At 45.2% G+C, this 215,928-nt stretch overlaps 1 protein-coding gene and 1 long non-coding RNA gene across 4 annotated transcripts; one reads left to right on the top strand and one right to left on the bottom strand.

Annotated features, from left to right (window-relative positions):
- Window positions 1–40,647: 40,647 nt before the first annotated feature.
- Window positions 40,648–189,860, top strand: DCST2 (DC-STAMP domain containing 2). 3 transcript variants are annotated; one of them, XM_068253566.1, is made up of 15 exons: window positions 40,648–41,455; window positions 53,692–53,862; window positions 61,061–61,162; window positions 92,275–92,463; window positions 108,797–108,862; window positions 116,046–116,259; window positions 126,085–126,242; window positions 129,432–129,596; window positions 143,985–144,152; window positions 153,749–153,849; window positions 163,931–164,061; window positions 164,150–164,283; window positions 182,957–183,050; window positions 189,335–189,568; window positions 189,665–189,860. In XM_068253566.1, the coding sequence occupies exons 1-15, from the start codon at window positions 40,987–40,989 to the stop codon at window positions 189,744–189,746; spliced, it is 2,478 nt and encodes an 825-aa protein (XP_068109667.1). In that variant the 5' UTR covers window positions 40,648–40,986; the 3' UTR covers window positions 189,747–189,860. The 3 variants fall into 3 exon arrangements, with proteins under 3 accessions (XP_068109667.1, XP_068109669.1, XP_068109668.1); XM_068253568.1 differs by lacking the exon at window positions 189,665–189,860 and adding an exon at window positions 189,047–189,152 and having other exon boundaries at window positions 189,335–189,434; XM_068253567.1 differs by lacking the exon at window positions 143,985–144,152.
- Window positions 93,065–126,480, bottom strand: LOC137532728 (uncharacterized). Its single transcript, XR_011023975.1, has 3 exons — window positions 126,052–126,480; window positions 109,944–109,976; window positions 93,065–93,360 (listed from the first exon to the last, which is right to left on the bottom strand). It is a non-coding gene; the product is annotated as an uncharacterized lncRNA (long non-coding RNA).
- Window positions 189,861–215,928: the final 26,068 nt, after the last annotated feature.

Genomic DNA, 215,928 nt, shown 5'->3' with positions numbered 1-215,928 from the left:
GCTTGACCGCTGTGTTATCAGATCTCCAGCATTGTGTCCTCTCCATGCATTTTGTCTCTACCAGTGCACCATTCATACAAACTGCATCTGGAACCGTTTTTGACATACCAAACCATTGCAGGCTGGAAGATATTGTTTTGTAGCCATACGGATCACACTGAAGTGGTGAGATTACTTTGTGATCAATGTGCCTTGATGCATATTGGCTGCCAGGGCCGTGCAGAGGGTCCTTAAGTGGGGGGTGCTCAAATTTTAAAAAGGGGCCTGGCAATGCCTTCCCCTGCATGCCCCCCCCCCCCCCCCTCCTTGTTTCTGGCTACAGGGGTATTGATTGTCATGCTGCTGAATGCAGATGATGGGTGCCATGTGAGTTCTGGGTGTAAGTACTGAGTGTCATGTGGGTTCTGGCTATGGTTGGGTATTGAGTGCCATGCCGGTGTTGATTGCAAGTACTTAGTGCCATGTGAGTTCTGGGCGTCAGTGCTGAGTGTCATGTGGGTTCTGGCTATGGTTGGGTATCGAGTGTCATGCAGGTTGTTGATTGCAAATACTTAGTGCCATGTAAGATCTGGGTGCATGTACTCGATGTCATGTGGGTGCTGGATACAGGTACTGGATGTGACATGGGTGCGAATACTTGGCACCATGCCTGTACTGGGTGCTGGCTATGGGTGGGCTTTGGGCATCACATGGGCTTTGAATGCGGGTACTTTGGGTGCGGGTACGGGTTAAGTGGGTGCTTGGTGCAGATAGTGAGGGCCATGTGGAAGCTGTGTGCAGATGTGAGTACTGGGTGCAATTTTAAGCCTGGGTACAGATACTTGGTGTCATGTGAGTGTGAGTACTGGGTGCCAGCTATGAGGGGAAAATTTCAGCAAGGCTTGGTGTACAGAGGCGCCAGAGTAGAATAAAAACGTTTAAAAACCGTCTAATAGAGGGGGATGTTCAGGTGGACTTACCTCCCTCAAAAATATAAAACTCAATTGAGTCACAATATATCAATACAAAAATGTTTTATTGAACTCCACTTAGTGCAACACGTTTCGCAGGTGTGGTCCTGCTTCATCAGGCAAACAGGAGTATAACTCAATGGGTCTAGATGCAGAAGTGATCGCCAGAGGTGCTCACTTCTGCATCTAGACCCATTGAGTTATACTCCTGTTTGCCTGATGAAGCAGGACCACACCTGCGAAACGCGTTGCACTAAGTGGAGTTCAATAAAACATTTTTGTATTGATATATTGTGACTCAATTGAGTTTTATATTTTTGAGGGAGGTAAGTCCACCTGAACATCCCCCTCTTTTAGACGGTTTTTAAACGTTTTTATTCTACTCTGGCGCCTCTGTACACCAAGCCTTGCTGAAATCTTGAGTCCACCCTCGGTGGAGGGGTGCTACCCCGTTTCCTATCTACAGAGAGCGACATCTTAATAACCTGAGTGGGGTCAGGTTCTAATACTCCCCACCTGCACTTGAAGTGGTTGCCTATGGGTAACCCATGTTTGTGAGTATATCTAAATATTTTGCTTTTAACCACAACCAACTTAACAATACTACACCATATTGGGCTCTCGATTTCTCTTTGTTTTTCCAAGCACTATGAGGGGAAGGGGTGGCTGATGGGAAAAGTAGAGATCAGTGTGGGTGCTGCAGGAAAGGGAAGGGCCATGCAGAGGATCTTCAAGGGTGTGGTGCTTAAATTTGAAATCGATAAATCGTGCTAAATTGTGTATGTAATACCCCCTCTCCAGAAAGCATAAGGCAGTCTTAACACCCCCCCCCCCCACATACACACACACACACACACACCTTTATAGCAGTATTAGGCAGACTTTGTGCCTCCTTCCAACCAACTCTTTTGGTGCTGCCACCCTCAAATTATTTCAGGCAAATAAGTGGTTACTAATATGCAGTGGTTGCTAAACATTAATAGATGCAAAACTGCAGTAAGTGCCAAGGTGCAGTGGGTGCCCAGATGCAGTAGATGGTAAGACGCAAAGGTTCACTTTGTGCTAAGTTGCAGTGGGTGCCGAGATGCCAAAGTAAAGCCTGTGTCAAGCTGCTTTGGGTACCAAGGTCCAGTGTTTGGGTATTTATTTGCAGTGGGTGCTATGCAGTATTGGGTGCTGAATGATTAGCAGATGGGGATAAACAACAGTGAGTGCCATGTAAGTGCTAATTGGTACAGGGAGCCATGTGAGTGTTGGACATGAGTGAGTAGGGAGTGCCATGTGTGGTCTGGATGTGTGCCATGGGAGAGTACTGAGTCTCATATGGGTTCGGACCAAGGATGGGTACTGGGTGCTATTTGGGTGCTGGTCATGGATGGGTACTAGGTGCATATAATGGCTTTGGAACTTGGTGACGTGTGAGTACTGTGCCATGTGGGTGTTGATTATGGGGGTATGTGGGTCTTAGGTGCAAATACTGAGTGCCAAGTGGGTACTGGGAGTGAGTAATAATTCCTTTTTTTGTACATGGTGACATATGGGTAATGGGTGCTGGCTAGTGGGGTATTTGTTGTCATGTGGGTGCTAAAGGCAGATGCTGGGTGCAATGTGGGTTCTGGGTGCTGGCACAGGGTGTCATGTGGATTCTGGCTGTATGGGTGTGTATCAACCATCATGTAGGTGTTGATTGCAGGTACTCAGTCCCTTGTGAGTTCTGGGTGCAAGTACTGGATGTCATATGTGAATGCTTGGTGTGGGTGCTGGGCACCAAGTGGAGGCTTAGTGCAACTGGAACTACTGCAGATGAAACATGTGGGTGTTGGGTGCAGGTATTGGGTATCACATACAGTAGGTGCAAATACTTGGTGTCATGCCTGCACTGTGTGCTAGCTATGGGTGGGTATTGTGGGTAATGTAGGTTCTGAGTGCAGGTACTTTGGGTGCTAGTACTAATTATGTGAGTGCAGACAGTGGGTGCCATGTGAAGGCGGTGCGCAGATGTGAGTAGTGAGTGCCATGTTGGGGCTGGGTGCAAGTACTGTGCCATGTAGGTGTGAGTACTGGGTTCCAGCTATAGGGTGAAGGGGTGCAGGTATTGGGTGTCATGTGGCTGTTTGATGCAAGTACTAAGTGCCATATTGAGGCCGGATGTGAGTATTGGGTGCAGGGTGCTTGGTGCAAGTACTGGGTGCTTGCTATAGTGGGGGTTACTGGTTGAGTGTAATGTGGGTGCTGAATATTGGTGGGATTGCTGTGGGTGCAGGGGGTGGGAGATCACTGTGGGTACTGCTATGAATGGCATAATTGCTGCTAGGGGAGGTAGAGGTCAGTGTGGTTGCAGGGGGAAGGGTAGGTCACTGTGGGTGCTGGGGGGAGAAGTAACTGTGGATGCTGTGGAAGGTAGAGGTCAGTATGGGTGCTAGAGGAAAGGGAGGTCGCTGTGGGTCCCTTGGGGGAGATCACTGTGGGTCTCGGGAGGTAGAGGTCATTGTGGGTGCAGGGGGTGGGAGGACACTATGGGTGCTGCTATGAATGGCATAGTAGCTACTAAGGGATGTAGGGGTCAGTGTGGGTGCTGGGGGAAGGGTAGGCCACTGTGCTGTGGAAGGAAGAGATCGGTATGGGTGCTGGAGGAAGGGGAGGTCACTGTGGGTGCTGGGAGAAGTCAGTGTGCTTACTGGAGGAGGGAGTGGATGCTGGATGTTGGGAGAGGCCACTGTGGGCACTGGCAATGGGAGAGGTCACTGTAGGTGCTGCTTTTGGGATGGGAGGTCCCTGTGGGTGCTGCAGGAGACAGGGGGGTAGCCACTGGGGGAGGGAAAATCACTGTGGCTGCTGGGGGAGGGATAGGTCAGTGTGGGTGTTGGGGTAGGCAGGATCACTGCTAGAGCTGGGGAGGGAGAGGTCACTGTGGGTGCTAGGTGGAGGGAGAGGTCACTGTGGGTGCTAGATGGAGGGAAAGGTCACTGTGGGTGCTGGGTAAGAGAGAGGTCACTGTGGGTACTAGGTGAAGGGAGATGTCACTGTGGGTACTGGGTAGGGAGAGGTCAGTATGGGTCCTAGGTGGAGGGAGAGGTCACTGTGAGTGCTAGGGGAGGGAGTAGTCACTGGATACTAGGTGGAGGGAGAGGTCACTATGGGTGATGGGGAGGTAGAGGTCAGTATGGGTCCAAGGTGGAGGGAGAGGTCAGTATGCCACACAAGGATTCCTGTCTGGGCCTCTTCACTTGAAAGTGTCCCAGGCGGGGGCGGAGCTTCCCGCGGGTGGGCGGGGCTTGTCGCGATCGGGGCGGGGCTTATTTTCCGCGGCGAAATGGACCTTTTTTTGAGGATTTTAAAAAGGGGGGTGCCAGGGCACCCAAAGCACCCCCCTGTGCACGTGCCTGTTGGCTGCTATAATTGACTATGCTTAGCCTGCTATTTTACTCCTGTAGACAGTTATTTATCCACTGAAGTGACAATTGCATATATGTGCTTTGGACAAATTTAGCTTATGGATTAGGCCTATGTGTAAGGATTGCTATGCTTCCACCCCCTAACTCCATTTGGACGTATCTCCCTAGCTCAGTGTGTTTAGTGGCTGGCCCTGCATGCTTGCTGTTGAGCGGGTGTTTTGGGTGGTGGGATGGACATTACATGTATTTTTTTTTTTTAACCAAGAGAAGTTTATTGTTCAAAAGGGGTTATAAAGTACATGTACCACTAGCACATTTAGCCAGGGGTTACCAATGTCTGGAATATCCCCCTTGAGACTCCTGTACCTTTAAAAAAAATTCCCTGAAATCGCTGAACCGGGCAAGCTGGTAAATATACAGAGGCTTGCCTCCTGCAGGGCCTGTGGGAAAAACTCAGCTCTCTCACCATTGTAAAGTCTGCATGTGGACAGCTACATAAGGTATTTCACAGGTTGAAACGTTTTTGACAGTCCCTAAACTTCAGGAGGGCTGCCTGCAGAGGCTGGCAGGGACAGGAGACGCATTACAGGCAAGTAGCCTCTGTGTGATGTGGGACTGCAATACAGATACGCTCTCTGCTCTATCTCAGTCTCTCCACTCCTCCTCTCTCCCTCATTCACCCTTGTTTCATTCACCCTTTCCCTAGTGCTTGCTGGATGTGTCCGTGCTGCCATCAATTGCACCTTTGTGACAAAAAGCGTGTTTTCTGATATGAACATTAAATGTGGAGATATGTTTGCTTTCTATGCTGTGTTGTAAAGTTAGGTGTTAAAAGGCCCAGCACAACTGCAAGCGTTTGTTTGTCTATTCATTTTCAGATACTATTTAGCTGGCAATTGGTATTGCTTTAGGGCTCATTCACACTATGTGCGGTGAGTCATGACAGACAGCATTCTCTCACCTCACCTAGAACCACCTCCCAATCACCACCACCACCACTCCTCCAGCCATTCCCCCACCACATCTCTAGCTATTTTGTCATCACACCTCTAGTCATTATTCCACCATAACTCCAGCCATTTCTCCACTGCACCTCCAGCCATTCTGCTAGACTAGCCTACTAAACCTCCAGTCATTTGGCCACCCCACCTCTAGTCATTCCCCCACCCCAATTAGACCCATCCCCCACCACTCCACTCCACCAGCCATTCCATCACCCCATCTATAGCTATTCTCCCACCACACCTCCAGCCATTCCCTCACAACACCTCCAGGTGTCCCCACATAACACCTTCAGTCATTGTTTTACCCCACCTCCAGTCATTCTTCCACCAGACCTCCATTCCCCCACCTTAAATTCAGTTATTCCCCCATGACAACTCCAGTTATGTGCACATTATATTGATTTTTTTTATAAAAACTCAAAAAAATACATATTTTCATTTTTCCAATTTAAGCTGACCCTTTCTGTTGTCAGTTGTCACTACTCTTTAAAGAGAACCTGAACTGAAAATAAAAAGACAAAATAAACAGACAGAGGTCATACTTACCTCCCATGCAGTCTGCTCAACAATCACTTTCTCCTCTCCTGCGTCCTGTTTGTTCACTGTGATCGATGGAATTCTCTGTCCTCCATTTTGAAAATGGCCATTACCACATAACAGCTTCCTGGTCAGCACACCGTTAATCTGTTATATCGCCCACTTGAGCCATAGGGAAACATGGACATTACCTTGCACAGTCAGTTGTAACTGACAGCAGCTGATATATAACTGACAGCAACTGGTATATTTCAGTGCTGACAAAATGTTGTCAGAACTGGAAGGGATCACTGTAAGAAGAAAATGGTGAGCTTCTGAGAGGAACTGATGGCAAGGTAAGTATGTAATACTCATTTGCAGCTACATTATGTGTTTATATTAAATAATTTTACTCAGTTCAGGTTCCCTTTACTTTAGCATATCATATTAAAGAAAACCAGAAGTGAAAATAAATTACATTTTAACACTTGCTGTACAGGAAAATAGAAAAGGACTTCAGATCATTTCTTATTAGCACTATATGTACCTATGTTTATCTCATCATGTCATGTCAGTTCAAGTCAAAGGGGTTAAGTTGAAAGCAACAGCTCTCGTCATGCCTGGGTACTACCATAGGCTGCAATGTAATATTGCGGCTATGTGGTGCCACAATGTTTAAATTCCATGCAAAGGCAAGGACAATCAGCAAGTGGCGGCGCAACAACAATGGTGATCAGCAATGGGTAAGCAGTGTGATTGTAGCAGTAGGAAGATTACTATTAGATTTAGCAGAAAAAGGTTAGTGTTAGGCACAGCGGTAGTAGGCATTGCAGTAGGAAAGTTAGTGTTAGGTGTAGTGGACTAGTGGTAGGAAGGCTTGTGTTAGGTATTGTGATAATATGAGGGATAGGCCTCAATTCACTAAGCTTATCTCCTGTCTTTAATAACTCTTCTAGAGTTGTTACCATGGTGATAAGGCATGTAGTATTCAGGAAACATTTTACCTCAGGCAAGCCTAAAGTTAACTCTTCTGTCTTTAAATTAACTCTTCAATCCTTAAAATTACTCCAGAGTTAAAGACAGGCTGTTAATTAACTGCATGTGAAAATAACTACAGAGGAGGTAAATTAACTACAGAGGAGGTAACTTAAGGAATGAAGAGGTAAGATAACTCTCTCACGTGTGGAGGTAAGTTTTCTCTTGCTTTATTATCTCTAGCATGATCTTAGTGAATTGAGGCCATAGTGTTAAGTGTAGCAGTAATAGGAGGGTTTGTGTTAGGTATAGCAGTATTTGGAAGGTAATAGCAGCATAGGGGGCGATATACAGGCTGGGAACGCGAACAATCACTCGCGTTCCCATGCCTGTCGGCCGGTGACGGCCAAACCGGAAGTGCTCGCCGGCGGGTCCTGGGACATCGGAGCGGAGCTGCGAGGGCACCGATCGGCTGCTGGGGGCTGAGGGAAGCCCCAGGTGAGTAAATCTCATTTTTTTTACTTGACTTAAGGTTCGCTTTAAGTACACTTATCATTTAAAGGGGTTCTTTCGCGAAAATAGTAGGCAGTTAAAAAATGTGACAGATGACAGGTTTGGGGCCAGTCCATCTTTTTAAGGGGGTTTCTCAGGGCTTTCTTTGTTTTCAACAACATTTCCTGAACAACAGTTGCAAAATCTAACTGACATAATAGCGTGCAAGTGATTAGGGAGGCCGGCTGGTATCTTGCTATTTTGGCAGTTAAACTGCTGTTCAGGAAATGCTGTTGAAAACAAAGAAAGCCCTGAGAATCCCCCTTAAAAAGATGACTGGCCCAAAACCTGTCATCTGTCACATTTTTTAACTGCCTACTTTTTTCGCGAAAGAACCCCTTTAAGTGCTGTCTTAAGGGCTATGCCACGCAGGAGGATTTCTCAGGCCCTGCTGGGCCGATTTGCATAATTTTTTTTTTTTTTTGCAACACGCAGCTAGCACTTTTGCACTCCGATCGCCGATTAGCCGCCCTCCCCCCCCCCACAGACCCGTGTGCTGCCTGGCCAATCAGTGCCAGGCAGCGCTGAGGGGTGGATCGGGACTCCCTTTGACGTCACAACGTCGATGACGTCGATGACGGGGGAAGCCTTCCAGGAAATTCCTGATCGCAGATCGCCGGAACTTTTGAAGCTATTTTATGTCACAATTTTATTTTAGAAATAAGTGTTTAAAGTGTACCTGAGGCATGATTAATGGGTGTATTTATACTTACCTGGGGCTTCCTCCAGCTTCATGAGGTGCATGGGCACTTTCGCTGTCCTCTCCGTCAGCTCTGTTCATTTGATATCTCCCCCAGTAATCTGGCCATTCGCGGGAGCCCATGCAGGCGCAGAACACTCCCGGCAATGGGAGCACAATGGGGTGCATGCACATACAGATTGTGCATGCGTAGAAGAGTGTGGCCGGCCAGATAACTGGGAGGCATATTAATTGAACAGAGCGGCTGAAGAGGACGGCAAGGGAGTCCATGCGCCTTATGGAACTGGAGGAAGCCCCAGGTAAGTATAAATACACCCAATAATCACATCTCAGGGTTCTTTAACCCTTTAACTGCCAAGCACATACTAGGTACATTTTGGCAGGCAAGTGCTTTAACTTATTTGGCATTTTGTCCCCCAGGAAGCAGAGGGGAGAGGGGCCGACATCATTCCTCCCTCCACATGGGCCCCCCTCCTCTGCCTCCCTGCGCAGCTGGAGCAACAGTTGGTGTGTAATTACTCACCTGATCGCTCGCTCCATGCGGTGCTCCGCTGCCAACCATCTCCTCTCTACTTCCTGTATGACACATGATTACTATGCATCATACACAAATCGGGAGAGGAGAGAGGAGCCTGCTGCTGAAATTGACACTGCATGGAGCCAGTGATCGGTTAAGTAATTACACACCGCACCACTGTGCTCCAGCTCTGCAGGGGGCCACAGGAGGGGAGTCTATTTTGTGGGAGGAAGGATGATGTCACTACCCCTCCCCGCAGTGGCACCTATACCTGCTATCTATACTGGGGGCTCTTATACCTACTACTTATACTGGGGCAACTATACCTGCTACCATGGGAGTCCACAGATAATTTTCCGGGGGGGGGGGGGCAAAATTGGGGCCGCGCCGAAAAATGGGTGTGGCCGTGAACCACGATGCGAACCAGGTGGAGCCAAATTTACATGAACTTAGCAATGGTGGGACATTAGCAGGGCCGGGCCGAGGCATAGGCTGGAGAGGCTCCAGCCTCAGGGCGCAGTGTAAGAGGGGGCGCAGAATTCATTCAGCTGTCATTCCTAATTGTGTTTGAGGCAGAAAGAAATAAGAAAAGGGAATACATGGCAGTGACTGCAAGCCAGATAACTACATATTAAGGTGTTGGGGAGGTTGTGGGCCCTGTGGTGCCTCTTAGTCTAATAGCAATCCGTGTGTGATGGCTGGGGTGGCAGAATTGGAGGGGCGCACTTTGGGGTCTCAGCCTTGGGTGCTGGAGGACCTTGTCCCAGCTCTGGACATTAGACTAGGGCTATGGTAGGGATTAGATTGCGAGTGCCTCCAACACAGGTGCCCCCCAGTTTAGGTAGTGACAGGGAAACTTAAGCCATGCCCCCTGTGTGGCATTAAGCCACATCCCAGATTTTGCAGGAGGGTGCCAGTGGGTGGGAGAGGGTGACAACGGGCAGGAAGGGGGTGCCAGTGGGTAGGAGGAGGGTGCCAGTGTGTGGGGAGGGCAGTAGAAAGGCAGAGAGAGAGAGAGACTGAAATGAGACACAGCCGAGAGGGAGAGTGACAGCTAAGAGGCAGAGAGAAAGACAGCAAAGAGAGAGAGAGAGCAGAAAGGCAGAGAGGGACAGCAGGGAGGCAGAGAGAGAGAGAGAGAGAGAGAGACAGCAGAAAGGCAGAAAGAGAGAGACAGCAGAAAGACAGAGAGAGACAGCAGAAAGGCAGAGAGAGAGAGAGAGAGTGCGAGCAGAAAGGCAGAAAGAGAGAGCAGAAAGGTAGAGAGAGAGAGAGACAGCAGAAAGGCAGAGAGAGAGAGAAAGAGTGCGAGCAGAAAGGCAGAGAGAGAGAGAGCAGAAAGCCAGAGAGAGAGAGAGAGAGAGCAGAAAGGCAGAAAAAGAGAGAGACAGCAGAAAGACAGAGAGAGAGAGAGAGATCAGAAAGGCAGAGAGAGAGCAGAAAGGCAGAGAGAGAGAGACAGCAGAAAGGGAGAGAGAGACGGCAGAAAGGCAGAGAGAGAGAGACAGCAGAAAGGCAGAGAGAGAGAGAGAGAGCAGAAAGGTAGAGAAAGAGAGAGCAGAAAGGTAGAGAGAGAAAGAGACAGCAGAAAGGCAGAGAGAGAGAGTGAGAGCAGAAAGGCAGAGAGAGAGAGAGAGACAGCAGAAATGCAGGGAGAGAGGCAGCAGAAAGGCACAGAGAGAGAGAGACAGCATAGAAGCAGAGAGAGAGAGAGCACAGAAAGGGAGAGAAAAAGACAGCAGAAAGGCAGAGAGAAAAAGAGAGCAGAAAGGCAGAGAGGGAGACAGCATAGACACAGAGAGAGGGAGAGCGGAGAGAGAGAGAGAGACAGCAGAAAAGCAGAGAGAGCGCAGAAAGGAAGAGAGAGAGAGACAGCAGAAAGGCAGAGAGAAAGCGAGAGAGCGAGCAGAAAGGCAGAGAGAGAGAGAAAGAGAGAGAGAAAGCAGAAAGGCAGAGAGAGAGAGAAAGCAGAGAGAGAGTGAGTTGAGAGGCAGAGAAAGAGAGCCAGCAGAAAGAGACAGCAGAAAGAAAGAGAGAGCAGAAAGGCAGAGAGAGAGAGAGAGTGCCAGCAGAAAGGCCGAGAGGCAGAGAGAGAGAGAAAGAGTGCGAGCAGAAAGGCAGAGAGAGAGAGAGCAGAAAGGCAGAGAGAGAGAGAGACAGCAGAAAGGCAGAGAGAGAGAGTGCAGAAAAGCAGAGAGAGAGAGAGAGAGACAGCAGAAAGGCAGAGAGAAAGAGAGAGAGCAGAAAGGCAGAAAAAGAGAGAGACAGCAGAAAGACAGATAGAGAGAGAGAGAGAGAGATCAGAAAGGCAGAGAGAGCAGAAAGGCAGAGAGAGAGAGACAGCAGAAAGGGAGAGAGAGAGAGAGACAGCAGAAAGGCAGAGAGAGAGAGACAGCAGAAAGGCAGAGAGAGAGAGAGAGAGAGAGAGAGAGAGAGAGAGAGAGCAGAAATGTAGAGAAAGAGAGAGCAGAAAGGTAGAGAGAGAAATAGGCAGCAGAAAGGCAGAGAGAGAGTGAGAGCAGAAAGGCAGAGAGAGAGAGAGAGAGAGACAGCAGAAATGCAGGAAGAGAGACAGCAGAAAGGCACAGAGAGAGAGAGACAGCATAAAAGCAGAGAGAGAGAGCACAGAAAGGGAGAGAAAAAGACAGCAGAAAGGCAGAGAGAAAGAGAGAGCAGAAAGGCAGAGAGGGAGACAGCATAGACGCAGAGAGAGGGAGAGCAGAGAGAGAGAGAGACAGCAGAAAAGCAGAGAGAGTGCAGAAAGGAAGAGAGAGAGAGAGAGAGACAGCAGAAAGGCAGAGAGAAAGCGAGAGAGCGAGCAGAAAGGCAGAGAGAGAGAGAAAGAGAGAGAGAAAGCAGAAAGGCAGAGAGAGAGAGAGACAGCAGAGAGAGAGCGAGTTGAGAGGCAGAGAAAGAGAGACAGCAGAAAGAGACAGCAGAAAGAAAGAGAGAGCAGAAAGGCAGAGAGAGAGAGTGCCAGCAGAAAGGTACATCAGAAAGGCAGAGAGAGTATAGTTGCCCCAAGTATAGCTAGTATGGTTGCCCCCCCGTATAGTTGTAGGTAGTGTAGTTGCCCCAGTATTAGTATAGTCACCCCCAGTATAGCTAGTATAGTTGCCCCGTATTAGTATAGTTGCCCCCAGTGTAGGTAGTATAGTCGCCCCTAGTATATCTAGTATAGTCGCCCCCAGTATGGTGGAAGCTTGGAAGGAGGGACAGCGGCAGGGAGGGGGGCCAGACCCCCCACCTCCCTCACCTGGGTCCCCTCCTTCTGGCACTTACCCTTCCAAATTAGCAGCGGCAAACAGAATTGAGCATCAGCGGGCGGAGAGGAACTGCCCACCTTCTTCCTGTATTCCAGGCGATGGCGCACAGCATCATCGTCACGTGACACTGGTCTCCGACTTCTCTGCCGCTCACTGTGCTTCCGCTAATCAGGAAGCACAGAGCGGTGGAGAAGGAGGAAGGCGGTGACCAGTGTCACGTGACGATGTCACTGCGTACCATCACCTGGAGTAATTCCTCTCTGCCCGCTGATGCCCGCTTCTGTTTGCCGCTGCTAATTTAGAGGGGGGAAGCGCCAGAAGGAGGAGACCCAGGTGAGGGAAGTGGTGGGTCTTGCCCCCTCCAAGCCGCTGCCTCCGCTGCCCCTCCTTTTACATTGCTTCCTCCTCCTGCGGGTTCGGGTGGCTAGCAGGGGGCAGCAGCTGGCTAGGGGGGGCGCATGCCCCATTTTGCCCAACGTGCGGTTGCCCATGCCTGCTACCTATACTGAGGCACCTTTATCTGCTACCTATACTGGGGCACCTACAGGGGCGTAGCTAGAAATGACTGGGCCCCATAGCAATAATTTTTTATGGGCCCCCCACGACCTTCCAACCCCCTGGACCTCGAACCTTCCACCCAAACATTCCTCCAGGACCCTCCACCCCAACATTCCCACACCCCTCTAAGTACAGTATAAGTAGACAGGTCTATAGGTGTCCCCAGTTTAGGTAGTAGTCAGGGCAGGGCATAACTAGAAATCACTGGGCCCCCTTGTGGCAACAGCAATTTAAACTAAATACTGTACAAACGTTTTAACTCATACATGAACATTATGGAAAATCCAAGTTGAAAATAAACTGTGAAGATAAACAATTTCATCCTTCCTACTCCTGAAAAATATATTCATTTTTTTTTTAGAACCTCCCTGTTGTATTTTCTGTTTTAAAAAGCTAAACAAGTAGGTTTAATGCTATTGTCTCATATGATGATGATTCAGCTTTTCCCATAGTCTCGCAGTTAGCAATCGTGACCCCCAACAAGACAAATTCAGCAATCATGAGGCCCCTATCATGACAAATTCAGCAGTCATCAGGCCCCCAACAAGACAAATTCAGCAATCATGAGGCCCCCAACAAGACAAATTCAGCAATCATGAGGCCCCCAACAAATCATAAGGCCCCCCAGACAAATTCAGCAATCATGAGGCCCCCAACAATACAAATTCAGCAGTCATGAGGCACATAAATAGACAGCATTTCACATAAATAGGCAGAATGCCCCCTTAATATGGTAGACACCTCTCACCTGGCTTCTGAATTCTCCTCTACTGGCTGCTGTGCCTGGCTGGCCTGGGAATACTGTTCTTGGCTGGATTGAGGATGATGTGTGGGCTGAAAGGCCTGGCAGTGATGCTGTGGCCTTTATGGCGGTGATGTTGTGGCCGGGTTGGCTGGCGGTGATGCTGTGGCTGGGTTGGCTGGCGGTGATGCGGTGGCCGGGCTGGCGGTGGTGCTGGGCTGTGCTTGGCTGGTTGCCTAACCTGGAGAGCTTGGTGGCACATCGGTGGGGAGGGGGGAAGGGCCCCCCCTCACCTTGGGCTCTCCCCTCTGCGCTCCCCTCCAGCACTGATTATGCAGGCAGCAGGCAGCGGCGGCAGATACATACCTTCCGTGCGCTCCACGGATGCTCCTGTCTCTAGCCTCTGACGTGACTTCCTGTTTATACCGGAAGTCACGTCACAGGCTAGAGAGAAGAGCATCGGTGAAGCGCACGGAAGGTATGTATCTCCCGCTGCTGCCCGCCGCTGCCTGCCGCCTACATAATCAGTGCTGGAGGGGAGCGCAGAGGGGAGAGCCCAAGGTGAGGGGGGGGCCCTTCCCCCCTCCCCACCGATGTGCCACCAAGTTTTCCAGGTTAGGCAACCAGCCAAGCACAGCCCAGTTTCACCGCCAGCCAGCCCCCCCTGGGCCCGTCCCACCTCCCCACCGATGTGCCACCAAGCTCTCCCCTCATGCTGCCACCCCTCCAGGTCCTTGCGGGCACCCTGTGACGTAGGGCTCGGGCGGGCCCCATAGCAACGCTATGGTTGCTATGGTGATTGCTACGCCCCTGAGAACCTATACCCTGCTACCTATACTGGCTGCACCTATACCTGGCTCCCGGCACTGGGGGCCTCTATTCCTGGCGACCACTACTGGCTGCACCTACTGTACATCTGGCTACCTGTACTGGTGGCACCTATTCCAGGCTACATATACTGTGGCTGCATCTATATCTAGCCACCTGTGCTGGCGGCACCTATTCCAGGACAGAAAAGTGGGATACCAATACATATCTGGTATCTTTGGATTAAGCAGAAACAGGGTTTTTACAAACAGTACTATTTTTGTCAGTAAATGTAATTCTTCTTTAAAAAAAAACACAACAGAAATACATTTTTTTCACCTTTTTTTCTCATCTCACTAATATTATAAATGTGAACGTTTTGATGTTTTGATGTTTGTTACTCAATCACGCAACAATGGCTGAACGGATTTGAATGAAATTTGGCAGACACATAGTACATTAACTGGAATAACATACAGGATACTATTTATCCCCCTAACCAAAAAGTGAGTGGAGACAAATACAAATTTCACTGGGAAAATGTAAACTGCAATCATTTTTACACTGTAAATGGTAGGGTTTTCAAACTTTGTACAGTTGGTCACGGGTGACTGGGATTAATATTACAAAAAGTGGGTGGAGCCTACAAAAGTCAATCAAAATTCACCATTGATTTTCAAGGGGAATATTTAATTCCTGCCATTTTTGCACTGTTAATGGCACAAGCCTCAAACCTGGTACAGTTGATCATTGGGTGACCGGGGTTCAAATTCAAAAAAGGGGGTGGAGCCACAGCCAATCAGATTTGTTTCATTTCAATGCAAATTATTGATACCAAAGACTGCAAAGCTCACAAACTAGGTCATTGAGTAATTGTGTGTTAGGGTTAGAAAAAGTGGGCAGTGTTAACACCAGCCAAATATATACCCGGGCAACGCCGGGCCACCAGCTAGTATATAATATGTCCTATTGCATGTAGGTTTTCTTGTCAAAAATCCTAAGTAAACATAATGTTCGTGTTTAGGACAAATCGGCTGGCAGGGAAAGGGTTAAATCAGAGCGCAGTCATATTGCTAAGTCTGAAAAGTCTCATGGATTTTCACAAACAAATCAGATTAACTTTTTTTTTTAAACACCAGAACTCAAGGACAGAATCCTGCATCTTTGCTTGGCCATAGTATTTATTTGTCTGCCCTGTCAATGATTCTAAAATCACAGCAGCCATAAAGTGTCTTTCATTGTTTTCAGTTGGGTTTAAAGTTCTTTCTTGCTTCTATAAAATATACATAGGTTATCATCCTTATTTACTTAATAAAAATCTATTTTTTGCTCTTAGATCTGGGTGTGGATTTAAAAGGTACTTTTAAACTGGTAAAAGGGGCCATGAGGGAGGGCAGGATAAACTGCCTGGCCATCTGCTTTAAGAAAGCCTATGATTTGTTTACTACTGACATTCACCTTTGAAGTGACAGTTCTATGAATGCAGCAAGCTATATTTAACCTTCCCCTTCACCTATGCCTAACTTTACATTTAAATTCTATCCAAGCTTAACACTAAAACTAGGTTGACACTATGGCATTGTGCTGCGTATCCCTTGAAGACAGGATCGCAACACAACAGAGGGAAAAAGTTGCATTGTGTAACAGGTGCAATGCATACAGTTAATGAAAAGGATGCTTCGTGGCAAACGTGCATGCCCACATTGTCTGGTACCACAAATTAGGGGTCACATTCTACCTATGGATCAATCGCATCACACTGCTAATGCACAGATGATACAAACATACCATTCCAATATAATTGCATCTCGGTAACAATGCAACTATATTGTCCAGCACAACGCCCAAGTGTGAACCTAGCCTAACTTTATCTCCAACTTATCCCCTCCATTCCTAATAGTCCTTCTGTCTGACTGTTGCAGCAAATCACTATCCCTCAAAGCCTAACTGGGAACCTGACCTTTCATTTAATGCCAACCATATTGTTTACCCTTTTGTGCTTCTGAATATATTCAAAATGGGTGACTGTTAGCAGTGGGGTCCCACAGGGGTCAGTACTGGGTCCAGTGCTCTTCAATTTATTTATTAATGATCTAGTAAAGTTAGTATAATACAATGTTGCTATTTTTGCAGATGATACAAAATTGTGCAGAAACATAAACTCTCAGGACAATAGGGCTTGATTCATTATTGTTAACACGCTGAAACAGCAAACAGCACAAGTTATATCTTTTTCCACATGTAAATTAAATTAGTAAACTTAATTATACCATGTGCACACTACGCACACTACTGGTAGCATAGGGTGCGTTCCTTAGCAACGGCCAAGCCTTTCAAATGCCGCATCAGGGGCAAATCCAGGATTTTCAAGGGGGGGATTCCTGAAAGCGGCGTGTGGGCGTGTCCAAAACATGGTGTGGGTGGAGCCAAATACTAGCAGTTTCTAGGCTAAATTGCACCCAGGGTGAGGGCGTAAAATGCGCCCCCAACGTGGAGACAGGTATAGGTGCCTGCAGTATAGGTAGCCAGCTATAGATCCCCCCCCCAGTATAGGTAGCCCATATAGTTGCCCCCAGTATAGGTTAGATAGGTATATGCCCCCAGTATAGCTTAAATGGGTATATGTCCGCATTATAGATTAGATAGGTATATGTCCCCCAGTATAGATTAGACAAGTATATGCCCCCCCAGTATAGATTAGATGGTTATATGCCCAATATAGATTAGATAGGTATATGCCCCCCAGTATAGATTAGATAGGTATATGTCCCCCAATATAGATTAGATAAGTATATGCCTAGTATAGATTAGATAGGTATATGTCCCCAGTATAGATTAGATAGGTATATGCCCCCCAGTATAGATTAGATAGGTATATGTCCCCCAATATAGATTAGATAAGTATATGCCTAGTATAGATTAGATAGGTATATGTCCCCAGTATAGATTAGATAGGTATATGTCCCCAGTATAGATTAGATAGGTATATGCCCCCCAGTATAGATTAGATAGGTATATGTCCCCCAATATAGATTAGATAAGTATATGCCTAGTATAGATTAGATAGGTATATGTCCCCAGTATAGATTAGATAGGAAAATGTCCCCCAGTATAGATTAGATAGGTATATGTCCCCCAATATAGATTAGATAAGTATATGCCCAGTATAGATTAGATAGGTATATGCCCCCAGTATAGATTAGATAGGTAAATGTCCCCCAGTATAAATTATATAGGTATATGCCCAGTATAGATTAGATAGGTAGGCGGAGGGAGCAGGGAGAGAGGAGTTTCCACTTACCTGTCTTCATCCTGCACGCAGCTTCTATCTTCATCCTCTCCCGGCGCGCGTCGCATCGGTAAGAGCTCCCCCTGTGATGACATGCGGTTACGTCATCACAGGGGGCGCTGTTACCATAACGACAGACGCCGGCCGGGACAGGATGTAAATAGAAGCTGGCAGGATCGAGGAAGGGGAGCAGCGCAGAGAAGAGGGAGAGCGGTGGAGAAGGGGGGCCATCTCCCCCCTCCTTCCCTCACCTTAGGTGGCTCTCCCTCCCTCGCTGTCCCCTCCGGAACTAAGTGCAGTGGCTGGCAGAGGGGCGGAACTTACCTTCCGTGTCTCCGTCTGGTCTCGTCGCAGGCGCGGGATGATTTGCCGCTACTCTGGTCTGATCCAGACCAGAGCAGCGGCTGTGGCACCAGAACTTCCGACCCTTGGAGCGACACAGAAGGTAAGTCCCGCCCACTGCCAAACGTTGCCACACTTAGTTTCGGAGGAGAGAGCGAGGGAGGGAGAGCACCCTAAGGTGAGGGAAGGGGGGAGATGCCCCCCTTCTCCGCCGCTGCCCACCACTCTCCCTCTTCTCTGCGCTGCTATCTCCCTGCTTCGGGCGGCTGTCAATACTGACAGCCGCCCGGGACTTGGGGGGCTCATACTGGGATAGCGGGAGAGCTCCCCAAAATCGGGGGAATCCCGACGAAAACGGGACGGTTGGGGACTATGGACTACCACTCTTCCAACGCACATAAAATTAAAAAAAAACATATACTGGTGCTGTACTGTATGTGGTACCCAGTATATAACAGTATATAGGCGATTGACTGGTTGGATTGGTCAACTCTCCCTGTCCCTAAGTGGATTGGTCAGCTGTCCTTGTCTCCCTGTTTAGCAGAACGGTATGGAAGAATAGATTGCGCTGTGCCCATAAAACACGCCTTTTTCACCCTTCTGGCTCACCCTTGTATCCTATTTACCTCCTTCTCTGCCTCTCAGATCTCGCATATGCGCGCCTGCTCCGCTTTACTACAGTCCTCAGCAGCGAGATCTGAGAGTCGGTAACAGGATAGGGCGCATCACCCGGTATCAGTGACACCCGGCCAATAAGATGACCCCTGACCGTTCAGATGATTTTCAATGGTTAAAAAGTAGTCTTATACGCCAGAATATACAGTAAATGTGGATTTTTTTCTGTCAAGAATGCATACTTTTGGTCATAGAAGAAGAAGTAATCCCTTGAAAATAAGCTATATATCTTTTGGAGCAAAAATTAATTGAAGACCGTATCTTATTTTCGGGAAAACACAGGTAGCAAGCAACAGGCATGTCACTATTTAGAGGAAATACTGTATATGTTTAGGAGAATGCTGCCACCTTCTGGGCAGTTTTTGGATATCAATTGTTTCAAGTTTGTTGATAGAAACAGGTAGAAATCGTAGCAATTTATCATCAAAATGTGATTTCACAAAATTTTCATTAGCTCTTATATCTTTTCCTTCCCCGTGCACATAAAATAATCTAAAAAATAAATAAATGAAGAGCCTTCACATACATATATCTGGGAAAAGGTTGAACGCATGTGACGCGACGTCCTGCGCTATACTATTGCATACATGCCCCCCTTAACCTCCATCCTGGCCCGGATGGCATACATCTTCTGGTCCTAAGGTAATTAAGTATTGAGGATAAGTGAGTGCATGGAGGGAAGGCACGCCCCGCCCCTCAACCCCCCCCCCCCCCCCCCCCCGAGGAAGCCGGAAGCTGGCGAAACAGTCGGGAGCGCTCTCCCTTACACATGGGACGCCGCACCGCCTCGGCCACCTAGCAGCATCTAGCAGCACATCCACCCGGTGACATCCATCCGCCCCGCACGCTGCTCAGCCTAGCTAACTGGGTATAGGTGCTTGGACCTGCAGCTGCTGCCCGATCCGGTTCATCTGATCTGCTTCACCTACACATTCATGGCCACCATTTCATCATGATGTGCGATCCAGCACTAGCCATTACCACTCCAGCCTGGACCAATCAGCATTCCACAAGGACCCGGTGTGGTGAGATTATTGTATATGGACAGTGACTTTGGAACTGTTGACCTTTAGCGGTTGTGATGATGTCAGCTCGTGAGACACGAGCCTGCACTGTTTGATTCTTTCCTGCTACAGTGACATTGATCTGCTTATGACTGCTCAGAACCCACTAACCGAACCTGCTGAACTAACAATACACTTGGCTGTGGAGGTGTCAATCTATAGAATTATTTTGAGATCGGTGTCTCGTATATATCTGTTCACTATACACCAAAAGATCCCTCTGGCGTGCTTGATATACGGCCGTAGTGTGCCTGTGTGTGGGTGTATGTGGAAGGATTGTGTTTGGCTGTGGCGGGGTGGCCATCCCATGTTGTTTTTAAAGCACTCTTTTTTGTAATTTTTTGATTAATAAAGTATTAGTATTGTTTTATATAGATATCTGGTGTAATTTTTGTGATTATATAGCAGCTGATTCCAGAAAAATATACACGTATGTCCCTCTGTTTTTGACCACTTTCACCGAGTAATTGTCCTAAGGTAATTAAGTTCAGTTATCGATAAACCCCTTTATCTTATGTGATTCTCTTTCAGCTGGCAGAGTTCCAATAGATTGGCGTACAGCCCATGTTTTCCTATTATTTAAGAAGGGCAAAAAATCAGATCCAGGAAATTATAGACCTGTAAGTTTAATGTCAGATGTGTGCAAACTATTTGAGGGGTTACTAAGAGATACTATACAAGACTTCATAGTAGAAAATAATCTTATTTCTCAGCATCAGCATGGGTTTACTAAAGACAGGTTCTGTTTGACTAACATGCTCAGCTTTTATGAAGTAGTGAATGCTAATGTGGATATTGGGAATGCTGTAGATGTGATATACTTGGACTTTGCAAAGGCCTTCGACACTGTTCCCCAGAAAAGTCTGGTGCAAAAGTTGAGGATGCAAGGACTGGTGCATGGATAGGGAACTGGCTAATGGACAGAAAACAAAAAGTTGTGGTCAATGGATCTTATTCAAAATGGGTTACTGTTAGCAGTGGGGTCCCACAGGGGTCAGTACTGAGTCCAGTGCTCTTTAACCCTCCTGGCGGTATAAAAAAATACGCCAGGAGGCAGCGCGGCAGTTTTTTTAAAAAAAAATTTTTTTCTATATCATGTAGCGAGCCCAGGGCTCGCTACATGATAGCCGCTGCTCAGCGGCATCCCCCCTCCCTCTTCGATCAGGAAATCCCGTTCAAAGAACGGGATTTCCTGGAGGGCTTCCCCCGTCGCCATGGCGACGGGCGGGATGACGTCACCGACGTCACTGACGTCGGGACGTCATTGGGAGTCCCGGGCCACCCCTCGGCGCTGCCTGGCACTGATTGGCCAGGCAGCACACAGGGTCTGGGGGGGGGGGCCGCGCGCCGCACCGTATAGCGGCGATCGGGCACGCGGCAGCGGCGATCGGGGTGCTGGCGCAGCTAGCAAAGTGCTAGCTGCGTCCAGCAAAAAAAAAAATTAAACAAATCGGCCCAGCAGGGCCTGAGCGGCACCCTCCGGCGGCTTACCCCGAACTACGTTCGGGGTTACCGCCAAGAAGGTTAATGTATTGATTAATGACCTAGTAGATGCAGTAGAAAGCAATGTTGCTATTTGTGCAGATTATACGAAATTGAGCAGAATCATCAACTCTCAGGAAGATAGTGACATATTGCAACAGGATCTGGATAGGATGGCAATATGGGCACATAAATGGTAGATGAAATTCAATGTTGAAAAATGTAAAGTCCTGCATTTTGGTCATACCAATGGTCTAGCACCATACAAAATAAACGGGATACAGATGGGGACATCAAACTTGGAGAAGGACTTAGGAGTACTCCTCGACAACAAGTTAAATAATCTTATTCAATGCCAGCTAAAGCTAATAAAATTTTGGGATGCATTAAAAGGGAAATAAAAACTCGAGATGCTAGCATAATATTGCCCCTGTTAAACTCTCTAGTAAGGCCACAGCTGGAATATGGAATTCAGTTCTGGGCACCACATTACAGGAAAGATATTGCAGGTGCAGAGACGACCAACAAAATTGATACGAAGGATGGAAGGTCTCACTTACTAAGACAGGTTAGATAAACTGGGTTTATTTAGTCTGGGGAAAAGACGCCTTAGAGAGGATATAATTAACATGTATAAAAATGTCAGAGGGCAATATAAAAGCTTCGCGGATGAGCTTTTTGTCCCTAGGCTCTTACAAAGGACTAGGGGACATGATCTGCGCATGGAGGAAAACTGTTTTAGCCATTTATTTAGGAAAGTGTTCTTTATAGTAAGAGTGATTAAGATGTGGAATGCACTGCCACAGGAAGTAGTGAAGGCAAATTCTATATCTGCATTTAAAGGGGGCTTATATGCTTTCCTTGCGGTGAAAGACATCCATGGCTACAATTACTAGGTAATGCTTAGTGGTGTTGATCCAGGGATTTTATCTGATTGTCATCTGGAGTCAGGAAGGACTTTTTTTTCCTTTTGGGGCTATTTGGACCATGCCTTGTAAGGGTTTTTCGCCTTCTGGATCAACAGGGATATGTAAGAGAGCAGGCTGGTGTTGTACTTTATTTTCTGGTTGAACTCAATGGACATATGTATTTTTTAAACCCAAATAACTATGCAACTACAGTGGGGTGCGAAAGTTTGAGCAACCTTGTTAATCGTCATGATTTTCCTGTATAAATCATTGGTTGTTATGATAAAAAATGTCAGTTAAATATATGATATAGGAGAAACACATAGTTATATTTGAGAAGTGAAATTAAGTTTATTGGATTTACAGAAAGTGTGCGATAATTGTTTAAATAAAATTAGGCAGGTGCATAAATTTGGCATTTTATTGATTCTAAAACCTTTAGAACTAATTATTGGAACTAAAATTGGTTTGGTAAGCTCAGTGACCCCTGACCTACATACACAGGTGAATCCAATTATGAGAAAGAGTATTTAAGTGGGTCAATTGTAAGTTTCCCTCCTCTTTTAATTTTCTCTGAAGAGTAGCAACATGGGGGTTTCAAAACAACTCTCAAATGACCAGAAGACAAAGATTGTTCACCATCATGGTTTGTGGGAAGGATACAGAAAGCTGTCTCAGAGATTTCAGCTCTCTGTTTCCACAGTTAGGAACATATTGAGGAAATGGAAGACCACAGGCTCAGTTCAAGATAAGGCTCGAAGTGGCAGACCAAGAAAAATCTGGGATAAACAGACGTGACAAATGGTGAGAACAGTCAGAGTCAACCCACAGACCAGCACCAAAGACCTACAACATCATCTTTCTGCAAATGGAGTCACTGTGCATAGTTCAACCATTCAGCACACTTCACACAAGGAGATGCTGTATGTGAGAGTGATGCAGTGGAAGCCTTTTCTTCACCCACAGCACAAACAGAGCCGCTTGAGGTATGCTAAAGCACATTTGGACAAGCCAGCTTCATTTTGGAATAAGGTGCTGTGGACTGATGAAAGTAAAATTGAGTTATTTGGGCATAACAAGGGGTGTTATGCATGGAGGAAAAACAGCACAGCATTCCAAGAAAAACACCTGCTACCTACAGTAAAATATGGTGGTGGTTCCATCATGCTGTGGGGCTGTGTGGCCAGTGCAGGGACTGGGAATCTTATCAAAGTTGAGGGACGCATGGATTCCACCCAGTGTCAGCAGATTCTGGAGACCAATGTCCAGGTATCAGTGACAAAGCTGGATCTTTCAACAAGACAACAACCCTAAACACTACTCAAAATCCACTAAGGCATTCATGCAGAGGAACAAGTACAACATTCTGGAATGGCTGTCTCAGTCCCCAGATCTGAATATAAATAAAAATCTGTGGTGTGAGTTATAGAGAGCTGTCCATGCTCGGAAGCCATCAAACCTGAATGAACTAGAGATGTTTTGTAAAAAGCAATGGTCCAAAATACCTTCAACCAGAATCCAGACCCTCATTGGAACCTACAGTAAGCGTTTAGAGGCTGTAATTTCTAAATTGAAAAAGGAGGCTCTACTTAATATTGATTTCATTTATTTTTTGTGGTGCCTAAATTTATGCACCTGCCTAATTTTGTTTAAACAATTATTGTAAACTTTTTGTAAATCCAATAAACTTCATTTCACTTCTCAAATATCACTGAATTTGTCTCCTATATGATATATTTAACTGACATTTTTTACCGTAACAACCAACGATTTATACAGGAAAATCATGACGATTAACAAGGTTGCCCTAACTTTCGCACCCCACTGTATGTAATTATTTTTCATTATAATGCATGCGTTATGCAACTGACCACTGTGGACCTAGCCTTAAAGAGAAAATCAATCTCTTCAGTGCAGTTTTCTATATTACTAGGGTTAAAGTGTTAGTAAAAAAAATATATGTAGCACACAGTATAACTATGCAAGTCTTGTTACAGTGCTAGATTCCCAGGTTAAAATCTCAGACATGATACTATCTGCATGAAGTTTGTATGTTATTCTCGTGTCTGTATGGGCTTCCTGCCATATCCAAAAAATACAGTGACAATTTAATTGAAACTTGGCCCAGACTGTAGCATGGACATAAGTTTATAACTATTTTAGGTACTAGATTGTGAGCTCCTCTGTGGGAAATGGCTATAGACTCTAAAGAACTACAGTATATATACTGTAATTGCTATATATACTGTATATTGTAAGTTATGGGTAGGTAGCGGGTGCTGAGCTCCCTTGGGTGAGCAGTCTTTTTAGGTACAGAGACTGGTTCAGTAAAGGAATTCACCTAGATACTAATTGCTGACAGAATCAGGTGGATTCCTTGCGTAGACCACAATTTTTAATTGAGAAAAGCATGGGTGATAAATATGTTTGAAACTGGAAATTTGGGTGCCAGAGGTGCTGCGTAAGTTTGGGCACCATATACAGTAGGCACCCGCTATTTTATCATGTGCCTCCAGTGACAAAATTTCCATTTGTAGCTGCAATTTACATGGGCGCCTATGGGGGGGCGAAGCTGATGCTGGTACCAGCGGATTTGGGGCGGGGCTGGGATATTTAGGGTTAGGCATGAGTGCAGGGTTGGTTAGAGTTAGGCATCATTTGGGAAGGGGGACAGATTCAATTTAATAAATATAACGAATGCAGTAACGGTTCCCGTGCAATGCACACAACTTTCTGCATTGCAATTTATGATATATTCCACACAATATGTATTTAAAGTGTACTTGAAGATGATAGGAATATAAGCATTTATACTTACCTGGGGTTATATACCTGCGCCCTGTAGGCCATGGGCTCCCTTGCTGTCCTCCTGTAAGGCCATAGTGAGAGTATGAAACGCAGGCCTCTTTGTAATTTGGTGGTGGGACAGTTTAGGGTGATTATTCTCCTTATAATAGTCTCATTATACTATTCATGCATAAGATCAGTGGGTACACTTAGTATTGGGATACTTGAAATACAGGGGTATATGTATTGTAATAGGTTTTAATGTCATGCATCTTTTCCTTTTGATTCTGTTGTCTTTTCCTCTCTTTCAGATGCTGTGCGGTCCCTAGGAGTCTGTGAGGAGATTTGGGTTGCTGAGTGGAGGTGAGAGTTTTCTCTCAGATGATTGGCAGCTGTCTGTTGGAGCCAATTTCAGCTGGCCAATCACAGAAGGGTTCACCTCAAACATGTGATGCTCTCCCCTTTTCTCCTCAGTCTCCAGTCAAGCAAGCTGGAAGCATCCACCCTCCCATCCCTTTTCTTCAAGTTACTGTCAAAGGCGGATTGACTTTATTGGCGGTTAAAGTCGCCCACGATTGTGGATGGGCTAGCTATTTTGGACTATTTGATGAACAATTTATACTGGTCTAAAGACTCTATGGTTCTTGATTAAGTATCAACTGATACCTTTGGTTCTGAGTTGTTTATTTTATTATTGTTGATGTTTGTTTCACCAGTTAATAAACAATTAACTTTTAATTAATTATTTAAACCGCAATAAATAGTGCCACGGCCATTTAAATCCAAGCTAGTTGTCAGTGTTTTATTAATCATGTTCTTTATCACTTATGTCCGTGCCACTTAAATTACCATGGGTCACTCTGTTCTCTTGCAGACTTCTCCGGTAAATTCCCCAGTCTCGCTTCACTGCACATGCGCAGCCCAGGAGCTTTCTGCACATGCACAATTTCCTAAGACTGTAACTGTGCAGGTACAGAACGCTCCTGGTCATAGCAGCTGACCAAGGATGCACACAGCCAGGGCCATGCATGCGTACTGTTCAGCATTTACTGGAGCTGATTATGGAAGAATGGAACAGCCCAGGAAAACAGCAAGGGAGCCCATGACCTACAGGGGGCTGGAGGAAGCCCCAAGTAAGTATAAATGCTTGTGCTTCAATAATCTCAGGTTTCCTTTAGGAACTAGGATGATGATGATTGATAATGATGAGAAACACAAATACTGTATGTTTTAATTTTACATGTTAGTGGCTGAAGTTTGTGCTTCACCTCTAACATCTCTATTGCATTTTGAAGCAAAGATTGTAAATTAAAATACATTTAAGCATTTGGTTGCAAATACCTATTGAACTTATTATATTTAGGGATGGTCAGAATTGCAGAATTCCAAATCTGTTGAAATTCTGAACGGAGTAATTTATGTATATATTATATTGGTAGAAAAAATGTTTTGTAAAAAATAATACCTTTTTGCGGCTGCCGGAGAGATACGTAGAGGGCATATTTTGCCACCATAGAGATACGTAGAGGGCGCATTTCTTTTGTGCAGACTGGCCGCAACTGGCTGAAGTTACGGGGCCTGGAAACTGAGGAGGGAGAAGACTGAGGGCGGCAGCGTGGGAGTGATCTGTGCGCAAGAGGCTGGAGAAAGCCCTAGGTATGTATGAAACTTTTATATTTTCTCAGTTCTGGTTTCCTTTAGGGCTCATTCACATCTAAGCGGGAATCGCGTGATTCCAGCTAAGTGCAAAAGCTAGCGGTTTTTAAAACCGCTTAGCCCATGTCATCCTATGGCAGTGTTCTCACTGCCGCGATCGCAGGCGTTTTGCAATTAGCAATAATCGCAAATGCATTACCTGCAGCATTTTGGCAGCGATTGTTGAGCGATCGCGATTAGCATGTATAGAACCGCTAGTCGCAATCGCTCTCAAAATGCTACTTTGTAATAGCTAGCGTTTTGCAAATTTAGATGTGAACAGGGGCCTAAAGCATGCTCAGTAGACATTTTGCACCAATTGTGCAAAAAAAAAAAAGTGTATTATGCTGTTACAATATTACATGCAATGACTATTATGTGTAATTCTTAATGACTGACACTTATCTTTGTAAAACCTTAATGAAAACTATTGAAACTTTTATGCATTACACCAATGTAATTTCACATAACCTTTGGAATTTAGATGTCAGAATTTCATGAAATTCTTGAAATTGCTAAATCCTAATTTAAAAGTAGGAAGTCCTTGAAATCCGAGAGCCAGATTAAATAAATAGAATGATTATGTTGCCATCTCATGGTTGTAAGTGGTAATGCCATTCTTATAGACATTTTTGGGCTATTATAGAAAAGAGTGATTGTCAGATCTAGCTTACTGCAGCACCTATCGCTCGCTACCTATACTGAGGCGCAACCTGTACCTGGTTACCTATACTGGGGCACCTATAGCTCGCTACCTATACTGTGGTACCTGTACCTGGCTAGCACCTATAGCTCACTACCTATACTGGGGGACCTACACCTGGCTAGGACGGGGAGGAACAAAAGCTAACACAGAAGGAGACAAGAGGTGACACAGGGGACATAGAGGGGGAGAAAAGAGGCACGGGGAAACAGTGGGGGAGAAAAGAGGCAAATGGGTAACAGAGGTGACACAGATGGGGACAAAAAAGGCACAGAGAGAACAGAGCTGAGAGGAGGACATGAGGTGACACAGAGAGGGACTGTAACGATCGGTGAAGCACAGAGAGGATCTGATTACCAGTGATCTGCAGAATCACTGGGAATACAGATGTATACCAGATTATACGTGATCTGCAGTATCACTGATAATCCGATATACTAGCTAACCTCTGTTCACCTGAGTAGAGTGTAGTGTTAGGTGCAACAATAACACTTAGAGGACTAGGCCTCAGTGCAGCAAGGAGTACTGCACAGATTCCTTCCGCAGACCTGAGCTCTCCAAGACGGGAGGAGTCAGACTGACAATAGGAAGGACAGACTGAAAGTAACCTTCAGGAGGAAGGATCACTAACAGAGCGAGGAACCGCCTCTAACAGTAAGGTCGGTTCTCGAGGTCAGACAAGCCAGGTCGTACACACACGGACAGATAAAGTACAAGATCAGGAGGCAAAGGCGGAGTCAAAGTACAGGCAGGGTTCAGCAACGGGGTATCAGATATATCGGGGTACAAAATCAGGAGGCAGAAGCAGAGTCAAGGAACAAGCCGGGGTTCGGCAACAGAGTATCAGAAATATCGAGGTACAAGATCAGAGTTCAGGAGGATAGTCAAGGCAGGCAAAAGTCATAACAGATAATCACAATCAAACTAGTACTTTAGCTATCAACAGAATCTAGCTAAGTGTAGGATTACAGCTCCAGCTGGTCCCGGCACACTTGCGGATCTGACTACGGATCTGGGTGCTCCCACATATGTGATCGCGCGCGTGTAAGTCTGAATCTTGGTGGACTATCAGTCCCAGCCACACCAGTACTGTCATGCAATGTATCTAGTGCGGGGGCCGCCTCTGATGCCGATTCCGCCGTTACCAATGCGGATTCTGCCGTTACCAATGCGGATTCCGCCGCACTGCCTATGCGGCATGCGGCGTTTTTTCCGCGTTGTGACGCCATGCTGGACGCGGAAACAGCCGCCTCACCTCGAGAGACGGCGGCCTTTCCGCGTTTCCTTACAGTACCCCCCCCCCCCCCAGGAGTGGACTCCGGACAACTCCTACCAGGTTTCTCGGGGTGTAAGGCATGAAACTCCCTTACCAACTCATCCGCATGCATACGGTTCCCAGGTACCCATTGCCTCTCCTCGATGCCATACCCTTTCCAATGTACGAGGTACTGTACCGAGTTTTGTACCTTGCGAGAATCTAATATTTTTTCCACTTCATACTCAGGTTGGGCATCTACCAACACAGGAGGAGGAGAAGTGGGACCCACCTGGACTGCTGTTTTAAGAAGGGACACGTGGAAGGACCTTACCCCCCGCATGCTGGTGGGAAGGTCGACGGTATACGTAACATTATTAATCTTTTTTACTACCGGAAATGGACTGACAAACCTCTGAGGGCTGTTTCAGGGCCAAATGACGTGTGGACACCCAAACCAAGTCTCCTGACTGGAAGCTCCACTCTACTGAACGTTTCTTGTCAGCTTGACCCTCTGAGTAAGAAACGCCTTTTATAAACTATTTCTCACCGTACGCCAAATGTCCTTAAAAGACCTCTGCCAGGCCTCCAGAGCTGAAAACGGGGTGGAGGCCACTGGCAACGGTGAGAACTTGGGCAATCTACCAGACACAACCTGGAATGGAGAGAATCCGGTGGAGGAGCTTTTCAAATTGTTTTGTGCGAACTCCGCGAAGGGCAGAAACTTGACCCAGTCGCTCTGCGTCTCCGCAACATAGCACCTCAAAAATTGCTCCAATGACTGGTTGATTCTCTCCGTCTGCCCATTGGTCTGTGGGTGGTAGCCCGATGAGAATGACAGCTTCATGCCCATTTGTTGGCAGAATGCCCTCCAGAATCTAGAAATGAACTGGACTCCCCGATCCGACACTATGTTTTCCGGAATGCCGTGCAGCCGGAACACATGTGTAATAAACAGGTCAGCTAACTCCTGGGCCGAGGGGAGTCCTTTCAAGGGCACAAAATGGGCCATTTTGCTGAAGTGGTCGACTACCACCCAAATGACCGACATACCTTCTGACTTAGGAAGTTCACCCACAAAATCCATGGACAAATGAGTCCATGGCTCACTCGGGGTGGGTAAAGGCTGCAAGGTACCCACAGGTGCCAGCCGGGAGGGTTTACTCTTGGCACAAATCGCACATTCCCTCACGTATTCCTTGCAATCTGCTGCCAAGGACGGCCACCAGGCGCATCTGGCTACCAGATCCTGTGTTCTAGATGCCCCAGGATGCCCAGCATTTTTATGTGCATGGAACATCTCTAGAACCTGGAGACGGAACGGTAGCGGAATGAACAGCACCCCTGCGGGCTTCCCTTCCAGGATGTCTTGTTGAAAGGGAATTAACGTCCCCTTCCAATCCTCCCAAGTCTCAGTTGCGGCTAGTACCAACCTCTGGGGAATAATAGTCTCTGGAATAGAGGGCTGTGCTGTCTCTGACTCGAAGCACCGGGATAAAGCATCCGCCTTGACATTTTTGCTACCCGGGGTGTACGTAATAATGAAAGAGAACCTAGAGAAAAATAATGACCAACGAGCCTGACGAGGGCTCAACCTCTTAGCCCCCTCAATGTACTCTAGGTTCTTGTGGTCAGTGTAGACCGTGACCGTATGCTCCGCTCCCTCTAACCAATGTCGCCATTCCTCGAAAGCTAACTTAATGGCTAAAAGCTCTCTGTTGCCAATATCGTAGTTCCTTTCCGCAGGGGAGAACCTACGGGAGAAGTAAGCACAGGGGTGCATTCTACCCTGCAAGCCAGATCGCTGAGACAGCACAGCCCCCACCCCGACCTCTGAGGCATCCACCTCAACAATAAATGGAAAAGATGTATCTACATGTCTGAGGATGGGTGCAGAACAAAATAGGCCCTTCAGGGTGGCAAAAGCCTGTAACGCCTCAAGAGACCAGTGAGTGGTATCTGCCCCTTTCTTGGTGAGACTGGTAAGTGGCGAAATGACCGTAGAGTAACCCTTTATGAACCTCCTATAATAGTTGGCGAAGCCAAGAAACCGCTGAAGAGATTTCAAGCCTACCGGCTGAGGCCATTCCAGAACAGCGGAGACCTTGGCAGGATCCATAGACAGGCCTGTGGTGGAAATTATGTATCCCAGAAAAGCGACAGATGTTACTTCGAAGATACACTTTTCTATTTTTGCGTACAATAGGTTCTGCCTTAGCTTGTTCAAAACGAACCTCACATGGGTCCTATGTTCAGAGAGATTGTTGGAGAAAATAAGAATATCGTCTAGGTAGACTAGAACAAATCTCCCCAACACCTCTCTGAAGACCTCGTTGATGAGTTCCTGGAAAACGGCCGGGGCATTACATAACCCGAAGGGCATCACCAGGTACTCGTAATGCCCATCCGGTGTATTAAAGGCCGTTTTCCACTCATCGGCCTTTCTTATGCGTACCAGGTTGTACGCACCCCGTAAATCCAGCTTAGAAAAGATCTGGGCGCCTGTGATCTGAGTGAATAAATCGTCTATCAGGGGTAGCGGATAGCGATTCTTTACTGTAATTTTGTTGAGACCGCGGTAATCGATGCAAGGCCGCAGGCCTCCGTCTTTCTTTTTTACGAAAAAGAAGCCTGCCCCAGCAGGTGACCGGGACGGGCAAATGAAACCTTTGGCCAGATTCTCCCTGATGTATTCTTGCATAGCCACTTTTTCGGGTCCCGACAAATTGTACAAATGACACCGGGGGGGGGGGGGGGGGGGGGGTACACAACCAGAACGGAGATCAATGGGACAATCGAAAGGGCGATGTGGAGGTAATTTATCGGCTGCTTTGGGGCAGAATACATCCGAATATTCAGCATACTGGTCTGGTACACCTTCCACCTGAACTCTGGTTTGCCCCAATGTTAACTTCCCCAAACACTGCTGAAAACAATGGGGAGACCAGGAGGTTAACTGGCCCGTGGCCCAGTCTATTTGTGGTGAATGGATCTGCAACCACGGCATGCCTAGGATAATAGTGGAGGTTGACATGTGTAACACAAAAAATTGTAACTGTTCCCCATGCAATACCCCTATGGTGAGCTTCACCACCGGAGTCTGCGACAGAGCACGATTCCGTTGCAGAGGGGAATCGTCCACTGCTGTGACCTGAATGGGGGGTCTCACGGGAGTGAGCGGAAGACCCAACTCCTGAGCAAATTCGAAATTCATAAAATTAGCCGCTGAGCCAGAGTCAATAAAAGCTTCAGTGGATACAGATTTATCCTCCCATGTAACTGTACAAGGTAGAAGCAATTTTTTCTCTTTAAGGGGTGAAATTTGTGTGCCCAGGGTGTCACCCCCCACTACTCCTAGGCAAACTCGTTTCCCGACCTGTTAGGGCAGTTTCGCACCCTATGCCCTGCTGCTGCACAATATAGGCACAGCTGTTCCGTCATCCTCCGCCTTCGCTCCACCTGGGTCAATTTCGATCGACCAATCTGCATTGGTTCGGGTGGAGGCAAGGCCGGAGGGGATGAGACAGAGGGAGACGGTGTTACTAAGGGTGCAGCAGAAGGTGCCGCATAGGATGTCGCCCTTACACGGTGACTGCCTCGAATTTGCCTCTGATGGCGTAATCGACGGTCGACTCGGATGGCCGATGTGATGGCCTCATCGACTGTCCTGGGTTCGGGCAAAGTTAACATTAAATCGGAGACCTCCTCCGACAACCCAGACAAGAAGTAATCCATCAGGGCAAAATTATCAAATCTGGCAGTGACTGACCATCTGCGGAATTCTGCCGCGTAATCCTCGACTGAGCCTCTACCTTGCCGCAAAAGTTTGAGCTTGCGCTCAGAGGTAGCCGCAAGGTCAGGGTCGTCGTATATTACGGCCATGGCCTTAAAAAATTCCTCTACCGAAGTTAGAGCAGTATCAGTGGGAGGCAGATTGTATGCCCAGGTCTGGGAATCACCATTTAACAATGTTTTAATAAAAATGACCCGTTGGGTCTCAGTCCCCGAGGATCGGGGTCTCAGCTCGAAGTATGACAACACTCTACTCCTAAAATTCCGGAAGTCAGACTTGTGGCCGGAAAATTTATCAGGTACTGGCATACGTATGTCAGCACTAGGAGAGGATCGCACTGAATCAACTGACGTCTGGAGGGTTTGCACAGAGCCTGATAGGACATCAATCATAGTCTTGTGGCTACCCAGCACTTGGTTGATGCTTTCCACCGAAGTGGCAAGTGCGCCCAGACGGTCAGTGTGTGCGTCCATTTGCATTTTTTGGTCTGGCGTTCTGTAACGATCGGTGAAGCACAGAGAGGATCTGATTACCAGTGATCTGCAGAATCACTGGGAATACAGATGTATACCAGATTATACGTGATCTGCAGTATCACTGATAATCCGATATACTAGCTAACCTTTGTTCACCTGAGTAGAGTGTAGTGTTAGGTGCAACAATAACACTTAGAGGACTAGGCCTCAGTGCAGCAAGGAGTACTGCACAGATTCCTTCCGCAGACCTGAGCTCTCCAAGACGGGAGGAGTCAGACTGACAATAGGAAGGACAGACTGAAAGTAACCTTCAGGAGGAAGGATCACTAACAGAGCGAGGAACCGCCTCTAACAGTAAGGTCGGTTCTCGAGGTCAGACAAGCCAGGTCGTACACACACGGACAGATAAAGTACAAGATCAGGAGGCAAAGGCGGAGTCAAAGTACAGGCAGGGTTCAGCAACGGGGTATCAGATATATCGGGGTACAAAATCAGGAGGCAGAAGCAGAGTCAAGGAACAAGCCGGGGTTCGGCAACAGAGTATCAGAAATATCGAGGTACAAGATCAGAGTTCAGGAGGATAGTCAAGGCAGGCAAAAGTCATAACAGATAATCACAATCAAACTAGTACTTTAGCTATCAACAGAATCTAGCTAAGTGTAGGATTACAGCTCCAGCTGGTCCCGGCACACTTGCGGATCTGACTACGGATCTGGGTGCTCCCACATATGTGATCGCGCGCGTGTAAGTCTGAATCTTGGTGGACTATCAGTCCCAGCCACACCAGTACTGTCATGCAATGTATCTAGTGCGAGGGCCGCCTCTGATGCCGATTCCGCCGTTACCAATGCGGATTCTGCCGTTACCAATGCGGATTCCGCCGCACTGCCTATGCAGCATGCTGCGTTTTTTCCGCGTTGTGACGCCATGCTGGACGCGGAAACATCCGCCTCACCTCGAGAGACGGCGGCCTTTCCGCGTTTCCTTACAGGGACAAAAGAGGCACAGGGAGAACAAAGGGTGACAAAAGATAACAGATTCAGGTTAAGAGTGGACATACAGTCCCTATCTCATTTGTTAACTGGGGACTACATGTATTTTGCTAGTATTTGGCCCCACCCACATCATGTCATTGCCTTGCCCACTTTTCCACCATGGCTACCAAAATGCGCTGCTTTCCTTGGTGGTGGGGCCACGCCCATTTTTCATCAGAGCTTAAGTTATGGGCTGCTTGAGGCCACCAAAACCTTAGCTGCACCACTGGTGGATAGAAGGCATTTTATTGATAAAATGTGAAAATATCAGCTGGGAGAAAACTAAAAAAAGATCTGCTGACCTGTGGCAGAAGCTTGAACCAGAGATAGGAGATTCCTGGATGGAATCTGTCCTGTCTGGTCTCTTTACCCCTGTTATTTAACTTAGGGGCATTGGATGGAACTAAGCTTAAGTTTGTATGTTAATGTGCATTAAGCAGATTAGTCTTAAGGTGGACATACACAAATCAATTTCTTGTTTTTTTTTCGACTAGCGAAATCAATTTTTCCACTTAGTTGAATAATTTTGAAAATATTATTGAATAAAACATTATTTTCTATCTGATTTTTCTAACACATCCAATCAAATTGTTATTTTGAAAAGAACAGAATTAGACCCAGGGACAGGTGTGGCATTCGGCATGGGCGGATCTAGCAGGAAGCATAGTCAGCAGCAAATTGCTAAAGGTAGCAGCACAAGTTCTCAAACAGGTGTGTGTGGCGTACCAGTAGGTTGGTACATGTTATTGGAGGTCGGAATAAGATTAGAGATGGCTCGAACATACGATTTTAAGTTAGTGAACCTCGAACGCGAACTTCCGCAAAAGTTCGGGTGCGCGTGAACTTTGCGAACCGCAATAGACTTCAATGGGGAGGCGAACTCTGAAAATTACAAACATTTATGCTGGCCACAAAAGTGATGGAAAAGATGTTTCAAGGGGTCTAACACCTGGAGGGGGCATGGCGGAGTGGGATACACGCCAAAAGTCCCAGGGAAAAATCCGGATTTTACGTACAGCAGGGTTTAAGGGCAGAAATCCCATTGTATTGCTAAATTGGAGGCCTAAAGTGCTTTAAAACATCTTGCATGTGTATACATCAATCAAGTAGTGTGATTAGTGTACTGCTTCACACTGACAGACTAAACTCACTGTGTAATGCACCAGAAACAGCTGTTTGTGCAGTGACGGCCGTGCTGGACTGGTGTGCACCATGGCGAGAGTGCAGGCGATGGCGGTTTTCAAGCTCATATGGTCAGGCTGAGGTAGCTGAATGACAGAACAACAGTGACTGGGTGTCCAGCTGATCGAATTTGGTCTGTCCACAATGAAGCAACGACCTTATTATCTATCTTCTTGGGTCAGGTGTGCCCCCCAACTCCAACACACTCATTTAGCCGGTCATTGCTTCATTGTGATATGCAAGCCCCTTCACCGCGGCAAGGTAACGTTCACGAAGGGGAATTGACACATGTACATGCCTTTTGTTTTGTTGTTGCAGCCAGACAAATTAGGCAGACATGTACACGCGGCAAACAATTATGGATAACCAATACTGCTACATGTGCATGAAAAAATACAAAATGTATTTTGTGACAATTTCCACAACATTCACCGGTCAAGATAAGGACAAAAACTTTAAAAAACATGCCTAAAAACATGAACCAGCAAGGTGAGCACATGATGTGATGATTTTCATAGACCTTAGATCGTGTGCAATTACGCCCAAATCGCCTGGCCCAAGCCTATGCGAAAAATGGGCAACGACACTCGGTCCTCGGTCTAGGTAGTACAATGTGTCTATATACATATTACCACAGACCAAAAGATGGTATTTTGCCTGTCCAAATCGCCCAGCTAACAGCCTATGCAAAAAATGGACGACCTACCAATCTTAATTCGTCATATGTGGTCCCACCACCGACGCACACCGAGGCCTCAGAGCATGCCCAATGATTCCTGATTCCAGCTTCTGTGTATACTTAAAGGACTTCCGAGGCCAAAACTAAGAAAATTACACTGTACCTTTTTCTTAGCCGAATCCCTCCGCTCCGTTCTGCCGTCAGTGTCGGCCTTTTCGTACCCCCAGGGCAAGCCCCGACCCCACCGAACGGGTCGCATCGATGCCACCCCTAAGATGGCCACCGCCTTGATCTGCGGCTGCGCAGTACGCTTTGCCGCAATTGCGACTGCGCAGCCTTTAGCCCGCCTCCCGCCGCACGCTTCAGGAGGATGCCGGGACCCATACGCGGCGAGAGGCGGGCTAAAGGCTGCGCAGTCGCAATCGCGGCAAAGCGTACTGCGCAGCCGCGGATCAAGGCGGCGGCCATCTTAGGGGTGGCATCGATGCGACCCGTTCGGTGGGGTCGGGGCTTGCCCTGGGGGAACGAATAGGCCGACACTGACGGCAGAACGGAGCGGAGGATGCGCAGGGCGTCCTCCGTGGATCTGGCTAAGAAAAAGGTACAGTGTAATTTTTAGTTTTGGCCTTGGAAGTCCTTTAATGGTGGAATGTCTCCCAATAGATTCTGTGGGTATCTTCAGTGCAGAACAATGTCCCCTTTAAATCACTTGCTGCAAATATCTAACATGATGATGTCTATGAAAATCATCACATCATGTGCTCACCTTGCTGGTTCATGTTTTAAGGCATGTTTTTAAAGTTTTTGTCCTTATCTTGACCGGTGAATGTTGTGGAAATTGTCACAAAATACATTTTGTATTTTTTCATGCACATGTAGCAGTATTGGTTATCCATAATTGTTTGCCATAGTATATCAGTATTTAACCATTACAGCTCCTCGTATTGAGTAGTTCTATTCATAAACTGGTTTGGACGCTCACATCATTAATTCTTGCGGTTAGACATGTACACGCACCAGAAAAATTATTATAGTAGCCGCTGCTAGCCTTAAAAATTCAAGAATTCACCTGGAGTCCTGTTGGTGGTGGTGGAGAAGGCAGTCAAATGGCCTGCAGGCAGAGATGCTGTGTGGGGACCGACTTAGTCTTTGGGCAGGCAGTCACACGGCGTGCAGACAGAGATGCTGTGTGTGGGGACTGACTTAGTCTTCGAGCATGCCTGACCATGCTTTGCAGTTCAGGCATCCGTGGTCAGATGGACCCTTGACCTAACTCTGTGTGCCAGAGATTACACCACTTGCCTTTCAACATCACGGTACAGTTTCGGTATCGCCTTTTTTGAGAAATAATTGCGTGATGGTATCTTACACTGCGGTGTGTGGCTTTGCTTTTGTGTGCTGCTTTTCCTCAGGTGGTCATCCCATTGTAGTTTGTGCTTTGTAATCATGTGCCTTCATAATGTAGTTGTCCCTACGCGGGTCTTGGTCTTTCCATGGCTCAATTTTCGGTGGCAGAGAGTACAGATGGCATTGCTCTCATCTGAGGCAGACACACACAAAAATTTCCACACCGCTGAGCCCTGGGATTATTATTATTTTATTATTATTTATTGTATTTGTAAAGCGCCAACATATTACGCAGCGCTGGACAATAAATATATACAATGATACAAGGATGACAGACATAACAAGGTTATACAACATAGAACAAGTTATACATGCAAATTGTACAAAATACATGATCATGCAATATGGGCTGGTTAGGTAGGCCCAGTAATACAAGTACAGGCTGTCATAGGACAGGAGTACATGATCTTGTAGATTACACTAGGGAATGGAGGACCCTGCCAGAGGCTTACAATCTAAAGGGTGGGGTGGAAACACTAGGTGGGGCTGTTAAATATTCAGTAGAGGGAGTAGGGATGATGGCACTTTGGTGATGGCTGCCGACAGAGTGTTAAGTGGGGTGCCAGAATCAGAGCAGGAGGAGGAAGATATGTCACTCTTCTGTGCGGAAGCTGAGGAAGATGAGGTGTTCTGTATTAAATAGTCAATTACATCCTGACAATATTGGGGTTGATGGCACGTGCCTTCTTCTGAACACTGTACTTTGGTCGAGGGCCACCCAAAATCACGACAGCGCGACCTCCATCAGACCTGCCAGTTGGCCTGCACTGTCTTGACTAATACAATGTGCGGTTACACAGGTGCAATGAAAAGGTTGCAGTGACTGCTGGTACAACAATGTGCGGTTATACAGGTGCAGTGAACAGGTTGCAGTGACTGCTGGTACAACAATGTGCGGTTACACAGATGCAGTTAACAGGTATACACGGACTGGTATAGAAAACAGCATGCGGTCACACAGGTGCAGTGAACAGGTATGAAGTGACTGGTATTACAAATGTGCAGCTGTCACACACACAGCTAACCTGAACAGGTATGCAGTGACTAGTATTACAAATGTGCAGCTGTCACACACACAGGTACCGTGACCAGGTATGCAGTGACTGGTATATAATATAACACTGCGTGAGGTCACGTAGGTGCACTGAACAGGTATGCAATACACTGTGCAGCTGTCACACACACACAGGTAAAGTGAACAGGTGCAGTGACTGATATATAACACTGCATGCTTCTGTCACGGAGGTGCAGTAAACATGAACAGGTATGCAGTGACTGGTATTACAAATGTGCAGCTGTCACACACACAGGTACCGTGAACAGGTGCAGTGACTGGTATGTAACACTGCGTGCTTCTGTCACGGAGGTGCAGTAAACATGAACAGGTATGCAGTGATTGGTATTACAAATGTGTAGCTGTCACACACACACAGGTACCGTGAACAGATGCAGTGACTGGTATATAACACTGCGTGCGTCTGTCACGTAGGTGCAGTAAACATGAACAGGTATGCAATGATTGGTATTACAAATTTGCAGCTGTCACACACACACAGGTACCGTGAACAGGTGCAGTGACTGGTATATAACACTGCGTGCTTCTGTCACGTAGGTGCAGTAAACATGAACAGGTATGCACTGATTGGTATTACAAATGTGCAGCTGCCTGTCAAACACGTGCAGTGAAAAGGTAGGCACTGAATGTGCTGGGCCTGGCAGTGGCACAGTAGGAATTAGCAAGGGGCCAAGGGCGACTGACTGTCAGGGCTGTATATGCAAGTGTCAGTAGGACACACACACACACACACACACACACACACACACACACACACACACACACACACAAAAATAGATCACAAGAACAACATTAGCTCTCAAAAGAGCTGTTGAGGGGTGCTTTTAAGCAATAAGTATCAGCAAGGAGCAAGCTAACAAGCCTAACAAGAGCCTGACTAAGCTTTCCCTCTGTCTACAGCAGGCTCCTATCCCGTCTCTAATTACTGCAGCCACACGAGTGAGTGACATTGCACTTAAGGGACTCCGAGGAGTGCAGAAACTATGGAAAGATGCATATCATTTTAAAGCTCTCTTTCTCCTCTTTCCAATGATATATAAATCGCCGCCCTACGCCTTTTAGTTGTCGCTATTTTCGCGATTGAAATTGCCGCGGCCGCAATTTCAATCGTGAAAATAGAAAAAACTAAAAGGCGTAGGGTGATGATTTAGGTGTCGCCAGAAAGAGGAGAAAGAGAGCTTTAAAATGATATCCATCTTTCCATAGTTACTTGTATTACACAGGACGACACTTTCCCCAGTGTCAGCAGCTCCATTCAGCAGAATGGAGCTGCTGACTTTAGGAAAAAGTCGCCCTGTGTAATACAATGTAACTATGGAAAGATGATTATCATTTTAAAGCTCTCTTTCTCCTCTTTCTCTACGCCTTTTAGTTTTTTCTATTTTCGCGATTGAAATTGCGGCCGTGGCAATTTTAATCGCGAAAATAGCGAAAACTAAAAGGCGTAGGGCGGCGATTTATATATCATTGGAAAGAGGAGAAAGAGAGCTTTAAAATGATATGCATCTTTCCTTAGTTTCTGCACTGCTCGGAGTCCCTTTAGGCCTATATACAGTATACAGTTAGATAAGATGACAAGACATGACAAGACATTACAAAAAGAGAAAGTCATCAGCCAGAAGTCAGAAGCAGCACTCGCTGATTTGGTGTCCATGCGGACAACAGTACATAGGGCGTACAAAGAGAACATTAAAAGCCAGAATTAATGGGCATGTAAATAATGTCAAAAAGGATATCAAAACCACAGTGTATCCCGCCATTTTGCTGAATATCATGGATATGACCCCCAGTATATGCATTATTGTGGGTTACAAAAGTTGACTGGTAAATGACGAAGGTGCAACAGGGTGAAAGAAATCTCCAAATATGAAACAAAGTGGATCTATGACATGCAAACTCTTGCACCAGGGGGGATGAACATTGAGATAGATCTTAATTGTTTTCTGGCTAACGATTAAAATTGGGGGCCATAGAGGTACCATACATACCAGGGTGGCTCAATAGTTGGCAAAGGGTGTGCAATTCTAATCATTTAGGTTATATGTAGGGCCGACGGTTTCGGGGGGTGGGGGGAGGGACCAACAATCACAGCTTTAGCTTGAACACCCCTAATTAAGTTCCCTGACAGAACTTTTAGAAGTTCTGTATTTTCAATCTTATTTATTTTTTCATGCACGATATATACTGTAAAAGTTTTTTGAGGGGTGGAGTTGACTTTATATCTCTAGCAACCTATTTTTCAGACTCAATATTTTTCAAGTCTGAGTAACTTCTTTTTTTTACAGTTTTTGTTACATTTCATATATTTCTTTGCAGATGCATTCCCATCATTCTTTAGGGCCCTAAGCGCAATATTTTTGCACTTATGAAAACACTTATCTACATACTATATGCATGCACAATACACATACACTAACCCACATGCCATACACACATATGAAGTACACTTATCCATGCAGAGTACATACATGTGCTGTACATTTACCTACCAACTGTACTCCCACATGCTTGATACTAACCCACCCATGGTACACACACATTGCACTTTCCCATGTACTGTACATACACCAAGGTTCTGTGCCAATGTTCTGTGCATTTGCTCAAGTGCTCTACTCAAGCACAGTACATGCTGTACCTATGTGCTGCAAACACAAACGCTTTACAGCTTCTTATGGGCCTGGCGCATGGAAGGCCAGCAATTTTGTCATGCACAGGCAGTGCACAGCAATTTTACCACTCCTAACGCCAGGGGAGCACCAACTGCCACTTTCCATACCTGGTTTGTAGGAAACAATGACAGTTGTAGGCAGTTGGGTGATACCTTTTCATACAAGTGCAGCTGGGACTTTACTGCAATTTCAAATCACATGTATTTATTCTCTAAGCTAGAAAATTGACAGCTGGGCTTTTATTGGTCACTTTGGCTGAGAAGGGCAGAGGCTGTTCATGCATCAGATCACTGCTGACATCGCTCAGACTTTCCAGAGTTCATTTTGGCCTTACCAGACATTGGTGTACAAGTAGGCTCATGGGAATTTACTTATATTGTCATTCCTTGCTGATGCTTGTTCTGTGAAGTCGTGTTTTGCTGTTGACCCTCAAACCTGGGGATTTGGATATTGTTTTAATTAATGTTGGGGCAAGGCCCTTGAAGGCACATGGCCACCATGGGGACCCGAGAAGGTCCCTGGGAATGGCTCTGTGGGTGGTGCCATATAATATGCCAAGGAGCTTTTACATGCTGTCGCCTGGGTTCCTTGTGCCCCCAGTGTGGCTGTGAATGCTGCTCTTGCCGCTGCTGTCCAGCCTGGTGCCCTCGCAAAGCTGACCAGCTGGCTCCTGATGAGGTGACTGCTGATGATTACACGGATCCTATAGAAAACAATTGCCGTCCTCGTATCAATGGCAATGGCAGAATGAAGTCCGCCATAAGAAGCTTTTTTGCCTTTGTTTTTGGACTGCTGCTCATCACTGCATATGCCTACATTGTACTTTTTCAAAAGAATTATAACATGTGGTTTTGCCTTATCTCCACCATCTCAATTGGATTCTTCATCAGCATTGGGATGGCCTTCTCCATCAGATTCAGAATTACCGTCATGCTGATGTTTCCCCATATATTATCAGGTATGTGATGTGGCAATATGAATCTAGTGTTTGTGTGTAAATGGTGGCAATGTAGTGGAAGGGTGGTTGTGTGGAGGTCATATTTCAGTAATCTAGCTGACTGAGGGTAACAAAGTTGTAAAGTGGTGAATGAAAGTAATTGTGGCTTTGTAGTGATAATATAACTAATGACAGTGAGCAGACACATTTATTTTTTCAACTCAAGTAACTATTTGAAAATATGGCTGCATTATGTTTCAAATCTTGTAATATGGCAATGGCAACAGTGCTGCCAAATGGTGGTAATCAGGCAGTGATATGACTGTATTGGAGCAATATGTTTGCAATTTAACTAAATGGGAGTAATATGGTTATACTGTGGCTAAATTCAGGTAATCTGCTGGTAAGGTGGCTAAATGGGCTGAAGTGTAGCTTTGATCCCTAACCTATACATTATCTGAAGGGGGTTCGTGCATTCAATAGGTCAAAAAAAGGTCACTATGGATAAAAGCAATAGCTTCGACATTATTAAATGTGAAAGGAATACATTTTTGGACCCTTAAAGGGGACTGAATCTGCATTTTTTATACTAGTTGGACTCGATGGATGAATTAATTATGTAACTATGGACTGTAAGGAGTGTAAAAAACATAAAAAGGAAATCAGAGTAGCAAAACTGGAAATGGAAAAATGGGTTGATAGTGATATTAAAGTGATATTGAGTTAAATCTGAAAAAGTTTTACAAATATATACATTTTAAAAGATGGGACAGGAAACTTGGTTGTGGAATATCAAGCTAAAGCAATGAGATTATACAAAGGTTGGTTATGGAACATCAAGCTAAAGAGATGAGATTGTACAAAGTTGCCTGAAATTAAACACTGGGACCTAGTCGTGGGCCAACCTCAGTGTCTACTGGCTACCTCCTCCCTTATAAAGTTTCCTGGTGTCTAATGGCTCCCCTCTAATCCCTATACAGTTCCCCGGTGTCTAGTGGTCCTCCTCCCTCCCCTATACAGTTCCCTAGTGTTTAGTGCTTTTACTCCTACCTCCCCCAAATGGCTTCCAAGGTGTTCCAGGGCTTCACCTCCAATAGAGCTTCCCTGGTGGTCTAGAGTGGGCCAAACATAATGCAAAGTGGGGAAGCCACTTGTGGGCCAAATTTAATGGATCTGAGGGCCATATTTGGCCCATGGGCTGGAGTTTGATATGTATAGTCTACCTCTTTAAATAACACCGTGACAGCACCCCGCAAGTCCAAAATAGTTGCAGGTAAACCTCTTATAGGATAATTTTCCCTCCTAGATCTATTCTCCATATCTTCCATTTTGGAGTCCAGAGTCTAAACCTCTACCTAGGGAAATGGCGATTTCCGATTCAGCGGAGATTCCAATTACCGAAAAAAATGCTGATGATTGATTTTGGGGATTTCTGAAATCTGATTACTGAGGAAAGTCTTTTTTTTGTCATGTTGTTAATAAAGTTAGTTAATTATAATACTTACTAGTTGATCTAAGCCCGTTTACAAACGGGCACTAGGTCTCTTCACGCTCCACCGCCACCAGTCAGTGTGCGCACACCCGTCCGCCGCGCACACCCGCACATCCGCCCTTCTCCCTGGCCCGTCCTCCTGTCCCAATGGTTGACTGTACTGCACACATGCACAGTACAAAAAAACACCGACACACAGACAAAGAAAGAGGATGATGCAGGGACAGTTAGGTTTTATTGTATAGGATGAGTATTGGGCCAATCAGAGAATGCAGAATTTTACCAAGGTAATCAGAATACCACAGGAATTTTAGGTCAATACTCGGTAGTATTCAAGTCTTGTAATTGGTCTAAAACTACAGCCGTAATCCAATTTTCTTGGAAAATTCTCTGATTGGTCCAATGCTTCTGAGTTCTGTGATTGGGCTAAAATGACTTACTGTGTTTTTTGGACTATAAGACTCACTTTTTCTCCTCCAAAAATGGGGAAAAAATCACTTCATCTTATAGTTCAAATGCAGGGAGTTCCTGACTTTTGAATGCCTGCCAATAAGAACCTCCAAACCACCGCAATGCCGGGGACTCCCTGTACTGTGCCCATGCAGAGTAGGATACAGGGGGACAAATGGAGGTCACAAGGGGGATGCAAAAGGGCACGAGGAGGACACAAGGTGGACACAAAGGAGCATAGAAGAGGACACAAGGAGGACAGAGGCAGACACATGGGGGACACAGGAAGACACAAGGGAGACAGAGGAGGACACAGAGAGATACAAGAGGCACAAGGGCAGGGGGCATAATCCACAAGATGCCCCTTCACCATGGATGCACCAGGTTTAGTATATATTTTCCCCCTTGTATTTTTCCTCTAAACCTAGGTGCGTCTTATGGTCAGGGGCATCTTATAGTCCAAAAAATATAGTAGTTGTGGTAATGCAACACTACCAGGGCAGTTTCTAGGCTAAATTTCACCCAGTTTGAGAGTTAAAAAAAGGCTTCTTGCAACCAACTCACCATTTTTATTTTATTTTAAAAAAAATTTACTCTGCGTCTGACCACCTGCCCAGGGAAAAAAAGAGTGACCCTCTCCCCTCCTAGCCAGGGAGTCACAGTCAGACCATGGTGGTTTGACCGTCAGACCACCATGGTCTGACTTTGACTCCCTGGCTGTGGGTGGTAGAGGGGTGCTCTTTTTGCCCTGGGCTGGTGGTCAGAGCCCACCATGGTCTGACTGTGACTCCCTGGCTGGGGATGGGGGGGTACTCTTTTTGCCCTGGGCTGGTTGGTGGTCAGACTCTGACCACCAGCCCAGGGCAAAAAGAGTGCCCCCCTACCCCCAGCCAGGGAGTCACACTGTTAGACCATCACCATAGTGGGTTCTGACCATCAGCCCAGGGCAAAAAGAGCGCCCCCCTCCCCCAGCAGCCATGTCAGAAAGAGAGAGGCAGTGCAGTACATAGACTGCCTACCTTACTGCCTACTTACCATGAGGTCCATCTCATGGCAGGTGGAACTGGAAGAAGGCGCCGGGCCAGGATCGGTGGGGGACCAACTGGCCAAAAAGACTCCACCTTCTGGGGCTGGGCTCCGCCGCATACTGCTGCTGCACACAGGGGTGAGCCTGGGGTGCCTGGCACCTGGGTGCAAGATTTTCTCTGGCGCCTATGGGAGTGGTTAAATTAACCGCGCCCAACCACATAACCACACCCATGTCCTGCCTAATCACACCCACACCTTCCACCTCTTTACGCATGCATGTGATACCCCATTCCTACCCCTCTTGCATGGGCTTGCTCCTGGCTGGCTTTGGCTGCCTGCCAGTTTGCTAGTTTCTGGACTGACTCAGGTTGAGAGGCTCTGCGAGTGCGACGCAGTCACACACTGCATATTTATGGCTGCCTGTGGCCACCCTACTCTCGCTCGCTGTCGTCGTCTCCTCCCCCGCCAAGCCCAAGCGTGAGGTGGGCTGCCTGTATCTTTCCCGTTGCGCTGCGCAGCCTGCCAGTGTTGCCAACCTCACGTAATTTTTTACTTACAAATACCTAAAAATTTACTGACAAAAGATTATTTTTACTGAAAAAATTTCCCCACTAAATGCACAGAAGAGACAGCGTTTCACCAGTAAATGCACGTGAAGACAGACAGCTTTTCACCAGTAAATGCACATAATAAGAGACCGCTTTTCACCAGTAAATGCACATAATAAGAGACCGCTTTTCACCAGTAAATGCACTGTAACGATTGTGGAATTCTCTCCGTGATCAGCGCACAGGGCGTGCGCTGACACTGCGGAAATCCTCCACAAGCGTATAATTTGAGGGAACCCAGCAAAAGGTGCAATGCACCTGTAGAGGGAAATTCCTGTCGACAGGTGGAGCTGTGGAGTGCAGAGGAACAGCTCCTCTGCCCTGCCACAGACGCCAGACAGGAATTGTACGAAGGGAAGAAACGCAGGGCAAGATAGCCCTGAAAGAGAGAGATCAAAGCGACAGAGGGTATGTGTGTCCACCAATCTAGTCGCCACCCTGCGACGATGAACACACAACCATGAAGATAAAGTGAGAAGGCAATCGCCAGAGATGGCGATTGCTAACAGCGACACAAGACCGAATAAGCACAGATGAGGAAAGTATGTATGTCCACCAATCTAGCCGCCAACCTGCGACGGTGGACACACAACAGAAGAAACCAAGTGAGAACGCAATCGCAAGAGAAGCGATTGCGGAAGAGAATGAGCACAGGGACAAAATGTATGTATGTGCCCCAATCTAGTCGCCAACCCGCGACGGTGCACATACAACAGCAGATATGAAGTAGGAACGCAATCGCGAGAGAGGCGATTGCCAGAGGTGACACAAGGCTACAGCAAGGCAGAGCACGAGAGTAGCAAAGGCACAGCAAATCATACAATGAGAAGATAAGGAAAATAACAAACGCTAACTAAACACGAACACCGCACTCATTCGCAACAGTGCACGCGTTTTTGCGCATGTTAAGCACAACAGAGACAAGCACGCCTAACTAACCACCGACAGACAAACATGAAACAGAGGACGCGAGCGCTTACTTAACGGTTACCTCACCGAGCCTCCAGCAAGCGTTCGTAACAGACAAGACAGATACACGAAAACAGGAATAAGTGAGAGATACGAACCACTGTTCTTTCCGCCAGAGTGAGTGCGATCCAAGTATAGAAAGAGAGATGGAGATCAGACGGATCCACAGTACTAGCGCAAGGCGAGTGCGATCCAGGCAAGACAGATCAGATGAGATAGCTGGTAGCAACCGCTGCTCCAGCTATACTCCAAGAACAAAGATCAGAACGACTTCCTGTCGACCACCGCTGGGACAGGACAATCACAACAGACAAACAAAACAGATATGCAATCCTAACTGCACTAGGGAACCTGCCTAGTGCAGTCCCAGGAATAACTCTAGGCTAATCTTTAAACAATGAGCAAGGCTGACACTCCAGGAGTGTTTCACAGGGCTAACCCTTATGACCAGCCCAGGTCTGTGATATCACATGGTATTTATAGAGCAAGCCTACAAACGATGTGGCTAGGCAATCTGCATGACAAACGTATGCAAATTCCTCAGCAGCAAGCTGCAAAACTGACAAAAGGTCTCTCTTCCAGAGACCTGCAGAATGCAGACCTGAAAAGTGGTCAAAAAGCTGCCTGCCTGCGCAGGCAGCCAAGCGGATCCTCAAATGCACATAATAAAAGACAGATTTTCACCAGTAAATGCAGCCAGTGTCCCCAGTACATGTAGCCAGCCTGGACCCCCTTTAGGCAGTGAGTGACAGGGAGCCCCTTTAAGCAGTGAGTGACAGGGAGCCCCTTTAGGCAGTGAGTGACAGGGAGCCCCCTTAGGCAGTGAGTGACAGGGAGCCACTTTAGGCAGTGAGTGACAGGGAGCCCCTTTAGGAAGTGAGTGACAGGGAGCCCCTTTAGGCAGTGAGTGACAGGGAGCCCCTTTAGGCAGTGAGTGACAGGGAGTCCCTTTAGGAAGTGAGTGACAGGGAACCCCTTTAGGAAGTGAGTGACAGGGAGACCCTTTAGGCAGTGAGTGACAGGGAGACCCTTTAGGCAGTGAGTGACAGGGAGCCCCTTTAGGCAGTGAGTGACAGGGAGTCCCTTTAGGAAGTGAGTGACAGGGAGCCCCTTTAGGCAGTGAGTGACAGGGAGCCCCATTTAGCCAGTGAGTGACAGGGAGCCCCTTCAGGAAGTGAGTGACAGGGAGCCCCTTTACTTTAGGCAGTGAGTGACAGGGAGTCCCTTTAGGAAGTGAGTGACAGGGAGCCCCTTTACTTTAGGCAGTGAGTGACAGTGAGTCCCTTTAGGAAGTGAGTGACAGGGAGACCCTTTAGGCAGTGAGTGACAGGGAGCCCCTTTAGCTAGTGAGTGACAGGGAGCCCCTTTAGGAAGTGAGTGACAGGGAGCCCCTTTAGGAAGTGAGTGACAGGGAGCCCGTTTGAGCAGTGAGTGACAGGGAGCCCCTTTAGGCAGTGAGTGACAGGGAGCCCCTCAGCCGCCGCTGCCGCTCCCGCTCCCCCCTCACCTTGCAGACCTCAGGATCAGCGGTGACCCGACCAGTACGAGCGTGCACCGGACGCACCCGCTCTATATGCGGAAGTGATGTCACTTCCGCATATCAGTGGGGGCGCTGGGTCCTAGCGCCCGCACAATTGGTCGCCGCCTGATCGAGGTCTGAGTGAGGCGCCAGGAGGGAGGGAGGGAGGAGGGGGGCAGCGGCGGCGGCCACAGGGACGGCCTGGCGCCCCCCAATCTGTCACTCTCATCGGCGCCCCGTTCAGAAGAACCGGCTGAACGGGGCAAGAAACGGCCCTGAACAGTACTACGGAAATACGATTTCCGATTACCGCTGCGGTAACCCCATTTCCAATTAGAAATGCAAAATCCACAGAATCCGAATGAGTAACCCTACCTCTGCTCTCAGACCCACTACCTCTTTTTCATGCTCCTCCACACGGATACAAAAGCCTGATCTCCTTTAGCAAACTGGCACTAAGTTGCTTATTAGCATCAACAACTATCTGTTGAACCACCGATCTAATTTTTTCCAAGCAAACCATCATCCAAATGTGCAGAGCATGTCGGCATGTGACTTTCCTAGCTATCATTGGAGTGGGAGCTGCCAGCAAAGTCTCCAGTTTGGCACATTGAAGAGGTCGCAATCTTAGCTTAGCTGTCTGTGTTGGGCCGCTTGGTGTTTTTTCTCTATGTGAGGTTTACCATTCCTTTCCCAGACTATGTCTCCTCCGGGTACGCGGTACATCCATGGGGGCGGCGTGCGCTCCTGCGTATGCTTGTTTACATCTGGGATTGTGGGAGCAGAGAGATGTATTCCCCAACCCGGACTTTGGGGTGCACGACGCCCTATGGATTCGGTACATAGATGACGTCTTGGTGGCATGGAGTGGTAGTGTAGGCGAACTAGAATCGTTTGTTTCCGTTCTCAACTCTAAAGAACGTAGTATTAAACTCACATACTCATATGGTAGTGAGATATCTTTTCTAGATCTACGTCTTGGAGTTGATGGAAACAAAGTAGTTTCCACATCGTTTCGGAAGCCCACAGCCGGCAACACACTCCTCCATGCCTCCAGTCATCATCCACCTTCTCTGAAAAGAGGTATCCCCTACGGACAGTTTCTCCGGTTACGGAGAAACTGTTCCAATGAGAATGATTTTCGACGCGAGTCCAGGGACATGTATGAACGGTTTCGCGAACGCGGATACACGCATTCAGTTTTGCGGAAGGCGTTGAAGCGGGCATGGAACCTGGACAGAGAGGATCTTTTGGCCGCTCGCGGTGGGAAGTCCGATGTGGAGGGGGGGGGACATATGCGGCTTGTGACCAGCTATGGCACCCACTGGGAGGGCCTGCGAGGACTGCTGTCCACCTTTTGGCCAATTTTGACGGCCTCAGATGAGATAGCGAAGGTGGTAGGCCCCCGTCCACTCCTCACCGCAAAAAGGGCACCCAACTTAAAGGACAAATTAGTCCGAAGTGAGTTTAATGCTAATAGTGACACATGGCTGCAGAGAGGTGTACCCAATGGGTCATATAAATGTAGCAAGTGTAAACTTTGCCCTTTTATTGAGCGGACTGGTGTATTTGAGAACAGTACGGGTGATGTGGAATATGATATACGAGCATTTATTAATTGCAATACGACACGTGTTGTGTACATGATACAGTGCCCGTGCAAACTCAAGTACATTGGTAAAACAAAGAGGGCTATAAAAGAACGGGTGTTGGAACACTTTGGTGAAATTAGAGGGGGGGAAGCCTTTGGAGGTATATATGACCATTATAGAGAATGTCACGGGAATGAATTGACAGGTACTTTGGTTAAGGGTATATATAAATTGAAGGTATCCACCAGGAGAGGAGACTTTGACGAACTACTGTACTGCAAAGAAGCATCCTGGATCTTTAAATTAAAGACTGTAGCACCATTAGGTTTAAACGCGGAATTGGATTTAACTCAATTTTTGCGGATTCGTCGATATGACTGACCGATTGGGATATGTGTGAACCCGCAGTGAATGATAGATGCCATAAGTGCCCTGTAGAAACAGCAAGGGATAGTAGGAGTGTATTGATCCCTCCTTTTTCATTCTCACTGTGGACTATTTGGAAGAAATCCCATGATAAATGGAATCTGGATCCATATAATATGTGGACTTGATGATAGCTATATCGTACCACTATGTGATGTGGAGTTCCGTGTATTTGAACATTTTGCGGTTATATGGCGTTTCTATGGCGTTCAGCAGCCTTTCCCCTTACCACTATGTGAGGTAATGATGTCTTTAGCGATCCCTTCAATGATCTAATATACCTGCATTGTGCAAGCGCCGTTCTTTGACTGACACATGTGTGTATGGCTGGCGGCCCATCCAGCTGCCGTGGATTGCTAGTTATTCTGCGGGTATGGAGATGCCTTCAGACTGTTCTTAAGCGCATAGCAATGAGTCGAGGCCACACCCTGATGAAGCGTCATACATGACGCGAAACGTCGGTGGGCGGAGCTACGCAGCCTGAGTTTCCAGCCACGTTTCCGCGCTCTGGTGAGCCTGGCGTCTCGTGCACCGGCCGGTCTCCCCCGTCACTGGCCTCTCTGGATGAACATAGCTTACCGGTCTTTGTATAGAGCAAGGCGACTTGATTGTCGGGGTGAGCAGACGAGTAAGACGGCCTCATACTCTCCTAAGCTGTCCTATAAAGCACCATAAGAAGCTGCGTGTTACGCATTGGAGAAGTCAGTGAGACGCCAGCATCCACGTTTGGTGAGACCCACCCTTTACTTCCTACATGGATATATGAACTGTTATGGTTTCTCCAGGGAATTGGTCTGTCAGCCCCAGCTACATGGACATTGAGTGGGGTCACGAATTGAGTTCCACTATCTGTGGCTAATATCTGGAGTCCAGCTGGATTGTGGATTTCTTAACCACCCTGGCGTTCTATTAAGATCGCCAGGGCGGCTGCATGAGGGTTTTTTGTAAATAAAAAAAAAAATATTTCATGCAGCCAACTGAAAGTTGGCTGCATGAAAGCCCACTAGATGGCGCTCCGGAGGCGTTCTTCTGATCGCCTCCGGCGGCCAAAATTAACACGGAAGGCCGCAATGAGCAGCCTTCCGTGTTTGGCTTCTCCTGTCGCCATGGCGACGAGCCGCCTCCGATCCAGCCCTTAGCGCTGGCCGGAACTATTTGTTCCGGCTGCGCAGGGCTCAGGCGGCTGGGGGGACCCTCTTTCGCCGCTGCTCGCGGCGGATCGCCGCAGAGCAGCGGCGATCGGGCAGCACACGCGGCTGGCAAAGTGCCGGCTGCGTGTGCTGCTCTTTATTTCAGCAAAATCGGCCCAGCAGGGCCTGAGCGGCAGCCATCGGCGGTGATGGACGAGCTGAGCTCGTCCATACCGCTAAGATGGTTAAGGGGGGCCCCCACCAAAAATCGTGCTGATATACAGGGCACCAGTATGCAAGCGCGGGGTGATTGGAGTATGCGTGTGTGAAATTATCCATGTGCATTATCTAATTGGAAAATACATTATTCAGTGCTGATTTGATAGCTATAAAGCCTTTGCTCATGCAATTTTAATTATTGAATCATAAGTGCTCCATCCACATGTGTATTTTTGGAGATTCTTAATGTTTTCCCCTTTTTTGATTAATAAATTTTGATACTTGGCATATCAAGGTGGCTGGTAACCCATATTTATTCCATATTTGAATTGTGTTATCTGACTTTGGGGTTGGTCCCGCCCATTATCTTTTATACGGGTAAGGTAGACAAGTATCTGGGGATTAATTGCCTTTCTTCTTTATATAGTTATGTCTCCTCCGATGCCAGTTGGTGCTATTTGGAGTGCTGTTTAGGAAAGCTTTTGCACATGAAGTTGCATAGCTCATTTAAAAAACTGCCATGACTGAGCCCTATGCACATGCATCTGCCATGTTCCATAAAAAAATATATATATATTTTGTTTTGGAAAGTATATCCAACATACTCATAGTTCAGATTTTTAATTGATTAAACAACTGTGAAAAGCAGACCTTTACAACATCAGGGATCTTCCGGCAAGTCAAAAAGAATTTGGCAGAACACAAAGTGATAATAAATCTAGACCATTCCCACCCACCTCTGCACCCTCCCTCCTGTTATCTCTGGTACTGCGCAACCTAGCCTCCAAAGCCTAATGATATTTCTAGACCTCCTGAAGGGCCCTGCCAAAGTTCCATGTTATGCTAGGTACACACTATACAATTTTCTGGCAGATTTACCTGCCAGATCGATTATTTCCAAAATGCCCGATCTGAATATCGATCGTTTTTTCGATTTTCCAATCATTTTTTTAATGATTTTTTGCGATCGTTTTTTTCAATCGATTTTCATTCAGTTCTATGAAAATTGATCAAAAAAACTATTGAAAAAACTATTAAAAAACGTTCTGAAAAACAAAATTCGAATCGAAATTCAGATCAGACATGTTGGAAATAATCGATCTGGCAGGTAAATCATCTGCCAGAAAATTGTATTGTGTGCACCTAGCATTATAAAAGCCTGTGTTCCATCAGATCATTGATCTCTCTCCTGGAGAAGCTGGCTGGAATGTTTGAATGAAAGACTTCCATTTCTTGAAAAAAACTTTTTGTTTGTGGTTTTGTTTGTCCAACCTGTCTTGATTAGCCATTTAAGCCTCCTGGATGTAGAAGCTACGTCCAGGAGGCCATATGCGCTCCCGCAGCTATATGCGTCCAGGAATCAATCAATTGGGACATGGTGCCCGACGATTGATTTCTCTCCCCTGCAAAAAAAGTGACGGCTTCTCTCGGAAGCCTCGCTTTTTCTGCCTCTTGCGTCCCCCTTCGTCCCTCTAAGCAGACATGTTACACTTAGAGTGACGTCATATAAACAAGCTCAGGTAAAGCTACATCTAAATGTTAAAAAAAAAAAAAAATACACATATTTACATAAAAAAAATACTATTTACATCCACTCTCCCAAAAATACCCACATAAAATGTTTAATAAAAAAAAAACATTACAATAAAAAAAAAACACGTAAATATTTACGGTACCTAAGGGTCTAAACTTTTTAAATATCAATGTAAAGATGAAATATTTCTATTTTTTTTAAATATAAGCTTGTAAATAGTGATGGATGCAAAACAGAAAAAATGCACTTTTATTTCCAAATAAAATATTGCCGCCATACATTGTGATAGGGACATAATTTAAATGGTGTAATAACCGGGACGAATGGGCAAATACAATACATGGGTTTTAATTATGGAGGCATGTATTATTTTAAAACTATAATGGGTGAAAACTGAGAAATTATGATTTTTTTCAGTTTTTTTCTTATTCTTCCTGTTAAAATGCATTTACAGTAAAGTGGCTCTTAGCAAAATGTACCCCCCAAAGAAAGTCTAATTGGTGGCGGAAAAAACAAGATATAGATCAGTTCATTGTGATAAGTAGTGATAAAGTTATAGGCTAATGAATGGGAGGTGAACATTGCTCGGATGCATAAAGTGAAAACGACTGAGAGCTGAAGTGGTTAAACAGGTCAATTCTTCTCCACCTACTGCAATATGGACATTTATAAATGTCCTATTTGTGCACCTGAAGTGGTTAATACTTTATCTCACACTGGGCCTGATTCACAAAGCGGTGATAACCAGGGTTATAACGCCTAAAAGACTTTAGGCGTGATAACCTTTGCACCGCTGAGTTAGCACCGCTTTGTGCTGGTGATCGCGCGCAAAGTCCCGCACGCAAAGTTTTGCGCGTGCAATCGCGCAATTCTGCGCACAGCGCCCATAGGGTTTAAGTTTTGCGCGCGGGAATTTCGCGCGAGTTTCTTCTTATCACGCCTAAACTGAGTTTAGGCATGATAAAGGGCTTTTCACTGGCGTGCAAACAGTTTGCACCGCTTTTTGAATCAGGCCCACTGACAGCATAGTAGGATAAAGCCATGTTAAATACACCTTTCCTGGAAGCCCGAGCAGCATTGCAGATACATTGTTCGATCAATTTTAGCCCTCAATATTGATCATAATATCAATTGCAAGGGTTTAAATCCACTTTTACCATCGATGAGCCATTTTGTCAAATCAGATGTCTAATTGGTCAAAAAATTGTACAGTGTATTTGACTACCTTAACTGACTGCTGGATTGTGCCATTTTTGCAACAGGATTTATCTTTAATGTCTGTTTTATAGGGCAAGGCAAAGCTGTCATCATGCTCATTATTCTGAGCATGACAGCTAAGGGGCCTTCAGCCAACATGTTGGAGAATTACCACCGAGCCGCTTTATCCATCTCCTGCGAAGTAAACATGGCCATAAACCAGACAATAGAAGTGTTAAAGAGATTCAAAGAACCAATAACAAGTAAGTCATATGTTTGGTAAAAGCAGAAGTTCGCCTTGGGGTATAATGTTTGCAGAGTGAGCTCAACTCATAGCCAGAGTTACAACTGTTCCTTGTTAATATATATACTGTATATATGTATATATATATATATATATATATATATATATATATATATATATATATATATATATATATATATATACACAGTATTTCTTTTTTTTCCTTTTTCTTAGTTATTTTTACCATTCACCTTATACCACATACTGAGTACCATGGAGAAATCATGCTGTATAACTCCACTTTATAGCTTGAATTAAAAACAATAATAATTAAAAAAAAATCCCCACAAAGGGAAATGGGCACAAGCACAGTTATTTTTAAAGTATCGGATACTGGAATTTACATACCCAATCTTTATTATAGCAAGGAAACAGAACAGAGTATACAACGGTTGTATTTAGGCGTTTTATTATTATTTATTGTATTCATAAAGTGCCATTACGCAGTGCAGGACAATAAATATGGATACATACAATGGAAAAAAGGGGTGATAGCAGGAGCATAACTAAACTTAATAGGGCCCCGCTGCAAAAATGACAGCATAGGGTCCCTATGGTCCCTGAACAGCATGAGGGACACATATTTGGGAGCTGGCGAATTGCAGCAGAGATATTTTTCTGCTGTAAAGCAGGGTCTAGAACCAGGAAAAAATTACAGGCACTCCCACTACACACTGGTGGGAGGAGGTGGCAGGGAAGTTTTTGCTAATTGGCTGCACTTGCAGTTGGGGAGAGGGAGGAGGATGGGCCCCCAAAGCCTCTGGGCCCCCCTGCGATGGCAGGGGTCGCAGGGGTGATTGCTACGCCCATGGGTGATAGACAGAGAGGTAGCGCATTGTTATACAACATAGCACAGGATTATACATGCAAACGGTATAAGATGCATGATCATGCGATTTAACAGAGACCCAGCAATTCAAGTCCAAGTTAGTTCATAGGAAGGGTGTGATTGGTGGGGTTGCAAGATCTAGAAGGACATGCTAAGGGAGAAGACCCTTCCAAAGGCTTACAATCTAAAGGAGAGAGACACTTAAGGTAGGGCTGTGGAAAAGGTTCTCAGCTGACAGAGTGTAGTAGATGAGGAGTGGTAGATGGTGGTAGGTGATGTATCCAATGTTCTTGCTAATAAATCCTTTTCATTTGCTGGGCTATTGTAAGGCTTGGTGGTGTATTCTCCACAGTCAGCATGCAACGCATGAGCTGGCGTGGAGGAGGTACACACACCAGCACAAGGAAACAGGCTATCCCTAGTATAGTGGAGGGGAGGACTGACTCCAATAGGAGATTGTGGCGCACAGAGCCGGTGCAGATCTGACAGCCACAAACAATGCTTTCGTTATAACGTCTCAGCGCAAAGTAGCGCTGAGCGCATAAACCAGAACTGAGGAGATCAGGACAGGTAGACAGAATGAACGCTTGCTAGCTAGCGGCTACTTAGCGACAGCAAGCGTCCAAAACAAGACAGACTGGAATGAGGCAGCCAATGCGATTGCAGCGATGGCGTGCCTCACAAAGACAGGACAGGATAGTCAGGAAATAGCAGGATCAAGATAGATGAACGTAACACAGACAAATATACAATAAGTATGTTTTCCTAGCGTATTACAATTACAGCTATCAATGAAACTATTTGTAACGTCTGACTAACATATGTATATATCGGCAATGAACCGATATATGACATAAGCAGGAACGCTGACTAGGACTGGAGTAATACAGGGAACAGGACTCAGAAGGATTCGCTATCTCTTCGCAGAGATGAACGCAATCCACAAACGGTAACAGAACAGGATTCAGAAGGATTCGTTATCTCTTCGCAGAGATGAACGCAATCCACAAACAGTAACAGAACAGGATTCAGAAGGATTCGTTATCTCTTCGCAGAGATGAACGCAATCCACAAACGGTAACAGGACAGGATTCAGAAGGATTCGTTATCTCCTCGCAGAGATGAACGCAATCCACAAACGGTAACAGAACAGGAGCAGGGTAACTACCTCAGCACGGGTGGTCACGGTACGCGCAACCTACCAAAACGTGCTGAAAAGCTGACTAACTGCACACAGGATATAAACAGTTCGTGTACGTATACATCAGCGACACTGATGTATCAACGTAACACAAATACAAGGAAAATAATAAACGTGCTGGTATTCATATATATTGGCAATGAACCAATATATGATGCAAAGACCAGTAAAGTATCTTTAGAACAAGAAACACGATCGAGGGCTGAAGCGACAGCAAGACAGGCTTAAACTGAAGCTATGAAAACCCAAGGAAACCCTGCAGGAAGCAGATCTTTATACTGAGGTCATCCAATGGGAGCAGACATGCAGATTCCCACACAGGTGAATGACAGGCACGTGCACAGGGGGGTGCTCTGGGTGCCCAGGCACCCCCCTTTTTAAAATCTTCAAAAAAGGCCCCTCTCGCCGTGAAAGATAAGCCCCGCCCCTACCGCGATAGACCCCGCCCACCCGTGGGAAGCTCCACCCTCGCCTGGGACACTTTCAAGTGAAGAGGCCCAGACAGGAATCCTAGTGTGGCATACTGACCTCTCCCTCCACCTAGGACCCATACTGATCTCTACCTCCCCCAGCACCCATAGTGACCTCTCCCTCCACCTAGTACCCAGTGACCACTCCCTCCCCTAGCACTCACAGTGACCTCTCCTTCCACCTAGGACCCATACTGACCTCTCCCTACCCAGTACCCACAGTGACCTCTCCCTCCCCCAGCACCCACAGTGACCTCTCCCTCCACCTAGCACCCACAAACACCTCTCCCTCCACCTAGAACCCATACTGACCTCTCCCTACCCAGTACCCACAGTGACCTCTCCCTCCCCCAGCACCCACAGTGACCTCTCCCTCCACCTAGCACCCACAAAGACCTCTCCCTCCACCTAGGACCCACAGTGACCTCTCTCTTACCCAGCACCCACAGTGACCTCTCCCTCCATCTAGCACCCACAGTGACCTCTCCCTCCACCTAGCACCCACAGTGACCTCTCTCTCCACCTGGGACTCATAGTGACCTCTCCCTCCCCAGCACCCACAGTGAACTCTCCCTCCACCTAGCACCCACAGTGATCTCTCCCTCCACCTAGGACCCATAGTGACATCTCCCTCCCCCAGCACTCACAGTGACCTCTCCCTCCACCTAGCACCCACAGTGACCTCTCCCTCCCCAGCTCTAGCAGTGATCCTGCCTACCCCAGCACCCACACTGACCTATCCCTCCCCCAGCAACCACAGTGATTTTTTCCTCCCCCAGTGGCTACCCTCTTGTCCCCTGCAGCACCCACGGGGACCTCCCATCCCAAAAGCAGCACCTACAGTGACATCTCCCATTGCCAGCGCCCACAGTGGCTTCTCCCAACACCCAGCATCCACTCCCTCCTCCAGTAACCACACTGACTTCTCCCAGCACCCACAGTGGCCTACCCTTCCCCCAGAACCCACACTGACCTCTACCTCCTCCCTTAGCAGCAACTATGCCATTCATAGCAGCACCCATAGTGACCTCCCACCCCCTGCACCCACAATGACCTCTACCCCCGAAACCCACAGTGATCTCCCCCTAAGGACCCACAGTGACCTCCCTTTCCTCCAGCACCCATACTGACCTCTACTTTCCACAGCACCCAAAGTTACTTCTCCCCCCAGCACACACAGTGACCTCATCAACCACACTGACCTCGACCTCCCCTAGCAGCAACTATGCCATTCATAGCAGTACCCACAGTGACCTCCCACCCCCAGCACCCACAGCAATCCCACCAATATTCAGCACCCACATTACACTCAACCAGTAACCCCCACTATAGCAAGCACCCAGTACTTGCACCAAGCACCCTGCACCCAACACTCACATCTGGCCTCAATATGGCACTTAGTACTTGCATCAAACAGCCACATGACACCCAATACCTGCACCCCTTCACCCTATAGCTGGCACCCAGTACTCACACCTACATGGCACAGTACTTGCACCCAGCTCTGACATGTCACTCACTACTCACACCTGCACACAGCCTCCACATGGCACCCACTCACATAACCAGTACTAGCACCTGATGTACCTGCACTCAGAACCCACGTGACACACAACACCCACCCAGAGCCAGCACCCAGTGCAGGCATGGCACCAAGTATTTGCACCTATGTGATACCCAGTACCTGCACCCTACACCCACATGTTTCATCTGCAGTAGTTCCAGTTGCACTAAGCATCCACTTGGTGCCCAGCACCCACACAAAGCACTCACATATGACATCCAGTACTTGCACCCAGAACTCAAAAGGGACTGAGTACCTGCAATCAACACCTACATGATGGTTGATACACACCCATACTGCCAGAGTCCACATGACACCCTGTGCCAGCACCCAGAACCCACATGGCACCCAGCATCTGCCTTTAGCACCCACATGACAACAAATATCCCACTAGCCAGCACCCATTCACCCATATGTCACCATGTACTCACTCCCAGTACTCACTTGGCACTCAGCATTTGCACCTAAGACCCACATACCCCCATAAACAACACCCACATGGCACAGTACTCACGCGTCACCAAGTTCCAAAGTCATTATATGCACCTAGTACCCGTCCATGGCCAGCACCCAAATAGCACTATACCCATCCTTGGTCCGAACCCATATGAGACACAGTACTCTCCCATGACACACATCCAGACCACGCATGGCACTCCCTACTCACTCATGTCCAACACTCACATGGCTCCCTGTACCAATTAGCACTCACATGGCACCCACTATTGTTTATCACCATCTGCTACTCATTCAGCACCCAATACTGCATAGCACCCACTGCAAATAAACACCCAATACAAACTGGACCTTGGTATCCAAAGCAGCTTGACACAGACTTTACATTGGCATCTCGGCACCCACTGCAACTTACCACAAAGTGAACCTTTGTGTCTCACCATCCACTGCATCTGGGCACCCACTGCACCTTGGCACCTACTGCAGTATTGCATCTACTAATGCTTAGCAACCACTGCATATTGGTAACCACTTCTTTGCCTGAAAAGAGGCTTGAGTGCTGATCAAGAGGGACAGAGGTCCCAGTAATGAAAGGTGAGTCTGTGCCTCTACAGTGGGCTCCACTGTGCCCACTCTAACCCACTAACAGTGGGCACCTATCACTGCTGAGTTGAGGGTGGTAGCACCAAAAGAGTTGGAAGGAGACACACAGCCTGCCTGATACTGCTATAAAGGTTTGTGTGTGTGTGTGTGTGTGTGGTGGGGGGGGGGGGGGTTAGATAAGACTGCCTTATGCTTTATGGAGAGGGGGTATTACATACACGATTTAGCACGATTTATCGATTTCAAATTTGAGCACCACACCCTTGAGGATCCTCTGCATGGCCCTGCCCCTTCCTGCAGCACCCACACTGACCTCTACTTTTCCCATCAGCCACCCCTTCCCCTCATAGCTGGCACCCAGTACTCACACTCACATGACACCAAGTATCTGCACCCAGGCCTAAAATTGCACCCAGTACTCCCACCTGCGCACAGCTTCCACATGGCACCCACTATCTGCACCAAGTATACACTTAACCCAAAGTACCTGCATTCAAAACCCATGTGATGCCCAAATCCCACCCATAGCCAGCACCCAGTACAGGCATGGCACCAAGTATTTGCACCCATGTCACACCCGGTACCTGCACCCAGCACCCACATGACATCCAGTACATGCACCCAGATCTTACATAGCACTAAGTTCTTGCAATCAACACCCGCATGACACTCGATACCCAACCATAGCCAGAACCCACATGACACTCAGTACTTACACCCAGAACCCACATGGCACCCATCATCTGCACTCAGCAGCATGACAATCAATACCCCCCTAGCCAGAAACGAGGAGGGGGGGCATGCGGGGGAAGACATTGCCAGGCCCCTTTTTTATATTTGAGCACCCCCCACTTAAGGACCCTCTGCACGGCCCTGGTGAATGATAATCAGTCACAAGCTGACAGCAGGGAAAGACAGACAAAGCTATGCAGCTTGCATGGAAAGACATCAGAACTGCCTGAGCTGCAGCACTACTACTTCCAGCAACACCTGCTGCAGCAGCGATCATTACAGCTATCTTTGTGGCAGCAAGATCCTGACAGCTTACATTTTGCAGGGAGCTTTTTTTATTTAACTGCAATCTGTTATTGAGAAGATTGGCCACACACTGGACAAAACAAAATGCACCCACAAAAATAGCCAAATCAGGGCTTTTGATAGGGCCAGATTTCTATCTAGTCCACACAGGCCATGGTCTGGGGCAGTTGGACAGCTAGGGGCAGTCCCTGGCATAATTTTTTTTACTGCATTCACTAACACATACTATGTTCATGCAATTCCTGATTACCTCCTTGTTCTGAACTCATCGACCAGATCCACTGCCCACACCAAAATTACTGCTCACGACTCAGGCTACTCTTCTTTGCATTGCTTGACTCCAAGTTTGTAACTGTCACTGGCAACCCACTGTCAATCACTGCCACCCTGTGTCCACAAAGAGTGATTAATACGATGTTAATAATTATAGGTTAATGCATTTTTTTTCCAAATACATGCAGCCTGATCAAATGTCTGGTGCATAATATTAGCATACAAATTGTATAACCTGGGAAATATTTGTGTCTCATTAACCATTCCTAGTGTCCATGCCAAAGATAAATCTGCTCCCTGGGGGGCAGATTGGGGTGGTGAGGGTCGGATGAGGTTGCAGCTGCAGAGGGTGAAGTAGCCTCATAAAGTAATGGAAGGAGGAAGGTTATGTAGTTTGCTTGGGCTCACAGATGGATGGTCAGACACTCCAGTGTGCATGCATCCAATGTGGCTTTATAGAAGGAAGGGAAGGACAGAAGACAGCAGTCGGCCAGGATTTAGGTGTCTGTGTGGCAGCACAAGTTAACTGTCTTTTATATAATAATTGTAAATGCTTTAAGTTGCTGCAGTTGTTTATCTGTGGTGCCTGGGACTAGCCCCACATCTGTTATTTCTTTTAACAGTGCAGATCCTGGTCATTTTATGCAATATGTTCAGTTTAAATAAATAAATAATAATAATAATCCTTTTATCACTCATTTACCAATTCTGTGGTCCTTCTAGAAGTACTGAACTTCCTCCACAAGATCGGAAATATGGCGAAAACAGTTGCTGGGAAAGCGAAGCTCTTCTTTGCATCAATATGGGAGAAGATGAAGGAAGTCGGTAAGATAAGCCACATTGTTCAGTGGGATTGGATGAATGACAGTGGGGGTGGGGCTTCATCAAGCCATAAGAAGTCTGTAGAGGTGTGTGGATATCTTTTACCAAATGTGTCACAATACACTCTGGGGAAGTTGCACACTAAATCCAATTGTCCCCTATACCAGAGTATAGTGTAGTGAGACCACCGTGAAAAGCAAACACAAATATGCATATTGTGCTTAATACCTGTGACATCACCCTCCAACTCCTGTTTCTTTTGTCACAGCTTGCCATTCAGCACTCAGACACTGAGGCTGGTTTCACACTGTAAACCAGCCAGGGCCGGGCCGAGGCAGAGGCTGGAGAGGCTCCAGCCTCAGGGCGCAGTGTAGGAGGGGGCGCACAATTCATTCAGCTGTCATTCCTAATTGTGTATGAAGCAGAAGGAAATAAGAAAAGGGGATACATAGCAGTGACTGCAAGCCATATAACTAGAGATTTAGGTGTTGGGAAGGTTGTGGGCCCTGTGGCCCTCTTATTCTAATAGCAATCAGTGTGTGACGGCTGGGGTGGGTGGGATGGAGGGGCGCACTTTGGTGTCTCAGCCTTGGGTGCTGGAGGACCTTGTCCCGCCTCTAAAACCAGCGTTAGCAATGCAGTGTATGCTTTCACCGCACCGCAGCGCTCCGCCAGAAACAGGCCTTCAGGGAACACCACGTTCCCTGTCTGGCCACCAGCCAAGTAGGAAGTGACGGGCACTTGCGGTCACCTCCTGCTTTAGGGTATGCGGAAGTGCACAGAAGCATATTGTAAAAGTACACTTCTTCACATGCAAGCCGCAACATCGTGTCATTATTGTTTTAAAATCCACGCGTCGCCATTGACTAACATGACTTCCAGGCCAACGCAAATCGCAAGTGGACGCAGAAGCTGGACGGAAATGTAGTTTTGGACCTGCGTCGGGGATGCGGCGAAGACGTCACTTCCGTCGCTTCACGGTGTAACGTCAAAGTATGAATGTCTCCTTAGACTTTAATTGCACAGTGGTGGGGTGTGCAAAGAAAGTCTAAGTCTATTATAGTCTAATATACCACACCGCACCTCCCCGGTGGGAAAAAGCCCTGAAATTTGTAGTAATGATCCACATAGGACTCAACCCTTCAAGGAGTAATTTCCAGCAAAATATTTATTTGTGCATAGCGGTCATACAGCATACAGGTAAGCACAACGTTTCGGGCAAAGGCCCTTTCTCAAGTGCTCAAATGATCTGGTAAAACCATGTGGAATATAAAACCAACATTAACACACCACACCCAAATCATTGGCGGGGCGGGCACATACTTAAAGGTACATTAACCCTTTTAGGGTCAGAGAACGGCAAAAAATATATTCATAAGAAGCATCTGAGACTGAAATCTTCGTTTAAGCCTGATATATCTGCTACTTGGTTTCCTAGTTCTACTTTTGTAAATAACAGTCTTTTGCTGCAGTAACGCTATTTATTGTTTTTCCAAATTAAAGAAAGTATAACAAAGTAGAATCACAGTTACAAGTTAAGGTTGGTCCTCTAGTCCTATCTACTCTGACTAATTGCGTATCAATGCAGGTACTATATCTTAAGCAAGATGGTTACTTCTTACATCAAAATGGAGGCTTGGTGGAGTCTGATGTCTCTCTATGCTCCTGCTGGTGGAATCTCTATAGCCTTATGGAAGCTTCTTCTGCGAGAGCTCCTAGCCAATCTCTCTTATGGCTTAAATAGCCAAGAAATCCATTCCTCACACACACACACCCATACGACCACCCCCAGCTCAGGTATCATTCCGCCCCCCTGTCCTTGCCAGTTATGTCTTCTTTAGACCTCTAAGTGGCGCTGTAACCTCACCCATGAGGTCCTGTGATGTTGGTTGTCCGACACCAGGGGGCACCCTGATCATACAGGTGTTTAGATCTGAAAGGTGACCCTCCCTTCATTGTCTCAGGCATACAGAAACTGTTGGGGTATTGTCCATCTGCTAACCAACTGTTCCCATGAGAACTTTCATTGTCCCCTTGGTTTTTATGGCTTTATTATCCAAGGGTCCCATTCTTTGAGATAAGATAATACCAGTTTCACTGGCCATTTAATCACTAGACCAGTTCTGATGGTTTCTGTTCCCAAGGGTAATAATAGCAGTTAACTGAACGTCTCTTTGATCTGGTTTCTGTAACACAGCAAGCATTTTGAGATGGTTTCACCATGTGTCCTATGCCAATGTTCTGGATAGAAATCATATCCAACAAAGCCATATGGTGACTGAGTGCCCAGCCTCTCCATCCACCACGCCTCACGTCTAAGCAGGGCGGTCCTGCGGTCCGGGCTTTCATGAAATTGCACTACCGTACCACCAAAAGTATTGCTAGCACCGAAAGTGTGCAGCTGCACACGCGTAGGGATGTCAGAACTGCCTGGTTGCAGTTCAGCTGCAACCAACGACATACCACAGGTAAGATCATGACAGTACATTTTGGATTGGTTGGTTAGTCCACACACAATACAATGTCAATTGTATGTATGTACAATCGACACAATGTGCGATCTCGTTCAGAGTTACTACCACTACTACCACCAAATCTAGCTAATCCTGTAAGCAAAAGGGTTATTTCAACACTGAACTGGGCATAACAATTAGGATAATAATCTCTCCGAAAGGCAGGATTCTTTGTCGAGGATATTCAGAACAAGCGCCTGTAAAAAATTGTCTATTTTATAGCAAAATTAGGCATGCAAGAATACAGAAAAATATTAAAAAGTATCTAACAAAAAAGCTAGATTATATAGTAAAATATTGGGAATTAAAGTAGAAAGGAAAACTGGATAAAGTCTCAGCAGTCTAAGAAATTACCTTGTCCATTGAAACTGTAAGTCCAAGAAGTTGGTAGAAGTTTCTTTGTTAATTGTCCAAATAAAAGAGTGTTGAGCCCAAGGTACAATCCGGGCAGCAGATTGATTCAAGTTGGATGGATCAAGGGTTGAAATCAGCCTAGAAGGACCCTGGACAGCCTGCACCACAGACCTTTTAACCCCCTCTCGTCTGGGGTGGAAATCATAATGAGAGATTGGTAGACTCTGCCATCTGATCCAGTTTCATCCCTCTCATTAGAGGAAGAAATCAGTTTGAAGTTTGAGGAAATATCATAATTCCTTGCCCATACATTAGACCAGTGGTTCCCAACATTTTATGAGGTATCGCCCCATAGGGGAAGACGACTCACCCCTGTCGCCCCCCTTCTCTTAGTACGGTATACCCTTACGCCAGGTGGTGGTGCCAGTGGAGGGGGTAGCGCTGTGACCTTGCCAGCTAAAAATAGCCGGTGACTCAACTACTTTGCGCCAATTCCCTTACCGTTGTAATGTCAGCTATTGCAGCCCCGCATGTTGTGCAGCCCCGCATGCGCAGTAGGAGCCTGCGTCCCATTAAATTGTGCAGCCACGTAAAACTTCCTAAATATCTCCGCTTCCGCACCACGTACACTCCCGAAATTTTCAGGGGAGGTAGGGGACCCCCAGATCTAGCTCTGTGCCGAATTGCAGCCCCCGAGCCCCGCTGGTTTCCGAGACTGATTGCAGCAAACCTATCCTGGGAACTAGCGGGGCTCGGGTGCTGCAATTCGACACAGAGCTAGATCTGGGGGTCCCCTCCCTCCCCTGAACATTTCGGGAGTGTATGTGGTGCGGAAGCGGAGATATTTCAGGTAAATAATATCTAACTTCCCACTGAGCATGCGCGATACTTAGTGAGGAAGGCTGCTTCCGGGCTGCAATATCTGACATTACACCGGCGCGTGACCAACGAGCCCTGAGGAATTACGCAACTCTATCATGCACACTTGCATATTTTATACAGATCATATTTTTTGCCCATAATTTTCTTAAAAACGAGTGACACTGCGACACTTTATTTTTTCTGCCTTTTCATACTGATCGCCCCCCTGTCGCCCCCCACAAATTTACCGCCCCCCTTAGAACCCAAATCGCCCACCTGGGGGCGATCGCCCCCAGGTTGGGAACCACTGCATTAGACCATGAATATGATAACAATTTCTTGATTTGCTATGGTTTTCCAGGTCCATAGCAAATCCACAACAATGGGATCTGTAAAACGTAGCTTTAAATCATAAGCTTAAAAGTAACCAGTGCATATAACAAATATCATGAAAGTCCACTTGTGAACAAAGTCGATATTAGGATTGTGCCTTTCGCGCATTTAGTGGGATTTTAACCAATCGCTTCTTTAGAGGCAGAGCATTTAGGTTTCAATAGTTGTGACAACAGGTTCAAAAGCACAAGGGATCAATTGTACAGTCAGTACCCCAGCCAGCAACGCCAGACACAAGAGATGTCTACCCCCCCCCCCGGCATAGTATGGCTAATGCTACTGCTTTAAGCTTTGGCTAGATGAAAAGGACACTTCATGCATATCTGACTCTGGATTTAATCATGCTGTTTTTAAAACGTTTTGTCACAATATTGAGACCTAAAGGTTCTGCCCAGTGCTGGTTCTAGACTTTTAACTGCCTTGCGAGGATGCGCCTGTTAGTGTAAACACACAGTACAAACATGCTGCTCCTGTAATCTCTGCGCCTGATGCAAATATTTCACCTTGCTTCCTGAGAGAACCAGCCCTGATTCTGCCTCTGAAGAAGCGGTCACCAGTTGTATTGGACAAATAAAATCCTGCATATGTATGTAGCTCAGGGCTTTTTCACACCAGAGCTGATTTGTGGCGTTTTGACGCAAAGTCCATAGACTTTCATTTTACCCTTCACATCCAGTGCTGCGTTTTGGAGTGTTGCGGTTTGACGCACCCGGAGCTTTTAATCATCCGATGCAGGTGTTTTCCCATCAAGTGAATTATAATTACTGCCGCTATTCAGCGTCCCACTGCAACATCCCGACGTCCACGCCGCAGATCATAACGCTTTCAGGAAATCGGCTCCTGCAAGCATCATGTAAATTGAAAGAGCCCTTACAAAGCCAAGCTATGAATGTCCAAAGTTCTGTATGGCTATGAAAACTATTCCACTCATACCTACGAAGGTTTCTTTCATATATTGGTGGCTTTAACCACTTTAACCACTACTGGACCACCAGTAGTATTAAAACGTCCAGTTGCTCCCTGTTATTGGACCAGTGGACGTTTTAAAACGTCCAGTGTTTCTGACGCGTGTGCAAACGTGCATACGCATGTGCACACGCACACCCAAACTAATGTGCACTTTAAAGAGACTCAGAAGCCTTGCTAAAATCATGTGTTTATTTTAAAAACCTCTTAAGCATGTTTGCCCAACATAAAAAGCTGCATCCCCGCGGCTAAAAACGAAATTAATCACCCCAAACTCACTGAGGCTGATTGCGGGGCTCCTTCCGTGAAGAGGAAGAGCTTTACGCTGTAGCTTTGCCTCTACACGCGTCCATAAGCGCGTCTTCCTTCACTGAGAGGGGTGGGGGGAGAGGCGGCTATCAGCGCTGATTGACGCGCATGGAGGTAGAGCTGCAGCTGAAAGCTCTGCCTCCTTAGGGCAGCAAAATCCTTGACCAAGAAAGTCGTGGATTTTGCCCGGGTGTTAGGGGTGATTAATTTAGTTTTCAGCCGCGGGGATGCGGCGTTTTAGGTTGGGTAAACATGGCCTCTTGCACACTGCAAGCGATTCAGATTCAGATTCCGCTTTTTAATCAGTTTTTACATCCGATTCAGATTCCGATTTGCAGTGTGCAGGGAGCAAACTGCAAATCTGAATCTGAATCTGAATCGGAAGTAAAAACTGATTAAAAAGCGGAATCTGAATCTGAATCGCTTGCAGTGTGCAAGAGGCCTAATAGGTTTTTAAAATAAAAACATGATTTTAGCGAGGCTTCAGAGTCTCTTTAAATGAGAGAACCTGGGGCTTCCACCAGCTCGTGGCAGCCTATCTGTCCCTCGCCACAGCTCCGGTGTCCCGGGATCCCCTCTGATGCAGATACTGACCTTGCCAGGTCAGCATCTTCTGTGCCTGTGTGAGAGCGTAGCTGCGCTGCTTGCAATCGCTCATGTGGTCTGGAGTGTTCTGTGCAGCCGCAGTACTTCTGCGCAGGCACAGTACATCTGCACCTACGCAATATGCTCCAGGCCACGTGAGCGTGAGTGCGAGCATCACGACAACTAGCTCACGCAAAGGATGCCGACCCGACGAGGTCGACATCTGCAATGGAGGCAGAACTACGGCAAGGGACAGATAGGCCAGGGGCTGGAGGAAGCCCCAGGTAAGTAGATCTTTCTTTCACCTCGCACCTGTTCTTTAAGGCAGGGTACACACTTGCAGGGCTCTTTTCGCCTTTGATTCCCGGGTGTCTGTCGGCTTTTGCATTCACGCTTTTGCATTTGCGCTTAACATGTGAAAGTTTTTTCCGTGAACGTTTCCATATTTCTGACGGCATGTACATTATGCGAATGTGCACATTGTGTGGAAAAAAAGCAGAAAGTTGTGCAATTTAAAAATGCGTGGAAAAACACATGCAAAGCGTGAACAAACAGTCGTGACACACGTTTCCCATACAAGGCTATTTACTTTAATAGCCTGTAGAACCGTGCGCGTTTTGCCGTCCATGGGAAAATGCGCACTAACACGTTTAGTGTGTTCCCTGCCTAAAGGGAACCTTAACTTCTGTGCGTTTTTTAAATCGCACAGCTTTCTGCTTTTTTTCCACATGATGCTATACAGTACATGCCGCCGCAAATGCAAAAATGCAAAAACATTCATGGAAAATCGTTAAATCAAAATCTTTAATCAAACAAACAAGCCAATGAAGACCCGGAAATTGCAGGGGAAACAGCCCTGCAAGTGTGTTCCCTGCTTCAAAGTGCACGTGCAAATGCACGTAAGTGTGCACTGTAAAATCGTGCGGGTTTTGATGTCCATGGCAAAACGCGCACAAACGCATCTAGTGTGTTCCCTGCCTAAAGGGAACCTTAACTTCCACGCGTTTTTAAATTGCACAGCTTTCTGCTTTTTTCCATACGATGCACACATTTGCATACAATACATGATACAGCATACTCGGAAATGCATAAACGTTCACAGAAAACCGTTTGCGTTAAGCGCGTTTTGAGAGCTGAGGCCTATGTAATTTGATTTTTTTTTTGTGCCAATGTGAAAAAAACTGTAACAAAAACAATTTTCAAACTTATTTAGTAGCGCCGGTGGGTTGTTAACCCCCGATCTGCCACTACAAAGTGTATAATACATTTTGTAATGTATACAAAGTATATTATACAGGCTGCCTCCTGCCCTGGTGGTCCCAGTGATTGAGGGACCACCAGGGCAGGAGGCAGCCCCCCTAGTATGCACAATAGCACACTGATCCTGCCCCCCTGCCCCTGATCGCCCACAGCACACCTCAGACCCCCCCCCATCACCCCCTCAGACCACTGTTTGCACCCAATCACCCCCCTAATCATCCATCAATCACCCCCTGTCACTATCTGCCAACGCTATCCTATAGATTAGGTCCTAAACTGCCCCCTGGTGGCTCCTGATCACCCCCACACACCCTCAGATCCTCCCAGACCCCCCCTACCCCCTCCCCTGTGTACTGTATACATATATTCTCCCCTAGAATCACCCACTGATCACCTGTCAATCACCCATCAATCACCCCCTGTCACCACCTGTCACTGCCACCCATCAAAACAGACCCTAACCTGCCCCTTGTGGGCACCTGATCACCCGCTCACACCCTCAGATCGCTCGCAGACCCACCCTCAGATCACCTCCCAAGTGCATTGTTTACACCTGTTTTCCCCTCTAATCACCCACTGATCACCCATCAATCACCCCCTGTCACCGCTACCCATCAGATCGGACCCTAATCTGCCCCTTGTGGGCACGCACTTACCCACCCAAACCCTCAGATCGCCCTCAGACCCCCCTGATCACCTCGCCAGTGCATTGCTTGCATCTATTCTCCCCTCTAATCACACCCTGATCAGCTATCAATCACCCCGTCACCCCCTGTCACCACCAGTCACTGCTACCCATCACATCAGACCCTAATCTGCTTCTTGCAGGCACCCAAACACTCGCCCACACCCTCAGATTGCCCTCAAACCCCCCCTGATCACAACTCCAGTGCATTATTTATCACCCCCTGTCACCACCTGTCACTGCTACCCATCATACCCATCAGATCAGACCCTAATCTGCTTCTTGCAGGCACCCAAACACTCGCCCACACCCTCAGATTGCCCTCAAATCCCCCCTGATCACAACTCCAGTGCATTATTTATCACCCCCTGTCACCACCAGTCACTGCTACCCATCACATCAGACCCTAATCTGCTTCTTGCAGGCACCCAAACACTCGCCCACACCCTCAGATTGCCCTCAAACCCCCCCCTGATCACAACTCCAGTGCATTATTTATCACCCCCTGTCACCACCTGTTACTGCTACCCATCATACCCATCAGATCAGACCCTCATCTGCCCATTATTGCGGGCACCCAATCACCTGCCCACACCCTCAGATCGCCCTCAGCCCCCCCCCCCCCCCCCCCCCCGATCACCTCCCCAGTGCATTATTTACATCTGTTCTCCCCTCTAATCACCCACTGATCACCCAATCAATCACCCATCAATCACCCCCTGTCATCACCTGTTACTGCTACCCATCAGATCAGACCCTAATCTGCTCCTTGTGGGCACCCAATTACCTGCCCACACCCTCAGATCGCCCTCAGACCCCCCAGATCACCTACCCAGTGCATTGGTTGCATCTAGTCCCCCCACACCCTGAGACACCCATCAATCACCTCCTGTCACCACCTGTCACCCCCTAGCACACCTACCCATCAGATCAGGCCCTAATTTGCCCCGTGTGGGCTCCTGATCACTCGGCCAAACCCTCAGATCCCCCTCAGACCCCCTTCCGATCACCTCCCCAGTGCATCGATTGCATCTATTCTCCCCTCTAATCACCCCGATCTCTATGACGTAATTGTGGCTGAGACCAACCGTTATGCCACACAATACGCAACCGCCAATCCAAGAAGCTACCATGCCCAGCCTTTTCGGTGGAAACCACTCCAAGTTTCTGAATGGAACATTTTTTGGGGCCTTCTCCTTAACATGGGTCTAGTCAAAAAGAATGTTTTGCGGTCTTATTGGTCTGCGCACCCAATACATCACATGCCCATGTTTTCTGCTGCCATGTACAGGTCACGATTTTAGAACATCCTGCGCTTCCTGTACTTCAATGGCCAATACAACCTGTCATGTAAGAGGCCACCCTGCTTTTGACCGGTTCCACAAAATTCGGCCCCTCATAAACCACCTGTCATCAAAATTTGCAGATGCTTATACCCCTGAACAGTCATTTTGAGGCATTTGGTTTCTAGACTACTCCTCACGATTTTGGGCCCCTAAAATGCCAGGGCAGTATAGGAACCCCACAACTGACCCCATTTTAGAAAGAAGACACCCCAAGGTATTCCGATAGGTGTATGGTAAGTTCATGGAAGATTTTTTTTTTATCACAAGTTAGTGGAAAATGACCCTTTATGAAAAAAAACAATAAAAATCAATTTCCGCTAACTTGTGACAAAAATATAAAATCTTCTAGGAACTCACCATACTCCTAACGGAATACCTCGGGGTGTCTTCTTTCTAAAATGGGGTCACTTGTGGGGTTCCTATACTGCCTTGGCATTTTAGGGGCCCTAAACCGTGAGGAGTAGTCTAGAAACCAAATGTCTCAAAATGACCTGTGAAATCCTAAAGGTACTCATAGGACGTTGGGCCCCTTAGTGCACCTAGGCTGCAAAAAAGTGTCACACATGTGGTATCGCCGTACTCAGGAGAAGTAGTATAATGTGTTTTTGGGTGTATTTTTACACATACCCATGCTGGGTGGGAGAAATATCTCTGTAAATGGACAATTGTGTGTAAAAAAAAAATCTCATTTACAGAGATATTTCTCCCACCCAGCATGGGTATGTGTAAAAATACACCCCAAAAATGGACTTCCGGATCCGGCGCCTGGATGGAAGGAGGCTGAGGTCAGAGCTCCGCTAACCGAGACTCCCTCCAGCGATCCGCAGCACATCAAAGGCGCCCCCGCCTGCCGACACTAGCCGCTGGAGCCAGATAGACCCTCTGGACGCCATCCGCCCACCCCATGGACCGGTACCTTACGAGGTCCACAAGGAAACAAACACCCGGCGCAGAGGAGGCAGTATCCAATATGGCCGCCGCACCTTCCTCCACACAATCAATGCAGCCACAGCTTCCAGCGCGCGAGCTCGACCCTCCCTCCTCGCCAGCAAGAGACTTCTCCCAGGACACCCACGCTTCACAACAAGGTGAGGGAGGGAGAGGGGGCATAGACTATCAGATTCTAGCTGCAGCGGTAGTGGAGAAACTTGCTCCTGAGCTGCAGTCAGTAATACAAGCAGCTATAGATCACTCGCTTAAAGAGATTAACTTTAAGGTGCAAGCCCATGGCCAGCGTTTAGACCACGCGGAGGAACGTATTCAAAAGATAGAAGATGATAGGGCTAAGGAAGAGAAAGAGGATAAAAAGCTGAGAGCTGAGCATAAACTGATGCAGGAGAAACTGCAAGATTTGGAGAACAGATCGCGGCGCAATAACTTAAGGGTGGTGGGACTCCCAGAAGCCATGACGGCCCAGGCGCTCCGGGATTTCTGTGCATCCACACTTCCCAAGATGCTGGGTTTCAAGAGAGGCTGCAAAGTAGAACGGGCCCACAGAGTGGGACCCCCGCGCCCTCCTTCTGATAAACGCCCCCCACGGCTGGTACTGGCCAGATATCTGGATTTTGCAGAGAAAAACGAATTGCTGCGGGCATACAGGGATCTAGATCACCTGCTGGAACATCAAAATACACAGATCCGAATCTTCAATGACTACTCAGCTGAGGTATCTAAGAAGCGCCAGGCTTTTAACCCGGCATGTGCATTATGCATTGAGAAGAAATGGAAATTTGCGCTACAGTACCCGGCTGTAATGAGAATTACAGATGACGCAGATGAAACAGATATATTTCACTCAGTAGCCGATGCTCTCACCTTTTTAAGGAAAAACAATTCTGACCCAGACTGAAATAATTAAGCTCTCTGTTCTGCATTGTTTGTTGTTGGCTGGCAGGGGGCGCTGCCATACTGAAGCAAGCTCATTTCCCTGTGTTAACAGTTGAAGCCTGATATATCTTGTTTTTGTTTCATAGTTCTGAGCTTACCGCTTCCACAGTTCTTTCCCACATATTTTTTCGATGGGAGAAGGAGCTTTTCACCAACCATGCACAGCTAAGGATGTGACGCTGGTCGGAGCATCGTTTTGGAGCCACTCTGAGGAGAACGTTCAGGGAAGAAGTGGAGTCAAGTAGCTATGCTTTTGTTTATATTTGTTTTGTTTTAGCCCTATGTTTTTTTCCCCAACTGACTCGATTGTCAACTTTCATGGAGTTTTCTAGGAGCAGTCCAGCTCCACTGTCAAATCTCAAGCCACTTGGGGAAGGGGCTAAGGGGGGTAAAGGGGGGGTTATGGGAGGGTTCTGTCATCTTGAGAGAGTAAACAAGTTTATATGGTATATAGTAAATGTGAAATGTAATAAGCCAGCTGACCTGATCCAGGACACGTTATACCCATGGTACTCAAGATAACATCTTGGAATGTTAAAGGGCTAAGGTCACCGGGAAAGCGCTCAATTGTACTTCGCCATTTAAAAAAGATTAAATTGGACATAGCCATGCTCCAGGAGTGTCATTTATCACAAGATCAATTCAAATATATGTCCAAATCCTGGGTGGGACAAGTTTTTGGCTCCCCGGCTCAAGGGCGCAAAGCTGGGGTGTTAATATTACTCCATAAATCCTTACAGGGGCAGATTCTGGAGCATAAATCCGACGGAGAGGGGCGGTGGTTATGGATCAGGTTACGCTTGGCGGGAGAGGAACTTGTATTGTTTAATGTATACGCTCCCAATGAGGAAGATAAACTGTTCTATGATACGATCAGGAATGAGATATTGATGTTGGGGGATACCAAGATAGTACAAGGAGGAGACTTCAATGCCATTATGAATACATTAGAAGATAGGTCCAAGAGAACACTTGCCAGTAAATCCACTACCACCAAATCCCAAATACTAACTGAATACTTATCATCCTCAATGTTATGTGATAGCTGGAGGGCCTTACACCCAGATAATGAGGAATATACTTTTTATTCTATACCCCACGATGTGTGGTCTCGTCTGGACTACTTCTTGGTTACTCCCTCATTGATGCCTCAAGTAATTCAAACGGAGATTCTGGACCTGGTGATATCAGATCACGCTCCCATACAATTGACATTTTCTACCATAATTCCTAAGGGCACAGACATCATATGGCGGTTTCCTTCTTACTTATATGAAGACGAAGGTTTTGCTCAACTGCTTTTACAATGGTGGTGGGAGTATAAAGATGACAATTCCTCGCACATAAGAGACATATTTTTATTTTGGGAAGCAGCTAAACCGACACTCAGGGGTAGAATTATAAGTTATTTAGCAGGGAAGAGGAGGAAGTCACATGAAGCTTATATGCTATCTATGGAAGAGCTTCGCTCAACCCACAAATTATTTCTTAGCAACCCCACCCCTGAATCACGTTTAACATGGATGACAGCAAAACAAAAGTCAGAGGCAGATTACAAAATTAGAGAGAGATACCTAAAATCGTATAGAGATCTATATTTTTATAAATATGGAAATAAAATGGGGAGCCTTCTATCGAAAATGTCAAAACCTCCACAAATGTGCACTGTGATCACTGGTCTCAGATCTCCGTCGGGTCAGATTCTTAATGATCCCAAATCCATAAATACACTCTTCGGTAAATTCTACAAAAACTTATATGAGCAGCCGGATGCTCAAATTCTAAACTCCTCAACCCCACACTGGCTTGATGATATCACTCTCCCGACCCTAACGGAAGAGGATCTGTCGGCCCTAAACGCACCGATAACCCCAGAAGAGGTAAGCGCCACAATTAAAGCCCTGTCAAATAGAAAGGCCCCGGGACCAGACGGGTTCACCCCCGAATTTTATAAGATCTTGAAACAGGAACTAGCCCCATACCTTGTTTCTTTGTTTAATAAGATCCTCAAGGAAGGACAATATCCTTCATCAGCGAACATGGCTTACATTAAATTGATTCCAAAACATGGCAAGGACCCTTTAGAGCCAGGATCGTATCGCCCTATATCCCTAATAAATCAGGACCTTAAGATCCTTTCAAAAATAATGGCTAACAGACTAGCAGATTTGCTTCCTAGGCTTGTGAGCCCTAATCAAGTGGGATTTGTTCGACACCGATCTGCTATAGCCAACATTCGCAAAGTACTGATAGCCCAAGACCATGTCAGAGCTTACCCCAAATCGGGCAAAACGTACGCTTTATTGCTAATTGATGCCGAAAAGGCCTTTGATAATGTTGGCTGGAGCTGGTTGGAGAAAATATTAGACAAAATGAATATCCAAGGGGGAATTAGAAAATTAATTGGGGCCATGCATATCAATCCTAAAGCTAGAGTCTACACCCCGGGCTTTCTATCAGAAGAATTTATATTACAAAAGGGCACTAGACAAGGGTGTCCTCTGTCTCCCCTACTGTTTAACCTGGCACTGGAACCTCTAACTCGGATATTAGATAGAGAGATAGAGGGGATAAAAATTGGCGAGGAGATGATTTCTCAAGCCATGTTCGCTGATGACATTCTATTATTTTTAAACGATCCAGAAACCCAACTCGACAAAATATTTGAAATTATGAGCGAGGTAGGCTCCCTGAGCGGGTTCAAAGTAAACGTAACTAAATCTGAACTGCTTTATCTATCTCCTTACGCTCCCAGATATACCCTGACACACCTCCCAGTCAAAGTCAGCTCGGTGGTTACATACCTAGGTATAAAAATTCACAAAGACCCAAATATGCTATATTCTCTAAACTATGACACATTAATTAAAGACTTAATACGTCAACTAGCTAGCTGGGAAAATTTACCAATTAACCTTTCGGGGAGGGCGGCATTAATCAAGTCAGTCTCCTTTGGTAGGTTGTTGTATCCCTTACAAACTATACCATTAATGCTGAGACACAAGGATATCCAAAATCTAAATAGAGCCTTCACTAGATTTCTGTGGAGGGGCAAAAAATCGAGAATAGCTCTCTCCAAGCTGTCATTTCCAAGAATGTGGGGGGGCCTTGCGATACCAGACATCCGTCGCTATAATCTGGCTTGCCTGACCAGACATGTGAGGGACTGGATAAATAAAACTAGCTACTATTCAAACTATTCCCTTGAGGCATCCTTTTCTGATCCCTGGTCGCTGACTGGCTTACTACACACCCCTCAAAAATACATGCCCCCCAAACTTAAAAATAGCAGAGTTATCAAAGATACGGTGATGGCCTGGAGAGCCCTCAGGAAATTGCATGTAACATCACAACAAATCTCGAAATACATGCCACTGTGGGGTCTACCAGGCTTTCAAGCAAGTCTTGCTCATGGGGGATTTTTGTCCTGGCTGGATAAGGGGGTAGAAAATCTTGGGCAGCTGTGTGACTTGCGCAGGGGGAGACTTTTATCATTCTTAGAGATCAGAGCAAAATTTGGAATACCAAGGAATCATTTCTTGTACTATGGCCAATTACAGTCGTATGTGCATAGTAAAACCAGAGATATACAATCCATAGCCACTCTAGATTCTTTTGATAAATTTCTCTCCCCCCATCGGCCACATCAATCACTCTCTGAAACACACGCTAAATTGCAGGAAATAAATATGGAGACTAAAGCCCAGCACAATTTCTCTAAATGGAAAAAAGATTTCCCAATTGAAAACATAGAAGGGAAAATTCTTGAGGGGTACAGAGTAGTACATAAATTGGTTCCAGGGGAAAATTGGAGAGAATCACAACTCAAATTAATACATCGGGCAAAATATGCTTTTAACATAAAATACCGGTCACCCCCTGCGCATTATTCACCAAGATGCCCCAAATGTTCTCTGCAAGATGCCGATCTGTTCCATTGCTTGTGGTCTTGTCCATCAATAGTAGTATTCTGGGATAGTGTACTGCTATATATTAAGCGAGTGTGCAATATACAACTTAATCCATGCCCGCTTATGCTCTTGTTCAATTACGTTGAAAGCACTGGGTCTGACCCTGCTGCAGCGACTACACCAGTTGTGAGCAAGATGGCACATCTGATTGTGGTGGCAGCGCGTAAAGCCATTTTTAATAGATGGATTTACCCAAATGTCCCCACTATGTGGGATGTGCAGGAAGAACTTCAACATCTCTTTAACCAGGACAAGTTGGATTCCATTATGCATAAAGACAAGAAAACAGCGGGTTTCTTTAAAAAGTGGAAAAGCTTTATTCTCGCAACTCTTACGGACTCTGAGATCAAAACCTTAATGGAACATTTCAAATATACAAAATGGTTTCTCACAGAACATCTGCAGGGATCCTTGGGTAGACTAGACATAACATAGAAGATCGTTCTTTTATGGACGAATAACTCTCTGAGATGACAGAAGGGGAGGGGGGAGGGAAAAGGGGGAATAGGATATAGGGGGGGATATACGGGAAAGTATGAGCTTGTCATTTGAATCCACCTTGGAATCAAACAAATGTTTGCTATGAGAAGCTTAAAGCAACGCATGTCTTGTAATTGTTCTGTTTGTACAAAGCAATGTGACTTTCTGTATGTTCACCTGTTGGGAGAAAAATAAAAAATATGTTTTAAAAAAAAAAAAAATACACCCCAAAACACATTATACTATTTCTCCTGAGTATGGCGATACCACATGTGTGACACTTTTTTGCAGCCTAGGTGCGCTAAGGGCCCAAAGTCCTATGAGCACCTTTAGGCTTTACAGGGGTGCTTACAATTTAGCACCCCCCAAAATGCTAGGACAGTAAACACACCCCACAAATGACCCCATTTTGGAAAGTAGACAACCCAAAGTATTCAGAGAGGGGCATGGTGAGTCCGTGGCAGATTTCATTTTTTTTTTTTTGTCACAAGTTAGCAGAAATGTAAACTTTTTTTTTTGTTTTTTTTTTCACAAAGTGTCATTTTAAAATAAAATCTTCTATGAACTCACCATGCCTCTTAGTGAATACTTTGGTAGTAGCATTAGGGTATTGTACCGTGACAGGATGTAAGCCCGACGAAGGCTGCAAGGCCGAAAGCTTGCTAATTCTTATTCATTTTTAGTTAGCCAATAAATGGTATCATCCTGATTTAAAACTTCTTGAATACTTTGGGATGTCTTCTTTCCAAAATTTAGTCATTTGGGGGGTATTTATACTATCCTGGAATTGTAGCACCTCATGAAACATGATGCTCAGAAAAGTCAGCGATGCTTCAAAATGGGAAAATTCACTTTTTGCACCATAGTTTGTAAACACTATAACTTTTACCCAAACCAATAAATATACACTTATCGGATTTTTTTTAATCAAAGACATGTAGCACAATAAATGTGGAACAAAAATGTATATAGAAATTTTACTTTATTTGAAAAATGTCAGCACAGAAAGTTAAAAAAAAAATCATTTTTTTGACAAAATTCATGTCTTTTTTGATGAATATAATAAAAACTAAAAATCACAGCAGCAATCAAATAGCACCAAAAGAAAGATGTATTAGTGACAAGAAAAGGAGGTAAAATTAATTTAGGTGGTAGGTTGTATGACCGAGCAATAAACCGTTAAAGCTGCAGTGGTCTGAATGGAAAAAAGTGTCTGGTCCTTAACCACTTGAGGACTGCAGGGCTAAACCCCCCTAGTGACCAGGCAATTTTAAGCTAAATTGGCCACTGCAGATTTAAGGCCAAGCTGCAGGGCCGCACAACTCAGCACACAAGTGATCCCCCCCCCTTTTCTCCCCACCAACAGAGCTCTCTGTTGGTGGGGTCTGATCGCTCCCCCCATGTTTATTTTTTTTAAAATAAATATTATTGTTTTGGTTTTTTTGTTAAAAACCCCTGTTTCTTTAAGTTTATTCCCTCCCTCCCTCCCTCCCCACAGCCAGCCAATTATGGCGATCGGCTGTCATAGGCTTCTGCCTATGAGAGCCGATCGCTCTCTTGTCCCCCATGGGGACAGCCGTGTCATACGGCTGTCCCCAGTGCAGCGCTGCTGCTCATCGCAGCGCTGCACCTAGTAAATAGACGGCGTGATCGCCGTCTAACAGTCTCCCGAGCGGCAATAGCTGCTCGGAGACTGAAGGCGGGGCGGAGCTCCGCCCTCCGAGCATGAGATGCGCGCGCACCATGTGCGCGATCTCATGCAAAACAGAGCCCCAGGACTTTACGTCAATTGGCGTTAGGCGGTCCTGGGGCTGCCGCCGCGGCCACGCCTACTGGCGTGACGCGTGCGGCAGAAGGTTAAGGGGTTTTAAGACTGCAGTCCTTAAGTGGTTAACTATATCTCTGAATTACTGTATTGTCCAAACATTAGAGGGGATGTGACGTACCGGTAAATAATAAAAATGATTGGTTTTGCCCACATATGGTCAGATTGGGAGTACAGTTTAGGTAGAAATGTACGTTTACCTGTCAGACTTACCTTCATATCTGCTCCCCTCTCACTACACAACTTAAATAATGCATAACTGCCAATAAAAATAAAGCTTAAATATATATTTTAACTCTAAGGGCTTGTTCCCACGGACACTTTCCTGGCGTTTACCTGCAACATTTTTTTGGGATCTACCTCTGTCCCATGCAAGTGAATGGGAGCATTCGGGACAAGCTTTTCCGGGCTTTCATGAAAGCCTGGCGGTAGATTCAGGCGTCGCGTCTCGTCTTGAAAGCAACTGTAACGGCTGGCTGGTTATGCAGTGCACGCACTGAAGATAGCGAGAGGTGGTGCACCGGGAAGTACAAGTTTATTCAGGGAAGTGTAGACAATGGTGCTTTTAGACTGTAGCTTAACCTCGAGATACCGACCAGCACTCTACTAGCCAGTACGTGACGAGAGGCCGGGACACAGACAGTCGGTACAGGAACCGAAACGGGTAGATCGGATCAGGCAATTGGATAGTCAGGAGGCAAATCGGGTCGGTACACGGATATCAATACAGGTATATAGGATCAGGCAATCGGATAGTCAGGAGGCAAATCGGGTCGGTACACAGATATCAATACAGGTATATAGGATCAGGCAATCGGATAGTCAGTAGACAAATTAGGTCGGTATACAAATATCAATACAGGTCAATAGGATCAGGCAAACAGATGGTTAGGAATCAGGTTAAGTCGGTACATGGATAAACAAATAGCACAAACCTACTCTAGCTCTCGGACAGCAACCTAGCTAGCCTAGCAGACGCTATAACTGGCGCGGAGGACCTGGTCACCTCCGGAACGCGCGCCGCCCTCTGGCGTACGGCGTGCGCCCTTTGAGATGCACGCTCTGGGCACAGGAAGAAGCCGTGGAGCGCAAGCCGGAAGAAGACGCGTCCCCGCAGGAACAAGGATCAGGCAGTATCATTACAGTGCCCCCCCTGAGGAGTGACCTCTGGGCACTCTAACCTCAGTTTGTCTGGGAATTTAGCATGAAATTCCTGGATTAAATCAGGAGCATGTACTTGTCGGGCCGGAACCCAACACCTCTCCTCTGGCTCGTATCCCTTCCAATCAAGGAGATACTGTAAAGAATTCCTGAATTTTCTGGAATCTAAAATCCTATCCACCTCGTATTCGGTTTCCCCTTCCACTGTTACTGGTGGAGGAGGGGAAGAGGAAAGTTGAGAGGGCTCGGCCAGTTTCAGAAGCGACAAATGGAACGAATTCCTGATTCTCATGAACTCTGGCAACTTCACCTTGTAGGCTACCCTGTTCAGTTTTTTTAGAATAGGGAAGGGACCTATAAACCTGGGGCCCAGTTTTGGCGTTGGTTGTCGCAATGGGATATGTTTTGTCGACACCCAGACCAAGTCCCCTAGTATGAACCCAGGCTCAGGTGACCTGCTCCTGTCAAAGGCGGATTTCTGCTTCTGCACAGCGACTTGTAAATTCCTCTTGGTTTCCTTCCATATGTCCACCATATGCTGCAACCATTCTTCCAAGACAGGTAGGTTGGACGGCAGACCCACAAGAAGAGAAAACTTGGGGTCAAGGCCGGTGACCACTCTGAAAGGGTGCCCGTGGAAGAATTCACCCAGTTGTTATGGGCGAACTCTGCAAATGGGAGGTATTCGGCCCACTGTTCCTGGTTGTTGGAGACAAAGCAACGTAGATACTGCTCTAAGGATTGATTCACTCTTTTGGTCTGGCCATTAGATTCAGGATGGTACCCTGATGAGAACGCCAAATCAATCCCCAGGCGAGAGCAGAACGACTTCCAAAACTTGGACACAAATTGAACACCTCGATCAGAGACCACCCTTTCTGGGATACCATGGAGTCTGAACACATGCGTAATGAAGAGGTCGGCCAACTCTTTGGCTGATGGCAATTTGGTCAAAGGGAGGAAGTGAGAAATTTTGCTGAAGCGGTCAACGACCACCCAAATCACTGTGTATTCCCCAGTGGGGACACATCGGTCCAAGGTTTTGACGGTATGGGCAATGGAAGGAGGAAACCACTGGGAGCTGCTCTAGAAGTCTTGTTGCGGGCGCAGACAGGACATGCTTTGACAAAGGCTCGCGCATCTCGAGTTAAAGAAGGCCACCAGACCAGGCGAGTCAAAAGCTCCAGAGTCTTGGCTTGACCAGGATGACCTGCAATCTTACTTTCATGAAAGTGTTCAGGACCTTAAACCTCAACTGCGGAGGAACATACAGAACACCTGGTGGTTTCCCAGAGGGAACATCATCCTGAAAATGAGACAGACTCTCTACCAGGTCCCCATTAGGGCTAGGAGTTGTTGTGGCGGCGACAAAGCAGTGAGTGGGCAGGATGGGTTCAGGGGCCTGAGAGCAAGGAGGATTCGGACAAAAGTAGCGGGACAGGGCATCTGCCTTAACGTTCTTCGGGCCGGGTTTGTACGTGATTGTAAATTTAAATTTGGTGAAGAACAGAGCCCACCGGGCTTGTCTGGGGTTTTATCTCTTTGCAGACTCAATGTATTCTAGGTTTTTGTGGTCTGTGAAGACAGTAATCGGGAGATGATCCCCCTCGAGCCAGTGCCTCCATTCCTCAAATGCCCATTTTATGCCCAGCAACGCGCGATTGCCAATGTCATAATTTTGCTTCGCTGGGGAGAACTTCCTAGAAAAGAAGGCGCAAGGATGCAGCCTTTCCGGAGAACCTGAATACTGGGAGATGACTGCCCCTACCCCCAGCTCGGAAGCGTCAACCTCTACCACAAAAGGACGCGAGGTATCAGGATGTACCAAAATCGGGGCTGAACAGAAGGCCTCCTTCAAGACTCTGAAGGCCTGACAAGCCCGGGGAGTCCACTGGGTAGGATCTGCCCTTTCTTAGTTAGGTCGGTTAGTGGTGCCACCTGGACTGAAAACCCTTTAATAAATCTCCTATAAAAATTGGCGAAGCCCAGGAATCGTTGCAGAGATTTCAAATCGGTGGGCTGTGGCCAATCTAACACTGCGGAGACTTTGGCTGGATCCATAGTCAGTCCTGCACTGGAAATAATGTATCCCAGAAAAGGGCACTTGATCAGTCTCAAAGGTGCACTTTTCTAATTTGGCATATAAATGATGCTCTCTCAACTTTTGAAGAACTGCCCAGACCTGCTCCCGGTGGACTGACAAGGATGGGGAAAAAATTAAGATATCATCAAGATAGACAATAACGAATTTCCCCAAAAAGTCCCGTATGACGTCATTGACGAATTCCTGGAAGACGGCCGAGGCATTACAGAGCCCGAAGGGCATGACCAAATACTCGTAGTGCCCCTCATGAGTATTAAAGGCCGTCCTTCCACTCATCCCCCTGGCGAATCCGGATGAGGTTGTACACCCCCCTCAGGTCCAATTTGGTGAAAATTCCTGCCCCTGCAATTTGCCCGAACAGATCGTCAATTAACGGCAGGGGGTACCGATTCTTTCCGGTTATTTTGTTCAGTCCTCTGTAGTCAATACAGCGCCTGAGGCCCCCGTCTTTCTTCTCTACGAAGAAGAATCCGGCCCCTGCAGGAGAGTTGGAAGGCCTGATAAATCCCTTCTGCAAGTTCTCCTTGATGTAAGTTCTCATGGCTGTTCTCTCAGGGGCAGAGAGGTTAAACAGGTGGCCACGAGGAGGCATAGTCCCAGGGAGTAGGTCAATGGGGCAATCGTATGAGCGGTGTGGGGGCAGCTCATCAGCCGCACAGGGGGAGAAAACATCAGAAAACATGTTATACGGCTCAGGGATGGAACATGACTGTACCTGAGGGCTGCGGAGAGGCAGAACAGAGATACAGTTATTCTGACAGAAGCCAGACCATTTTACCAGCTGACCCGCCTGCCAATCCAATACCGGGTTGTGTTGTCTCAACCATGGCAACCCTAAAACTAAGGGAGTGGATGGCATACTCAACAGGAAAAAGGTAATCCTCTCTGCGTGCAGTGCTCCAATCTTGAGGTGCAACTCTGGAGTTACTGCCATGGGTTGTCCCAGTTGTAATGGAGAATCGTCAATGGCAGTGACTTGGATCTGCTTTTCTAGCGGGAGGGCAGGAATATTCAGCCATTGGGCTACCGCAAGGTCCAGGAAATTCCCGGGTGCCCCACTATCAAACGCCTGCTCTGCAAATGTCTGCTCCTGCCAATCCAGACAGACATGAACCAGAAAACGTTGGGTATTTGGAGGAATAATCTGCCCGCCCAAGAAAGCTCCCTCTGACTCTCCTAGGCACTGGCGTTTCCCGACTTTTTCTCAGGGCAATTCCGCACAAAGTGTCCCGTTCCCCCACAATATAAGCAAAGCCCCTGCGAACGCCTCCTGGTTCTCTCTGCTACTAAGAGCTTAGAGGACCTGATTTGCATGGGCTCCTCTTCAGTAGCAGCCGCAGCGGGAGGAGATACAGCAAGAGAAGGATTGCCACCCGCTGATCGCTCCTGGCGACGCTGCCGCAGACGACGATCCCCCCTGATAGCAAGGGTTATTGCTTCGTCTAAGCGGGGGGTGGAAAATTGACCAGGAGATCTTTCACTGGTTCTGACAGACCGTTGACGAACTGATCTAATAATGCTGGATCGTTCCAGCGAGTGTCCACGGACCACCGCCTGAATTCTGCGGCATAAACTTCCGCGGTATTCCTACCCTGTTTCAAACCTCGAAGTTTTTGTGAGGCTGTGGAGGTGGCATCGGGGTCAGAATATAAAACTCCCATGGCCTCAAAGAACTCTTCCACAGACGAGAGAGCAGGGTGTCCCTGTGGAAAGCTGAAGGCCCAAGCCTGTGGGTTTCCTTGTAACAAAAAAATCACAAGAGCTACTTTCTGGATTTCTGAGCCAGAGGATCTAGGTCTTACAAAGAAATACATCAAACAGGAGTTTTTGAAGTTGCTGAAAGTGCTACGATTGCCAGAAAACTTCTCTGGGAGAGGAAGTTTTGGTTCAGCTATTGGCCCCACAGGATGAGGGGGTGCCATAGGTTCTACTGGGGGTTCAGGCGCCCCCATGCCCACTGGAGGAGCATCTTCAGGAGCGGCTGTGGCCTGCGCTTGGGCCTGAGCCTGGGCCTGTGCTTGGGGCTGTGCTTGGGCCTGAGCTTGGGCCTGTGCTTGGGCCTGCGCTTGTACCAGTGGAGAGATCATATCAGCGAGGCCTTTCATAGCCTCTGTCAAGGCATCAATGTGACGCTGAAGGTCCTCCATAATAATGTTTTTCTGGCCAGTTATAATGTAACGGCTGGCTGGTTATGCAGTGCACGCACTGAAGATAGCGGGAGGTGGTGCACAGGGAAGTACAAGTTTATTCAGGGAAGTGTAGACAATGGTGCTTTTACACTGTAGCTTCACCCTGAGATACCGACCAGCACTCTACTAGCCAGTATGTGACGAGAGGCCGGGACACAGACAGTCGGTACAGGAACCGAAATGGGTAAATAGGATCAGGCAATCGGATAGTCAGGAGGCAAATCGAGTCGGTACACGGATATCAATACAGGTATATAGGATCAGGCAATCGGATAGTCAGGAGGCAAATCGGGTCGGCATACAGATATCAATACAGGTATACAGGATCTGGCAATCGGATAGTCAGGAGGCAAATCGGGTCGGTACACAGATATCAATACAGGTATATAGGATCAGGCAAACGGATAGTCAGGAGGCAGATCGGGTCGGTACACAGATATCAATACAGGTCAATAGGATCAGGCAAACGGATGGTTAGGAATCAGGTTAGGTCGGTACACGGATAAACAAATAGCACAAACCTACTCTAGCTCTCGGACAGCAATCTAGCTAGCCTAGCAGATGCTATAACTGGCGTGGCACGGCGTTCCCGGAAGGCTTAAGAGGACCTGGTGACGTCACCTTCGGAACGCGCGCCGCCCCCTGGCGTACGGTGTGCGCCCTTTGAGACGCATGCTCTGGGCAGAGGAAGAAGCCGTAGAGCGCAAGCCGGAAGAAGACGCGTCCCCACAGGAACGAGGATAAGGCAGTATCATTACAGCAACATGTTGCTTTCAGAGGCAGTTAATGTCGGGAAACAGGTGTAGGGACCCAAACCGCTAGCCTTAAAGGCTTCCCAAAAACCTTCAAAAGCTAGCGTCTAAATGCCGGCATTTAAACACCGGCATTTGAACGTGGCTTTCGCTCGGCGGAAGCCTGTGTGAACCAGCTCTAAAGTAGTGATCCATGTCAAGCTTTCCAAAAGTAGCATATACAGCTGCTTAGGGAAAATATCTTAACCTTGAGTAGCACAGAGTGATACATTGTATGATATGTCTCCTCTTTTCCGCCAGCTCTCCGCTGCCTTCACCTGTATAATCATGCAACCACTCCAGACTAAACTGCTGCTGTGTCAAGCCTGGTACTACACATCCAATATGAAAACCACAGTATATTGCCCTGTTGGCAATTAACTGGCCAACAGGGACATTGCTGGGATCCTGGAGGATTCAGGGCACCCTGCTCAACTGAACAGTACCTTGTGCCTGTGTACATGGGGCTCAGCCGCACCGCGAAGCGTCCGTCACACCACCGCTTCCGCGGACAAGATTGTGTGCTGCACAGTGTCATTCTCTCATCCCCCCTCGCTTGCTGCATTGCCTGGCGTTAGACCTCAGAGCAACGGTGGCCGAGGCCCAGTGATGTGAGAGCAAGAGGTGCCATGCACAGGGCAGCGCTGTATAGTTTAAATCCAGGTAGTAAGCGGTGATGTCACTTCCTTTATACAACGCTGCCCTGTGCATGGCACCTCTTGCTCTCTTATAACTGAGCCCCTGCCAGAGATCGTCCCCAAATTTATTGCACTGGTGCCCAGAATGTTTTCCTGCCACTTTGCCCACCTGTGTGCCCCTGATGTCATCTTTCTCTCATCTCCCTTGGCCCTCGCACGCTGCACTACCAGGCAGTGCAGCGTGCAAGGGCCAAGGGAGATGAGAGAAAGATGACATCAGGGACACACAGGTGGGCAAAGTGGCAGGAAAACATTCTGGGCACCAGTGCATTAAATTTGGGGACGATCTCTGGTCCTTCCCATTACATTGTCTGTTTCTATTTCCTTGCACTGTTGGTTCAGAAAAGCTTCCTTATATCTGCATTAAATTCTCTGGAACTCTGCATTCAGCTGTGCAAATTTTGTTTAGTTACTAACATGCTCAGCTTTTATGAGGTAGTGAACGCTAATGTAGATATTGGGAATGCTGCAGATGTGATATGCTTGGACTTTGCAAAGGTCTTCGACATTGTTCCCCACAAAAGTCTGGTGCAAAAGTTGAGGATGCAAGGACTGGGGAATAGTCTGTGTGCATGGATAGGGAACTGGCTAATGGACAGAAAACAAAGAGTTGTGGTCTATATGGATCATATTCAAAATGGGTGACTGTTAGCAGTGGGGTCCCACAGGGGTCAGTACTGGGTCCAGTGCTCTTCAATTTATTTATTAATGTAGTAGATGCAGTAAAAAGCAATGCTGTTTTTGCAGATGAAATAAAATTGTGCAGAATCATCAACTCTCAGGAAGATAGTGACATATTTCAACAGGATCTGGATAGGATGGCTATATGGGCACATAAATGGAAGATGAAATTCAATGTTGAAAAATGTTAAGTCATGCATTTTGTTCATACCAATGGTCTAGCACCATACAAAATAAACGGATACAGATGGGGACATCAAACTTGGAGAAGGACTTACAGTAGGAGTACTCATCGACAACAAGTTAAATAATCTTATTCAATGCCAAGCCGCTGCAGCTAAAGCTAACAAAATTTTGGGATGCATTAAAAGCGAAATAAAAACTCGAGATGCTAGCATAATATTGCCCATGTTTAACTCTCTAGTAAGGCCACATCTGGAATAAGGAATTCAGTTCTGGGCACCACATTACAGGAAAGATATTGCAGTTTTAGAGCAGGTGCAGAGACGGGCAACAAATTTGATACGAGGGATGGAAGGTCTCACTTACCAAGAAAGGTTAGATAAACTGGGTTGGTTTAGTCTAGAGAAAAGATGCCTTACAGGGGATCTAATTAACATGTATAAATACATCAGAGGGCAATATAAAAGCTTGGCGGATAAGCTTTTTGTCCCTAGGCCTTCACAAAGGACTAGAGGACATGATCTGCACATGGAGGAAAAAAGTTTTAGCCATTTATTTAGGAAAGGGTTCTTTTTACGGTGAGAGCGATTAAGATGTGGAATGCATTGCCACAGGAAGTTGTTATGGCAAATTCTATATCTGCATTTAAAGGAGGCTTAGATGCTTTCCTTGCGTTGAAAGACATCCATGGCTATAATTATTAGGTAATGCCCAGTGGTGTTGATCCAGGGATTTTATCTGATTGCCATCTGGAGCCGGTAAGGAATTTTTTCCCTTTTGGGGCTAATTGGACCATGCCTTGTAAGGGTTTTTCGCTTTCCTCTGGATCAACAGGGATATATGAGGGAGCAGGCTGGTGTTGTACTTTGTTTTCTGGTTGAACTCGATGGACGTATGTCTTTTTTCAACCCAAATAACTACAGGTAGTCCCTGACTTATGAACGCCCGACTTATGAGCGACCCGAACATTTTTAAATTGGACTTGTAGTTTTTGAGAAAATTGGTTTTAAAAAAATTCAAATAAAGAAATGGCTTTTAAACTTGTATAAACAGGTACAAAGGGCAGAAGTGACACAGAGGGGGATACTGGAAGCACAGGGAGCAGGTACAGGGGACAGAGATGGCACAATGTTCCGACTTAAGAACAGATTCAGGTTAAGAACGAACCTACAGTCCCTATCTGATTCGTTAACCGAGGACTACTTGTATGTAACTATGTAACCATTGGCTTTTGCCTCCTTTCCTCAGCAACTTTTAAAACCGCAGTAGAGAACCATTTTGCCTTCTTAATCTTTCATCATCTTAGTATCTTATTTGTTGCAGCCTCTTGGATAATCTCATGTACATCCGTTTATAGAGCCTCAGGCATTCTGTCTACTAGATAAAATCCTCTGAAAGTTAACTAATGTCAGTTAAATCTGTATTTAAGTAGGAGTCCCCTCATAAACCACATCCTGAAGCATCAATCTCCAGGAGTGCAGCCAAGATGTTTTCAGAGAGCTCTTTCTGTGCCCCGACCCTTTTCTACATCAATTCCCAGCAGATTAAATATCTGTGGTAGTGTAATTCTGGGGGCGGGGGGCATACTTTCTGACCACCCAGCGCAACAAGGCTAAGTAGCTGGATAATGGAAGAGGCTACACAGGTTGCCCAGAGCAACTGCAGCTCTGGGCTTCCAATATCGCTACAAATAAGACACAAAGTGCGATGTTGCGCTGCCTATGGTCTGAGTAACCAGACAAAGAACAAACAGACCAGTCACCAGCAAGCATCCACACAGGCCAGACTACAGGAAGGAGCGTAACTAATAGCAACCGCAGCCTATAGTTACGTTCCCAGAAACTAGAGTAGCAGGAATACTACCAGTCACTAACGTGGTGATGGCAGAATCCAAGCTATCAGGATAGTGGACTTCACTGACCCACCGCAGATGCAGCGAACGTCCATCAGGCATGGAAACAAGACAATAAACAATAATACAGAAAAATAACAAATGGCTCAACTAACGGATAAATATATATTAGCAAGTCTGCATATATATTTATCAAGAAACTAGCTAAAGCACAAGTAATAAGGTCGCATTGAACTACAATAACAGATCTATTACAGAGTGACAAAGTGCCCAGCAGACCAGCGTACTGATTGCTATGTCGGGCCGAGTCTGAAATGGGAGGCAGACTTTTATGTGGACATCAGCCAATGGATGCAGACATGCAAACTCCCACACAGCCAGTGGCGGACATACGGCCGTGCAGGCCGTGCCGCCGCACGAGGGCCCCTGAAGTTCCGTTTTCTTCAGGGGCCCATTAAGTTTTTAGTTTTTTTTTATATATATATATATTTTTTATTATTATTTCCCCCGGGGGGCCCCGACTCCTATCCTCCCTCCCTCCCTCACCTCGGGGGGCCCCCCTCCCGGTATGCGCGGCGAGCGGCAAATCCGGGTCTCCAGGCAGACGCTAGAGGGCTCAGCCGGCAGCCGCTTGGTCTCCAATATGTCGACAGAGTTGGCGACATATTGGAGACCAAGCGGCTGGGCCTCTAGCGTCTGCCTGGAGCCCTGAAGACTTCCTGCATTTGCCGCTCGCTCGCTCTCCCGCCGCGCATATCGGGAGGGGGGCCCTCCGAGGTGAGGAAGGGAGGGAGGGAGGATGGGAGTCGGGCCTCCCACCCGGATACTCAAAGGGCTACCTGCCTACCCACCCGGCTTCCTTCCTGCCTACCCACCCAGCTACCTAACCACCCACCAGGCTTCCTACCTACCTACCCACCCGGCTACCTAACCACCCACCTGGCTTCCTACCTACCCACCCGGCTACCTACCCACCCACCAGGCTTCCTACCTACCTACCTACCCACCCGGCTACCTAACCACCCACCAGGCTTCCTACCTACCTACCCACCCGGCTACCTACCTAACCACCCACCTGGCTACCTACCTACCCACCCGGCTACCTACCTACCCACCCACCTACCTACCCACCCGGCTACCTACCTACCTACCCACCCGGCTACCTAACCACCTACCCACCCGGCTACCTACCCACCCACCAGGCTTCCTACCTACCCACCCGGCTACCTACCCACCCACCAGGCTTCCTACCTACCCACCCACCCGGCTACCTAACCACCCACCAGGCTTCCTACCTACCTACCCACCCGGCTACCTACCTAACCACCCACCTGGCTACCTACCTAACCACCCACCCGGCTACCTACCCACCCACCAGGCTACCTACCCACCCGGCTACCTACCTACCCACCCGGCTACCTAACCACCCACCAGGCTTCCTACCTACCCACCCGGCTACCTACCCACCCGGCTTCCTACCTACCTACCCACCCGGCTACATACCTAACCACTCACCTGGCTACCTACCTACCCACCCGGCTACCTACCTAACCACCCACCCGGCTACCTACCTACCCACCCAGCTACCTACCTAACCACCCACCCGGCTACCTACCGGGCTAGTTACCAACCCACCCACCAGGCTACCTACCCACCCACCAGGCTACCTACCTACCTACCCACCCACCAGGCTACCTACCTACCGGGCTAGTTACCAAGGGCTACCTACCCACCCACCCACTCACCCACCCACCAGGCTACCTATCCACCCAACCACCCATGGGAGCTGCGCGCCGGATGGAGGCTGGGACAGGAGATCTGCTGCTGCAGGTGAGTAAATGTTTTTGTTTTTTTATTTATATTAGCAGGTGTATGTTCTGGGCAGGTCTGCCACATGATTGCATATATTTTCTGCGCAAATCTGCCGACATGATTGCATGTATTTTCTGGGCATATCTGCTGACATGATTGCACGTATTTTCTGGGCATATCTGCCGACTTGATTGCACGTATTTTCTGGGCATATCTGCCGACATGATTGCACGTATTTTCTGGGCATATCTGCCGAAATGATTGCACGTATTTTCTGGGCATATCTGCCGACATGATTGCACGTATTTTCTGGGCATATCTGCCGACAAGATGTGTATTTTATTGAGAAAACCTGCACAATTATGTGAATTTTCTGGGGAAAGGGTCACCAAAACTTGGGCCCACTGTCTTTGCGTTGCACTTTTCAAGGGAACCTGAGGTGAGAATAATCTTGAGGCTGCCATATTTCTCTCCTTTTAAGCAATACCAGTTGCCTGGCTGCCGTGCTGGTCCTCTGCCTCTTATTCTTTCAACCATAGACCCTGAACAAGCATGCAGCAGGTCAGGGGTTTCTGACAATATTGTCAGAACTGAGAAGATTAGCTGCATGCTTGTTGCTGGTGTAATTCAGTTTATTACTGCAGCCAAATAGATCAGCAGGGCCAGCAGGCAACTAGTATTGTTTAAAAGGAAATAAACCCTCACCCCGAGTTCGCTTTAAGTTAGTTAGCTCCGCCCTCATCCAGTCATTGCCACGCCCATTTTCTATCCACACCTATTTTTTGCCGCGGCGCGCGATGTAGGGGGCCCACAATTACAATTTTGCACAGGGGCCCACTGCTGGCTGTGTCCGCCACTGCACACAGCTGAATGGTAATTACTAAATCCTTAGCTGGTCTGATCTGCTAGCTGACTGTGAATGCAAAGGACTTTCATAACAAATACATGCAGTATTATGCAACAACATGCATGCAGGAAATCCAAAGTAATCTGGCTGCAGTTCAGCTGCCGCAAGCAATTGGTGGAATGATGACAGCATCCTGAGCTGCCCTGAACTGCAGAGCGATTGCAAATGACAATGAGACTTATTGCGAATGCACAACTGAATGCAAGCAGATAAGCCAGAACTGCCCGTTTGCAGCTCCACTGCAACGGACAGAACACGTTACAGGAGGGATCCTGACAGGTAGAATATGCTAGAAATTGATGCCCCAACGTACTTGCCAAATAATATATTTTTTTTAATTCCAATCAATTTTTGGCTGAAATCTATTGAAAATGTATTTGTAGTGTGTGGAAGGATTCAATCCTTTTCTGATCTGATTCTGGTCACAAGGGGATTGAGGGATCTGAGAGTGATCTGAAAGGGATCGATCATTTGGCCATATCGGGTGGCCATCTATTTATTTATGGGTACCTTATAGGACACCTGAACAGAGAGAGATATGGAGGCTGCCATATTTATTTTCTTGAAATTTACTGGCAGTCATGTTGATCTCTTTGGCTGCAGTAGTATAGGGATCACATACCTGAAACGAGCATAGGGCTTATCCAGTTAGACATCAGTCAGAAAAATCTAATCTGCATGCTTGTTCAGGGTCTATGGCTAAAAGTAGTAAAGGCAGAGGATCAGTGGGACAATGTTAAGGGCCCATTCACACTTGCTGATCGCAAAACGCTAGCGATTTTGCTAGCGTTTTGCTTTGGCGGTTTTTGGCGATTAACGCCCCAAAAAAATCACCATTCACACCTGGCGATTTTTTATCGATCGCGTTTTGCGCTTCTATAGCATTAAAACGCGATCGACGGGAAATCGCCTGAAAATGGTGCAGGCTACGCGTTTGCGTTTAGCGTTTTTGGGCGATTTGCTGCAAATAGCGCAAATCGCCCAAATGAGAACAGGCCCATAGACTTTTATTACCCTAGCGCTTTGAAAAGCGCAAGTGTTTGAGCGTTTTGCCGAAATCACCAACAAAATGCTCAAGTGTGAATGGGCCCTAAAGGTAGCTATGCTTGCAGTATGCCTATAATGCCTCCACGTTGGAAAGTAAGGTGATAAGCGCTGTGGCTGGGACCTATAACTTATGTATAGTAGTTGTGTCCAGTGGGTAGGAAATGATATGTATTCCAAGTTGTAAACCCTGCCTCTTCCTTCACCCTCCACTTCAGCTTCTCCTAACCATTTCTAATTCTGATCTCTTTCTTTTAGGAAACTTTCTGCAGAAAATCTGGAAATTTATCACAAACATCGGTGAAGTGTGCAACAATGAAATGCTGCGCCCATATAAGAAGTGCATTAAAGACCTGGACGATGCCAAAGAGAACTGCTTTCGATTAAAACTGAGCTTCCTCTGCGAAATAGTGGAAATTGGTAGACCTGCCTGTAACCTCGCCAAAAGTGAGTACAGTAGAGGCATATTTGTTGAATTGCTAGTGCATTCACACTACAAATCAGTTATTACTTAAGTATAAAGAAACTAATTTGCAATCGGTTTGACCTGGCTTTGTCATGGGTTCCTTGCTATGATGAGTGTAGTGAACAGTGTTGCAATCTAGGTGTACTTTATCAATAATTATAGCATAGGTTCTTAAAGGTCCTCTAATAAAAGTTCTTTAAAAAGTTCATCAGAAGAGTGTGTCCTCCTCCACCAGCGTCTGCGCTCTATTTAGGGTTCAGCAGTGGCCCTTTAACAGTCTCTATAGTCTTAATAGTTAGCGCTCCGCTTCTTTATCACTTAAAACAGTAGCCCCCTTAGGGATTGCACGCACCTAGCCGGTGCGAACACTGTGAGATTGGTCAGAGATTTGCTCAAAACGTCTCCATCAGACAGTCATCAGGTCAGTGGCTGAAGTCCAGATCTTCAATCAGTGATGCTGCTTCAGACTGTTTTTCCAGAAACCTCATGAGAGAACAAAGGGTCTCATAGCGTAATTCCGTACGAATAAAAACAACTTTATTATAGAAGCTACTCACAAACACATGGTTATGCACAGCGCTCAGAGTGTTAATGGGCTCTCCCCCGTGCCTCCCGGACCGGCTCGTTGGATATCTCCGCAGCAGGGACCTCCGCGTTTCGTCACACGCGTGACTCATCAGGGGCGTGGTTAGCCTTCGGACGTCAGGTGTATTTAAAGCCATGCGAGGGGCTGTCTTATCCGTTGCCGCCCCTTTACAGGCAGAAATACGTTCGCATTGGACCGAGTTAGGTGTGCATTACTATTGATGGAATTAGTCTCGGATGTTGACATCAGCGTTCCAGCGTGGGAAGCACCCATACGCTGGTTTGGCAAGCCGCTAAAGTAAACATATATTGCACTTGTGAGAAAGCCCATTTTACAGTGGCATAAGTTTTAATTTCTTATAAAACATCATGTTAATTGAAAATTCTTAAAATTATACAGACGCACCCTAGTGGTCTATTACAACTTATCAGTGTATTCATATACAAAAGAATATAGGCCATCTTGTGGTCACTTTAGTAATTACAATCATTCAACAGTAGAATTAAGATAATATAAAAATATATATAAATGTAAAAATAAAAATATATATATTCTATGTAAACTTGTTACAAGTTACAAAATGTAGATCCTATGCCTAATGTACATACAGGTGTTGATCCTCAATTTCTATATATGGCCTAAGAAGGGGGGGAGGGGGTTCAGCTATTAGCAATGTAGCGATTAAGATCTATCTCGATGTTGTTTCCCCTTGGTTGCATGGTTCCCATGTTGTAGATCCATTTTGTTTCTTTTCTTGATATCTCCCTTGTTTTGTTATACCTTCTACATGTGTAGTTTGCTTTTTCAATTCCACAAAATTTTAGTGTACTGAGGTCAGAACTATGTAAGATTCTGTAGTGTTCAGATACACTATGTCCCACGAATCTTCGCCTGATGTTCCCTATGTGGAATTATTTATTTATTAGGCATAATAATTGTATAAATAAATAATTTTTTTTTTTTGTTTTGTTTTCAAAGTTTTATTGAAGTTTTAAGGTTTTAAACAATTTGAACAGTGCATAACATATCAGCACAGAGGGAACAAAAGGAATATCTTGAACAGGTATGCTCATCATATAAACATTACATAACAGGGGGGATGGGGGTAATGATCAGTAGTACAGCTAGATAGTCATTTGTATCATTAAAATCTAAACACTACCATCAGGAAACTTCAAATAGCCCTCAGAGGACATAGTCCAGCTATCTGGGGCTTGCTAAAGAGAATCGAAGGGATGGGGGAGGGCCCAAACAAGTAGCGGGCCATTCAATTACAATCCTGGGTGCCCGTCGTCCTGCGATCGACAAGCAGGCCAGGAAAGGTTATATCAATTAGCTTCATTTGGGGGTCATCTGGGTAAGAAGGGGGAGAGAGAAAGAGAAGAAGAGGAAAGAGGAAGAGAGAAGGAAGAGAAGACAAGAGGAAAGGTCCACCTCACAGCCTTGTGATGAAAGAAGATTCCAGACTTGAATGTTCTAGACGGATCCAGGGATCCCAAATTCTCTCAAACTTCTTGTGGGTATCTCTGAGGATACTGGTTAGCTTCTCGCTGACCATAATTGAGTTAATTCTAGATTTTACTTCGGTAATGGAGACCGAGGGCTTTTTCCAATTTCGTGCAATTGTCATGGTAGCTGCAGAGAGTACTACTGAGGCTAATTTATTTTGCGTTGAGGTAAGGGATCCTATTTTCCCATGTAGTAAAGCTTGCCAGGGGTCTCTAGCTATGGGCTGACGAAAGAGGGAGGAAAGTAACTTATATACTTGGCACCAGAAACGTGTGAGTCGTGGACAGGTCCACCAAGTGTGTAACATGTCACCGGGTACTCTACAGCCTCGGAAGCAATATGGGTTTGCAGATGGGAATACCTTGGCTATGCGTGCGGGGACTAGGTACCAACGGGTCATAATCTTATAGGCAGCTTCAACTATATGTAAGTTACAGGAACAGCTGGAGACTCTGCTCCAGATATCCAGCCAGTCTTCTCTATCTTTAGGGCTGTTGAGGTCGGCTTCCCATCTGGAGGTGTAGAGATGTGTTACAGGGGGGGGATGGGCGGGTCAAAAGTCCATATATTGTAGAAATTAAACCTTTGGTGTTAGGGCGATGGAGACAGATATTTTCATAGGGCGTTACAGTGAATGGAGGTTCTTTGTCCTGAATAAGTGATTTAACCCAATGTCTTATTTGTAGATAACGAAAGAGTTCTCTGGGAGGGGCCTGGAATTTCTCTTGTATATCTGTCCAGGAAAGAATACCCCTGGATGTAAGGAAGTTTGTTGCATTGGAGAGGCCTTTCGAGCTCCACCATGAGAATGCTACTGGGTCGTCACAGCCTGGTGGGAACAGGGGGTTATTGACCATTGGAAGCAATGGTAAGAATGAAGACTGAAGGTTTGATGAATAGCGAATAGAGTCCCATACCTGGAGGCAATGGGTCATGGGAGGGCTAAGTGAGGGGGGTCTTGCTTTCGGGGGGAGCCATAAGAGGGTACTAGGGAGCAAAGGAGCACTGTTCGGTATTTCTAGGAAGACCCAGAGGGGGGTATCTTGTGTTTGGAACAGCCGAGTAAGATGGGCTATAGTTGCTGCCCGATAGTATGACGTGATCTGTGGGACCCCTAAACCTCCGTCGGATTTGTGGGCGAAAAGAGTTGTTTTACGAACTCTAGGGCATTTGCGACCCCATATAAATCCCATAATTCTGTTCTGGAATATGCGTAAATAGTGGCTGGGGACTTGGACTGGGAGGGTACGGAAGTAATAAAGGAGCTTGGGCAGAAAAGACATTTTAATGGCATTAATCTTCCCTAACCATGATAGGGGGGAATGGGACCATCTGTCCGTCAGTGCCGACAGTGACTTTAATAACGGGGGGTAGTTAGCCGCAAAAAGGGAGGCGTAGTTAGGGGTGAGGATAACTCCCAAATAGGGTAGGGATTGGACCCATTGAAAGGGGCAGGATTCCTTCAATCGGTTAAGATCTGAGGCGGACAGGGATACTCCCATGGCCTTCGATTTTTCCACATTGATTTGAAACCAGATATTCGGGCAAAGCGGGCAAAAGCTAAAAGGGCATTTGGGATTGAGATGTGGGGCTGTGTTAAAAAGAGTAAGGTATCGTCTGCAAACATAAGAAGTTTGTGGGATAGTCCAGCGCAGTCTATACCTTTAATCTCAGTATTATTTCTTAGATAACATGCAAAGGGCTCTAAAGCTAAGATGAAAAGCAAGGGAGAAAGTGGACAGCCTTGTCTTGTGCCCCGTTTTATAGCGAAAGTCTGGGAACTATGACCGGAAAATCTTACAGAAGCCGTGGGGCTAGTGTACAGCCCTTGGATCCAGTTCAGGAAGCATGAGTCTAGGCCCCATTTATGAAGGGCAAGTTTCAGGTAGGACCAGGAAAGGGTGTCGAAAGCCTTAAAAATATCTAAAGATAGGGCTACCCCTGGGATTCTGCGTGAGTGGAGATAATGGGTTAAAAGGATGGCCCTCCTGGTGCTATCTTCAGCCTGCCTCCCTGGAACATATCCAACTTGGTCCCGATGAATCAGGGCCGGGAGAACTTTGTTTAACCTCAAAGCTAATATTTTACCTAATAGTTTGAAGTCTACGTTGATAAGGGATATGGGGCGAAATTGATGGACTGCGTGATGTTCCTGCTCCACCTTAGGGACCATTGAGATGTGAGCCGTAAGCATGGAACCTGGAGGGGACTTGCCATCGTGAATTTCGTTATAACATTTCGCTAACTCTGGAGCTAGAAGGTCTGATAGTTTTTTATAGTATTGAGCCGAATATCCATCTGGGCCTGGGGTCTTATTGGGTTTTAGAGTTTTAATAGCTGAAAGAACTTCAGCAGTGGAGATAGGGGCGCTCAAATTAGTTGTAGATTCTAGGTTTAGCTTTGGAAGAGGGATCTGATCTAAGAAGTCCTGAGCATCTTGGTCAGAAGCGTTGGGAGTGTTAGAGTATAAGTCAGATAAAAATTTAGCAAAGATGTCCACGATCTTGCGGGGATTGGCGGTGATCTGTCCCGAACCGTTGCGGAGTTTTAGCATAGTCGGGAATAAGGGTTTGTTTTTTAGGCATTTAGCTAGTAGGGCAAGGGGTTTGTTGGCGTTATAATAGTATAATTGTCTACGCCATCTAAGCTGCTGCTCGACTTTATCTGTTAATAGGAGGTCTAATTCTGTGCTTATGCGATCCTTAATAATTCTATTAATCCGGGAGGGAGTACGTTTCCACTCATGGACTGCTTGATCCAGTTTGAGGGATAATTCTTCGATTTTCTGATTCCGTTGTTTTTTAATAGCACTAGCTATTCCTATTAACATCCCTCTTATGGTAGCTTTGTGCTCTTCCCATAAAATTAGAGATGAAGCTACAGAGCCTGTGTTATCGGCAAAATAATCTTTAACTCTCCCTTTCAGCTGGTCGATGATATCTGCCCTGGATAGCAGGGAGTCATTCAAGCGCCAATGAAAAACTCGGTTAATTGGAAGCAAAGCAGAGCAACAGATGGAAATCGGGGAATGATCAGACCAAGGGGTCGTATGAATTTTAGCAGCTAGGGCGAGGTGTAAATGGTGTTGCTGGACTAATATATGATCAATTCTGCTGAAGCTGTCGTGGGCGTTGGAATAAAAGGTAAAGTCTTTGGTGGAGGGGTGTAGCTCTCTCCATACATCCACATAGCCATATTTATCTAATAGCTCTTTGATTTTGGTACCTTGGGGGTCTTTTGTGTCTGAAGCAGGGTAAGGGCCAGTGGATTTTTGTCTGTCCATTTTAGGGTTGAGAGTGGCGTTTGTGTCACCAGCTATTATGATTTGGCCCTCGCCGTGCTGGGTGAGAACCTGAAGGAAATGTGAGTAGAAATTAGATTGGTGTGCATTAGGGGCATAGTATGTAGCTAAAGTAATCTCTCTGTCATAGATGGTGCCAATTAAAATAAGATACCTGCCAGTAGGGTCGGCAATATGTTTCTTGTAAGTAAAGGGAAAATTCTTTTTAAGAGCTATTAGAACTCCTCGCACTTTTGTACGGGCGCATGCAAAGTAGACAGTGGGATTATGGCGGTTCAAGTATTTGGGGCAGGTGGTTTGGTCCAATCTGGTTTCTTGTAGGCATACTATGTCAGCTTGGCTTGCTTTGTAGTAATTAAATGCTTTGGAGCGTTTATGTGGGGATCCAAAACCCTGGACGTTATGGGAGAAAATTTTAAAAAATGAGGAAGTCATGGAGGATCAGTATATGCGAACGGGCTAATTTGGAGGACTGTGAGGTGGAGATTTCCAAGGTGAAGAGTAGAAAAGGGAAGAGAACAAGAGAGAGATAGTAGAGCAATTGTGGAAAAGAGAAAGTATAGGAAAGTAAGAGAAACCCAGTTCCCTAGTAACAAGGGAACTGTAGCAAGTTGGATGGACGACCCTGGAGGGGTCGGATTCGAGGGGTACTCGAGAGGAGTAGAGTCCCAACAATTGAGGGGCTCCGGCCAAGTCATTGGGGGACATGTATTGGCCGACTGCTATGCTGGCGTATTTCTTGTGTGAAATTTGGGGTATGAATCCTAGCTATTAGGAGCAAGAGGAAGGTGTGTGTGTGTGTGTGTGTGTGTGGGGGGGGGGGGGGTAATTCTCTGTAGAAGTTTAGGATACGGATTAGTGATATTAAGTAGTTTGGTATATATAGAAACCAACCAGAAAGTCAGCTCAAGGCAATATATAGTATTATCCTCCTGCATACATTGGAGTGGATATTCATCACATAGGAATATAAAGGGAGGGGAGTATTTTAATTAACATATTAGAGGTGTTTCGTTGGTCTTTATAATTATTGGATCTAGTTTCGATCATTTGTGCAGAGGGAAAGAACATAGCTAGTCAAATCTATAAATAAAGATGACTAGCCATTTATGTGGAGTTGTCGCCCTCAAGTGGAGAAAGGTAGTATCGTATTAGATAGAATTGTGTGAACAGTTACTGCTCGCTGTAAATTTAGGGTCTAAGTGAAGTCGGAAGACTTAATGATCACTCCGATGGATGCAAGAGGAGGCTAAAGCAAACAGTAATTATCATAGTTTCAATCCATTCGATGGGATATATTATACAGTTTAAGTCAAATAGACAGTAATTAGAATGAGCCAAGTGGGGGAGGATAACAGGGAAAGAAGGAAAGGGAAGGGAGGGGGGGGGGGGCAGCGTAATGTTGAAAGGTGTTCTTAGGTGGTCTTAAGACCTGCACCTGGGAAATTAAGGAAGGGGGGGGGGGGAAGAGACGGGGAGGTGAGAAGAGGGGCAGGGGAAAGAGGGGAGCCTAGAAATATATGTCTGCAATGGGAGAGGAGCAGAATGCAAAGAAAAGACAGAAACAATTTAGTTTGTGAGACAGTGCTACATCATTTGAAGCATAATCTCAGTGTCTTCTAAGCATAATATATTCAAACATGTATTTAACGTGCATATGAACAATAAGTAAACTAAACTTATCTAAGCAAACCAGAGTGCAGTCTCGCTATTGAACCTAGGACTACATATTGAGTGACTAGAGACCTGGTGATTAGTTCAATGAATGTAGGAGAACGTTAGAGTGTGTATGGTAATGACATTCATGCAATCAATCTAGTTGATAAGGTATTCTGTGTAATCTACATCAGTTAGGCCAGGGGCGTCTCTAGCCATTTTGTCACTCCAGGCGAGAAATCCTGTGGCACCCCCCCCCCCCCCCCCGTGATTGCCCCCAGTCCCATACCCCGCACCCCTCATGGTGAACACCACTCCTGTGGTGAACCCCACCCCCAAGACCCCCGAAAATCATAATGCAGCAGCGTTTCACCAGAGAATGTACTTATTGCGGCATGGGTTCACCAGAAAATAGTTGTTATGCAGCAGAGCGTTTCACCATAAAATATACTTATTGCGGCATGCACTCACACACACCACACACAGTACACACACACACACTATACACACACACACAGTGTACACACACACACACAGTACACATACTGCACACAACATACACACTATACACAGTACACACACACACACTATACACACACACAGTGTACACACACACACACACAGTACACACACTGCACACAACATACACACTATACACAGTACACACACACACACTATACACACATACAGTGTACACACACACACACAGTACACACACTGCACACAACATACACACTATACACAGTACACACACACTTTAGACACGCACAGCACAGTACACACACTATACACACACACACACCACACTATACACAGCACACAGTAGACATACACTATACACATACAGAGATAGGAGGAGTGGAGTGAGACTGAGAATAGCCTGAGATGGAGCAGTTTATCTGTATTGCAGTCCCACATTACACAGAGACTAGTTGCTGGTAATAGGACTGCTGTCCCTGCCAGTCTCTTACACAAGTCAGCAAGCAGCCCTCCTGGAGTCTAGGGACTTTCAAAACTTTTCAACCTGTTTAAGACCTTATCTGCACTTGCAGTCATTATAACAATGGGGAGAGACCAGACAGATTTTTTCCCACTGACCCTCCAGACGAGTTCTACATCATGCTGTGTATATTTACCAGCTTGCCTGCCCTCTAATTGCACTTTTATCAGCTAGCCTAGTGTTTTACATTGCCTTACATCAACAAACCTGAATACAGCAGACACAGGACCAACCCTAAATCATTGAATGAAAGGCGGCCTGGGGGGAAGTCAATGCCTGGCTGCTACACAGTCTCTACATCCACGCAGTTACCAGTAGCAGAGAGAGAGGGACTGAATTCTCAGGAGTCGGACTCAGGAGCTGATGATGCTGTACTCCTCAGATCCCTGACTAGGATGAGTGCCTTCTCTCACTGACTCATTCATTACTGTGGTTCTTTGAATCATTGAGCTGAAGTCCAGTCAGCCCCGCTGCTGCTGTGTAAACTGACACCTGAGTCAGCTGAGAGGCATTTCTTCTCTCACTACTCAGTGCAGAAGCGCCCTTGCCTCTTCCTGTCGCCTTAGGCAAAAATTTATAGCTGCCTAATGGCTCGGACGCCTCTGAGTTAGGCAGTAGGTAAGATGAGCCAAATGGGGAAGAGGGGTAGGGAAGAGGAGGAAGGGAGGGGATGGGGAAGACGGCACAGTGACGAGACATATTCTTAGGTAATCCCAATTTATGCACTCGGAGTATTGAGGAGGGGAGGGAGGTAGGGAGAGCGGAAGGGGGGATGGAGGGATAGGGGTACATATCTGCAGTGGGGAACTTACGGATTATAAGGGAGAAACAGATAAGTTTGTCTATGAAAAAATGCAGCGTCATCTTAAGTATAATCAGGGATAGGTACATTTTAGACATGAGATATTCAGTTACAAATCTAACATAGATACAAACATTAATTAAGCTAAACTTATTCACATGTGATAAAGTCCAGTCCTGTTATTGAACGCGGGTCTATAAACAGGGTGGCTGATAGAAAGTTATCCAGGGGTAGTATATCACTCTCGGGGAATGTTCCGAGATACAAAGGGTCTGGGCTGAGGGAGAAGATCTGCATAAGTTCAAAACGTGGAGTGTATATAACAGTTATTCCAAAGTCTGCCATCTGAGGAGTTTGGAGGTCGGGAAGGGCTGTTGAGAGATCACCTCAAATAGGATAGCAAATATCGGAAATCGGTATCTCTTTTAGGGCAAAAAGAATATTTAACATCTTACCCAACCGTGGAAACAGATGGCGGATCAGAGAAGTCCGTTGCCGTAGGGTCTCCCATAAAGTGTAAAGTTCTCTGGGAGCAAACAGAGGAAGTAGACAAGAACTGGATGTCTAAGCTGAAACGAAACAAGTTATAGCTGTAGACTTATGAACGGTATTATAGTTGGTCCCGGGTAAAACTGAACATGGGACAGAGGGGATCTGCAGATGAAATCAGTGTTTTCAATAAGGCACGCATTCATTGTCGTGAAAGTGAGCTCAGGAAGGCTCTGTGCTAAGCGGTCAGGAGAACGGCTGTGAGTAGTCCTCAGGTCGGGGAGACATCTCGGATAGCCGGTGCTGACTGGGTAGATTTCCTGGAGGGAGAGATAGGCTGCCATGTGTTCTGGGAGGTCGGGGGGTGCTGCGAAGAGGTTCCAGCAGATGCATTAGCATTGTCAGAGGGCAGGATCAGATGCAGGCGCTCAAACAGCTCTTGTGCCTCTTCAGGAGAGGTGACGGAGTAGGTTCTCCCAGACATTAGGAAAATCAGTTTAAACGGGAACCCCCATTTGTATTTAATGTTTTTGGCCCGTAGTGCGGTAGTATAGGGCTTCATGGTTCTGCGCTTCTGTATGGTTGCAGGGGCGAGATCTGCAAAGATCTGGTACGGGTGATCCTGGAAGCTTAACGGCTCCTTTTCCCTTGCAGCCTGTAGGATCGTCTCTTTTGTGCGGTAGAATGTAAATTTGATGATAACATCCCGGGGGGAGATATCTGCCCTCTTTGGGCCCAAGGCACGATGGATTCTGTCGAATTCTAGACGATCCACAGGAGTGTTAGGAGTAAGCTCCTGGAACATGGCTGTGGCAGTGAGTTCAGATCTAAGATGGTTTCCGGCAGCCCACGGATTCTTAAGTTGCCGCGGCGGGAGCGGTTCTCTGAGTCCTCTAGCCTCAGTTTTGTGTCAGCTAATTCAGATTTGACTTCTGCCAGTTCCTTGTCGTGTGCATCGACAACCGTCGCAGTCTTCTCATATCTGTCTTCAAACTCCGCCATGTGGGAGGTAAGATCCTTGATGTCGTTTTTAAGTTGGCGGGCTAATTTACTGGCTACAGTGTCTAGTTCCTTATGGAGGAGTGCTTTAAATTTATCTAGGAGAAGAGCATCCTTCGGGGTCCAGGATAATGTGGGATCCGATGATGAATGTTCTGACCTTCTTCCTCTAGTGTGAGGTCGGGAGGCCACGGTCGCGTCTGAACGCGAGGAGGAGGCTGAGGAAGCCATGCTTGACTGGCCTCGGCGGCGCCGGGGTGAAGAAGCCTGAAAATGAGGTGAGCTCTCTCGGGATCCCTTAGATGTTCGGCCCATTATTGCTCTGGTGTCTCGGGAGGTCGTAGAGGGTGAAAAGGGTTAGCAGCAATTGCTGAGTTAGCTGGGACAGTTAGCTGTAGCAGTCGGCCACGCTGAGCGGGTCTAGAAAGCAGCCATCTCTCTAGCGCGCCAGCCACGCCCCCCAATAATTATTTATTTTATAGGATTGACCTTTCAAGGTTGATGTTACTTCTCTCCATCTTACTGGTATTGCTTCCCTGCAGCCGACACATCCCCTGCATGGAAAAAATCCATTCTGTTGCCAGAATGGTGTAACTTCCCTTTGTGGATTGACACACCTTGGAGCTATATAGTTCCTTAGGTTTTTAGCTCTGCGGTATATGAATTTCAGATGTTCAGGCAGGATCCTCCTCAGTGATGTATCCTCTTTGAGTATTGGCCAGTGCTTTATAATAATGTGCTCTACCTGTCTAAACTGAGTAGAGAAGTCTGTCAGGAATGGTACATTTTCTGTCTGTTGTGGCTGTTGCTGTCTTCTAGGGCCCTCTCTGAGTAACTCATCTCTGCTGATCCTTCCCACCTCCATAATTTCTCTCTGAATCTCAATTTCATTATATCCCTTATCAATAAATCGTTCAGCCAATATTTGAGATTGAGCCAAGTAGTCTTCCATTTGGCTACAATATCTGCGTAATCTAATCAGCTGACCCTTGGGGATTGCCTTTCTCCACCTTGGGTGATGACAACTTTTCATAGAGAGGTATCCATTTCGGTCTGTTGGTTTGAAGTAGGTAATCATACTCAAAGTTGTCCCTCTCTTTTCAATGTTTAAATCTAAAAAGTGAATGGAGTTTTTACCATTGTCAATTCAATGTTCATTGTATTTTGGTTCAAGGCCTCAAAAAAGCCTGGATGTTCCTCCTTTTTTCCCCTCCATAACAGGAACAAGTCATCAATGAATCTTCGCCAAGTTTGTATTCTGTTGTCACCTCCATTTTCCAGTACTGTTTTTACAAGCCTGAACGGAGAAACCGGGATTGATCACAGTTTGCAGCAACACAGACACTGAGGCAGGGAAGTACTGTGCAAAATGTTTATTGACAAATCGTGCTTCAGACAATATAATGCAAATTCCATGCAATTGCATGCACAACAAACAATCACGAATGCAAAGACAAATATACACAATGATGCAATCACCACATGCATATACACCATACAAAGTGCAAATCCCCAAAACCCTATCTATCTAACTAAATATATACAGGATATACACACATATACACAGGACAAATATATACAATATATACACAATCGCAGTACAAGGAGACAGGCAGAAATCGCGTTCAGAACAAGCATAAAGTTGGCAACAATCGGGCAATCAAGGTACAAAGGAGCAGACAGAAATCAAGGTCAGACAGGAAATAGGTTCAGTAACAGGGTAGCAGACAAAGGAATACAAAATACCAGGAAACTAAGGTTGTCCAGATACTCCAGCTTGTGAGCGCAAAGTTCTGGCAAAGGTTGTTCCTTGCAGGGCTCTTATACAAGGAGGACACACCTGCAACATGATCGACAAGCAAAGTCCATAGAGAACAACCCTTGCAGTGGCAGAGCGGTCTCCAGCCAGCATAGAGCCACCTATTGGTGGAACAATGAAAGTTCAGGTCATGCAAAGTTCCCAGAGCCACCTGCTGGTGGAATAACGGAAGTTCATGAAAGTTCAACACAATGCTGCCACCAGCAGGCAGGAAGTCGCATGACCAGATTCCTAACAACTGTCTCCTCCCATCTGCCCATAAACAGATTAGTGAGCGAGAGTGCGAACCCCACCCCCATCGCACATCCCTTTGTTTGTAAAAAGTAGCTTCCCTTATGCCAGAAGTAGTTACGTGTAAAAGTAAATTCCAGTAGATGCATAATAAATTTCCGTTGTTTAGCTTGTATTTGTGGTTCTTTACCCAGGTAATATTGTACTGCTTCCATCCCTGCCTGGTGTGGTATGTTCGTATACAGCAATGTAACGTCAGCTGTTACCAGTATATCATTATCTTCTGTGTTAATATTCTCCAGGATTTGCAACATGTGCTTAGTGTCCATAACTACTTGTGGTAGGCCCCTCACCAGCGGTTGCAAAAAATGGTCCAAGTATTGTCCCAATCTATGCATTAGGGATCCCAGGCCGCTTATGATGGGCCTTCCTGGAGGCTCCTCCACACTTTTGTGTATCTTAAGGACTTGGTATATTATCGTGGTTATTTGGAAACTCAAATTCTTTGTCATCCAGAATGCCTTCATCCAGTCCTTCCCTTAATATATCTCTTAGTTCTTTCACAAAGGTGACACACGGGTTTCCTCTTAATTTTTTATATGTGGTAGTGTCGTTGACTATCTGGTCCAGTTCAGCTCCATATTGGTCTTGGCTCAGGACAACCACCCCCCCCCCCCCTTTTCAGTCGGTCTGACAACCAGCTGTTTTTCTTCTAACATTTCCTTTGCTATCTTGGTTACCCCTCTGATCCTTTGTGGTTGTATTTTTTCTAGATCATTTTCCACCGTCCTTTTAAACACTTATACAAAATTATTGTTAGTTGTATCCTGGGGGTTAAACAATCTATTCTTCATACCAGTGTGTTGATACTGACTAACAGGAATAACTCTAGTGGTTGGGCCCTCTCGATTCAAAAAGTACTTTTTTATGTTTAAAGAGACTCGGTAACAAAAATTTCATCCTGTTTTCTACCATCCTACAAGTTCCAAAACCTATTCTAATGTGCTATGGCTTACTGCAGCACTTTTATACTATCACCATCTCTGTAATAAATCAGCTTATCTTTCCCCTGTCGGACTTGTCGCCCTGTGTCTGGAAGGCTGCCAAGTTCTTCAGTGTTGTGGTTCTGTGATGCACGCCCCCTCCAGGCCCCCTCTATGCACACTGACTGTGTGTTATTTAGATTAAGGCAGCTTCTCTCTGCTCTCTTATTATCTTTTACATGCTGGATAAATCGTCATCTGAGCTGGCTGGGCTTTCACATACTGAGGAATTACAAACACAGGCAGAGCTGTTTGCTGGAAGAATCAGCCTGACACTTCAGTGCATGAGAGCTGCAGGGGGAAAGAAACACACAAAGGATCTCTTGAGATTCAAAAGGAATGCTGTATACAGGTCAATATAGGTGGTAAACGTATTTAGGGGTTGCTTAGGGGCATGTTTGAGACCCTGGTCAAGCAGTTTTATTTCCTGTTGGCTCAGATCTACTCCAGATATATTATATACTCCTTTGCCTATTTCTCTCTTCTTCTTTTGAATGCGCCTCCCCCCTCGTATCCCCCTTCTGGCCTTCGTTTGTTTCCTCCCGGAGTTGGCTGTTGCATTGGCTTGTATTCTGGTCTCATATATAGGTTCCATTCTGGTCTCATCTGTGGATTCCATGGATGCTTGTGGTACCCTCAGTTGTCGCCTAAAAAAGGCTGGAAGTTCTGTTCCTGCCTCAGTGAATCATATCTGTTCCTCGTTGACACAACTGTCTCTTATCATATTCGTTTGTTCGCTCATACTGATGCGAGTGCCGGTTATCATGTTGAATTCCATTAGGTATGTTAGGAGGATATCTTTTTTGTTTATATCTCCTTACACCGGGTGTTTGTGGTCGATTTTGATGTGGTTTAGGTGTTGAATTATGGGAATAGTTCCCCCATTTTGATGTGAGGTCTGTTCTATAGGAGTTGGAATGGTGGGAGTGGGTATTTTACTTTTGCTCTGCCATTTGTAAGCTTTCTTCAGTCTATATGCATTCCAGTCCAATTGAAATGTCTTCTTCTTTTTCATGATCTTTCCTGTTTAATCAGTACCTCGCATGTTCGTTCTGATAGAGTTTTATACAGGGCCTCTTCCTTGTATGTGTCTGGGTTTATTTTAATTTGATTCACTTCTCTCCCTAGGCGCTCTAGCCGTGCCGTTTTTCTTTTTATTAAGAGTTCCATCAATCCTATACCGCATCCATCAAAGTATTCCCCCCATTCTTTATCATTATCTTCGCTTTCCTCTCCATCATCAGGAGTAAAGTCCCACCTCAATTTTTGTGGCACTACTCCTTTAGATTTATACTCATTAAGGGTGGTCACATCCCACCATGTGGTTTGTTCCTTCAACAACGTGTGTTCTAGCCTTCTAAATTTTTATTCAATGTCCTTTTTCCCATCTTTACGTTCTTCCTGATGAACATTGAAAATTACCTTTGTGTCTACATTGTGTTTTTCTCTATAGTCAAATACATCCATATTGCTATGCAGCTTTTCAAATGCTAGTGTACAAATGAAGAGTGTAGTGAACAGCGCTGCAATCTAGGTGTACTTTATCAATAATTATAGCATAGGTTCCTAAAAGTCCTCTAATAAAAGTTCTTTAAAAAGTTCATCAGAACAGTGTGTCCTCCTCCACCTGCGTCTGCGCTCCATTTAGGGTTCAGCAGTGGCCCTTTAACAGTCTCTATAGTCTTAATAGTTAGCGCTCCGCTTCTTTATCACTTAAAACAGTAGCCCCCTTAGGGATTGCACGCACCCAGCCGGAGTGACCACTGTGAGATTGGTCAGAGATTCGCTCAAAACGTCTCCATCAGACAGTCATCAGGTCAGTGGCTGAAGTCCAGATCTTCAATCAGTGATGCTGCTTCAGACTGTTTAATGTTTTGTTTAGTTTGGCAAGCTGCTAAAGTAAACATATATTGCACTTGGGAGTAAGCCCATTTTACAGTGCTATATTACAAAAGGGAAAGGAAAAAACCCAAACGAAAAACATAGAGTATGTAGAGAATGGGCATCAGCCACATCTATATATGCCAACTGTGCGAGATATCCTGTCTAGCCAAAGTGCATTCACTTCATACCAGATGTACCCGCAAATTAGTATTACATACTTACCTTGCTTTCAGTTCGTTTCAGAAGGTCACCATTTTCTGTTAACTGTGATTCCTTCCAATTCTGACTTCATTTAGTGCAACTTGTCTCCACAGAAGCAGAAAGCCTTAGTGCCCTTTTCCATTATATCAGTTGCTATCAGTTATAACTAAAAGTACAACTGATGTGCAAGGTAATGTCCATGTTTCCCTAAGGCTCAAGTGGGTGATATTACAGGTTAATGCTGTGCTGACCCAGATGCTGTTACTGGTTCATTACCTTTTTAAAAAAAAAAAGACAGAGAATTCCATCGATCGCAGTGGACAAACAGGACGCCAGAGAGGAGAAAGAAAATGATGAGCAGACTTTGCGGGAGGTAAGTATGAAGCATATAGGTTTATTTTGAATTTTATTTTTCAGTTCAGATTTAAAGTTTCTAGCCCTTCTGTATGTCAAACTGTTGCAAATTGTTCCATCGTATTCTTAGGAACTAACCAGTCAGGGACCTCTCTGAGCCAGGTACAGAGGATCATGACTCTTGCTGATGTATCAATTCTGCTTTACACACAACAGATTCTTGGCTGCCTAGACCATCTAGCTAGTGTGTTCAAAGCTATAGAAAACATGGCATGGGATAGGCTTTGCTATCTTGTGAGAAGTGCTTTAATTCATGTAATATGATTTCTCATGAAATGTTATTTGAGGTTGTAAGAATAACTATACTGTTCTAAAGGCTTTATTTTTTATAGATTCTGTATACATAGCTGTATCTTCATACTTTTCATTTTATATTGCAGTTGCCACCTGGATTTGTGTAATTCCACATTATGTAGGAAAGTTTATCAAAGTGACAGCCCAGAAACGTGAGTTCATCTTCCTGTTTTCGTGGGTTTTGTTGTGCCAGTAGTCATGCCTGTTGATAGCTCGATTTTATCGGAGGTAGCTACAAGATGAATTAGCAGATCCCAGATCTGCAACCCAGGACAAAGTCTCGCTACATGATAGCCGCTGCTCAGCGGCATCCCCCCAGCCCCTCCGATCGCCGCCGGCGATCGGAGATCCGGAGATCCCGTTCAAAGAACGGGATCTCCCGGAGGGCTTCCCCCGTCGCCATGGCGACGGGGCGGGATGACGTCACCGACGTCATCGACGTCGTGACGTCAAAGGGGATTCCGATCCACCCCATAGAGCTGCCTGGCACTGATTGGCCAGGCAGCGCACGGGGTCTGGGGGGGGGGGGCGGCTGCGGCGCGACGGATAGCGGCGGATCGGCGGGTAGCGGCGGCGATCGGGCACTGCACGCAGCTAGCAAAGTGCTAGCTGCGTGCAGCAAAAAAACAATTATGCAAATCGGCCCAGCGGGGCCTGAGCGGTGCCTTCCGGCGGCATAGCCCGAACTCAGTTCGGGCTTACCGCCAGGAAGGTTAAGGGACTCATCACCACTAATTTCGTACAAGTACCCAAACATTCACACAATTGTTTGCATTATTCTTGACCATATGAACGGAAAACCTAGAATGAGCATAACTTCTAGTAATTTCAGCAAGATGATTCTGGACACAATCTCTCTACATTCATACCGGCATGAGTGCAAGCTCAAGCTAAAATTATTACATTTCATTCAAAGCAACTTAATTCCTACTTGAAAATTTACAAACCTAATTAACTCATTGAAAGCAAAACTGTTGTGTGCTTTGAATTCTCAGGTATATGCAAAATACCCGGCAACCAAAAACACAAACTCCAGATTGAACATGCCTTATCATCTGTTAATTTGACATTACTGACCTTACATTACAAATGTTAAGGCATTTTAAATCTGATTTCCCTTAAATAAATTGTTGCCTTTTCAAAAACTAAAATTGAAAAACATTGTAATGGCCAGCAACTTTGTGCATGGGTAATTAATTATGAGGTGAAAACCAATTACAAATTCAATCTCACCTGCCATGCCTCAAGCCATTCACAAACCTTCTCCTAGAGTAAACAAAGAAAGGCAACACATAAAAATGTGCATAACCACAGTCAGAATACCTTAGACTACAACAATAATTTAGCTTTTGACTTTTCTGACTGTAGAAAAAAAAACAATCAATTAAATTAAGAGGCTTATTCCTAATCCTAACTCAAAAAAAAAGTTTGGATACTCTCTATGCACAGACATATATACAGACAAACAATAAATGGCTGGGATCTTCTTTTGTTTCTCAGTTTCCTGCCACACTCCTCATTGGCCCCAGTCTTTTCAGGGAAGAGGAAAGAGAAAAAACAAAAGCATTAAAACAAGTATCTCCCAATACATGGAGGGAGGGGGAAGAAACCTGCAACAACTCTGAGCAGATGTCCAGAGATGCATATTCAAAGTACACTCTAGCTGAAAAAGTGCAACCAATCATATACAAGCAATTTATATCACAGTTCCACAGAAACTACAGTGAGAGGAGATAGACAAACACATTTACAGTAATCAGAAGAAAAGGTTCAGAAACATCAGAAAATTTTGGAGGGACTGATAAAAAATGTTATCCTGCGGCCGCAATACCCATTCAAAATGTCCTGGTCCAGAGATACACCTGCAACTGCTGCATGTTTCAGAAAAAAATTAAACCCCTAAATAGAGTTATTCAGAAATAAGATTCAAAGCATATTTTGGAACATTATTCTTTCTAAAACGTACAAATCTGTATATCCGCATTAAACAACATCACAGAATATGATAAATCATAAATGAAAAATAACCCTTGGGTTTTGTCTTACCTTGAACATTGCCCATTTTGTCAAGCTAGAATATAGAGTGAGATTAGCGGAGTTTGAAGGTTTATCTAGGGATGGTGACGTGCTCTGTTATGCATACTCACTTTACAGACCTTGTGTCTGTAATTTATTTGTTTGATACTATGCTTATAATTCAGGCTCATTTACCTGTCTCCTGAATTGATGGTTTGATTTTTAACTATTCTCAGTGGACAAGTTTATACCTTCAATCTCAGCTTAACCTCACATACAATCTACACACAAATCTATACAGTGACATGCAACCTTATATAACAGCTAAAATATGCTTAAGCAATATACAATGTTTAGAGAGAATATTCACTTAGACACACAGTACTGCTTTCTTAATTGGGGCATCAGACCCGCTATTTACTTTAGGAATATCAGATTCCTGGAGAGGCGCTAGTGGGTTCTATTAATCCGCTCTGACAGTATAGGGTGGTAATAAAAATAGAATTACTCACCTGATACTGTATATGGCGGATCCCTCTTCCTGACACCAAACTGATAGCTCGATTTTATCGGAGGTAGCTACAAGATGATCCCCCCTTCTAAGTGAGTACTCTCTCTCCAGCTGGGAGATACAGAGCCACACAACACTGAAGTTGATGGAACAGCATCTGAAGTCTTTATTTCAAAATGAACCTTATATACATACTGATGATGGGGAAAAAACAAAAAAACAGATTGAACTGGAGTGGACATGTGAGTTATTTTTAAGAATAGGACAGACAGAAAAGACAATACGGTATGTTTACTATAAAAACTAGTAGAGGTAGAATTGGTTACATGTGTTAATTTTCATTACAACAGGTTCTTAACAACAATGCATGAAAAGGTCTTCAAATCTCTGTTAAATTGGCTTTTATGGTAATACACCAAGTGGTTATGCAAATACAGGTGTGTATCCTGTCTGGCAGGGATGCCTTGAACCAATTAATTTTCTTCTAAAGTGTAAATGTAATTTACCTGTAAAGCACAAGAACGTGTTTCTGACTAGTTGGAGACAGAATGTCATTTTAAGCCATTTTAATGTGCTGTATATCTTTTAATATCAGGGTGAGTCAAGCAGCACATTAATAAAACCTTTCACCTGTTCATAGGTTTTTTACTGTGCAGCCTCCAGTACAGAAAGCCATTACCTCTGTATCAGGTTACCTTCTCTAAGCGCTGCATTTTTTTTAATTTTCTTTTTTTTCTTTTTGTTTTCTATTTTTCTTTGTGTTTTATTATTTTTGCAGTTGCTACTTTTTTCTTGCCTTATGTAAGTTTTTTTTACATGCTTATATCTTGACTACTGAGGCTTTTTAGCTATCATTTTTTGTTTGTCCATTATAAGTACAGTTTTGTCTTGTCATAAAATGTATACTTTAAAGGACCACTATCGCGAAAATGCTAAAGTGTAAAATACATTGAAACACATACAAATGAGAAGTACATTTTTCCTTAGTAAAATGAACCATAAATTACTTTTTTCCTATGCTGTCGTCACTTACAGTTGGTAGTAGAAATCTGGCATTGCCAACAGGTTTTGGACTAGTCCATTTCCTCATGGGGGATTCTCAGCATGACCTTTATTATTTATTAAAAAAAAAACTCTCTGCAAAGGATTTATACAAAGATGCTGCCCAGCCTCCCTGATAACTGCACACTTTTTTGGCAGTTGGACGGAGCAACTGCCATTTACTAAGTGCTTTTGAAAATATAGAAAACCCTGTTAAGTAGATTTGGGTGCTGAGGGGTAGCACAGTGAGTGTTAAGTTAAGGGTTAACAAGAGACATAAAGATAGTATTTACCTCTGTCCAGTTGAGATAAGGCTCTCTGCCTCTGTGGCGTTCAGACGCCTTGAAATGGAATAAATAAGCAGCATGGAGCGGGGGAAAAGCAGAGCCTCCTAGTGTGCACGTGTGCGCCATGTGCATAGCACAAGCGGCCATGATAGTAGAGGGCAAGATTGCCATAGAGTTTGTGCATCATGCCCTTGCACATTTGCACTGTGTGAAAGAATTAAGTGACTGCAAGGGTAGGTATCAAACGCTTAACAGTTGAACAAAGTTTAAATGAAAACTATTAAGGGGAAAATACGTTGAGGCGAAGAAGGACGGAGTGAGATTTAAAATGAGGGCTAAAAGACTTGTTAAAACAATACTGGGTGTTGCTGCTGGAGAAAGAAAGTGGGGTGATTGTTTTTTAAGGAAGCTGTAACTGTAAAAAAAATGTCTAGTTACGTTCCTGGGGCTTCTTCCAGAACCAACAGCCTGTGTGGTCCCTTGCCGCAGTTACACTGTGCTGTGGTGCAACACTAGCTCCTCTGTAATGATCGTCGTCATGACTGAAAGAGGTCTGCACAGGGGCAATAGCCTGGGTCGGGTCTGCGTTCATTACAGTGGGGCTAGCGTTGCACTTCTGCATACCGGAAGTGTGGTGGGGACCACACAGACTGTTGGGGCTGGAAGAAGCCCCAGGTAAGTAAAGCATAGCCATTCTGTCACCTCTTATGTTCTTTAAAGGATATCCAAGGTGGTATAAAAAGTTCAGATTTACTTACCTGGGGCTTCTTTCAGCCCTAGAAGTCAGTTCCAGCGCTGCAGCCTGGCCGCCTTCCATGGTGCTTCTGTACGTCCGTAAAATCGCTGACCCAAGCTAGGTCACTGGCTTCTGCCTTCTGCACATGCGTGTCCACACTGGCTTCTGCACATGCGTGTCCACACATCTCGTGATCACGCTCCTGTTGCTATAAGCATTCTGCGCTTGGGCTGGCAATTTTACAGATGCAACAACAGCACTGTGGTAGGCGGTGGAACGGCAGCGCTAAAACTGATAGACTATCGAAGGGCTGGAAGAAGCCCCAGGTAAGTAAATCTGAACTTTTTTATGTCACTTCGGATATCCTATAAATAAGCAGTGTGTTCATTATGATTTCTGGATGTGAACTGCGTCCTCCCCCTTCCCCCGCATGGCTCTGTTCCGCTCCAATCTGGCCCAGACTAGGCCCCGACCACCTTTGGTGAGAGCCTGTGAATTGGAAGAAGTCTTTGCCGTGCACGCACAGTTTGGCTTCTCATGCACTGCTGCCAGTAGCCCGTGGGGGCGAGGCCACAGCATCCTAAACAATCAAACTGCACATGCACATTATGCAAATGGACCAAACTGTGTATGCGTGGTAAAGACTACTTCTTTTTTTCCTGCAGATTGTTATGGCGGGGAGGGGGGCCAGTTGGCTTGCCCAGTATGGACCCCAGAAATTCCTGAAGCAGTTCTGTTTGCATGGTACAGGGCCAGCATTAGGACACCTACGAACAGTTGGGCCCCTCTGCATATAGTAGGTGACTACGCAAGAGAATGGATTATTTTGAAGACCCCAGTTTTTAACTTAGCTATAGGGATAGCAGTGGTTCCTGGATGATTGATCTCTGTGAATGCATTTGTATGAACATTTCATGTGAGTGTGCGAAGGGTTACTGACTTTGCCATTTTGCTAGACACATCCCCTTTAGCACCTGCCTAATAACTTATTATGTATATAATAACTTATTATGAAAAATTCTGCCAGGAGGCAGCACGGCAGTTTTTTTTTTTTTGTTAAATCATGTAGCGAGCCCAGGGCTCGCTACATGATAGCCGCTGCTCAGTGGCATCCCCCCGCCCGCTTCGATCGCCTTCGGCGATCTCCGATCAGGAAATCCCGTTCAAAGAACGGGATTTCCTGGAGGGCTTCCCCCGTCGCCATGGCGACGGGGCGGGATGACGTCACCAACGTCATTGGGAGTCCCGATCCACCCCTCGGCGCTGCCTGGCACTGATTGGCCAGGCAGCGCTCGGGGTCTGGGGAGGGGGGGGCGCGCGCCGTAACGGATAGCGGCGATCGGGCGCGGGGCGGCGGCGATCGGTGTGCTGGCGCAGTTAGCAAAGTGCTAGCTGCATCCAGAAAAAAACTACGTTCGGGGTTACCGCCAGGAAGGTTAAGAGAGTAATCATAGAGAACGCATATCATCACTTTTTCATATAGTTCTAGCAATAGCTAGAATCCTATATAATAATTTGCCTGTGTCTCTGCGTCCCATGTCCCTGTGTCAGTGCTTTTGCGCTACTGCGTATGTGCTGCACTGACAGCTGTTGAGACAGGACGAGGACAGCCAAGCTTTGTGCGTGTGGGTGTGTGTGAACGCACCTGTGGCGGGCGTGCATGCCCGCTGACATACAGCGGTGACAGACCTTTTGCACTGATTGTAGAAGTGAGTTCCATAGGGTAGGGGCTGCATAGGAAAAGGCCGAGCACCAAATTTTTTAAGTGAATCCTGGGAATAACCAAATTCATCTTACTGGCAGAGTGGAGGGTGTGTGGAGGGACATAAAGTTCCAATAGATACGCTATGTACTTGGGTCCCATGGGGTGTAGAGCCTTGAATGTCAGCAGGCAGATCTTAAAATGGATTCTCTATTTTACTGGCAACCATGGAGCGCAGACCTCTCTCCTTCCTCACCGTTCCCCTAGTGCTCGGCTCCTGCTGATAACGTGACCAGCGAGGATGATTGGCTGTTTTTAAAACTGTATTTCACTGTGATTGATGGAATATGTTTCATAGAGTTATATAAGACAGGAAGTTTGGATATGATGTGTTCACTTGTTTCTTGGCTTTTGGATACCCGAAAAGGCATTAGTCCTATGTCTGTCGCCTACCTTATGGGCATGGACAGATCTATGCTGACAAGATAGCATTCATGCTGCATCTTTAACATTTGCCCTGACGTATACGGCCTTGGAAAAGGACTTTATTCTCGTCATAAACTGGGAACTTTTGGCTGATGTGGTACTACGGGCTGCCACTGTCAACTTATCCTGTATTCCTGAATAAAATGTACTAATTTCGTGCATATATTTCAAGTGCTGGTCGTTTATGGAATTACTGAAAGTGTGCCTGTCGTTGCTCTAGCAGGCTGACCGTTGCACTCACCAGTGATCTCCTGGGTGTGCATTTACATCCCTGTATATAAATTTGTATGTTGTTATGGCATGAAGTATGACAGTAGTAATGATTTATTTCTTGATCTTAGTCCCAGGGTTATGCTAATGCTCTGAGTGTCAGCATCTACTTTGACACATATAATAGTATATATGCATGCAAGGTAATGATTTATTTGTAGATTATTTTTAGTTTTAGGCCTAAGATAAGGCAAATGTTCACTACAAAAGAGCTTGCTGAGAATTCAGATAAGGTAACAGCAAGCACAGTTTTACTCTCTCTCTAACCTCTTTTCTCTTCCTGCAGCTGTCCTATTTTTAACAAGGAGCTTGAATCGAATATTTGACTTTAATGTGACCATCCACCGATCATTTGGTATTACTGTGAACTCCAGTAAAAGTTTAGCAACCATTTTTCAAGAAATCAGAGAGGATGTGGATCAAGGCCTTGAACCTTACCGGGAGTTCTTTCAGATGTTCTCATACTCTGTACTATTCATCTGTCTGTACACCTATGTCCAGTAAGAAACATTTTCTGTTTTATGTATGTACCAGTAGTGTGTCCTACAATTTCCAGCAGAAAAAAATGGGGTAGTGCTCCCTGTGACATACAACTAAGTAAATTGAGAGCAAGGTATTAAAATCAAGAATCAGTTCACCTTTTCTTAGGGCTGGGATACTAGCTGAGTACGAGCTAGAAGACATATGGCAAGTGCCATTAGATTACCCTGGTCCATTTACACCATCAATACTTGACATTTGGTAGTGTTATCAGAAGAAGAAAATGCACATCAACAAGCTGGAGTCAGTTACAGCCTAGGAGTAGTTGCAGGGAGACTAATGCACAATTTTCCATAGCTGGGGCAGTAGACAGTAGCAGCATGGAGTTACACTGACCAATAGGTAGGTAAACATTACATTCGTTATTTGACAGAATCTATAAGTTGGGGCATGTATCAGAATCATTGATATAATACAAGCTCAAATGATAAATATTTAAGCAACATCATAGAGAATGTTGAACAATTAATCGCTATGAATAAAATGAGATGGAACTTATACAGTTACCTGTAAATTAATACTAATAAGTACCGTTACCTAGGGTGGAAAATCCCTTAAAATATACAGTAACACAGAAATTGAATATCATGTAGCATATTGAGAAAATAAATTAGTAAATGTGAGATTTAAACACTAGATAGACAATTGTGTATATCATTTATGTCACAACTCGGCTCTGAGTGCTTATTTTGGTCACACATATATTTTCCATATATGTTTGATTAGAGATATATCCATTAAGCTACAGTGCTGCCCATAATTATTCATACCCCTGTCAAATTTTGACTTAAAGGGAACCTGAAGCAAGTAAAATTATTTAAAATAAAGACATGAGGTAACTGCAAATGAATATTACATACTAACCTCAATGTCAGTTCCTCTCAGAAGCTCACCATTTTCTTCTTACAGTGATCCCTTCCAGTTCTGCCAATATTTTGTCAGAACTGAAATACACCAGTTGCTGTCAGTTATATATCAGCAGCTGTCAGTAACAACTGAATGTGCAAGGTAATGTCCATGTTTCCCTATGGCTCAAGTGGGTCATATTACAGTTTAACAGTGTGCCGACCAGGAAGCTGTTATGGGGTAATGGCCATTTTTAAAATAGAGAATGGAGAATTCCATTGATCACAGTGGACAAATGGGACGCAGGAGACGAGAAACAGATTGAGGAGTAAACTACACAGGAGGTAAGTATTGCTATTATGTACAAAAGGCTGCATCTGCACTGCTGCGCGCTGCTGCGTGCTCCCGTGCTGCCGCTCATTAGCCCGGTGATCAATGAATTCATTGATCAAAGTCCCCGTTAGAAAGACCAACGGGCTTCTTTTAGAAGTCCCGATCTTTCTAAAGAAAAAAGTTTCCCGTCCTCCCTTCACTCAGCTCTCTCGCTTACAGGACCAAAAACATTTTTTTTACTGTGGCCAAATAGTAAAACTACATCTACATACATTTTTTTTAAATAAATAGAATGTATTACATTTAAAATTAACTGTTTACCCCCCACACTCCAAAAAATACCCAAATATTTTTTTTTTATTAAACAAAAATTACAATAAAAGCCAATAATTACACTTACCGGTAATTGGTTTTCTGTGTAGCCTCCACAACAGGTTAACAAGGAGACTGCCCCGCCTGCCAATGGGACAGGAAGCGCAAGATGCAATATAAGTACCATCTCCTCCTACCTATCCTCAATGCATTGCCTATAACCTTGAATCAGTAGGAGGTTTATCGTTTAATTTGGGTGGGTATATTTACCTGTTGTGAAGGCTATGCGGAAAACCAATTACTGGTAAGTGTAATTATTGGCTTCCGCTTGCCTCCACAACAGGTTAACAAGGAGAGTTAGAATATTACCTCTTCTCAGGGCAGGACCACCCCATAGCTTGATTACTTGGTAAATCCAAAACGATAGAGCTTTATGAATGTGCCATAGGAGGCCCATGTGGTAGCTTCACAATTGTGAAACAACATGGCAGAATTCCTTTATGCCCAGGAATAGGAGACAGCCCTAATGGAATGTACGTTCATGTTCTCTGGAGCTGTTTTCCCTACTATATCATATGCATTGTTATGCATAATTTTAACCAATTACTGAGTGTTCTCAGATATATATATGTCCTTTCGGTATATCAAAACCGAACAAATTATCTTCCTTCTTCTACACAGAAGTTCTGTTTAGATAAACCATAATTATCTTCCTCACATCCAGTGAGCTTAATTTTTCCTCTTTTTTTAGTCGAGAAATTAGAACATAAGGAAGGGATAAAAATTTCCTGATCCTTGTGGAAATCAGATCTAACCTTTGGAGAAAATAAGTGTGGTAACCTGAAATCAATCCTATTCTTCAGGATAGACATTGATCGTGGTTAAATGTATAGGGTCTGTATTTCTCCAATACACCTGGCCACCGTTGTCACCACCAAAAATTTTTTAAGGATTAAGGCCTTAATGGAAATTTCATGCAAAGGTTCAATAATTAATCTGAATAACACAATTTTGAACTAAATTCAGATACCACGGTGGTACAGTAGGTTTCTTCACCACTGACTTCCTTTTTACTGCCTTTATAAAACTTTTGATCAATAAATCTGAAGAAAAAGGGAACATCCAATACGCACCCAAAGCTGCAACTGCACTTTCAGGGTGTTCAATTTTAAACCCATATCCAGACCTCTCTGGAAGAATCTGGAATATTTAATATGGAAAAATTTAGGATTTCAGAAGAATCCTTGTTAAATTTCCATAGTATGAAGTAGTTTGTTGAGGTGACAGTTTCGCTAGCATGCAGTGAAGTGGAAATAACTCGTTCTTATGGACCCTTGGTTAGTAACAAGCTCCACTCAAAAGCCACATCGTGAGAAGGGGATCAGTACCTACAAACTATGTAAAAATGTTCCAGATCTCTTTATTTCATCATATGAAGTCATAAAAGAGGCTTCTGTATAGCGATAGCCTTGCTGTTTCAGACAAATGAAAGCCTCACTCCAGGATGAGCAGACCACGCCTGCAAATACAGAGAGGCCACTGTGGAATGGCCTGACCCTGCTTTACAAAGATCATCCAAGATCTGCAGGAACAATGGCACCTCTACAAAACGTAGGACTATAGCAGATACCACACCTGTTTTGGCCAGTCTGGTACAAAAAGAATATTTGTGGTCTGATCCTTCACTCCTTTTTGAAGTACAATCCTTATTATGTTCAGGGGGGGAAAAGTATGCTCACCCAGTGCAGCAGAAAAGTGGGTGCGGACATTGTAGTGCATGTCGGTCGATGAGGAAGGGGGAAGTGGTCCAGATTAGTCAAATTATCTGGAAAATCAGAGAATTCATTAACTGTTGTACCAAATATGTCGTTTACTGCGCATGGTGCCCGTGCAGTCGCTACTCTATTGGTAAGACTGTCCAGCCACTAAAGGAAGGTTTCCTCCAACACAAGAGATCTATCGGGAATGGGGTAGGTGCTACCCGTCTGATAGAGCATGTGAATGAGGTTCATTCTGGGAATGCGGAGTGTCTTTCCCTTGCTGGTCTAGAGGTTGTACAAGGTGACTATAGGGGAGGTTGGAGGGATGATAAGCTCTCCAAAAGGGAAGCATGGATGATATTGTGATATCGCGTACTGAGGCTCTGGGGAATCCGGGTTTTAATGAGAGGGATGAGGTTAATGCTTTTTTTTAAATGAGGGTTCTAGGAAGGAATTTAGAATATACTACACTGTCACCCATGCACCTTATCTAATGTATACCCTCCCCCGCCCCCCCCCCCCCCCTGTGAGAGAGAGGTTAGGTGGTGGGCTGAGTTACCTGTATATAGGTGGGGTAGGAGGAAAGGGTGTCAGGTCCCACGTGTCCTGAAGAGGCGTGACATTCACGTGAAACAGCTGTAGACTGAGGGGCGTTCTTTGTACCTGTACTATGTGGCGTGAATAAAGAGAAGATTCTGTTGGAGTGCCGGGGTCTGCATGTTTTCTTCTAGTGAGATAGTTTGTTGAGGTGACTGTTTCGCTAGCATGCAGCGAAGTGGAAATAACTAGTTCTGATGGACCCTTGGTTGGTAACAAGCTCCACTCAAAGGCCACATCATGAGAAGGGGATCAGTACCTCCAAACTATGTAAACATGTTCCAGATCTTTTTATTTCATCATATGAAGACATAAAAGAGGCTTCTGTATAGCGATAGCCTTGCTGTTTCAGATAAATGAAAGCCTCACTTCAGGATGAGCAGACCACGTCTTCAGATACAGAGAGGCCACTGTGGAATGGCCTGACCCTGCTCCACAAAGATCATCCAAGATCTGCAGGAACAATGGCACCTCTACAGAAGGTAGGACTATAGTAGATACCAAACCTGTTTTGGTCAGTCTGGTACAAAAAGAATATTTGTGGTCTGATCCTTCACCCCTTTTTGAAGTACAATCCTTATTATCTTCAGGGGGGGGGGGGGGGAATGTATGCTCATCCAGTCCAGCAGAAAAGTGTTCGCATTCTCTTAAAAAAAGAACAATATTGATCCAAGCAGAAACCAGGTAGCTGCAAATTGTCAAAAATATTTGTTCAGACGCTAGTTCTGAGATAGTTGTTTGCAACTCAACCAATGTGCTAGAACATTATCCTTTCCTTTAAGATAAGCCGATCTCAAGTAAGCACCTTGTTCACTGCCCAGCAGAATGTCTGGGGATAGGAAGTTCGAGAGAGCTCAGGGTGGACTATAAGTCCTATTTTTTAGTTTAAAATGAGTCTCAGAAGTGTAATTTCTAGTGTGAACATTCACGTTTCTGTTTTCCAACAGATTCTCTCATTTCTGAAGAGTACTCCAGACTGCAAGTAGTTCAAAGAGAATATTTTCTCCAGTGAAACCCACTTGTCACATATGTAATTGAGATCCAGCTATTGCATCCTGTCTGTCCAGGGGACAGGAAAGCACTGAGGATGGGTAGGAGGAGGTGGTCTTACAGTGGGTTGCAAAAGTATTCGGTCCCCTTGAAATTTTCCACATTTTGTCACATTACTGCCACAAACATGCATCAATTTTATTGGAATTCCACGTGAAAGACCAATACAAAGTGGTGTACACAGGAGAAGTGGAGCGAAAACCGTACATGATTCTAAACATTTTTTACAAATCAATAACTGCAAAGTGGGGTGTGTGTAATTATTCGGCCCCGAGTCAAGAACCACCTTTTGCTGCAATTACAACTGCCAGTCTTTTAGGGTATGTCTCTACCAGCTTTGCACATCTAGAGACTGAAATCCTTGCCCATTCTTCTTTGCAAAACAGCTCCAGCTCAGTCAGATTAGATGGACAGCGTTTGTGAACAGCAGTTTTTAGATCTTGCCACAGATTCTCGATTGGATTTAGATCTGGACTTTGACTGGGCCATTTTAACACATAGATATGTTTTGTTTTAAACCATTCCATTGTTGCCCTGGCTTTATGTTTAGGGTCATTGTCCTGCTGGATGGTGAACCTCCGCCCCAGTCTCAAGTCTTTTGCAGTCTCCAAGAGGTTTTCTTCCAAGTTTGCCCTGTATTTGGCTCCATCCATCTTCCCATCAACTCTGACCAGCTTCCCTGTCCCTGCTGAAAAGATGCACCCCCCGAGCATAATGCTGCCACCACCATATTTGACAGTGGGGATGGTGTGTTCAGAGTGATGTGCAGTGTTAGTTTTCTGCCACACATAGCGTTTTGCATTTTGGCCAAAAAGTTCCATTTTGGTCTCATCTGACCAGAGCTCCTTCTTCCACATGGTTGCTGTGTCCCCCCACATGGCTTGTGTCAAACTGCAAACGGGACTTCTTATGCTTTCAGTTAACAATGCCTTTCTTCGTGCCACTCTTCCATAAAGGCCAACTTTGTACAGTGCATGACTAATAGTTGTCCTATGGACAGAGTCTCCCACCTGAGCTGTAGCTCTCTGCAGCTCGTCCAGAGTCACCATGGGCCTCTTGACTGCATTGCTGATCAGCGCTCTCCTTGTTCGGCCTGTGAGTTTAGGTGGATGGCCTTGTCTTGGTAGGTTTACAGACGTGCCATACTCCTTCCATATTTGAATGATCGCTTGAACAGTGCTCTGTGGGATGTTCAAGGCTTTGGAAATCTTTTTGTAGCCTAAGCCTGCTTTAAATTTCTCAATAACTTGATCCCTGACCTGTCATGTGTGTTCTTTGGACTTCACGGTGTTGTTGCTCCCAATATTCTCTTAGACAACCTCTGAGGCCCTCACAGAGCAGCTGTATTTATACTGACATTAGATTACACACAAGTGCACTCTATTTAGTCATTAGCACTCATCAGGCAATGTCTATAGGCAACTGACTGCACTCAGATCAAAGGGGGCCGAATAATTATGCACACACCACTTTGCAGTTATTTATTTGTAAAAAAAATTTGGAATCATGTATGATTTTCGTTCCGCTTCTCATGTGTACACCACTTTGTGTTGGTCTTTCATGTGGAATTCCAATAAAATTGATTCATGTTTGTGGCAGTAATATGACAAAATGTGGAAAACTTCAAGGGGGCCGAATACTTTTGCAACCCACTGCATATTGCATCTTGTGCTTCCTGTCCCATTGGCAGACAGGGCAGTCTCCTTGTTAACCTGTTGTGGAGGCAAGCGGAAAACAAAACATAAATAGTTACCTAAGGGTCTGAACTTTTTAAATATGCATGTAAGGAGGGAATATTACTATTATTTCTTAAATTATAAGCTTGTAAATAGTGATGGATGCAAAACTGTAAAAATGCACCTTTATTTCCAAATAAAATATTGGCGCCATACATTGTGGTAGGGACATAATTTAAATTGTGTAATAACTGGGATAAATGGGCAAATAAGATATGTGGCTTTTAATTATGGTAGCATGTATTGTTTTAAAGCTATAATGGCCGAAAACTGATAAATAATTATTCTTTTCCATTTGTTTCTTAATATTCCCATTATAATGCATTTAGAAAAAAATAATTCTTAGCAAAATGTACCACCCAAAGAAAGTCTAATTAGTGGCGGAAAAAACAAGATATAGTTCAATATATTTTGATAAGTAGTTATAAAGTTATTGGCGAATGAATGGGAGGTGAACATTTCTCAGATGCATAAGGTAAAAAATGACTGAAGACTGAAGTGGTTAAAGTTACTTTTATTCAACCAGCAAGTAATTTTTTGATGGGAAATGACATGGATATCTCCCAAAAGATAATACAACGATGTACAAGAGGTATTATTGCAGGAAAAAAAAAATTCTCAGCTTTTATTTACATTTGAGCAAAAAGTGTCCTGTCCAAAATTATTCATACCCTTCACAAATGGTCACCGTCTGTGGGAAAATCCAAAGTTCTATACCATTCCAAATAGTCCAAGCTGTTCTAAAGCATCCTAATTACCCTGATTAATTGGGAACAGCTGTTTTAATCAATTCAACAGGTGAAAAAAGCAGCTCTCTGCAGTTGGTTTTTGGACAGTCATGGCAAAGACAAATGAGCTCAGTGAGGACCTGCGGCTGCGCATTGTGGCTGCTCACAAGTCAGGAAAGGGCTACAAGGCCATTTCTAAATGTTTTCAAGTTCCTGTGGCCACAGTGCAAAGTATTATTAAAAATACAAGATATTCTGCACTGTGGAAAATCTCAGAGGACGTGGTCGGAAGCCAAACGTGACACCTGTGCTGGCCAGGAGGATAGTGAGAGAGGTGAAAAAGAACCCAATGATCACCACCAAGGCCATCCTAGTGAATCTGGTCTCTGCTGGTGGCAATGTCTCAAGACAGACAATCCAAAGGACACTGCACACTGCTGGGTTCCACGGATGCAGACCAAGGAGGATGCCACTTCTCCAGATAAGGCACACAAAAGCTCACTTGGCTTTTGCAAATGCTCATCTGGACAAAGAAGTAGACTTCTAGCCTTTGTTATGGTCAGATGAAACAAAAATGTTATTGTTTGGTCACAATGATGTTTCCTTCATTTGGCATAAAAAAGGAGAAGCCTTCAACCCAAAGAACACCATCCCTACCGTCAAACATGGTAGTGGGAACCTAATGCTTTGGGGGGGGGGGTTCAACTAATGGACCAGGAAACCTAATCACAGTAAACGGCACCATAAAAAAAGGGTGATACATGAGGAATCTCAAACGACAACATCAGGCAGTCTGCAGAGAAACTTGGCCTTGGGCACCAGTGGACATTTCAGCATGACAATGACCCAAAACACATAGCACAAGTGGTGAGGAAATGGTTAGTAGACAACAACAATAGTTTTGGAGTGGCCCAGCCAGAGTCCTGACTTGAATTCAATTGAGAATCCGTGGAAGGAGCTAAAGATCAGGGTGATGGCAAAAAGTCTCCAACCTGAAAGATTTGGAGCTCATTGCTAAAGATAAATGGACAAAAGTACCTGTGGAGACATGCGAAAAGCTGGTCTGCAATTACAGGAAGCGTTTGATTGCTGTAATAGCCAATAAAGACTTTCGATTGATTATTGAGAAGGGTATGAATCATTTTGGACTGGACACTTTTTGCTCAAATAAATAAAAGCTGAGAAATGTTTTTCTTCCACAATAATGACTCTTGTACGTCGTCTTATTATCTTTTGGGAGACACCTATGTCATTTCCCGTCAAAAAATTACTTGCTGGTTGAATAAAAGTAACTTTAAATCAAAATTTGGCAGGGGTATGAATAATTATGGGCAGAACTGTATATACTAGTTACCCCAACCCAGATGTGTATTTAATCATAAATGATTGTTCCCATAGATAATCATTTATTATCAGTTTGTATGCATTCTGCGCGGTTTTAGCCATATCCCTTTTTGACAGGTGATTTTTTTTGTACCAGTGATGCTGCATGATGATGTTTACATATTTGTTAAATAATTGATCTATAACGTAATTGAACCTGATTAAAGGGACTCAGAGCACCTCTCATGGGTATACCTTTAAGCCAGACGACTTCCAACAAACTTGTGCTATGACCCCTCAGGGGGAGCCTCTTGCAATGGCCATGCGTATCCCTTCCTCTTCCTGCTTCATTCAGTGATGCACTTCTCTAACAGAGAAGACATGGGTGACCTGGAAGTTATAACACAGCCAAGAATGCAGCCACGATTTTTAAATTGAAATCAAACAAAAAACTATTTGGTGTAGAACAGCGATTCAGGCATCAAATGAAAGAGGAGAGCTACAGAAAGGTATGCATATTTAAGTACTTTGCAGTACTGGTTGGAGTCTCTTTAAAGGCATACCCATGAGAGGTGCTCGGAGTTCCTTTAATTGGGGGAAGTAAGCCCATAAAATGCATTGATACTGAGCTGACAAATAAAAAAGTGTATACTACATACTGGCCATAAAATTATAGGTTGCCACTCTTCAACTTGCCAGCCCCGGGAATTGGAGTGACTGTCTTGTTGTGTTGGTGTGCTTGGCACTACTAAATAGTCAAATATTGATGGATACAGACCAGGAGGTTCTGCTGGCACATACCATGTGCCTTTTAGCTAGTGCTCTACACTAAGGTACACATTTTCTTTTCTTGATTTCCTTTTTTAGCTGTGCTTAACAAGAAGTGCTTCTTTTTGTCTCTTTCCTGTGCAGTAACACAAGACATTTTAGTTAGAAACTGCATATTATAAAGTCTACCGATTCTTTGCTGGACATATATCCTGCAGGACCCATCATTGCTTGAAAAGAGCATTCCTTTCTTATTCAGGGCCACAGGCAACATATGTATTATGTTAATATCCTCTTACTCTTATGTCCCGTTCTGTGCTGTTTTTCTGCAGAGCTCTTCGATATCACCATAGTTACATCTTTGATGATAATTTTGATAACATCTATATCACCCGAGCATTTGTTGATCTGGACAACATGAGACTACATCTGAACAGGAAGCCCCTTTTGCCACTTTCCATTCAAGAGGCCTATGACTTCATCCGTCCTGGTGAGGAGCCTTCATTTTCTGTTTCGCCTTTGTGGTCCATAGAAGGCAGTAGGAAGAGCATCACTGTAAAGATTAAATTCTGCTAATATTTAATAATTAAGGATGAAGATAATAGTTGGATTTAAAATCTACTCTTCCCCAATAATTCATATGGCTGATCAGATAACCATATTACTCTACTCTACTGCTATAGCAGTTAGTAAGTTTCCATCATAGCTAAGTCTGCTGCCATGTTTAGTCTAACAGTAGCCAGTACATGTACACCAGCAGCTTGTCTGACAGTTTCCTCCGTCGCTTTCAACTGTATGAAAACCCTCCTCTGCTGCTCATGGCTGTGTTACAAGATTTTTTGTTCACATATCTATAATCTGGTTATCATGCTTATAGTGTAACTATTAGAGATGGTCAATAAGAAAATAATAATTCTAGCAGGCATACACATGTATTGCTTGTAAATAATACAATCAAAATTAACAGGAAATTTGTTTCATTGGCTCGAGTTTGGGCTGTAATAACAATAAATCTCAGCACAGACAGGAAGAGAATAGAATAAAATAGCATTAAAGCAAACCTGAAGCGAAAATAAACTTATGATATAATGAATTGTTACGTAGTCTTGGCATGCAGAGAACTCTCACCACACATTCTATGCCATAGACGGCAGAGAGACATTTACAGGAAGAATTAGGCCCCGTTCACACTTGCGTTTTGCCATGCAAATGGACCGGATTCCGATCCGGATCCGATCCGTTTGCATCAGGCATGCATCAGGCTGCCATCCGGATCCGTGGGCAAAAAATAGCGAAATTTAAATAAAAAAATGTTGGGGTCAGCAGAAGGTGCACCTGGTGCACCTGTAGAATCAGGTTCCTCCGCTGTAGGCCTCACCTCCACCTCCGACATTCTGCCAAACAGCTCCAGCACGTCTGTCACTGCTGCTCCACTCCAGACATGCTTGGCCCATGTGTCCTCATCCGAAATGGCCGCTTGGATACGCATTGGAAGTGGGGTAGAACGTCAGGTGTTTGTAGGCAGTGTGTTCTGTGCCTTCCGTTTCCCATTGGTTTCTGTGTTCCGGGTGGTTCTGTCAGGCTCAGGTCCGGCTCTGGTCCGGGTGTGTGGGCCGGAGATCCGGACCCAAAAAATAACGCATGTTGGAAAAATGTCCGGAGTCCGGATCCGGTCCGGCTCCGTACTGTACGGAACGTACGTATGTGAACGTCCGCATAGCCTTTGCATTGCTATGCGGAACGTACGTTCCGTTTGTACAGTATACGGTCCGGATCCGAACAGGCGGATCCGGACAGGGAACGCTAATGTGAACCGGGCCTAAGTGAAAGCTGAAAGTCCAATAGGCAAACCACATTAAAGAGAAACTCCAGCCTAAACAAACATATTGTCTTTAAGTTACATTAGTTATGTTAATTAAAATAGATAGGTAATATAATCTCTTACCCACCTTGTTTTAAAAGAACAGGCAAATGTTTGATTTCATGAGGGCAGCCATCTTTTTGGTTGAAAGGAGGTGACAGGGAGCATGAGACACAGTTCCAACTGTCCTGTGTCCTGAGCACCTCTCCCAGTTGCTAGGCAACGTAAACAACAACATAGGAAATCTCATCATGCTCTGCACAGCATTAGGGAAAAAAAGCCAAGGCTTTTTTTCTTTGATGGGTGGAGCTTAGATAAAAATGCAGCTAAAAATGATGCTTTGGTAAGAAAAACAAAGTTCTGATGCTGTGAAACTGTTAAAGAAACACCAAGCCTTTTCAGTTCTGCTGAGTAGATTTTTAGTCCGGAGGTTCACTTTAAGGATAGTGTGCAATATTAAAACATCTTTCCAAGATTTTTGTTATATTAGGGGTTTGAAAATAAGGGGGTGAGAGAGGATGCTATCTATGTCCTAAATTGAGAAATTTGCTCTCACTTCCTGTTCCCAGGATTTTTTTGGCTTAAAGAGAGCCCGAGGTGAGCTCATAAAAGAAGACTACCTGATCTGGGGGGCTGAGCGCATCAGGTAGCCGCAAAAAACGCCGCTCCCCGACGCTTCTGTGGGCCGCTCTGGCCCACTTTCACTTTCGTGACCTCTGGGTTAATACGCTGGAAAGAGAGATTAATTCTCTCATCCAGCATGCAGGGAGGCAGGGGAGCGGCAGGGGGTGCAGCCAAGGAGAGAGAGAGCTGCCGAATGGCAGCTCTAGAAACCCTGCAGGAAAGCCCCTGGTGGGTGTTTTGAACAGGGAATCCCTCTCCCCTGTGTTTACCTCCGAGATGGCGACAAATAATGTTGCTAATCTATAGCGCGGTGGCGGGGAGGGGGGGAGGGCAGAGGCATGTCGTAAAGCAGAGAGAGCTTGCCTCTGTGCCCCATCTACCCCACCAAGAACCACCTCGGGTTCTCTTTAAATGTTAAAATTAGTATTATTTGGTACAGGAAATAAGGGACAGCAATACAATCTAACCAGGGATTCTAAATCTTCTCCACTCTACAAAATGTATTATTTCTTGCTGACTCTGTCACTCTTGGAGACACTTCCCTATTTATCGCCTGGACAGAAAGTGAAGAAAATAAAAAACATGGAAGTACAGGTCAGCAATAAAAAATCCAAAAGTGGGTCTAACCCCTTACCTTTTCTTGAATTGAGCCTTGGTTTAAAAATGTGACTTGAATTGACTTACTTCATCTATGTAATAAGTACATGTATGCTTTAAAGTGAACCGGAGGTGAGAGCGATATAGAGGCTGCCCTATTTGTTTCCTTTTAAACAATACCAGTTGCCTGGCAGCACACCTGATCTATTTGACTGCAGTAGTGTCCGCAATATACCAGAAACAAGCATGCAGCTAAACTGGTCAGTTCTGACAATATTTTCAGAAACACCTGATTTGTATATGGTCTGTGGCTTAATGTATTAGAGGCAGAAGATCAGCAGGGTAGCCAGGCAGCTGGTATTGCTTCAAAGGAAATAAATATGGCAGCCTCTCACTTCGGGCTCACTTCAATGAGAAAAATACAGATCACAGAGCATCACAGAATGAGGTGATGTGCAGGCTGACAGAAAGATTGGCATTCTTTGTTCTACAAGGATTCAGCAAGATCTGGAGCTGCAGGACCTCTTTAAATAATTTATAATAAGAATAATAATTTTGGGCCACACATTCTTCAATATATTCTCCAAACAATTCCAGGTGCCCTCCGACTGACGAATCGAGAGAGAAAAGGATACAAGTTTGAACTGATCAATGTGTTCAGAAGCATGCTTTCTGTCGCCTTGATCATACTATGCGACTACATGTCCTTCTGGATTTTGGATACAATTGCCAGCTTCATGATGGGAGATATAGCTTTCCGCTGTAAGTGGACTAACGTTGTGATCTACTGCAACAAATCTTGAGCCTTAAAGCAAATGTTTAAAAAATGTACTTTGCAACTTAAATGCATATATAGATATAAGACTTGCCTGCTGTCTATTTTCCTTGTTTGTTCTTTAGGATTTCCGATTTGTGTTGGAACTTTGTCTGGAGTGGAAAGAATTACCTCCAAGATCAGTGTATGTGAGAATGTTCTTTCTTTTTCCAGCCTATTGTTGGTCTTTCTGGAAGTAAATCATAAATTGGTGTTAAAGTTAATTTGAGCATCCAAACGGTGAATGCAGCTGGGACTCACTTATTTTATTATAATTTAGTATTTACAGTATATAGTGCTGGCATCTTCCTCAGCGCTGTACAGAGTCTTGTCACAACCTAATCCCTACTAATCCTATGCCGATTGTAATCTAGGCCAATTTTTAGAGGGAAGCCAATTAACTTATCTGTATGTTTTTGGGATGTAGGAGGAAACGGGGGTGCCTAAAGGAAACCCACGCAAGCATAATGCCCTGGCTGGGATTTGAACTGGAGTAAATACTAAAGGGAAGAAAACACTTCCAAAGGTCTGAAAGCAGTAAGCCATTTTTACATACACTGATGGCTTCAGATGCACCAAAGGAATTTCCTCTCTCCACACATAAATGTCACACATGTACACAGTGTGTTATGTACCATATATACTGGCATATAAGCCGACTCGCATATAAACCGACCCCACAACTTTTACCTTAAAAAACCGGGAAAAACGATTGACTCGCATATAAGCCGGTATGGTGGGTAATGCAGTGGGTCCTGAGTTTTAATAACCAAAGTACAGTAAATGCTAATGAAATGTCCACATTTACTGGTATCTTACATAATAATACTGGTAATATAGTGAATATAGTAATATAGTGAATATGAATCTGTGGCAGTGCACTATACTGGGCAGATGGCAGGCATCTCTTGTTAGGCATGGTAAATCTCCAGGACAATCTGCAAGTTGGCTGTATGCAGGTACATAGGCTCATTGTTAATATAAGCAGATTGTCCCGGAGATTAAAGAAAACCTGAACTGAAAATTAAAAGTCAAAATAAACATACACAAGTCATACTTACCTACTGTGTAGTCTATTCCTCAATCTCTTTTTCCTCTCCTGCGTCCTGTTTGTCCACTGTGATCAATGGAATTTTCCATCCTCCATTTTGAAAATGGCCATTACACCATAACAGCTTTCTGGTCAGCACACTGTTAAACTGTAACATCACCCACTTGAGCCATAGGGAAACATGGACACATCAGTTCTCCTCTCAGCTGTAACTGACAGCAACTGATATATAACTGAAAGCAACTGATATATTTCAGTTCTGACAAAATGTTGTCAGAACTGGAAGGGATCATTGTCGGAAGAAAATGGTGAGCTTCTGAGAGGAACTGATGGCAAGGTAACTATGTAATGTTTATTTGAAGTTACCTCCTGTGTTTATTTTAAATAATTTTACTCAGTACAGGTTCCTTTCAACTTTTCCTAACAAGATCTGCCTGCCATCAGCCCAGTACAGTAATCTCAAGTGCCAGCATTTTTTTGTTTCTTACCGGGTTGTTTGCAGAAGCCCTTTTTAGCTTTCACTGCTTCTCTCTCACTGTCTCAAGACGCCACTAGAGGGCGTCATAGGGATGAGACAGTGAGAGCTGACATCACACAGGTTTCTCTCTCTTTACGGCCGCCGATCAGCGCTGCACATGGTCTGTGTCCTGGCGTGCTGCTCTATGCACGCTCTTCTCGCCACCAAAACCGGAGCTCTGTGCAGCTGGAAGCCTGAATCAGCTCTCCTGCCTGACATTGTCATGCTCATCCCCGCCAGAAGCATGCTCTTCTCGCCTCCTCAGGAAAACCGGAGTTCTGTGCCGGAAGCCTGTCATCCTCCGATAACGGCCACTCGTACTCCAAAGCCTGCTCTGCCGCATGACATGCGTCCCGACCCCGCCGGACGTCTAAAGGAAGCGCGATATGTCCTCGCTTGTCCCCGCCGCATCAGCTCTGTGCCTGACACCTAAGGACTGCTAAAGAAAGAGCCGTATGTCCTTGCACATCCCCCGCTTGATCAGATCTGCTAGGACGCCGGCAATGACCCAGGTATGCACTCGGAGGCCCCACAGCAGTCAGTCTGCACACCCAAATTGTATATGACTCGCATATAAACCGAAGGGGGGACTTTTGAGCACATTTTTGGGGGTCAAAAATTCGGTTTATATGCGAGTATATACGGTAATTTGTGGACGTTATTATTATTTAGTATTTATATAGTACTAACATCTTCCGCATCGCTTTATAGAGTGTGTGTGTGTGTGTGTGTGTGTGTGTGTGTGTGTGTGTGTGTGTGTGTGTGTGTGTGTGTATCACGCGAAAACGCCTTGACCAATTTGAACTAAACTTGGTATACAGATCCCTTACTACCTGGGATATGTTCTGGGGGTCTCGCGTCCACCCTGCACACGTGGGCCGAGCTACAAACAGCCAATCAGATTTCACCCATTCAATTCAATGGAAAAAATGTAAAAGGCTGCCATTCTCACAGTAATCAAGCTAGAGTTCCCAACAGCCAATCAAATTTCAGCCATTAATTTTAAATGGGAAAATGTAAACTGCAGCCATTCTTATGCTGGATACACACCATGCGTTTCCGCGTCGAATGCGTCCGTCGATACGCATCGATTCGATTATTTCCGAGCATTTCTGAACGAATTTCGATGATTTTTAGGTCGATTGCCATGTAAAGTATGGCAAATTGACCTATCGATCCATCGAAGCTTGAATCGGACATGTCGGAAATAATCGAATCGATGCGTATCGACGGACGCATCGAATGCGGAAACGCATGGTGTGTATCCACCATTAGACTGTTAATCGCAGGGTTCTCAAACTTGCCACAGTTGGTCACTGGGTGAATGCGAATAAGATTCAAGAAAGTGGGTGGAGCCTACAACAGCCAATCAAAATTCACCTATTGATTTTCAAGGGGAATATTTAAACTGCTGCCATTCTTACACTGTTAATGGCAGAGGCTTCAAACTTGCTACAGTTGGTCTTTGGGTGACTGGGGTCCAAATTCACAAAAGGGGTGGGGCCACAAACAGCCAATCAGATTTCCTTGATGGATAAACTGCTTCCATTCACACATTTTTGATGCCAGGAACCTGAAAGCTCACAAACTTGGTCATTGAGTGACTGTGTATCCAGGTTACAAAAAGTGGGCGGAACCAAACAATTTTTTACTAGGAAAATATAAACTGTAGCCATTCTTACACTGTTAATGGCAGTGTTTTCAAACTTTGCACAGTTGGTGTGATGATTTGCTCAGCTGCCTGTGCAGGCAGGCAGCTTTTTGACCATTGTTTTGATTTGCATGCTGCAGGACTCTGGAAAGAAGAGCTTCTGTCAGTTTTGCAGCTTGTGCTTGCAGAGGAATTTGCATACGTTGTCATGCAAATTGCCTGGCCACATTCATTGGAGGCGTGCACTATAAGTACTATGTCTTTCCCACAATGCTTCGCTGTTCATAAGGATTTTGTCCTATGTAACACTCCCGGTGGGGTGTCAGCCTTGCTCTCTGTTTGAACATCAGCTTAGAGTAATTCCTGAATCTGCGCTAGGCAGATTTCCCTAGTGCAGTTAGGATTGTATTATCTGTATTGCCTGTTCTGTCTTGTCTTGCCTGTTGCCATTGTCCTGTCCCTATGGTGGTCGACAGGAAATGGTTCTGATCTCTGTTCTTGGAGTATAGCTGGTGCAGCGGTTGCTACCAGCTATCTCTTCTGTTCTGTCTCCTGGGATCGCGCTAGCTACTTTTCGCTAGCGCTGGGGATCCTTCTGTTCTGTCTCCTGGGATCGCGCTAGCTACTTTTCGCTAGCGCTGGGGATCCTTCTGTTCTGTCTTCTGGGATCGCGCTAGCCACTTTTCGCTAGCGCTGGGGATCCTTCTGTTCTGCTACTCTGTACCTGGATCGCACTCGCTTCTCGCTAGTGCTGTGGATCCTATCTCTCGCTTGTCCCTGTTTTCGTGTGTCTGTCTTGTCTGCTACGCTTGCTGGAGGCTCGGTGAGGTAACCGTTAAGCAAGCGCTCGCGTCCTCTGTTTCATGTTTGTCTGTTAATGGTTAGTTAGGCGTGCTTGTCTCTATTGTGCTTATCACGTGGAGACCGCGCATAACCGCGTGCACTGTTGCGAATGAGTGCGGTGTTCGCGGTTAGCTAGCGTTTGTTATTTTCCGTATCTCCTCATTGTATTATTTGCTGTGCCTTTGCTACCCTCGTATTCTATTCTGTTCTGCCTTGTGTCACGTCTGGCGATCGCACCTCTCGCGATCGCGTTCCTATGTCATATCTGCTGTTGTGTGTGCACGGTCGCGGGGGTGGCGACTAGATTGGCGCACACACATACAATCTGTCCCTTTGCTCGTTCTCATTCGCAATCGCCTCTCTTGCGATTGCGTTCTGCGCTTCGTACAAATTCCTGTCTGGCATTTGTGGAGGTACAGAGGATTGGTTCCTCTGCACTCCCCAGCGCCATCTGCCGACAGGAATTTTCCCTCTACGGGTGCGTAGCACCTTTTGCTGGGTTCCTGCAATTATACGCTTGTGGAGGATTTCTGCCGTATCAGCGCACGCGTTGTGCGCTGATCACGGAGAAAGTTCCACAATCGTTACAGTATGAACAGCCCAACCAAAATTCCCAGTGTAGAGGGAATTTCTGATTTGTACGATTTTGTCGAATATGGCTCTTGTACCTTTAAGAGATTTAAAAAACTTGAACCTGAATCAGCAGACGAATTTTTGTCTGAGTGTACAAAACTGTGAGCGAACCCTGAATTCCAATGCACCCAAGTGTCTACCTGGGCCCCCCAAATGGTTTACATTCTGTTGGGGGGCGAAATGTCAATGTGGGCTTATGATGTGTTAGATCATACCACCCTGAGTCAAAGACCACTGGAATTCTTGGCCTTTTTAATTCACAATTGGCTGAGATTACCTCAATTACCATACCCCCTTAACGAGTTGTTGTCAGCAGCTCAATCAGCTGTTCCATCTACTCTTACATCCATAAAGCAGCCATCCAAAGCCTCTAAGTCTAAACGTAAAAGATCTAGGAAGGCTTCCCAGCGGAAAGATCTGTTGCCCCTAGCAACCACAAATAAAGAGGTTATTTCTGTCAAGTCTGAAATGGGCAAAACCATGCAGTATGATAATGATGTTTATAATGCATCTGCTGATCAGTTTCCAGGTTTTTTGCCCCAATCCAAAGCTTATGTGGATCCTGCTATAGGTAGGATCGCACACTACATTAAAGCAGTTAAAAAATCTGTTCTTGTTCCTGAACTCCACCCCTATGGAGATTATTTGGATACTGGCCTGTTTGAACCCCCATTTGCTTCCTGGGATATTGGGGCCTTGCTGGAAGAATTCGATTTTGATTGGAAAGCCTTTTGCGATTTTTACATCGCAAAAAGCGAAGATGTCTTGAATGCTTGTCTCGATTCTATGTACCTTCTGATTGATTCAGATAAATGTGACAAGGATGATGTGGATCTGGTGATCTATGTATGGCAAACGATTTTGGATGAGTTGCACACACGCCAACCAATTGATTCCAATAAAGAGACATCGTTGTCAGATGATTGTTCCTGCCTTTCTGGGGTAAAGCATGAGAGTCTTGACTTTGTGCAATCTGAAATGAATGAGTGTGCTGCTGTGGTTGGTTCCTGTGCGAATCCCGAAGGATTCTCTCCTGACAGTGTGCAGTTTGAATCTGTGCGATCTGATGCCTGTTTCTCGGATGTTCCTGCAGATTGTGATCGGCATGAGTCTGCCGGTTTCCTCAAGGATGTGTGGGATCCTTTGTCAGTTAGAAACAGATCTTTGGATCTTCCATCTGTGACCCTGCTATGGGGAAAATTTCTCGACTATGTAGCGTCAAAAGTAAAATTTTTATGCCTAATAAAGTTTATCCTGTTGATGTCGCCATTTCTTATGCAAATGAGTCTCTGTCTCACCCTGTTCACACCTGTAAGGGCCCGTTGCCTGGGGACAGTTGCTCCAGCGTTTCGGTCCTAGATGCCTTGCAGTCTGCTCCGCAGATCGTGGAGGTTTGCGCTATAGAAGCGTCAGTTTCACAACCTAAAGTGAATTTTGATTCGCAGGTTTTGCGTTCTGATTCCTCAGATTCGACATTGTTAGCCGAATCTAAGAGTGAGACAGCGCTTCGGTTTTGCGAATCTGATGCTGAACCTTCTTTGCCTTGTTCAGAGACGCTTTCACTGAATCTGCCCTGTACCATGAAAAAAACATGATCTCCACTTGCACTGACATTTGTGAGTCCCTTTCTTGCTTTGAAGAAAGTTCTGACTCTCCACCCTGTACTCTGGATGAGTCAATATTGCCTTGTACAATATCTCCTGCCCTGCCCCTAGAGGCTCGTCTAGGTATTGCTGCTATTTTTACCTGTCTTTCTGCAGTTTTGGAGTTGCAAGCTAGTTTTACTGCTACGCAGAATTCTGGGTGCAGCGAGATTAAAGTTAGGGAGTCAGTGTGTGGTCCAGTGAATATTCCTGTATGTTCCACTCATGATGATGAGATCCAGTCTCAGTTTATAGTGGAACCTTCCCTGGGACATTTGCCCTGTCCACAAAATAAAGTTCTAATTTTGCCCTGTAACATGGATAGTTCAGTATCCTTCTCAGAAAACTTGAAAAATTATGTTCCTGAAGTTTTGTCTGATGTTCTGGAGGTCTCCGAGTTCCTCCCAAAGGGAGCAGAACTTGTAGGAGATGTCTCCTGCCCCCAAGTCCTTCTGAGGTGTTGCCCACTTCAGTAGGCATTGCTGTTGTGCTGACTACCTTTGCAGCTCTGGTGGAGCTTCATTCATATGTAGTCAATGATGATATTGCAGTCACAGAAATTTCTGAATTTGAGTCCGAGTCTTCTTTTGAAAGTCCAGTGCTTGAGACCATTGCTCGTGATGATTCTCTGCCCGGTCCTGGTTTTGGTTTCCTCGTGTCGGACTCTGAGGTTGGCAGTTCCCCGACATGTCCTGAGGTTTCTCCTGTGCTGGTGTACCCCAGTATGCTCTGTGACCCAGAAAGCCCAAGTGTGCCTCGGTTACCAGCGTACTCAGATGCTTCCTCGGTGGAGACATGCTCTGATATGGCCTGCCTGCTTGCATGCCCAGAAGTGGTCCCTGAAAGTCTTGATCTTGATGGGGGTCCTCGTAATTCTGAATCCGGAATTGTCATTGGTTCCATGGGGGTTCTTGGTAATTCTCCATGTGAGCCTGGTGATTGTTCTGCCCTCTTGGGATCTCTGTGGAGCTTCAAAAGGTTCTGGGAGATTTCGGGAGAAATTTTGCTTGGTACCCTGGATAAGACCAACGGTGGCTTTTGTGTTGTAAGGGACACTTCGAACAGGTATTGTGGCAGGTTTGGTATTTTCGGACGCTCCTTGGAAGGTGGTGGGTATTGTCTGGAGGGTGTCGATGGCTTCTTCTCTGGCGTTCACAGTCCTGATGGGTGTTACACTGAGACTGGTAGTACTGATGGGCATGTTTCGGTGGCTTCTGCTTCCGATGAGGTCGGTTTCGGGTGGACTGACTCTGGAATTGGACCTTGTCGGGCTGTCCTGACCTTCATGAGTCTTCAGTTTGAGTCTGTTGCTAATAGCAGTTTTGAGGGTCGTCTGGAATTCGACCCTGGGGGGGGGGGGGGGGGTACTGTGATGATTTGCTCAGCTGCCTGTGCAGGCAGGCAGCTTTTTGACCATTGTTTTGATTTGCATGCTGCAGGACTCTGGAAAGAAGAGCTTCTGTCAGTTTTGCAGCTTGTGCTTGCAGAGTAATTTGCATACGTTGTCATGCAAATTGCCTGGCCACATTCATTGGAGGCGTGCACTATAAGTACTATGTCTTTCCCACAATGCTTCGCTGTTCATAAGGATTTTGTCCTATGTAACACTCCCGGTGGGGTGTCAGCCTTGCTCTCTGTTTGAACATCAGCTTAGAGTAATTCCTGAATCTGCGCTAGGCAGATTTCCCTAGTGCAGTTAGGATTATATTATCTGTATTGCCTGTTCTGTCTTGTCTTGCCTGTTGCCATTGTCCTGTCCCTATGGTGGTCGACAGGAAATGGTTCTGATCTCTGTTCTTGGAGTATAGCTGGTGCAGCGGTTGCTACCAGCTATCTCTTCTGTTCTGTCTCCTGGGATCGCGCTAGCTACTTTTCGCTAGCGCTGGGGATCCTTCTGTTCTGTCTCCTGGGATCGCGCTAGCTACTTTTCGCTAGCGCTGGGGATCCTTCTGTTCTGTCTTCTGGGATCACGCTAGCCAGTTTTCGCTAGCGCTGGGGATCCTTCTGTTCTGCTACTCTGTACCTGGATCGCACTCGCTTCTCGCTAGTGCTGTGGATCCTATCTCTCGCTTGTCCCTGTTTTCGTGTGTCTGTCTTGTCCGCTACGCTTGCTGGAGGCTCGGTGAGGTAACCGTTAAGCAAGCGCTCGCGTCCTCTGTTTCATGTTTGTCTGTTAATGGTTAGTTAGGCGTGCTTGTCTCTATTGTGCTTATCACGTGGAGACCGCGCATAACCGCGTGCACTGTTGCGAATGAGTGCGGTGTTCGCGGTTAGCTAGCGTTTGTTATTTTCCGTATCTCCTCGTATTATTTGCTGTGCCTTTGCTACCCTTGTATTCTATTCTGTTCTGCCTTGTGTCACGTCTGGCGATCGCACCTCTCGCGATCGCGTTCCTATTTCATATCTGCTGTTGTGTGTGCGCGGTCGCGGGGTGGCGACTAGACTGGCGCACACACATACGATCTGTCCCTTTGCTCGTTCTCATTCGCAATCGCCTCTCTTGCGATTGCGTTCTGCGCTTCGTACAAATTCCTGTCTGGCATTTTTGGAGGTACAGAGGATTGGTTCCTCTGCACTCCCCAGCGCCATCTGCCGACAGGAATTTTCCCTCTACGGGTGCGTAGCACCTTTTGCAGGGTTCCTGCAATTATACGCTTGTGGAGGATTTCCGCCGTATCAGCGCACGCGTTATGCGCTGATCACGAAGAAAGTTCCACAATCGTTACAGTTGGTCACTGGGTGAATGAGATTAAGAATTTGGAAGGTAGGTGGAGCCTACAACAGCCAATAAAAATTCACCTTTCGATTTTTAAAGGGAATATTTAAGCTGCTACCATTCTTATACTGTTAATAGCAGATGCCTCAAACCTGGTACAGTTGGTCACTGAGTGATTAGGGTTCAAATTCAGAAAGGGGGCGGAGCCACAAACAGCCAATCAGATTTGTTTATTTTTCAATGGGAATATTATTTATTTATTGTATTTTTAAAGCGCCAACATATTACGCAGCGCTGGACAATAAATAGAGATACATACAATATTTAGGGGTGACATACAGCAAAATGACAATACCTGAATACAAGAAAGACCAGATCATGCCGCACAGTATGAGTACAAGGTAATGCTTAGTCACTGGAGGGGAGCATGGAGATTAGGCAAGTTAGGTTCATTCAGATGCATAGCATGGGTTCACAGTAATGGAGGTGCATGATCAGGTAGGACACAAAAGGAGGAGGACCCTGCCGAAAGGCTTACAATCTAGAGGGAGAGGTAAGGACACGGAAGGTAGGGGACCAGAGTTCAGCTGTGGGTTTAGAGCACTTGTGAGGGGTAGTAGGCCAGAGTGAAAAGGTGAGTTTTGAGGGCTTTCTTGAAGATGTTGAAGGAGGGGGCTGCCCTAATGGGTAGAGGTAGGGAGTTCCATAGTGTTGGAGCAGCTCTTGAGAAGTCCTGGAGGCGTGCATGGGACTGGGTGATGCGGGGGGCGGTTAGGCGAAGTTCATTGGAAGAGCGGAGTGAGCGGCTAGGTGTGTACCTCTGAGTAAGATCGGAAATGTAGGTTGGACAGATTTGTAGGTCAGACACAGTATCTTGAATCTGATTCTGGACTGGATAGGAAGCCAGTGGAGGGATTCAAGGAGAGGATCCGCTGTGGTGGAGCGATGGGAGCAGTGGATAATTCTGGCTGCCGCATTCATGATGGACTGCAGTGGGGCTGTTCGGGTCATAGGGAGACCAGGCTGCAGGGCATTGCAGTAGCCAAGGCAGGAAATTATGAGGGCATGGATGAGGAGTTTGGTGGTGGCAGAGGTCAGGAAAGGGCGAATCTTACAGATGTTACGAAGGTGGAAGTTGCAGGACTTTGTGAGGTTTTGGATGTGGGGAGTGAAGGAGAGTGCGGAGTCCAGGGTGACACCCAGACAGCGGGCTTGAGAGGTAGGGTGAATGGTAGTGTAGTTAACAGTGACATGCACATCTGGGCTGTTTATGGATGTCCGGGGTGGGAAGATCATAAATTCCGTTTTGTCTAGGTTTAGTTTCAGGAACCTAGCGGACATCCAGGAGGAGATGGCTGATAGACAGGAGGAGACCTTGTCCATGGTAGTGGTGGATATGTCAGGGTTGTGGAGGTAGATCTGGGTGTCATCTGCATACAGATGATAGTTAAAACCCATGGAGGAGATAACCTTGCCAATGGAGGATGTGTATAGGGTGAACAGTAGGGGGCCAAGGACTGAACCTTGGGGACTCCCACCGAGAGGTGGTTGGGGGTGGACGAGGACTCATTAAAGGCGGTCGTGAAGGAGCGGTTGGAGAGATAGGATGAAAGCCAGGACAGGGCAAGATCGTGAATGCCCATGGACTGGAGGAGTAGGGGATGATCTACTGTGTCAAACGCTGCTGAAAGGTCAAGGAGGAGGAGAATGGAGTATTTACCTTCAGCTTTAGCTAAAACTAGGTCATTGACCACTTTGGTGAGAGCTGTTTCGGTTGAGTGGGCAGGCCGAAATCCAGATTGCAGTGGGTCTAACAGTGAGTTGGCATTGAGGAACTGGGTCAGGCGTTTGTGAACCAGAGGTTCAAGGAGTTTTGAGGCAAAGGGGAGGAGGGAGATAGGACGGTAGTTGGAGGGTAGCGAGGGGTCAAGGGAGGGTTTCTTAAGCAGGGGTAGTACAGTGGCCTGCTTTAAGTCTGAAGGGAAGGTGCCTGTGGATAGGGAGAGGTTGAACAGGGTAGTGAGGACTGAGGCCAATTCCGTGAAGTGAGGCTGGAGTAAATCAGAAGGGATGGGGTCAAGGGGGGGGAAGTAGTGGTATGGGAAGTCTGCAGTAGGTGGATGACTTCCTCGGTGGTAGTAGGAGTGAAGGATGTGAGGGGAGGATAGGGTGGAAGAGGAGCTGGTTGGGAGGGGGTGGGAGGTGAAGATTTGAGATTGGATATTTCCTGGCGGATTGGAGACAATTTTGTTGGTGAAGTGGGTGGCTAAATCTGTGGCAGAGAGGGAGGAAACGGAGGGTGGGGGAGTTGAAAGTGGCAAAAAGACGCCGGGGGTTGGAATATACAAAGTATTGATACCAAGGACCCCAAAGCTGATAAACTTGATAATTGAGTGACTGTATGTCAAGGTTAGAAAAAGTGGGCGGTGCCAACAACTAAATTTTTTACATGGCAGGGTTCCCAAACTTTACACAATTGGCCACTGGGTGACTGGGATGAATATTCAGAAAGTGGGTGGAGCCTACAAGAGCCAATCAAAATTCACCTATTGATTTTCAAGGGGAATATTTACATTGCTACCATTCTTACACTGTTAATGGCAAAGGCCTTAAACTTGATACAGTCAGTCATTGGATGACTGGGGTCCAAATTCACTAAAGGGGTGGAGACACAAACAGCCAATCAGATTTGTTGGAATGATTTCAACCATTCTGTTATTGGCAGGGTTCTCAAACTTGACACAGTTGGTCACTGGGTGACTGGGACTTATATTCAGGAAAGTGGGTGGAGCCTACAGCAGCCAATCAAAATTCACCTGTTTATTTTCAAGGGGAATATTTACATTGCTGCCATTCATGCACTCTTAATGGCAGAGGCCTTAAATCTGGTACAGTCAGTCACTGGGAGACTGGGGTTTAAATTCTGAAGGGGGCGGGCCAAAAGAGCCAATCAGATTTGTTTAATAACAATGGTAAAATGCAACTTATTGATGCCAAAGACCCCAGAGCTCATAAACTTGGTCATTGAGTGACTATATGTCAAGGTTAGCAATAGTGGGCGGAGCCAAAAACACTTTTTACATGGGAAAATATCAACTGCAGCTATTCTTACACTGTTAATGGCAGGGTTCTCAAACTTGACACAGTTGGTCACTGGGGGACTAGGATTAATATTCGGAAAAGTAGGTGGAGCCTACAAGAGCCAATCAAAATTCACCTATTGATTTTCAAGGGGAATATTGAAACTGCAGCCATTCTTACACTGTTAATGGCAGAGGCCTCCACCCTGCTACGGTTGGTCGTTAAGTGACTGGAGTTCAAATTCAGTAAAGGGGTGGAGCCAAAAACAGCCAGATTTCTTTGCTGAATAAACTGCTTCCATTAGCACAATTTTGATGCCAGGAACCCAAAAGCTCACAAACTTGGTCATTGAGTGTGTCAAGGTTACAAAAAGTGGGTGGAGTCAAAAACAGATTTTTCTGGGAAATTGTAAACTGCAGCCTTTCTTCACTGTTAATGGCAGGGTTCTCAAACTTTGCACAGTGGGTTACTGGGTGACAGGGATTAATATTCAGAAAAGTGGGTGGAGCCTAAAAAGCCAATCAAAAATCACATGTCGCTTTTCAAGGGGAATATTAAAATTGCTGCCATTCTTGCACTGTTAATGGCACAAGCCTCAAACCTGGTACAGTTGGTCACTGGGTCACTGGGGTTCAAATTCAGAAAAGGGGACAGAGCCACAAACCGTGAATCAGATGTGTTTCATTTAATGGGAAAATACAAATTTTTGATGCCAAGGACCCCAAAGCTCACAAACTTGGTCATTGAGTGACTGTGTGTCTAGGTTACAAAAAGTAGACGGAGCCAAAAACAAATTTCACTGGGAAAATGTAAACTGCAGCCCTTCTTACACTGTTAATGGCAGGGTTCCCAAACTTTGCCCATATGGTCACTGGGTGACTGAGATTAATATTCAGGGAAGTGGGTGGAGCCTATAAAAGACAATCAAAATTCACCTGTTGATTTTCAAGGGGAATATTTAAATTGCTGCCAATTTTACACTGTTAATAACAGATGCCTCAAACCTGCTACAGTTGGTCATTGGGTGACTGGAGTTCAAATGCTGGAGAGAGGTGGAGTCATAAACAGCCTATCTGATTTGTTTAATTTATATGGGAATATACAAATGATTGATGCCAAGGACCCCAAAGCTCACAAACTTTGTCATTGAGTGTTTGTGCGTTAGGGTTAGAAAAAGTGGGCTGAGTCAACACCAGTCAAATGCATACACGGGCAATGCCGGGTCATCAGTGGGTGGAGAAAAATACAAATTTCACTGGGAAATAAAAATTATTGATGCCAAGGACCCCAAAGCTCACAAAATTGGCCATTGAGTAGTGACTGTGTGTCCAGGTTACGAAAATTGGGTGGAGCCAAAAACAAATTTCACTGGGAAAATGTAAACTGCAGCCATTCTTACACTGCTAATGGTAGGGTTCTTAAACTTTGCACAATTGGTCACTGGGTGACTGGGATTAATATTCAGAAAAGTGGTTGGAGCCTACAAAAGTGAATCAAATTTCACCTATTGCTTTTCAAGGGGAATATTTAACTGCTACCATTCTTGCACTGTTGTGTGTTAGGGTTAGAAAAAGTGGGCGGAACCAACACCAGCCAAATACATACTCGAGCAACGCCGGGCAATCAGCTAGTATATATATATATATATATATATATATATATATATATATATATATATAGATAGATAGATAGATAGATAGACAGTTTTGTCACTAACTGTCCCTCGGAGAAGCTTACACTCTAATCCCTACCATAGTCATATGTCTATTGTAGTCTAGGGTCAATTTAGGGGAAGCCAATTTACTTATTTGTATGTTTTTGGGATGTGGGAGGAAACCAGAATGTCCAGAGGAAACCCACGTAGACACGGAGAACATACAAACTCCTTGCAGATGTTGACCTGGCTGGGATTTGAACCAGGGACCCAGCGCTGCAAGGGAAGAGCGCTAACCACTAAGCCACCGTGCTGCACCGTGTTGCTAAATAAATTGTGTAAATGCGGTGATGTTAACGTGTGCCATGTGCACATGTTAAGATTAACTTTCTTTAGTGAATCAACCCTTTATATCTGCACACATGTATAACTTTCAAAACATATTTTATACAAGTGCATTTCAAGACTTTCTGAGAACTGTAATAATAGCATCAATGCTGAACTGAAGTCCATATTGATGCGTATGTGCTTAATCCTCTCCTACCAGTACCAGCGAACATCTATCTAAGTGTAAATGGAACAGGTTTCCTCGATCAGCTCTACTCCAAGCTGGCAGCTGCTGTCAACGTCCTTGACAGAGTGAACATCACTGTCTTGTCCAGAAAATGTGCCCCTCAAGCCTCCGAACCGGATTATTATGGTTACATCATGATTGGTATGTTACTGCCAAATAATTATGACTATTAGCAAGAGAGAAGACATGACTGCTGAGGCCAGGGGTGTAATCTAGCAACTGTCAGACACTTATAAAAAGCCAGAGAACCTGTGTTCCAATCACCAGTAGTGAAGAGAGTTTAACAACAAATTGGAGCGTTGTGTGACCCTTAATGATAAGTCTACTTATGATTTAACTATACTAAATTAATCTGAAACGTGTCCCTGTAAAGCAAAGCCATTATAGTGAATAAATGATTTTTCTAATCAGGAAAGATCTGAAAAATCCCTGATTGACAATTACTAGTGCTTCCCCTTTACAAGACGTCTACAAGAACGCCAAACACAGCTTTGATACTGACTGCTGGCCTGGCACTTTCCTCAGTATTTCTGCTATTACTCCTCTTTCCCCGACTCCCATGCCTACCAATTACCGGGCCTTACTGTGCGTGATCAGGGTGTAAAAGTAGCCCCTGTGATTCCCTCAACATCATGAGGGGGCTTGGGGATTTAAAGGGAAGGTTCAAGCAAAATAAAAAAATGAGTTTCACTTACCTGGGGCTTCTACCAGCCCCATGCAGCCATCCTGTGCTCTCGTAGTCACTCACTGCTGCTCCAGTCCCCCGCTGGCAGCTTTCTGACCTCGGAGGTCGGCGGGACGCATTGCGTACATTTTTACGCATTCCCGCTAGTGCAGGAACATTAGCACATACATTTTTACGCATTACTGGTTTAATGCGTAAAAATTTACGCATTAAACCAGTAATGCGTAAAAATGTATGTGTTAATGTTCCTGCACTAGCGGGAATGCGTAAAAATGTACGCAATGCGTCCCGCCGACCTCCGAGGTCAGAAAGCTGCCAGCGGGGGACTGGAGCAGCAGTGAGTGACTATGAGGGCACAGGATGGCTGCATGGGGCTGGTAGAAGACCCAGGTAAGTGAAACTCATTTTTTTATTTTGCTTGGACCTTCCCTTTAAGGGGGCTTGGTTCTGTCTGTGGCAAGCGCAGAGCATCATACATTACCTTCATCTACCGGTGCATCATGTCCAGTGTTCTCCCCAGGACCTAATTTTGGTGGGCACCAGCGTGTCATCGGCTCGCCTCCTCATCCTCTTCCTATGCTGTAAGCAGGGTTGCACTTGTACTGCATTCCCCCTTTATGCCCCATTCGGCTATTTTTCTCATGCCACCCGGTAGGAAATCGTTTCTTGGGAGAACACTGATGTCCTCACTTCTCTCTTCTTCACTGTAATCGCTGTTTTAGCTGCGCTTGTATCTTCATGTAGGGGGTGGGATGCAAGGCAAATTAAACTGCAATGGGGGGGGGGGGGGTTGTGGAGTACACTCCTGTGTGTGATAGCATTATCTGATCTGTTATATGCACAGCAAGTCTGATCAGTAGGTGGGGTATTTTGCAGGTTGCAGAAGTACAGAATAATCAGACCTATAGACATATCTATGTATATTGGGGAAATCAGTAGTGCATTACCATTTATTAATCGGGGCAATATGGCAACTTGGATTTTGAATATTTATGTCCTAAAGTAATAGATCGCTTACTTTGCACTCTCCTCCTGGTTCCAGCAATGTGTCTAAAGCACTTGGAAACAACGGGAGAAAAAAAGAGATAAAAACTAGTGAGGAATGTTAGCAGGATTTCACAAGTTTTTATTATTTTCCATTTTCATAATCTTTTTATTAATAATAATCATGCGAAAACTATAAGCAATTCATATAATTGTATAAGCAATTCGGTAGAGGTAAGTGACCTCATATCTAGCAGACTGACTGATAGCTCTGTCCTGAGACATGTATTGGCGTTTAAGTACACCTGGAGGTATTTGCTGCGTGCACATCTATGCATGGGCATGGTACAAAATCCATCCAGCAGTTTACAGAATTGCACATTGTGATCCCTTACCTTAGTGCTGCTGCTGTCACCTGACAGGAAGGCAAGTAGAGAGGGCCCAAATGGTTCCCCAGCGAATGGGAACCGGCAAACTTCTGTCGTTCGCGATCGTGGAGAACCGCAAACCTTTTCTGAAGTTCAGTCCGCCCCTATACTATGTCATTAGGGTCAACTTTGACCCTCTACATCACAGTCAGCAGGCACATTGTAGCCAATCAGGCTACACTCCCTCCTGGAGCCCCCCCCCCTTATAAAAGGCAGGCAGCGTCAGGCATTGGACTCACTCGTGTGCCTGCAGTAATTAGAGAAGGGAGAGTTGCTGCAGAGAGAGCTATAGGGAGAGCTTAGTTAGGCTCTTGTAGGCTTGTTAGCTTGCTCCTTGCTGATTCTTATTGCTAAAAAAGCACCCCTCAACAGCTCTTTTGAGAGCTAATCTTGTTCTTGTGATCTATTTTTTTTTTGTGGCCCACTTGCATTATATACAGCCCTGTCATTCAGTCACAGCTGGCCTTCGGCCCCTTGGTGGTAATTCCTACTGTGCCACTGCCAGGCCCAGCACATTCAGTGACTATCTGTGTGTGTGACAGGCAGCTGCACATTTGTAATCCCAATCACTGCACCTGTTCACTGATCAGTGCACCTACCCATCTACCTACGTGTGCGCATGCATTGTTAATACCACCAGTCATTGCACCTGTTCACGATACCTGTGTGCGTGTGTGACAGCTGCACATTTGTAATCCCAATCACTGCACCTGTTCATTGTTCAGTGCACCTACCTACCTACCTACATGAGCGCACGCATTGTTAATACCACCAGTCATTGCACCTGTTCACAGTACCTGTGTGTGTGTGTGACAGCTGCACATTTGTAATCCCAATCACTGCACCTGTTCACTGTCCAGTGCACCTACCTACCTACCTACGTGAGCGCACGCATTGTTAATACCACCAGTCATTGCACCTGTTCACGGTACCTGTGTGTGTGTGTGACAGCTGCACATTTGTAATACCAATCACTGCCCCTGTTCACTGTTCAGTGCACCTACCTACCTACCTACGTGAGCGCACGCATTGTTAATACCACCAGTCATTGCACCTGTTCACGGTACCTGTGTGTGTGTGTGACAGGCAGCTGCACATTTGTAATCCCAATCACTGCACCTGTTCACTGTTCAGTGCACCTACTGACCTACCTACATGAGCGCACGCATTGTTAATACCACCAGTCATTGCACCTGTTCACGATACCTGTGTGTGTGACAGCTGCACATTTGTATTACCAATCATATATCACAATATGCAGTGCATACCTGTAAACTGTTCAGTGCATCTACGTGACCGCAAGCAGTGTAATATACTGCCAGTCACTGCACCTGTTCACGGTACCTGTGTGTGACAGCTGCACATTTGTAATACCAATCCCTGCATACCTGTTCACTGCACCTGTGTGACCGCACACTGTTTAGTATACCAGTCCGTGCATACCTGTTAACTGCACCTGTGTGACAGCTGCACATTTTATTGTGATACCAGTTACTGCATACCTTTCACTGCACCTGTGTGACTGCACATTGTATTAGTCAAGTCAGTGCATACCTATCACTTCATCCCCCTCAATATGGACAAAACAACAGGCAGAGGCAGACCCAGAGACAGGCCACCCGGCAGGTCTGTTCGAGGTCGTGCTGACGTGATTTTGTGCGGCCCTAGACCAAAGTACAGTGCTCAGAAGAAGGCATGTCTCATCAACTCCAAAGATTGTCAGGAGGGGGTTGACTATTTAATACAGAACACCTCATCTTCCGCAGCCACCAGCGCTACTCCAAGTACCACATCCGCTACATTTGACACTTTGCAGGAGTTATTTGGTGGGGAAATCCCTGATTCACAGCCATTATTGTTACAAGATGAAGGCGCTAAGCAAGTTACACCACCTCATATGTCTGAGTTAGGCGACACTATGGACGTAACGTGTGAGGAGGAGGATGATGAAGTACCTGCTGTTGGTGCAGTTTTGGAGGTGTTTGATACAAGCGAAGCTGGGGAGGATGATTATGATGATACGGATGCCACGTGGGTTCCCAATAGAGGAGATGAACAGGGGGACAGTTCAGAGGGGGAGTCAGAGAGGAGTAGGAGGAGACGAGTTTCTGAAAGAAGCAGGGGGAGCTCGTCGTCAGAAACAGCTGGTGGCAGTGTCCGGCGCCATGTATTGCCACCTATGGACAGCCAGCCAACATGCCCTTCAAAGTCAGCTGCTGACGCCACCATAGTGCCCACACCCCAGGGTGGCTCAGCGGTGTGGACATTTTTTAGTGTGTATGCCAAAGATCAGAGCAATGCCATCTGTACTCTCTCTTCCACCAAAAATTGAGCCGTGGAAAGGCCAACACCCACGTAAGGACAACTGCCTTATGAAGGCACATGCAGAAAAGGCACAAACTGCAATGGGAAGACTACCTGAGCAGCACACAGAAGCAAAGCCACCCTCCTTCTACTCTTCCTCCTCCAGGTGTATCATCTTCAGCCGCTTTCTCCCTTGCACCTTCACAATCACAGCCAACCTCCTCCACTCCGCCTCTCACCTGGATCGGCTCCTGCTTCTCTGCCCACAGCAGCAGCCAGGTGTCCGTGAGGGAAATCTTTGAGCGGAAGAAGCCAATGTCTGCCAGTCACCCCTTGCCCGGCGTCTGACAGCTGACTTGGCGGAACTGTTATCCCGCCACCTGTTACCATACCAGCTGGTGGACTCTGAGGCCTTCTGAAAATTTGTGGCCATTGGGACACCGCAGTGGAAGATACCAGGCCGCAATTATTTCTAAAAAATGATGATACCCAAACTCTACCGTGAAGCAGAAAGGCAAGTGGTGTCATCTCTGGCACACAGCGTTGGGTCAAGGGTCCATCTGACCATGGATGCCTGGTCTGCCAAGCATGGTCAGGGCAGGTACATTACTTACACGTATAACAGAGGCGCCAACAAGTATAAAATAATTAAAAAACCGCTTAAAAGGAGGGGTGTAGGTGGACACACCTCTCAGGTACAAAATAGACCAGCCGATACGCTGTTATTTTATAACAGAAACATTTATTGGGGATTCTCCAGGTATGCAACGCATTTCACGGGCAAAGCTCCCGCTTCATCAGGCAATCAGAAAGGAGAAACACAGTAGTAGGTCCAATTCTGGATCAAGCGCCTCTATCGTGATAATGATCCAGAATTGGACCTACTACTGTGTTTCTCCTTTCTGATTGCCTGATGAAGCGGGAGCTTTGTTTGTGAAACGCGTTGCATACCTGGAGAATCCCCAAAAAATGTTTCTGTTATAAAATAACAGCGTATCGGCTGGTCTATTTTGTACCTGAGAGGTGTGTCCACCTACACCCCTCCTTTTAAGCGGTTTTTAATTATTTTATACTTGTTGGCGCCTCTGTTATTCTTGTTTTATTACTATATAGTCCACCCTGGGTGGAGGGGTGTTTCCCCATTTTCTATCTACAGAGAGTGACTTTTTAATGCCTGAGTGGGGTCAGGCTCCAATTGTCCCCACCTGCAGTTACAGTGGTTGCCTTTGCGGTAACCCAGACTTGTGAGTACATCTACCATTTACTTTCATTTCATCTCCATTTGATTACTGACATACTACACCATATTGGGCTCTCGGTCTCTTTGTTTTGTCTTTTCAAAGCTACATTACTTACACGGCCCATTGGGTCAACCTGGTGACCGATGGCAAGCAGGGAGTACGTGGCTGTGCAGCGGACCAACTTGTGACACTTCCACGGCTTGCAGGCAGGCCTGCTGCCACTTCCTCTCCTTCTCCTCCTGCTACATCCTCTTCGCTGTCGTCCTCCTCCTCCTTGGCTGAGTGGCAGTGCAACTCTACTGGTGCTGCGATCTCTCCAGCTACACAGCCCTAGCTCCCCAGGGCCTATGCTGCATGCCAGGTATGACGGTGTCACGCCATCTTAGACATGTCTTGCCTCAAAGAGGAGAGTCACACTGTAGCAGCTCTCCTTGCTGCTCTGAACAAACAGGTGGATCAGTGGCTGACCCCACACCCACTGGAGATCGGCAACGTGGTGTGTGACAACGGCAGCAATCTTATTTCGGCTTTCAATATGGGAAAGTTGACACATGTACCATGCATAGCGCATGTGCTCAATCTCGTAATCCAGAGATTTGTGTCTAAGTACCCAGGCTTACAGGACGTCCTAAAGCAGGCCAGAAAGTTGTGTGGGCATTTCAGGCGGTCTTACACGGCCATGGCACGCTTGGCCGATATTCAGCGGAGAAACATCTTGCCGGTGAGGTGCTTGATTTGCGGTAGCCAGACTCGCTGGAATTCGACCCTCCTGATGTTCGACCGCCTGCTACAACAGGAGAAAGCCGTAAAACAGTATCTCTACAACTACAGCCAAAGGACACAGTCTGGGGAGATGGGGATGTTCTGGCCGAAGTACTGGACACTCATGCGAAATGCAAGCAGGCTCATGTGACTGTTTGAGGAGGTGACAAACATGGTGAGTCGCAGTGAAGGCGCCATCAGCGACTTGATCCCGTATGCCTTCTTCCTGAAGCGTGCCGTGCGTAGAGTGGTGGATCAAGCTGTGGATGAGCGTGAACAGGAAAAGTTACAGAAGGAAGAGTTGTGAGATCAGTTCTCATCAGAACCAGATGTTTCCTCAACACCTGCGGCAGCACAGAGGGGGGAGGAGGAGGAGGAAAAGTCGTGTGGGGAAGATGAGTCAAATGATGAGGGAGGTGGGTTTTTTTAGGAGGAGGCAGCAGAAGAACAACCGCAGCAGGTGTCACAGGGGGCTTGTGCTGCTCAATGCTCCCGTGGTATTGTTCGTGGCTGGGGGGAGGAGGAGAACTTAACTGACATCAATGAGTTAGAGCAAGAGGAGTTGGATAGTACGTCTGGATCCAACTTTGTGCAGATGGCATCTTTGATGCTGTCCAGCCTGTCGAGCGACCCCCATATTAAAAAACTCAACTCAGCGCAGCTCAGCGTGGCGCTACTAGACCCTCGATATAGGCACAAAGTGGCAGACATGTTACCAACTCCCCTAAAGGCAGAAAGGATGCTGCACATGCAGAACAAGCTGGCAACTATGCTTTACAGTGCATTTAAGGGTGATGTCACAGCACAACGTAATAAAAGGTACCACTGACAGTAAACCTCCCATGTCCACGCAGGCAAGGACAGGACCCTCTAGCGATCTCATGGTGATGTCGGACATGCGGACATTCTTTAGTCCAACGCCTCGCCTTAGCACTTCCGGATCCACCCTCCACCAACGCCTCAACCGGAAGGTAGCTGACTACCTGGCCTTAAGTGTGGATGGAGACACTGTGAGCAGCGATGAACCCCTGGACTACTGGGTGCGCAGGCTTGACCTGTGGCCAGAGCTGTCCCAATTTGCCATCCAACTTCTGTCTTGCCCTGCCTCTAGCGTCCTGTCAGAAAGGACCTTCAGCGCAGCTGAGGCATTGTCACTGAGAAGAGAAGTCGCCTAGGTCACAAAAGTGTTCAGTACCTCACCTTTATCAAAATGAGGCATAGATCCCGGAGGGTTACTGCCTGCCCCAAGACTAAGTCAGTCTCCACACACAGCATCTCTGCCTGCAGGCCGCTTGACTGCCACCACCAACAGGGTCCACCAGGACTCCAGTCGGATTCCTGAATTTTTAAGGCCGCAGCTAGCAGCGGCCGCTATAATAATTTTTCTAGTGTGTGTACATGCCTGCCTATTTTTTCTGGCTGCACTGCAGCTGCAACATCAAAACAAAAAGGCATGTACATGTGTCAATTCCCCTTCGTGATCGTTACCTTGCCACGGTGAAGGGGCTTGCATATCAAAATGAAGCAATGACCGCCGGCTATATGAGTGTGTTGGGGTTGGGGGGCACACCTGACCCAAGAAGATAGATTATAAGGTCGTTGCTTCATTGTGGACAGACCAAATTCGATCAGCTGGACACTCAGTCACTGTTGTTCTGTCATTCAGCTACCTCAGCCTGACCATATGTGCTTGAAAACCGCCATCGCCTGCACTCTGGCCATGGTGCGCACCAGTCCAGCACGGCCGTCACTACACAAACAGCTGTTTGCGGTGTGTTACACAGTGAGTTTGGTCTGTCAGTGTGAAGCAGTGCACTAATTACACTCCCTGATTGATGTATACACATGCACATGTATACACATCCAATTTAGCAATAAAATGTGATTTCTGCCCTTAAAACGCTGCTGTGCTTCAAATCCCGATTTTTCCCGGAGACGTTTGGCGTGTATCCCACTTCGCCATGCCCCCCTCCAGGTGTTAGACCCCTTGAAACATCTTTTCCTTCACTTTTGTGGCCAGCATAAATGTTTCTAGTTTTCAAAGTTCGCCTCCCCATTGATGTCGATTGCGGTTCGCGGAGGTTCGCATGTTCACAAACATTTTCAGAAGTTCGCGTTCGCGGCCCGTGATTCGAAAATCGGAGGTTTGGGCCATCTCTATAGGCAAGTGGCAGCTGAAACTGAAAAGTGCTTCTGGAGCTCACAGGCTGTTGCTGCAGCCACACATGGCTGAACTTGAATGAACCAAGAGAGTGCACACATGTATGCATGTTTTCTATAGGTTGCTGGCCATTTACAAATGCTGTAGCCAGGCAATAATAAAGGCAATCATATAGTCAGTGATGCCATATTTGACAGCCCTGTGTACATACTCATGCATAGTGAGGTCAAAAGTGGAACTTTTGCTCTCTAAAATGTGCAACTGCCACCCTCCCTGTCTCTGACTGTCATCTGATGCACACAATCTGCTTTGCATTTCCTTAGGGTCTATTACATTATTTCCTTCATCCAACATTTAGGTAATAGGACAAAAGAGTCACCAGGAAGATTAAAAAAACACACAAAAAACAGTTTGAAAATGGGATGTAGTGATGGATTGTGGACCTCACAATTGAAGAACCAAATTGTCTGATTTGGGTAAAATTTTATATTGTGTATTGTATTGTAAATTGTAGATTTTATATTGTAAATTGTATATGCCACAAAACAATGTGACGCATTTTGCAGGTATTTCACCTGCTTCTTCAGGCAATTAGAAGAAGTGGATGAAATACCTGTGAAATGTGTCGCATTGTTTTGTGGGGAGTACAATATAAAATGTTGTCTGAATCAGACAATTCTAGTCTTCAATGGAGAGGTAAGTCCACCACTACCTCCCATTTTTAAACTGTTTTAGTGTTTTTGTAATCTTCCTAGCACCTCTGTTTTGTCCTATTACCTATACGTTTGTCCACCCTTGGTGGAGGGATGTACCCCCATTCTGCAGAGAGCCACTTCTTAACCTAAATGGGGTCGGGGTTTAATCTCCTCACTTGCCTATACACTGGTTGCCTTAGCAGTAGTCCTTCCTTGAGAGTACTCATTCACATCGATTTTATTCTATTTAATGTGACTTTAACATACTGCACTATTGTGGGTTCCTGATTTTCCTTCTGTTTTTCACAAAAACTTCATCCAACATACCTCTTAAAGAGGCAAAACAATGGGTGTGACTTCTTAAATGGCACTGGCTCCTAGGAAGTGTAATTTCTGGCCTCCCCTCATGTTATTGTCAGCCGATGCAATGCTGCCCATAGCCTCCTTTATTACTGACCCAATTCTTCTTGTTCACAGCTGCTATGTATGGAACGGCATTTGTTGCTTCCGCTGCTGGAGTTTACATTCAAAGACTTAAACGCTTGATATGCGCTTACTACTATCCTTTCCGTGAGCGGGTAAGAATGAAGTTAGGAGGAAGTCACAGATTTGCTATGTATTTGCATCATTTATTGATAATTATTTTACTATAGCAATCTGCATGTGGTTCAGTGTCATTTACCAGACTTTCTCAAAGTTAATATAGCATGTATCCTTTTATTAATTAATCTATTGGCCAAGTACCCACTACTGTTGGTAACTTCATCTCATGTACCCATTTGGACTTGTGAGGAGTACTTCATATTTGTGTAGAAATGGTTTTGTAGCGTTCCTTGATGTTTTTACTAACTAAAAATACTTATCATTGACAACCATAAAATCACATTCCTATTACCCATTGCTCCGTGTTTATTATGTAGTTTACATCCAGACCCTCCCTTGCAAGCATTCCAAAATAATCATAAATGGGTCTGCTGTAATGAATCTTATCTCACTCAGCCTGGTTCTCTTCTCCTACATTGTCGGGGAGAGGGACGTTTGTTATCTTCCCTTCTTCCCCTTCCACATTCCTGCTGCTTGCTGATTGGCTGAGTGCAGTTCAGTGTGACTCAAGGCTGAGAAGGGAAATCGAAGTTAAATCACCTCACCCCTCTGCAAAAGTTGCTGAAATCTGATCTATGTTCTGCTCTCATGTGTTTACAAAGCAAACTAGATATGACGGTGCAGTTCTGCATACATGATTTCAGGCAGAGGAGAAAAAAAAGAGTGGCTTCAGTCAGAGGCAGTAAAGATGAAAAATGCCTGGAACAGTTTTCTCTTTATTTACTATATAAAATTTACTGAAATCAAAATATGGACAGTACAATACATATGTTATGTAAGTAGAACAAGTATCTATCTATCTATTTATCTATCTATCTATCTATCTATGGCTGTGGAGTTGGTACAAAAATCTTCCGACTCCAACACTGGCTCAGACTCCTCAGTTTATGAAGCCACGACTCCGACTCCGGGTACCCAAAATGGCTCATACTCAGACTCCTCGACTCCGACTCCTTAGCCTAATACGTAACAGGGCTGTGGATTTTGTACAAAAATCATCCGACTCCTCAGTTTATGAAATCAACGACTCCGACTCCGGGTACCCAAAATGGCCACCTTCCCCTCAGGTGGTTCTTGGCCGAGCTGCCTATATCTCCCGCTTCTCGGGACATAGCCTACAGTTACACCAAACACTTAGACTTTATTAGGTGTCCAGAGGTTAGTCATACTTGTATTACTGGTGATTCTGCAGATCATCCATAATCAAGTATACATCTGTATTATTGATGATTATGCAGATCATCAATAATCAGATTCTCTCTGTGTGCTGACACCGATCGTTACAGAACGGCAGACCTGAAAAACAAAATGGACGCACTCAACAGCTGTCTTGATGCACTCACCACCTTGGTGGAGAATTTCATCAGGGTGCTGGACGGTCATCAGACCCAGATCACTGCTTTGTCTGGGTCCATAAAGGTCCTTCAGACGACTGTAAATGCAGTGCGATCCCCTCCAGTTACAGACTTGCGTATGTCTGGACCCGAAAGGTTTTCTGGTCATAGATCTGACTTTCAGAATTTTAAGAATCGAGTAATGTCGTATTTTGAGTTAAGACCCAGTTTATCAGGAACTGAGGCACAGAGAATTACATTTATTAAGTCCCTTTTGTCAGGGGATTCTCAAACTTGGGCATATAGCCTTCAGGTAGGGCATGAGGCTTTAACGTCAGTTGAGGAATTTTTTAATTCCATGGCCATAATTTATGATGATCCGGACATTGCCTCCACTGCTGAGCGGAAGCTTAAGACTTTGCGTCAAGGCAAGGATCCGGTAGAAGTCTACGCAGCTAAGTTCAGGAAGTGGTCTGTGTCAGCTAGGTGGGGGACATTTGCGTTGTTAGACTGTTTTTTATCAGGGTTGTCAACGCAGTCTCTGATTTGATGTTGGGACAGCCTCAACCAAAATCTATTGATGAGGCAATCGCTTTAGCAGTACGGGTTGATCGCCGTTTACACTATCAAACTCGGGGTAAGAACACTGTAAGGTATGTCTCCTACGCCTCTCCTCCACCCGTCTCACCTCCGCCAGAGCCAATGCAAATTGGACAGTCAAAATTGACACGGGTGGAAAAGAATTGCAGGAAAACAGAACAACTCTGTTTATACTGTGCAGAGGAGGGTCATAAGGTGCAGAGTTGTCCCAAAAAGTCGGGAAACGCTGCCGCCTAGGTGTAGTCAGAGGTAATACCCTAGGCGCGCAGTCATTACCTCTAAACAATAATCGTTTGCTCCTTCCCTGTTCTGTCACATGGGAGGGCCAGACTGTTACCACTGAAGCTTTCATAGACTCTGGTTCAGCAGCTAACTTTATAGATTACGAGTTTGCAAAAAATTTGGGGGTTCCTATAGTCCCATTAGACCAACAGGTTTTGGTCACTGCAGTAGATGACTTTCCTCTGCAAAGTAGACATCCCCTGTCTCGGACCCCGAAGCTTAGGTTCAGTGTTGGGGTGCTACATAAAGAGAGTCTACAATTTCGGGTCCTGCGTATGGCAACCTCCACCGTTATTCTTGGCATGCTATGGTTACAACTTCACTCCCCTCAGATAGATTGGGTTTCAGGTCAGCTAACGAGCTGGTCTACCCATTGTCATCATCACTATTTAACGAAAGTAACACCAAGATTCAGGTTAAAGGTGTGCCAAACCAATACGCAGAATTCGCTGACGTATTCTGTCCCAAATCAGCAGATAAACTCCCCCCCCCCCCCCTCCGTACCTTCGACTGTCCTTCGACTGTTTAAGATCTGGTTGTATGCCTCCCAGGGGCCACCTCTATAATCTATCTGGGCCTGAGAAATTGGCAATGCAGGAATACATCAAAGAAAATTTGTCTAAGGGTTTCATCCGTCCCTCTCGTTCACCAGCAGGGGCAGAATTCTTTTTTGTAAAAAAAAAAAAAAAGATGGAGGCCTTCGTCCCTGCATTGATTATCGAGGCTTAAACAAGATTACAGTGAAAAATCGTTATCCTTTACCCTTGATTGACGATTTGTTCACTCAGGTTACCAACGCCAAGATTTTCTCGAAACTAGATTTGAGAGGCGCATACAACCTAGTTCGAATTAGGGATGGTGACGAATGGAAGACGGCCTTTGACACACCCGACGGGCACTAAGAGTACCTGGTGATGGCCTTCGGGTTGTTTAACGCCCCTGCCGTGTTCCAGGAGTTGATTAATGAGGTATTCAGGGAGGTGTTGAGGAAGTTCGTCTTGGTATATCTGGACGATATACTGATCTTCTCTTCCAATCTCTCGGAACATCGAAAGCATGTTAACCACTTGCCGACCAGGGGATTTTTCAGTGATCGGTGCTGCGTGGGCTCTGCAGCCCGCAGCACCGATCAGGAGTGCAGCAGGGCGATCAGACTACCCCCCTTTTTTCCCCAGTAGGGGGATGTCCTGCTGGGGGGGTCTGATCGCCGCCGGCTGCATTTGCTTAGCGGGGGGGCTCTTCAAAGCCCCCCTCCGCAGCGTTCTCCGCCGTCTCACCCGCTCCCTCCCCCTGTTAGCTGCGCAGGACGGATTTCCATCCTGCGCATTGAAGGATAGGCTTCAGCCTATCATATGCCGGCGATCCCCGGCCAATCAGAGGCCAGGGATCGCCGATCTGCCTTACGGCACTGCTGCGCAGCAGCGCCGTATGATGTAAACAGCCGGGATTTCTTCCCCGCCTATTTACATTTTGCCGGCGAGCCGCGATCGGCGGCTCTCCGGCTGTTCACGGAGACACCCTCCGTGAACTGACATGGAAAGGCCGCTCGATCGAGCGGCCGTTTCCATGGTAACCCAATCGGCGTTTGCTGGTCATCAAGAGGTTAAGTTTTTTTCTAGGGAAGTTAAGACAGAATCTGCTTTACGCTAAACTAGAGAAATGTATTTTCGAAGTAACCTCTGTTGCCTTCTTGGGGTACATTATCTCTACATCTGGCCTCTCTATGGATCCTGGAAAGGTTTCTGCTGTCTTGGAGTGGCCTCAGCCTGTGGGACTGAAGGCGCTCCAAAGATTTTTGGGCTTTGCCAACTACTACAGGAGGTTTATAAAGGGGTACTCTACAGTGGTCTCGCCCCTCACCAGTCTCACCAAGAAGGGGGCTGATACTTACCACTGGTCAGCAGAGGCACATTCTGCCTTTCCTACACTGAAAAAACTGTTCTGTTCCACACCCATATTAAGACATGTGGATGTCACCTTCCCCTTTATCGTGGAGGTTGATGCTTCAGAGGTGGTGGTGGAGGCTGTATTGTCTCAGCAATCAAGCTAGCTTTTGAGGAATGGCGACATTGGCTAGAAGGTGCAGAACATACTATCACAGTTTATACAGATCATAAAAATCTGGAGTACATAGAGGGCGCCAAGAGACTTAGCCCCCGTCAGGCCCGGTGGTCCCTGTTCTTTTCAAGATTCAGATTTGTAATTACATATACCCCTGGTAGTAAAAACATCAAGGCCGACGCCTTGTCCAGGTGTTTCGAGCCCGAGACAGTACAGCCCTCAGCCCCTGAGACCATTCTACCTCAGAAGGTAGTTTTGGCAGCCACTGAGACCTGGGAGGATTGGACAGTCACTCTGAGTCCTTACCAACAGGATGTTCCAGAGGGGAAGCCTGATGGGGTTATGTTTGTGCCACTACCTTTCCGCCTATGAATCTTACAGCTGTTTCATTCCCACAAGAAGGCTGGTCATCCCAGGGCCACCAGAACCCAGAATTTACTGGCCAGATGTGCTTGGTGGCCTACGTTGGCAACAGATTGTAAGGAGTTTGTAAGAGAGTGTGCAGTGTGTGCTAAGAGTAAATCTTCTCGTCAGGCTCCTGCTGGTACTTTGCAACCCTTACCAGTCCCAAGTGAACCAAGGACCCATTTGTCCATGGATTTTGTGGGAGAACTCCCCAGGTCTGAGGGCAAGACGGTCATTTGGGTGGTAGTAGACAGATTCAGTAAGATGGCTCATTTTGTTCCATTGAAAGGACTCCCCTCGGCCCAGGAATTGGCTGATCACTTCATCCAGCACATTTTCCGGCTGCATGGCATTCCGGAAAATGTAGTGTCAGATCGGGGAGTCCAATTTGTATATAAGTTTTGGAAAGCCTTTTGCCATCAGCTGGATATGGACCTTGCATTCTCATCAGGCTACCACCCACAGACCAATGGCCAGACCGAGAGAGTTAACCAGTCCCTAGAACAATTTCTCAGATGTTATGTTGCAGATGCGCAATCCGATTGGGTAAAATTTTTGCCGTTTGCAGAATTTGCGCACAACAACCTGAAAAGTTCCTCTTCAGGATTTTCCCCATTCCAGGTAGTATCGGGAAGATCACCTAAGTTTGCCCCATTGCCGGTGGCGTCTACACCATTCCCGGCCTTGGAGGATTGGCAGAGGGCTTTGAAGGAGATTTGGGGAATGGTTAATAGGAACCTGGGGAAAGCTTTCCAGACCCAGAAAAGACAGGCAGACAAAAGGCGGTCCGTAGAGTGGAAGTTCTCTCCAGGAGACTTGGTGTGGGTGTCCACTCGGCATTTAGCCCTGAAGCAACTGTCACCCAAACTGGGTCCTAGATTCATAGGACCATTCCCAGTGACCAGAAAAATTAATAATGTCACTTATGCGATTGATCTCCCAGCCAGCATGCGAGGTGTGAGATCATTCCATGTGTCTCTATTGAAGCCAGCAGTGCACGTGGATTCCTCTCCCCCCCCCCCCCCCTGTGTTGGTTGATGACCAACCGGAATATGAGATTGAAAAGATTCTGGACTCTCGGTTAGTGCAGAATTCCGTACAGTATCTGGTCCACTGGAAAGGATATGGTGTGGAGGAAAGAACTTGGGTGCCAGATTGTCGCATGCATGCGGAAGAATTAAAGAAAGAATTTCATGACTCACATCCTGGGAAGCCTGGTGGGAAGTGTCCGTAAACCACTCCTTAGGGGGGGGTACTGTAATGGATTGCGGAGATGCCGCCGTGCGGTCGGCTGTCTCTGCGTTCAGACCGGCGGTTTCCGCACAGCAGCGTGCGTCTGGTTTGTCTGAGCCTTCTAGTGCACACAGATGGAGAGCTACGCACGCGCGCTGGGAAGCAGGACCTTTATGCCAGTAGGCGAGGGATCAGTTGATCAGGACGATCAGCTGATCCCAGCGCAGTGGGTGATTGGCTGAGTGGTGCTGGGCGGCGTTGAGGAGCGCTGCACTATATATAGATCTTGCTGGTCAGTCTCTGGTTGTCTGCCGTTGCGAATACTTATGTGTGAGCACTCAGACCTCAGTCAGATCCCACAGTGTGTTAGAACCAGGAGGACCTGGGAATTCACACAGCCACATTACGCTTGTGTTATACTTTAGACCAGTTCCGGGGTGTTGAGACCAAGGACCTCACACCCAAGCTTAGGAATACTGTGTCATTGCTGTGTTATACTTTAGACTAGTTCCTGGGTGTCGAGACCAAGGACCTCACACCTTAGGCTAGGACTCTGCTCTGTTTCTGTTCTGTCGACCTCTCTATTGCTTTCTGATTCGGTACCTCTGCATATCTGCCTACCTGTTGCCAGACCCTGCCTGTACCCGGTTACCGAATCAGCCTTCTGTCTCTAAACCTCATCTGCTCGTGTGTTGCCGACCTTGCCGACCTGGCCTGCCCAACCTTCCAGGCTGTCACTCACTTTTTGAGTGCTCAGTTTATCTGTACTAGCAGTGACACCATTCCACCAAGTGTCAGCTGCAACTAGGACTCCTGCTCCTCAGAGAGTCCGGCCTGTTAGCAGCCAGTGGCCTCTTCCCCTGGAGTCCCCTGGCTGCAGTACAGTCTATTACCTGATTTTTAGATATCCCTGGTTGCCAGGTTCTCACTATTCTCTCTCTCAAGGAGATAGTCTCTGCACTGCCCAGGGCCACCTGCCCCTCAGGTGGTTCTTGGCCCAGCTGCCTATATCTCCCGCTTCTCGGGAGATAGCCTACAGTTACACCAAACACTTACACTTTATTAGGTGTCCAGAAGTTAGTCATACTTGTATTATTGGTGATTCTGCAGATCATCCATAATCAAGTATACATCTGTATTATTGATGATTCTGCAGATCATCAATAATCAGATTATCTCTGTATGCTTACACCGATCATTACACGGGTGCCCAAAATTGCCCCGACTCCTAGACTCTGACTCCAACTCCACAGCCCTGTATCTATCTATGTGGGTTTTTTTCCTGGGATAATATGAGTGACTCTCGTGCTTCAAAGGAAACCTGAGACTAATGACATGAAAAAATTTAAACATACCTGGGGCTTCCTCCAGCTTCCTTCAGGCCATGGGCTCCCTTGATGCACCCCTGGGCCACCTTGATCCTCTGATAGCCGTCCCGGTAAATCCTTCAGTTGCTGCATACTGCGCATGTGTGGCTCGGCCCCGCTTCTGTCCCTGGGAGCTTATTGCGCCTGCAAAGTAGTAAAGGAGGCTGGAGAAAGCCCCAGGTACATTTACATTCTTTTATGTCTTTAGTCTCAGGTACACTTTAATTCATGATTTATCTTTCTTTTTTTGTTTTGTTTTTTACCTCAAAACTAATTATAATGGATTGATTATGACGAATTTAAGTACTCCTTGACCCCTTCCAAAGTCCCCCATATGTACAATATTTGAGAACGTATGGTCTACCACATGCACAGATGTTCCTTCAGAAGATCACGTTAAGCCAATCTAAGTGTCTAATGTAGAATGATTACTGTTGCAACAAGCAGCAGTAATCATTCCATTGTAAATGGAATTCCCTATACCTATAGCAAGCCTATTAACCCTTTCTAACCCTCCCAGCCTCCATAAAACACACTTGTAAAATAGAAAAATAAGCCAAAGTGATGGCATTTTAAAAAACAATACAGAAATTGTTACCTTAGGGACAGCCAATCAGATTTGTTTGACTTATTTTAATGGGAACATTTCAACTGCTTCAGTTCTCACATTATTAATACTAAGGCACCCAAAGCTCACAAACTTGGTAATTGAGTGATTGTGTGTCAGGGTCAGAAAAAGGGGGCGAACCCAACAACAACCAAATATATAACCAGGCAATGCTAGATCTTCAGCTAGGTATTGATAATGAATATGAATATATATATATATATATATATATATATATATATATATATATATATATATATATATATATAAAACACTTTTTAAAAAAAAAATTTCCTCTTAAAACAATTCTTAGCAAAAAGTACCACTCAAAGAAATACTAATTTGTTGTGAAAAAAGCAATGTATTGATTATTTAGGTGTGATAAGTAGTGATAAAGTAGTGGTAAAGTTATTGCTGAATGAATGGAAGCAGCGATTAAATGTGAAAGTTGCTCTGGATTTTAAAGGGAAAAAACCCCTAAGAGGTTAAGTGGTTAAAACAAATCTGAAGTTAAAGTTTTATACATTCCTATGCAAAGGGAAGGCTCTGGATATCGTAGAACCATCCCCGTTGGAAGCTATTTGTTCTTCTAGTTCTTTGACACTCCTCGTGCTCAGGGACAAGACAAGCGCATACGTACTGCACATACAGGGGAGTAATTACAAAGGCTACTCCAGGAGTGCCAAGGAGCAATTCAACCAAGCTTCAGATTTCCTTTAAACGTTTTGTATGCTCCATCAAGTATGCATTTGTATTGTGTAAAGTTATTTCTCCATTCAAAAGTGCCTACCAAAATAAAATTTTGTATATTTTAAACTCTACATCTTTTTTTTGTAACAGCCCTTGGTGGAAGGAAGCTGAAACCTGAAACCCCAGAATTACCTACTGTTTTGTTTTTTTTTGCCCTGTTAATTTCTCACAACTCAAATTAGTGGCCTGTTTGTTGGCCGAGTTGCTATATTATACTCTATAAAGTATTTATTAGTACCAACACAGAATTGTACCATGTTAGCTATTAGTTAGGGCAGGAAGTTCTGAATCGGGATGATACAATTTACTGGTTTACGTTAACATTTTCAAAGGATATGTTTTCTTTAGTTACAGAAAATGGAGCCTGAAGAAGGTATAAAAAAAGACTGAAAGGTCATGCTTTTAATTTTTTAAAGTATACCTGAGGGAAAAAAAGTGTAAAAACTACGTACTTACCTCAGTAGTGGAAAGCCTCTGAATAGTTCACCATTCCAGCACTAGAACCATCTAAACATATTCAATAACAGCTTACCGAACATGTTTCTTGTGGCCGCGCACCCATCTTGTACGAGCCAATCCAGACTTGGCATTCGTGAGTAAGGTCAACAAAATGCTCGGTAGAATGAAGCCACTAATCCATTGCTTTTTTTCTCTGTGCACAAGAGCTTCACTCTACTGGACATGCATGGACTTAACTTGTGCATGCCCAGAACAGATGAGCTCATCAGGTCTGATTTAAGTGGCATGGGGGCCCTGGAGCAAATGGTAACCTGGAGGCCCCTACTCCCAGCAAAGTCAGCCCCGAACCAGCTACCACACCCTCTCACCTTGGTAGTCTTCCCTCGACTGCTCCTTAGAAGCCCCGGGATGATGTGTGGCTGCATTGTAATAACTCACTTTTAACTGTGCACTGCTTGGCCTCTGTCTTCAGCCCTGCTGCCTGCCTCTTCTCCATGAGGCATATGCTATGTGTAAATAACCCGTGCTGGGTTATGGAGAAGAGGCAGGCAGCACGGATGAATATAGAGCATGGATGGAGCAATGGGCCGGTATAGGTTGGTTAATACAATGCAGCCACACATTGTGCAGGGGCCCAGGAACTCAGGATCAGTCTGGGGAAGACCACCTGGGGTGGTTCGGTGGCACAGGGGCCCTGGGCAATTGCCCCCTTTGCATTAATGGCAATGCCAGCCTTGCTGCTCAAACACCTTCCGGAGCACAACTAGAAGAAGAAGGTCCTTGGGGAGAACAGTGGCCTTGAAAAAAACATCTGGAAAGCCTCTCGGCAATCCTATCATCCTGATTCAAAACTTGCTGCCTATGAATGTCTATAAATTGAAGACCTCCTTATATACAGTATATTTTGTCTGTAACTTATTGGCAGGAGGTCAGTAATTGAAAATGTATATATTTGTAGGAACGAGTCTGCTTCCTATACAACAAACTGGTCACCAAGCGTCAGAATATTTTATGCACTTTATGGAAAACCATGCGGATGAACACCGAAGATGAAGGCCATTCCAGCATCCCCCTCATCCTTGCCACAAAGTAATTTCCACTAATTATTCCTATAGAACTTTATATTTTGTCATTTCACTCAGGGACTAACACATCTCCCTGTCCATTCTGACTACAGGTGCCCAGGATTAAGCTGCATTGTTCGCCTTATGGGTGCCGACGGATATGAGTGTTACTGCATGGCGTGTGCCAAAATGAGCACACCCCACACCAATGAAGACTTTGTGTCTTGTATCACCCCTAACTGTCGCGGTAGGTCACCCACATGTACAGCAATCCCAATATATAACTACTAGCTAAATATCCCAGGCACTTTCCACCTGCCTACAGTAATGCAGAAAACAGTAGATTGTACCAAACATTTTGTCAAACACCAATGTACCAAACTTATTACCGCATTGAAAAGTAACATTACTGCCTAGCGAGGTACGAGGTAAATTACCGGCTCGTGCGGTAAATATCTCAATAAATGTCAATTCAAAAAGATAAGAACATTCAGTAAAGCAAGTATAATGTTCAGCATTATACCTCCAACCAGGAGCTGTCGGTAGCTAACAATCAGCATGAAGTAAAATTGATAACAAGGGAGACATTGAATAGGGAGAGTCTCCTGGCCCTGCTACTCACTGCATCTGATGCACTGCTGGTCAGGAATTCACACATAAAAAAAAAACACACACACACGAGTGCACTAGAAGGAGACTTTTAAAAAGGCTTTTCTGTATCCCTTTTAGGCCCTGTTCACATTACAAACTATAGCAAACTATTAGCAAAATCACAATCGCTGGACATGCAGCATTTTGGGAGCGTTTGTGCTTCAATGTAAAGTATTGAAGCGCTGGCAAATCGCTCATGAATTGCTACAAATAACGATTTGTATGCGATTTTAAATTACTGCAAACTATAAAAAAAAAATTATAATAATCTGAAAGGGCCAATCAGAATTAAAATCGCTAATTGCAAATCGCTATCACAATCGCTGGCAAAAAGCTTACACTTTTTAAAATCGCTACCAAAATTGCCAGAAAACGCTCATGAAATCTCTTAGAAAATGCTAATTAAAAACGCTAGCGATTTGTAGTGGGTTCCAGGCATGAAACAAGCATGTGGAAAATCCGGTCAGACTTCAGTCACAGCAGCTGATCTGCATGCTTGTTTAGAGTCAATGGCTAAAAGTATTTAGAGGCAGAGGATCAGTAGGACAGCAGGCAATTATTGTTTAAAAGGAAATAAATATGGCAGCCTTCATATCCCTCATACTTTAGTTTCCCCTTAACAACCTCCACTCCACTTGAAAAGCTTGTCTGAAGCATGGCTGCAGGGATGTGGTCCCGTTTACACAAAACCGCATCGGTGAAGACAGGCCTTAAAGTGTCCTTGTTATAGAATATAAATAAGTTGGAGTAGATCACATAAAATAAGGTAGACAAATGTCCCTTTCACAGCTTGCCTAACATACTGTTTAAATGCCAGTATGAATATAGGAGGTGCGATGACAATGATGGATCTGGTGATAATTTAATGGTACCCAGTACTCTGTTTTGTTACATTGGCATGTGCTGTAGAATATGTGTGTGCGCATGAGTATGGGTCATTCACTAAGCAAAGTAAAAGTGTCCACACCAGAAACTGACATATGCACTTTTACAAAGCCACATGCATGCTCAGTGAACACTGTATTGAAATTCACTGAGGCCTTGTTTCCATCTATGCACTTCTGTCCGCTTTTCAGCAACATGTATCAATCTGTAACATTGATGTGCTGATAAAAAGCGGACAGAAGCGGATAGAAGCGCACTAAGTGGAAACAAGGCCTAAGGTAAATCCCTGACATCTGCAGTGGTTCAGTGTTCGCCTACTAAATAACAAGTAAAGCTGCATTTATTGTATAGATTTACAGTGAGTCTGGTTGTATTTTAAACATTTTAGTAGTTAGATACTGATTATTTTTACATTTACTTTGAACTTTTCATTTAACACATTCTTATAATGATAGAGGTACATTTACTTGGAAGGGAATAGACATCAGAGGGTCACATTATTAAAAGGGGCTTGCTGATTCTACCATAAGCCCTACAGCCATAGGAGAAGCTACTGCCAGTTTCAAAGCATGAGGTACCACTGCCCTTTTGCAGATAGTAGGGATGATGATCAATGAGATGCAAATAAGTTTATGCAAATGTTTGCAATTTTTTATGCAAATATATACAGTTTGAAAATTGACCAATCAATTTAAATCCAGGTTTAAATTGGTCCACTTTGAAGCTGCATATACAGTGGTTTGCAAAAGCATTTGGCCCTCTTGAAGTTTTCCACATTTTGTCACATTACTGCCACAAACATGAATCAATTTTATTGGAATTCCACGTGAAAGACCAATACAAAGTGGTGTACACGGGAGAAGTGGAACGAAAATCATACATGATTCCAAACATTTTTTACAAATAAATAACTGCAAAGTGGGGTGTGCATAATTATTCAGCCTCTTGAGTCAATATTTTGTAGAACCACCTTTTGCTGCAATTACAGCTGCCAGTCTTTTAGGGTATGTCTCTACCAGCTTTGCACACCTAGAGACTGAAATCCTTGCCCATTCTTCTTTGCAAAACAGCTCCAGCTCAGTCAGATTAGATGGACAGCGTTTGTGAACAGCAGTTTTCAGATCTTGCCACAGATTCTCAATTGGCTTTAGATCTGGACTTTGATTGGGCCATTCTAACACATGGATATATTTTGTTTTAAACCATTCCATTGTTGCCCTGGCTTTATGTTTAGGGTCGTTGTTCTGCTGGAAGGTGAACCTCGATTGCCCTGTATTTGGCTCCATCCATCTTCCCATCAACTCTGACCAGCTTCCCTGTCCCTGCTGAAGAGAAACATCCCCAGAGTATGATGTTGCCACCACCATATTTGACAGTCGGGATGGTGTGTTCAGAGTGATGTGCAGTGTTAGTTTTCTGACACACATAGCGTTTTGCATTTTGGCCAAAAAGTTCCACTTTGGTCTCATCTGACCAGAGCACCTTCTTCCACATGTTTGCTGTGTCCCCCACATGGCTTGTGGCAAACTGCAAACGGGACTTCTTATGCTTTTCTTTTAACAATGGCTTTCTTCTTGCCACTCTTCCATAAAGGCCAACTTTGTGCAGTGCACGACTAATAGTTGTCCTATGGACAAATGGGGAATCTGCAGCTCGTCCAGAGTCACCATGGGCCTCTTGACTGCATTTCTGATCAGCGCTCTCCTTGTTCGGCCTGTGAGTTTAGGTGGACGACCTTGTCTTGGTAAGTTTACAGTTGTGCCATACTCCTTCCATTTCTGAATGATTGCTTGAACAGTGCTCCGTGGGATGTTTTCAAGGCTTTGGAAATCTTTTTGTAGCCTAAGCCTGCTTTAAATTTCTCAATAACTGTATCTCTCACCTGTCTGGTGTGTTCTTTAGACTTCATGGTGTTGTTGCTCCCAATATTCTCTTAGACAACCTCTGAGGCCATCACAGAGAAGCTGTATTTGTAGCAATCATTAGGCAATGTCTATGGGCAACTGACTGCACTCAGACCAAAGGGGGCTGAATTACACACACCCCACTTTACAATTATTTATTTGAAAAAAAATGTTTGGAATCATGTATGATTTTCGTTCCACTTCTCATGTGTACACCACTTTGTATTGGTCTTTCACGTGGAATTCCAATAAAATTGATTCAGGTTAGTGGCAGTAATATGACAAAATGTGGAAAACTTCAAGGGGGCCGAATACCTGAATCGCCAAGTACTTTATCCATGTGCAATGCAGGGTGCCTCTTGTTTCTCCCCCCCTTACCTCTCTATAGGATAGGATAGTACATGCATGTCAGTTGTCCTCAGTGCACAATTGTCACTGGCTGCTGGCAGAATGTCAAATGAGGCAATGATGGATGAGAATTTTGGCAAGCAAAAATGAAATGTCTGTAGGATTTCATTCTATACCTTCCTCTGAGTTCACATGGTATTATTAGCATAACTTTTTTTTTTAAGCTACTCTAATCCTTTAACATTACTTTTTTGCTATCCCACACTTCAATGCAGTTATTTTTGTTTACATTAATTTCCATTTTATGAATAGGGCCCTGTGTACCCTGTAACTCATGGAAAGTAAAAGGGAGATAATACACTGGGAAGGGATGGAGGGGATATATTGTCAGGGATGGAGCGGAAGAGTGTGTGCATGCAAATGTGTATGTGTGTGCATACATGCATTAGCTTGTGTGGCATGTGGTTCAATACTGAAGCACCTTGTACCAGCCCTTTTCCAAAATGAATGTATTCATTGCAATCACATTTAAATAGCCTCTGAGACGAAAGAAAGTACACTTCTGATACTTACCCGGGGCTTCCTCCCGCCCCATAAACACGTCTCAGTCCCACACTGTCCTCCCGCGGTCTGCCTTTCAGCTGCGGTGAGCTCCGTTACCATCCTCAGCTGATGCCAGTCAGGGTCTACTGCGCATGTGCAGACCTCCCACGTATGCGCAGTAGACCCAGACTGACGTCACTGAGCCTGGTAACGAAGCTCACCGCGGCTGAACGGCAGACCGCGGGAGGACGGCGTGGGACTTAGATGTGTTTATGGGGCGGGAGGAAGCCCTGGGTAAGTATCAGAGCTGTACTTTATTTAGTCTCCGAGCCTCTTTAATGCTCACTAATAGCATGAGTTACATTTAAAAGACCTGAAGTGTGCCAAAACAAATACAATTCTGGGATGCATAAAACGGGAAATAAAATCATGAGGAATCCACAAGATGCTTGCATACTACTCTTTCTGTAAAAATCGTAAATAAATTGTAAAGGTCACATCTGGAATATGGGATACAGTTTTGGGCAGCACAATTTAGGAAGGACATTGACGTTCTAGAACAAAGACTCAATTATTCAGATGGAAAGAAGGTTCCACTTACCAAAAAAGGTAGTACAAACTATACCTATTTAAACACAAAAAGAGCTGTTCTCTAAGAATCTCTTAAAGGGAAGGTACGAGCATTAGAAAAAAACGAGATCTACTAACCCGGGGCCTCCTCCAGCCCCTGGCAGCCTATTTGTCCCTCGCTGCAGCTCCGGTGCCTGCCGATCCCCTCCGTTGCAGATGCCGACCTCGCTAGGTCGCGCTACTAGTGATCACGCTCACATGGCCTGGAGCATTCTGCGCAAAGTAATGCGCCTGCACAGAACGATCCAGACCACGTAAGCGCAACCACGAGTGGCGCGGCCGCAACCATGCAGTAGATGCTGACCTGGTGACCTGGTGAGGCACCAGAGCTGCGGTCAAGGGACAGATAGGCCACCCCACAACCCTCCATACTAACCCCCCCCCCGTGACTAGTCTTTTTAATTTTTTTCCAAATTAGGGCTCTGCAGCTTTAATTGCTGGCTGCAGAGACACACATCCTTGCACACAAATGAATCCCCCCACCCTTTTCTGCCCACCAACATAGCTTTCTGTTGGTGAGCTCTGATCACTGCTGCAGGTTATTTACTTATTTTTTTATTTCTCTCTTTTTTTTTAAAATAAAATTGAGTATTTTTTTACCCTTTCCTCCCTTCCACCTCCCGTCAGCCATGCACCGCAATCGGCTGTCATAAGCATCAACCTATGAGAGCCAATCGCTCTTGTGCCTCCCTAGGGGACAGTACAACCCTGCCATAGATCACAGCACTGTACAGTGTAAATAGACTGCGGTTTTGCCGTCTAACAGCCTCCTAGCGATGATCACCACTGGGAGACTAATGACAGATTGGAGCTCCATCATTCAAGCGAGGATACGCGCGCATCGGTGTGTGATCCCCAGCAAAACACGCCCCCAGGGCTTGATGCCAATTGGCGTTATGCGGCCCTGGGGGAGCCACCGAGTTCATGCCGATCGGCATGATACAATCGTAAAGGGCTTAAACTGCGAAAAAAAATTGCATTGCAGATAAACTCCTTAAAGAGGAACTGTAACATGAAAAGATCCCCTGGGGGGTACTCACCTCGGGTGGGGGAAGCCTCCGGATCCTAATGAGGCTTCCCACGCCGTCCTCCATCCGTCAGGGGTCTCGCTGCAGCCCTCCGTGGAGTCCATGCAGCGGTGACGTCAATATTTACCTTCCTGGCTCCTGCGCAGGCGCTCTGACGGCTGTCGGCTCCGAACTACACGGAAATACCCGATCGCCGTCGGGTCCGCTCTACTGCGCAGGCGCAAGTGTCCTGCGCCTGCGCAGTAGAGCAGACCCGAATGAGATTGGGTATTTCCGTGTAGTTCGGAACGGAAAGCCGCCACAGCGCCCCCGCTGGAGCCAGCAAAGGTAAATATTGAACTGACAGTCGGCACAGTCGCCGGCTGTTCGGAGGGCTGCGGCGAGACCCCCGTGGGACAGAGGACGGCGTGGGAAGCCTCATTAGGATCCGGAGGCTTCCCCCACCCGAAGTGAGTACCCCCCAGGGGATCTTTTTAATGTTACAGAGTCTCTTTAAAGAGGAATTCCAGTGAAAATAATTTTTACAATAATTATGTATAAATGATCTAGTCAGTGTTTGCCCATTGTAAAATCTTTCCTCTCCATGATTTACATTCAGACATTTATCACGTGGTGACATTTTTACTGCTGGCAGGTGATGTCACTGGAAGGAGATGCTGCTTGCTTTTTTGGCAGTTGGAAACAGCTGTTATTTCCCACAATGCAACAAGGCTCCCACAGTGTGATGTCAGTACCTCAGTGCTGTGATGCAGAGATGGCCCAAACAGTTCACCCGGTAGGTAGTCCGCACGGATTTCAGCTATCCGTGCCCGCCGGTAACGAACACATGGCGCATTCCCTCCCCCTATACCTCGTCATTGGGCTAAACTTTGACCCTCTGCATCACAGTCAGCAGACACATGGCAGCCAATTAGGCTGCACTCCCTCCTGGACCCCCGCCCCTCCTTTAAAAACGAAGCAGCATCAGTCATTTTCTCAGTCTGCTGCTGCTGTTTTAATAAGAGCAGGGAGAGACATTGCTCGAGATAGGGAAAGCGCTAGTTAGCTTGCTCCTCGCTGAAATTTGTTGCTGAACGCACCCCAAAAAAGTTCTTTTGAGAGCCAATATTCTTCTGATGTGTTTTTTTTTTTTTTATGTGTGTGTAGCACTGACATGCATAGATACAGCCCTGTCGCAGCTGGGCCTTGCTGTACTGTGCCAGGCCCAGCACACTGTATGATACCAGTGCATTTCTTCCCACTGTATTTGGCCTCTTGTACACTGCAAGCGATTCAGATTCATATTCCGCTTTTTAATCAGTTTTTACATCCAATTCCGATTTGCAGTTTGCTCCCTGCACACTGCAAATCGGAATCTGAATCGGATGTAAAAACCGATTAAAAAGCGGAATCTGAATCTGAATCGCTTGCAGTGTGCAAGAGGCCTTTGTGTGATTTAACTTACTAAAACATAGCTCTCTTTGTAGGTGACACTGCATAGATACAGCCCACAGACAGTTGCTGCCTGCTGGTATTTGCAGTCCAACCACTATGTATGCCAGCACACTGTATTATACCAGTGAATTTCTTCCCACTGTATTGATTTAAAGAGAAACTCCGACCAAGAATTGAACTTTATCCCAATCAGTAGCTGATACCCCCTTTTACATGAGAAATCTATTCCTTTTCACAAACAGACCATCAGGGGGTGCTGTATGGCTGATATTGTGGTGAAACCCCTCCCACAAAGAAATTCTGAGTACGTACTCTTAGCAGTTTCCTGTCTGTGAACCCTGTTGCATTGTGGGAAATAGCAGTTTACAGCTGTTTCCAACTGCCAAAACAGCAAGCAGCTACAACACTTGCCAGCAGTAAAAATGTCACCATGTGGTAAATGTCAGAATATAAATGAGGGGCGGAGCCTGGACGCGCCGCTAAGAGGACGCATGTAGGACTTGCTCCGATCATCCAAGCCTTACCGAGCACCCTTGCCTCACGGAAACCTTCTCTTCCTCACTAAATTGGAACTGAGAAACTCCAACGCACCCCCGAGATGGGCCCGAAGAAGGCTGGAGCCGATATCGACCCTGGAATTCCAGAAATGTTTGCCCGTAAGAGCAAGCCGGGGAACTCCCAAGATGGCGCCCGCCCGCCTAGCGATGCAGCTCAGCCTCAGAGCAAGGCCTCTCCCACTGCAGGCACAGCGACCAAAGCAGACCTGAAGCAGCTTTATCAAGACATCGAGAAACTGATAAAAACATCTAACACCAGCGTGGTTAAGGAAATTAGAAGGGAGATTTCAGCACTAGGTGATAGGCTGCATGAGTTAGAGGAGGAGGTGGATGAGGTTAAGGCCTTTTGCACACAGACAGAACAAGATCTAGCTGAGATCCACACTGACGTACAGGCCCTTAAAGATGGTCAGGAGGACCAGGAGAACAGAGATAGGAGGAATAATCTCAGGGTAAGAGGGGTTCCGGAATCGATCTCAGAACTAACTCCTTACCTTGAATCCCTCTTTGCCTCCTTACTGCCCGATCTCCCTCCCGCTGCATTACGGATGGATCGAGCACACAGAGCGCTTAGAGCTAAACCGCGGGATGATGAGCCTCCGCGTGACATAATATTGCGGTTCCACTATTACAGCACTCGTGAAGCAATTCTATATCACTCACGCAACTCGCCTGACCTCACTTTTGGAGATGATTAAATCACCTTTTTCCCTGATCTATCCCAGATCACTTTAAAAAGAAGGAAGGAAATGAAGCCCCTAACCTCTCTCCTAGTACGCAATAAGGTTAAATACAGATGGGGATTTCCGTTCAAACTTATCGTAATACATAACTTCAAATCGTACTACATAACGGCCGGCAGCTTGTGGTCCACGGTCCGCATATGATTCAGGATACGCTTGACAAGCTAGTCATTGAGTCTCCTGAGAGTCAGGCATCACCTGCAACCACTCCCCAAGGTCGGGTGGCTTCTCCTCGGGTCACATGGACAAAGGTGAGATCCAGGAAATCCATGCGTAATGCGAATCAACGTGATCATCCTGTCAGCACTGAATACTGAACTGTGTCTCTCCTTTCAGCCCAATTTTCATCTCCTCATTTTTGCTCGCTTGCGAAAAGAGATGATATTCTGTCTGCCCTGTTTGCTACTTTAATAGGGCCTAAGTCGGACCCAAGGCCTGCGCCACTCGGATTTGGCATCTGAGGCATACCGACCCCCACGGAAGCTGCACATACCACTCACGCAGCTAACTTGAAGTCTATTAGGGTTGTCAAAGAGTTGACTCCCTACCTTGCCAAGTTCCCTATGACAGAATTATTTTTATGTTATCCATTTATGTTTTTTTGTGTTATGTTCACTTGGTTACAGGTTATTATCGTTGCACAAGCGTACAAGCATCAAAATGTATTATATAACTGGTATTCAGTCCTCATTGTTATTATCCCTATGGTGATCTCATTGGTATATACTCCTGTGCTGTCATTGTTATACGAAGGCATGACCACAACACATTCAAAATGAGTCAGCCACCGACGACAGGTGCCCCACCGAATCCCTCTATCAACGCAGTTCTTATTGATCTTAAAATTGTTACTCATAATGTTAAAGGTTTGAATGCACCTCAAAAAAACGAAGAATGGTGAGCAATTTTTATAAAAGTCAGAATGCAGACATACTCTGCCTCCAGGAGACTCATTTTAAAAAAAGGCCCTGAACCAAAATACTGGCATGCTTCAGCCCCATCTAAAAAATGTGGGGTGGCCGTGCTCTTTAAGAAAAACAATACACTAGAGGTGTCTAAAGTAATTAGAGACCTTGAGGGCAGATTTCTCATTGTTATAGCCTCAACATCTAGGTGTACATATATAGTTGTAAGCATATATGCTCCCTCTGAAGGGTTGAAATGTTTCTTAAATGCTCTTGCTTCTAAAATTGCATTGCACAGAGAAAGCAAACTACTTTTAGCCGGAGACTTCAATACAACCTTGGATGCACCTCCTGCTAACTCGACTTTGCCTAGACCTCCTAGTAAAGCTCTTATATCTTTTTTACAGGAGGTTAATGTCTGGGATGCTTGGCAGGCGTCACACCCGGGAGAGAGAGGGCACTCCTTCTATTCGCACCCACACGGCACGTACTCCAGAATAGATTTTAATTTTTATGGATGCAACCCTTTTAGAAAGGTCTGGCACAATAGATATGTCAGAAATCTCTTGGTTTGACCATGCCTCAGTTAGTGCCCTTATATCCATACAGGGGCCCCCTACGCATTTTCAGTGGTGATTAAACGAATCTTTACTAAAAGAACATGAATTACAGGCAGAGGTCTCTGAATCTCTTAAGCAATATCTCTCCCATAACTCTCCGAATGACACTTCTAGGAATATGCACTGGGCAGCTCTGAAGGCTACAGTTAGAAGTACACTGATTAAAATCTCCTCCCTGAAAAAGAAAGCTAATGAGCTTAGAACTAAAAAAATCCAAGCACAAATTAAAAACTTAGAAAAAATACATGCTGACTCTGGGGGGGCAGGATGTCCTGGACCAGCTTCTGGCATTAAGACAAGAGCTACACGCTATCCTCTTTAAGAGGGCAGAACGCTCTTTAAGACTTACAAACCAAAAGATTTATGACAAGGCCAATAAGCCTGACACCCTACTAGCACGCAAATTATCCCAGAGGCTGGCCCAGAACAGAATACACCCCATCAGAGACCAGCAAGGGAAGAAATCCTATGATCCTTCCCATATCATAGACCTCTTCTCTCAATATTATACTAACCTATATGATGGCACTACGACGGATAAATCTAGGGTGACAGCCCGGTCCATCCTCCAATATTTAGACAAAATTCAAATACCATCCTTCTCCCAAGAGGATATATCTAAGCTAAATGCTCCCATTTCTCCCAAAGAGGTTGAGCTTACCATCTCATCACTAAAGAACGGTAAAGCCTCTGGACCAGACGGTTATACAGCCCTTTTTTATAAAACATTTAAACTACAATTAGTACCAGTACTAACCTCTCTTTTCAATAAACTATTATTAGGGGAGGAGGATCTATTACCAGAGTTTCTTCAGGCTTCAGTTGTAGTTATCCCCAAACCAGGAAGAGACTGTGCCGAAATTTCAAATCATCGTCCAATCTCTCTAATAAATTCGGACATTAAAATATTTTCAAAAATACTGGCCGACAGATTAAACAGTTTACTCCCAAAGGTCATCCACCCTGATCAAACAGGATTTGTAATGGGGCGTCAGACTACTGACAACATAAGAAGAATGGTGAGCACAATAGAGGTCATGAATCATGCTAGAGGGCCTTCTCTGCTTCTATCACTGGATGCAGAGAAGGCCTTCGATAGAGTTGATTGGAGATATCTACGTTTAGTATTGCAGAAATTCGGGATTGCTGGGGAATTCCTTAACGGAGTACGAAGCCTGTATACACATCCGTTGGCGTTGGTTTGTAATATGGGGTTGCGATCCAAGTCTTTTCCGATTTTGAACGGCACTAGACAGGGGTGCCCTCTCTCTCCCCTCCCTTTTCGCCCTGTGTATTGAGCCTTTTGCTCTATTGGCTCGGAGTGATGATAATGTTAGGGGTGTGAGGATTGGAGGGGAGGAATTTAAAATTGCATTGTTTGCAGATGACAGAGTGTTCACCCTCTCCAGTCCTCACACCTTATTGCCAGCTTTATTTCAGCTTATAGATGAGTTTTGTTCTGTATCTGGCTTTAAAATTAATCACTCTAAGTCGAAAGCAATGGCATTTGGGCTGACGCAGTTGCAACAAGAAGCTTGGCCACCTCCTTCAAATTTAAGATTCAAAATAAGGGTCTGAAATATCTAGGGGTTACCTTGACGCCCTCTATTGCGCAACTCTATTCAGCCAATTATACTCCCATTATTTCAAAGCTACACACTTTGCTGAATGAGTGGAATCAATATAATATCTCCCTGACCGGTCGCATAAATTCCCTTAAGATGACAGCCTTGCCGAAAATCCTCTACCTTTTTCGAGCTCTCCCCATTAGGATCTCTCTCCCTGATATCAAAAAACTACAGTCACACTTCTTGAGATTTTTATGGGCGGGCAAAGTCCCTAGAATAAGCTATCAATATTTAGCTAGAGGAAAAAACCAGGGTGGTTTGGGAGCACCTATGTTACTTAAATATTTTTATGCCTCTAGGCTAGCTCAATTAGCACAATGGTCAGCACCCAGGGGTTCAATTAGATGGGTCGACCTCGAGGCAGCCCTATTACATCCCTTTCCTCTGTCATCTCTGCTCTGGACTAAACGCCCTTTTTTAAATAAATCAGGACCTATAGCTGTAATCCTGGAATCCTTATCTATCTGGAAAGGACAACAATCCAGACTTGGGCTCCTTTACAAACGCTCCCTAGACGAATTTGTTCTTTTTAATCGTGACTTTCCTCCGGGACTGGAAATCCAACCATGGGTAAATTGGCTGAAGTCGGGTCCCTTTACACTTAAAGATATAGCTCCTGGAGGTATCATAGCCCCTTGGGAGGAAATCTAGACTAAATTTAAGTTACAGGCACAAGATTTTTTAAGATACCTTCAGGTTAGACACTTTGTGCAGGGTTGCGCAGTGGAGGGTCTCGAGATCTAAACACCTCCTATCGCTAGAGAATTCCACTCCTATAAGCATACCCCTGGTATGATATCATTGTTTTATCACGAAATCTGGTACCGGCATCTGGAAGAGATCTCCCCTGCCATGATTAAGTGGCAGGAGAGACTTCAGAAAGTATGGTCCCTGGATGATTGGAAAACTATCTTCCTGGACCTAGCTAAATCCTCTAGGAACAGCCTAGTCAGAGAAAGAGGGTACAAAATTCTCTACGACTGGTATAGATCTCCTGCACTCCTTTTTAGAAGGGGTCTTTCCCCTACTGATATCTGCTTTAGAGGTTGCGCACAGCAGGCAGACCATGCGCACTGTTGGTGGCTCTGCAAGATAGTGCAGGATTTTGGAAACTATGCTTCCAACTGGCTTCTGAAGTCTTGAATGTAGAGATTACCCCAGACCCATGGGTGGCCCTGTTTGGTAACACTGATCCTCTCCTTTCTAACCATAACAATAAATTGTTAGTACACTTCTGTAATGCCACTAAGGCTATTATCGCAAAAGAATGGAAATCTTCTTCCCTGGCAAAAACCGCCCTTAAGCACAAAATTAATGAATACTATTGGATGGAGAAGATAACAGCTTCTTTATATGATGAGGAGGATCGGTTTGACAAAATATGGTCGCCTTGGGCGGACAGATTTTTGTAAGATTGTCTTATCCAGAGGGTTTATGCTACTATTTTCTTTCTCCCCTGGTAACTCTTGTGGACATTTCGGACCATCTGGGCCAAGAGCTATTATATGCTTTTTGTAGATATATGGGACTAATACACCACTGTAATTGCAGTTATGATAATGACATGGATATTGATTTGACATTATCTTGTAGTTAATCATTGACTGATACCAAAATGAAACTTTTGCTTACTGAAACATGCTGTATGTAAAAGAAGTTTTTCAATAAAAGCTTTATTGTTGAAAAAAAAGAATATAAATCAGGGATTTAAAATATTTTACAATGGGCAAACACTGACTAAATCATTTATACATAATTATTGTAAAAATGAAGCGCTTTTTTTTATTACATTATTTTCACTGGAGTTCCTCTTTAACTTACTAAATCATAGCTGAGAGAAATGCCACATGGTACAGCTTCAAGCCATCTATAATATCCTGAAGTAGAAGCTGAGACGCTACTAAGTAGCTGCGCAAACTTCTCTGGCAGCGCATGATTTACCTTGTGGAACTAGTGGAGAGAGATGCCACAAGGTACAGCTTCAAGCCATCCATAATATCTGGATGTAGAAGCTAAAAGGCTACGCAGAAGTAGCAGTGGGTCAGAATGAATTTATGTTGGCCCCCACACAACAAAGCCTGTCACTGAACGGGAACTCCGTCCGGCATCATGGTAGTTACATATAGTTATTTGGGTTGAAAAACAACATACGTCTATCGAGTTCAACCAGAGAACAAAGTACAACACCAGCCTGCTCTCTCACATATGCCTGTTGATCCGGAGAAAGGCGAAAAACCCTTACAAGGCATGGTCCAATTAGCCCCAAAAGGGAAAAAATTCCTTCCCGACTCCCGATGGCAATCAGATAAAATCCCTGGATAAACATCACAATAACCTAGTAATTGTAGCCATGGATGTCTTTCAACGCAAGGAAAGCATCTACGCCCACTTTAAATGCAGGTATAGAATTTGCCATAACTACTTCCTGTGGCAATGCATTCCACATCTTAATTACTCTTACTGTAAAAAACCCTGTCCTAAATAAATGGCTGCAAGGGATTGCGAAGATGCCGCGCGCATCAGAGAGTGGCATGGCGGCCATCTCCGCGTCTCGGCCGGCGGTTTCCGCCGCGCAGATACACGATGGAATTATGCTACGTGTTAGCACTCAGACCCATAGTCAGATCCGAAAGTGTGCCTAGAACCAGCAGGAGTTGGGGATCCACACTTAGACAGATTATGTTGATAGCTTAAAGTACTAATTGAATTGTATTATTTGTTATGACCCTCTGCTAGCCTTGACTACTCTTCTGTCTTGTGATTCTGTGCCTTTGCCTATCTGATCCAGTTGCCGACTTGGCTATCCCTCACTCTGATTCTGTCTTCCGCCTTTGTACCGTATCTGTCCATGTGTTGCCGAACCTGCTTGTCTGACTCTTCTGCCCTCACCAGGGAGCTAGTCCTAGTGAGGGGTTCTCAGTTTAGTAATCACCTGCTCCTCAGGTTGATAGCTGCAGTATAGTCTGAATCACCTGCTCCTCAGGTTGATAGCTGCAGTATAGTCTGAATCACCTGCTCCTCAGGTTGATAGCTGCAATATGGTCTGAATCACCTGCTCCTCAGGTCGATAGCTGCAGTATAGTCTGAATCACCTGCTCCTCAGGTTGATTAGCTATCATTATATGCTGTCTGCGTCTCCTGCCCCCCAGGGGATCACCTGTTGCAGTACAGTCTGAATCACTCGCTCCTCGAGTGATTTCGCTACATTGTCTTACTGTGCATCACCCGCTCCTCGGGTGTACCTATCATTACTCCTCTGAGTCTCCAGCTTACTGGAATACTTATTACTGTGTTGATTAGAGATACCCTCTTCACCAGCTCCTCTGGACAGTGGGTATCTCCATCTACATTTACTGTTGCACCAAACACCATCTTACATCTTTGTATCCTGTGTGTCTTGCTATACTTGTATTATTGGTGATTCTGCAGATCACCACATAATCAGGTATAACATCTGTATTATTGGTGATACTGCAGATCACCAATAATCAGAAAATCTGTTCTGGCTGACACTGATTGTTACAATGGCTAAAACGTTTTTCCTCCATGCGCAGATCATGTCCTCTAGTCCTTTGAGAAGGCCTAGGGACAAAAAGCTCATCTGCCAAGCTTTTATATTGCCCTCTGATGTATTTATACATGTTAATTAGATCCCCTCTAAGGCATCTTTTCTCTAGACGAAATAAACCCAGTTTATCTAACCTTTCTTGGTAAGTGGGACCTTCCATCCCATGTATCAATTTTGTTGCTCGTCTCTGCACCTGCTCTAAAACTGCAATATCTTTCCTGTAATGTGGTGCCCAGAACTGAATTCCATATTCCAGATGTGGCCTTACTACAGAGTTAAAAAGGGGCAATATTATGCTAGCATCTCGAGTTTTTATTTCCCTTTTAATGCATCCCAAAATGTTATTAGCTTTAGCTGCAGCGGCTTGGCATTGAATACGATTATTTAACTTGTTGTCAATGAGTACTCCTAACTAGTCCTTCTCCAAGTTTGATGTCCCCAGCTGTATCCCATTTATTTTGTATGGTGCCGGACCATAGGTACGACCAAAATGCATGACTTTACATTTTTCAACATTGAATTTCATCTGCTATTCATGTGTCCATATAGCCATCCTATCCAGATTCTGTTGCAATATGTCACTCTCTTCCTGCGAGTTTATGATTCTGCACAATTTTGTATCATCTGCAAAAATAGCAACATTGCTTTCTACTGCATCTACTAGGTCATTAATACATACAGGAGCACTGGACCCAGTACAGACCCCTGTGGGACCCCACTGCTAACAGTCACCCATTTTGAGTATGATCCATTGACCACAACTCTTTTTTTCTGTCCATTAGCTAGTTCCCTATCCATTCACACAGACTCTTCCCCAGTCCTTGCATCCTCAAATTTTGCACAAGACTTTTGTGGGGAACAGTGTCGAAGGCCTTTGCAAAGTCCAAGTATATCACATCTACAGCATTCCCAATATCCACATTAGTGTTCACTACCTCATAAAAGCTGAGGATGTTAGTCAAACAGGACCTGTCTTTAGTAAACCCATGTTGATGCTGAGAAATAAGATTATTTTCTACTATGAAGTCATGTATAGTATCTCTTAGTAACCCCTCAAATAGTTTGCATACAACTGATGCTTACAGGTCTATAATTTCCTGGATCTGATTTTTTACCCTAAGGACCCGAGGATGCATGCCATCCGGGCCAGATGCCTTGTCTATTTTTAATTTATTTAGACTTGCCTTCACTTCTTCCTGCGTTAAGTATTTGATATTACAATATTATAATTGGAAGATTGAGACTCTTCTGCATCTGTAATTTGCAACAGTGATGTTTCCCTTGTGAAGACAGAAGCAAAGAAAACATTTAATAACTGACTTACCTTGGTCATCCACCATTAAGTTCCCACCCTCATTCTTTAGGAGTCCAATACAGTCAACCTTTCTTTTTTTAGAGTTGATGTACTTGTAAAACTTCTTCGGGTTAGATTTGATATCCCTAGCGATTTGATTTTCAGCTTCAATCTTTGCCAGCCTAAGATCCATTCCGATCACCATCACATTTTTCCGGGATGAAAAAATAACGTCCATTCCCCACTCCATCTTGGTACACCACAATCTTCTCTGGCAGCACATGATTTACCTTGTAGTACTTGTGGACGGCCATCACTACACAAACATTGCCACCGAGTGGACTGACATTTTATGTCCTGAGAGTGTCAACTAATGACAACCCTTTGCGGCTGTTTGAGCCGGTGCGTTAAAAAAGTGAGTTTGGTCTGTCAGTATGAAGCAGTACACTACTTACACTACCTGATCCATGTATACACAGGCAAGATGTTTTAAAGCACTTTATGCCTCCAATTTAGGAATGCAATGTGATTTCTGCCCTTTAGGGATTATAACCCTAATTTACGTCAAATACGTAATTTTCCCAGGGACTTTTGGCATGTATCCCACTCCGGCATGCCTCCCTCCAGGTGTTAGACCCCTTGAAACAACTTTTCCATCACTTTTGTTGCCATAGTCTTTGTAGGTTTTTTGCACGAACTCAAACTTTTTCGAAAGTTTGCGTCCGTGGACCCAAAATCTGACATTCGAGCCATCTCTATGAGGCGCTGACATCACACTGTGGGAGAGGTTTCACCACAAAATCAGCCATACAGAGCCCCCTGATGATGTTTGAGAAAAGGAATAGATTTCTTGTGGGAAAGGGGATATCAGCTACTCATTGGGATGAAGTTCAATTCTTGGTTATGGTTTATCGAAAGGGTCAAACAGGCTCCATTTATATAAAATATAAAGTTTATTATGAAAACATTAAAATATGCACCATAAGTGTTAATTAAGAACTTGGGCTTATTTAAACCATCCCGAACACCATTTTATTTTTTTGTTTTTAGTAAATGAACCTCCACCCTACCAATTGCGTATCTAGGTACAGTACCAATACTGGGTCCCTAAAAATGTCACTTGCCTAGTTGTGATGTTATTCCTTGCTTCTAATGCTTCATGAGTCTTTGAGCCCCAACAATTATGCAGATCATGTGTTCTGACTCCATTAGCTGCATGTCTGTGACAGGTGAATATACATTCTGTCGTGTGCCTTGACAATGGGAATCCTGCTTGGACCCCAAAATGATTATTGACCCAAAACAATAACCCAAAACACACAGCAAAAGTGGTGCAGAAATGGTTAACAGACAACAACATTAACATTTTGGAGTGGCCCAGCAAGGGTCCTGACTTGAATCCAATTGAGAATCTGTGGAGGGAGCTAAAGATGAGGGTGATGGCATGAAGACCCTCCAACCTGAAAGATTTGGAGCTCATTGCTAAAGATGAATGGATAAAAATACCTGTGGAGACAACCAAATGGCTAGTCTGCAATTATAGGAAGTATTTGATTGCTGTAATCGCCAATAAAGGTTTTTCTACTGATTATTTAAATGTCAATAAAACCTGAGAAATGTTTTTCCCACAATAGTGCCTCTTGTACATCAACTAATTATCTTTTGGGAGACACCTATGTTATTTCCTGTCAAAAATTACTTGCTGGTTGAATAAAAGTAACTTCAAGTGAAAATTTGCCAGTGGTATGAATAATTATGGCAGCACTGTATGAACTCTTCCTGTTATCTAGGGCAGCACTCTCCAACCCTGTCCTTGATGCCCACAAACAGTGCATGTTTTATGAAAATCCACACAGGTAGTTAATCAGCTCTGCTGAGACACTAATTACCTCACCTGTGCATGTTTGTGGTTTTCTGCAAATCATGTACTGTTGGTGGACCTTGAGGATAGGTTTGGGGAACTCTGCTCTAGGGTATATTTTGCTGTACTTGTTTCACTTCAGAGCAAAGTATGCTCAGCAATTGGATTCAGACACTCCGGTGTACCTGTGTCTCCTCCTTCCAGTGCATGCGCAGACACATAAACAACCCTTGCCTTACACACAGAAACACTTCTAGTTGCCTACATTATACTGTACATGCACATCCCCTGCACTGCAACTAACTTTGCCTTTTCTCATAGGTCTGTTCTGCAAGAGCTGCAGTGAGATCCTCAACCGTGTCTGCAACATCTGTATGGGTCCCCTGTCCTATAGTAAGAACCTGGATGAAGAACTGTAAGTTTGTGTCTATGTTGCAATGTAAAGTTCCCTACACCAGAAAGCTGTGCAGGTCCTCTAAAGGGGAAACATGACTTATATGTCTCAACTGTCCCCCTTTAGAGGGACAGTCCCTATTCTTTTAACAAAAATCCCTCAGCTCCACTTTGCTCCTTAGTCTTTACTCTTTCAGGTCTAATCCAAAGTTCATCTGCATACAGGTAGTCCAAGGTTAACGAACGAGATAGGGACTATAGGCTCGTTCTTAACCTGAACCTGTCCTTAAGTCAGGACGCTGTGGCATCGGTGTTCCCTGTGCTTCCAGTGTCCCCCCTGTGTCTCTCGTGCCCCCCTGTGTGTCTCTCGTGCCCCGTAATGTAGAGTATGCGCAGCGGAAGGCGCAACAAGTCTCACCTTCTTCCATGGGGCTCCGGACCAATCAGCGGCGTCCTCTCACCCCTCAATGTTCCTCCCGGCGGCTTCCCTAGCGTCGTGTAATGACGCAATCAGAAGGAGACCCCGCGGCTCCTTCTGATTGTGTCATTACGCGATGCTAGGGAAGCTCCCGGGAGGAACATTGAGGGGTGAGAGGACACCGCTGATTGGTCCGGAGCCACCCTGGAAGCAGGTGAGACTTGTTGCGCCTTCCGCTGTGCATACTCTGCATTAGGAAAGTGGGCACAAGATGTGGTCCCCGGGCTGCGTGACGTCATCCCGGTGGGTCGGCAGGCGTTCGTATCGGCGGGTCGTTTCGTAAGTCGGGCGTTCGTAACCCGGGGACTACCTGTAATTTTATTTTGTAATTTCTAGGAATGTCTATACATCATATGTAACCTCTAAAATATTGAATTGCTTATTTTTTTTTTATTTTAAGGCCGGTTTCACACTGCAAGCTGATGGTGCGGCAGCCTCAGCGCACCGCCAAAACCAGGCATACCGGGAATACCCAGTTACTACGCAGTATTTCCCATCTGGCACTGGGCCAAGCAGGAAGTGACCCGTGCCTGCAGTCACTTCCTTCTTTTAGGGGTATGCGGAAGAACACAAAAGCGTATTATAAAAATACACTTCCTTGCATGCGCGCCGCAACATCATGTTGGTAATTCTTTAAGAATCCCTGCGTTACCATAGATTAACCATTTATGCCGCCTGGATGCGATTCTCATGTCTAGGCGGCTGCTGCAGGGCTGATGCGCGCTTCGGCGGGCTCCCGTGCTGCCCCCTGGTAGCCCATAGAACAATGAGTGGGAACATGGTTCCCACTCATTGATCTAAGTCCCCAGAAGAAAAACTGACGGCTTCTCATCAAAGGCCGCTGTCTTTCTGAAAAAAAAAAAAAAAAAAAGGTTCCCGTCCTCTTAGTGCTTCCAGGACGAAAAAAAAACCTAATACTTATTGTGGTCATCTTGTGGCCAAAACAGTAAAACTACATCTACATACATTTTTTTTAATAAAATAAACCCACATTACTACATTTAAAATTAACTGTTTAACTCCCACACCAAAAATTACCTAAATAAAAATTTTTATGGAAGAAAAAATACAATTGAAAAAAAAACAAAAACAAAACATAAATAGTTACCCCTAAGGGTCTGAACTTTTTGAATATGCATGTGAAGAGGGTATATTACAAACATTTTTTTAAATTATAAGCTTGTAAATAGTGATGGACGCAAAACTGAAAAATGCACCTTTATTTTCAAATAAACTATTGGTGACATAAATTGTGATAGGGACAACATTTAAATGGTGTAATGACTGAGACAAATGGGCAAATAAAATACATAGGTTTTAATTATGGTAGCATGTATAATTTTAACCACTTGAGGACTGCAGTGCTAAACCCCCCTAACGACCAGGCCATTTTTTACAATACAGGGCTGTGCAGCTTGGTCAGGGTGCTGCAGAGCCCTGCAACTCGGCACACAAATCATGTTTTCCTCCTTTTAGTGTCCTCAATAGGACACTATGTTGGAGGTGTCTGATCGCGGCTGTGATTTTTTTTACTGAGGAAATGGAGGATTTTTCCTCCCTCCCTCCTGTGTCGTCCTAATTGCCATTGGATGGAGATCGGCACTGCTCCCCGCCTCTCATAGGCATCAGCCTATGAGAGGCCACACAGATCGAGCCGCTCTGAGGGACAGCCCAGTTTCTCTCGTACAGCCCTGCATGAGATATCAGCACTGTACAACTGTTAACAAAGGGAAGTCCTTTCCCCTGTCAGCTCTATATAGTCTGCTAGTTGCGATCGCGGCTAGCAGGCTAATCACAGAGCGGAGGTCCGTGAACCAGCAGGGAACGATCGCGCATGTGCGCACGTGTTCCCTGCCAAACTGCAGCTCCAGGACTTAAAGCCAATTGGCGTTAGGCAGTCCTGGGGCTGCCGCCACGGTCACGCCCGACGGCGTGATGTGGTCGTTAGGTAGTTAAAGCTATAATGGCCAAAAACTGAGAAATAATGAATTTTTCCATTTTTTTCTTAATATATTTCTGTTAAAATACATTTAGAAAAAGATTCTTAACAAAATGTACCACCCAAACAAAGCCTAATTGGTGGTGGAAAAAACAAGATATAGATCAATTAATTGTGTTAATTAGTGATAAAGTTATTGGCGAATGAATGGGAGGTGAAAATTGCTCTGTTGCATAAGGTGTAAAATCCCTGCGGGCTGAAATGGTTAACAGGACTTCCAGGCCAACACAGATCGCCGCCACTTGACACAGAAGCCACGCGGTAAAGTAGTTCTGGACCTGTGACGGGGACGCCGTGAAAACACTTCCGTTGCGTTGTAACGTGGCAGTATGAAAGTCTCCATAGACTTTCATTGCCTGGCGGTGGGGTGCGGTAAAAATACCGCTCCTGTATGAAAGGGCCCTAAAGTGTAGTGTGCTGGGGCGTAATTACAAATCATGAGGCCCCCCCAGAAAAACTTTAATGGGGCCCCCCAATGTTCACACCCTTTCCCTTGACTACCACTGGTGACTATCACAGCCTGGGGGCCTATCTTGCAAGGGTTATAACATTGTAATCTTCACACCCATACCAAGTGTAGCCACAAAAAACCACCTGATCTGGAGGACAGACCCATTTATCGGGTGAGTGAAGTAGTATTTGGGTCCCCTTACACCTCTATGCCCCCCTGCGGTGGCAGGGGCTGCTCCTTTGTAATTATCCAAGGTAGTGTTTTTTTCTGCAATTCTTTTGTGGCAATTAGAGGACTCTTGAATCTGAAAACTGGAAATTTGTTTGCGATTTTTTTCATGGTCCTCCATAATTGGAGGTGTTGGGAAGAGAGGTGGGAAATAAGTTGCAGTAATGTAACTGCCAGTATTTCAGTTTACACTGTGTTCTTATTTGGGCTACAGTAGAAGTCCAGATATGTAGAGCAACATCATCACTACTGATGATGATGATGATACAGCACGCTTGTTAAGCCATGCATTGATGCCGTCTTTATATAGTGCCCATTGGTGTATCCAAGAGGAGAAAGTGTGGGTATTGTTTATATCTGGAAACAAGCATGTATTAACCACTTCCCAACCACAGATTTTTTTTTCCCCTTAAAAAGCAGAGCAATTTTCACATAACACTCCTCCCATTCATTTGCCAATAACTTTAGGCTAATTTCACACCAGGACGTTGCGTTAGAGGGGGCGTTAAGGTCGCATAACGTCCCCCTAACTCAACGCCTGGTGGTGCTGGATCTGGACGTCAGAGTGAGCCGCGTTGTGCAGCTCACTCTGGCGTCAGTGATGCCGTGATGCGCACTCTTGTGCGCATGCGGCATCACGTGGTCCCGCCGGCCAATCGCCGCAGAGCGGCTGCTCCAGGAAGTAAACACTGCACGTCATAACGTGCAGTGCATATTAATTAGCCATGTGCCTGGCCGCTCTCCGCTCCTCCCCAACATTACTGAGCATGTGCAAGCAGTCTAACGCGGCTCAGCCGCGTCCAAAGTACTGCATGCAGTACGTTGTCTTGTGACGCAGCGTTACAATGTAACGCAACGTCCGCACTGTGAACAGCCCCATTGATTTTTCATTACTGTGCGGTGGGCTGCGTTACAGGCTGCTCTAACGTGCGCCTGTAACGTCCCACTGTGAAACCAGCCTTAATGTAACTTATCACACCAAAATTATATATATATATATATAGCAACAAATTAGGCTTTCTTTGGATGGTACTTTTTGCCAAGAATGATTTTATTTTATATGCATTTTAAAGGGAATAAAACCCACACATTTTATTTGCCAATTTGTCCCGCTTATTACAACATTTAAATTGTGTAGCAGGAATACAGAGGCGCCAGAAGTATAAAAAGGATAAAAGTCTTAAAAACGGGGAGGTGATAGGTGGATTCGCCTCTCCCAGATACCACACAAGCAAAAGTTGATTTTTCAACACAAAAAGAAATTTAATCATACACTCCAATAGTTTGCGTTTCGCGGGTTCAACCCACTTCATCAGGCTATGGAACGGAGTATAACACTTGTATGTAGGATTCATCAGCTTAGCGCCTCTGAAGCTGATGAATCCTACATACAAGTGTTATACTCCGTTCCATAGCCTGATGAAGTGGGTTGAACCCGCAAAACGCGTTGCAAACTATTGGAGTGTATGATTAAATTTCTTTTTGTGCTGAAAAATCAACTTTTGCTTGTGTGGTATCTGGGAGAGGCGAATCCACCTATCACCTCCCCGTTTTTGAGACTTTTATCCTTTTTATACTTCTGGCGCCTCTGTATCCTGCTACATAATATTGTCCACCCCTGGTGGAGGGGAATTGGCCCCTTTTTTCCTAACTACAGAAAGCGACTTCTTATTCCTGAGTGGGGACAGGTCTAATCTCCCCACCTGCCTATACAGTGGTTGCCTGGAGGGCAACCCATGCTTGTGAGTATATATCTCATTATACCACTTTCTTCCCATTTCTTCCCATTTTGCATAACATACTGCACTATATTGGGCTCTCGGTGTCTTTCCCCCCCTATTTATCTTACAAACATTTAAATTGTGTCCCTAGTACAGTGTATGACGATAGTATTTTATCTGGAAATACAGGTGTATTTTTTCCGTTTAGTGATTATTAATAACACTATATCACCTTTATTTGCAAAACTAACAGTAATATTATTATTATTAATTTATAAAGCCCCAACATATTCAGTGGTGCTGTACAAAGTAGGTAAACAAGCAAGTTGTACATACTGATACAGACAATGATACATATCAAATATGGACACTGGTACAAAATACAGAATTGGTGATTACAATGACCGATGTAGCATGATGAATAAAATATATAACAGAGTGCAAGCTATGACATGAACAACAAAATCCGAGACACATAAGGGTGAGTCAGCCCTGCCCTTGCAAGCTTACAAACTAAAGGAATAGGAGGGGGGGGGGGGACAAGAGGTGGGGAAGTATGCGGTATACATACAAGCACAGTGCCTGTTTAGGTTATCTAGTTATGAGTAAAACTTGAGAGGTTGAAGGGGAATGGCCTAAGTTAGAGCATATACTTGTTGGAAAAAGTGAGTTTTGAGGGAGCGTTTAAAGGTTTCAAAAGTTGGAGAGTGAAGGATGTGCTGTGGTAGGGCATTCCAGAGGAGGGGTGAGGCACGTGAGAAGTCATGTTGGGTCTGTAAAAGAAACAAAAAAATGACACCATTTAAAAAAAAGATATACCCTCATGACATACATATTAAAAAGCCCATAAGGTAACTATTTATGTATTTTTTTTTTGTCTTTTTTATTTCTCTTCTTACAAGCGTTTTATTGTGGTAACTATAGAAGAGGGGTGTAAGAGGTTAACATTTAATAAAAATCTATTTGTATACTGTATATAAAAGTTTGTGGGTGTATTTTTACTTTTTGGCCACAAGATGTTGCTACACTTAATTGCTGAATACTGTAAACAGTACATGGAAGTAGTTAGTATAACTGTTTGATTTTACTTTGTTAATGAAATGCCGGTGTCTTACTTACACTGGCTTTTCATTCATTACAGGCACTGTGATCAGGTTTCTGAAAAAGCTGTTCACATTCACCAATCACGGAACGGTGAGATTACGATGGAAATGAATGGCAGTGACGCGGTGATTGGGAACAGCGAGGTAAATAAACAAATCCTAATAAATCTACGGCCCTGGTGCTAAAGTGAAGTACACAGGGGCATAGATATACATAGCAGCAGTGCTAAGTAGTTAATAGTTTATGTACTGTATGTATGTCAATAATTTACAGCAGTATGTCAACCATCCAAGATACCTCATAGCATATTTTTTTCATTACTCAGAGATTCCAGTGATGATGAGAAGATTCATCTTTGGATTGAGGCTATGACAACTCTGAAAGAAGAAAAAACAAAGAGGAAGACAATGCAATCGGCTTTGAAAAACCGTTTAAAAGATATTATAAGGCGGCGGGGCATGAAGACCAAAGTGGTACAGAAATACACAAGTGCGCGAAAGGATCTCAGCGACAGTGATGGAGAAAGCTCTGAGTTCAGTGGTACTCAGTCTGTTGATGGGTAATTTCATTTTTATCAAACATCTGTTCACAAAAAAGTGTCTATTTTTTACACTCATCCTCATCCTATATTACATTTATTATTTTCTCTTCGTAGAAGCACTGATCATGAATATCAGGATAGATCAGAGGACAGTGATTCAGGGCCCGAAGAGTTGTTGCATTACCTGTTGCAGTGAGAGGATGCAGAACTGATGACTTAAAGCCTATTCTTGTACTCCTGGCAGAATTAGGGATCTATCAGCTACTGTTCTCTATTAAGAAATAAAATACAAAATTAATGTCAGAAACTATTTAGTCATGTCAATAAAATCTCTATCAAGGAAAAAATGCAAACTGCTGCAATCCATGTAGCACAATCAAAAAATGCAGAAAGCAACAAAACAAAAAAAAATCTGTCACTAATGCAGTTTATTTCACAATATTTTTATTGGGTTTTACAAAATAAACAGTGCCCACTTTAGGCATAACAGTTGTTTACATCTACATACATAAACTTATGCAATGACTGACAATATAATATATTGTACATTATATGATTGTATACAAGTGGTCAAAACAATATAGATAAGGAATATTTCCTTGATAAAATACTTTAACACATATCTGTATTTATAAGACATTGGCCCATATGCAATCCCCTTTTTCTCCTGAGTTTTCTCCAAGGTGATATTTTCACAACTTGTTATAAAATGCATTTTAAGCCAAGAACAAGCAAGAAAACACTCAAAATAATTTTGATAGTACTTTTTCACTAACTTTTGGATGTTCAATTATAAAATGCTAAAAACTCAGGTGAAAAAGTGAATTGCATACGGCCCATTGTGTGTGTATATATATATATATATATATATATATATATATATATATATATATATATATATATATATATATATATATATATATATATATATATAAATAAAAGTTAGCATTTATCCGGAGCAGGACCTGCTGGGCAGCTGGGGGACCGGTACCACCCTACTAAGCTCCCAGAGGACACTTCCAGCTTACCATATAATGTCTTATTCTTATAAACATACTAAAAATAATTCTTTAGTTATCAAATATTTCTGTGGATAACTTCCCAATATATAAGGTCTTTAAACTAACTCAGTTAAAACTAAACTAAAAAAAAGGGTATACTAAACTAACACTAAACTAGTCTGTTCTACAGTGTACTTGTTTTCTCTGTGTATTTTTGTATTAAGCTGAAAATGCAATACTCTTCTTAGTACTGATATGAAAATTATCAAGTAGAGTAAATCTAACATAAAATAATTGGTCTCTTGTGAGAGAATTTGAACCACAACTTCAATTAAGTTCCCAAGAGCCTAGTATTAGGATAGACTGTAGGCCATAGACTTGCCCTTGCCAGGAAAGAATTAATGTTACCCGACTTAATAGCCCAGGTCTTCTCAGCTTGAAGGTTGAAATCTACCTTTTTTAAGATCTCTTCAAATTTCGGTGAATATTTTGTTTTCCAGTTATCTGCTATTGAAATCCTAATAGCTAAAAAGATATGATTATATATCATTCTCTCCTTTGGGGCAAGTCCATGGTTCCTATATGTAACATGGCCATGTGTGATGGAATATTTGTCAGACTCATCGGCAATGGACTCAAAAAGTTCTCCACCTCTTTCCAGAGATTTCCTAACTTGGGGCATTCCCAAAATATATGTTCTAAGGATCCTGTTTGGCCACATTCTCTCCAACACAGTGAAGAAACCTTGGAATCAAATTTGGCAATTTTTGCTGGTGTCAGGTACCATCTTCAAATCATTTTTATTAAGTTCTCATAATGAGATACGCAATGTGAGAACTTTTTCAATGACTTCATTGTTAATTCCCAATCCTCCTGGTTCAGATCTTTTTTAAAGTACTCCTGCCATGTTTTTAATTGTTTGTTAGGACTTCTTTCATTGCTGGCCAACACATTTTTGTAGAAAATGGATGTTCCCTTCTTAAAACTACCATCAGATGAGAATAATTTTTTAACTTGTGGTGGGAGCAATATTGGAGCTGGAGGATGTTTCTCATTTTTTTTTAATTTTGTTATATTTAGAACTGTCTGCTTGTGGAATATTATATTGTTGTATTAAATCTTCTATAGGTTTAAGGAAGTGTTGTTCTGGGTCTTGAAACAGTTTACTCATATTATCCAGTCCTAATTCTACCCAATGTTCCAAATTTAAGTTTTTTATGTTGCCAGAATGGGTAGTAATGGGAATATGTAGCTTGTTGGACAAAGGATTTCCAATATTAACTTTGATTAGGTGTTCCAAAATTTGTATAGTGTTAGCAGTAATTGGGTTGTTTACCGATTTTTGTTTCATCCAAGTTAATTTATTTTCTAGTAGATTTTTATATGAACTGTAATTGGCTTGCGTTTGCTCTATAGGTATCCATTGTTTGGATAAATCCTCTGTCCAAATATTTCTGGCTTGTTCTAAAACAGCAGAATAATAATATAATTCAATGTCTGGGACACCCCGGCCCAGACATGAAGCATGTTTTGTAAGTATATTTTTTGAAAATCTGGGATGTTTGTTGATTAAGGTGAATGAATTTACTTGTCTTTGTAGTGAGTTAAAAAAGTTTTTGGTAGTTTAATTGGGAGATTTCTGAATATATACAACAATTGTGGAAGGATCATCATTTTAAATGCAGATACCCTGCCAAGCCAAGAAAATTCTAGCTTGGACGGGGCATCTAACTTAGTTTCTAATTTGTTAAACCAGGGTTCAAAATTAGCCTTGTATAGTTGAGAGATAGTTGGAGTTATGTCTATGCCTAAATATTTAATGGACTTATCTGACCAGGAGTAAGGGCAATTTTATTTTAGAGAATTAATTGTATTTGGGTCCAGGTTACATGGGAGAATCACCGTTTTATTTTCATTTAATTTGTAAAAAGATATTTTTGAAAAATTGTTTAATTCATTCTTTAAATTTGGAAGTGATAATTGGGGTTCTTGTAAATATAATAGAATATCATCCGCATAAAGGCCTAATTTTGTTTCTACTTTGCCAAATTTGATCCCATGTATCAACGGGTTGTCCCTAATTTTCTGTGCCAGGGGTTCCAGGGAGAGAATAAAGATTAATGGTGAGAGTGGACACCAATGACGTGTACCATTAGTTATGTCAAAGGAATCAGAAATAGATCCAGATGAAGATACTACAGCAGATGGCTGGGAATATAATGCCATAATAGCCTCATGTATATGACCTACACATCCATATTTCTTTAAAACTGTAGATAAGTAAAGCCAGTTAACCCTGTCGAACGCCTTCTCCGTGTCCAAAGAGACAAACAGAGAAGGCCGACAGAGTCCAATTCTGTGCAATAAAGCCAACACCTTCCTCGTACCATCACAGGTCGTCCTTCCCCTCACAAATCCAACCTGGTCAGGATGGACTAGTTGGGGTATCAGTGGTATTAATCTGTTAGATATTATTTTGGAATATATTTTCAAGTCTATGTTCAAGAGTGATATAGGCCTATAACTACTTGGATCCGATGGGTCCTTGCCCTCTTTAGGCATGGTCGTAATTATGGCAGACAATGATTCTTTTGGAAACTTGCCTGTTTTTGCTACTTCATTATACATATTTATTAATGGTTTGGCAAGAATGTCCATGAATTTGATATAATAATCAGCTATGAAGCCATTCACACCTGGGGCCTTATCTTTTTTTAGGGATTTTACCGCAGTTAACACCTTCTGTAATTGAAAAGGGATGTTCAACTGTTTTTGTTCAAATGTATCTGGGGATGGGAGGGAGACACTCTTTAATTAATTATCTATTTCTTCTTGTGTGGGCTTGTGAATATCAGATTGCTGGTTGAGATTATATAATTGTTTGTAATATTTGGCCAAAGTATTTACTATTTCTTTTGGGTGGTGTGTTTCTTGCTTAGTTTGTGGATCTTTCATTTTTATTATTCTTTGGGCTATTCTTCTTCCCTTAATTTTTTGAGCCATTAATTTTCCCGCCTTATTTTTTTCAGAATACCAGTTTTCCCTAATCATTGTCTGCCATCTATCATATTGATGAAATAGGATCTCTCTTAACTCCTGTCTTAATTCCGTGACCTGGGGGATCAACTCTATCTTTTTTTTCTTTATATATTTTTTGTTCCTGTTGTTTAAAGGGAACCTTAACTGAACGGGGGGTATAGAGTTTTACTTACCTGGGGCTATTGCCAGCCCCCTGCAGCAGTCCTGTGCCCTCGGCGCCGCTCTGGAATCCTCTGGTCCCCCGCTGTCACTTAGTTTCGTTTTTGATGACTCACCAGTCGCCGGCCGCCATGCGTATTATTGGACGCATTCACCAATGCAATTAGCGCTATTGCGGACCGCAACGCGTACAAAAATACGCGTTGCCGCATTCCGCACGCGTAGATATGCGGCAACGCGTATGTTTGTACGCGTTGCGGTCCGCAATAGCGCTAATTGCATTGGTGAATGCGTCCAATAATACGCATGGCGGCCGGCGACTGGTGAGTCGTCAAAAACGAAACTAAGTGACAGTGGGGGACCAGAGGATTCCAGAGCGGCGCCGAGGGCACAGGACTGCTGCAGGGGGCTGGTAATAGCCCCAGGTAAGTAAAACTCTCTACCCCCGTTCAGTTAAGGTTCCCTTTAATTTCTTTCAATAGTGTGTCAATTTTTTCTTTTCACTTTTTCTGGAGAATGGAGCCTTGTTTTATGAACATACCCCTCATAAATGCCTTATGAGCATTCCAGAGGATAGATCTGGATGTTTCTGGGTTGTCATTAAATGAAAAATAATCTAGCAGGTTTTGTTTGATTATATGAGAAGTTTGCTCAGAATGGAGTATAACTTTATTCATTTTCCAACTATAGGACATTGGGGGGGGGGAACCTTTGACTTGAAATTTAATTAACATAGGGGAATGGTCTGACCAAGACCTAGTGTCTATAGACACACCAGAAATATAAGGGAGAGTGAATTTATTAACTAAACAATAGTCTATCCTCGTGAAAGACTTGTGCAGAGCTGAATAAAAAGTTTAATCTATTTCTCCTGGATGAAGGCACCTCCAGGAGTCATAGAGTTCGTGCTTCAGTAATAATGGCTTTATGGTAACAGGAGATGTCTTCCTAATGGCCCATACTCACGGGCAACTTTTTTGCATGTCGCAAGCACACGGGAGCGTGCTTGCGACATGCTGGCGACAGCTAGTAGCCAGGTCCCTCCGCATACACACGGAGGAGGGACCTGGCAACTGATGCGACGGAAGCTGTCGCCGTTGTCCCTCCCCCTGCCGGAAGCGCCGTTTATTTACTATCATGTTGCTGTCGCTAGTCCGCGTACTCACGCGGACTAGCGACAGTTGCGGCGGAGGTGCGGCGGCGACTGTTGCCATGCGATTGAAATTTTCAATCGCATGGCGACATGAGCGACGGGCGACAGTTCGGGGTGCGCGCGCGTGCAACGGCCCATACTCACGGGCGACCTGTCGCCGCAACACACGCGCGCCGCGTGTTGAGGCGACAAAAGTCCCTCGTGAGTATGGGCCATAAGAGATGACGAACAGTCAGTGATGGGGTCTGCAACAGCATTGAAATCACCTGTGATAATGAGGTGTCCTTTAGTAAGGTTTTAAATTTTTTTTTATTTTTTGTTTAAAAAGCAAATTTGACCTTTATTTGGTACATATAAATTGGCAATCGTGATTGTTTGTGAATCAACTTTACCAGATATAACCAGTTGTTCTCCCATCACTGCTGTTAAAAATATCTGAAACTTCAAAGGCAGAAGAGTCTCTCACTGCCACACAAATGTCACATTTCTTTTTCTTATTTAAAGTAGAATGGAATACTGTAGAAAATGTAAAAAGTTTAAACTTAGAAGCACCTTCTTTGTTTAAATGTGTCTCTTGGAGACAAACTATGTCTGCATTTTTTTCTTTAACAAGTTTCTGTAAGAGGTATCTCTTCCTGTGGGAGTTTAACCCCCTCACATTAAGAGACAAGATCCTTAATTCACGTGACATACCTGTAAAGAAAACTGATGTTATATGCGTATAACCATTTCACACATACTCTACCCATCATTCCTAGGAAACAAAGGTGGTCTTTCAAAATCAGATACGTTTGTCCCTCATTCTCAGCACTGTAAAGGAAGGAAGTTGTTAATAGACAAAACACTGGGGAAAACAGCATCATTAGTGGCCATATAAACAAATAAAGAGGTAAAATAACCACAGGTGACATCAACAGGATGACACTGGTCATAAAAACAAAACAAAAACAAAGCAAACCCGGTTGTGACCAAAAAAGGGGTCATATCAGGACAAAGTCCTGAGTCCACAGCCATGGACTTTGAAGGTTGTGAACTGCTCTCCTACTGAAGTATAACAGAGGAGAAGAGTTCAAATGGGGGGAAAGTTTGTGGGTGAAGCACAAAGGTGAATTTTTCAAGAGCCTCCAGATGCTTCATTGGACTTGTTTGCTTCATTTACGTCAGTGTCAGAGTTCCAGTCCATCTTTTTGTATCTGGCAGATGGAGATCTTCTTTCTTTGGGATAAGTAGCTTCCAGATTCCACTGATTAAGTAGGCTGATGCCTTCCTTCACAGTTTTAATAATATGTAAAGTACCTTGCTTGTAAATAAGGAGCCTAGTGAGAAAACCCCACTTGTATGGGGTCTTCTGTGCTCTCAGGGTGGCTGTAATAGGAGTGAGTTCTCTTCTCAGGTGCAGTGTGATCTGTGATAAATCTGAGAACAGAGTCAGATCTTGGTATGGGGATGGTAACTTCTGCCCTCTTCTTGTAGCTGATGTAAGCGCCTCCTTAACATGATAAAAGTGTATCCTTGCTATATCATCTCTGGGCACTTTATCAGGCAGAAAGCTAGGCTTTGGAGGTCTGTGTGCTCTGTCTACTACCAACTCACTGGCAGGCACATGATGCAGAGTTACTTTAATAATCTCTTTCACATGTTCCTTCAGGTCATCAGTCAGCACAGATTCAGCAATACCTCTGATCTTTATATTATTCCTCCGGTTTCTGTCCTCAGAGTCTACCATCTTCTCCTTCATCCATTTTACTTCCTCAATAACCTCTTCATGTGCATCTACTAGCTCATTGTGTGCTATTGTGACGTCTGCCATTTTTTTCTCCAGCTTACTGATTCTATCATCAGTAACCATGGCGAACTGAGCTACATGTGTATACAAGTTTTTCATATCAAATTGCAGTGAATCTCTGAAGGATAACATGAATTCTTTAAAAAAAAAGCTTGAGATATGGGCTGATCTGTTGCTGGGAACTGCGCTAGTGGGTCTGAGGTATTAACAGTAATGGCTGACATGTGAGGGTCTGCGCTTACCTCAGCCTGTTTCTCTGTGCGCTGCTTTGACTTCACTGGGCTTCTTGATGTTGGGGTGTCTGGTGTGGAGTTCCCAGGTTCTTTCTGCAGCGTTTCTCCCTGTCCTGGGCTCAGCTGCCCAAATCCACTGAGAAAAGGAGATCCATGCTGATGGAATGCAGGGATGGCTGCATAGCGCTGTTCACTATGCTCAGAGTGGTGGCCATCTTGGATCTCAGAGCTGAAGAAGTTTGTCAGCTTTCTGGGCTTTGTCTACCCCTCTTAAAAGCCACCCTGCGATAATCCATGGCAGTCAGTGTGTCTTCCCCTGCCAGAATGCTGTATTTTAGGGCTGATTGAAGCGATGTGAGCCGCTGTATTCGGTGCTTCAGTGAGGAGCTGTGGGATCAAGCCACCATCATGCTCCCCGGCTAGCCACGCCCCCCCCCCCCCCCCCCCCACTAATGCAGTTTAATGGGAGTTGTTTAAACAGCAACAACAGTCAATGTTAATGTTAAATAAACAAAGGGTCAAAGTGCTTATCTATCCGGAGTGCATGGCCTGTACTGAGAACAAAGGCGGTGGGCTCCTCTGATGCACAGCCTTTGAACCGTTTTGAGGTGGTATTCCTCGCTTCTTCCGAGGCTTGTGCACAGTGCACTAAATATTCAAGCTATTTGTTTATGAATAATAATAATGCTAACATTTGCATGGTGCTTTTCTCCTGGTGGTATTCCTCATTTCTTCTGAGGCTAGTGCACCATCCTGGCTTCAGCTAGGATTCAAACCCTTGTCTCCCATGTCAAAGGCATTTGTGAAGTACTGTACTCAAAAAAGCTCATGGTGCCCCAGAACTACCGTATATACTCGCATATAAGCCGTCTCGCATATTAGCCGACCCCCCAACATTTGCCTCAGAAATCAGGAAAAAATGATTGACTCTCATATTAGCCGAGGGTATGAAATGCAGCGGCTTCTGAGGTCACATTAGGTTTAGAAAAGATAAATTGCTCAGTGCTTTTGAGGTTAAAAACAAACAAAACATTTATAAAGAATCTTTCTCCAGTTGAACTCAAAGTGCATAAGCTTGTCTTAAATAGTCAACATATCAGTGTACATATATGCATGACATGTGCATATATGCATGGTAGTTACCCACAACGTGCCAGTGCTGCAAGGCAAGCTAAATCAGCTAAAACCAGCAGTGAAAGGGTTACAACCAAGCTGCAGTGAGATGCAGGGCTAATGTAAACAACACTTGGCTTACAGTATGTAAACAGACCTGGCCAGTGTCATCTTACCCAGAAGAATGTCATTGTCTGCTGTCGTCTAATCAGTGTCTGGCTTCATCAATAGGCAGGACTGGAGGCTGGGAGGGGGAACTCAGCACTGGAGGGACCCGGGAGGAAGGCTGCAGACAATAGCAACGCACGCAGGGATGCTTTCTACCATTTCAAATGACGCGCTGGAAGTGCTGTGCTGTCACATCCTCACATTGGATGGCTGGCTGAGCAGGCAGGGCAAATAGCCAATCGGCTCACAAGCTGCAGACACAGCAGGAAGCGTGAGACTATGTACACATAGAAGCGCTCCTGCTGTGATTCTGCTAATCTGTCTCCTGCTCTGCTCTCACCCCGGCATCGGAATCAGCTGTTCTCTCTGTGCGATTCTCTTCAGGCATCTACTGCACAGAAGTGCAGGCACGCTCTGGATCCACAGTGCGCTCCCACTCCTCCTGCTCCAACAATCCACTGCAAGCCCCGCTCAGCATGTCAACCTTCGATCAGCCGCTCTGCACTCAATCTCCTCCAGGCAGGAGCAGGTCAGTCCGGACACCAGTCACCACAGGCTTAGAAAGTTGATGACGCGCATATAGGCCGAGGGGGTAACTTTTCAGCACATTTTTTGTGCTGAAAAATTCGGCCTGTATGCGAGTATATACGGTAGTTGGATATTATAAGGAGCTTAACCACTTCACCACAAGGGTTTTTACCCTAACGGACCAGAGCAATTTTCACTTGTCAACACTCTTCCCTTTCATTTGCCAATAACTTATTCATTCCTTATCACAAAAAAATGATCTATCCCTTGTTTTTTTTCACCACAAATTAGGCTTTTGGGGGTGATATTTGTTTTCAGTAATAACTTTACTTTCTACGTATTTTTTTCTTTTTTTTTCAAACTCAGTTATCCCCACCGGGTTATAGCCTGATTGTCTTAAGGCATAGGCCTTATATAGGTACTCTTTGCATCATTGTTTGAGCAAAAAGAAAAATACAGTACCATTAAAAATTAGTGAATGATTAATCCGCACTCCCCCTTATATCACCACCCCTCTCCACCCTAAACCATTCTAAAAAAAGGAGGCGGCCCGGACTCTTCCAGTTCTTAGCTATTATTTTCCGGATATATAGGGTACCCACTGTTATCAAAAAAGTGCCTTCCTTAGTCTCCTCCTGTGCTGTTATACCAAAAATCGCATTAATTTTGGATAGATTAAAGTTGGTGTGTACCCGTTGTTTACCAAATTCTATAAATTCATTCCACAGGGGAGTGACAAAAGAGCAAATCCACCACATATGAACTTCTGATCCCCTCGTCAACCCGCATCGCCAGCATGTGGACCCCATCCTTGGATTACATTTTTTTGTTAGTTACCATCTATATAACACTTTATACTGCATCCACTGTAAATCAGAGTCCGGGCTATCCCATATAGCAGACCACATAGCCGGCCATTTCTCACCCAGGGGAGTATTTATGATGGTTTCCCATTTTTTACAGTACGAAGGGGGATCACATTGGTCAGTGGTTTTTAAGAAGTCGTATAATAGTGACATTATTTTAGGTGGTCTATTATGAATTAGGAGAAGCTTCTCAAATAGATTCAGATCACTCCTAATAGGTGTATTTTTGTTCATATAACTTTTTATTTGGGTAAGCCACCAGGGAGTAGCCTTTCCTTGTCCCCCCATCATACCAGTAATTCCCAGGGCCATGTTTCCGTAAATATGTACTAAACCGGTATCAATATTTACACCATTTTTGATGAACCACAGTGCTGAGGATGCGGGTGGAAAACCTGGATTATCTCTTAAGGATGTCAGGAGGGAAAGACCACCCTCAGTTTGCCATTGCTTCATTAGGCTATACAAGACTCCCAATGTGGGCTTTACTAAGGGATGTGATGACGTACTTCATAGCCTGTGAATATACATAGGGTGCCATGCAAATATCATATCCATATTTAGTTCATTTTTTTCAAATAATGTCCATAATTTTTTCCCTGAACTCGTAGAGTGTTCTATTTTCCAGTACACTATTCTTGTTAAATGTATAAACTTATAGTAGTAATAATAATAATAATAATGGCAGTATTTGTATAGTGCCTTTCTCCTGTCAGACTCAAAGCGCTTGCGAGGCAGCCACTAGAGCGCACTCAGTAGGCAGTAGCAGTGTGAGTAGTAAGATAAAATATCTGGGGTCGACATCCCACCCCTTGTTTTATCTCTACCAATTATGCTACAGCTAATTCTACGAGATGATCTAGCCTAGATAAAATCCTGGAAGAGTCTGTCCCACCCCCTAAACCATGTGCTGGGACAATCGGAACACACTGCATAAGGAATATTATTTTGGGCAAAATACACATCTTTATTATTGCTATTCTGCCCAGTGGATTAAAGTAAGGCCGATCCCATCCATTTAGTTTTTTTTTTACTCTCTTCTATTAGATTTTTATAATTTTGATTGTATACTTTGTCTACGTTACCGCCCAGCGTAACCCCCAAGTACTTAATTACTTTTCCCCAAGCAAAGTTATTATATTCCTGGATCTTTTTCTTTATTTCTATCGAGTAGCCTAGATCGAGAATTATACTTTTTTCCATATTGATTTTAAAGTTTGAACTTTCCCCAAAGCTGCTTAAAATTTGTTCGCATCTGTATATAGGGACATTACTGGGTCCCTTAGTGTCATCAGGAGGTCATCAGCATAAGCCAGTGCTTTAATCTCTTCAGTACCTACTGTTATACCTTTTATTTTTTCATCGTTTTGAATACTAAGTAGTAGGCGCTCAAGACACAGGTTAAAGAGTCCAGGTGAAAGAGCGCATTCCTGTCGTACCCCAATCAAAATTGCAAAGGCTCTAAAGGCAGAAGAGTTGACTATCAATTGAGCATTTAAGTTGTTGTACAGCTTCTTAATTCTTTCTATAAAGAGGGGTCCTATGCCAAAGTTTTTTATGCAATTGAATATAAATTCATGCGAGATACGGTCGAACGCCTTTTCTACGGCGATCGCTAGGAGGACCGTTTCTTCTCTATTAATTTTACAGTTATGAATAATATTAATTGCTGTATATATATTTTCCTGGAGGCGCCTATTTTTCCTAAAGCCCATTTGCTATTTCCCCAGTAATACCTCCAAGGCCTCCTCTAGTCTATGAGCCAGTATGCTTGAGTATAATTTAACATCGGTATTTATTAGGGATATTGGCCTAAATCTTGCACAACGTTCTGTTTCCTTGCCTTCCTTTGGTATAAGAGTAATAAAAGCATTATTAGTGGAGTCTGAGACGGTACTGTCATTTTCCATGCTATTTACCATTCTGCAAAAAAAGAGGTGCTAATTCTTTAGAGAAGCATTTATAGAATTCTGTGCAAAATCCGTCTGCACCCGTACTCTTTTCCTTTGAGCCCCTATCAGAGGCTTCAGTCAATTCTGCTTCTACAACTGGTTCCTCCAGAACATATCTAAGGTCTGTGCTTACTTTTGAGAGGTTAACCTGATCAAGAAATTCACTCGGTGCCCTTGTTTCTGATAGTTTTAAGTTATATAGATCAGAATAAAATTCGACAAAGGCCTTGCTGATTCCTTCCTGATCATACACCATATCTTCCTTGCTATTTTTAATTTTTTTCTATAAACCTTGCTGCTGATTCTTTTTTTTTAAATTAGGTCTGCTAAAATTTTCCCTGGTTTCTTCTTGTCTTTTTTGAAAGTTTAATTTTGGTTGTGGTAATCCTTTATACAATCGGCATCTAGGATTTGATTTCGTTTTCTGATTGTAAGCATTTGTGCCAAGTGTTTTTGGTTGGGAGTTATCCTTTCTAACCTGGCTAATTCTTCTAGTAGTTTTTTCCTTTGTTCAACTTGGCAATTATGCCAATGAATGCCCCTCTGATAACACATTTCATAGTGTCCCATATGATCCCAGGTGGGAGTTCTGTGGTGTCATTATATTCCAAATATTCTAAAATGTTACTTTTTATTTTTTCTCTTATCTCTTCATCTTCTAACAATTTAGGGTCTAATCTCCACCTTGTCCTGTGAGTAGTCTTATTTGGTAATTTTATTGTTAATTGTACTGGGTCATGATCTGAGAATGTAAATCTACCTATACTAGTATTAATCACTGCGGATATGTAGGCGTGAGATATGAGCCAATAGTCAATTCTAGAGTAGCTTCTATGATACGTAGAGTAATATGTGTAATCCTTATCTGAGGGGTTTTTTATCCGCCAAATATCAATTAATTTATGGGAGTGCATTTCTTCTTTTAATTTACCACCAGGATGGTGAAGGAACGCATCCTGGAACACGCATGCTTGCTTCATAAAAACAAAGGTTGCCCTAGGATCGTTGAACACGTCAACCTTCCATCATAGTAACCCCAATTCTCTGTCTTTTGCTTGTATTGACTTTTGTGACGCCCCTCGTAGAGGAGGCGACAGGAAAAAGTTATTGCTCAGACAAGAAGCGCATTGGATTCTACGTACGGATGCTATGGGCCCTTTGGGTCTCAGTGACTATGTGGATCTAGCCTGTTTTCTCGATCCTTGATCTCTTTCTTGGTGTCTCCTGTGCTTTTATGCTCTTTGCCCCTGGGCCGCCTTTTGTTGCCCGTTCAATCCCATAATGGTCCTATTTTTTCGTCTTTCTTTTTATCCTGTGTTGTGTGTGTGTGTGTGTGTGTGTGTGTGTGTGTATATATATATATATATATATATATATATATATATATATTTATGTGTGTATCAATAATGAACTTTTTCTAGTAATATTAAATTAATACAATACAATTTTCTTCCCTTAATATCATGTGACGAGCCATTCTGGGATTTGTTGCCTCTCCATCTGGAGGCCGTTCTATGGCCCCCACATGCCTCCCTCTCCTTAGTGTACCCATTCACTCTTTTTTCTTTCTTTCACCACTTCACCTCACTCCTTTGGGTTCACTTTATCCTCCTTCCCTCCCCTTCTTTGGTGTATGCCTTTTTTCGCTTCCATCTTTCCCCTACCTTCAGCTGATTTTCGCAGATCTGGGCTAATAGAGCCCCCATATGTGAGAATACCTCCATATATATCCCCTGCCACATAGATGTTTTTGTCTTAAACATCTAACCTATGTTTTAAGTGCTCCCACTATCAGCTGCTTCCCCTCAGTATCCCCATTTCTTATGTTAGACCGGGGAATACTGAGGTTGCCATAGTTACCATTTAATGTGTACGAATAGAGCGCTTAGTTGCGGCTCCGTACATTGAAGGGGTCATTGCGCATAGTGATTGGTCAGCGTGCACTAACGTCATCTTTGACGCGTGCACACGACCTTACATGCGTAATGTTTATGCGTTCCATCAGCTTGGGCCGGGGACTGAACAGCGTGACTACGAATTTCCGGAAGGGGCGGGTCCATCGCGGCGGAACGGAAGTGTATTTTCATACGCTTTAAAACGCTCCGCCGCCTCTCCAGCACTTGATGCACATCCACCTTGGAAAAAGCTTGGCGTAAGCCACGCGAAACGGTCGTCGGGCCGTGCACCCTCTGGCACCCACCACCGCCACCTCCAACAAACACCCAGGTACCACAAACGACACTTATGGTATAACTTTTGTACTGCCACTTTGACATGGTTGTCATTTCCTGCTGATGTCCACTGTGATCTGCATGATTTGTGTCATTTGTTTTGCAACATTAAACACTATAGTGCCAGACTTTTCTTCATGCTTTCTGGTACATGCTGGTGCTCTGCCTGGTCCTTTTATGGCACATAGATCGAGGGCTGCGCGCGCGTGCCAGGCGACAGGACCTTTATGCGAATAGAAGGGGAGTAAGCTGATCTGCCAGGTCAGCTGACTCCAACAGTACGCTGGATTGGCTGAATGACTGGGGCGGCGCTGTGGAGCACTTCTGTATATATAGTACCAGCCTGTCAGTTGCTCCGTGTCTGCTGTTGCGAATGCTAACGTGTTAGCGCTCAGACCTTAGTCAGATCCCAAAGTGTGCTAGAACCAGCTGGAGCTGGGGATCCACACTTAGCCAGATTCTGTTGATAGCTTAAAGTACTAATTGCATTGTATTATCTGTTATGACCTTCTGCTTGCCTTGCCTATTCTCCTGCTTTTCTGATTCTGTACTTTCGCCTATCTGATCCAGTTGCCGACTCTGCCTGAACTTAAACTCTGAGTTAGCCTTCTGTCTTTGTACTGTATCTGTCCGTACGTTGCCGATCCTGCCTGTCTGACTATCCTGTACTCACCAGTGGGTCAGCCACTGGTGAGGGATTCTAGTATTGTATCACAGGCTCCTCAGGTGAAACCCTGACTACAGCACAGTCTTAATCACCTAGGCTAGCTACATGATTGAAAAAAAAAAAAAGTGCTGCGCTGCCCCCTTGCCGCAATAATTGGAATGGCAAGGGGGTTAAAGAGGCACTGTAGTGACATAGTAGAATGCAGTTAATTATTCCATTTTTATGTTAAAGGACAACTATCATGAAAATCATAAAAAAAGGAGGTGTGAATCGCTGCAACCACCAGTGCGGCCAACGGGAGTCTGGGACCCGAAGCATCAGTCAGCAGTGAACAAGAGAAAGGGATGTCCCGCTACACCGTTGTAGGGTAAAAGGATCTCTCTGACAGCACAAACACTTAAAATGACAATATCCAATGTACAAAAAGGATTGTTAAAAGGCTTAAAATTCGAGACTGGACATCAGCTTAACATATGATGCCGGGACCTAATTTCCATTCAATCCTTGTTGCTTCTCTTCTTCCCTTCTTTGCAATTCTCACCATTTCTTCCTCCTTCTGGCTTTGTACCTTCCACACTACATTCTCACATGTGGTCATAAACTCATGATATCAGTTATTTATTTCTGATATTGATATCTACAATATGTGTTTGTGTAGAATGTGCATTTTTGATACTTGATGCGTTTTTTGATAGAGCCACTAGATGGCCTTTTAACAATCCTTTTTGTACATTGGATATTGTCATTTTAAATGTGTTTGTGTTGTCACTTTAAGAAAAGTAGCAACGCCCATTATTGGGTGGGCAATTGACCATATATACACTTGTCTAGTTGCTCTATGTTAGCTATGATTAAGGAGCCATACAGAGCTCCGATACGCGTGAGCTGTTGTCTGTGTTTTTGCTGATGTGTTAAATAAAGTCGGAGAGATCCTTTTACCCTACAACGGTGTAGTGGGACATCCCTTTCTCTTGTTCACAATCATGAAAATCGTAAAATATTAAAAACATATAAACACATACAAATAAAAAGTATGTTTCTTCCAGAGTGTAACGATCGGTGAAGCACAGAGAGGATCCGATTACCGGTGATCTGCAGTATCACTGGGAATACAGAAGTATACCAGATTATAAGTGATCTGCAGTATCACTGATAATCCGATATACAAGCTAACCTCTGTTCACCTGAGTAGAGTGTAGTGTTTGGTGTAACAGTAATACTTAGAGGGCAAGGCCTCAGTGCAGCGAGGAGTACTGCACAGATTCCTTCCGCAGACCTGAGCTCTCCAAGACGGGAGGAGTCAGACTGACAGTAGGAAGGATTGTCTGAAAGTGACACTCAGGAGGAAGGGTCACTAACAGAGCGAGGAACCGCCTCTAACGGTAAGGTCGGTTCTCGAGGTCGGACAAGCCAGGTAGTACACACACGGACAGATACAGTACAATATCAGAAAGCAAAGGCGGAGTCTAAGTACAGGCAGGGTTCGGCAACGGGGAATCAGATATAACGAGGTACAGAATGAGGAGGCAGAAGCGGAGTCTAGGTACAAGCCGGGGGTCGGCAACAGAGTATCAGAAGTATCGAGGTACAAGATCAGAGTTCCAGGGGATAGTCAAGGCAGGCAAAGGTCATAACAGATAATCACAATCAAACTAGTACTTTAGCTATCAACAGAATCTAGCTAAGTGTAGGATTACAGCTCCAGCTGGTCCCGGCACACTTGCGGATCTGACTACGGATCTGGGTGCTCCCACATATGTGATCGCAACGCCAGACAAAGAGCAAGTGAACAGCCAGCAGTATATATACTCAAGGACCTTTCCAGGACCTCCCTAATTGCTGGACCAATGAGAGTTGTGGAAAATGTCAGCTGACCAGCCTGGTCAGCTGACTCACTTCTGGCTGTTATTTAAACTCAGCCTCTGTGCGCGCGCGCGTCACTCTGAATCTTGGTGGACTATCAGTCCCAGCCACACCAGTACTGTCTTGCAATGTATCTTGTGAACCGCTTGCGGGGGCCGCCTCCAATGCGGATTCCGCCGTTCCCAATGCGGATTCCGCCGCTCTGCCTAAGCGGCATGCGGCGGTTTTTCCGCGTTGTGACGTCCTGCTGGACGCGGAAACAGCCGCCTCACTTTGAGAGACAGCGGCTTTTCCGTGTTTCCTCACACAGAGCAAATGAGCCATACTCTTGTGTTGCTGTCATGTACAGTAGGGATTATAAATCGAATATACTCAGAACCAAAATATAAACAGAACCGATTTTGGACTAGCCCATCTCCTCACAGGGGGTTCTCAGGGTTTTCTTTATTTTCAAAAGCACTTAGTGAATGGCAGTTGCTCTGTCCAACTGCCAAAAAAAGTGGGCAGCGAGCACAGAGGCTGGCCAGCGTCTTTGTATAATTCCTTTTCAGGGAGTGTCCTTATAAACAATCAAGGCCATGCTGAGAATCCCCCATGAAGAGATGGACTAGTCCAAAACCTGTTGGTTCTGCCAGATTTCTACTACCTACTATAAGTGACAGCATCATAGGAGAAAAGAAATGTATGGCTCATTTTACTCTAGAAGAAATGTATTCATTTGTATGTGTTTTCATCTATTTTACATTTTACCATTTTATTTTTGCTACAGTTTAAATAGCCTGGTTTTAGCATCACAAACACTTCCTATCCTCTATAATAATTTGCCCGTGTCTCTGCATCCCCTCCTGTCCCTGTGTCTGTGCTTTTGCGGTACTGCGCATGTGCAGCACGGATGGCCGTTGGGACAGAAGGAGGACGGGGGCCAGGGGCTGGGCATGTGCGGTGCGTGCTGACATACGGCCAGCGGCAACGGCTATGGGCGGGAGGAGAGGGTGATTGTGAGGGTGGCCTAGAGCTCCTTTTTAAATGGGCTTAGGTCTGCTAGTAGCTATATATTGCTGTGTATTGGTGTGTAACCACACCCTTCCACTGAGGCTAAAGCTACGTACACACATGCGACAACGATCGTTCATTGTGAATGACGAACAAAATTTTAATTGACGAAAGAACGACCTAAGTAAAGTTAGCGTTTAAATGTGTGTAACGATCTGATCGTTAGAACGAACGTTACATCACGTAAAGCAACTATTGCGCTTGCACATAAAAATGAAAAGTTCCATGTAGAGTTGGGCGAACTGTTAGCACAACTGCAGCCGAACTGTTCGGCTGCCCAACCTGTCATGTGGCTGTGGCTCTTACTACTTCCGTGTCGCAATGACCCGGAGTAGTACGTCTGCGCTGGCCCGGCGGAGCGCGTCCTAGATCGCGCTCCCGTTGCCGGGCACTCTCTGCGCATGTGTGTGACGTCATGAGTGACGTCACACACATGCGCAGAGAGTGCCCGGCAACAGGAGCGCGATCTAGGACGCGCTCCGCCGGGCCACCGCAGACGTACTACTCCGGGTCATTGCGACCCGGAAGTAGTAAGAGCCACAGCCACATGACAGGTTGGGCAGCCGAACAGTTCGGCTGCAGTTGCGCTAACAGTTCGCCCAACTCTAGTTCCATGGAGAAATAGCGAAATGCGCATGTCAAGCCTAGTACGAACGACCGTTTTCCAACGATGTACTACTTTTGGAAACAATAGTCGTTGGAAAAAATCCACCAAGCTAGATAGTTTGTTTTTACGATCTAGCTCATCCGTCGTTAGACTTAATGGTCGTTGGCTGCTTTGTTTTACACGATCGGCGTTTGAAACGATCGGGGAACGATCGTTTCAAACGACTATAGTCGCATGTGTGTACGCACCATTAGCCTAGGCTGCTTATTATGCAAAATTCTCCCCATGACTCCTGCCCTCCAAGCACTCTGGAAGACTAGTTCAATGGCTGCCAGCACTAAATATGCTGCCGCCTGTGATATATTTAAAGTAAATTAGGGAGTGGAAAGGTTACACAATGGGCAAGCACTCACTACATGATTTCTAAATCAATATTGTATCAGAAAAAAAATAAAATAAAAAAAAGCAGTTCTATTCATTGTGTTATTTTGAAGGGATTTTAAAGTGCTAAAAAAGCACTCTTAAAGGGACTCCGAGCACCTCTCATGGGCATGCCTTTAACCTCCCTGGCGGTCAATTAAATTCGCCAGGGAGGCAGCGCAGCACTGTTTTTTAATTTTATTTTTTTTTAAATCCTGTAACTAGGCGCTGAGCAGCGGCATCCCCCCACCCACTCCGATTGCCTCCGGCGACAAGGCCCATCAGGAAATCCCGTTCTGAATGGGATTTCCATGAGGGCTTCCCCCATCGCCATGGTGACGGGCGCGATGACGATCGATGTCGTGACATCAGACGGCGTCCTGATCCACCCCTCAGCGCATGGGGTCTCGGGGGAGGCACTCTCTAACGTGGCGGGTAGCGGCAAATCGGCGCGGAGCGGCGTCGATCGTAAGTAACACGCAGCTAGCAAAGTGATAGCTGCGTGTATATAATAAAAAATTATGCAAATCGGCCCAGCGGGGCCTGAGCAATCCTCTACCTTTTGGCTCCTTCCCACGGAGATGGGCGGAAATAGCCGATCTCCGTCGGGCCGCTCTACTGCGCAGTAGAGCGGACCCGTCGGAGATCGTCTATTTCCGCCTATCTCCGTCAGAAGAGCTGCAACAGCGCCCCCGCTGGAGCCTGGAAAGGTAAATATTGAACAGGCTATCGGGCCGCTGTTCGGAGGGCTGCAGCGAGACCCTCGTGGGATAGAGGAGGACGGGGGAAGCCTCATTAGGATCCGGAGGCTTCCCCCTCCCGAGGCGAATACCCCCCAGGGGACGTTTTTGAATTTACAGTGTCTCTTTAAAGATGCATACCATTCTGTAACTTGTGTCCTCCTCTTTCATTTGATGCCTGAATTGTTCTAAACTAAATAGTTTTTGTTCGAATTCAATTTAAAAATTGCAGCTGCCATCTTGGCTATGTTAGAACTTACGGGTCACCCCTGTCTACTCAGTTAGAGAAGTGCATCACTGAATAAAGCAGGAAGAGGAAGTGACACGCATGGCCATTGCAAGAGGCTTCTCCAGAGGGGTCATAGCACGACTTTGTTGGAAGTCGCCTGTCTTAAAGGCACGCCCATGAGAGGTGCTCAGAGTCCCTTTAAAGAGACTCTGAAGACTCCGAAAATTTCGCTTTTTATTGCAAAAAGCTGTTCAACATTATTGCCCTAACTAAAACGCTGCATCCCCGCGGCTGAAATCTAACTAAATCCCCCCAAACTCCCTGGGGCACACTGCGGGGAGTGCTTCCGTGACAGCAGAGCTTTCAGCTGCAGCTCTGCCTCTACACGTGTCTATCAGCGCGTATCTCCACCTCCGCCCGCCCCTCTCAGTCTTCCTTCACTGAGAGGGACAGGGAGAGGCGGAGATACGCGCATGGAGGCAGAGCTGCAGCTGAAAGCTCTGCCTCCCACAGAAGCGCACGGGGCAGCAAAATCCACGACCAAGAAAGTCGTGGATTTTGCGAGGGAAGTTTGGGGGGATTTCGCTAGATTTCAACCACGGGGATGCTGCGTTTTAGTTAGGGCAATAATGTTGAACAGCTTTTTGCAATAAAAAGCTGTATTTTCAGAGACTTCAGTGTTTCTTTAAAAAAAAGTTATGGTAAATACAAATGTACCTACTTAAAACAGAGGGTATTTGTAATTATTTAGCTATTTGTGAGCAAGAAAGATCTCCAATGATGCATCACTGATAAATATGTAAATAATCCCATTTTGTCCCTAAATACCAGAATAACTTGAATTGCTCTCCGTTTAATTCGCTAGTCATTCGATCAAATCAGCCCAAATTTTTTGTAGGTCCATCGAACGGCATTTATTTGAGCTTACTGCTCACACTTTTATTTGGCCAGCTACCCTGGTGCCTATCACTACCCTGAGGAGACGGACACCTTGCCTCAACAAGCCTGGTCCTAGAGATGTCATTTCAGATTGCGCGGATTTGAAATTTCCAAACGCAAATCCGAATTTCCGATTGGAACTTGGATCTTAGAAATCGGATTTCTGCAGAAATAGTTTATTACAGCAATTCAGTACCGTATTTTTCGGACTATAAGACGCACTTTTTCTCCCCCAAAAGTGGGGAGAAAAAGTTACTGCGTCTTATAGTCCGAATGTAACAATAACTCCATACCTTAGTGCTTGTTTCCTTAGGTGGTAAACCCTAAGCAGCATAGGAGAAGCCTACTTCTTTGAACTTGCCCAGCGTCAACCCCGCACCTCGTTCCTAGCTCGAACCCAGCTGACAAATACCGACACACTTCAGCCACTATAGCGGCAGTCCTCAGAGGCTTCCGTACTTGCATGGTTACTTGTGTCATCACGTGACCCGCACTGCAGGGTCATGTCACAAGTAACAATGCAAGTGCGGAAGCCTCTGAGGACTGCCGCTGTAGCGGCTGAAGTGTATCGGTATTTGTCAGCTGGGATCAAGCTGGGAACGAGCGGCGGGGCTGACGCTGGGCAAGTTCCAAGAAGTAACATTGTGATGATGACAGCGGCTTTTCCTATGCCGCATAGAGACATTGTGGATCACGTGCTGCTGGGGACACGCTGGGGGGGAGGGGGGATTACAGATTAAACAACGAGCACCGTGAATAATTACAATGCAATGTGGATTGCGCTGCTGCGGGGCACGCTGGAGGGATTAAAGATCAAAGGTGCATAGTGGATAATTACAATGCTATGTGGATCGCACTGCTGCGGGGCAGGCTGGGGACGATTAAAGATCAAAGAACGAGCATTGAAGTGGATTATAGCAGCTGCTTCTATGCTGCTTAGGAACACTGTGGATCATGTTGGTGCTGCTAATGCCATCCTACTGTGCACCTCTTAGGACTTCATGGACACCCTGACCGGACCCTGCTACTGGCACCCAGGCTGGTGAGGTCACGTTTAATGTAATTGTATTGCTTAGTTTCTAGGGGGGGGGGGGGGGAGTTGTGTAGTGCAGTGTAGCTGGGGGGAGGGGGCATCAGGGGTTAGTAAAGTGTAGTTTAGTATAGTTTGTAATGGCAGCAGGGGTTAATGTAGCTTGGCAATGTGACAGAGACATTGTGGGTGAGGAAAGGTCCATAGGACACTCCTGGACCATGGATGCGCCCAGGTTTAGTGTATTTTTTTTTTCCCACGGTTTTTGCCCTTTAAACCAAGGTGCGTCTTATAGTCTGAAAAATACGGTAATTTTAGCCCAATCACAGAACTCGAAAACAATGTCCAATCAGAGAATGCAGAAACAACTTGGAAGTATTTGGCCAATCAGAGAATTCAATGACCAAAAAAACCCTACTCTGAAAACGGAAATCCGAAATCTGATTTCTATGGAAATACTGCATTACCACAATAGCACAACTTGGTAATTTTAGCCCAATCAACTTGGAAGCATGCTTGAAAATCTGCACTCGTAAATCGGAAACGATCCGAAATCCGTAGAATCGGTAATTGGCATGGGCAGAATTTTTTGCGGAATTGGAAATCGGCATTTCCGACCATCCCTACCTGGTCCCCAGGTAGTGGGACGCATGCCTCCTTTGCTGGCTTCTCCTATACTGGACTGCCAGCCATCAGATCAGGTGAGATTATTTCTGCACCAGCCTCCCTTCACATATCAGAATCCATGAGTGTGCTGTACATTTGTGTCCTCCTACAGATCGCTCCATAGTCACCGAGGTGACCCAAAGAGTGGCACCACCCTCCATGTGGGACCTGACCAATTTGATTACATCAATCTGATCAGTCCCCCAGTAAAAGTTACTGGGGTCTTCTACTCACACCTATGTTTACACAAGTTACAGTATATACAGGCCTCTGTGTAGAAGCAGAGGGACCGTAGAGGTATCCTCTGGACAAAACAAAATGGGATGTGGTTAACAGGGGATGCAGAAGGTTCTGAAAGTGCTTTTCCCAAAAAAATAATCTATGCCTATAGGCACAAGGTCCCAATAAATATTTCTACTTTAAAAAAAATAATACTGGCTTCAGAGGAGGTTCTCTTTTCGTCAGAAAAATTAAGAAGAGCACAGTTAGAAAGACCTGTGCTTTGAGGCCTCATTACTTTGCAAAATAATAATAATATATAAACTTATTAATAGTAAATGTTGGCATGCTATGGCAGAAAGAGGAAGGTGGGTGAAATTATGTTTTCTATTACAAGCTAGCAGGCCTTGCAGCAATTGCCGACTAATCTGTGCACTCTGCAGAAGGGTGCCTAAGTCCTGGCCGATTAAGTCTTGTTCAATTCCATGAAAGAGAGGCGGGCGACATTGTCTTTGTAAAGGTCAATGTGCTTCTCACTCACTAACCAATCAGCTATACTGAACACTCTTCCAGACACAACACTTGCAGCAGGGCAGGCAAGGATGAATGGCATGTTCTGCCAGCACTGGACACTGCTCAATCTTGGATGCCCAGTAGCGCGGTGGGTCCTCAGTTTGCAGATGATCCATCTATAGCAGGTATGTCTAAAATCTGGCCCAGGGGCCAAATGTGGCCATCCAAGCCTTTTCTGATGGCCCCTAAAGCCATTTACAGTAGTTAATATGTAGCCTGCAGGCCGTAGCTACGGTGCCACTTGCAGGGACCACCTTATGTAGCCGCCCTGCCTCCATCTTTGTTCGCCTGTAGCTTATCAGCCACCACTGTAGTAGTAGCAGCCACTGATTAGCAGCCGCCACTATGCCAGCAGCAGTGATAGCCGCTGATTAGCAGCCGCCACTATGCCAGCAGCAGTGATAGCCGCTGATGTCATGATGCTGAGTCCCGATCTTCTGCATAGGAGAATACCCTAACTGTGTGACGGGGGTGCTGCGATTGCTGGAGAAAGGCAATAGGTGCCCTAGTGTAAGTGCCCTAGTAACTGACATAGTGACTGATGAAGAACAAAGTACAACCACTGTGCTGCACTACAAAACAAGAATGAATGTCTCAATGCAAATTAATAAAATTACAAATTATACCTAAAAACCAGGGTTTCAAAACCATACAAATAAAATCTGGGACTGAACAAATCTATTTATGCATATTTGTATCTTAAAAACAAGTCTAGAATTTCTCTTTAAAGAGGAGCGGTTAGGTATAAGGTCTCAGAGAAAATAAACACATATATCAGTAGCTAAAGATTGGCTGTACTTACATTACATATGCATTTCACTGTCCACGTTTGGATTTCACAGAATGTTTATATAGTATATGCAGAGATTGATGCTCCTGACAGCTCATGGCAGGTTCCATGATTGTCTGTCTCCTATGAAGCCAAATGTGTCGTCATGTCCTGCCTGCTTCCTGATCACAGAAAAGCTCGTACTGAATAACACAGTGTGCAGTGAATATTAATTAGCCATGTGGCTAGGAACAATAGCGGACTCCTGCAGTGTACTCTGCCCGGAGATTTATCAGTGCTATGCGCTGGACTGATTACAAGCTGCTGAAACTCGATCCTGTAGTCTCATTAGCAGCCGAGGGGAGGGCCCCAGAATGCTTTGCAGTATGGTATGCGGCTTGCGTCCTGCTTGGGTCTAACAGCTTTGCTGATAAGCACACATCAAAGGTAAGAGAGATTTTTATCTTCGGTAATGCCTTTTTGGCTTCCTTCTAAACTGTTTAACACAGGAGAATAGATGTTTAAATTAGCTTCTGCAGCCTGACAGTTACTCTTTAAAAAGGAAGCCTGAGCGCAACAAAATGATGTGATAATAAACTTACCAATGGGTAGCTTGGACTCTTCTCTTTAAAATGGTCCAAAAATTGCTGTCCACAATCTCCGTTCATTTTATATTATCTTTATTTTTTATTTTTCCAACAAAGCTTTCATAACAATTTCCCATTATAATCCAAAGTCCATGTATAAATTCAAAATATATAATACACTTCATATCATATTACATTTTCCAAGCTTCTTACAAAACATTTCTTATCACAATACCCTCTAAAACAGTCAATCCCTTTCATCAATCGACAATTCCTTATGTGCAAGATTTTCCTTTATCTTACTACTCTTTCCATCACACACATTCTCTCTCCACCATTCATCCCCCTCCCGCCCTGGGCCAACCCTCTCTATCTCTTTTCCCTAATTCTCTACCCTAAAACTTATCCTATAACGAATTATATCACCAAACTTCAGGGATTATTGCTTTCTTCTACTATCCAGTTTCCTCCTCTTCTTCAACTATTGATCTATAAGCTTGTGTGGCCTTAAATTCCTTCCATTGTCCCAATCTCTCCTCATGTTCCCCCCCATTACCTCGTATATAACTGGTAAGTTCTTCCATTTTACCAACCTCCTCCAACTCTCTAAACCATTCCTCTATTGAGGGGGGGGGGGGGGGCTTGGGAGTGGACTTCCAGTGCCTTGCTACCAGGCTCCTGGCTGCGTTTACCATAAATCTCATCAATGAACTTTCATATTTTCTGATGGGCCAATCATTGCAGTACAGTAAAAAGAAAGCGGAGTCATCCGGAGGCATTATTCATATAATTCTTTGGATACAGATTCTAACCCTTTCCCAAAACGATTTAATTTGTTTACATCCCCAAAAAATATGTAGCGTATCCCCTCTTTCCTCCCCACATCTCCAGCACATTGCTGAAGATCCTGGGAACATTTTACTCAATCTGTCTGGGAGTGTAATGCCATCTTGTAAAGATCTTATACCCAGATTCTTGCCCTTTTGAAGAGATAGATGATTTACTAGCCATTTTAAGCACCTTACACCATTGGGCCTCTGAGATTTGCCCACCCAAGTCATTCTCCCATTTTATTTTGATTGTTGTTGTTAAGTCTTCTGATTCATTAAGAATTGAATAGACTTTTGAGAGCATTTCTTTATCCTTCCCCCGAATTTCTCCTACACAAAGCTCTTCAAATGGGGTCAATTTTCTAATTACGGCCTCCCTGGGTCCACAACTAGCTAGGAAAAATGTTGACTGCAAATGGCTCCATTCATCTATATTCACTCCTTCTACTCTCTTATTTTTTGCAGAGTGGTCCATTCCCCTCCTTCACCAAGGTCCTGTGCTCTTAATTCTATTTCTTCATGGGTTCCCCCATACCTCCCAGGGTGCAAACCCAGTGGGAAGCTCCTGTTTCCTGAAATTGGTATAAGGGGTGTCGGCCATGGAGATACCTTCTCTCTGTTTTTATCAAACATATTCAACGTATGTTTTATAATAGTTGCTCTCCCATCCATTCCCAGGTCCCCAGATCTCCACGTCATCCAAGGTACATTTTTAACTGGGCCCTTCATAATTTCTTCTTCCAGCCTTACCCACCCCTTTTCCTCTGCATTTCTGTGCCAATCTATTAGTTTTACCAAAATTTCTGCCTCATAATATTTTTTATAATTTGGCACTGCCAATCCACCTCTATCCCACTGCGCCATCTGCAATCCAACATTAATTCTTGTTTTTTGGCCTCTACCTGGTAAGGGTCTGGAACAAGTATAGTAAACGTGGTAAAAGAGGCGCTCAAACCT

This window comes from Hyperolius riggenbachi, chromosome 9 (assembly GCF_040937935.1).
Source record: "Hyperolius riggenbachi isolate aHypRig1 chromosome 9, aHypRig1.pri, whole genome shotgun sequence".
NCBI classification, from domain to species: Eukaryota; Metazoa; Chordata; class Amphibia; order Anura; family Hyperoliidae; genus Hyperolius; species Hyperolius riggenbachi.
Note: the sequence above shows the minus strand (reverse complement) of the source record. Positions and strands in the feature narration are given on the sequence as shown.

Excerpts from the sequence above, each read along its gene's own strand:
- DCST2 (XM_068253566.1), top strand. The coding sequence starts at position 40,987 with ATGGCCACCATGGGGACCCGAGAAGGTCCCTGGGAATGGCTCTGTGGG. Across the intron at positions 61,163-92,274 it reads GGAGAAGATGAAGGAAGTCG|GAAACTTTCTGCAGAAAATC; the intron begins GTAAGATAAGCC and ends TCTTTCTTTTAG. Across the intron at positions 144,153-153,748 it reads TTATGGTTACATCATGATTG|CTGCTATGTATGGAACGGCA; the intron begins GTATGTTACTGC and ends TCTTGTTCACAG.